Source organism: Coturnix japonica, chromosome 1, assembly GCF_001577835.2.
Source record: "Coturnix japonica isolate 7356 chromosome 1, Coturnix japonica 2.1, whole genome shotgun sequence".
NCBI classification, from domain to species: Eukaryota; Metazoa; Chordata; class Aves; order Galliformes; family Phasianidae; genus Coturnix; species Coturnix japonica.
In genome coordinates this window covers 108,085,289-108,329,791 of record NC_029516.1, presented here as the reverse complement: position 1 = coordinate 108,329,791, position 244,503 = coordinate 108,085,289, and the positions used below count along the sequence as shown (strand labels likewise).

At 40.4% G+C, this 244,503-nt stretch overlaps 2 protein-coding genes across 10 annotated transcripts; both read right to left on the bottom strand.

The window, feature by feature from the left end:
* Nucleotides 1-8,214: 8,214 nt before the first annotated feature.
* SH3KBP1 (SH3 domain containing kinase binding protein 1) lies at nt 8,215-213,354 on the bottom strand. Of its 6 annotated transcripts, none has more exons than XR_001559681.2 (19): nt 213,246-213,348; nt 190,577-190,734; nt 142,751-142,874; nt 110,810-110,916; nt 98,190-98,313; nt 92,379-92,453; nt 81,849-82,045; nt 61,105-61,180; nt 54,139-54,233; nt 36,624-36,725; nt 34,117-34,168; nt 30,286-30,366; nt 28,704-28,866; nt 24,502-24,587; nt 14,850-14,959; nt 13,461-13,586; nt 11,568-11,843; nt 11,017-11,080; nt 8,215-9,276 (listed from the first exon to the last, which is right to left on the bottom strand). XR_001559681.2 is itself a non-coding variant. In XM_015886329.2 (19 exons), the coding sequence occupies exons 1-19, from the start codon at nt 213,247-213,249 to the stop codon at nt 9,235-9,237; spliced, it is 2,058 nt and encodes a 685-aa protein (XP_015741815.1). In that variant the 5' UTR covers nt 213,250-213,348; the 3' UTR covers nt 8,215-9,234. The 6 variants fall into 6 exon arrangements, 5 of the variants coding, with proteins under 5 accessions (XP_015741815.1, XP_015741838.1, XP_015741824.1 ...); XM_015886329.2 differs by having other exon boundaries at nt 11,572-11,843; XM_015886352.2 differs by having other exon boundaries at nt 9,098-9,276; nt 11,572-11,843; nt 190,603-190,734; nt 213,246-213,354.
* A 1,677-nt stretch (nt 213,355-215,031) lies between these two features.
* BCLAF3 (BCLAF1 and THRAP3 family member 3) lies at nt 215,032-243,920 on the bottom strand. 4 transcript variants are annotated; one of them, XM_015886393.2, is made up of 13 exons: nt 243,752-243,920; nt 238,765-238,813; nt 235,237-235,308; nt 233,777-234,355; nt 232,774-233,433; nt 230,487-230,665; nt 229,691-229,805; nt 229,448-229,511; nt 228,498-228,616; nt 227,307-227,418; nt 225,247-225,342; nt 221,547-221,702; nt 215,032-220,166 (listed from the first exon to the last, which is right to left on the bottom strand). In XM_015886393.2, the coding sequence occupies exons 3-13, from the start codon at nt 235,275-235,277 to the stop codon at nt 220,137-220,139; spliced, it is 2,151 nt and encodes a 716-aa protein (XP_015741879.1). In that variant the 5' UTR covers nt 235,278-235,308; nt 238,765-238,813; nt 243,752-243,920; the 3' UTR covers nt 215,032-220,136. The 4 variants fall into 4 exon arrangements, with proteins under 4 accessions (XP_015741879.1, XP_015741873.1, XP_015741865.1 ...); XM_015886387.2 differs by lacking the exon at nt 243,752-243,920 and adding an exon at nt 243,291-243,546; XM_015886379.2 differs by lacking the exon at nt 238,765-238,813.
* Between the last annotated feature and the right edge of the window lie 583 nt (nt 243,921-244,503).

The following is a 244,503-nucleotide window of genomic DNA, read 5'->3' as shown; positions in this document are numbered from 1 at the left end:
AGGTCCTTCTCTTAGCTTTGTATCTCGGCTTTCAGAAGGGCACCATGCACTGAAATCAGGGCAGCCAGGGACCAAAGAAACTACAGAAACCATGAGGCACTGAGTGAAATTTGGATTGGAATGTGGAAGCTGCTGAAATCCTGTTCACCTCACTTTTCACTTAGGGCTACAAACAAGTTTTAAGAGAGCAGCATCTTTGTCTTCTGATGCAGCCTTGCTCCCTACTGCTATCAGAGGTTAACATTTTTACTTCATGCCATAATACAATAAAAGCAATTTGCCACACATTATTTTCTTCTGTAAGTGTCTGGCACCATGGCCTTGTGACCAAAAGAGGGGTTCCAGTAGCCAGTTGTACCATACCACTCCAAGGTACGGATAGCATTGTGCATGATGGCTCAACATGGATGCACAAAAACTACATAAGAGGCAAACCTGTCTTTCATTTTGGAGCATTTAGGGCAAGTAAGCTGTTGGATTTAGTGCAGAGGCTGAGGTTGCTGTGTTTTTCGACAAAAGCACAGGTATGGGAAACTTTGGAGAAAATATCCACTTCGGCCACCGGAGCTCCTACTCCTTCCTGGAATTATCAATTTGAAGGGATTTTTTATACAAGAAATCTTACTCAAACAGGCTGCCCAGGAGGTTGTGGATGCCCCGTCCTTGGAGGTGTTCAAGGCCAGGTTGGACGGGGCCCTGGGCAACTGATCTAGTAAATGATGTACTGTTGGTGGCCCTGCCAGGCAGGGGGGTTGGAACTACATGATCCTTGAGGTCCCTTCCAACCCGGGTCATTCTGTGATTCTGTGATTAGACTCTCAACAGCTAACATGCAAAAACAAACTGCAGCTGAATGGGTTCAGAACAATGGAGGTGTGCTGCAGTGCTCCCTGTAGTCTTGAAAATTGTTTAAGTGTTGATTTGGAACAAGTACGTGGGCTGGAAATTCTTAGGAGGGTGCTGCTGAGACATAGTAAAAAAGCCTTTTCTGCCTTCTAGAGATTATCACAATCCTGTTTCCTTGCAGAGAGAAGATGTGTCTTTGTGTTTCATTCTGCAGTCATTAACATTCGGTACTGTTTTACGCTGCATGCTGAGAGGTCTGTCTCTTCATCTTTGAACAGAGTGACAGTCTCTCTTCATAGATATTTCATGTACAACAAGACTTTTCCTCATCTCTTGATTATACTCACCCTTCTTCCAAGCAATGTCCTTACCGTTCCTCTGGCATTTTCCCTAACAAGCTGACACATTCTGAAGATTCATTTTCAGTAGTTCAACATGGTGCCATTTGTCATGCTTGTAGGCTTTCTTTATAGCTGGGAACAAGGAGCATTTTTAAAGGAAGAAGCTTCATTTTGTATACTGCAGCTGAGTGTGTGATGTGGGACAGATATTTCCACTGAATACTTGTATCTTCAGGTCTTGCAAGTTACCCGAGTGAGAACAAGTGGGAGATTCACTTTGGAGTGAGGGGGGAGGGAAGTAGTAGTGGTTCTTTGTAGGTAATGATTCAACTTTTTACTTAAGAGCCTCCTTTTCTCCAGGCTGAACAAACCTAACTCGCTCAACCTTTCTTGTGAAGAGAGGTGCTCCAGCCTTCTGAGCATCTGTTCCAACAGCTCCATATCCTTCTTCTGCTGGAGTCCCCAGACTTGGACTCAGTACTGCAGATGAGTCCTCATGAGAGCAGAGCAGGATAATCTCTTCCCTCTCCCTGCTGCCACTCCTCTTTTGTTGCAGCCCAGGATGCAGGTGGCTTTCTGGGCTACAAGCTCACACTGGTCCTGACAAGCTCACATAAGTTCCTGTTGAGCTTCTCTCTCATCAACCAACACTCCCAAATCCCTTTCCACAGAACTAATCTCAGTATGTTCTCTGCTCAGCCTGTGTCTGTGCCCGGGACTGCCCTTACCCAGACCTTGCACTTGGACTTCCTCAATTTCACAAGGTTTGCCCACCTCTCAAGCCTGTCAATGCCCTTCTGGATGGCATCCCTTCCCCTCAAGCACGTTGACTGCACCATTCAGCTCAGTGTCATCCACAAACTTGCCAAGGGTGCACTCAGTCCCACTCCCCATGTTTCTGACAAAGATGTTAACCAGTGATAATGGTAAGCACTTTGTTATTAACTTGTCGGTAGTACTTTTTCTAGTGTGCTCTCCACTTAACGTTCATTTACAGTGAACTGGTATCCAAGTAACCATACAGATACTGCTCTTATATGAATGGGAAGAAAATTGCTGTTGTATTTATTGAAGAAGAAAGTAAGATCTGTTTATTGTTAAGCATGCATTCATATAAAAGCTGTTCCCTTTTTTAAGGTCATCAAATAAAAGCTTTACCAGAATCTAAATAAGATCCCATTAATTCCCTTTAAGAAGTCCAGCAAAGCCACTTGGTTTTGTTCAAAATCTCAGATTCAAAATATTTTATCTATACAATGGCAGCTAAACAGCATGAATGAGCCTGAAGGGGAACCTCATAAAGAGGCTTACAAATGCCACGAGCTTAAAACACTGACGTGCAGGCAGATTTGCTTTGCAAGGGTGCCCTAAAGTGACATGAACTCTAAACACCATACAGCCACTGAATCAGCATTGGTTTGCTTTCACTGGAAAGCACGAGACCTGACCTAGCTGTGCATGTCCCTATTCATTGCAGGAGAGCTGGACTAGATGGCCTTTAAAGATTCCTTCCAACTCCAAGGATTCTATGATTCTAAGTAAAGACATACAACCTCAACTGGAACCTTTAAACTGTACTTCAATTTTCTCTTGCTAAGGCAGCCAAGAGATGGCAATGTTTCTTAAATGGTGGCTTGACACATGAAGGAGCCTACCAATGTCTGGATCAAGGGCTTTTTTTAGTCAAGGAGTAATTTGTATCCATGAAGGAGCAGTGTGGGATCAGCAGAGAAGTGGGCAGTAACCACTGTGCACAGCTGAGGCTCCTAACGAGGATGAGAGCAACACTGATCCTCCTAAAAACCCCTGGCAGCTCTTTTCTCTTCATACGTGATGACTTTGCTCAGTATGCATGAGCTTGTTAGCATGGGGCTGCCATTAACATTGGGGCTTGGCTATGGGCACTTCTCTGTGCTGTTAATGATGAGACACATCATGAGAACACATTTACAGCACATCAGCCTACAGCTGCTCCTGGAGCTCTCCTGATTTTGCAGCAAGACAAGATGTGATGCCAAACGCATTGTCTTCTCTGCATTGTCAACTTGTATTACATTTATTCTTTGCTGGAAGAGTGTCACATGCTCAGGGCTATTACAGCCGCTGCCAAACCACCTGTCAGCCTCATACAATTAGAAGGTGTTACAGCCAGATATGCTGTCACTCAAACACAACCCTTCTTCAGACCTCTCTACCTGCCGGCATGGTAGGAATCATGCCAGCAAAGTTTTAATACGCTGCACGAGTGAGACCTACAGCCCATCACTGTGTCAAATCACATTTCCGTCAAAGTATTTAAGAGTTTCCTCCTGCACTTTGCAGTAGGAAGGGTCACAGCATCCAGTTAAACAGTAACTCACTTCCTGGTCAGCTCCGAGACACTGAAGAAGCACAAAACATTCCCAACATTTTCACAAGAACAGATCCAGGTTGACTAATAATTTTGTAGGAGAGATGCCTACTCTTTTTCATTTGGGAAATTCCAAATCGTGGCTGATGTTCTGTAGAAATGAGCACTTAGGTTGTGCAAGCAGTAGGACTACCCAGAGCTGGGGTCAAATCCTTTGTGCCGCATGACAGCATTGTTTTATCTCATTGTTCAAATCCAAATGAGAGGCTGAATGATTTCAGTATTGCTCTGTACTCACTTATTCATACAGCAACAAAGAAGCAAAATATATTGTTGTCACTCTGGCATGTACACACATGTAGGACAAACATCACATAACTTTTCTTTCCCCTTTCACAGGAGAAGATCAACAACCCACAGGATTCCATTATGACACACATTCACCTCTGGCATGAAACCTACCTGAACTCAGCCTGCAGAGTGCTCCGTTTGCCTTCTGTTCCGGAGACACACAGTGACAGCCCAGTCCTACCTGTAAGGAGACAGCAACCAGAGCCTGCTAAAGGCAGCAATCATACTGCCACTGCAGCATCAGATGGGCAAAGGCAGTGGGAGGCATTGCTCAGGGGGCAGATCCCCTCCTGTGTATCACAGGAGTGCTGGGACACACTCCTACAGGAGGAAAGCACCAGGTTCAAGATAGAGGGAGGTTTGCTATCTGAGATTGCTACCTTTTCTAGTTAGGTGGGAGAAGGATGAGAAAACATGAGGCCTGGGGGGAGAGTGAAAACATGAATGGGAAAACGTGTGCTTGTCTCAGCCCTGTGCCCAGCTGGACAGGCTCATGCTGATGCAGTCCTGACATGTCCCTGCTGCTCTGCTCTCCTTTGGGAACTCTGGGTCAGCACCAAGATTGAATCAACCTGAATCAACCTTGTTGACTTCAGTATAACCAGATTAACCCAAGTTCAACACTGAGGCTCCTAGCCCTGGCAGCAATGTGACATCCTTTTTGTGGGAGAGCTCCCCACCCACAGGTTGATGAGCTGTGCTTCTGACATAAACAGGTGCTTCATGTCAGGGCATAGGAAATTTTCCATTCCCTGAGCACAGTGACACATGCCAAGCCAGCTGCACAATCACAGCACAAACATCCTGAGCCCCCGGTGAGAGATTTGACATCCATTAATGAACCAGCTTCCTCCAGCCAATACTGTTTTTGCTGGGTCTCAAAACGTATGCAATGTTTCTTGTGCCTTGTGCTATTATTTACTAAATGGCTGCACCTGTGCTTCCAGCAGGGCTCAACTAATTTGGCTCTTTCAGTACGGAGTAGCCAAATTATCTAGCAGCAGCAATTTCTATGCAGGTGCTCATGCGGTTGTACTTATCCTCTTTTATCTGTTCTGCTTTCTGGTAGGAGAAAGAAGCTGACACAGAGGCTGTTGCACTGCTCTATCTCCTGCAGTCCACTGATGTTATGCCCTCCAGAAAGAACAGCATCCCCACAGAGGTAAACCTCAGTGAAGGATCATCCTACAGCAGGGACAGCATCCCAGCCTGTACAGTTATACAATTAAACAGTCAATAGGGAAACATAGGTTAAACAGATGTTTTGTACGAAAGATTATTTTGATAAAACCTATGATAAATGGAAAACACTCACCAGTGTTGAAGGTTCACAGTAAACTCCACAAAGAAGCAATCTCCAAAGATAGAGATCCTGCCTTAGTGATGGTCAGCCCGTAAATGAGATCTGGGAGAGGTGGACCCAAGCTCCACCCCTTCTGGTAGCACAGCTGAATTACCTTCACCTGTGCTCCCACAGCTGATTCATTGCTTGCCTCAGGTGGTTAATTAGAGGTTCAGGTTGTGATCAGCAGTTTCCCATACATCAGCCTTTTTCACATCCTCTAAGAAAAGCCCATAGAATGCCCTCACAAAATCTGACTTGGCTCTAAGGAGCTGAAGGGTAGCCTGGTGGGTCCCTCCATGTGCGCACGTTCACCTTTCTCTGACTGGGATGAAGTAGGAGAGGAAAAACTTGTACTGAGGAACACGACCTCCACAGCAAATAGTAACGTAGGGTCTGGACAAAGTGAAGTGAGGAGATGTAACCAGGGAAAGTTTTAAAAGCAGACACTTTTAAAATAATCTGATATTAACAGTATTTGTTAAAGTCAGTAATTTGTATCTAATTTGCTTTGTTGCTGTAGTAGTTATCAAGTTTTCTCCTCAGAAATAAGACTGCATTGGTAAAAGCCAACCATGTTTTCCTGTGACTATAGGCCACCTTCTCCAGCTGCTTTCCGATATAAAAAGGAAGACAAGGGAGAGGTGAGCATGCTTCTTTTATCAGAGTGGCTGATACTGCCAGAGCTCTGCCTACCCAGTTAACATGTGCTGGAAGCACTGGCATCCCCATGCTTTCAGGCTCACTACCTAAGGAAGTTGGTTATTTTCCAAAACAGAGTGGCTGTGGCAGGAGGGTAGAGGGGGAAGCAGCTGCAGGAGGCAGGAATGAATGTGCTGGGACATGAGCAATTGATTGCTCATTCCTGGGCCGGGCTTGAGAGTCAGCTGAGGCCAAAGGTGCCAAATGACATCTAATTTCTGACTGAGTGGTATTAATAACCATGGAGACAAAGTACCTGGTATTTGGTAGAGGGAATTCAGATCCGCCCCAACTTCTCTGAATAAGAGTCTGCACTGAGGAGACCCTCTGCCAAAGGAGAAGTGTGGCTGCCCCTAAACAGAAGTCACAGAGCAGTTGCTTCCACTTTTAAACAGCCCTCCCTTTGCTCTTGAACCACAGCTCGTCTGCCTAACCAGCAGCTTCACACTTACCTAGTCCACAACACTGCCCTCCTCCATGTTCCTTTCCCCTTCCCCAGCCCCCAGGCCTTTCTCCAGGCACTGGATCTCACGCTCCCTTCCTGGTCCCAAGGGTGGGAGAGGCCCACACCCACCTGGGGCCTTTACCTGCCAAACCTGTGCTCAGTTCTGAATGGATCTTTAAAAACAAAAATGCATCCAGGAGACGATATTTAAGTAATAACACTTAAGGAGCACTTTTGATATTTACATTTCCATGTAAACTGAGCACCGCGTGTGCGTATTAACAAAAAATCATTCTCCACAACTCTTCAAACAGCAGTATTTAATCACTGTCACATCAAAAGCACTTTGTAGCTCACCAGCATTTTCTGTTTTCCTTTAAATATAAACTCAGACATTTCTGAAAGCAGCAGCTCACATCCACAGGTTTCATTCATAAGTGATCTCCTTTAAAAAGGGAGAAGTCCATATACTGTGTAAAATACTTTCTGTTATAATGAAATGCAGCAAGCAGAAAAAAACTTGTGTTGCTTTGAACTCTCTTATCCCATAGTAATAAACTTGCAAAGCAAAACATTTTCACCAAGCCTTATTCAATCTTCATTTACAGATACATTGGACTTTTCACTTGGATTTATCAAGTGACAAGTTATCATCTCAAGGTATCATCAACAGGGGGGGAAAAATCAATGTGATTTGCTATTGGAAAACTCCAACTTCATATGTGCATTTACAAGAAATGGAACACTTCTGAGATGTCCCTTCCATGTCTGAGATACAACTCAGGAATTAGTACTTTATTTACCATAGATAGAATAGTTTCCTTTCTTCCTATGATGCAACTAGGAGGCTAGAATTGTTGCATGGATACTTGTTGCAAAAATAACACTACAAACACAACCAGAATTTCTTATTCTTTATCCTTACTTCCTCCTCTTCTACTCGCTGCTATTGACCTCACAAACCTTTGTTGCCAGAAAGCTGTATTGGGACTATCACTCTTGGTATAAAGAAGTGATGTAATTATTTAGAAATGTTAAATAAGAGCATTTCAGTGATAAATATTTTATTAGTGCTTCTTATTTAAGAACACTGAGCAACATATTGGGAGTTTCTGAAGTATTCTCAAGTTTTATCATCAGATCTTTTAACCTCAGACACCACAGTTACAAAACAAGCACATGCTACAGTAGAAGAAATGATCCCAATAGTGAGGTTCAGTATTGCCAGCTGAGTTCCATAAGGTAAGATTTGAGTATGGTGATGTGTGGATTTTATACAGCTGTGTAAGGAGATTACAGGAGCTCAGCCAGCCACATAGGAACATGGCTGGCCAACAGAGAGCTACTTCTCAGTCAGCTCCCAGCAGGCAGGTTGGTTAGTTGTGATACAGGACACCCTGGATAGTGCCAATACCAGCATGTGGTGAGACAACAGAGCCTTTGAGTATTCTGCTGTGTTTCTGTCACTCTGCAGTATCAACAATATCACTCACCCACTCACTCTATGCTGTGCAAAAATATCCATGACCTTAAATGCTTTGTATAAACTCAACAGGGATTGCTGACAAGGGTATGAGATGCTCCGCTGCTAGTAAAGAACACACAGAACCACTAACAGGAAACCAAAAGAAGTTACTTTGAAAGAATGGAAACAGAAATTGGAAGAAACAAAGCAAGCACGAGGCTCCACAAAATTAGGAAGAGAAAGGCTCACTGCAAAGCAGGGCAAAAGGTATCTCACTCCACGTAACTCAATGGCAGAAAGCTTACAGCATAATGCAGCGAACAGTACCACATAAATAGCAAATGAAACAATGTCACACAATGGAGAACCTTGTGCAGGAAATAATACAACTTTTTATTCATGTTTTATAGTTTACTTTTATTTATTTTTGCTTTAATAATGCATATTCTGTTCACTCTGTGCAAAATTGGGGACGGAGGCTGGCGCTGAAATCATCTACTGGAAACCAAGCGGAGATAAACATTCAAAACCAAAGGAGAGGCTACTGAAAATGGGAAAGCTAAAAAGCCACAGCTGATGAAGACAGAGATGCTCTCAACTGTGCCACTGTCCCGCCTCTTGGCAGGGACCCGGCTGTGTGCAGCAGCCAGCTGGACCCGGCGAGTGTGACCTCTACCGGACACCGGTGACGGGAGATGGGGGTAGCTACGTGACGGAGACCTGACCTGCAACCAGCTCCCGTCGGTGTGTGGCAAAGAAAGGCACAAATCATTGCAAAGACCAGATTCTTATTCTGTTGGTTTTCTTCTCCTAAATACATTACTGTACACAATGTTATGTTTCATTGGAGGGAGTAGGGGGACATGAAATTGCATATTTAACAACTTAAAACCGTAACAAGAAGTAGGCTGTTCTATCTCGAAGCAAAAATAATCCCTCCAGCCCCAACGTTAACATTCATTCCTGGCTATATGCAGTACAAACATTTTAAAATCTGTGACAAAAGACAATTAAAAAACAAAAATCAAAATCATAAAGCTTGTAAACAGATAATCTGAAATACACTTTATTTATGGAAAAATATCATCAAAATAGTACCACTATGGACTAAACTGCCTGAGTTTTCATTTCACCTATGATCTTGAAGTAGAGAGCCTTTAGCACAAGAAGATCCATTTCAGTCACAACCGGTGCCACGCGGCACCGCTTCACGTGGAAGATTTTTCCTCACTGTTGGTGTTTTTGTTGTGCTATCAAAAACGGTTGTGCTAATCCTTTGATAAAGGGATGCTGAGGCAATTCTTAAATCATTTGGCACAAAGTTATTTTGGCTGGGGCATAAATTTGAGTCTCAGTCATGTAGAATAATGCAACATTCCATCTATCAAGTATTCACTTTGATTGAAGAGCTTTCTTTATGTCATTAACTTCCATCTGAAAGAAAAAAAAATGTATTTTTGTTGAAATGTGATGTTTTAACAAACTTAAGGTACGGTTGGTGCAGTTTGAAAAGCATGTATTTCATTTTGTCCACAGGTGTCAGTACTGGCTTTATATCACCCTTATTTCCAAAGATTTCACAAATTGAGGCGACCTGCTCAGCTGCACAAGGTGACTGGTCACGGCTTCCTCCCTTCAGAGCCAGATAAGCACAGTCATTGAACATGCCCCAAGACCTCTCAAACTCTCTCAGTTCTCAATGATGATTTTCACAGACAGGAAATAACTCACTGAACAAGAACTGTGCCCATGCTCCAGCTGTTGTACTTACAGCACAGCTTAGCTGCCACTGACTGCAAACACCCATATCTGATCAGCAAAACCTACTGGCTCTCTCCTACAGGAATGGTTCTTGCTGTAAGGATGGTGGCCCTTTGCACCCATGAAGTCTGTGCCCAGGTATGTTTCATTTCTTCCATCCAAAGGAGGAAATGAAGATGCTGAAGGGCCTAGAGGACGAGACATATGTGGAGCAACTGAGGCCCCTGTGTTTGCTCAGTGCAGAGCAGAGGAGCTGATGGAGGCCTGATGGTGGCTGCAGCTCCTCACAGGGAGCGGAGGGGCAGCGCTGAGCTCTGCTCTGTGTGACAGCGACAGGGCCCGAGGGAACGGCATGGAGCTGTGCCAGGGGAGGGGCAGCTGGGGGTCAGGGAAAGGGGCTGCACCACAGGGCGGTGGGCATGGAACAGGTTGTACTTAGTGATCCTTTTAGGTCCCTTCCACCCTGAGATACACTTTGATTCTATTTCAGTTTGAGCTGAACACGAATTGTATGCTACTAGAAGCCTAGGTGGCTGCATGCATAAAGTCCTTTACACAGCCTTGGAGCACAGACACTGATGATCCCCTGTTCTGCCACTCTTTGTCACATCCCCAAGTACTCTTCTAAGCAGGAACAGCCCAGTGAAATTACAATTCGATTTTCTATGCCTAGTACAAAGATAAAGTACAGCTGACCTATACCACAGAAATATAAGACATAATCAATACTAAAGCTCTTACCAAGTACATTACTCTTCCAAATCTGGAAAAGCAGATTCAAAGCCATTCCACACCGAAGCTGCACCATCTATGACCCTAACAGAGGTGCAGCTCTGTTACCCTTACACAGGAAGGGCAGAACACTGCTTGGAAACACCGAATCAATATGACAACTTAGGTACTATACAAACAATGATAGCAGTAACTGGCTCTTAATCCTAAAGCCATCTTTTATATTATTTAGGATGCTTTAGTGAAGGCAACCTGAATTCAGTTTATAAAACAGACATAAAAATATTGTGATGTGAAATATAAAATGCAAAATATAAAGCTTTGGGAGAGGGTAGATCGTTTAAAAATGCACTATTTCACTTGTGACAAAATCAGACCACTAACATTGAGACTAAAGAAATATCATGCTTGGATTCCTGCATTGTGCTCTTTTGCTTGGTATTTGTCTACTTGGGCTGATGGATTTTTAGATAATTATTAGGTGTTTTTGTCAGTAAGAACCCAAAACTGCAATACATGTGATGCAGACTGGCAATGCTATGAAGGGAACAGGTACCTCCTTTCAGAAATGGTAATAGCTTTTGATTCTCTGGGACCTAAGCATCTTACCAGAGTTTTATGTCCCGTACCTGGGGCTAAATCCAACCTGCCAATATTGCCACAGCACTATAAATAAAGTACCTGCAATCGTAGACGGATCTTCTTTTCTTCATCCAATTCAGACAGCAACTGTTTAATCTCTTTTCTGTTAAAAGAATGCAATTAAAAACACGGAATGCAAATACTGAAACTAGTAAAACACATAGGATCACCTCCTGGAGACATATTTTCCCCCCTTCACTAGTTATTTCTTTTTTATCCCCAAAGAACTAATTCAAGTTAACATACTCATGTATTACATACCATAGAGAAGTAACAATACCTATAAAAGGGCCATTTCTTCTCCTGCTAGTTAATAATATGAGCAATACATTTCCTTCTAACAGCCCTGCTTCCACAGCGTTTGTCCTTAGCCAGCAGTACCAGCATTTTATCAGTACCTGGCTGTCTTTTTCTCAAACAAAATGTAGATGGGCTGGTAACACAAATTCTCCCCATCCTGTAATGTACTTAAGCCAGTTAAAAGCTTCTTGTGCCAACAATACAATGTAAGCTTCAACTTCATTTATAAACCTTAATGACTCTCAAACAGGGATTCGCTGTCACCCTTCTTGTACAGAACAATGCAGTACTTACTTTTGCTGGTCTTTCATCGCTTCAATGATAGTTCTTAGCTCCTTAACTTGTGTTCTCAGCTCCTCCAGAGCAGTCTGACCTTGGCTCAAGTGTTCAGTCTTTGGCTTTCCTTCTGCACCAAGTAGGGATGGGGAATTTGACCTGTGGCCTGTTGTTCCCATAGCAATTGAATGAAATCCAGGTGATGGTGAAGGGGATAGAGATGGTTGTACATTACCGCCACTAGCCAAACCGCCTGGTTTTGGAGGCAACGAAGTTTTATTATCAAATACCTGTCAGAAAATAAAAATAAAAATTAAAAATGGTGTCAGGAGAAAGCTTTATGAAAACCAGACCTATAACAAATACTATTCATGCATACGCAGAACATTGTACAAGTACGGTTGTCACACTGGCAAGTAAGTCTTAATTGTTCATCATATTATTACTTGGTAATGCTGATGTGTGCATTATATGATACCTATCAGAACTAAGTAAGTTATGATTTTTGGGCAGAGTAAGACAAAGTGCAGACAGCTCTTTAATTCTCTCATGGGAAAAGAGATACTGAAACTGAACAGCAAACAAGATACTGAGAACAAATAATATGCAAACTATATATGGAGATATATGGTAAGTGAAGACTTGAGGACTATGGCAGCGGTATTACCTCAGCAAAGTAACTGAGAGAAAAGATAGCAATCAGATGACAACTAAGAGAAAACGTGGTGGGGAGGGAAGAGCAGAATCTGTACCACCAAGTTCTGTAGTAAACTACATGAGCATGACTGAGTGCAGACCCTGCTCCAGACAAACACTGCATAGAGGAAAGTCTTCTGTTAAACAAATAGTGCGATCAGATACAGGAAAATGGCATTACAAATCACAAGAGATACGAACGATCCTGGTGGCTTGAATGCTTGACTCTCGTGATCTTAATTATGCTCCTTTAAATTTCTATGCACGTGTATGTGTGTCTGAGTGGTATGTACTTGCAACCAGGTCCTTCATGGATAATAGGCCTTCTATCACCTGATGCAAGTTTCCTTTGAACTGAGAAGTGATGTTAGGCAGCAAGTCAGCAAGGCACAACTGCAGCCGTCCACACTAAGTATGTTATACCACAGCTTATCTGCCCATATGGATCAAAGTGGACACTTTCTGATAGCAGCTTTCGTGTTTTAGAGGAACAGCATCTACACTGCTGTCATGCCAGCATATCATTTACAGATATTGGCCCAAGAATATTCATTAATTCAAGCACACCCAGAAGAGGGAGCTATATAGCAAAACATTATCCTCGTAACTTGATCACAGAAGTGCATGACTGCATCTTTCAAATACTTTTTGAAATACAAATAATATTTAAGTATCCTTATGTACTATAGCAGCAAACTCTAAAGCCTGACCTAAATATTCCTTCTGTAGTATCGGATAATTTCAGTTTTCTACCAAGACAGAGTAGGGATGGCACAAGACAATATGATAAATACAGTTATACCAGTATAAAAACTGACTGCACTTGCAAATTCTAATTCACAGACTGTTAGATTGGCTCGCAGAGTTGTATTTGTTTGCTCTGCTCACAGACACGTCTCATGGAAACACAATTTACAGCTGCAAAAACAGGCCTTTGTTTCTAACATTTATTTCCCTAGCTTCTCTGATTCTACAAAGCACAATTACACTAGAAGGATGTTTATGGAGGCATTTTAACTCTGCAACTCACTTCAGGCTTTTCAAACAGAGAACAGCCTCACCATTTTTCCGTTTCTTTAAAGGACTGGTTACAAAAGTGGCTGCTGTGTTAATACTAAAAGAAGTAATATTGAAAGTAACTATTTGAATAATGCTTTCTAAAATTAAAATACCCACGCAGAAAGGATGAACAGGCATTTCAATTAGCTTACTTGTGATATTGTAACAGTTCTTGATTTCTTTGACACTTCAACAGTTTTGTGTGTAATGGAAACATGATCTTCTTTCTCTTCTTCAGGACTTGGCGAGTCAAAGAAATCTGGGCTTGAAAGGGATGACTGTATAGAGAGAAGAAAAAAAAGCAGATATTTTCACTGTATGAGGATTTAACATGGGAATAAGAAGAGCATCTACGTGGTGTTGGTTTGGTGTCTTTTTTAGTGATAATTTCTGAAGTAACAACCTGAAAACCAGCACTTTCCCTCCTTCCTTTTTTTTGTGTGTGTGTTTTGTTTAACTTTCAAGGCTGGATGAAATGAGAAATTCTTAGAGATTTGAATTCGTTGTGGATTTCCACCTTTGCGTTGCATTATACTATAAGACTAAAGCACCTTCCTGTCTAATTGGTAGGATGCTCTGCATGCTGTGGGGCGTCAGCTCTGCCACTGCTTTGCCTATAGTTCAAGGTCTTGCTTTGTTGTTCTGTGGAGGAGTCACACTACTGCCTCTGCTCACTGATGGCATAGGTCTGCCATAGGCCTCTTTGCAAAGGTGCAAACAAGGAAGGTTTTCTCTATCTCTTGTCCATTCACCCATGGATTTGACTCATGGGGAAGAAAAGCCTCTGAACTTCTTTCAGGTTTCTGTATTTGTGCTCACAGACAAATTTAAAAGATTTTTTGTGTTTTATTATTTTCACAACACTCCTTTTCACTTCTCCCCACTTCATTTTTCTTCAGCCTCGCGGACGTGGTTATCATCAGTTGTTGTTCTCATTCTCATATTCCAGAATGCAGAAAGTGTGGAAAAAAACAAGCCCCAATCCCCACAGAAACAAAGACTGAAAAACTGAGCAGCAGATTCCAAAGCGAGGTTTCTGAGACCAGCTGGTCTAAAGATACTAGAAATTTAAGTCACCCCTTCATTTACAAGTGTGAGCCTAAGGTGAAGAAATGCACCATGGTTTGAGGAGAGCTGCTGAAGACCAACAACAGCCTGTTGTCCTCAAACTCTGCTAACTGGCCCCAAGAGAAATCCTTCCTTTGGGAAATGCTTTTAAAATCCCTGGTATTTAGCACAAACTAGTTTATCCCATAGAATTTTTTATAGAGCATTTTTCTGGCCTCAGCCACGGCTGGCAAGGAATACCTGGCAGCACCCAAAGGAGGGGGTACAAATCTCACAAGGGAGGTGATGTTTTAAACATTAGTGTTCAAAACATTGGCAGCCTTTAGACACAAATTTTCCCGCATCTCTCTGCCCTGCTGTACGTGTGAAGGACTGGCTGTGTAAATGGATTAAAAGCATCAGGGAACAGAAACACAGAGAAGAAAAAGTTCAGGAAAAAAATCTTTTTAAAATAAAAGGAAAATTACACTTACAGATGTGAAAGACTGGGAGGGCGGTCGCCTGCCAGTAGCTTTTGGTCTGGTTGTAGTTGGATGATTAAGCTTCTCAGCAATTGGTACTACAGAGTCAAAACCTTCCAAGTCTTAAAAATAAAACAGAATTGATTTGATTTTCTGGCAACTATTCGGAAAGGGGACAAAAATTTGCTTTTTTCTTTTAATTTCAGAGAAATTGGATCCCGTTTTCCCCATTGTATTACAGTGTTCTGAGCACATTTAGACACCATGATGTCACTAAAAGAACCTGGAAGTCAGAGGCAGCTGTAATCCAGTTGCTCTTGCTGTGCACAATGCCCCTCCACCTTAAACACAACAAAGGAGAGGGGAAATGAGCAGAGGAGCCTTTGGTTTTGTTTTGCATAGTGAGAGCTAAATGACAACACGGGTCCTGTGGTTATGAACAGTTTCAAAACTTCCCTCTCGCTATTAGAAGGATTAGTCATATTTTTCCAAACAGCTGGAGATAGAAGACAGCACACATGTTGTCTCAAGTGCTGTACAGCCAGCGCTGCACCAGCAGCAGCACACGCAATTGCTCAGAGGATCAGAGAATGAGAGTGCTGGAGCTGGAAGGCCGCTGCAGGTTCCTGGATGTCTGCAACTGGAGGCAGCAGAGCTTCCAGAAGCTGCAGATGAGGGGATTATCTCCAGCAGTCCAGAGGTTACGGTAAGCAAAAACTCCTGCAGGTTCCAGAAGAGGTAGAGAGCCTACGACTGTCTTCGTGGTTAATGAAATGCACTGGGGAGGTGCTTGCTGGACCTCTCAGGGAGCAGAGGGCAGCGTGTTTACGTGAAAGAACAGTGCATAGGCTGAAGGAACACTGCAGCTCGTGATTATGTGCCTGAACCAAATGGCTTAACACCTTTCATCTATTTTTATGGGTTATATCAGTTTCGGTCACCTCGATTTCAGAACGCCCTATTGCGTATGTGAAACAGAAATGACTGAGAAAACATACGAGAGATCCTCTACACACAAAAAATCCAAATTCTGTAAAATTTCTTTCAGGCATGAATAAAATGCTATTATATTTGTTACTCAGGGACCATTTTTTGTTGCATACCTGCAGGAAATATAGTTTGCAATTTAACAGTGCTCTTAATTTTCCAAACTGCTGCAGAACAACCAGTCTCTGAAGTTCAAGCATTACCGCTATGTTACAAAGACGGTACAAAATTGCATAAGGGAAAAACAAATCCGTGTTTGTGCAATAAACAATGCACACTGAAGGACACTTAAATGAATTCAAGTACTTCTGAACTGGCAGCTAGGAAACAAATGGGATCAGACGTTCTTGATTCAGCAATATTTTTCCGTCCCCGGGAGATTTATAAAAAGGTTAAAATAAAAAAAAAGAGAGAGGCCTCTTTCAATAGCCCTGAAATAGCCTAAGGTTATTCACCTCTAAACATCACTCTATTTTTGGAGCAACTCTTCCTATATATAACCAGTGACAACACTGTCCTCTGCCAGGTATTTCTCTCACTGCTTCCTTGTTGCCTGTTGCAGCCCATGCCATGGGGTATCAACACAGTCAGTCAACAGCAATTTGGTAAGCCAAAGCTTTGAATGAATGCAAGCATCACGGGAACCTACAATGCTTTGAAAGGAATAATGAGCTGACCCGAACAGATTACACAAGGCCTACAAGGAAGCACACAAACCTCCAGGGTTACAGGACAAGAGAAATAGAAGTAAAAGAATTATTTTCTGCAAGAAACATCAGCCTAAACATAGGAGATGGTTTCCAGAATGGCCAGCTTGAAGCTGATGTGTGAGACAGCCAAACAACTTGCTTAAGACCACACAGCCAATCAGCAATGCATTTGTATTCATTGTCTTGAACTGTCACGCACAATTTCTTTCTGAGTAAGTTAGAGAGTTCCACTGTCTCTTCCTCTGTTCTTACGTAAGATAAATATCTACCCTAAAATGGGAAACATCAATGAAGAAACTAGTGACAGTATTAACAAAACATGTTTCTTTGGCTTAAATGAACTGTTACCTAGACTTATGTGTCTGATTTAAAACAACAAAAAACCTTAATGTTTCCATTGCAAAATGTATTGATAACAGCAGAAGAGGTGATGTGTTTTTGTTCAGTAGATCCGTACTGCACGCCCTTTATTAATACCAAGATACACGAGCATTTCTTTGCAAAGCTTCTACTAAGATGAAATAATGGGAAGAAATATGACAGTTCTCCATTTCTTCTACTTTTGAATGCATTTCTGATGGCCAGAAAATCAAACTAAAGCAGCCTATACATACACTGAATTTTAACAAGGGAGAGGAGCAGAGCAGAGCAGAGGTTGGAAAGGTTCCACTGGTAAAATCTACTGCCAAGCTGGTAAAATCACAGCCATTCAACTGATACCAGTAAGTGTAAGGGACAACACTTGGTACAACACTAAAATAGTAAACCCATCTCTAGTAACTTCCCGTGCTCTTTTATAATCTCCTCCCAGTTTGTTCTCCTTATTTAGATGTAGTTCTCACTCCCAAATCCTTTTTGCATCAAAGACAATCTCCAGCTTCCCTGGCCATCGCCATTCACAGGAATTCCCATCTAATGTCCTGGTGAAGAAAATGAGGAACAAAACCACAAAAAATACCTCTGCCTTACTATCATCTATACTGCAGCTTCAGTAATTAACTCAGTTACAGAGGTTATTTGATTTCTTTACTGCTAACAGAAAGCAAGGCTATTTGGGTCTGGCTACATTACACTTCCCAAAGTTACTAAATGCTTCCATCTGATTCTGGAGAGCATTTCTCCAGCCATCAGACATTGCAAGCTTAAATTTACAGACTGAGAAGGGCCAAATGAGAGGCCATTAAAGCATATTCACAGGCACGTTAATTGTCAGTAAGGCAGTATCAGCATCCAACAGAATTGAAGGGTGTGTCGGTCCAGCTTTCTGCATCTGCTAATAGTAACCAGTAAAGAAGGCCCTCTTAATCACACAGAACACAGGAGATGCCCCTCAATTAACAGCGGTAATCTCTAATTAAAAAAAAAAACAAAACCCTGACTAAAGAATAAGTGATAATTGTTCTACAAATAAACAGATGTACTCAGCTTTATTACTGCCTTGGTGATCAAGCTGGCAATTCATGTACACCGATGCGTACACCCAACAAAATGCCCAGCTTACTGAGCATGACCCAACTACAGGAATACATTAGAGAAACACTGACTGTGCAAGAATTATTCCCTGGTATGTCTCTGTGACATTTAAGAATAGGATTTTTTTGCCACTCTCGTGTTTGCTTAGAGACATGGCCACAGTGTTTTCAAACAGTATCCGGATTCAGCAAAACAAATGTCTATTTAAGGAAAAAATTCTGAGCTTTTGAGATTTGTAACTTCCTGGAAAACAACTTCCAAGCCCTCCAGAAGAATTCCCAGGAAGGAATTAAATGGCTGCACTTCCTTCCTTGCTCCCCTCCTCCACGCATCCACTTACTATTCTAGCAGAAATTGTGCCTAGGCCCTGGGTGTTTTTTTTCAGTCTTTGGGCAAAGTCATTTCTACATAATGAAGACGGAAAGCTTTCTGAATTAGCAGAGAGATTTCACCTTGGGAAAAGCAAAATGGAAAGCGATGGATATTATCGGAATCAACATATGCAGAATGCTAATGGCAAGATTTCGGAGAGGAGAAATACAGCAGGGATGGAATAAATGAGGCCAAGGTGGCATTCAATTCATTTGAAGAAGATAATGTCACAAAAGTCACAGAGGTAGCTTTCATTTCATTATCATATTCAATACATTTAGAGGATTGACAACAGGCTAGTTAAATGGTGTACTGTCTTAAAACACATTAATCCTGAAAGCTATCCTGCATCAAATGAGACAGATACGGCAAGTGAGATCTGCATTAACGTCAGTTCAATACACACTGCTAATTAAAAAGCAACTCAACAGAGAATATGAATATTACCGGGAATTTTCACAAGCCTGGAACTGTTATAACTACTTCAAGTACCCAGGTTCTGCTCATCTCTCCCTGCTGAGCAATATTCTGCCCTTAAAGGAACACCGCTGCGCTTTCAGTCAGGGTCAGGGCAGCAGGATCACACCCAGGATAATCTTCTGACTCTGTTTAAAGATTTGGGTAATTCACTTTTAGCAGGAGGGTTCCTTGGCCACAGAGTTACTCTGTGTAAGACTGTCTGGGCAGCCTGCCCACATGACTCTGCCCTAGGTGGAAAAACCTATGCTGGCCTGGGCTCCTTGGACAGCCACTGGACAGCCACCTTTCCTAAAGCATGCAATTTGATTTTCACATTTCAGCTCCAAGCTTTATTGGCTTAATAGTAAAATGTAGAAAGCTGCCATAATGATCTCAGCAAAGCACTTGCCAGTGTCCTCGTAAGGATTTTATTTTTAACAATTCAGAAGATGCCAAGAAAGAGCTAAAAGGTCAAGAAAACTGAGCTAGAAGAAATGGATATGCTGTTTTCAGGCACCTCGGTTTGACACACATGGAGAATGATTCAAATTTCTGTGAGACTGCTTTTTCTTCGGCACCCTCCAGGGCAAAAAACTTAATTAATTTACATAATGGACCATTACCATATCACTGATTACAATATTTATAATCCACACCTAGCTTTATGGGTAATTTGGATTAAGTGACTTTTGTAGTTCTGCTTTGCTACATTCAAATAAATATGAACAGCAGCATAGTAAGAAAGAATTGTTCTAGGCAGATTACAGTCTTTGCTACAGCAGCTGTATTTTATCCCCCAATCCTTATATTCAGCATTATTTTCCTCTTCCGAACTTTTACTCTGTATCTTCAGGCAACAATACAGTGCAGTGACCTGTGATGTAAGCACAAAAATCACAGAACCATAGAATGGCTTGGGTTGCTCCATTCTATAACTTTTTGCTGGAAAAATTCTTTGCCTTTTTTCCCGGAGTGGGCCAAGCCTTATTAGATCACTTTCTTCCAGTAGAGGCGCAGTGATCATCTCTCTTAGCAAATACAAGCACTCATTTGTTAGCACGTGTTGAGTTCTGGAGTAATAGCAAATACAGCTCAAAGAAACTCTGAAGAAGTTGTTTGCTAGATAATTTCAAGTGGGGGTATTTTTAAGTACCTTTCCTGTGTCGCTATAAATAGTAGGTGGCATCAAAGCTATAATATTTTGGATATACAAGACTTGCTTCAGTGTTTCAATATTCTGCAGTGTGAGTGCATCTAGTTAAAAGAGTTGGGATAATCCTGATCCATAGAAAGAGCTCAATACCAATAATTAATTGGAATAGTTCAGTAATATTCTTGAATCATTAGCACCTGAGCCAGCAATCTATTACATGTGGTAGCTGTTTCTTTTTGTCATTGCAATGGTTCTCAGAAGTAACAATTCTTTGTGTACACAGGGAAAAAAAAGCATAATCTAAAATTCAAGTTATGCAACAGGACATGAATTTAAACCAATTAAATCAGTACAATTCTGTGTAGAGACTGCTCTTGTGACAGTAGAAAAGGATTTACTTTCAGATAAGCTTTTGTTGCTTTAGAAGCACTTTAAACTAAGTTCCGAAAGCTGCTGTCATTCTGCAACAGCAGACATGAGACTTTACAACAGATCTAACTGTTGTGATTGAACCATAGGAATACCAGAGGCAAGTTTTGGGTGACATGTCTGTGCAAGATCCACCAAAAGTCAGTGAGTGCTTTCCCAGTTTCTATGGGTTGTTTTTTATGTTGTTTCAGATGAGAAAACCATCTGAACGTGAAGCTAAATAACATTCATTTTTTGACATTTAAGGGCATCATAATGGGATTGATGTATTAAACTGGGATGACACCATCTACCTGTAAGAACGTATTAATGAAACCACGGCACTGACAAACAGTGTATGCGTACTGTACACTTCACTTACATCACTCAATGTTCTTACAGGAAAATAGAAGGAACTATAATGATTTCTCATCTCAGTGCTATGGTGCAAGACTTCCTGTCACAGTACATTCTATTTCATCTTTGAATAAAAAAAAACATATGTAACTGCCCAGTACACATCAGCCGTTCAACAAAGTATTTATGTTTGTTATGTGCTGTCAACCAAAGCAAACACGGGACAGGAAGGAAACAGAAAATAAAAGGCCTTACCCTCATGAAATGAAGAAGAATTACCCATGGCAAAGAGATGTGAATAGGAAAAGCTGGATGAAATATGTGTGGAAACTAAAGTAAAGGCATCACTGAAAACAGGGAGAAAGAAAAAAGAAGTGAGGAGGAATGGGGAATGGTTTCTCTTAAATACTATATTCTGAGGGCTAGTTTTCCTGTCACTTTGGGTAAGGAATGTGGAAAGAAGCAAAGGCATGAACAACAGTAGTAATAGCTGCCATTATATTTACAGTCAGCAGGGATATTGCTAACCAGGTCTTGCCTTTGTCAGTACAGCCTGCAAAATTGTAACCGATGCTGTATTATCATCAATAGATTCAAATGTCAAGTCAGAATTCAGCAGAACATGCTAGTGAAATCAAGCCATGCGCCAGCATCTGCACAAAAATAACCTCTCATAAACGCAACTGACAGAATGTTATGTGCAGTATTACACATCACCTTAGCCTTACTCAAGCAACTGTGGCCTTCTCAAGTAAAGTTGAGTGAGAATGTATCTAAACGTGATTTTAAGATCATGGGGCATTCTGGTTAGGTAACACTGAGCTACTGATACCCACATTTTTAGGGATTTGTTATTTCTTAGAAAACAGTAAGGTAACTTTTGCAAAGTAAGCAGCGTTTTGCTGCTGATCTGGAATGGGGGACTTAGACAAGATTTGAGCCTACATTCTTCAGTTCCCCTCTGCGTATTGTTTCTCAGCTGCTACTTACGTTGTTATTGCTCTTCACTTAATTACTTGGATTTTGAGAGATGACATATGGAAGGACACCATATGTTCTTATCCTTCCTCCTTTAGGAGGGTTTTTAACCAGCTACAGGACGTAAGTGTTGAGTAACTGACAGCCACTGCCCAATAACCTCACTGTGACAAAGAAGCCAGGAAAGCACTGCTGTATTCATTTGCAGACCACGGCTCATCCTTAACATCAGGCATAAGCATGATACAGGGTGAGGCAACTTGCAGCTAAGCACTGCTTTCACCCATTTTCTCTATGAGAGCTGAAGTTATGTTGGAACTGTATCTGTATTCATGAAGAAATGGACAGGGAGCATCCCTGTCACCACAGTGGGCTACAATCTGAGCTACTGTGAAGGCCACTTAACTTCAATCTTCTGCAAAGGCTGCAGCTAAGTCTGACCATGTCTGTCATGTAGTTCCCCTCTGATTAATTGTGTGAAATTGGATTAATGAAAAGACATACAACAATTAGATTTAACCAGATGCATTTTGACTGGAAGGATGAACCTGAGAGAGAACAGGCTGCCTTTCCCACAAAGTGAGTACCCGGCAATTGGGCAACCAGTGACATATATTACAGCCAGCTATTACCTGAACTCACACTGCCCAATCCACTACTGCTTAGGAAAATATTGGACACTGTATGCAGTCATCCATTGCTTTTACTCATTTCTCATTTAGCCAAGAGACTTCACCAGCCCACTGTTTTCTTGTAAATAAATAAAAGATCTAGCATGTTTATCATAAATCTTTGTAATTACAGTGCCCTGCACACTGTCCTTTCCTCAGAGTAAAAGACATTAACACACTGTAAATTGTTTTGGCTTATCGAGTTTTAATTTATCTCTCTATCCTCACTTCAAAGGTTACTTCTTCAGCAATATTTTAACAGGAGCCATCAAAAACCTCCTGAAAAAATTCATATGGGTTATGACCTTCAGGTCAACTTTTATTCTGGAATCATCACTTTTTTTCTTTTTCTCTTTTAATAAGATGTCTAACAGGCTAGAATGACATGACTTGCCCTTGTAAATGCCACTCTGGTTTGACCCCTATCAAGTTATACCTATCTAAGTATTCACACTATTCTATCCTTGGGCTCAATAGATGTCCCCTCTAAGTGGTAACAGGAGGTCGCAAGCCAAGCCTTTTGCAACATGTTGTATATGTGGTTTGGTTTACGGACTCCTGTTGGCTCCTTTTCTCCACTGAAAAACAAACAGCAACTAAGTTCCTGAAATGAGCAAAAACCAGAAGAAATTAAATTTTCCGCATCCCTTTTTATAGGTTGTTCAAAGCCATAAAACAATACAAAGCACTCTATGCTTTTATCCTGATATCAATTCCAAAGTAACCAGCATGAGAACTATAAGAGTTTACTTTCATCGCACAGTTATTTGCTATTTGCAATCAGCTCTCTCCTTCAGGAAACAGGAAACACAAAGTCTTGCAGGCTTTGAAGCAAATTTATAAACAGGGCTAGTAAGCATTAAATGGCAGAATGTGACCACATTTCCATACCGTGCTTTCATATTAATATCAACAATAAAGAATATTCATGCAATTTATCTCAAGCTTCTATCTTTCCATGTTTATTACGAAGACAAATCTAACAACACACACTACTTGATTCGACAGAATGTTACCATCATAAACCATAGCAACAGCAGAAGGTTAAGAAAAAGCAAACATACGGATACTGGAATGCTCATAAATATGAAATTAAATTAATTTAGCATTTTATTTTTACATCTCAAGTCAAAATCACAACTGCACGCTATGCCTGCAAGCATGAAGACAAGGCAGGTCTGGCTGTTGAAAAGTTACTGCTTTATGAAATGGTTACTAATAAAGCAGTTCGTGTATAAACCTCTACGCCAAAATAACATTTAATGCTGCCAGCAAAAGGTAGCAACGCTTACGCATTCAGGGTTCCCTGCTTCTGCCTGTTACAAGATGGATTTTCTCATGGCACAGCTGCGACTGTGGAGAGCGACAGCAGCAGCTGTCACCATTGCATTTCTCAGTGGAGGTGAAAATGGCTGTCATGGGTTTTGCTTACAGCCCTGGGACAGGAGGAGAGCACCTTGCTTCGGAGTGCCACTTATTGCAGCACTCTTCTCTGCAAACATCACCTGCACAGCAAACTTCAGGAAGAAGGTGGGTGAGAGAAGGTGGAAAAACAGCCTATCTTTACTCCTTTCAAGGCGATTTCTTGATTAAACTGTTTGTGTGGTAGAAACATAGGATATTGTTCTAAACAGAAACTCAGACTTCTCGTAATCAGTGTTTTCAGTAGAGTTGATTCAGATTAGCATGAATTTGATCTCTATTCCTCCACATTAGAAAATGCAAAGATTACATCAAAAGCACCATTTTGCAACGTTAAAAATATGGCAAGACTAACATTACATCTGTTAAACAAATACAACATCGTTGGCCTTTTCATTTGTCTCACTTTTAAACAAAAACAACAGTTCTCCTACTCCATATAGCTCAGTGTTGTTTCTATTTGTGTTTCTTAACAGAAACAAACAAACAAACAAAACCTTTTAAAGTACATCAGAAATGATTCCATAATTCTGCAACTAAAAATTGACATAAATCACTCATGTTCATTGCCAAATTCTCTGTCTGCTTTATGGATCATAACGGAGTCTCTAAAAAGCAGAGATATACTGCACCATAAACTGCTTAGGCAAACTATTAAAAGCTCTATAACTTACCGATGTCATTGCTTCTTTCGGAGGAGTCTTTCTCCAGTGTGCTGGACACCGAACTCCCCACTAATTCCACTTTTGGACTATCACTCCTACATTTGGATCAAGAAGACGACAGATTTTATTGGAGTTTGTGCATAGGTTACAGTAAATTGATAGCTAACTTGCAATTACTACCGAGAGAGGGAAATATTCTTCCTTTGTAGCAGCAGAGTAGCAGCAATGTGTCAGAGAGAGCAATCTCCAGTAAGCAAACATACCGTATGGATTAACCTTATCTCATTTCTCCTTAACACCTGTCAAAAAAGCCTATTTTAGACACCGCAGCGTCGAAATAATTCTCCAAATGTTCACAGCATCTCAATGTGAAGGAAATCTAAGGGCAAAGGGACAGCCTTCAATATCTTACTTGTAACTGTTTCTAATTAATTAGCTGAGTAAATGACAGCGATGGGTGATCCAAAGCATTGCAGAAAGGGAGAACCTTCATGGAAGCGTTATGTGTCCCAGCAGCTCCTACTCATAAATGCAGCTTCTCCAACAAAAGGAGAGTGTCATTTATTTTTGCACATTACCTATGAGATTAGACTATGAAAGTGGTTTTCACAGATCCAATGAGACAAGATCACCTACTGTACCTGAAAACGTCTTTGGAATAGCTAGAAGTGTCAAGAGCTCAGACACCTTGTGGAGATGAACCTTACAGAAATTCTGAGATCAAATGGGAGATCAAATACAAGCAACAAGGTTATCCTTTCCTCGTAAAACTTTCTACTCCCACAGCTACTAAGTCTACTGAAATAACCTGACTATTGAAACAACTAAGGAAAAATGGACCAGTAGTAGGCGAGCAGCACAGCACTGCATAGGTCTCATAGACAAATCCTTGTGGCATTTTCCTTGATAACAATGGTTCAGTTAATGCAGCAAATTGTATTTAACATCATTAAATATCATATGTTTTTCACAAACATCATATTTTTCTCTCCACAATAACTACTCCCAGCATAGCACTGAAACAATTAAGATGAATGTAAGGTACTGGAATTATGGGTAAAAATATTGATCACCCCTGGAACAACCAAGGCAGACATGCATTTATATGAACAGCAAGTGAAGGTAAAATACAGGTGAACTCCTAATAGTCTGATGGCAGACAGCCTGAACTTCCACTCATGACAGCAGCGCATGAGTGAAACACAAGGCACCTAGAAACCCTGGAAGGCAATGGTAGATAAAGAGTCTAAACATTTGTCACAGATTAAGTGAATCTAATTAAACAAGATAGATGGGACAGTCAGCTTATGACCTGAAAAAGAACACCCTTGTTCAACACAACTATCAATTTGGAAGGCTGTCTGCAACAGGGAAGGAAGTAATACACTCCTGCAGCCACAAAGTAATTGCTGAGATGATTAACAACGTGATCTACCTGATCAATTAATTTTCCTATCTTCTGGTCTTTCACCTATCAAAAAAACCTGCAAATGTATATATATAAACACAAAAGAAACAACATAGTCTCTTGGCTCACATGACAACGAGCATCTGTCTGCCTACTCTGCTTTGCACACATGTATTTCCCAGCAAACTGAGCGCAACATGTGAGTCAGAAGCACTCTAGGAAATGCGTGAGCACTCTTTTGGGGGAGACACTTAAGATGTTACAACTCAGGGCTGAAAATCACAGCATTTCCCATTTGACTACTGGAGATGGCAAGATGCATGACATCACCAAAAAAAAGCCCAAATCTACTGCCAAAAAAAATCAACAGGCCTATTATGCTAATCTGCACCCATATAAATACAAAAGACATTCCTTCTCATACATAGCATCTCCCTCTCTCTGCTCGTGCCCATGCAGATAGGCTGTCAGCTTGATGGGATATCTGATGAGCCTTGAAAGAAAGCCCACGCTAATAGAAGTCCCCTTGCAAAGTGATTAATTGCCATCTGGAGCAACTCCCTGACCCATATGGCTGAATGTCTGCACAAACGCTGGTGTTAACATAAGGGAGGTGCAAGAATTGGCTGCCAGGAAAAAAGAAAACCTGCCCCTTTCAGCAGCAGAGATTCAAGATTGGTTTAGACTGGTAGTGAAAATGCACTTGGTGTAGGTCTTTAGGGCTTGCCTCCTCAGGAGAATTGACTGATTCATCAGTAAACTGTGTAATCACACGCACATCTAAATAAGCTGTGAAGCCTTTGCAGCAAATTGACAGCTATTCTCTGTCTCACGTGGTTTTTCATCTCTCCATTGCCCTTGAAGTCCTAATCTGCCTTGAAGGAAGGAAAATACTGTTTAAAAGGAAAAACGATTATTACCACAAAAAGCCAGTGAGATGCATAAGACTGAAAGCACTTGGAACAGAAAAAACCCTCTTCTGCTAACCAGCAGCAATGGTAGTCTCAAGGGAATAACTTTATAAATCCACAGCACCTTTACCCACTAGGTTCAGCAAAAATTCTGCTGCTTCTATTTTTATTCTAATAGCCTTAGGTCTTTCAGATTCTGGAAATAGATACCAGAGTGCCTGAAAAATCTATACTGTCTTATTAAACTGAACTGACTTAACATGCCTTTATTAAAGTGCCTTTCATCTGGAGTGTCGCATTTCTTTTTTATTCTGTTCACTTTCTGTCCTCATCCTGCAAGACACCCTTGTAACTTTAAGCTTACTAGGCAGAACAGCTGTATGAGATAAATTCATTAATTTGAATTAGCTGATAAAGCAGGTCATAGTGAAAACGCTAGCACTATGTCCATAGGAATAGCATCATCATCACTCTAAAAGATCACTTTTCCTTCTACTGTTGTAATCTAACTACTTTTAAAAGCAAAACTTTCAAATATAATGGTTTTAAATAAAAAGAATGAATTATTTTTCTCTGTGCTGGAAATAGCAGTGTTTGGATGATAAACAAACAGGATTGCAGTTCAGATCTCACTGACATCACTTAGGTAAGTCTAAAGGCCATAGCAAACACTGGGCTTTCCAAGCATGGCCAAGAAGCCAGCAGATCTGGGCCACATTGTGGAAAATCTGGGCAAGCATGTCCAGAGCCAAGGAGACCAGCAAAAGCTGTGGTAGCAGTACATGGCTAGTAGTGTATGTTCTCAGACACACAATGCTGAGGCACTTTAGTGAGATGAAACCAGCAGCACAAGGAAGGCATCAGCTCCTTATTTTATGTGTCTCAGATTTCATGCTGAGAGCACTTGTTTAATGAAGCGTATGTGGAAGAATGAGGGGAATCGATGCCTAGGATTTTTATTTTATTCCATTCTACCCTACTCTCCATTCTGGTAGTTAATCCGCTGTCAATATATTTGAATTCCACTAGTTCCATGGCAGCAAATTATTATAACAGTTCAATAGTAAAGTTATTTCTATGCCTACAGTACTGTTTCTTCAATGCATACAGTTTGCCAAATTTACACAATTGCTTTTTTTCTGGTTTTCATCTATTTCTGTGCACTTTGCATAAAGAAAGTTTGAAGTGCAGTCAAGAGCCTAGCAACTAAGAGGGAGCCACTGAGACACAAGTATTATAGGTGGGGCCTATCTCAGCTTTTCCCAGTGTGAGCAGAGATGTGTTTACAAGCCTAGTTTTCCAGTGCTCCTTAAAAGGCTGTAACCACCTCTGATAAGGAGCATCATGTAACTACAGAATAACAACCAACATCAGAGATTAAATCACTTGACAGCAGAATTCTGAAGCACCATCAACTTAAAGGATGTTCTGAGAAGACACGTGTACCATGCTAAAAATTGATCTACAATGATCAAGGGAAACAGACTGAAACCAAGCTGGCAGTGCTTGACACGTACATTGTCTAACACCATTCCTCACTCAGTACAATCCAAGCTTTGGTAATGATTTAGTGCTCTGGCTAAGATGGAATAATTTAGGCAGACTAAGTAAACCAACAGCAGCACAACACACTGTAGATATTTCTCACATATTCTGCAGTGGAAACTGTGACGTTTTTGTTCCACTACATTCATCAGTGGAGATGAACTAGTAATGACCAGGCTAAAACTGCTGTTTTTGAGGAGATGGTTACGATGCAGCCAGATAACTAGAAAGATTATTAATTAGTGTTATTTTTCTTTGCAAATGGTGGCATTAACTGCAATATCTAAATTCTATAAAGGTGCTTTTCCCTCTAATTGCAAAAGCACTGGACAGAGAAAATACAATACCTTGCATGAGTCGCAGGCACAACTGGTCTTTCTGGCCTTCTTGGAGGCAAGGTACCAGGTCTGTTCACAGGGTTTGCTTTGGGTGGCCGTGGTTTCTTCGGAGGTATTGCAGGAACTGAAGGCTTCTGCAAGTCCAACTGTTTTTGCTCTCTCTCTGATCTTTCTTTATATCAATTATTTCCAGAGAAAAAGAACAAAGGTTATTAAGTGGAATTTATTTGCACTACCACATCTATAACTGAACGGTAACAATTCAAGCGCAGATACATCACATACAACTTTCACTCCCAGTATCCTACTGTGTCCACACCCTATTTCCCTTGACAATACTGCACATTTATTCCCATGACTATTTATATTGTGAAGGTGTCTATGATTCTGAACTATGTACTAGAGATGGGCTAAGCAGAGCACCAGCACGCAGCGTAAAGCTTCCCATGCTCACCCATACTGCCAAACTAAATAATTCCTGCCACTCCCCAGCATTTCAGAAATGTAGGCATGATTCCTACTGCCTTTTCTCAACGTTTAGAAAAGTTACAGATATTTATGCCCCCAGGACAGCAATATATTTGAACCTCTACCATTTTGACAGTTGGCTTTGTTAACCCAAAATGGAAAGCAAAGGGATTTTCTCCTAAGATAACCACAAGAAATAACGCATACAACCAGAAGTGAAGCTATGCAGATATAAGTGCTAAAACATCTGTCAGATTGCTAAGAATATTTATACAGAAACAGCTCTTGGTGCAAAGTCTGGATGTTCTGGCACTAAATTATAACTGCACGTTATACAGTTAGTCATGCTCATACACGTGCCTGTTAAAAGACTGCAAATTCAAACACTTTGAAGTTAAGAAACCCATAATTAAACCTGTCTGTACAATCTAACAGTCCACTTAAACATATGAAATGACACCATCTTGATTAGATGATCAATATAACTATTTTCTCAGACTACTCAGAACACACCATGAATTTACACTGCAACTATAAAAGGCTTCATTCCCTTGTCACTGCTCTGTGTGGTACTATCCCTCGTTTCTTGCAGTGTTCTAAACCTGGCTTTGAAGACTTTTTGTCTTATTTCTTCATAGGCTCCCCTATGACATTTGTGGCTCTGATAACAGAGTGATTCATAAGCGTTAATGACTACATCTTTGCAACTCCTCTCTGTGATGCATAAAAGAAGGGTTGATGGTTTTCAACTAGAAAACCAATGCACACAGAAGTTAAGAAAAAGAATATGCACTGATATGAGGTATCATGCTTTATCTGGGTTTTACTGAGCACGTAGCTTTAGAAAGTACTATTTTTACTGAGGGCATATCTCCCTTGGACTTCAGCTAATGCTGCAATCACTTAACACCTTCGGATTGGTGCAACTGAAAACACTGAATTTAGCTCAGAAATAACGGTGTGATCCTTTCCAAAATGAATATAATCAGAGGTCTATCAGGGTGGGAAAGAAACAACCTAACAATATACTTAATGAAAACTATCTATTGAGGGGTTAGGAAACAAGGGTGTGCACCACCCTCAATAGCCCTGTGGAAGGTAAGCAGCAGGGTACATTTCATACCTTTTTCTTCTGTCCGATTAGGGAGACACTCTGGCCTTTCAGGAGGCACCTTTTTGACTTCTTGTTTTCGATCTGTGGTACCTGTCAAAGAATGGAGAACATACAATCCTGACCAAGCCAACAAGCCATCGCAAAAGGTCACACAAGACACAATTTTGCAATTTCAAAGGCTTTTTACAAACTCCTACTTTGAAAATTTCTTGCTAAAACTGACCATAAAACTAATTTCAAGTATTTGCTTACACCATCAAGGACACAATCACAGATTTTTAAATGTGAAGAGATTTTGTAGTCTTTCAATTTTGTTGATATACTTAAGCCAAGTGCAATTAAACAGAGAGGACAATCATTAGGATTAAACCAATTCATTGGGAATTTCTGCTAAGAAGATGCTTAACACGGATATAAAGTTTTATCTTACATTAAGTTACAAAAAGCCTATTCTATGGTACCTCCAACACCAGTTGCTTACTTCCACACGTTAAAAGAATGGGAATACAGTACCAACAGCATTCTGCTTGACTACTTTGTGTGACAGCTTTTGGCCTAGAGGTGTAAGCCTCTGCCTTTTTCTGCCTCTGTGTTAGAGACCCTGACACGCTGCCTTCTGTTGCTATAAGGAGCATGAGAACTAGTGGCAGCAACAACGGGAAGACTTTGCAAAAATTTCCTGGCATGTGCAAGATGCAATCTTCCAGTCCCCATATTACAAGAAATATTTTATTGGGTATTGGCTTCATGGCGTTGGCTAACCACTAGGTGCTAATACCACTTCAACTTAGCAGTGATGAAAAGCGCTTTAGGTAACACTCTTAGTATTTCAATAAAAATAGCAGTAATGACATCCAAGAAAAGTAGAGGAGGCAGGGCAGAGAACACAAGGCGTTTTTTTTTGCCTCGGTCTATTCAGCTCTATGTAGTTCTCAAGTAAATTTACATTTTCCGAATGTGCAGTCACAATTCTCTGCTGCAGATGGTTCCTAGAAATCAGCACTCAGTGCAAATTGCAATCAGTGGTGATTATCGGCCATTGTTTCTTTATATAACTGCGCTGTTGGATGGGCAACACTTGGATAACCTATCACATCAAAAACACAAAATAATACTGATTTGCCATAGAACTACATCGCTCCTGAGAGGAAGAACTCTCGATAGAAACCAACTCAAGCATTTCCAAGCAAGGTTTATGCTAAGCACAAGTCATCTTCCTGATAATCTTATACATAGTAGTGGGTTCAAGGAGAAAAATATCACAGGCCCAAGTTGTTAATTACAGTAAGATTAATGATCATCATCAATGCACAGAAGGACAATCTCTGCTAGTATCTAAAACAATGCTCCCTGCTTGGGTTGTGACCCTGTTTTAAAAAGCTCCTAAGCTCCATGACCCTGACTAAGCTGCCCAGAGATCGTTACCTAAAGGAAAGTCTAGAAAACTTCACACAAGTTCCCAGGGACACCTTGTTTTGTTAATTATCTCAACACAGATAGCCCTGGCATTCTACTGCTGAGCCAAACTTGGAAATACAGCTAAACTTTTAGCCATATCATAGTACAAATTATATATTTCCTTTATACTTGTACTACAAAGACCAGTTCTATATCTCTTCAATAGTTTTATCCTCTGTGCCAGAATATGCTTCTATTTCCTTATTTAGAACGCAACTGACAGTTCTCAATTTATTCATCATATTATGACTGCTTAACCATGCAGAAACCTTAGTGGAAATTATCAACAGGAAAACATGATGTGAGGATGTGGTAAAACACTGTATCATCTTGGTAAGGTGATTATCTGATAAAGTGATAGCAGAAGATGATTTCCACCTCTAAATACACATCGGAAGAAAGCCATGTGCATAATCTGTTAGGACTAGTTAAAGGCAGGGTATGAAAACAAAGAACAGCAGCAGCCTTGGTTACTCTCTCCATTTTTACTTCTGAAAACAGGCACATTATGGTAATGTGGCTAATGTGTTGGATGTAAAAATGTAAAAGCAGGTCCAAATACTCAAAATAAGCAAATGTCAAACTTAATATTAAGTGAAATACTAATTTTAAGTTATACTGTGAGGAAGTTTTTCACTCAGTGGGTGGTGACACACTGGAACAGGTTGCCCAAGGAGGCTGTGGATTCCCCATCCCTGGAGGCATTCAAGGCCAGGCTGGATGTGGCTCTGGGCAGCCTGGGCTGGTGGTTGGTGACCCTGCACAAAGCAGGGGGGTTGAAACTATGTGTTCATTGTGGCCCTTTTCAACCCAGGTCATTCTGAGATTCTGTGATTGATTCTATGATTTAAATGAATAAGTTTGTACATGTACAATAAATTTGAAGTATTACTTCCCAATTTTACATCAAAGAAATGAGACAAGAAAAGAGCATAAATTGAAATAAATGTAACTGTTCTTGTAGCTCTTCCAAAACATGCACCAGGCTGTAACCTCCTCGCACATCTTTAATATGTAGACACCACTAGATGGCAAAGTTACACTGCTCTCCCTCGACACATTTGGATCAAAGATCTTCAAACCAAATATGCTTTTTGGTGACTCCAGACAGCGTGAACAACAAACCACAGTCATCAATATGCAAACCAAATATTTATTGCCCTGATTCTCTAGTCAAAGAACAGCATGACAGAATTAAATCATTTAAATTATAACCTATAGATTCTTGGCAAATTATACTCTGGAGTAACTTGTTTATTCTATTAATGGATCAAGGCTGTAGGAGAGAGAAATTTACTTTTGAAAGCACTGAGAGTGGGAACAGACCACTGTGACAGCAAATAAAATCCGCTGTGCTTGTTTTGTTTGTTCTAACATACACCAACAGTGGGCAAAGTGGCGGAACCACTGCAGAACTCTACGGAATTGGGGTTAAGGGATTAGGGGATTCCAGCCATAGTTATGCTTCCACCACAAGTCCAACACCGCTGCAAACTCTGAGAGTGCCTCATGCCCCGTGATTTGTGATTTAACATGAATGGAATAGGAATGCAGTTTCTGAGGTCAGAGTTGTCAAGTGTGCAGATATTTCAACTGTTTCTGAGCTCCACAGAAAAAAATAAACCATGTAGATTTTTGTATTGAGAGGTTATTTTAAAACTGCAAATAAATATAGTTCAGCTCTCAATATTTAGACACAATTCAGTCTACCATAGTTCAAAAACAGCTTTACTAACACTCATACGTGTGGAAAACATAACCAGCACCTTCATACATTTGCAACACAATTATCTACGTAGCCAGATTCAAGACAATTCCCTTCACTTTTATGTTTATCGAGTATTATAAAACAAGAATCCAACTACAGCATAGAACCTGGAGACAGACAGCAGGCTCCAGCATTCATGCAGATCTGCAATACCAAGATTGCAACTTTGATGGGATCACTGAATTACAGACAGATTCTCTAACACTGTCTTACGTATGGAAAAAGTCTCCCCAGAATAGACAGATCTATAGGCAGAGGAGAAGATGGTTTCCTGCTGCACGCAGTATTAGGCTCCAACATTTTTTGTCTCTCCTGCAGACAAGCACACAGAATTTCTAATGACTGAAATATCATGCTTGCTAACAATTAACAAGGGACAAAATACATTATTTTTAAATGGTGCAGATGGTTGCCTGCGACACATTTAAAAAGCACACCACAGTCTTTTGGGGTTACCTCATCCCTTTGCAATCTGATTCGGATTATTAGTCGCTGTCTGTACACTTCCTGCATATCAATTTTGATTCAGATGAATTCTTTCTCAATTTGAATACACTGACTTAGATTGAGATGTCCTCACTGGCATGTGCTGCACAGAATCAGCTGTAACTTACCTAATCCTTGCTTGACAACAGGAGCTGATGGAGGTGGTGGTTTCTTCGGTCTCTGAAATTTAGTAACAGAAGAAGTTACTTCAAAATGCCTGTGAATCTCATTCGCTCAAAGGCTGGATATAATCATACACTTCCTATCATTAAGACTCACAAGACTTGAGAACAGAGACCTGTCACAGACTTCCCTGAAATGACTTCATAAAATGAACTTTAAGACAGAAAATATCCATAACAAATGAAATAGCATCTTTCTGCTTTGGCAGTTGAAATATCCTGCTGAAGGGAAAAAAACAGCTGTTTACGCTCCAGATCAGAGAAAAGTATGAACTTCAGTTTACTGAAGAAACCTATACCTGAGCTCACTACCTGAAACACCATCTGCATTCACTTTTTCTCCTCACTCAGTTTCTTTATCCAGTTGGTTTATTCTCTCCCCTCTCTGTGTTCCCACTCAAGTTGTTTTGTTTTCTCCCTGTCCAACCAGTCCCAGCTTCCTTTCTGTGGTTTCACTTTTAGTCTGTTTCCATCACCTTCTTGGTTATCTTATCCAGCCACAGAGCCCTGCAATTCCTCCTTGCTTCTCCATGTTTCCTGAGCTGTTTCAGTGCTCCTTCACACTATCTCCCTCTCTGATGTTTGCCTGCCTTTTCAAAACAATACATTTCCCTCACCAGCTTCCAGCTGAAGCAACTTTGTCTACTGAGCCATTTTATCTGCTCTGCGGTATATCAACATGATTATTTTAGTTTCAATTAGGAGTGAGCTTTGCAGGGAAACTTCCCGTTTCTTCTGACTGTACTTTGGTTCTCCTCAGAGATGAATTTCAGGGAGCATGACGTAGAATCTTTTCAGGTGAGAACTACCCCAAAGAGATGCTAAAGGTGATCACCTCAAGTATTCCAACCACTGACATTCGGACAGTCAGTGGGACCAGACCTAACTAGTCTGGAATAAAACAGCAAAGTAGTGTTGAATCCTTAGAACCAGCCACTTCTCTTCACCATCATTATGAGCCAGCCCTCCCATCGGTGGAGGCTGGGACTGGGCAGCAAACACTGGGAGAAATGGCCACATGGGAAAAAGGAATGGAATGGAAAACTGGAAATGTGGAGATGGTGAAAGATCCCAGGCTTTTGTTCAACAAGCAGAACTACTGCAACACATACTGTTTCAGACTGTGGGATGGAATCCAAGGTTCCTGGATCATATCAGAAAATACCTGGCAAAACCACTGGAAAAGCATCCATTTCCTTCAATTTTAACACTGATTCAAGCAAAGAACGGCAGTCTATAGTTCTAACAGACACACAGACCGGTCTGAGCCATTTCTAAAATCAACAAAATTTCATTCTCCATTTTTAAAGAAAAATCCAGCTGCAATTTCTAAGTGCCTGAATATGTGCGAACACCACAATCTATAATATAAAGAGTAAAAAAGATATACACTGTATTGGTTTAGAAACACTGAATAAGTTTAATGACCAGAAAGAATGGATAAGAATGAAGATTTTCTTCTTCTAAAGTACAATTTGAATGCTCACTGTGTCTTAAGGTTTATAATTTCTGCCTCTTTTGAAAATCGCTTTTTTATTACTAGGCCTAAAGCCAGGATATACACCTCTGATATTGCATATTAAGCTCCAGCAGTTTTTGCTGCTCTTCTACCTTCATTTTCAATAATTATTGTGTTAGCTTCTGTGAGTTGTTTAATAGTTCTTCTATTAAGCTTTCCAAGTTATTTAATTATTGCCTCTGGCATCCAATTTTATTGCCAAAGATTGAAGCTGAGTGTCAGTAAGTCTTGGTTTTATCACAGGAGGCTTATATTGTCACTGCAAAACACTCATCAAAAGTCTAACTGCAAGCTCATAGTATAACACTGGCGACCAAAAGAGTTCCTAAAAATGGAATGGACTTTTGAGGGAAATAATCCATTACTTCATTGCAGAGAGATGCAAGATTTCTAAGCATTGATTGGCAAATAATAACCATCTCTGTCAAAGAACTAGAAGCCGAAAAAGCTGTTCTGCAGATTTTATACTTCCTTTCAAATAATTCTGAGAGAGTAAAGTAACACGTCTTGGAGATACCCAAAGCTCACTACTATCTTTCAGACCTCACAGCTAAAGTTTCAACCCCTTCATTCTCGAAGAGTGCATGACTGCTGGCAAAACAGGATGTTCTACCACATAAAGATAAAAATTAATAATTCCGATCGTCACTGCATCACTTATCTTGACAAACTGCACTGGGATCACCAGTTGTTCCCAAACTCAGGACACAGAGCAGAGGGTTGTCAGGACAATGAAGGACTGACAGACTGGACAGGTCAATCATACACATGCTCTTTACTGATGTTTTGTAACTCAGAAATTTGTTTCCTTCCTAATTTTTTTCTTTTACTTACTGACAAGTATATTTTTGTCTAAATCATGCATCTACAACAACATTTCAGTTCTATTTTAACTCTGCTTTCTACAGTGAAACTGAAAGAACATACTGCTTACCTCTTTTTCAAAATCGGAAGGAAGAAGCTTGACAAAGTTATCTGGAAACACTCCTCGTCGGCCATTCAGTTCTCCTTCCCACCAACCCACATCAATACAGTCCTACAGGACAGTAAAATAACATGAACATCACAATGAATGTGCTTCTATGCTGAACAGATTCTTGTGCTGAAGTGCTCTTTTGCATAACGCCCTGCCTTTTTGCTGGGACATAACAATTTACTGGAGTGCCAGGTTAACGCGGTAATTTACCAGATAAAAACTTCAGTAATTGCCCTGCATTGTATGACCATATGGAACAGCTAGGAAAGAACAATAAGCATGCTGTAAAAGCTCATGAGCTTGCCTGTGTCTAAAGCAAAATGCTATTTCAGCACTTGATCTGTTAGAAAAGCAAGCATTTTGAACATGCATGATATTACTTCGTTCTGACTTCATTTAAGAGAAAGACAATAACTTAATTAAGCATCAGACATCCCTAGAGGTAATAAAGCTCATTCATTTGCCACACTTTCATGGAAACCTTGACACATAAGAATTACTTCTGGAATTACAAACTTTGATCACAGCCCAATTAAGAAGGCATTAAACACCTGATCACTGTAGAGAGTCACCTTTTACCACAGCATTTTTTTCAGCAACAATGCAGTGTGAGTAGCAAAATAATTTGCTGCTAAACATTCATAATTAAAAAATAAAAAGAACTCCTATATCAGTAATTTTAAGTGATGAAAAATCACAGAATCATAGAATTACTCATGTTGGAAAAGACCTCAAAGATCATCAAGTCCAACCACAGCCTAACCTAACCATAGTACCCTAACTCTAACAACCCTCTGCTAAATCACATCCCTGAGCACCACATCCAAATTGCTCTTAAGCACATCCAGGGACGGTGACTCGACCATCCCCCTAGGGAGCCTATTCCAGTGTTTAACTACCCTCTCTGTAAAGAAGTCTTTCCTAAAGTCCAACCTAATCTTACCCTGGCGCAACTTGAGGCCATTTCCCCTCGTCCTGTCACCTGTCACCAGTGAGAAGTGACCAACCCCACTCTTGCTGTAAGCACCCTTCAAATAGTGGAAGAGAGCGATAATGTCTCCCCTCAGCCTCCTTTTCCCCACTAAACAGCCCCAGCTCCCTCAGCCTCTCCTCAGAGGGCTGATTTTCCAAGCCCTTCACAAGCCTTGCTGCCCTTCTCTGGACCTGCTCCAGCACCTCCATGTCCTTTTTGTACTGAGGTGCCCAAAACTGAACACAGTACTCAAGGTGAGGCCTCACCAATGCCGAGTACAGGGGCAGGATGACTTCCCTAGTCCTGCTCACCACACCATTCATGATACAAGCCAGGATGCCATTGGCCTTATTGGCCACCTGTGCACACTGCTGGCTCATATTCAGCTGATTGTCCATCAGCACACCAAGGTCCCTTTCCATCAGGCAGCTTTCCAGCCACACCTCCCCAAGCCTGTAGGGTTGCCTGGGCTTGTTGTGACCAAAATGCAGGACCCGACACTTGGCCCTGTTGAAACTCAAAATACAATGAAGTACAAGTATCTTGGTAGTGAACAATAAGAGCACAAGCCACAACCACCATAGAGAAGGCTAAAATTGCTGCATTTGCTAAAGAGAATACTTTCAGTCCAGTTTTTCCACTCTTCTTTGAAAGCTTCAGCTGAACCTAGTCAGCTGTTTTCCAAAACACAGCTACAGGAAAGTCACCCATCTTCCTCTCAGTCCTAAAAACATTTCAGCCAATTTTAGCAATTGGCTCCTGACCAGGCTGGCCAACCTTTCCAGCCTCTCCAGCAGTAAACTTAAATCTTCTTGTGGCTCAGAGTCATGCAGTAAATACTACACATCTGAAAAAATGAGGGAAAGGGAAATCTTGCAAGCAGAGCACAGATTGGTCATAAGTCACCAGGGATCCCCCCTGTCAAAGTAAATAAGGCTGGATTTGCAGCTGGGATCCCACATCTGGTACACATCAAGCTTAAGTAACCACTGTGGTCTGTTCCACAGCTTCAGATCTGGATATCTGCACTAGTATGGAACATCCAGCTGCCCTGGTAGCACAGCTACACGGAGTTGCTCAGAGTTCAATATGTTGGATGCTCCTATGCTAACATTTCTAATGAAGCCTTGTGGAAATTCTCCTAGATTGAATAAAGTGTTCTTGCTTTTCAGAAATCTACCACTGTTCCTAAGAAATCAGTAGAAACATAGCAGCTGTGTTCTCTGAACACTCAGGAGTACTGATGTAGGTCTATCAGTCCTAACATGAAGCATGGTCACTGTCCTAGGTCAGCCTGTGGTGAGGACTTTCCATCACTCATGGAAAACAGTGTGATGAGGTGCAAATCTGGCTCATTACAAAACAATCACACCCTTGCTTTTCCATAAAGTGAGAAAGAAGGAAAATTCACTGATTCTGGAACACCGGAACAGAAGGATAAGCAGAAACAGAAGAGTGTGGATATAAGAAGGCAAGAAAAGGCAAGTAGTTAAGGAAAAGGGAAAGGCAACAACATGCAGTAAGGAATTAGTTTTTTAGAGAGAACAAAGGTAGAAAAAATGGACAGAAACAGAAGAAACAGGCCAAATTCTACAAGCCTCACATATGCTAACTCTTTGTGTAGAGGAAGTAAACAGCAGTTTAAATAGATTCATTTCAAGAAATAAAAAAATGAATGGTGAATATAAGTTTGTATGACACCACATGCAAGCAAGACAGCCTTATCATCCCTGTGTATCCACGGAGTCATTTGGTACAGCCACTGCAGTGATGTCAAAAGAACACAAGTTAGCTTAATGATATATTTAACAACATGAGCAGTCTTAAAAGTGCTGCTCATAATGATGTGCTGGCTGGCATTTTTCTCTAAGTTATAATCCTGGGATCATAGCAAATCCTTAGTTGGAACTCAGGATCACGTACTGAATACATAATGTTTGATGACATTTGAGAAACAAAAAGAACAGCAATAAAGAAGAGCATAGCTTTTGTTTTCTCTTTTAAAATTATTTTTTCCGTCTAGGTTTTTCATTTAGATTAATTAAATCACCTCGTTCCCTGAGAATACATGCTGGCTAAACATGCAAGCTAAGTAGCATCAATTTTGTACCGCATTTGCTTAAGATAGGTGTCTTTTTTCCCATAGTTTTATTTTTCACTCTGCTGTGATACATTCCCGGTTTACAAATGTAGGCACTGAACAAACTTTCCATTCTGCTCCTAGTAGTTTTCCCTCGTGCTTAATCTGTGCTTTTTTCCTGCATCCTCCCTGTTCTTTAGCAGGGTGCCTGTCACTAAAGACACACACTTTTTCCAGAACTCCCAGGGAGTTCTTTAGGAAACATTTATCAGTTTGCTTATGTCTTTGTAAGCGAACAAGGCTGATCCTCAACCTGCCCATATTTTCACAGTATTATTTGCTGCATGAATGCAGCAGTCCACAAAGCCACAGATAATCAGCTAATCACACACGGTACAGGCAAGCTCTGTGCAGGATCCTGCCCTTACCTCAGACAGCACCCCTCATTCCTGATGTGGACGAGCCCTCCTGCTTGGCTTTACCACTTGGAGCAGCTGAGCTCACTATTCGCTTGGCTGTGCATCACATGGTATGTTTTGTAATGCCCTCCACCACCTGCCACGCCATCCCGAAATTGCCAAAACATTACTGACCCAATTTAGATTTTAAAAAAATCACAATATTTCAAGCTTCCAGAGATGAAAAGCTTGAGCTTCTACTGCCAGCACAGCTGATTACCCTGCTGAATAATGCACATCACGTACATTCTTTTTACGTTGGATGTTTCTTTATGCTCTTAGGAAACTCAAACCTTACTCCCATGTCTTCGTTCTACTAGTACATATGCATTTTGTCTTTAAAGCCTAGTTGTTTTCATGAAGACAGGGCTTGCATTTCATGCTTGTTAATCCAGAACAGCTGCACATTTGCTTGTCTCTCCTCCCCTGCTTGTCACTCAGACTTACACAGCCTATCACCACAGACAATTTTCATACAGAATTGCTCAACAGTCTCTCTTTAATTTTCTCATTTACTTTATTTGCCAGAGGAGTCTGTCGTGTCACTGAGCAAAAGGACAGAAAAGAGACCTCAAGGAATAAAAGCTGCGGTTGAGATCAGGTGAGTTATCTTGGCAGTGGCACCCTCCTCCTACCTACAACTGCAGGTCTGCAACATTGCAGCAAGCTCTGCAAGTCCACTTATGATGCTGACTGCAGGGATGTCTTCATCACATACAGACCCTCATACAAGGCCAGATGAGCTGGAGCTGAACAAGCTGCCTCAGAAAGCAACAACTGACATTATAGCTCTGCAGTGCAGACAGCTGGCTGTCACGATTGAGTAAAAGTTGACTCCATTAGTCCTACACAATCCTATTTGTGCTTCTCATGCTTTTCTTTCTTCTTCATCATTTTTATTTATTTTTTTTTTCTACCAGAAAAGCAGAATGCAACTAGCTTCTGTCAACATGCTGCCAACCATTCTAAGAGCATACATGGAGGAACTAAAAACCACCCGTCATCTTCTTGACAAGAACAACAGGAGAAAATGTGGTTGGTGAGACAGAGCTGGCAGTCCTCTGCTCATGTGATCTTCAATTTACTAGCTGAGACCACGTTCAAGACTACAAAGTTAAAAGATGTGGATTGATGCCTACCAGGTCACAAACCTCTTTTACAATAGAATAAGGACATGAAACTATCAGAGAATGTCCCAAGGAGGACTACACAGATGGAGAAGGGTCTGGAGGGCAGGATGCATGAGGAGAGGCTGAGGCCGCTGTGTTTGCTCAGCGCAGAGCAGAGGAGCTGATGGAGGCCTGATGGCGGCTGCAGCTCCTCACAGGGAGCAGAGGGGCAGCGCTGAGCTCTGCTCTGTGTGACAGCGACAGGGCCTGAGGGAACGGCATGGAGCTGTGCCAGGGGAGGGGCAGCTGGGGGTCAGGGAAAGGGGCTGCACCACAGGGCGGTGGGCATGGAACGGGATGCACAGGGCTGTGGGCACGGCCCCCAGTGCTGGAGTTCAACACTCTCAGATACAGGGTTTGATTTTGGGTTAGTCTTGGAAGCAGCAGTTCTGTCTGTGAACGTGCTCATAAAATAAACTCATAATGGTTATTTTTAAAATTGTTTTGCTAGAAGTCAATAACACACTGTACTTCTAGTGTCAGACACTAGAACTATTTTTTCTTCCATGTACTATGATTGATTTTTCTTTTTCTCCACTTATAGCCACTCAAAGGAGAGTTACAGCATGCTGCGTCCATTCTTAATCACCAAAATAAAAACCAGTAGCTACTTGGCTGTGTGCTCAGTCTTAATTATAATTTTCCTCTTGCCTGGGCTCAGAAGGACACTGGACTTGCATTTAGATCTCCACTGAAGCTGTCTGCAAATGCTTCCAGTTTTACTCTTTCTGATGTCACCAGCTGCCTGACAGTCATGGAGAGCCTGCTGACAGCTCAGCAACCCCCGAAGCTGTACCAAAACAAGAGCCTGAGCAAGTCTGGAAGGGGCTACCCACAAAACCTATTCAGCCATTCCACGAAGTAAAGCACCACCATATGTGGTGGTGCACTGGGATGTACTCAAGCTTCAAGAGAGATGAAGGAACTCTTGTACTGCCAGGCAGGCATCTACTGCTTCAACCATATTTTCCACTTACTTGAGGATACAAAGATGATTCCTGCCTCTTTCTCCAGGTCTTCAATAAGGCACCATCTCCTTCCTCTCTCACAACCTTCGAATTGTTAAGATTTCAGGGATTGCCACAGCCCTGAGTTCATCTCTCCCCTCCCCAGTTTGTCTCCTGGGCTTAGCCAAGGAAAAAGCTTTTGCTTGTAAAAGTAAATTAGAGGTCTTCCTTATTCCCAAAGGTCCCAAAGAAAAGTAACAATCGATGCATTTCTTTTCTCCCCTACGAACCCCTATAGCTGCAGCTGTGTAAACACATAAGGAAATAAATAAATAAATAAAAGGATATATTCAACCCTAAGCAGAACATTTATTTAGCTTTTCTGATTAAAAGGTTTTAATAAAGGAACTTGTGATTTCATCACTCTTGTCAGGATAGAAAATAGTTCCAAGTACAAACAGAGCAGGTCCTCAGAAAGGATGACTGCAAGGCTCCAAGGTTTGGGCACTCTGGAAATACTCAGATAGATAGCAAGTTTTCTGCTCATGCAAGTAGGCACACCTGCACTCACAGTCATCAGCTACAGACACATAAAAAATGACCCAATCATTACTTTTTAATATACTCTTAGGCTTAAAATACATAACTGGCAAGCTAAGATTATAAGACAAAAATTAAAGATTATCCAGAATAGTGAGTGAGAGACAACACAAAGCGTGTAGTTTAAAAAGCATAATTTTCACAGTAGGATATGAAAGCTTTACAGACATCTCCACCAGAATATGCAGTTCCTTGAATAATTAAATAAATAAAAATCCCAGCAGTTGGGAATTGTATTCGTCAAATGCCTGTTTTCCTTCTGCCTGCATATAGTTGGATCTCATCAAGAAGAATGCCGAGCTTGTAAAATCTCATTATTCAGAAAGCCATGAATACATCTTTAACTTGTACTGAGAGCTTTCATGTGTCAGTTCTGCTGTGCTGGCAACCACACATTATGCTATTACTGCCCTCACTGTAAGCACCTCTCCAGCAGCCTTTCCCACTATAGGTAGCCAAACTTATAATTTAAAGAAAAATAACACACATTTAAGTTTAAGGTGAGCAAGTATGTTTTCAAAACTCTTCAAGATGCTATATATATGTACAGATATTATATTATTTTCAAAGGCTTCTGAATTTGAGAACTAAAGGCCTCACAGAAAGTCAAATCTCAGAGCCAAGCTGGCTGCCATTCCCTGCGCCCACGCAGAGCACCAGCAGCACAGCACTGCTGCCTGCCTCTGGGGACCAAAAGGTCCCAGCTCTCACAGGCCTGGAGAAGGCCACAGAAAGGGCTCTGTAAGTTTTAAAGCTGATGTCTGACATCACTGAGCAAAAACAATAATATGAAGGGAAATGTCCTGGGGTTTTCTTGTGGGTTTTTTTTTTGTGTGTGTTTTGTTTTTTTTTAACTCTTTAATGAGTAACTGTCTAGAATTAAGTATATCAAAAGTTTTCACTGAAAACAAGTGCCAAAGATCAGCAATTTTGAAACCAGCAAAACAAAAGTTGACCTCATGCTGCATTAGATTCTTGTTAACATAATTTGTTATGAGGAGAAGGAAACAAAGTCACGTTGAAGGTGCAGAAAAAAACCATTTAATAACTTTTGAGAATGGTTCTTTAAAATCTCTTACATTTCACTGTACAGTTATGATGCTGAAATAAAGCCATGTTACTCTCAAAATCCAACTTTATTCTGAAAAGTCAGAAAACAACGGATTTTGTAGTCTTCATAAAACTTGGTAAAGTATCTATGAGTGAAGGAAAGATTTATCCAGAGTCTTACATTACATCCATCTTGTGCTGTTGCCTAAAACAGTGTTCTCCACGATCCAACTCTGTTACTAAGCTCAGTTACAGGGAATGAGACCTTATGGTCCTGCACAACAATTTGTTACATAGTTTTGAAAACCATGACTATGGTTTAAAGCATCTGGTTAGTAACTAAGTATTCCCAAACAGAAATATTGTTTTAAAATTTGGTTATATGGCAGAATTAATCTCTCAACAACTACCTAATCCAAGATCACTTAGATGAACAAGATAGCAAATTAATCTTCTGAGGCAGTCCTGGAGAGGACTTGCTTCCCTTTTACGTGCTCTCTCTCCCCCAGATACTCATAATTTAGGAAATATCAGACGAAAAGTATGAGAAGAAATATCCCAGTCTGGTCCATAACCCAGCGCAATTTATTCTGCTCAGGTCCACAACCTGTGTCCTGGAAGACTCAATTCCTGAGCTAATCTATCCTGGCTCTTGCCAGCTCTCCTGCCCAAGCAGTAGGGAAATGTACATGTGAGACGCTCAATTGTATTTTTTAATGCTTAAGAACACAAATAGTCTTTCTTTTTTTCCCCTGTATCCATAAGCTCTAAGGCTCTACTGAAAATTTATTGTGTCAACACTGTATGGAAGGAAACGAAAGAGACTGTCAGAATTTAGACATTATTTCAGCTGTGGTTACACTGTCTTTCCAGTTAGTGATTTTTACTGGAAAGCATAACAAGAAAACACTTATTTAGGAGACATATCCTGTCCAAGAACTGGTCCAAGTTCTTGGGCCCTGCAAAAAAGAAACTGGCTGAAAATAATGAATGACCTAAAACACACAGGGCCTCAGAGCAGAGGGGGTAACTGACCAGAGACAGTTTGGCTGTGAAATCCATTTTAGGCCATGTCTAACCTTTCGACTTTAAACTCCGTGAGTAAATAGTTTAATCAGTAATGAAGCTGAATTGCTTTGATGAAATATTTGCGCAAACAGAGAAAATTACACTGCTCATTGAACAAAACAATCTCTTCTGGGGATTCACTCCACTTCTTCAGTCAGCAGAATATTGTGGAGAAATAAATAAGAGCTAAGTCATAAAACTCTAGCACTCCAATAGACAGAATAAAACTAAATTAGCCAGCACAAACATGAAAGGTGGTGCTGGTAACAGACTCGATGTATGTCTCTGATGAGCCAAAATACATTTTTTAATGATATATTTTTTTTTAAAACTCGGAAAGATTATAGAAACACAGAATGAATCATCTGAAGAGTTAATTTAATGCCATTATTACTTACATAACTGACATCTTAGGAATAGGGTCCTAATTACAATAATTATCACTTGGCACTACATGTGCATATTTCCCTTTAAATGGCTTTCTTTGCCCTGGCAAGGTTGGACTTAAGATAAAAGTCAGCAGGCAAACTCCATTCACAGAATGAAAGAAAGGATGAATCTAAGCAGTGAGTTTAACGCCTGCATTGTGAGCAATAATCACAGTTTTCCAGATGCCTTGGCATTTCAGTAAGATCCTTTATATGCACAAGGCAGAAAAAAAAAAAAGTTACCTTTTAATGCAGCCAAGCTAATATATAAAGTGCTTACGAAAGTACCCTCTTTTTAGATGATGTTAATCTTGAAGCACTACATGCATGGGGGAACCTGTCACTTCATCTACATAGTTCGGCATGAACTTATTCCTAGGAACAATACAACCCCTTCCTTTGAAAACACTATGGTACCACTACAATCAGTGATAACAAGGACAGGAAGAATGAACTTCAGTGCATATGTAAAGAAAAAGAATATAAACAAGAACTTTTAAGTGCTGTCTGCTCCTCTCCCTAGAAAAGAATCATTGCCTTGATAGTTTATTTACATATTCACCACAAAAATCAGTGTTTCAATCACGTTTCTAAGTCATAGAATGATCAAGATTGGAAAAGACCTCCAAGATCATCCAGTCCAACCATCTATCTATCACCAATAGTTCTCACTAATCCATGTCCCTCAGTACAGCATCTAAATGTTCCTTGAACACCTCCTGGGTTGGTGACTCCACCACCTCCCTGGGCAGCCTGCTCCAGAGCCTGACCACTCTCTCAGGGAAGTAGTATTTCCTAACATCCCACCTGAATCATCCCTGGTGCAACTTGAGGCTATTCCCTCTTGTCCTGTTGCTGTTACCTGGGAGAAGAGGCTAACCCCCATCTCACCACAACCTCCCCTCAAGCAGTTGTAGAGAGAAATGCGGTCTCCCCTGAGCCCCCTCTTCTGCCCACTAAACACTCCCAGTTTCCTCAGCCTCTCCCCATAAGACGTGCTCCAGACACCTCACAGCTTCACTGCCCTTTCAGAACATGCTCCAGGGCCTTAATGTCTTTCTTGCACTGAGGAGCCCAAAACTGAACACAGTATTTGAGGTGCAGCCTTACCAGAGCTGAGTACAGAGAGATGATCACCTTATTCTTTCTGGCTGCACTACTTCTGATACAAGCCAGGATGCCATTGGCCTTCTTGGCCACCTGTTTCTACACAGACCTCACTCAATGCTCGATTTTTAAACACTGGCAAAAACAAGCTGCTAGATATAAAAAGCTAGATATAAAAAAGGGTTAAAAATTTACTTACAAATGTTTGAAAGTCTTGGTCAAGGACATGGTTCAGGCAAGAAGAGAACAATTACTCACATTCTGTTTTCCCTATAACTCACACAGTGTACCAAATTATTATAGCAGTGAACATATTTATTCAATCACCACCATCCATACAAATTTTATATAACTCACATGAGGAAACATTCATACTTTCACATGATGACATATACTATCCTCAACACACAAGCAGTGTGTCAGAAGGGTCTTATCCTGCAGGACCTAGTCCAGCTATCAGCTTTCACAGCATCACAATGTGAAGCCTAGCAAAGATTTCAGACTTTCTTACACATATTAAACTAATATCTTCAGGGAAAGGTTTCAGGTATGGGAAAAAAGTTTCATGAAAGAGCTAACCCCATCTCAAAAAGCAGCAATCCCACTTACCATAAAACCGATGCCAACTCATACACTTCTGCATGTCTGGTGACCAAGCCAGCCAGATGCAAAGCCAGAGGAATGGAACAGACCCACCCCTCCCAGCAGCAGCCTACCATTCATCATGCTAAGTTTCACACTCAGCATGCACACTTTACGAAATAATCTATTGTGAGAAATCAGCAGCTTTGGTGCAAGTAGATTCCTCAGTCAGCTGAGTGGCTGGGATGTCTGGGGGGAAAGAGGCACTGAGAACAGCATAGAGGGCAAGGAAATGAAAGTACATTAAGTATGGCTATTAGGTCTGACAAGACGCTTTGAACAATTCATTGTTATCTCAAGAGAGAGAAAAAGGGTATCTTGTTCTCTCTGAGGGAAATACTTATTTCTGAAGGAACGTAGTAAGTGGTTTTACATATTTTTATTGCTCACATGCTATCCTTCAAAGACATACAATCATAAAAGCTTTCTTAAAGCTAGACCTCATTTGATGTTCATTTACCTTATTCCTTTTGGTTTCTGTATGCAGGATTGTTGCAAAATGCTTGAAATGTCTTGTCCTAAAGCCTGAACTGAGGGCATCTGTGTGACCAGATACTTAGCGCCAACAAAAATCCACTGTGCTGCTCTGATAGAAAGCCATTTTTATGAGTTTTATTAAACCAGATCATATATTTTTCTATGTGTAGCCGGAGACTTTTTGCATTGCTATACTAGTGAACTAATTTCTGACAACAAGATGGAAGATTTTATCTGCCAATCAAGGACAAATAAGATTATCTAAGTGACTGCTCTGAGGTAGAACTGACTCCTTCCTTCCTTTAGAAAGGTACAACTGTAAGCAACTGGATGTTTTCAGCTTTGATATTTTCTTTCTTTTTGGATAAATCTTCAAATCTTATCACTTCTTGTTTTAAATGGAAAATACTGAAAATTTCATCTTAATATGGAAAAATAATTGTTGCTATCCACTTGCCTACATTAAAAGAAAAAGCACAAATCTTCTCATTTGTACATATATTTCTACAACCAAATACTGTCAAGTATGCGTGCTGTTTACAATTAAAAGCATACAGAAAAAACTGGCAATGAAGAAAACAAAAAAAAATCCAAAACCAAGACAAACCCAGGAAACAGGCAAGTTGCTACCCCAGAGACATCATAATATAGCGAAATGTTAAATTAAGTATCAACTATCACCCTCCTCTAGCACACTGTCCGGTTCCTGCTCCTTCCCCTGCTTATGGCCTCACTGAACTGGCAAGACTCTTGTAAATAGCACTTACTAATTTCATCCCTCCAGGAGCCTGCTGCATCCGTCAGAGCAGCTGTTTTCCCTCACAGCCCTACCCAGCCGAGTTATCCTTGGCAAACTCTCAGCTGAAGAAAGTGCTGTGGACAATTACCTCCTGGACAAGGATGAACATTTAAAGATGTTGCAAGGGACAAAACTGGGAGAATTTTTTTGGCAAAAGAGATACGCTTGGGAAACTGTTCATAAATACAGTGAGGGTGAAATTCAATGCCTGAAGACTACCCTAAGCATTGGAAAATGCTAAGTTCTCTGCTTAAGAGGAGATGCGATGCTCTAACATGGACAAACGCACAAAGTAGCCACTGTAACAGTGAAAATGTGACACTGAGAAAGAGACCAGAAGGGATAAACTTAATTTCATTGTCTCCTTATACCCTTCTTCTTGTTTGTACTTACATGATTGTCTTAACACTTGATTGTATATGGCTAGGGACTGAGATTCACCAAACATACAGCATTTTGAACCACCAAACTTGCAGATCATTATCTGTCATTGTTGTGACAACAAAGCAAATTACACCATCACCAAATGCAAATACTATCTTTGCAAAAACTGATTGCCATTATGCTCATTTTCAGAAAGTAGGTTTCTGGCTCTTTTTTCCTCAACACAACACTAAGCACTACAAATTGATTTGCCATTAAATGTGTAGACCAGAAGATCTGCCATGAAAGTCCCTAACCAGTGATGGGCACTATCCCAATCTGTCTTTCACAATATCAATGCACCAGCTTTCCCAGTAGTATCTGAAAATAACCAAAAAGATTTTGGAAGGCTGTAAGTCATTGTTGCTCTCTACCACCTCATCAATTCTCCAGACCATTCTGATAATCCACTGGAAGCCTGGACCCCCATGAAACCCACCTCCTCAGAGAAGTCATTTTGCAAATGAGAAAGGCCTCAATGTCATCCATCACTCAATAGCAACACGCACCTACCACAAATGAAGAAAAGCTTTGTAGTCCAAGTAGGTGGAGAGAAAGAGGCAGCCAGGTTGGCTATGCAGAGCAAGGTACAAGATCATTATTTCAGTTAATATACTGACATTATCACTTTCAACATCACGTAAATTCAGAATTAGCAGAACTGCCATCCATATTGTCCTCCACTTACTCCAGCTCTGATAATAAGGAGTCAGGCAAGGATACCCTTCTCCTGTTGTCAAGTTTCTATCTTGCAATGATCTTTGAAGTAGTTTATTTTATTTATCTATTTTCATTCCCAGGAACAAAGTAGTCTTTACTGCCTAGAGCTCAGACAAATTGACTAAGTGGAATGCAAACTTTCACAGTCTTGCAAATAAAACTGTCTTCAAATGAATGCTGAGCTGCCAGCGTGTACTTAAGGTTTTTGCTTCAAAATTATTTAGCTATTTCTACCGATTTCTCACATAGGTCATTTTCTAGATGCCATTCAGATCTCATTCATTTTTTCAGAATTTATTAGAGCTGCTAAGAAATCTACAGTCCATAAAGAGTCTCTATTAGGACAGGAAAACAGCCTACAGCAGCTACATCTAAAAGCGCTAGAATGAAAAATCCTAAAAGGCTTCCAAGATGACAGTAGAAAAAGTCATGAAAAACTTCTGTTGCTTAAAGGAACTCGGCTTATTACAAACACAACCTCAAAAATCAATACTTGACTGTCACAGAACACCCATTTGCCACCATCTTTCGGTTGCACAGTGCAGTCACTACCTATGTTCTCATACTTATCCAAACGCTGCCTAAACATTACAAACATTAGAGATTACAAAGAATAGTCTATAGTGTCAGTCTCATGGCCTCTTACCATTGATGCCTCATCAGCTTATGAATGTATAATTAAACTGTGCAATAATCAAATTATTCTATTTTGCTTTTTGCTCTTTCTTCAAAAGGCACATTCTTCTTAGACTCCCTTGCTGCAATGTGAAGGTTCCAAGTCTATACCATTTTCTTGCCAGCCAGACAAAGCTTTTGCCTTCCTCTAGAATTCTGAAGAATATTTTCTGACCTCCAATCTCTAAATATTTTGCACTAAGAAACTAAATATTATTGCTTGGCCACCCCCACTTCCAGTAATCAATCAATAAAACATTTCCTAAGCATATATAAAGGCATTCCCACAAAAAAACTTTTCCATATATATTTCAAATACATTTAAATACATTTATGCAAAGGCATTAGTTTCTCCTTTTGCTCTTATCTCTTTATTTTCACATATGAGTAAACAACCATTACTACCAAATGTTTGCACTCTATCCCATCGGGTACTTTTTGTATCATGTAGTCCTATTCAATTCACTGAAAAATGACTCAATGTGTTGATTAATTTGCAAGTGCTCCTGGCTATCAGTCAGGCATAATGGCATTCTTGCATTTGCATATCCCTACATATACTACCTTCTGACCAGTAATTCTGATGTATTTTAATAAAAACAATCACCACATTCTTCAAGTGACGAAGGGATGTCACCTGTGATTCAGTAAATTGGTTCAGAATGTGTACTGGCTACTTCACAAACTAATTCAAATTTACCTATTGCAGAGGCCTGTACAGATCTTACCAGTTTTTAATTCAACCTCCCAACATCCACCAAAACAGTGAGAACTTAATATCGATCCTACAAACACCTGGACCAAAAAATAAAAATAAAAACAAAAAAGATCAGTCTCTTCTTCATATTGCAGATCTTGAAAAGTGAGTTTTATAATTAATTTCGCTGAAATTTCATCTACAGGGTGGGCTCTTAAAATAACAATATCCAATTTTGCATTTACTGATACCATACTTCTGTAATTCTCCCTGTAACGTATTTTAAGATGAAGAAGGGACTAACAGCTTCCTTGCATACATATTCTCATATGTGTATGCACAAGCACACAGGCTCTCCTGGTACCAAACCACTTAGCTCAATTAAGTCAGTGCTCTTACTCTTCATGCATATTGAGTGCTATCTCATCTTCCTGCTTTTATGAGGCTTGCAATGCACTCTGCGAATTTTCACAGGATTTCTCTCCCATTCTGTTGTGATTCGCTTCCTATTACTTCTGCTCCTTTCACAAGTTCTCACCAATGTTTTCATTTTCACATAAATGTAAATTCAATGCAAGTTAAAATTGTGAGCCTTCAACATTGCTCTCTGTCTGACTGTGTGAAAACATATTAGCTTTGTGAAGTACTTTTTCTACTAAGAAGGATTTGCCACTTTCTGGTTTTAGTGATCTCAACAAAACAACAACATATTTGGGGTTTTAGGAAGTACTACTCCCACTGATTTCTTTAAAATTAACAATCTTCTCTCTGTGAGTCTAAGTAATTGGAAAGAATAAACTCTGTCTAATGTTGTCTACCACAGGAAGCAAACAGTGCGGGTTTCTTTCTTGCAATTAGATCAAGAGAAACTCTGTCATCTGATGGAAATGTAAAACCATGGTAATAGCTTCTGAAGTGCTCCATACACTTCTATTTTTTGATCAGTGTGGATCTCTAACTCTGCTTATGGAAAAGATGCCCAAAGCACGAGGCTCTGAGCACTGGGTATGAGGCAGCTCTCTGGCAGAAGCCACTTCTGGGCAGAAAGGTGAGGCTGCCTTTGTTGCTGACGACTGAAGTAAAAATGTTATGACACCTGCTTGAGAAGATCTGGACTACAATAAAATTACTGTTTTTAACAGTAAGAGCACAGAGGAGACCCCACTGTTTTCAAAACTGTGTGGCAAAGACCTTGACTCCAAATTCTGTGTTTTTGTTTTTTTTTTAATTATGGATTAAAAATAGATGGGAAAACAACAACAACAAGGTCTGCAAGCCATGAAAGAGTCTGCAAAGTGTCTTCTTGTTAAACATTGTGTCCTCAGTATCTCAAATTAGTTCAGACGAAGCATAAAAAAGTACCCAAGGAGAAAAGCCAAGCCTTCTTGCACTGAGATCCCCCACTCTCTAGAGGCATGGTTTTATGTAACTGTTCATGGACATGTGACATACCATAGAAAAGAGCAGAAAAAAAATCTGCAGCGGCATGAAACGATCAGATTTACTGAGTAAAAGGACAGGAGGATGTACTAAAAAACGTACTCACCAACTCATTCAAATCATGAGCTCAGTTACTATAGAAGACTAATAAGTTTCCACTGCTAGGACAGAGGTAGTGAGAAGAGAATGGGAAAAAGTAAGCAAATAAAACCTGGCACTGAAAATGCAGTAAAGCAACCATCTCTCTATCTGTGTGCAGTGAATAACACTGCTCCACCTGGAGACCAGCCACTCCTGGGAATTAAATCATCCAGGTCAATAAAGTGTAAAGTGGACAGGAACAACTTTTTAAAAGCCATTTCTGTGCTCAGAGATGCTGTTACATTATTACATTAGAACATTTACAATCATGCAAAGCCAAACAACTTTCAAGATAAGCTAAGTAAAAACTCACTGGGCGCTAGTGCTAGATTATTTGGAAGCATGACAAAAATGTACTAAGAAAATGAAATAATAAAACATCAGGCTTTAAACAGCTTGAAACAACAGCTTTACACACAAAACCGACTCATTTTAATTACCCTTAATCTACGTGGAACAAGAAAGGTTTCATTTTTATAACTAAAAATATCAAATCAGTTTGCACATAGAATGAATCCTGGTATTCAATATTCAGATTCACCACAGCACTTCTAACTGCATTGTTCAAAAACAAAATCTCCTGTAGAATACTGGAACTTAAGGACAGTTAGACCAGACTCATTTGGCAACTGGACATTTTTCACAATCCTGATAAACATTTGAGTGACAAAAATGGTGGTGGGGAAAAAGCAGATGAGAAATGCAAGCACATACACATACATCCACACTGTAGACACACGAGAGTTTCTCAGTGTGAAGGCCTACCCTTTCCATCTAAGTGAATGCCACTGCAATGACGTTTGTAAGAAAGATGTTGACGCTTTTAGACTTAAGTAGCCACTAACAGATATTTCATGCAGGCAAGTTCTTTCAAATTTTCTATTTATTTTCCTACAAATGTCTTGTTATTTTTGCTTGGTTACATATATATTCTTCAGGACAAATACAATTTCCTCTGAGTTTGTAAACAGCTTAGTATATAGTGAACATTGTCACAGATACATTTCTCAAAGCTTTCACCCCTCCCCCCCCCATCATTTATAGAACTGAGATCTTAAATGATTCATTTCATTTCTGTTATCACTTCCGCACGTCTTCTGCTTTATCGTGGTGCTAAGGGTGACTACATTTTAAATAAGTGTTCATTAAACTTATTGAGGCAAACTATCTCCAACAAACTCCAAAATTCTAATTCACAGTTCCTACAATAAGGACAACACACAAACCTAACTTCAACTCTGCTGCTTTCTTGAGTCTTCTGTTTTATTCTCTGGCATTTTATGTTAGTTATAAGAACCGATTTATAATTTATGTAGATCTGTTAATATATTTGAGTTAAAATTAATTATATAAATTTGTAAACTCAAGAGTTTTCTCTTTGCTGTTCTTAACCTTAGCAAAATAAGGCTCTAATGCACAACAAGAAGGACAATGTGCAGATCCTTCCGAAGTCTCTTTAGTGTTTCATAGCTAAAATAGCATTATTTTAAGATGGTTCAAGTATGGATTTCATGGTTACTAAGTTATGTCTATTTTAAAAACTGGATCCCTGTTTATAGGAGAAAAATATTGCTTTTACCTTACTGATAAGTGTGACGACATCACCTTCTCGGATTGTGAGTTCATCATCATTCTGTGCTTCATATGGAAATATCACTTTGCAATACTCCTTGGCTGAAAGAAGAATATTCAATGTGATAAATAAACTGCTTATCCAATGGTGAAAATCTTCACAAAATGATCCAAAACTGTTTCATTCTGTTGCCATTTTTCTTTTTGTGTTATAGAACTTCATAAATTCTGTGAAATATTAAATGAACTCCACACTGATGAGAATTCCCATACATGTCAACCATGGAGTCAGACTTATAACCCCTAGAACCATTATTTCCCATTATCTTCCTCCTTGTAGATCTTTAAAAGTCATCTGGTTGGTCCTGGGCACCCTGCTTTGGGTGCCGCTGCTTGATCAGTGGTTGGATCCATGATTACCTCAAAGAGAATTGCTCCTGACTGCAATCTGCCACAAACAATTTTCCTTGGAGGTGTCAGACCCATGTCTGATGCTTGCTGCAATACCGCCACCGGTGCAGCCCTCAAGCAGCTCATGTAAATTGGAAGTATAAAGGACCTAGTAGGCTAATAGTTTATCTATCCCTGGTGTGCAAGAAAGCAAGCATTTCTGATTCTATACCAATGATAAAAAAAGAAATAGTACATTAATACCTGTAAAGGTGTTAATAACTAAGTCCTCTGTATACTCAGCACAAAGGAAGACTTGAATATTACCTTAATGTTTCCTCTTCCTTTTCCGTTCTATAAATAAAGGCATCAACTTTCATCAAGAAAATAGAGGAGCCAGCATTCCCATTCAGAAAACTTAAAAAGCAGTTACAACACGTTGCTGTGCAACATACAAACACTCCTACATCAACGTGTCTAACAAATAGAAAGTGAATGTGCTTCCCAGCTATCAAATTATGTATACAATGTGATATTCTAAGACAGCAGGCTTGAAAAGACCAAAGAAATGCTCACAGGAATTACTGGACCCTTTGTAAAGAGTGCATGTTTCTTTGTAGAAGAGGTAAGCTCACACAAATGTCACAGTTTTGATGGCCTCTCAGGTCTACCCATTTTGGAAACTGAAAGGGATGTCTAATTGCTAGTTCACTGTGATATAGATAAAGGCTTTGGATCTTTCTTTGTGGACTCAGTTGGAGTGTTTTATCTGCACACTACCCAGTCTTCCAGACAGTACAATAACATTGTATCTACAATACAATGTTCCTTCAAGAACTAACTATACAGTCTCCACATTAGTGGAGAACTTAAGCAGAATGCATGACTAAACAACAGAGAACAGCCAATAACCCAGAGAAATGATGCTATCCTGAAAGGATGTCAGTGGTACAGCTCTCACCCAAGGTGTGAATGAATTCATGTCTCCTGAATCCTACAGTGGGTAAATTGTCATCAGTTCCTCCTTAATATCTAAGGACATTCAAAAAGGACGAAGACCTTGATCAACAGAGTGGACAGAAGGCTGTGGTTTTAGTGTTGTAAAAAGTCTGTTGATAATCAGGTAATTAATTGCTTTCTTTCTTCCTTTTTTAAATACTTCACCTAACAGTATGTAAAATCGTGGATTCCACAGTGAGCAGCTGTCAGAACGAGCAAGACTAACTGAAAAACTGCTGGTCTTTCATATATAGGAAACTGCTATGAATCTTCACCTTCTACATCTGGTATCGATAACACCATTATCCCATGCCCTCTCTGCCCTCCACATCAAAATCTTGATTATTTCTTTTTAATATTCAGATAGCTGAAATCAAGGAATTAAGCTAGAAGAAAAGACTCTTCAGAAAGAAAGAAAAACAAACAAACAGTAATTGTGACCAAAGGCAAATGCTGATGCACGGCACAGAGCCAGGAGACACTTCTGTGGTAGGCACGAGGGAGAACTGAGGGTGGGATGAGAACACAGGATGAAGGCACAGACATGGAAAAAAAGTCATGGTTTATGTACATTCTGAGGTTGGATTCCTCCAGTGTGATTCACACTGACATACACTAAATCAATATGGTCCTCTGCCCAGTGAGGATCCTCTGGATCAGACTGCAACAGAGCCAGGTCTCAAAAACACAGCTGGATTTGGGACAAAGTAAGTGATTGGATGAAGTCAGCTATGAGAAAGGTAGTCCAGTGTTAAGTAAGCAAAACCAAAGTCAAACAGGAGTTAAAGTAACATGAACCTCTAAATTCAGATTAATAAAAGCAGGAAAAAAATCTAATAAGACATGTAACTTGTGTACTAGAATTGTCCTTACTCAGCAGAGCACAATATAGCAAAACGATGTAATAGAACATAATTTCCACAGTTATGTTTATATAGGAAGGAAAAAAAAAAGATAAAAGGCAATACTAATTGCAAACACAACACAGAAGAGAGCACATTGTAACTTGCTGAATTTGGGCTTTTTCTAAGTAGGGGGGAAAAAAAGAAGGTCAAAGTAACACAAAGTAACATATCCAATTGCAAGCATTGTAAAATGGTTTAAGTCAAATTGAAGCTTCAGACTAAGATACCAATATTAAGCATCCCTTAACTGAGGGTGATAAATCTCATTTTTACATTTTATATCCAAAGCTGGGTTTATAAATCACAGATGGTTCTTCCAGAAGCCTCTCTTTCTTTGCTCTGACCTGAAGATACATTTTAAAAATATAACTCTCCATTAGCCCCCAGCAGTAGACATCTTGGAAACACTAAAGCAGGAGAAAAACATGATATTCAGGAGCTTTTCAGTCCTCACTTACTAATTCAACAACAGTTTACTCTTTCAGAGCACAGTCTCTCCCTGTGTACTTGCAGCTGCTCCCAAGCAAAAGAAAACAACCTGTCATATACAATGGACGCTTCTCAGGGGATTGAGTGAGCAGATGAACCTTGCCATATGTCTTGAAACTTAAACAAGTCAGATCTAATGCAAGATGTTCAAATTCTTGCCTCATATGTTCTAAGCTGAGAGAGCATGGGTTGGGTACAATGCCATTAAAAAATATGCACCCCCAAGTACCTTCCATGATTTTTGAACCACAGCGTTTCAACTAGACAAGGAACAATGATGACACAACAAGAAGCATTTTGTTTCCTCTGCCCACAACCCCTGCAATTCAGTCCTTCGAAATGAAGACCAAAGCCATTGCTGGGTTCTCTGACAGAGCCCCAAGAGCTTCCCAGAATCACCTTCATCAGCCAGAAGCTGCAAGAATAAATACCAGCAAGGAACTAGATACTTACAATAAGTTGCCTGTCATTGCCCATGTTACATTGAGGAAATAGTCTCAGAACTACCCCAAACAACAAATAAAGCTATCCTCTTGCCAGCAGGATAGTTAACATGCATCTTCTTTCAACACCTTATGACCCACAGTCTGCCCTGCACTCAAAATATGGGCTATTTGATACAGCTTTAAGCCTCCAGAAAAACATTTCCGCAAAGAGGGAAAAAGGCAGCAACAGATGGCCTTCCTACAGAATACAGCTGCTGCAATCTAGGCTGCCACAAGCACTGTATTTCACACACAGAATCCAGTGGCTTGATGTACATTTATTTTGAGAGACTGGTTAAATACTGCACTGTCCAAACCAGAACCGAGCAAACTCTATTTCCTGCATCAGCAGAACCTGCTCATTTTAAAAGGATGTCTCCTCTATCTGTTCTCCCACCAGACTCGTAGAAAGAGTTGTGATATTCAAGACCACAGTACTAAGACATACATACCTTCTCATTTAAATTGCACAGGGGATACTCACTTTGGAATTCGCTTTTCTTAGGCTAGGAAGATACAGGTTCCTCTGCTTACTTCTGTTGCTCTTTTTTTGTTGTGTTCTGCCTCAAGGGAAGATCTGCTCCTTCTCAGATAATCTAACTATTGGGCTCTGAATTTACCTTTCTGGCTTTTCAAAAATGGATAGTTTCTTCTTAGTAAAGCAAGCAACCATCTGATATAGTTGATTTTTGAGGCTTAACTATTTCTCCCTCAATGAAGTCTAAGTCATACACAAATATTAAGTAAGAAAACAAGCAGCATTAAGTTAGTTATCCTTGTGTTAAAGCTGCCTCTTTTTAACCACTACTAAAATAAAAGCTTTCTGAAATCGAACAAAATCTACAATGTCTAGGGAATAAATACATAATTGTTACCAAAAACATTAAACAGATGGGAAAAAAAAACCAACAACCCAACAACACACTCAGCAGAATTTGGTTTTATTATTAATCACTGCCTTCAAGACTCATAAATGGATAGCACTAAAAAAAATAATTTCATGGAACTGCAACAGACTCAAAGGATCAAAACACCACCTCATTAAACAAAACAAAACAAAAATATCCAGAACTAATTAGGGCCTCATTAATCCAGATTCAGCAACTCCTTTATACTCTTTCTATCATCATGCAAGAAGCTTAGTGCTTGCTAGGATTTTGCAATTATGTAATAGGTTAACACAAACTGTAAATAATCAGTGAGTGGAGTAATCAAATTAAGTATCACGGTCAGTGCACTTTTTGCCATACTGTCTTTGCTTTTCTGCTGTCTATGCACTTAACAATCCATTTCTGCAGTCTCAGTAAGCTGTAATGGTTCTGTCAGTCACTGTGAATACTTTGCTTTGCTGAATTCCAAAATCCAGCAGAGCAACTTGAAAATTGATATGTATTATCTACAAAACAGCCTTTCCGCTGCAAGACACTTAAACTAAAGGCAAGCTATTCATGGCAAAATAAATAATAAAATAAATAATCTCACCCCAGAGGTTTTTATATTTATACTTATAAATACACATAAGCCTGAGCCGCACATAAAACAGTTGAAAATTCAACAGCAGATTTATTCCCCTAGAAGACTATGCAGACACAAACCTAAAACAGCTCTTCCCTCTTCTATTCAAAGATGCGTTCTTTCATTCCTAAAATGTTAGTGATATTTCCTTCCCCTTTCTGCTTTCCAAAGGACCACTTGAACTCTCTAAGTCTTTGTGCTTTCACTGTACTGTGTGTTTGAGCAAAAGCCATTCTGTCTTCTCTTCAATTTTGATAATGATCAGCTATTTATTTCACAGAATCAAGGAATGGACCAGGTTGGAAAGGACCTCCAGGATCATGAAGCTCCAACCCACCCTTCACAGGCAGGGCCATCAACTTCCATATCTAATACTAGACCAGGCTTCCCAGGGTCCCATCCAACCTGGCCTTGAACACCTCCAGGGGCAGGGCATCTACAATCTCTCTGGGCTGCCTGTGCCAGCACTTCACCATTCTTATGGTAAAGAACTGAAGAACTTCACAGAACTTTAAGGTCATTTCTTAAGGAAACTCACATAGCAGACTGCTGGGAGATGCACCTATGGAACGAACTGTTGCCTTTGCTCTGACCAGCTCGCCCTACTGCAAAACTTGGGCCATCTTGGGCATACTAAGGGAGCAAATGGCATACAAGTTCAAGTGACTTGCTGCCAACCACTCCCTCATCTCACTGGGACAGACTCTCCAAACTAAGCTTACATTTCACACTACAACTTTGGAGAACCCCACAGTACATTGTTCAGTTCAGCAATTAAAGGCTCCACGGACACCTGGCACCCCTGCCATTCCAGGCATAAGTGGAAAAAGTTCAAGTCTAAGGGGAGGGGTACAGTGTGTCACTGTGGTAGGTGCAGTTCTCCAGCCCTTGTTGGACGCTTTGTTTATACGTGATACAAGCATGAAGCTCCAGTACCATGGGACGTAATTTTGTAACCAGTTTGAGCTGCCAGAAAAAAAGCATGAGTTGATGTGGAGAAAGGTATTGAGCATTTCTTAGTCTGGCTCAACATGCAAGCATTGTTGCTGCAGGTAGGAAAGCCATGGGAGCACCCTTTCAGATGCTACCTACCTGTAGGCCAGCTTAACCTTCTCAAGTTGCAGACTGGGAAAGGTATTTCCAAAGCACATTCACTCTGGAGCCCTGCTCTACGGTACCAGCTTGCACACTTTTCAATATTAAAAATCCTCACTTCCTCCGGGCAAATGAGTTATTGCAGTACTTCACATTAACAGTCTTACTTCACAAAGGGAACAAGATAAGAGGATGCAGAAAGTCAATTACCATGGTCCAGTTAATGAACAGTAACAGAAACTCACTAAGCTGTTTTAAGCTGCTTTTGCAATTCTGAGCTGATAGCGTGTGGTCTTTACTGCACACTTCTGCCAGATAGCCTCTATTTTCCTGCTACTCCTTGTCCTTGCCTTCCTCCGTTTTTATTTCAGTTCTGAGACAAAACACTATCTGTTAACTATCTAAAAAGGCAAACACATCAGGGAAGGACTTAAAAACTCAATACCTTATATTATAATCCATTTCTTTTCTAATATATGGCTATGTTCTCTTCCTTCTTAGCGTTTCCTACAAGTACTTATAATATTTAGCTGTAACCTCATATGAGTTAAAACAAAGGATTTGGCATCTCCTAGAACCACGCTGAGACCTTCCTAGAAGATTTAATTATTCCTTTTTGCTCTACTAAGCATCTAAATAACCAAATAAAACCAAAGTTCGTTGACTCCACACCACCCACACAAATATGTCTGCTACAGAAACAAAGCAAAAAGGGGAAAAAGTGAGAGTGCTCAGAACCAGATATTTTTTTCTATGACCAACCTACAAGGGAACAACAGCTGAAGCTGGATCTCAACTAAACTCTGACATGTTCCAAAGCACCCTCCAGGCCAAAAGCTGATCGTGTAATTTAATTTGATTTCAATGGCAGGAAACTCAAGGTAGGATTATCAAAGCAAAAACAAAGTCAGAGGACTCCATGAAACAAAACATTCTGTCTGTGTACCACCCACTCAAAGTTTGTCCTAAATATATCCATCTGCATCCTTGCTTTTCATACATACAGGATACTCTTCTAGCCAAAACCAGAAAAAAAAGCTCAGTTAGCTTTTAAGAGGCTCAACAGCACAAAGAAGTAAAAGCTATGAAACCTACTTTTTGTTCTGCTGTCCACTTCTGTTTTTGTTGGCTCCTGACTTGCTGTGGCTGGAGGTACTTTCTTCCCAACACTCTGAAAAAAATATAGTTATTCTCCTTTAAAATCGGCAGGTTCAATCATTAGTCAGATAACAGAAAGTATGTAGTGGAAATGGAAAATATAGGAATAGAAAAGAGAAAAGAAACAGAGGTAAATTGAACTGTACAGAGATTTGTTTGTAGGGCATCTGTCAGAATGTTGTTTTGTTTTTTTATTTTAAAAATGACGGTACAAGACCCGTAATAATGTGACCCTCATATCCTCCCTTGAAATATTGCTTTATATTAATTATTAAATATTAATCTTTAACTATTAAATCCTTAACACAGCTTTAGGGTAGAGACATAGAAGTTTCATTTGTGGATTCGGTGCCAAAAGTGAAGTTGAAAGAACAACAAAAAAAAAATCCCTTGATTTCTTTCCATACCGGGAGTATTCATTTCAGTCACTTCAGTCATTTCAGACTGAATGTGACTTCTAAATTGACATCTCTTTATGTGTTCCAAGTTTTTGTTTGCTTTAAGCAAAAATAACAGAGGATTATGATGATAAGCAATTATCAACCTCAACTAATCTGAAAGAACAGTAAAAAATATTATCTACCCACAGTGTAATAGAATGGTTGACATTCATCTTCAGGCATCTTAACCAACTTACATGCACGCCACCTCCTCTCTCCCTATCAGGAAAGCCGTCTAGCTTGAAAATCCAGATGACATGTAGTTGACAACATAAGTGAAGTTATTCTTTGTTTTGTATGTATACTTACAAGTCCTAGCTATAGTTCAGCATCCTTTTCTAGTAAGCTATCTATTAACACAAGAAAAAGCATTCCATACTGCAGTGACTTTATGAGTAAGAGGCAAGACAGCAAATACTTAGTCTTGAAAACACTGACCATGAAGAAAATATTGGCCAAAATATTGGCGAGAAGCAATAGGAGTACAGCAGTTTAAATAGGTGAAAAGCTTCAATGCACATCAAAAATAAGAATAGCTCCATATTAATAATTTCATACGTTGTTCCAAAACTTTTCTATGAGAAAGAACGAACATAGGTGATTTTGGCTGGCAAAAGAAAGCACAGCTGGAAGAGAGGCTGTTTGGAGAGATGTGCACAAGACATGGTCATCAAATGTGTGTTGACATGCAAGACAAACTACAAATTGCCATACGCACAAGTGTCTTGTTGCTACTTAACTTGCAAGTGGCAATACAAACAACTGAAGTTCTGATGGGCTTGCAACTCTGCTTGCAATCCTAAATTTTTCAAGTGCTGGGATTGAGAATAAAACTCTACAGAACCTCCTAACTTCTATGCTGAGGTGCAAATGACAAGAGAAATTGCATTATCTGCAGCAGCAATCAGGCAGGTAACAGAACAACCAGAGATGTCAGTCACTGCAAATCAGGAGACAACAGAATTCAAGGAAAGAGCACAGGCTGGTTGTGCTGAAGAAACTAAGCCAAGAAGGAAGAGTATGAAGAGCCAACTCTGAGATCTAGATGGAAAGCAATGAAAACTACACTGGAAGAGATGCAGGAAGAATCTGAAGCTACAAAGCATTCATACAGACACAGTACCTAATTCCTTTTGGATGAAACCCAAAATGAAACCAACTTATTATAGCAAAAGCATCAAAGATAAAGGAGGAATAAAATAGTGTATCTCAGTAGAACAGACAAGGTGCAGTGTAAAAGGAAATTTAAGACTTTTTTATTTCATAGAAGCAAATGCAAGTTTAATGCTTGAATACATTCATTCATCTGCTTATACAATGAAGTGCAGGTGATGTATCACCATGGGGAACCAAGTGACTCCTTGGGAGTAGAAAATGAAACACCAGCCAAACAATGCTGCTGTTTCTTTAGAGTGAGGAGACAAGTCAGAAAACAATCTTTGTATCATGAACCAGAAGGCTCATAATAACCCCCTCCTGAAAGAGTCCTAACCACCAGGCTGCAAATACAAGCTAATTTCTGCATTTTCTCTTTCTCTGTATATCTTGGATTCTTGGCTGCAGAGTGCTCTTGTCATCAGCAAAGACAAAATCAGATTCTTCCTGTATCCCTGGTCTAGTGCTTCAGAGACACTCCTTTCCCTCTATGCTCCTGCAGCATGCTGACTGCCGTAAGTCCCCTTTCTAAGTGGTGGCAGTCAGCTAAGTTCAACCTACATTGCTTTTAGGTCTTGTCACACAAGAAACATGAGTTGGAAACTGAGTTCAGATGTCCTGATTCCACAGCCAGGTTAACTCCACAACACACACCAGAATGTAACAACAACAAGGACAGAATTTAATCTCACAATTTCTGCAAGGCAAGTGTAATTAGATTACGTGGCTGTCAGATACAAATCCCTCTAATCGCCTGGCAAGCAAATCCTAAAGATGAAAGGGGATGAGGATTCTTCTTGCTGCAGAAGCAGTTGATAAAAGCATGAATAATGACCGTGATCTGGTATACAGATATTCAAAGGGTTGAGAGAGATTTAAGCAGTAAGTTGCCAGTCAAAAACCTGTTTGGTTTTATGAAGCCTATGCAAGGATAGTTGACCATTAAATCACAGCTTCTGTTTAATGGCAGAGGCCCTGATAGTGATGTGGTACGCTGCAAATCCCTATCACTGCAGAGCAGTTTCCTCTGATACTGAATTAACAGTGATCACAGAAAAGATTGAGGTGGTAAACAAAGTCTCTCAGATGAGGTCACAGCATAATCCAAATTTTTTAATTTCCCTTCATTTATGTACTTTGGCTTATCAGCAGTCCCTGTGACAGAGAGCAACACCAGAAAACTAAAGCACACAGCGGGCAGTACATATGTGAATTTTTCTCATGTGAGGGCAGTACTGCCCTTCCCTGCAACCATTCAACCCTGACCACAGTAAGAAAAGTAGACCTGTGCACAAGTTAACACCTCCAGGATATTTTACAATTGTATTTCAGGGTTTTCTATCATTGTTGCTGGAAACTGACTTGTCTATTTACGTTAGTTATGCAGGTCCCGTATCTCCATAAGATTTCATCTGAAGTTTCACATTAAACTGTCAGTTAAGCACCAGCTTGGCTGACATGGAAGATTCTGTCCTACTTCTTCATATTAGAGGAACATACTCATCCTTTCGCCCTCTAAAAAAATACAGCTTTCTCCTAGGAACAGCTTAAGTACCCAGTAAGAAAGGGGAAAAAAATGGTTTGCTCAGCATCAGGATTTATTGTGGAAGGCGTACTGAAGTCTTCATTCCAGATAAAATATTTTGGGACTGTTATTTGAAAATAAAACTCTGTGAAAAAACTCTGTAAAGGAAGACATCGGATATTCATGCAATCATCTGAACGAGCTGGAAACACTGATGTTTATAAGCTTAACATTATTTGTCAGGTTGAATAGAGAAAATATAACACAACGCACTGATGCTTTCATAAAGAGGAAGAATAGGGTTACATATCTCAAGAAGCATCAGAAAACCTCACTGCTTGGGTCAGGGGAATAAATGTGCCACGCTTCTTTGACCGCAATACTTCCTTTCACATTCAACTACTAGTTCTGAATGTTGTTCACGTTCATCAGAATTTTCTTTACATATAGGTTTATGTGCAAACCTAAGGCCAGTCTTAGCAAGAATATAAAACCTTTATTCTTTATTGTACTCCTGATGCACCATTTGGTAACTGAGAGCATTTTTCTCACAAAGAAATAGAAACAGCCGCTAGATTCTTCCAGGCATGGATGAGCATACGTATAAATAAGCTTCTCACGAAATATATATAACATTGGTGTTTTAGGGGAGGAAGCCGAATTGATTCGTTAGTTTTTTTCCCCACACATTTCAAATATTTATGGTACATTATCAAGTCCTTTATCCTCCCTACCTGGACTACCCCAAATTCAGACAAAAGTAAGTGCACTAACATTAAAGAACCAGAAGGTTTTCAGATGTTAAAATGCCCTTCCTTTGTCAGACACTTGTAAAATAAGAGAAATGTCCAGAGTTTCTTTTTTCCCTCCCAAGATACCAACCTTCAGCTCTACATGAAATACTTCCAGTGACAGTATGATCAAGTATTTTCTATCCTGGGCTTCCCCAAAAGGACAGAGTTAAGTGTTTTCCGAAAAGGTCACCACACAGCACTTCAAAAAGGGTAATGGGAATTTTAAGAAGCCTTTATAGAGAAAATAAAAATTCTTTAGGGACAGTGTGAATAAGCACCTGCTTGCACATTTGACTGACTTGGTTGTCTAAACAGCTTCATACTCCTGCCAACTTTTTACTTATCTATGCTTTGGTATAAATACCATCCACGTGCTTCTGAACTATAATTAGGAATGTTTTTAGTATCAGCTGGATATATACAGTCTGCTCAATGCATGCATAGCTAATATGGAGAGTTCCAGCTGCCCAAGCCACATGCATGCCCTGTTGCCGTCATCTATGAGGAAATTTCAATCACAGCACAGGGTAATTTCCTTAAAACTTGGTTAGGTGAATGAACGAGGCAGGAAACAAGTGTTCATGGAGTCCTCAATTACAAACACACCGTCACAAGGACAGGCAAGCAAAATAAATAGCTTTTATTCTTCTGCTCCAAGATTATGCTCTGAGCTTGCACAGAGAGGCAGGATGCAGCATGCCTCATAACTGCTGTAAGCAAGAGGGAGCTGCCCCAGCGTTGCCTAAGGCTACCCACCCAAGGTGGCCAATTGCACAGGAGTCACCTTCAGTTACCACCACCTCCTCTCTCTGTAGTGGCATTAGCCCCTCTGCAGTGGGAGATGAAAGAATTAACCTGCGTTAAAATGTATTGTAGATGGAAGGAAAGAATGAAAGAGTTTGCAAGTTATCTGCTTTCCTCAACAGCTGCACAAACTACAGGTATAGAACTGAGGCATGAAAATTAGAGGACACGGGTAAGGTGAAAACCAGCAGCAGTGCTCATTTAGCTCATTTATGCCAGCTCAGGCTCAATGGGAAAGTATGGAAAGCATCTCAGTGTGTTTCAGTAGCTCCAAAGGATCATACTCAAGGCAAATCAAGGAAAGGTTGCAACAATGCTGCCTTCTACATCAATCAAATGATGAAATATGAACCAGGTGATACTTCTATAAAGAGTGGGTGCTGTGACCACAGGACCAGGTGTGGTGCACATCCCCAGATGTTTACCAGCAGGATGATTGGCAAAGATTAAACAGAATACAGACAACAGTGCAATTAAAGTATGTTTAAATTTCATATTACAGTTTCTTTGCATATGGGCTATACTACCATACATCAGGCAATCTGAAAATAACTCATTTTCACATTTAGCTCATATTCCAGAAGGTAAAAGTGCTTTTCTTCCAAATAACATCTTGGTCTTACCAAAGAAACAAAAGCAAAGACTTCATCCCACTGGATCTCCTTAAAAATCAGTGTAATTTCAGCCAGCAGCATGACTCTTGGCACAGCGGGCAAGCTGTTTTTAGTCAGCAATCAATAGAGATTTGGGGTCCTGTAACCACTCATTGGTCTCTTCTGGAAACTGGCTACTGCTCCAGCACTGCTTTACAGAAAAGGAATGCTGATGCAGTCAACAACTACACCCTGCTCAAATTTAAAAGGCAGTCAACAACCATACCCTGCTCAAATGTAAAAGGCTTTTGAAATCAGGTTGCATATGCAAACATGCCTCAAGGTACGTGGGGAAAATGTTTTCTAGTATTCACACAGAAATTGATGCGTTTCCTCCAATTATAAACATTATTCCTTGAATGCAAAGGAACAACAAAAAAAGGGGGACTAAATTAGAATCTTAGTCTGAATTGTACTACTATGCCCTAATTCTCATTCCACATAATAGTAAACAGGGTATGATTACATTATACCACATGCAATTCACTTGGTGCCCTATAAATAGAGTACTGAGTGTGACAGCATCTTACAATTGCTGTATCTGGGATGCGCTGACAGTCAGGACACTGGAATCTGAGCAAACAAGTAAGCAGGAAAGTAAACAAACTGAAGGAAAGCGCACAGAGAATGGGTAAAGAACAAAGTGAGAGCAAAAAGCTGTAAATGATTCAAGAATGGTCACATTTGCTTTGATTAAAAACTACTACTTTCTTTAAAATAACTAACTTCTAAAATATTCAATGAAATAATTTGCCAGTGCTTTATTTAGTTGGGTTGAAAAGAATTTAGAAATGATATATGAAGAAGGCCTATAAAATCTATTACTAGGATAGACAGAAAATTATTCATGTGATTCTGAACAGGGTAAGAGGGGTTGGAAGGGACCTCTGGAGATCACCCCCCAGTCCAACCCGCTGCTAAAGCAGGTTCCCTACAGTAGGTTACATAGCATCTGGGCAGGTTTTGAAGGAGACTCCCCAATCTCTCTGGGCCTCATGTCCATATGGAATTTCCTATGTTTCAGTCTGCACCTTTTGCGCCTTTGTCCTGTCACTGGGCACCACTAAAAAGAGCCTGACCATATCCACTTGCCTCCCACCCTTAGATATTTATAAGCATGGATAACATCCCCTCTCAGCCCTCTCTACTGCAGGCTGAATAGCCCCAGGTCTCTCAGCCTTTTCTCATACAGGAGATGCTCCAGGCCCCTCATCATCTCCATGGCCCCTTCACTGGACTCTCTCAAGAAGTTTCCTGGCCTTCTTATTTTAGGCCCAAGCACTAGGCTCTGCAAATCATTTTATTTGGTGTTAATATTTTTATCTTGTTTCAATTAAATTTCATCTACTAACTAAACTAGTTGTGATTATTTATAATTGTAGTGATCATTTACCTTAGCTATTTGAAAGTTTGCAAACCTCAAAACTTAGGGATTTCACAGGAATTCATGGAAGTTTTCTTTAAAACATACAAATAAAAAGGTTGTTGTTCCAGTCCCCTGCAGAAGATTTAAGCTGTGACCCAACTCCGGACTGAAAAATGAAACTGAAATGTAGATCTGAAAGAGTCCACTATTCATCCTCATTTATTTATTTTTAAAGTATTAACTTGGATAGGTAAATGCTTAAAAGACAGGAAACAAAAAGCAAGATTTCATCACAGTGACAAGTACAATTCCTCAGGGATCTGGATCAAGGCCCTTACTTTCCCCATGTTCACAGCTGATGCAGAAAAGGGGAAAACCAGAAGTTACGCCTGTTGTCAAAACACAGTACAAATCCATTCAACACTGCAGCGTGCAGTTCTCACCTCCTTCCCTGGCACACATAATTCACCTCAGTCACTAAAGGAACTGGAAAAACTTAGAAAGCAAAGAATAATTAAACGTATGGAACAGACCCTTAATCCTATCCCTGTCAATAAATATGGGTGATTAGGAAAGGTCTATAGAAATCTGGGAGAGCGTTTGCTGAGAAGGTGGTTATGGAGGATTCACTGTTATCTCTTCCAGTAATAGAAATAAAGGGTAATCAGATGAAATCAGCAGGTACGACACTCAAAACAAAGGGAGGCACTCCTTCCCACATCAGGTAAGCAAGCTGAGCAGCACTCTTTTACAGAAAGTTACAGAAACCAAAAATTTATGAGAAATGAATATATGACCAGATCTGAAGAGGGAAAAAAAATCCATTAAGGATATAAAACACAAGGTTAAAAATCAGTGGAGACTGTTAACACTCACCATAAAAGCTCTCTAAGTTTACCCTGATCTCATACATTTCCCTAGGCTTGACAGTATTGAACTGTTTGGAGGTGCAACAGGAGCCTAGGAATGATCTGAATTACAAATGTCTCAAGGTCTTTTAATATCTTGGAAACCTCATTCTTTGAGCATATGGAAATGGAATACTGAATGTGGTACACTTCAGAAAGTAAATCTAAATAAAGCAAAGTGACATGAAAATAAAGTGATAAAACAAGAGAAACTTCAAAGGCTTACACCAGTTCTTCTGTTCCCACAAACATTTTCAAACTAGCATTTTCAGTCAAAGACAAAATCAGCCCATATGAAAAACAAAGATATATTGAACAAATAATTAGAAAACTCTCAAAAATCACAAAGCAGCAACTCTTAATTAATTTAAATCCACTGATTTGTAGGCCAGTATAAACACTTTCAATTGAGAAATTACAGAGCTAAAAAGTGATTTATGGCACTTATAAACCTGGTTCCTTGGTCCCCCTTCTGTCCCCCAGAAACCTCCTGTAAATCTAAAAGATTATAAAACCAAACTGTAATGAGAAAGAGAAATCCACAACACAGTAATACAGAACTGCATATTTTCTTTAGACATCTCAATCTTTTCATGACCTGTAAGGTGAATGAAGTACATCACAACACAGTCAGAGAAGCGTATACAACAAGTCGCCTACCTGCTGAACAAATCAGGCTCTGTCAGGTAATCCTGACAAGGCTTTAAATGCCTCCAATTTTACTCTGATAAAGTGCTATAGACTTAAGGTGTCTTCAGAGACACAATAGGTGCAGTATTTCAATGTATGAATTCACACTACTCCCTCAGTGATGATACTGATGTTTATGCCGAGCTGTAACTGTTTACGTCCTTCACATTCATGTAATTTATATTTCTGGAGAGTCCCAAATCTTCATAGCGTGCAAGACATCTAATTAGAGGGACTGTTTCACAGATTCCCAACTTCCCATTTGCAAATACAAAACAACTCTTCAGCAATTTCAGAACTGCTTAAATGGAAAATTACTGTAGTTCTCGTTTCCAGCTGTTGAGCTCCATTAAAAATGACCTGAGCCAAATGTCTAATCCAGCTATCCATGCACTAAAACTAGCAGGTGTTTAGCAGACCACCAGCAGTCCATAAAACACAGATCAAGACCATCTTCATCAGCCTCATGCAAGTCCCTTGAGAAACACGTGCTATTTCAAATAACATCCAAACAAATAAGTAGGTAAAATAAGAGCTGGAAAATTTTTGTTTTAACTTCTTGGATAAAAATGAGGTGTAGGAACAAAAGCTTCAATGAATACAAACAATGAATTCATAGAATCATAGGATATCCCCAGTGAGGAGGAACCCACGCTGTCATTTTCATGAAAACCCTGAGTAGCTCAGAGAGCAGAACAGTGTACATTTTGTTTTTTCCATCATTACTCTCCATTGGGTACCCATTCTATCAGCAGATGAGTTCAGACTCCAAGCTTTAATAGCTTGGTATCTTGACAAATCTTCAATTATGGACAAGGAAGGGAACAAATAGACTGTTTTCTCCTCTTATGTTTGAGCTGACAGGAGAGAAGCCTATATATCTTAACTCACACTCTTTGTATGATTCCTATTTCTTTTAAATTTGAACTTCTGACATCCAGTGCTGCCAGTCATGCAAGTTTCAAACAGCTAATGAACTCAAAATCTGTCTTCCAAAAAATGCTAATATTGAGAAAGCCAATGGAAGAGCTTAGATTAGGCAGACACTGCTGAAACAAATGGAGCACGACATATTAGAATCACTAAGGAGTAAAAACACTTAGGAAATAAAATTAAATGAATAAGATAAAATACAACTACAATGAAAACCACACAGTATGCTCCCAACTGCCTCATCCCAGTACTGAAAGGATGCATGTGGAATTGAGGAGTCTGGACAAGCTCATTTTCTTTCCTCCTCAATTTGGATGGTAGAAGGTGCTTTTGCAAGGAAAGAGTTTTGTTTGTTTGTTTTCCAATAGATGAGTCCTTTTTCTTCGGTGCTTTATTTATTTTTCATGTTCCCCTTTTACTGACTGTGCTTCATGCAAATGTAAAATGTCCCCCGACACCCCTTGTCAGGAATTTTACCATTTGCAGGTTGCAAATCGCAATTAATTTCTGTCTCCTCTGGGAAGAATCCTGCAGTCAGGCTGCACTTAGTGAATGAAATCCCTTCACAATCTCCCAGGAGAGCCATGCCTGTCTAGATTGCAGCTGATAACCAGCATGATCCAGATTGTACCATCAGCAGAGAAACTGCTGTTATGAAACCTTCTCTTTTACAAAAATTAATGAACCTTACAACTGCTACGTAGATCTACACTTCCTCTTGCAGCAGTAAGGGAAGCAGCTGAGCTACTTGCATTTCTTAAGGAAAAGTCTAAGAAAAGAACCAAGTGACAAAGCAAAATCCACGAGCATCACCATTCAGTTCTTTCAACAGACTGGAATTTCAACTATTTTCCTTTGAATACATCTCAACAACTTGAAACACGAGTGGAAAATGACTAAAATCATGTGTTTCAGCTTTTCTTTTCAGCAAGTGCTTTAGGTACAGAGACTGCTTCTAAAGAAGCTGCCAGCTGGATGCATGCAGGTCTCCTGCTCTTTGGGTGGCCACTGAATGGCAAGTGGGCCAGCACCCAGCAGAACCCAGGCAGCAGTACAATGCTCTTGGCTACAAGGCAGTGCTGCCTGGTGACTTCCCCCCAGGAACTGAATCCAATCACCCCTCCCTGAGTTTTACTGAGAAGTTTCTAGGAAGTGCTTAGTCAACTAACTTTAATAGTATAAGCTCAATAATGAATAATATGATGAATAATGTATTCATGGTATTTAAGAACTATTCTATAGAGATCAAAAGTCACAGACTTAATATAGAAACATGCAAAAAAGATGACAGAAAGGCAATTTAGAAATCGGCCTGGAGACTTTCAGTCCCCCAGAGTGTCTGGCTGCTCTGTGATTCTTTAACACTCGTCTTTTACTCCTTCACCTTTTTCTAAAGGCAAAGGAAAGACACATGGAACACTGTAAAAGAAACAACTCAGAAAAACCGTAGCTTCATTCCTGCATACTCTACTGACTTGAGCTGTTAAACAAAGAGAATGTTTCTATCAAGAGACCCCAAAGTATCTGTAAATAACTGGGCAGTTTATTTGGTGTCTCTCCCTTCAGCTCCCTGTAAGATTTTACAAACAAACATCAGTTGACTCCAGTTTTCCTTGTAGGGATAATTCCCATTTAGATTTATTATCCCACTAAGATTTGCTTCAGAATAATTTCTATAAGTTTTCCTCATTCATACGAAAGACCCCAAATGTCGTCTCACACAGAAGAGGAATTAGCAAAGCTCCTCCTCTTTCCTCCTGCCAAAAAGAAGCGGTTTTATTAGAACACTGGGGAAGAAAAGGAAAAAGGAGGAAGAGGGGATAATTTTTGTTTAGAAAGTAAATATTTGAAAGAACAACATATCCTAAAGACTGTGTAACTATTCTTGCTTAATTCCAAAGTTAGACTACCCTTTAGAGTAAGAAAACTGAAGCCAAATCTTATAGAAATAATAAAGAAACCCATCTGTGCAAGCTTAACGGCCAAACAGTCCAAAAGGAAAAAAAAACTTAAGCTAAACAGAGCCAGGACAGAATTCATTTTCATGCAGAAGAAACCCCCTATTTTAATACCTTCCTCTATGACAGAAATGGACTTCAGGATCCCCAGCACTCTTTTTCTTTTTACCTACCCAGCATCAGCATCTACAAACTGTGCAGAACCACGATGGAGTCAAATTCTGTGCTTTCAGAATACATATATTACAAAAGAGTTTTAAATAGTGACAGAAAAAAAACCCACCCAACCAATTATAAAAGAAATACCTCCTCTCCCATTGTGAAGCCCAGCTGCCTTTCAGCAGCTCAGAGTGTCCAAGAAGAGCACTGGAGTCCTGCCCCTTCCTTGCATGAGCTCAGCCCAGCAAGGGTGGGAGCCCAGCCCTAGCACTGACTCACTCTTCGAACCATCCCAGGGAAACAAAGGTTCCACTTGTTTATTTCACAGGAAATCTGGAGCTTTTCCTACCTCTGCTCACACTTGAGTTAGAAGTTTCCTCTCCTGACTTCATGAGACTGATAGCTGGGAAAGGTAATGTGAAAAGAGGATGTATGGACTTCTTGTGAACAGTCCAGAAAATACGTCTTGCAAATAACTACAGGAAAATGAGCTTCTGACAAATTCTGAATGTACATTTCCCTATATTGGGGGGTGGAGGGAAATGGTTGAAATCATATTTAGGCTTTTCTGACAGACACTATCTTTTAAAGAAAGACAATCAAGAAACTGAAGCATCACTAAGATTATGCTCTGTTCCATGAAAGTATTTTAAGTCCTCAGTGCTTCCTCCTCACGAGCATTCAAACTTAAAATGAACATAAAAGGGCAGAGGAGGACAGGAATCACATCATAAGCTGCTCAGATAATTTGGAAGAAATTGAATATATTTATGCAAGCCACAACATCCTACACACTCATGCTTCCATTTTTCCTTATAAACCATTCAGTAACCTTCAGAAAAATGATCATGCATTTATAAACAAGTACATCTGCAATGTGCACACATACGTACACTCTACACATTCCCAAAACACACACTCATCCTCTAAAAAGACAGTATCGTGGGAGTGGCAAAACAATGCTGGGGCAAGGAAAAAGCCCACTGTACTCATACACTAAATAGATAAACTCAAAAGATGGTTCCTTGGTTTTGAGAAACAGAGTACGGAAGGACATGATAAACTTTGACAGTATGTAGATTTTAAAGAGGAGGCCAGTAAATTGTTCAATGTGGTGCCCACAGAACAAGAAAACAATGTGATCTGTAGAGCTGGGATATATATATAGTATAATCTTTTACTATAGTGAAATACTAGAACTGAGGCTGGATATACGACTTTCTCTACAAGATGTAATTTAAAAAGAACAAATAAATAAATCAGACATCCGCTGAGGATTTGTTACATGCATTGGGTCCTAACCTGGTTGGGAGGCTTGGATCAAACTGAAAGCAAATTAAAGTTGTCCGGGTAGAACTACCAATGCAAATACACAAAAAAGGACAGGATATTTTAAAGGTAGGAAAAGACCAAGACAGTTGGTCACAGGAAAGGCAACATCCCTTGTAGCGCAACCTATGTGCCAGCACTATGCTGCAGAACAGGTTCAGAAATGACTCAGAGAAAAGTCTGAATGCCTCACGAGCCAGCCTGAAGTTATCCGTTTTCCAATTATAAATTAAAGCTGCATTACAATACATCATTGTCAGTTCAAGAAAAACACACACACAAAAAGGTATCTATGTTTTGAGACAAGAATAATCTGTAATATATTTTTAAGATATATCTATATTTGTGCATATATATTTATCAAATGTAAGTAAATATAAGTGGCGTGATCAAGTATAACCTTCTAAAAATAATCTTTCATAAGTGAAGATCAAAAATGGAAATCATTTAAGCAAAAATCCACCAACTAATGAGTCCAAGTAGGTAGCAAAAGATGAGTGCATACATTTGACTTTCAGTAATGTTACGGGCTATAGGCAATCTGGTACACATTCATAAATGTTTTCAATACCTCAGCAAACATGAACATAATTTCCAAACTCTGACTGGCTATTTCATTTTTTGGCAGTATTTGTTCTTTAACTTTTAAAGTACATGAGCGCTAATAAGATTAAACATCAAATTTATAAACCTAAATACTCATAAGCAGCAATTAAAAATCAAAGTTGCTTTATCTGACACAACCCAAGCGAAGCAAGAAAACGACTTCATCTTACCCAGCAATACAGCGGCACTGTTTGTAAAATTATTTATTCCTAAAGTCTTGATTTGACGCATTGAAATGTTTTCTATCAACCTGTATCAGTTAGATTTTACTTGAGTAGATTTTAGTGTTCTCATTAGACAGTTCAATATGTAAACTGAAGCCCAACAGCTGCATGGCAGCACCACTGCTTTCTAAAACATTTTCTCTGTACTGAAGTTGAAATTCAGACTTTGTCTCCATCAAATCTCTCTGGACCTCAGGAAACAAGCTTTGTTTTAAGCTGTTAAATCACAGTATCTTTGTTGGTTTTTGGAGGATATATATATATATATATTTTTGTATATATATATATATATAATTTTTTTTTAAAATGATTCTTCTTTGGAGTACTTGTGGGGGTATAAAGCTTGGGAATGCTAAGATTTAATGGAAAAATGAGACCTTTCCTGTGATTTAGGAAACCACTGGTCATCGACACACAACTGTGTTCGCAGCAATGTAGAATGCACATGCTTTTACTCTGTCCCTATTACGAAATAGAATTGCAACAGCTAAAACCTATGCATCCTGTTTTCCCAGAGAACCCTAAGAATTTCTAATCAAAACCATTCCTGAAAATTCTGGAGTGCTGCCTGCCAGTGCCTCAAAGGGAGCTCCCTCTGGCAGAAGCCCAGAACTCTCCCTGGGAGAACAACATCTCCATGTCAGTTTTAGGAGCAACTTCCAGTACTAGCAATACTTTTATACTACTCTGCTTCTATTTTTAGCTGCTACTCAAGTAGCTCAAGATAGACTGTAAGTTGAAAACAGTGTTCACGCATATGCTGGATACTTTCATTACATATGGCCAAATCCGTTCAGACATAAGTCCGCTGAGGCATGGACAACAGTTATCTTGCATTTACCTAGGGTCCAGTAGATGCTTTATTTAAAACATACTCTTTAAAAAGTCACATGAAGCACAAAATACTGTGTAGCTAACTTCCTCTGCCAAAAACTGCTGTTGCAGGCTGGTGGGAAAGCTTAACTCTGCCACCAGTATCTGGTAACTCTGTTGAGCAGTCTGAATATTCTCCAAACCAATGTGAGAAAGCACTAAAGCAAAGCTAGCCCAGAAACGCCAGACATGTACAAACAGAAGGCCAGGAGACACTATTCACTCAAGTATCATAGTTTGGTGACTCAGCAAAGACTCACTGCCAGCTCTAGGGTTATCAGATCGGTTCTTCTCTTTAAACACAAGTTTCCATTTCCCTTTCCATTCCCTTGTACCGGGAACTGTCATAGTCAGCCTCCCCAAGATGCATGCTGCTCTCTGACTACCCCTCAGTTCAAGAACTGGCCACCTATCCTTCCTTCTTATTGCTGTGGAATTGTTTACTCCTGAAAGGCTAATGATATTCCAAAGAACCATCCACAGTATACCATCCACAGTGCTCCACAAACATTCCGTTTGCAACCACGTGTTATTTCTGCATAATGAAATAAACACAAATTGTGCTTCCAGACACAGCTCTCAGAATGAGGGGTCACGCTGTTGGTGGAGGAACAAGGTTTGGCTGCGGGCAGCCGAGCTCTCGAGGCAGCTGCCAGAGAGGCCAGGGCCTTCTTGCCTGGTGGCTCACAAGATGTCTCTGAACTAAGTGGTTAGGGTAGGGGTGCCAAACTACACAGACAGCAACTTCAAAGCTGAACACAAACACTGCTCAAACAGCTGAATGCTTCCCCTGTTCCTACACACAGTCTGACATGCCGCTGATGCTCGCTGTGACCGCTGCCATCTCCGATGGCTATTTCCGAATAAACGAATGCCAGAAACCAGTGCTTTCAACTGCAAACTGCTACACACACTTGATATTCACACTGCATACCCTCTGCCTTCCTATGTTCATATTCAGCATGGGTGCCATCACTCACATTCATTTTTTTAATTATCTCAGAATTTTGACCAATGGCTTCCACATCTTTGTGATCAGCACATGCAGCGGGCGCAGGCCTTGTAGCCCTGAGATCAAGCACAACATCGGCTGAGCAAGGCCTCCAACTTGCATCTCTCAAACCTTTCATTTTTAAGTGACAACTGAACGTTGAAGGTGGAAATGCTCTGAACAAACAGCAAGGCAGGAACTGGCATAACTGGTGTGGAAAAGATGTGTCCAAAAAAACCTCACCATCACAGACTCAGTCCCTAGATCATGGCCTCAAAATAGAAACCCAGGTCTTACAGGCACTCTGAATTTACAACTTTCTGTCTTATCACAGAGGACAGGTAGATTCAATAATTGGCATCAGTTCTTAGCCCTTATAGCTGTTGTGTCTACTTTCATTATTTCCTCTCCATTTCCCCTCTCCTCAGTGTACTAAATACATGCAGAAATAAAAATTGCTAGGTGGTGTCGTGCAGTGAGAAGGATCCCTAATGAGCAGTTAACTAGTTGCTGGATCTAGAGTCACGATAACCTCCCCTTTACATTACGTCATGGTGGTGGCTCCAATATTGCCCGGTTTGCTGGTTGGATAGCATTTACATTCAGTTCTGGCAATCACTAATGTGACCTCACTAAATCCTGCTAATGAAATCCAGCTCTGCTCAAATTCACCAGTGCAAGCTCACCATGGAGATCTAAACAAAAGAAAAGGCAATATGAATTTGACATGAATATATCTCAAATGGAAAATGTAAGAGATTCTCTTAGTAGTCTCTTCAGAAGCAAGAGCAGTTTTCAGAGAAAGATAAAAAAAAGACTTCATTTATATTCACTTATTTTGGATTCTAGTTCTTTCGGCTGAGATTTCAGTTCACTAACCAACATGACAGAGTTAACTCAAACAAAGGAATGTATTGGTTGAATTAATTTTCCTATACTTCTAGAGATTTATTTTTAGATAGAGGAAAATGTGATAGCTTATTGGAACAATGGTAGCGTATATAGAACATATTGGAAGAAAGTGCAACGCAACTTCCAAGAAGAAACACAAGTTTTAGACAATGTACTACAAAATAAAGAAGGAAAAAAAGAACTAAACATGAACACTTGTGCAAATGTGTTGGCGATGCACAAGCAGAAAGAGGAAACAGGAATTCTTATTTGTCTGTAAAACTTTTAATTTTAACAATAATGCTATACTGCCTTTTCTAAGGAGACACAACATGCCTAAAAGCACACCGTACTTCTTTCAGAAATTCAGGTCAGCAAACTACAGCTTCAGTCATATGTAGCACAGTCAATTAACTCACCTACACCTATCATTAATGGGAATTTGACAGAGCCAAGCCTCAGGAATCTGATTCTACTTTGACTGGAAAACTAATACAGCCAGTGGTAAATTCATCAATGCAAACAGAAAACAAACCTACAAAGCAAAAGTGTTTGATTTTGTTAAAACGTGGAAGAAACAGTTTTGATGGCTCATGCTAAACTACCACAATTGCATCATTAATTTCCCTAGGATAACGTTTTTGTGATTGTTAGAACAAAGAACAGCTAAGCAATGAATTCAGCACACCAATAAAATCAATGGGCTTACACACAATTCCTAAATTTTGTCCTTAGAGAGTTTACTGATGACCCTAAAAGACAAGGGTCACTCTGTTCTATGTTGTTAGCACTGGGCTAATTCTTGGAGCACAACAATATGACTGATGATTTACAGCAGGGCATAATGGAATCTCTTCCTGCTCTGCTGGCAGCAATCCTTTCCGTCCTCAGACCCCTGCCAATATTTGTGTAAAAGCCTTCCCAACTTAACACAACAATAATTCATATCACCCTGGTATGAAATATGATCTAAACTTATGGTTCATAACATAGAAAAACATGACAGAACAGAATGTAATAATGCCAACAAGACAAGACCAAGTCAGTTCTTCTGTAGATGGGATTGACACCTTCATGAGAATTACCTTGTTAAAAATAATCTCACATTATAAGATCCTTACTATAGTTTCCTGATACTTAAAAACAACCCTTAACATTAGTTCCTGATACTTAAAAAAATTCAAACAGGTTAGATTATCACTACAAACATATACAAAATATTTCATAAAAAATAACATAAAGAAGAACCACTACGAAGAATGCAAAGATCTTCAAACATCAGAAAATCTGAAAAAAAAAAGAAGGAATTGAGAGAAGTTTTGTTTCTGACTCATAAAGATTACAAGTTATTGGAAAACTGAGGCTACTTCTTGCAAATAAGCAAGATACATACCAGGACAAAAATCCCTTTAAAACCTACATTCAAGAGTCCGCATCATGAATCACAACATTTTTTACCCCCCCGATGCAGAGCTCTTGTGCAAAATATGACCTTTCTTGGTACTACAAACAAGATGGGATTCTCTCTCTCAGCCATCATTAAATAGCAAAGAACGCTGCAATGACAAGGGAGGAACTTCTTGCAGCCAGAAGAAAAGTATTTAGGGAAGTTAATATTTTACAGTTAAAAACCCGTATTTTGTCAGTGAATCAGGTGTTGGTGCTCTGAATAGGCAGACAACAGTCCTCAAGCCTCTCAATAGTCCAGTTCAAAGGTTAAACGACCAGACCCTACCCAGGAAAAAAAAAAAGCAAACAACAGCAACATCTTTCTTCTACTTATCTACATACTTGAATATGAATAACCAACTATACTCGCAAAGATGAAGATATCATTTTCCCCTAGCTGTGCAACATCCTGAAGACACAGGAAGTCTATGGGCAGGATGAAAAAAATTCAAAATCTTCTGAATACTCTCTGTTCAATTTTTGACTGGGCAATGAATCTTCAGACTTACACTGCTTATCTGGCTCTGGGAGAAACAAAGGCAAGATTTCTCACTATAATAAAGCAGAGCAATTTTCCCTCAGTGAACAAAGGGAACTTTCTAAGCATTTTGTGAGCACTTCATACTAAAACAATGAAGTCCAGAGTTTAAGGGGCACATAATTTATTTTAATTAGTTCACATTTACTGTTACTACCATGTAGGTGGTGGTGCAGACACAAGAAATAATTCATGCGGCATAAACGGAGCCTTATCATTTGAAAGTTCTATTCTGCCTGTATCTGACTTGAGAGAATTAGATTTTGAGCAACATCTGAATTCTGTCTACAGCCACCTTACAAGTGAACATTTCTTTTGCATACCAACTATAAATACCATTAGCATGTAAATTCTAGGTGTGTTTATCTTAGCAGATTGTCTGCAGATTTCCTTTACATAGTTAGAAGAAGAAAATTAAGAACTTAAAACTCACGTCACGCATTATTAAAATAGAAAGCTACAGAGAATAAAAATGTTAAAATATGTAGCTACAGAACTTTTTGTCCTGAGTTCAGAGAAAAGGATTAAGTACAGACAAGTATAATCTGAAGTCCATCTGCTTTCAAGTGCATCGTATACAAAAAGGAATTTTCCTTACGTGGGACTTGTATGAACAAGATCTCAGGCAGCCACCTAATTATGAAAACAAACATATCCCCAAAAGAGGTTAAAAAATAAAAAAAAAGAAATCTGTTACTGAGTTTGTGTGTGTTCTCCTGAAAAATTATTTTAGCATCCTCACAAAACTCTCATAAAGCCCATTTTTACTTGAACCACCAGAGATCACCAGGGTCACAAATAAACTCAGAAAAAAAAGACATGACAATGGCTCCATGCAGAACTGACTTCATTGCCTCTCCACCTCTTTCCCTTAATCTGGCAAAAGAAGGCTCCTTAGCTAGCATTCTATGGGCTACTGCTATCTTGTGCCCCAGGTGGACTTCTTTGATGAGGTGCCTTTTAAATACAGCTCAGCTGCTTCTGCTTCTTCGCATTAACAGCCCTGTGCCAAGAGTTAGTAAGTCTACCTAGAAACACAAAGTTAGTAGAGAACTGCCAGATTTTGAAGAAGTCAGCAATGGAAACATATCTAGGTTTTTCCCTTAGGTTATCCAGGCTCTTTACTATATAGAATCCAAATTGCAATCTACTGTAAGATATCTACCAGTTATCTTGTAGTGTAACTAACTTCATTAGTTTCAACCATGCTTCTGCTTGACTTCTGTTTCTGCTGGACCACTATAACTTAGCGAGGAACTGGGGATAGGAGCTGTATTATGAATTAGGTTACTTACATTATCTAGGTTAAAACCCAGAAGCTTTGAGGGCTAAAAGATATAATTCCTGAAGCATCTGGTTCTACAGGCAAATGAACAAGCATGGGACAGAATGTGAGAGGCTACAGCATCAGGGAGCAACAGCAGCTGCCTAGGAGCTTCTTAAAATCATCATGAAACCTAAGAAAAAGGCTGTCCAAACCTCTGAATGCTTCTCAGAATATTAATACCTTTATGTCAATCCAGTTGTTCACTCTAAGAAAGGATTTGCTAAGTGGTTTTTTGTTGTTGTTATTAGTCTTGTTACTTCATTAGGAAAGAATGTTTTTTTTTTGCTTTATTTCCCTAATGAACATAGTTTGAAATGATAAATACATTCATTTTTGAAAAGAAAAAAGAAACAAACAAACAAACAAAAAAAAACCCCACCCCCCCCAATTATTAGGAACGTCTCATTTTGATTTCTAGTCTCTCTTTATGCAGTGATAGTTTTGGAGGTTAGAATACAAAGAACACTCTCTATAAAGATGGCCTGCTTCAATATGTCAGAAAATGAAAACAGGTGTTAATCTCAGTAATTCCTTTTTATGACATGCAGAACAAACCTTAAAAATATATTTTTTTCCTTCTTAATATATCTTTTAAATTAAGATTAGGAGATTTTAAATGCACCTTTTAAATTAACAAACTGGTTCTAAATTGAGGTATTTAGCTATTCTCCAAAATATCCTTTTTTAGAAAGCCAGTGACACAATGACTGATTTCCTGTTTAGTTTACGTAACAACTAGCAATTATCACAATTAAGTAATTGCAAATCTGAAAAAGCACAATCTCTCTCCAATCTTGTTGTCTAAACTAGTATATGTATACATATTTGAAAGCACTCTTCGTAGACAGAAGAACAGAGGAATAAATCTTTAAGCAAAGTAATAATTCTTGCAGGCAGTTAACATCACTGGAATTCACCTTCCAGTGTATGGCAAAAGAAAAAGAACAGAAAGTAGTCCACAGAAAGATTAAGAACTAATGACCACAGAGTTCTTGCCCATGACAGAATTTCGAACTTAAGGATGGAAACTTCTTTAAACCAACACCAAAGAGAAGAAATGATACATACCTTATCTACTGGGAGAAAGTCCGTTTCAACTTCTATTGACCTTGGCCGTAGCTTTATAGGTTTGTCTTTGAAGATATCTCCAAAGCCAACACCCTTGACCTTTTTGGGTTGGATTGTCGTGCCTCCATTGGCTCCTTCTGATTTTGTGCTGCCAGAGTCACCACCATCACTCTCAGAGCCTGTAGTATCTTTCAGACCTAAGAGGGATAAAAGAATGAATATCAGGTACGAAAATCTCTGTTTTCAAAAGAGATGGTGACCAGGGCCCTCCCACCAAGCTCTAAAGGAAAACAAATGATGAGAAACTGGTAAAGAAGTTCTCTGTGCCATGCTCTTGTTTTGGAGTTTTAAAAAGCATTTCAGTTTGTCACACTGGTGTACTAGTTAGAGCTCATACCAGTTCACAAAACATGCGCACTCCAGCATCAGAAGTTCATTCATGAAGGCAGTCATTCCTAGAGTATCAAGGCTCCCTATACACAGATTATTGCAATATAACTCAATAAATGAAAGAGTTAAAATCAGTTCTGGGGCAGCTGTTTTTTAAAGCCACTTAACACCAACAGTCAGTCAGACCAGGAGTACTGTATCTTAAATCTGTATGACTCGCATCAGGCCAATTATGTAAGTGGTATCTAAAGTTACATTACCTAACAGGGAAATATAAAGCTGAAAGCTGTTTAAACAAATTTGCAATCAAATAAGCTGCATAATATGTTCCCTGCTGAGCATTAAATCTTTCTGCAGCACAGCCAGCCTCATAAGAAAAGCACCCATGCACACAATCCCCTAGGAATATAATAAATCAAAACCGCCGTACCAATTTTCATTACTTCTCCCAGTGAATAGGAAAATTTATCCGTGCTTATCTGAAAATTTCCGCTGTTTGAATAGGACAGGCCACAGATCCAATATGGTGACGTCTCAGTCCTTTACAGGATGGTGCAGAGACACATCAAGGAGTAACTGGCAGCAGAAGGGACCCACTGAAGTTTCCTCCAATTGAAACAGTCCCCAGAATCACTTAAACCTTCCTTCCTACATTGCAGATTGACTTAAATACGTTTCCAGGAAAAACACAGCAGTTTATGCTACTAAATTGCTAATTCTGCCTAGTAATAACAATGATTTTCTGGGGCTTGGCTCACAGTGTTTGGTTTCATTGGTCTCTGTGCAAGAAGTTTCTGTCTTTCTGGTGAGCAGTAACTTGCTTTCAGGGAGACTTCTTGTGTTCCTGGCAATTCACTATTAAGCTAGATAACTAGCGAGTAAAACATAATCTTCTAGGTCTACATTATGCTTCTCTGATGAAGCACAGAATCCTTAACAAGTCCTCAGGCCTAAAGGCATAAATTCACAATCAAGGAAGCAAGAAACTCGCATGTTAAAATTGGTTTAAACAGCATGATGCTGCAAGTAGAGGAGTTCGAGAATTGTGTGCTAGGACAGGAATTTAGCAAGAATGCTATGCAAATTATCATATACTGCTCTGTACTGAGATTTTCTATACCAAAAACATGAATGCAGAATCAGAGCAGCTCGCATTTAGAAACAAACAAAAAGGCTAAAGATAAGCAAAATGCTTTGGCTCTCTGGCTTCTTGCATAGCTGTTATTTTTACCTGTTGAATATATATACATATATGCTATTTGATTTAGATAGTACTGTACATGTTATTTGTCCCATAAACTGCCCGGGATTGGAATTAAAAGAATTCTTAATAATATTATTAATAATAATACAGCTCTCTTTTTTCAGATATGCTGGAGTCTCAATTGCTTTGCTTGGGCTTTTTAATCTTCCCACGACAGGCCTGGAAAACACTTCAAAGCTGGTTTCACAGTTTTATCTTAGAAGTTAAACAGCCATCAGTAAAGTAAACGATATCAGGTAAATTCTGTTTAGTTCAAGGCTTGTGAAGGTAACAACAACAACAACAAAAAGAAAAAGAAAACAAGCATTCACTGCAATCCTGCTCTGCACTGTGATGGCCATAGTGATGGGGTCCTGACTGTAGCAGAGCCATTCCACCATAGTCTGAACAGAAGTGCTCAGAAGTGCAGGGTTACACTAATTAAGCCTGATAGATGAACATTTCTTCAGGCAACATGGCAAAGTCACCATCTTTTTCTTATTTCTGACCCTTGCTGTCACTTGAGCAGGAAAATGAATTATCTTTCCCAAAGTAACCCCTTCAAACACAAAATTCACCATGATCATCCTCTCTCTGCTGAACAAAATATCTTTTTCAATCTGGGATATGAAAATTATCCTCTGGCAGAGGTTCCCCCTTTCATCCTTGCCAGGATCTCCTAACTGAAAAAACATAAAGCTCTTAAATGGTCAAAAGCAGCAGTGCAGAGACCTCCTTCCACAAGTAACTGGGTTTTGATTGATAAGGACACATGACTTAGTCGCTCCCTGAATGGAAAACATTTCTTCTGCATAAATCATTGAAAATAGGCTTTCTGCATCACTAATTTTGGGAGAACATGTACAGCTAGACCCAGAGCTTGGCCAGTGGATGGAAATAAAATATTGAAGTAATTATGGGAGTTACTCAACAGGTGTCATATGGACTTTCAGTTCTTTGAAGCCTGCATGAAAGAGAAATCAGAAACCTCAAGGGACTCAGACAAAATTAGGCTTTTGTTTATGGGTCAGCATTTGTTTTTCATTACGGCGTCTTCTGTTAGCATTCTTCTATAATGAGATAATACATTTCGTATCAGGAACCTCACCTCAAGCTTACAACAGACTTTCTTAGCATCACTCATCTGTGATAATAATTGATGATAATTCTTGAGTCACTTCATTCTCAGAGAGCTTTGTCTCCTTACGCAGTCCTGATAATAAAAGTTACACAGGAGATAATATATTTTTAAAGAGGACAGAATAGACTTGAAGTGATATCTGTCCAAACTGTATTTGAGTAGTCAGATCCAGAAACCACCCTTACACAACTTCTTCAGAGTTAAAATAATACTTCCTCATGAACCGGGACTTAAAATAATTAAATGAAGAAGTAGATGAAGAATAAAGGCCCCAGCTTTTCCAAGAACTAATCTTTTCTTTTTCACATCACTTTGTGGCTGAGAGAAAGAAGAGGTGACAGCTAAGAAGGGCTATACTCAGTAAAAACTGAGAATATATTAGATGAAATGCAAACCTCCATAGTAACATGAAGAAACAACACAGGCAATAGTCTAATGTGCTCTTACTCTTAATGACATGCTGATGGAATCCCCTCTTTATCATCTTAATTCCTCTTCAGGTTCCTGAGATAGGTTACCCCATTCTTCCAATTTGGAGAGAGGAGCAAAATTGAAGTCAAGGTTTTTCTTGCCTTTTAAAGGCTATTTGTTTTCACTCCACAATACAAATCCCTTCCAGTCTCTTAAAAATAATAATAATTTTTAAAAAGGGGATTCAAGAGACTCTAAGACATTCTCTCATCTGCAGCTGGTAGAAGTGGCTGGTTTAGTGGCTTGTGGTAGCAATGGTAATAGGAGGACAGTTGGACTAGATGATCTTGTAGGTTCTTTCCAAGCTTGTGATTCTATGATTTCTTCTATAACCCTACTAGCCTTTTTCCTACTCTAAGCGAAGCAGTCCTGGCCTCCCTATCCCTACCTACATAGGGAAAGAAATGCCTGAGGTTGTGCCTCCAACACACTTTTTTTTTCCTTCAGCTTTCAGTGGCCTTTTTCACCACTACTGCAAACAGCTCTGCAGGAGAACTGAACTGAGACTTCACATACCTGAGAACTGGATAAAAGTTACATTAAAAAAAAATAGCCAGAGGCCTGACTAAACAGCAGATTTTCTAGAAAGCTGTCAGCTCTCTGTCAGCATTTGGATTGCTGAGAAGCTAAGAATAAAAAAGCAACGCAGTGATAGTATACTAATGTGCTTGCCATCCCACCAATTCTAATAGCATGAAACTTTTCCAGATCTTCAGTCTCTCAGGAGGCAGTTAAGTCTTATTTGGGTGTCCCTTCCCATTTCTGTTTCTAGAAACAAATATGCTCCAATTTATAGTTGCCTAAACAATGCAGCACCACAAGGCAGAACTCACATCTCAGCGAGCTCCCCAAAGCCTGATTGAGGGTCACATCACTAAGTTAAAATTCCCAGGAGTCAGCCACTCCTAACTGTTGGCTGGAACTAGACGAGGGACTCCTGGCATAAAGCCATTTAAAAAACATCCAGAGCTCTGAGATTCTCTGTTGCTTCGTGCTCCTCATAAATGTGAGATAATTTAGTATTCATGAGGATTAAATTCTCACAACACTGTCTGAAAGAATTTCATACTTCACACACATTTTTCCTCTATAAGGAATATAGAGGATATTATATATAAGAGATATTAGCTTTCTCAAGACACTTCAAACATACCACACTGCTGCTATGCCAGCTACAGGCCTTTCGAGAGCAACATTCTGAAATGTACCAAAACAGAATAGCTCCAACAGGGATTAAAAAGCGACCACGACATCAGGCTTAATTCACCAACGTCCGCAGAGCTGCGCTGGCATCAAACCAAGATTCTAAAGCAGAAAGAGATTTGGGGATGATAAAGGGCTGTGTAAACTAAAGCTGTTAAAACAAAAATAAACAGTTGCGATAAAATTAACTCCATTCATAGCAGGAAAAGGATTGTTTTAAAATGACTTAAAAAGGCTGGGAAAAAATGCAACGCACTGTGTTTATGTTTTACAGAGCTTTCTATTTTAAGGTATTATTTATGAATTTAATTTTTGTTCTGTTTTCTGGACTGTTCTGTCTACAGAGATTTTACGGCACTGGGGAAATGACGACTGTGCCGAGCATGAGCCAATGATGCTTTGGCTCTCTGAGCTCTTTTTAGACCGGCTCTGTTAAGCCACATAAAGGTCAACCGTTCAGAGACACACACCTGAGACAACGCAAAGAATCTCCTGATTTGGTCTGGCAGTCAGAGACAAACACTGCCAACTGTGTTTAATACAGTAAAGAAGTGTGTAAATGAAACTTATTGGGTTTTCTGCCTTTTATGGAAGGGAAGGAAGGCAAGGGGAAATGTGTTCTTTCCTTCTATTTAGAGAATGGCGGTGTGGAGCTACCAAGTGACCAATCTGAATGATAAAGAAGATGCAACTATACATGGTAACCACAGCGAATGAGACAGGAAGTGTCTTTCTTCCCTTTCTTCACACAGAAGCAAAGGCAGACCACACAAATACAGCCTATCAGGCATTTCTCTTCAGCTTACTGCCTATAAAAGTCCTGTATTCAGTTGAAACCGTCTCTAACAACATTTTGTAGAGTCAAGTAAGAAAAGCAAAGACAGCAAGGGGAATGTGATTTTAAAAATGGCCATGGAACAAAGCTGTGATGCTCCTCCATAATTACAGGTTACTAAACTCAATGTTAGTAAATAAAAACTTTGGCTTCATAACCAACTGTGATTTTAACACAGGTCACACCGAAAGTAATGCCTCCTATTTATTTCCACGGAAACAACAACAAACAGCATAATAACGATATTTGGTAGAGCAAATTCTCAGTTCCAAAACCCTACTTTTCAACACAGTCATCACTGTTAGCCATGTATTTTCAGCAGCAATGAACAAAAGCCTGCATGCTGTGCTCATAACAATCTGCACCAGCAAAGGTGACTCACTGTTGCTGTCACCATTGATGAAATGCACCACTCACCCCTCATTGTGCTCCCTGTTGGTCTCCATAAATGTTCAGCATGCATCGAGGAATGTCAATGGGTGCAATTTTTTCTGCATGGAGGAACTTGATTCTACCCTTCTGCTTAATCCACACTTCCATGTCAGACACTATTGTCTCAGAGTGCCCCTCTACTGTCACAAAGCAACAAAACATGGACATGGACCTGCTGGATCACATCCTGGGGAGGGCCACAAAAATAATCCAAGGGATGGAACCTGCTTCTATGAGGACAAGCTGAGAGAGCTGGGACTGTTCAGCCTGGAGAAGAGAAGGCTCACAGATGACCTAATAGCAGCCTTTCAGTGTCTAAAGAGGAGCTACAGGAAAGAAAGGGACAGACTCTTCAGCAGGGTCTGTGGCAAAAGAACAAGGCGAAATGGTTTCAAGCTTAAGGAGGGTAAAGTATATCTATCTATCTATCTATCTATCTATCTATCTATCTATCTATCTATCTATCTAGTAGATATAGGGAAGAAGTCTTTTACAGTGAGGGTGGTGAGGCACTGGAACAGGTTGCCCAGGGATGTTGTTGATGCCCCATTCCTGGAGACTTTCAAGGCCAGGCTGGATCAGGCCCTGGGAAATCTGACCTAGCTGTACATGTCCCCGTTCACTGCAGGGGAGCTGGACTAGATGGCCTTTAAAGGTTCCCTCCAACTCTAAGGATTCCATGATCCTACAAAATATAATGGGATATTGGTGGGAAGATTCAACTTCTACTGCCATACCACTACCCTCCACTCTGACATCATGGGCCAAGATTGTAAGAGAGAAGGCAGAGAGACCCTTGTACATGTACAAATGGCTGGTGCAGACTATCTCAATAGTAGTAATTATTTATTCTTCTCAGTTACACTCTTTGAAGAAATGTAACCCAGTAACCCAAACATTCTGTCATTTACTTTCAGCACATTCAATTTCCTTAGCACAACAGCTCTTGCCACATAACAAACAGCCCCAAATCTTTTACAATTTCACAATTAATCATGCAAGGGGAGCAGTGTCCTGCACCACGTAGCAGCATGCATTATAGGCAATGCATTGCAAGCATCTTCTGCAGCACAAACACAAGCCATCAGTACAGAAATTGGTGGCTTCACCTCGCCCCCAGCCATTTCCCCAAGTACCATAAAAACAAACAGAAATAGTCATTCATTCAGAAGTTTTACAGCTGTACTATTGCATTCTTCATTTTGGAACAATTGTTTTTCCATTGCACTCGGTCTCACCAAGCACAGCAACAAGTTACTGCATGTAAAAGAACAGATAAGCAAACACAGCCAAAAGAATTCTTTGCCTGACACACCAAAAAGTGGTCTTTTGTGAGACTTATGGAAAATCACCTGCTGATGGGAGTCTGAATCTTTAAAAAGATTTATTGTGTTTCACCCCAGCCAACACAACTGTTCCACCCATGAACCCCAGTCCACTGGAATCCATACATTTTTCTCCAGAAAATGGGAAGAACTTTCTTAATCAAAAGTTTTTCCCTTACCAATTTTTTTAATACTGTACTTTCCCAGATGTTATTTTTCATTGCAGCAGCTACATATTTAAGATATTTTCCTTTTTGTCATCAAGTTAGAAGTTGAAATAAAAATTATAACTGCATTCTCTTCAGAGCCCTTAGAATCCACACTTTGGTTCCTTGTTTAACATTGCTCACAATCAGCCACTTTTAAATGGAGGTAATAATGTCATAAGTGTATCAACCTTATATCAACCATACTGATTTCTCTGAGCCCTGGCCAGCCACCGTTCCTCAAGAATTAGGAAAAAAACAAAAGTAGTTGAGCAATAGAAAACACAATTAAGATTTACTCACGAATACTTCTGTTTCAACGATCCTGTCTCATCTTCTTCCGTTATATCTAACATCTATTACTGACAGCATTGTGGGTCCATGTGTATGGAAAGAGAGGCAAATATTTGTCAAACCAGGCATAGAATCTGCCTTGTTCCTCAGGTGTTGCATTTTCAAAGGAAAAGAAAGTGAAGGAAGAAAGAAAAATTAAACCAGTGAAAATAAAATCCCTTAGAAATCTAAGAAGCTTTTTTTTTTTGCGGAGTGGCAGAAAGCTCTCGGACGTGAGAAGAGGGGCCACGATCAATAACACTGCAAGTAATTCATTGTTGTGTGTTCATCCAGCGTATGCAGCAGCAAAAAATTTCTGACAGCAGGTTAATGAGCAGAATGCCAAAGGAGTTAGAGCTACTGCTGAGTGGGGCTTGGCATCCTAATGATGAAAAAAGCCATGTCAGCTTATGAAGGCAACGCCAGCTGCTTATGCAGGAGACATTCTTGAATATTTCAGGGAAAATATCTCTAGAAGCAGCTAAAAACTAATTCAACAGCATTTAGCTATTCCAGGCCTTGGCTACGTAAGAAAATTTCTTGCAAAATGGCTTTCAAAATAAAATTATTTTAGCACTAGGCATATGTGTGTAAAGTGAAAGCTCTAAGCTTGCTTCAGAAGTTGAGCAATGAATGCTTCATGCAATGCAATACAGCAAATCAAAGCACCCTCTGGGAATAAGTCGTCCAAAGCTGTGTACTGACTTAAGCTTAACTTATGGAGCAATCAGAAACCTGTGGGTTGTTTTAAAATGACGTTCCTAAGTGAAAACAACCCTATGAGATGTCTCCAAATGATTTTCACTGGAGACATAATAAGTATGTGGGCATTTGCCTAAAAATAAGGTCCACAGATAAGACACAAAACAGAAATGGCTGGCTGCTCCCTCAGCAGAAAATGAATATGCAGAAAGAGAGCTGCCAGTAGATGCCACAGGAAGAAAATCGAAATATCCTTTTTGCATGTTAGTTTAGGAGATAAATCTCTGTAAGTAGAGGTGCCAACGCTTGCTTTGTTTAAAACTGTCCCAGATGATCTGATTTTGCTTACAACCCATTTCAGTCTCAGTTCTATGCCAGAAAGCAACAAATACAAATAGAGCACAAATGGAGCTGGACATGTGCCCTTCTAAGATGCAGTTTTACTGAGAAACCAAGATACTTCAGTAGTATGATAAATCAAGTGCCAAGGGAAGTAGTATTAAACAAGATATCTTTGGTTAGCTTGGAAAACAAGTTCATATAGGTATCTGTCCAGGGTAACATGAGACAGCCTACTGTGGGTTAAGCTGTCTTGCAGCTAGTTAACAAGAATTAACAAGAATTCCTATCTAGCCATGCATGCTTCAGAATATTTGATAAAATTTATTTGTGCAACATGGCATAGATGAAAGGCAGTACTGTTATCAAGAACGAAATGCAATGCTCTACCACAACAGGAAAGGTGATTGAATTCTTCCTGATTTTGTTTAGGCTAATCCCACACAACTGGAGAAAAGAGGGAAGGCCAATTGGAATGGAAATGAAGAAGGGTAGGACACAGAGTGTAGTTTTCTGTCAAACTCTGGAAGGCAACACTGTTTAGAAAGATTAATCTTGTGAAATCAGGGCTCCAAAGTCAGAGCTAGCGTCTGATCCGAGGCTAGATTTTGAAATCAGAAGTCAAATAAACTGGAGATACACTCTAGTTCCTTTATCAGATAGGTAGATATCTTCTCAAAAAAAAGGGGGATTCAAGGACACGATGGTCTGAAACTCTGCAAGAAGAACTCACGTTGAGTGAGGCGGTTAAGAAGACTGTAAGATGAGGTGCAGCACAAAAAATGTGAGGCCAACCCAGAGGAAGAGTTTGGCTTGAAGATCGGGAAGGGCTGGAGAAAATAGAGGAGTTTTGGTAGAGAGAATATGGCACGTCTGCTTTTCTTCAAACAACGTCATACAGTGAAACTTAACAGCATAGAAGACTACCATTTCAACTGTTTTGCCCTTTGCTGTGAATATGCATAAAACAGAATTCCACAGAGACATGAGAGCAAACGCTCCCACTCAAAAAAAAAAGGAGGAAGGGCAGTACAGCTTGGATAATCTGAACAGAAAGCTGTCTGTGATGAAATCAGAAGCCAAAGTTAGCACAACATCCTGTTCACCGGAGGGCAGGACTGAATGCTTTGTACTCAGTCACACTGAATGTGACTCAGAAGGATCTCCTTCTGCTAGATTTCTGGATGAGGAAGCAGGTGGAAGGACAGATTTCCATCTTCCTCACTTCCTCAGTCGTACATCTGATAATCACCATCCTCTCTTCTTCTGTATTAACAGAGTAGTAAAAGCACATGAAAAGCAGCATATGTTTCATGCTTCCAAAACGCAGAAGGCAAAAACCTGAACATGAGCTGAAAGTATCTTTGCATCTTTTACCTACTTCCTTGGCAGAAAAAATCTATCAACCAAAATGCTGTGAGTAATAGCTGTCAAAGACAGAATGCCAAAAGAGGAGCATGCAGTAAATTAAAACAAAACAAAAAACACGTCGTTCTTCAAAAAAGCACAGCATATTTAATGAACTTAGCAATCATAATGAGAACTTTATTTGTAGAGCAGATGGAATTTTAATTCAAAGATCTGTGATTATTACCAATAGTTTTCATGTTTCAGGTGGCGAAAATGATAAGACTAGTCTTCATTTCAACCCATAGCAAACCCAAATATCCCATGTAATTCACAATTTATTGTGAGCTACACACAAACATTATATGGACATGTACACATGCACAGAAGGACTGAGTGCATTCCCATTGCATTAACGCTAGGCAGCTCATCAGCAGCAAACTGACTTTAGCTTACAGACAGATACACACATATAAAGTAGCCATAAGTGAGTAGCGGTGTAGGGAAACCAAACAAGTTCTCAGAACTAAAGCTATTGCTTGTTGATTTTGAAACACACTCACTGTTATAGCGTCTGTAGCTGTCAATCTTTGCCGGTGCCACTCTGTACAGAATTGTCCCTTCAAAGGCAGACTTTCCTGACAGCAAGCAAGAGAAGGAAAGAGGGGAAAAAAAGAGGAGGGGTGGGGTGGGGGTGAAAAGATCAAGTGACGGTAAAAAAGAAGGGAGAGGAAGAAGTTTTAATCTGTATTTTCAGTCTCTTGCATTTTTAAAGCCTCATTATAGCAACACAACAAGAGTATTAACAAATGTATCTGATTGTACATGAAGTTAAAATATTCTTACTGCATGTCTATCAGATAAAGAATCTCATGATTTTGCTAAGGTTGTTCTTTACAATGTCCAACAGAATGCATTTTTTCTTAGGTTTTATCTGTTGTCCATCATGTTGCAAGACTTGCAAACGAAACAATTTGCCTTATTCAGCCTCTTCGTGGAGCACAGGGGAAGCCTGAAAGAAGTACTGCAATGATGTACTCACAGCGGCTCAACAGTCCTGATGCAGATGCATTGAACAAGCACAGCTGAAAAAAAAGAGGGCACTGAAACACTCATATTTTTTTAATATACCAGGATCCTGTGAGCACCAGAAATATGCATTTTTCCAGGAGGACTTTTTAGAATTGTTTTTGACTTGGGGCCTGGTCTTAAAAAATGCTTAGCCAAACAGAACACCAAAACCCAAATAAAGCAGTTTTTCAGCCAGCATCTTAACCAGCTGTTTTGACTTGTCACAGTTTAATAAATATATATGTCCATACACATATAAACTTAAATACACAAAACCAAATTCCACCTCCCATTCAGATATTTAAGATAAAGTTTTCTCCATCAAAAGCATGAATTTCTTTCTTGTTTCTTTGATAGCAGGACAGCTCATGCTCTGACAATCGACACAAATTCAAATGAAGGAAAAAGGTATGAACACCTGAGGTGCTCTTATTACATTAATCCCAAAGGTATCCAGGCAAACTCAAGAACATACCAATGTCAGCTTGCTGCCAGTATACCTTCAGTAGAATTTTATAGCAAAACAGTGCACACAAATTCTCTCAATACAGCATCTACACATTTTGGAAGCAAAAAATGTAGATTAACTTTTTCTTGCATGTCATTCTGTTGGACTTTTCAGAAAACAAAAGCTACACTTATTTATAGATTGTAAAAAGCAGTTTCTTTGTTTTGTACTTGCAGTTCAATTAATAGCAAAATATCTTCCTTGTGTTATTTTTACAAAATAAGGAAGCCAAAATGCCACAAATTCATTTTCTCATTTCGCTTACACAAGATACCATTAAAAGAAAGCTATTAAAATAGTCAAGCTACAATTAAGAAAATGCTAAGAGAAAGATACATTAAGCTTGGTAACAGTGAAGAGAGTCAGACAGACAGGAACAGATATCAGAAAATTTCAATTGAAAATACAGTAGGTTGCCTGACTGAAGCACCAGCTGCTGTCATTGGTTCTAGCACCTGCAATCATGACTTCTCAGTGACCATCACTAAAAGATTGTAAACTGAGTTGATACGGCCTGTCAACTTCTGAACAGAAGAACAGGCAAGGCAGTGAGACGTAACAGGCCTCATTTAAATGTTGCCATGACATTGCTATGAACATACTAAAATGCCTTTGATAGCTGCCCAGGGAGGTGGTGAAGTCACTGACCCTGGAGGTGTTCAAAGAACATCTGTACATTATATTGGGGGACATGGTTTAGTGAGAACTATTGGTCATGGGTGGATGGCTGATCCTGGGTTATCCTGTGGGTCTGTCATGGTTTTGTAATTTTTCTATTGGTATTCCACATCATGATATCATGTGGAGCACAGAGAAGAAGAACTACACGCCCCAGAGGACCTCACAGTCAGAGAGGGAAATATGTCATGGAAGTGATGCTCACTCTCTCCCTCTCACCGCCTGGCAGCGGGTGTGGGTGTGCTTCCAAGCCATGCACCTTCAATTTCAAACTAGGCTTCTCAGTCTTTGGAAACCTCTCTCTTACTTTGCTTGATTTCTTTGCCTCAATTTCAATTAGATTGTATTATATTGTGTTATCTTGCATTCTGATATCATGGGTAGTTAAATAAGTTTTCCTCCTTAGATCATTACCACTGCTCTGTTTGTTTCCTTGAGCCCAGCTCCCATCTCCCTACTCCTCTCCCCTTTTCCCTTCCTATTTCTGGGGCCCAGAGGGGCCCATGGGCCTACTGCTCCCGTCACAGACATAGATTGATCTAGATAACACCGTGACAGGATCTCTTCCAACCTTGGTGATTCAATGATTCTATAATCTCAATAATAAGTTCTGACTTTCAAATGTAATCCATTTAATTATATGACCATTTTCGTGCATCTCAAGAGACTGTTGAAATACAAGAAACACATAAAATATTCTTGAAACTACTACTAGATAGCTGTGAAATCTCAAAAATAATCTTATAATTAATGCATGCATTTTATGTAGTAATAAAATTATAATATCTTCTTACTGTTCATGCTGTGTATCTGTCCCTGGGGAAAAACCATGCTGAGGATGCTTTAAAGAACAAAGAACGCACTCTTAAGGGTATTTGAACCTGGCCCTAGTTGTATTTTAAAATGTGTCTTCAAAGACTAAATATTTGGAAGTTACCTCACAGCTGGGAAAATATGTAAATTATGTGTGTATATATATTTTGATCTTTTAACAGTCTCACTTCTGAATCTGCTAAGCACCTACCATCTATGTGGAAGCATAGGTTCCCGGCCCTTTCGGTTAAGGGGCTAATAAAACCAACTATATGTTTTCAGAAGTATTTAGGCACTTCCAAAACTAGCACAAGCATTAAAAAAAAAAAAAAAAAACAACACCAAAAACAGCCACAGATTTTTGTTCTGAAGAATTTTCTGAGGTTATTGACAGAAGTGGAAAGAAATCAAGGTAATTCATTCTGGGCACTGGATCTGCTGTAAAATGTAAATGGACACAAAAACAGATAGCATCTTTTTCCCCATTAAATCTCTGGAGGACATACTAGAAGGAAAGAAAAATGTATATGTTTATTATCTTTGTTCCTAAAAAGCCAAGCTATACAATTTCACTCTATTACTTCCGTTGATATCATCAACAATTATGTGTGTGCTTTCAAAAATATTCTCTCCAGAGAAGGTCAGTGAAAGGAAATTAAAACATTAAGTTTAACTAACACATTAACTACCAAGTTAGTAATATGCTTGTGTTTGCACAGTGTCCTTTCTCCAAAGATCCCATGCTGCTCTGCCAAGCCTCGCAGTCCATTTTATTAGTTATGCTGAAGAGTTTAAGGCTGCTGCTCAAGATTGCAGAGCTGTACTCAAAACTGTTTTAGGACCCTCTAGGAGCTGTGTAGAACCTCAGCGACCACCCAAGGCTCTATTTCAATGCACAGATCCAGAAAAAATAACTTAAAAAACTAGAATTCATGTTCAAGATTTCTGCCTTATGCAGACCTATGATGGAGACAGATACAAACAATGTCTCCTGCAAAAAGAAATAACAAAAAAAAAAACAAAACCAAAAACAGGAGTTCTTGCAGATTTGATGTGCTATCATGTCTTGTAATTTAGGAAGAAGGAGTTGATCTAGGGGTATAAACGTATAACCTTATAATATATGACCAAGAAAATTATGTTAGCCTTATATCCAAACCCTTCAGAGTTTAGTTGCTTCTTGTCTTGCAGTGTTTTAAGAATAGACGCAGATGCTTGAAATGAGATTATCACTCATTTGCATAAACTTGCAGAGTTTTGTAATCTCATCATAGAGATTTGCAAATACAGTGAGGGTACCTGAATATATTCTCATAAAGCACCACGTGTAATGAGTGTGACACCTATAAGAATTATATCAAGCATACAGAAAGTACTGAGCTGATGCATAATTCCCTACTTCTCCTAGGGAAATGTGGTTCTTAAATTGGCAGTGTTACTTTAAGAAAAATAAATGAAAATAAAAAAGCAATAAAGCCCCTGCAAGAACACCAACATTTTTTGAATCTCTGTTTTTCTCTTTGAGGGCTTATGAAATTCTTCTGGTTTATGATGTTAGAAAATAGATATTAAGGGGGGGGGGAAATTACAAGTGATAGGTGGCAGTCACCACCAATAGCACACAAATCTGACAGTATGAACTGAGTATATGCCGGTAGGGAGGTTGATGGAACAATCTAATGCATTGTGTCTGCTGTTATGCTCTCCAGTGTGTGTTTTTATTAAAAGAGACTTTTAGGATGCTCATTATAAACGATTACCAAACTAACTGGGGAAGAAATATTTATTCCTTCATACAGATAGAATCGAGGCATTCCATACCTAACAGTACCACTTACCTTTTTCATTTATAGGCTGCCAAGCACTACAGAATCCAGAGCTAACACTATATCTATACAATTAATTCTTCCAACACTTGCTGTTTTGATAATGAAACAAATTCATGACAGCATATACAAATTACAGGCAGCAACTTGCAATCTTGCTGAAGTGCACAGCTTCACTTAATGCCTGCCTTTGTTTTCCATCATTCTACAGTTGTTAATTTTTACACATGTTTTCATTTGGATAAGAAACATTACCTGTAAACCCCATTAGCACCACTGACCATGTAACTAGGTCACTTGTGCCACTACTTGTGAATAAGAACTCTATTTCAAAAACAATAGGAAATGTTTTCATCGTTGCATACACGGGTTTTCTTAGAATCTTTGTGAGGTAGATTAAAGATGATAAAGTTGCCTTAAATGGAAAAATGAAAATGAAAAAATGGCAAAGGTAATAAAAAAGAAACACTGTAATTTTCTGCCTCTCACTGGCAAAGTAAGCTACAGAGGCTTTGGTAAACTTGAGCTGAAATAAGCTTTCACAGAGCCCTTTCAATTTTGTCTGTTGCAGAGATCTCGGAAGAATACTACACAACAATGAATATCTGCAGTGCTGAAAACAGTAATTGACTGCAAAGGAAGAACTTGGCAGGTAGATGTGGAATCATCCTGAAATACATCAATACAATTGACTTTTTTTTTTTTCTACTAACGATTCCAAATCAATCACTAAATCAGGATGTAACAGACTGTCTGTTTGAAAAGTAGAAGAAAAATAAAAAACATGAAGACCAACAAATATCCATTTCATAGAAATGCATACTTTTGGTTCTGGTTATTCTTCAAGGAAAGCTATAAAGAGGACAACCCACTACCATGCTTATACTATTGCAAACTTAATTACCAAACATGCTTTTCACCTGCAGCAGTACTGGCCCACTGTAAGTGAGAGAACAAAGTCCATGTCCCACTTCTGGCCTTTTTCCCTTTGGCTGCTGGGGCAGTGGGTGGCGGAGGTGATAGTAACATGCTCAGCACCTGGAGGGAAAAAGTGCCGCATGTCCCACACCAATAATTATGAATCCTTGAGTCTACTGGAGTCATTAAAGAAGGAATGGCACTTTAATCCCTCATTTAAATAAGCACAGCCACTCTGAAAATGTTTGATTATTTGCTCAATTTCCACATCTAAAGACAAGAAAAAGATCTTAATTCATTTGAAAAGACACAGCTGATAATCATCACTGCCCTCCATGTCCTCGATCTGTTGCAGCCAAGCAAGTCTCAACACAACTCAAGTAGCATCACCAATATTACAAACTAAGTAGCATTGCCAGTACTCACTTAGCATCATCACTTGATACTATCACAGTAGAAACAAAGAATAAAACATTCAAAAACACTTCCAAGAAAGATATAAGAATGCACTACCCTCTCAGTGCGCATACAGAACGTGAATAATGATTTCTTTTTCTTACTTGGCTTTACTTGCTCTTCCTGTGATATTCCAGCATCATCAGAATCAGACAGTTCCTTTATGAAGTTGGAAGGAAACATGCCCGTCTTTCCATTAAGGATACCTTCCCACCAGCCTTCTTCTACCTGCATCAAAAACAAGTTATTTTTTTTTAAATTAAGAATGTTGTCACATCTCTTATACATAGGTATCAGAAATCTACAGAGAATAAGCAGCATTAATGCACATTTGACTCTAGAAAGACATACAAGGAGCTACTGAAATAATGAATGACAGTATGATCAGAAAGAAGAAATACTTCCTAGTTGAATACCAAGAGAAAGTATTTAAAATTGACAAACTCCTTCCTGTGTGACCCATTCAGGATAGAGTGGCAGTGTCAAATAATGAAATGACAGCCCTTAGAAATCAGATGCCTGCAGGTTATAATGGAACAGCAAGAAATGACTTATTAGATGAATCAGCCTAAACACATCCTTGACAGATATATATTTTTCATCAGCCAGACACTGCTCATCCTTCACCAAAATGACAGGGGAGGACAGCATCAGTCTGTGAAACATCAGGCTCCATGTTTGACCCATCTCTTTCCTGTCCCCCTTCAAAGGAGACTTATCAAAATAGAAAGTTACATTTCAAGTTGAGTGTGCTCACACACACCGTCAGAAAACAAACCAACCCCATGACTTAAACAGGAACTTATTTATACTGACAAAAAAGCCAATTTTGTTTCATATCACTAATTAGCAAAAATAACAGCCTTAAAAAATAAATGATACATGGCATTATATAACACAAGTAAAAAATTTCCTCAGACTACAGAGGAATGGTTGCATCTTTTTTTCCTCTCAGCTATACGTACAATTCTACTATAAAGGAAACATGTTATTTCAGGAATATGCTCTGTGTTATTTCTGCAGCTTCATCTTTTACGCACGTTTCTTCTTCTGGGTTGGTCTTTTGTTTTAATTTGAAAGCAGTTCAGCCTAGCACAGCTATTTCATTTAATCTCAGTTACCTGCCCATGACAAATTTTCTCCTTTTATTTCCGACACATCAGTAACGTTAGTGAAGTCAAGCACAACTTTGGGAATAATAGCTATTATCTTGCTGATACTTCAGAGAGTACAGTACATATAAATCACCTGATGACTTGAATGGGGTGAAGGTTTTTTTACATGATAGTCTGAAAGTCTCTGAACACAAATGTTTGCTTTTTCCCCTCTACAAAATAAAAAACACAAGCAAAACTGAAACTGTATGACACACAACACTTGGCAGTCTCTACAAATTATGTCTTTAAGTATCAATACATTTATTTATCTTTATAAAATAAACATGGCAGAGACTCTGAGCTACAAAGTTTTTCTGATGCACTGTTCCCAGATGGCTCCATTGATCTGAACTAAACATTAAACAGTAACTGCATTAGCTGATTGACCAGAAGATTAAGCACTGTGGAATTATGCAGTTCTCGAGACCCCTGCTTTGCAAGCTGTTGCAATTACTTAACATAAGGTGACCTATACCACTCAGTTCCATCTTCACCTCAAGTAATTTTTCCCTGCTTACTTCTTCTAGGGAAACACTTTGGTTTTCCTGTATATTAACATTAACAACCTTACACAGTGTATTGATGAGTGCGCCCATCTGTACATGTATAGAAATATACATACACAAAAGCCTGAAGATATCTAACTAGGATGCAAACAGATTCAGAGCATCCAGTAGCTGACAAGCTTTTCAATTGATACAGGAATGAATAATCTGGAAACACCATATTGTATTTAATAATCCTACAAATTCAAAAAATTCTGAAGCCAGAACCAGTTTCTTTCCAAATGAAAACATTAACAGGATACCCCAGGCCCAGATTAAACTGCACCTCCAGAAGATTTATTAGATTTATTATTTTTTTCAATAAAAACATCAAAAGCTCTAAGCATTTTTATATGTATGCTATAGCTACATGATAGAATCTTTTATCAGCCTCAGAACATGCTAGCTAGAGATTAATCCATATAATAAAAAACCTACCGGAATACCCTCAGGATTTACTCATCCCAAATTGGGGCAATCCATTGCCATACGGTTTGAAATGTCACTATAATTCCTAGCCAATAAAATCTCACAAATGAAAATCCATTATTCATGGCGGTAATCCATCTGGAGGTACAAACACTCAATGAAATTTGTTACTGGACTATTATAACTAAGTGCTTTCGGGCTTTATGCGTCTAGGTCCTAATTTATGCTCAGCTTTCATGTGTTGAACCAAACAGAAAGATTCCAGTACTAAAGTGACTAAAGATGATAAACTGGAAAAGGTTTATAATTCATGATTTCACATATATCAAATATAAGCTTGGCTTGAATACAAAGTTTTTGTTTCAAAGTTAGAAAATCAATTTTTCCAACTTTCCCAATGTAAGTGACTACAGCTAGAGATATTTTCAAGATGGATTTTCAGTGTGTTGTAGCTGCTCACTGCCTGTTGGGAAGGTGGGGCATGTCCTCATCTTGCCAAGCCCCAAGGCTGCCAGCAAGGCTGTCACATTGCATTTTAAAAGCAAAAAAGTATGGGAACCTGTCTGAAGACACTTCCTTAGTCTGTTTGGTGTATTTAGGGAGCTAATACACACACTTGCCTGCAACACGATCAATGGTAAATGTGAGGCAGGGACAGATACATGCATTCCAATGACTGAAAGTGATTGAATGAGACATGAACTACAACATAGAGAGTGGTGCATCACTTCTCAAAAAACTCTTTCCATTAAGAAGCCTCACTTTTTTGGGGTTTGAAAAAGAAATTCAGTCCACAAAATTATGCAACATAAATGTTCCCTCAGTATCATTTGGATTTTATTTTTTTAAATTTTAAATGAAGGAAGTACAATTGTACCACGTTTTTAATTGAGTTCCTTGTTTAGTAGATGCTGTTGAATGTAAAGGAATTTTTTTTGGAAGTTATAAAAAAAATACAGTTGAAAATCTTTTAAATTTTACTGATTTACTTCATTAGAATCTGAGTGCTTAATCAAATTGTGCTTACATAAGTAATAAATGATAATGAAATGCTGCTCGAAATAGATACTGTGGAAATGGACGGAGGAAAATACCACAGAGAATTATATGGATGAGACATTCAGACACACAACAGGAAGTACTCAGTAGGGTACACACATGCTAGAACATTTAGCTTCTTGAAATCAACCTATTTCCATGTATAAAGTACAAAAAGAAAAGATAATATGACAGCAGTTGAAGCCTTTAAGCTAGCATAGTAGTTTTACTTCAGACTGTGAATAGTTTTATTCTTCAATGTCATGTAACCAAAGAAAACAAAAGCACTTCAGTATGTCCACAGGACTCCAAGATTAAGAATTAACATTAAAATTTCCAAGAGGAAATGTTACTTCTTCAGGTTTTCTCTTCATGGCCAACATAATGGTCAAACACCTCTCTTTAAAGAAAGGAATGTCAGCTGCCACATCAGCCCAACCTGTAGTGCCTTGAATTTAGTTTTCACAATCGTGGAAGTGCTCTTTCTTTCAAGAACTTGGCACTCATCTGGGATAGGTCAGCCAAAAAGACTTGGAATGTTTTGGTCAACTATCAGTCTATGCTCACTGGAATATCTTGGGCTGGTACAACTACTTGCTTCCACTTTGCTGTGTAATTAACAGGCCACAGTTGTTAAACAATTAAAATGTTCAGCTCTTTGGAATCATTGACTTGCAGCATGTTTCCAATAAACTGTTTTCACCTGTTTCACAAGATTTTCCATAACCTTCAACTTTGCCCATTAGGGTTTAGCACTTAGATGACATGGGTCGCCCTAGGGCAAGCAAGGTGGAAGGCTTTGAGTCAGGGAAACTTTAAAGCGGATGAATGTTTCTCTGCATAAGAACTGAGTCTTTCTAGGCTGTTAAAACTAAAATACAGTCCCAGGAATAAAAGCAATGCCAGAGGCAGGGGATAGGAAGGATCAGAAGCCAAGGATCAACAAGACCTATTCTACTTAGAGAGAAGGAGAACACAAAAGCAGAGAAACAATCCTCCCTCATTTCCTAAATTCTGAACGAAGATCTTGAAGAACACAAGTAAAGCTCCATTAAAAGGAAATTTATAAAAGATTTCCAATCGGTGAAATAAATTTAACATATTCAGAGCCAATGGGAGAAGTTGAACATGGTTCCTACAGTACCACTTGACGGCTTGTTCTGTGATTGCTTTCAGGAACAGTCATATACATGAGACGCTGCCCAGCCCTCGGGGTTGTGCTACTGCACAGCTTGAATCTGTTCAACAACACTGGCGCAAAAGGGAAGAACTGAAAACTGCAAGAAATGTTCGTATAATGGGATCCATTCAGTCTCTGAGTTCTTTATTTTACAACATCAAAATGCTCTGTGGCTTTTGTTTTGTTGTTATTCTGTTTGATTGATCATTTAACATCATTTTCTAAGTAAGAAACTCAGGAACAGAGAAACCAACCACACAGAATGACCCTATGCAGAGCCAGAGATATTTGCACCCTTAGATCCACAGGAGAGCTGCCCACCACATAAACTTCCCTAACAAGAAGTAGTCATACAAGTCCTTGTGAACTACCTACTGGGAGATGACCAGAAAAAAACACCTTACTGAACAATGTCTCAGGAAAGTAACCAAGAGACTTGGAACTTCAGCCTTCACTCCCAGCTGCTTTCTTTTAGTATTATACAGTTCTGAAATTGTGGCACAGACTGTCTAGTGTCACTATTAAAAAATTCCCCTTTCAACTGTGCAGCTGTCAAAATACGCTAACTGTAGGGAGAGTCCAGCTCAATCCTCAGTATTCATCTTGCTCTTGGAAATGGGTCAAACTATTTTATGACATTTCAAAGAAAGAACCACTCACCAACCTTGCCCAAAAAGCAGCACCTGATCTGTAAAAATCGAGTCTGCATTTTAATAATTTCAAATGAGTTTTGTTGGTTTTTTTTAAAGAATTTTGTCATGTATAGCAATGTTAATTAAAAGTCAAATAATAAGCTCTTGTATATTACAGCACATCTCAATTAAAGACTTATTTTTGAGTTTTACACTTTGCCAAAAGGCTCCCTTCTCTGCAAGATGAGGCCATGAGGTATACATAGCAGTACAGTGACAGAAAAACTCCAAATGCAAGCAGTCTCTGCGCTGCTGAATGACATTCCAAATGTCCTTACTTCAATGCTACAGGTTAATTGTCTGGCATTCTTCAGAAATCTAAGGGTGAAAGACAACTGGAATTCAGATATCTGCATTTAATGAGACAATTAATTAACAGTTGTATTTTCGCACAACTGTAATTAGTCATAACAAATCAAGTAGGAAAATGAGTAACAAATAAAAAGCTATCAATCACTCACTAAACGTGAACATAAACAATAAAGAAAATCATAGAAACATAGACTGGCTTAGGATGGAGGGGATCCTTAAGATTATATGGTTCCAATCCCCTGCCATGTGCAGGGTTGCCAAATACCAGATTAGGTTGCCCAAGATCCCATTCAACCTGCCCTTGAATGCCTCCAAGGATGGGGCACCCATGGCCTCTCTGGGCAGCCTATGCCAGTTCCTCATCATCCTTTGAGCAAGGAATTTCTTCCTAACATCTAACCTAAATCTACGCTGTTTCAGTTTAAAGTCACTCTCCCTTGTCCTATCACTATCTACCTGAGCAAAAATTCAGTCCTTGTCCTGCCTGTAAGCTCCTTTCAAGTACTGGAAGGCCACAGGTAGGTATCCTTGGAGCCTTCTCTTCTCCAAGATAAACAAGCCCAGCTCCCTCACCCTTCCTTCACATGATATGTGCTCCAGCTTTCTGACCACCCTTGTGGCCCTCCTCTAGACCGCTCCAATAGCTCTGCATCCTTCTTATGTTGGGGGCCCCAGGCCTGGACACAGTATTCCTTGTCAGGCCTTACGAAGGCAGAGTAGAGGGGAACAATCACCTCCATCTCCCTGCTGCTACCCCTCTTCTGATGCAGCCCAGGGTACTGCAAGCGTATACTGCTAATTCACCATGCTCTTACTGCCATGCCACCCTCTTACTGATGCAGCATGCTCTGTTTGCGCACTCTGTTTGCAGCAGTCCTGGGAGCTGTGATCCTGAGAGGCTGCTTCTGTAACTGCAGGGTATGATGCCACTGCTCCTGGCCCCAGTCCTGACACATCAGGGCCACTGCCATGCAAAAGGCAATGATGCCCAGCAGCTCCCTGCTGACAGGAATGTGGTTGCCCTGCTGAGGCAATTCCTTGCTTCAGTGTAGAATGTGACCTTACCAGAGCTGTCTACCTGCAGAGAAGGATTGTTTGGGGCGGTTTTACCCCACCCCAATGCTTCTGCTGTTACTTTCAAATGTATTTTTTGTTTAAATCTGTTCATTAATGACTCATGGGTATCAGTCTCCATAGTAATGGGAAGCTCTAGTTTAACAACAAACATTTTTATCCACTGTCATGAATGTTTGATCTTACTGTACTTAATTTCTGTCTACTAGAATAAATTAGAAGGAACTGTGAACACACAGCCTTCAAGAATATCTGTCTGGTGACATTATAAAACTCAAAGCAAAACAGACATTGTTGTGTTTTATTTTAGCAATTCAAATACTCTCAGACTAATAAAAATAATTGTCCAAATCAAATTTTAAATGTATAAGAAAGGTAAGCCTAGATTCTCAAAACTCACTTGCTTTTGGTTCAATCCACTGTAAAGCCCCAAACCAATTCTACCACAGTGGGAACTTCTAATAGTATCTACCACTACAGCAAACATTAAAGCCCTTTAAAAAAAGTATCTTATCCAACCCGTTGCCCCCAGGAAGAATCACCTGCAGCAGCTTTAGGTGCTGCTACACCTCAGGTGCTTCATAGCTCCTTGAAACAAATTTGGAAGAAAGGAAGCCATCCTCATGGCTAGAATGCCACCAAGAACTAACAGTGTAATCCATCTTCACTGGGGGCCTGGGTAAACTTGGGCACTGATGGAGCCAGCAGAGAAGAAGGTTTGCATTCCCTTCTGCCAACCCTCTTTTGCAAGTAGTAGCCTCCAAGAGGAAAAAGGGGGAAAGCTAGATCTGAACACCTTATATTGCTAGGGAATCTCAGCTCCAAAAACTGCATATGGCAACAGCTAAGAATTCTCTCATCCCTTCTTTAACAAGTGTCTGAGCACAACCCTTTTCTTTAAATATGAAGCCAGATTAGCACACCACAACAGGAAACAGATTTTCTGTGCATGAGGGAAACTCTAATGGGTTGTCAACTGTAAGTGACATTTTAAACACATCTTTTGCTAAACAACAGCATAAAGATACACAGACACACTATTTTGATCTAAACAGTACTTGTTTTAGTTTGCCAAAATTCAGTTAGGAATATAATCATTTCCAACTAAGCAGAAATCCACAGCAATCAGAAAAGACTATGTCCATTTAAAGGCAACTAATTCGACTGATACAAGTGTAAATGAAACAAGTATACAGGCTGGTGCAACTTTTTATATATAAAAAGAAGTAACAACAAGGTATTCAACACCATCAAGCCTCCCCTCAGCTCCGCTGCTCTGCCTCAACAAACACGGGGGCCTCAGCTGCTCTCCATACGTATATTTTCTTTAACCTCAGAATGAGCTAATTGTCAATGTTTCTTTCAGTAGTAGGATCTCAAGGCACAATTATCAGTTTAAGACTGCCAAGTCTATAATCAGTAGCCCAAAAAGCATGCCCTCAACTACAAGCACGCACACACAGGGAGAGAAATGTTTCACTTCCATGTTTCTACACCTTTCAATTATAACACAAATATTTGCAGTCTGATCTGGTTTTAAAGAAATGCTTTTTATAGCAAGGTTGTTCAAATTTCTAAGAATACTAGAGATGCACTTCATAAGAGAAATCTAGTGTCTCACCTAAATTATTTATCCATCTGAATAATTATTTATAAATAATTCTAGATTGGATATGATGAAGTGGTTTTTATTCTGCTACTCTACTTTTGAAAGACACAGACTTAAAACTTTTAAGTAAGGCAACTGAAGGAAGATACTTGTGTGGCCACGTGAGGTCGAATGCACTTTAAGCTGCATAATGAAAACAGCTCGTATGCTACCAGGAAGCTCATTATAACATCAGGTTTATATTATCTTCAGGTATGCTCTTAAGTATCTTACAATCTTGAGATGCTACATTACAGTCCCACTCACTGACAGAATAAGGCTAGTTAGTGACACACAGTGCCTGGTTCCAGGAGAGCAATGTGCAGAGCTGGTGCGTGCAGCTGGGTTCAAGGGAAAACAGTGAGCACCAAGGTTCATGTTCAGATGTGCTAATTTACCTTCTCATAAGAAAATACTCAATATCATGAAGACTGAAGTTTTATTTATATTATTTTAGTACTGATTTCCAAAATGGCAGAAGCAAAGAACAAAACTAATTACATATTCTTGACAAGAAAACAAATATTGACCTATCAGCTGCTAACAGAAAAAAAAGTCCTACAAATAAACGGTGCAAGCTGAACCTCACCTGTTATCAGATGCTCAAATAGACTAAGCTTTCACATCTCTTTAAAGATAAGTAAATTAAGACTAAATAAGTGTTGTGGTGCAAACCCCTGGGCATTCTGTGATCTGAGTGTGCATCCACTGTGGTTTTGCCTTTGTGCAAGTGCAGTGAGCTGGGACATTCAGGCACTCCCTGACCTTGTTCCCTGAATTTTAGACTGATCTGAGGTTGCATCAGGACTGTACAATCTGGGAGTACTGGAATTGTATGGTTGGGTGGAAGTTTCAGGGTTGCCTCACTCGGATTGCAGCCAGAATGGAAAGTTTTCTGACTCAATTATCTCACATTCCTATAAATAATGGTCCTAAGCAAAGAGCCCTTTCAGCTCTCAGGATGGCAGCAGGCTATGATCCTTGATCTTCCCTGGGCTGGAACCATTATCTGGCATCTCATTCACTGCTGACAGACATTAACAAAGCAGAGAGCACTTTGGTGCACACCCTGATCATAATGCTAAGAGCTGGCAAAAGGGAAGGGTGAGTAGCTGACTGGTGTGGGGGGGAAGTCCTCAAGTTTAGAAATTGAGCTTAGAAACATCCCTCCAATACTCTTTAGTAAGTCACATGTGAAATCTGCCACTCTGAAGTCTTCAAGTAAGTCACTGTATTTGATTGTAGGAAATCCCATTGGATCACTGTGTTAAATCGGCTGATTAAGTGCCATGGAGAATCGCAAAATTTGGTTTCCCAATTTATCACAAAACAAATAATAAATAAATAATAAAATAAATAATGATTCCTAAACTGCTGCTAAACCAGAGTTGACTGAAAATCTATTTGTATGAACTGGCATTGCTGGCAGAATGGCAAGGAGCATCATCAATTACTTACAGAGACATGATATGAAACTGAACACCAGCTTCCAAAAAGAATGTACCCGGAATGACTGGTATGATAGGAAAGAGGCAGACAAGCAGCTGGACGCTGCAAGTGGTTCTACAGAGATATGGAGATATTTGCAAAGGTTTACATCTAGATGTTAACAAGAATTAAAAGAAGCAAGACCAAAAAGTGGAAATAGAAGATAAGAACACAATTGAGTCATCATTATCTTCAAAGTTTAACAGCTATAAGAACAGTCACAGAAACAAAGGGAAGAACTGCAAGACCTGAAGTAAGACTGCATAGTGGTCAGAAGGCATTAGATCTGTCTGCCCGAGCCAAAGCTTCTCAGTAAACAAGTAATAGCCTATATTTATATAATTTTATATACGTGTATGAATGCTATACATATTTAATTCTACTTTGTCCTTAAGTACTACAGGAAAGACTTTTTCATAAATACAAGAGCAAAAACAACCAGAAGCTGCAAAACTGAATGTGTGATTCTGATGGCAGAGTTAAAATTATTAGTGTAAACAGAGCAAGTGTTATGTGTTAAGCTGCTAAAATTAATTTCTGGCTCCCAGACAAGAAGCACATACAGGCTACTTGCTTTGCAACTATAAATTGTCATGAAAAATACTCCTGGTTTAGATGTTTTAAACAGATGACCACAGTACCTTTTCCTTTGGTTAAAACACTGAACCCAACCCTGGTAAAAATAGGGAGGAATGGTGTGTACACTTTGCACAGTCCCTGTACTGCCTAATTCAGAATTATTAATGCATCGCAACATTCAGTTTCTGTTGCAGCACGGGGTGGTTTTTCTAAAGTCATAGCAAATTTGGAAAAATAATGCATTTTCTCTTTCATCCCCAACTGTTGGTGCTGCACATGAAGAGACACATCAGGTGCTGCAGAGAGTCAAGAAGGATGGAGATCATTGATGGTAGGAAGTCCTGCTTGGATGGTCTTCTACAACAACGGAAGCATTGAACATAATGCTAAATCTCATTGTAATTTTACTGCTTCTGGTTATATTTTGTTTGTTGTTAACTATTGCTTTACATATCAAGGTCTGGAGAATGGCTAGACAGGCTGTGCTGCTGAAAGGGCTCCCTTAAGTGTTCTACGTTCCCCACATTTTCAATTTATATAATTGGTCATGTAAAAATAAAGAAATAAGCATCATCCATTTATAGGCACAAGGACAAGAGGTGAGCACACCATCAGTCTGATGGAGAGAATGACTGACTTTAATCAAGGGGTGGCCTGTGGCAGTGCAGAACACCTGCCATCTCCAGGTAAGCCTCAACAGTGCTTTCATCTTTGTGCAAGTGCAATGGGCTGGGACATTCAGGCACTCCCTGATCACACCTGAAATACCTGCTCCTGTGTCAGGCCTGATCGGAGAGGAGCCAAGACTGTACAGTCACAGAGTACCTGAACTGTATGATTGGGAGAAATTTCCAGGGTTGTCTCACTTGGATTGTGGCCCGAAGGAAAAGTTTTCTGACTAGCATCAGTTATCTGGCAGCCCTATAAATAATGTAACTAATCAAAGAGCCCCTTGAGCCCTCAGGTTGGCAGCAGCCAACCTGCTCCTTGATCTCCCCTGGGCTGGGACACACCTCAGGGTAGGGATTTCGAGATTCACTTCTGACAGACACCAATGAAAGAAAGCCCTCTCTGGGGCAGATCCCAATCATCCACTGAGAGCTGGTAAGTGGAAAGGGTGAGTAGGTCAGTGGGGGACAAAAAGTCCTCAAATAAGTAGCTGAGTTGAAAAATGTCCTCTCCAACACTCTACAATTATTCTCGAGTGAACTTTCCCATTCTCAAATATTTAACTCAGACATTGTATTTGACTGTAGTGAATTTCATTGAATAGCTGTGTTAAATTGGCTGATGATTAAGTGCTGATTAAGTGCTACTAAGAATCATACAACCTAATCTTGTGATTTATTATAGAAGTATTAATAAATCCTAAACTGCTGCTAAACCAGTTGACGAAAAATCTATTCACAATGTGTTTGAATGCAATCTACTTAAAGGCTTCCCGTTAGCATTTTTTTTTTATTTTCACGCTATAATTCATGTCAACAACATATTTCTAAAATCTCTAATGAAACAAAAAAGGGAAAATGAACGGCATTCCTTGATCCAGCAATAAAATTACTTTTTAGAGAAGTCATCCTGCCCCTGTACTTGGCATTGGTGAGGCCTCACCTGTAGTACTGTGTTCAGCTTTGGGCACCTCAGTACCAAAAGGGCATGGAGGTACTGGAGCAGGTCCAAAGAAAGGCAACAAGGCTTGTGAAGGGCTTGGACAAATGCTCTATGAGGAGAGACTGATGGAGCTGGGGCTGTTTAGTCTGGGGAAAAGGAGGCTGAGGGGGAACCTTATTGCTCTCTTCCAGTATCTGAAAGGTGCTTACAGCGAGAGTGGGGCTGGTCTCTTCTCATGAGTTAGGGTACTAAGGTTAGGCTGAGGTTGGACTTCATGATCTTTGAAGTCTTTTCCAACCTGAGTAATTCTATGCTTCTACTCCATGCACAGCAACTTCCTGAAACTCTATCCAAACATTCACAATTTGTTCCCAGTGCCTCTTAGAGGTATCCATTCATTTTCCACATCCAATTTCACTTAGAGTAAGTATATCTTGATTCTCTAAAGAATTTGTATTGTTGTTACTATTTTTTAACTGATTACACCAAACTGCAATTGTCAAAATTTGCAGGCAAAGATGACAAAAGATGAATGTCATAGCTGAACTCCAGAGGGCTTCAAGTTTCTAATACGTGTATAACTCAGTAAAGGTGCTTTTTCTCAGTAGCCAGCTTACTAAAACTGAGAACTTTTTCTGCTATCTTCTTGTTTATCAAATGTTGAAACTCAGTATCCCTGTGGCACAATTTTTGAGCTTTTTCCCTGCATTGAATTCAGAAGCAATGCCTGACGGAGAAAAATTAACAGAATTGCTAGAACAGAAAAAAAAACGTTACAAAATCTGTAAGCAAACAACCACATCCCTTCACCCCAAATAGTAACCTGAAACAGATACGTAAGTGTGTCAGAGAAGAAAAATGCCTGGTTTAAGTTACATCTTTAAAACAAATCACAAGATCATAAAAGCTTAGCAAACAGAAGATATGCTAGAACTGCATCTGTATATATATTTCTTTTAAAATCTGCTTACCTCTCCCACAACTTCAATGATGTCACCAACTTTTAATTCCAGTTCATCCTCATTTTGAGGCAAATAACTGAAAGCCACCTGACATCTTCTTCGTCTGTTCCTCTCTCCTAGTGAAAATTAAGGAAATGAGAAAATCATAAAATGAAAGCAAAATTTCCTATCAAACACAAGCCATGCAAATTGATTCAAGATGAAAAATAATCATTATCATATTCAACACTATCAAAATATCAAAATAATTTCAGCATTTGCAATACTTAGGTCTATCCATCTAGAATTAATTTATCAAAAGATGCTGGAGGAAAGGTTTCTGAGATTATTTATTTCAACTATGTTTATATGTTGAATCAATTAATAATGCCTCATCTGAGTGAAAACAAATTGTGTTGTTTTTTTTTTTCCTTCCTGTGATATTACTGAACAGTCAAAATGTAACCAACAGAATATAATTCCTTAGTGACAAAACAAGCAAACTTTATCCAGAGGATCTTTTCAGGTGCATTTGCTAAAATTGAGATTCTTGGCTACGGCTCTATACAAATGGTGCAGACAACTCCAGAAGCTGACTGGGTGGGGGAGAGACTGTAATACTTTGCGTGGCTTTTGTTCTTACAGAAATATAGTCTCAACAGATTGCTTCGTCTTGTATCTTTAGTTTTACATAATTCCCTCACAGGTGTACACGTATCCGGCAAACCTTTTTTTAAAACAAAAATATATTGCTTTTTGTTCTCATATATGGATATGTATGCATGTATATGCATATTTATATGCATATTTATGAATTAATGTTGCCACAGAACCATACAACACCTTGGATTGGAAGGGACCTCAAAGATCATCTAGTTCCAATTCCCTTGCTGTGGATGGGGTTGCCAACTACGATATTAGACTGCCCAGAAACCTATCAAGCCTGGTCTTGAGCATCTCCAGGGATGGGGCATCCACAGCATCTCTGGGGAGCCTGTGCCAGTGCCTCACCACCCTCTGAGTAAAGAAAACTCAAGGAAAGCTCATCCCAAACCTCCCTTTCCCCCTAAAGAAGGGTTAGTGTGATTAAGGTAGGCTAATATTGATAGTCAACTAGACACTGAAAACAGCTCCATCAGACAAGATTTTTCTCCAGATTAGGTGTCCAGGCTCCCATGAGAAATCAATATTTATCTTTGTATGAAAGGTTGCAGACAGGCTTGAATTCATAGCTCTGAATAAGAGTTAAAACCCTTGATTTGACCCTTGTATCATCATAGTTTGAAGACATAAATGAAAAGATCCGTTTCATAACATTGTTTGCCAAATCCACTAGCATACACTTAAGTTATAGTTGTATGACTTGTAGCAAAGTGGAGACATACTGGAAAGAGTTCAGCACACAACCATGAAGATACTTAAGGGATAGGAGCATCTGTCCTATGAGGAGAAGCTGTGAGAGCTGGGACAGTTCAGCCTGGAGAAGAGGAGGCTCTGGGAGACCTAATGAATGTGTATAAATACTTGAAGGGAGGGTTCACAGAGGATGAATCTAGGCTTTTTTCAGTGATGCCCAGAGCAAGAACAGAGGCAATGGGCACAAACTGAACACAGGAGGTTCCCTCTGCACACCAGTCAGCACTTCTGTGATGTGCAGGTGATAAAGCACCAGCACACGTTGCCCAAAGGCTGTGCAGTCTCCTTATTGGAGATCTCCAAGAGCCAACTGGCTGTGGGCCTTTGACTAAGTGCACTATGACAGTAGTTTTCACAGCTACTGTGTTTCTGGATGAGTGGCAAGTTTTGAATGGCAAAATTATACACAGGATCATAGAATCCTCAAGAGTTGAAAGAGACATTTAAAAGTCATCTAGTCCAACTCCCAGTAAAAACAACACAATGCAGTGTAACCCAACCTGTTCAAATTGGCTTCTTTTCTCCACGTACAGAAGACTGATCATTTTTCACCATCTAAACTAAAATGGGCCTAAATTGACCACTTTACACAGCCACATTCAGAATAAGGAAAATAAAATACTTTCTATACCAAGTGCTTCTTTTGTTGTGCAGAAGTAAGAAGGCATCTATTTCTATCAAAGTGGGATAACATTCCCACTTTGATTTCTAACATCAAGCAAGGACCGTTGCCCGATGTGACAGATGTCAGTTGCCATACTATTTAATAATCAATACTGTGTCACTCTTGGAGAATACTTTTGAGCTCACTAAGAGCAAGAAATAAACAGTTCTGGGAGTTAATAACAGAACTGCATGAATCCTTCACCTTCCCACCCAGTAATTTTTTCTTATTACTGCTACAGAGAATCTTGAGAAAGTCTGCACTTATCTGCTAGCATCCTGCTGACTTGCTGTTCTCCCATTCTTCCTGAACCTTTCTTTAAAGAAATAGCTAAGTTGAAAGTAGTGCATCAGCAAAAGGCTTAAGTACCAACCAGCTCCTTTCTATGGTCTAAAGCAAGACACAACACATCCAGCAGTGAATACCTTCAGGTTTAAGAAGGTGCTGTTGGGATCACGTGCCTGCTAACACTTGGGCACTGCAGTTCTTTAGCAGTGCAGGAATTGAATGAAGAAGCTCTACAGCAAATAATCATCTATTATTATTTATACTGAAGGAACACCAGTAAAGAGAAAGGGTATGAGTTTTCTAAGAAAATAGAGCTGATAGAAACAGAAGACTGAATAAACAGTGGAAATATAAAAACTGTTAGTAAAGAAAAACTCCCTTTTTGCAAATATACTATTCCCAGCATCACAGATTTTCTATGTGCTTTTTTCTTAAGTAGCATAAAGTCTCCAAAGGCAGCAGGCTGAGGAAGCACAAAGGACCAAGAGAGATAGCTAATAAGCAGCTTAGACTGAAAAATTGAAGTCTCAGCCATCTCTTGGCATTTTCCCTTCTTCTAATATTGCCACTTACTGCAGAGTATGTTACAGTTTAGTTTAAACTGTTAATCATCCGAGATCTAAACGATGCACTATAACTTTGAAATGTAAGAAATTTGATCAACATAAATCGATTTTAAACCATACAGAGCAGTAAATCTGCAATGAAGATCATACATATTTTCTAATCTTGTGTTTTTTTTCCTGACTTTTACATTAATGAAGGTTTTTGCATCTTTCTCCACACTAGAGCATAAACTGAGTTACTTGGTAGCAAAAAGTTATTGACTGGTGAGAAGGCAGGTAATAAATCTAGTACTTTAAAAATCAGCAAAGGTTGCTGAAAAAGGCTTTTAGAAACTTTAAAAGGAGAAGAAAAAAAAAAGAGCTCAACAAACTTTTACTGGAAAAGTATCAGACTTTATAGCAAGTAACCTGCTGCAGGCAAACACCACACTGTGTTCTTCCTGCTGGTTGCAGCTCTAGACTTTTTTATTTCCTAACTGAAGCTCAACATCAAATGTGTTTGGAAAGCAAAATGTCTATGAGTTGCAGTTGGGAACTGTTTGGAACAAGCAGCCACACAGAAACAACATCTCTCCCCCTTTTGAAAAACATCAGTTTTCATTTACACAGTTATAATAAACCTTGAAGAAAAAAAACCAAAAAACATGCACATGCCTAATTTGTGCAGGCTGTTCTTAAAATACATTAGGCTGCTATAGAAGAACTTGCTGCAAAGCATACTGCATCTGAAGCAATGACACCAAGAGCTCAACCGCTGCAAAGCAGGTTCAGCTTTGCTCCGCTCCTTCTACGGGCTGTGTCGAAGCCACTGAGCCTGGTATTATGTAGGTCCACCAAGGGAGGACAAAAAATGCACCTTGGATACACTGCAAAAGGTGCAGTGTGGTTGTCTACCTTGTTTGCAGCTAACTGCCAGCTCCTGCTCACCCTACCTGTGGTTACTGTCGCTCTGCTCTGAGCAGTGATCAGCCTCTCCAATTATTCCCCAAAGAGTTTCACTCTGATCAAAACCTGGGTAGCTTAGAAGTGTAAGCACTAGACTTAAAGTAGCTCCATTTTTTCTTTATTCTAAGATTCACATAGCTGTCCCTGAGGTGGATGTCTCAATCTGAGCCCATCACTCAGGAGCAGAGAGAACCTAATACCTCCAGAGGGCAGTTAGTGTCACTGTAAAAGATGACTCAAACACACCAGATGAACAACCCTCTGGAGAGGCCTTTTTCCACTGGTGTGGTGAGATGACGCTTCAGCTCAACCTTTAAAATGTCTAAAGCTGGGTCAAATGGAAAAATGAATGAACACACGTTTGAAGACTTTGAGGGAGCAAATCTAGTTTGTTCAAAGGGATGTTTGATCACGCCATAAGAACAGCGTGGTTGTCTCTAGTAGCAGGATACTGGGTCTTGATTAAAAAGAACCTCCTCCAGTTGAGCGCATGCAGCAGTGGTGTTCAGAGAGCCTACTGCTTACTGATGCCAATGTCTTTGTACCTGTGCTGTGTCAGTGAAAACCATATGATGACTGTCACTAGCAGGTCCACCAACTGCACAAATGCCATTTATTCTATGACAAGAGAACAAGTTCAGCAACCAGTTCAGTTACACTGCCACAAGAAGCAAGACGCTACAAAAACCACTACAAAAACAGAACACACCCATGCAGCAAACATCTGTACCTCCTTCTTGACAAAATGTCAACCTAAATGCTTTATAGTCTGTGTCTTCACAACTAGGCCATAGAGTTTTGTAATTGGGTCTGTTTGGAAAAGACACATATTGACACCACTGCAGCTGAGACAATCCAACCAAACTGCTCCTGCTTCTCCTTTTATTTTAAAGGTGTGTTGCTATGGAAATTGCATGGGTTATGTTGGGGACTGAGAAGCTTGAGTTAAGCTTTGTTGTGTGTGGAGCCTAAAGACATTTCACCCACACCTAAATAACGCATTAAGGCACACTACAGCCCCTGCAGGCCAACACACACTCCTCAATGTCCTGGGCTCACTGGGCAGGTACAGGGGAACCACTGGGGGATCCAGTGGAGCATATGTAAAGCAGATATAAAGTACTGAACTCAGTACATCTGTATAAGGAAGAACCCCCTTTCTAGCAGGTCTATTGTGAAGAAAAGTACAAGTTTGAGGAAAAGTTTCTTATCTTCTACTTCACATTCCCATGCATGCAGCAGAACCTGCCGATCAGTTGCACTTCCCATCCTACCAGCTTGTACAGATAAATCTGCAGCTGAGGGGAACTGCTTCAGAGTACAGTGTCTTCTGGTGAGGCACGCAAGAGTGCGATATGACTCAGCCATAAACCAGTTCTAAATTTAATGTGCAAGGAGACGAAAGGCTACTACTGTACAACTGAGAGTACATATATAAGATGACAGCAATTTTGGACTGCCAGCCTAGATGGTTACTAGCAGGTTTGTTTCTTTCCTTTTTTTAATTATAAATCACCGAATAGTGTATATCAAATGCGAATGTTAGGAAAATGGTTGAGCTACAAGCTTACTTCTGGGAAAAGTTCTTCTTCAAAGCACTAGGTGCTTTGGAGAAACAGGCCTCACCTAATCAAGGGCAAACAGCTAGTTTAAATATATGTAAATATATATATATATATATAATTTTTATAAGAATATGGAAGATAGTGTTGAAGGACTTCAAAATCCTGATCACACTAAATGCTAATGTTGACTTCGTCATTATCTTCCACAGTACAAGGGCTTCATTTTAGACCCACTCAAAAGTAGAAGTACTATTCAGATTTTAAAAGCTTTTAAACCAGGTTTGCTAATTACCAATTTAAATCTTTTCCTGGAGGATTTTGGCAGTGTTTTTCTGACCTGAGATGTGACATGTCAATTCCAGTTCCCTCACCAACCACATGCTGTTATAATGGTTTTGGCCAGATGACAAAACATCCTGACTGCAGACTGTTCCCTGTCTAGCAAAAAACAGAAGTAAGCTGGGTGAGTGAATATTTTAAGAGGGAAAAAATGTGTTTTGTTTTGTTTGTTTTTTATTTGTGAAACTATACCAGAAAACTGCAAGGAGGGGCAATGGGAGGAAGAATATTTTAGGCGCTTCCAGTACTCCAGAAACATGTTATGTAAAACTGCTGTGCTTTTCTAAAAGTAGATGAACTGGAAAGTGCTCTGCTTTGATGTGTGCAGCTGAATCATGAAGATCGCAGGACTCCATTAAACACATTTAAGCTACAAGATAATGTGCCATCGCTGTAAGTAATGTATTACTATGAGTGCATTGAAGCTTTACTGCTATAGAGGAGTTGTTGCTCTCCTCACAGAATCATAAGGTTGGAAAAAAACTCTAAGATCATCTAGTCCAGCTGTCTACCCATCACCAATACTGCCCATTAAACCATGTCCCTAAGAATTACATCTGTCCTTGCCTTGAACACCTGCAGGGATGGTGACTCCACCACCCCCCCAAGCAGTCTTTTCCAATACCTCACCACACTTTCCAAGAAGAAATACTTTGTAGTATCCAACCTGAACCTCCCCTGGGGCCATTCCCTCCCATTCTATCTCTGTTACCTGGGAGAAGAGGCCAAACCCCACCTCACTACAACCTCTTTTCAGGCAGTTGTAGAGAGCGATGAGGTCTCCCCTAAGCCTCCTCTTCTCCAGACTGAACAATCCCAGTTCCCTCAGCTGCTACCCATAAGACTTGTGCTCCAGACCCCTCACAATTTCAGTGCTCTTTTCTGGACATGCTCCAGGGCCTCAAATTCTTTCGTCTCGTGAAGAGCCCAAAACTAAACACAGTACCTGAGATGCAACCCCATCAGAGCTGAGCATAGTAAGACAACCACTTCCCTGTTCCTGCTGGCTGCATTATTTCTAACACAGGCCAGGATGCTATCGTTATCCTGGCTGCCGGGGCACACTGCTGGCCCATGCTCACCTAGCCACACTGAGAAATGAAAATGTGCATGTTCATCTAAGCTACAAGTCTAAATCCTGTATCTTTTAAGCTTCATACTGTTAGTGCCTAATTTGGATCAGCAGCACATGCGAAACACTCCTTAATAAAATGAAAACTGGAACTTGCTGGCAGGGTTTCAGAAAAGGTTTTGAAACTGCAGTTAAAAAGCAGTTACACAGTCCTGATAAACACTGGACAAGCTCCCTTAGCTTGTCATCACTTCCAAAATCAACCATTCCTACAGTTGGAAGAGATGCAAGAACAGCCCTCAGCAGCAAAGGTTGGTTTGACAGCACCTTTTGTCAAACAAGCCATTACCTTACCCATTCTCAACAGTAAAAATCTGTTGCCTGTTTTAGTGTCTTTCATGAGCTGTGCAGCCCAATAAGCACCAACTATTTCTGTCCTCACTGTGATACTGGCAAGCCAAGGAATGTTTCAGCAGCGTGACTATGTGACTTCACTGCCACAAGCACAAGGTCCCATGCCTTGTAATAGGATTCACCATCATCCCCTATGCAGTTAACATCTGATGGAGATGAGGGTGCCTGTTACCAACACAAAATCTTGCACGTTTTTCTATTTGGTTTCTTTTCTCATATTCAGAACATTTTCAAGGATAAATTATAGAAACATACTTTTAAACTAGCTAGCATATAATTCCTAAGAAACAACTCTACAAGGAGCTTCAAGAAATATTGCAGATAACATGATATCTGTGTCAATAAATTAGCATCTCTAAAGAGAGAGAGGCACACAAACTTGAAATACTCTTTTTTGGACGGCAGATGAAGTTTTAGAATGTTAGAATAGAAACAACACAAGATAAATCTTAATTTGCCCGTAAAAGCCCTTTTCTCTTTCTATTAGCACTCCATAGATCTAAAGCTGTCACTAGATATCTCCACAGTTATTCCCTCAGCCACGTTTTGAGATCCAGTTGATTACTTAACTCTTTACTGCTTCTCTGTGTTGATCTCTTGAGAAAGTGTTTGAGTAAACCACATTTAAACGTGAATTGCTGCTGCACCTTGCTCACTACTCATGTTCCACCCCATAATCCACACCACTTAAATTGCCTGTGAATGGTAGCACTTCACAAAATAAAGGGAATGGGTGCAAACAGCTCTAATTGTGAAACCACTGTGCAATTCAGCTTGTGTTCTCCTCATTTTAAGTAAAGGGATTCCAATCCAACTGAATGCATTTCTACACAGCAAACTTCAAAATTACTAACTTCATACTTTAAGACCGCTGTCTTGAAAAGTGACTTTTGTCCAACTTAAAGAAACCCTCCAGAACAGTTCTTAAAATTATGGCTTTTTTCCTAAAAGAACGCGATAACCGTACCACTTTATTCTAGTTGTTGGCGACCCTGCCCACAGCGGGGGGGTTGAAAATAGATCATCTTTGAGGTCCTTTTCAACCCAGGCCATTACGTGATTCCATGATTTTCAGCCACCAGACTATCAGTGCTTTTTGACAGGTCCTCCACCTGTGTCAAGATATTACAGAGCAAGTCTTACTCTAACCTCTGCTACACTAATTCCAAGCCTTTATTATTATTATTATCATCAAGGGCTAAAAATGTGTCATCAGGATTTAATTTGCAGTCCAACAGCTATCAGTATGCATCAAATACACCTCAAAAATGATGGACAGACGCAACAAACAGAACAACTCATTTTAATTACGCTGCACTCGTGAGAGCTGTTACAAAATGAGCACCTGCAATAAAACACCACCGCGCAACAAAAATCAAACATCTCTTTCACGGTGGGCCCTTAGAACATCAGTCAGATTTTTAATCTAGGATCTCATTTTTCTCTAGTGTATTTATATAATTTCAGTTTTTGTTTGGAAACAATTACGGGCAACAAAGTTCAATGGAAAAAAAAGCCAATCATAAATCCACAGAGAGCAGACATCACCTTCCTGTTCAGAGATATACTTAAATTCTAGGAAACTACGTATCTTTTGCCTTGGAATGCAAGCCTAGATAAATCCCAAATTCAAGGAAGCTTGTATGTGAAACGAGGACATGCCCTGGTAAACTGGAGAAATAGCTTGCTTGATCCAATGAAATGGGCCTGTTCTTCAGCTCTAACATAGTGACAAGTCCTCACTTGAACAGAAACCCTATCGCGTGTATCTTCCACAGCAACTAGGCTGTGACATCCTCAACATGTAGCAGAGAACAGTGCTGCTCCCTGAGCTGGGGACACGCAGCAGCTCAGCAGGCGAGGTGATACAGCGATCTGTCCTTCAGCTCAGCTAAAAGGAGAACGCACCAGGAGGAGCCCTCAATTGCACTCCTCATGTTAAGATTTGGTATTATTCTCAGCTAACAGTGTGAAAATGCTATGATCCAAAATATCCTGCCATTTTAAAAAGTATGATATACTGTGCTTTGCTATTTGTGGGTTGCCCAGGTGATTGGGAATACAAGTTCAAGAGACAAGGAAATAAACAGGATAAATAAATCACAGAATCACAGAAGCTTTGGGGTTGGGAGGGACCTCTGGAGATCAAGTCCAACACGCAGCTGATGTAGGTTCCTTACAGTAGGTTGCACAGGAAAGAATTCAGGTGGGTTTTGAATATCTCCAGAGAGGGAGACTCTACCACCTCTCTGTGCCTGTTCCGCTGCTCTTTCACCTTCACAACAAAGAGTTCCTCCTCACATTCATATGGAACTTCCCACATTACAGTTGCATTGCTGGGAATTGCCTGGCCTCATCCTCTAGAGATCTGCCCTTCAGATATTTATAAGCATTGTTAAGATCTGCTCTTGGTTTTCTCCCATGTCTCTCTTGTTTGCAAACTGAAGCCTTAGAAATGGTTAGCTTTATGAGAGCTAAGCAAAAAGCAGGTTTCCCAAAAGGTATCTTGGCATTGAAATTGGTAACAGTCAGTGTTCCCCATCTTCTTTGTAAATGAACAGTGCCACAGCTTCCACACAAGATACTCCTTCTACAAGCATAGGAAGAGTATTTCTGTGTCAGCCAAATCAGACACGTATCACTATCCTCCAAAACTGAGCAACAGAAATGTGAAAACAGAACGAAAGGAAAAGGCTCTGTTTTGGCAAGTCACCAGCCCACATACACAGTGCAGGGGCAGAACAAGCCTCTCCAAGCAGTGCTGGAGAAAGGGAGACAAGTGTTTCACGATACCCACATCTTTAAAGCCCTGCAGCATCTTCAGCTTCTGGTAGTGAGAAACTCTGAATGCCACAGAAATTTTCCCAGATTTTCTTGGTTGTTCCCATTATTTAAACAGAGCTCTACGGTACTGATAAGCATCCCTTTTCACCAAATTAAACTGACAAAACAATGGTTAGTGACAAGAATGCCACTAGCAATTCAGTTCTTTCATAACGCCATTTTCAAATGGTGGCAGGCACACCACGACCATTCACACACAATCACAGAACCACAGAATGTTCCATGTTGGAAGGGACCTCAAGGATAATGAAACTCCAACACCCCCACCACAGGCAGGGCCACTAACCTCCACATTTAATACTAGACCAGGCTGCCCAGGGCCCCATCCAACCTGGCCTTGAAAACCTCCAGGGATGGGGCATCCACAACCTCTCTAGACAGCCTATGACAGCACCTCACCACTCATGGTAAATAACTTCCCCCTGACACCCAACTTAGACCTTCCCTCCAACATAAAACCATTTCCCCTTGTCCTGCCCTTTCAAAGAGTTGACTCCCCTCCTGTCTATGGGCTCCCTTTAGGAACTAAAAGGCTGCAATGAGGTCACCCTGCAACTTTCTTTTCTACAGGCTGACCAACCCCAGCTCCCTCGGCCTGTCTTCATAAGGGAGGTGCTCCACAACCCTGATCATCTTTGTGGCCCTCCTCTGGACCCTCTCCAACAGCTCTCTGTCTTTCTTGTACTGAGGGCTCCACACCTGGACACAGTACTCCAGATGGGGCCTCACAAGAGAAGAGTAGAGAGGGACAATCACCTCCCTGTCCCTGCTGGCCACCCCTCTTCTGATGGAGCCCAGGATACCATTTGCTTTCTGAGCTGTAAGAGCACACTGCTGGCTCATCCAGCAGGACCCCCAGGTCCTTCTCTGCAGGGCTACTCTCAAGGACTGCTCCTTCCAGTCTGTATATATGCCGTTGCTGTGTTGAACCTCATTAGATTCACCTGGGCCCAGCCTTTAAGTCTGTTGAGGTCCCTCTGAATGGCATTCCTTCCCTCCTCTGTATCAGCCACACCACTCAGCTTGGTGTCGTCAGCAAACTCACTGAGGGTGTACCCAATTCCATCATCGATGTCAATGATAATGATTCACTCTTCTTCCTTTTACCTTTCCCAAAATATTCTAACACATTCAGAAAGCGGAGTCTATCTAGAGGGTGTTGAATCAAAAGAGACAGAAGGTATAATGCTGAGCCTTTTCATGGCTGACTTGTACCTTAAGCTCTCATAATGAGCAGGTCTTACACCTTAAAATTTGCTAGGTAGCATACATCCAGAGGCTTACAGCCCTAATTGGAAGGGATTTGCTCAATTGTTATCATTAATACCAAAGTAACAACACATAGGAGCAGCAGCAAATCAAACTGTCAGCAGTGAATTGCACATTTTCTTCAAGTGACAAAGGTATGGCAATGGCTGGACAAACCACTTCCAAAATCTAGCTTGGACATGCAGTATAATTGTTATAACACTGCATCCTGGATATTCATGTCAAACTCTGCTAACATTTTCTTTCTTGCTTCCAGGCATGCTTCACTTAATTCTCCCACCTTAACTTTCTGAGCTTATTTTCAGTACATCAATTCTTACATTAAAAAGTTCCTCTGGACAACTGAGATCCTTTAAGCACACCTCCTGCCATCACCTCAGGCAACCTCAGGCATCTGTGCTTCACTATGCAGTTTGGACAGAGAGAAGCCAGCCATACTGCCACTGCTTTTAATGCATGAGTTTTATTACAAAAGTACATACTAAGCACTACAGGCAAAAACTTTTAAATTATACCATGTTCGCTGACTTATGTTCTGGATGCTAATAAGTAGCCTGCGTTTTTCCGCATTATGCCTATTGCTTCACCTCACTGCATACACCTTTCACAAGAATTGTGTGCTGTTTCCTTACCAAATATGTCAGGATTGTTGGGAGAAGAGTTAAGATAATAAAAACATATATATATAAAAAAGCATTTTTAATACACAGAACACCCAGGTCACTTAAGTAGTAGTTGCAATCACCTTTCAACAGCTTGTTATACACTACTTGATCTCCCTTGCTGTATTTATCATAAATGATTATCCCCTGGTTCCATTAGAGATTCTATCTGTCTATCCCTAGAGGCCTAATCTGGCCATAATGACCAACATAATTAAATGTTAACAACATGAGAGGGATTTGTAAGTATACTCAGATATTTCGGCACATAACGGGTAAAGTTCACTCTAGAAGATCCTTGTTCCTGTGTCTTTCAAATGCTTTGTAAAATCCAGTTACATTTTTAACACTGGTGTGTTGTTACTACAAGGCAAGTATCAAAGGCGCAGACACAAACTACACAATGGAAAATATTGTAATCAGGAAGTGCATTTGAATATATATATATAAATATAAATAAATATAGTATGTGTGTATATATATATATGTATGTGTGTGTATATATTATATATATATAATTCCTCTTTTTCCTATATATTCCTATATATATACTCCTACAAAGAGGAATAATATATATATATATATACACACACACACATACTATATATATATATTTAAATGCACTTCCTGATTACTATATATATATATATATATATATATATATATATATATATATATATGAATATATATATAGGAAAAAGAGGAATAACATCCAGGGTGGAAAAAGAGGAATACCTCAACGTCAAGGAAGAGGTGAGAGGGCCTAGAAATATTTTCACTCTAATAAGCAGAATAGGAAAGTCACCCTGGATGTTAAGGCAGGTTTAGTCAGGAGGGCTGGGAACAGGAGCAGCTCTTGCATAAATGGGAAACAGAAAACTTGGAGCTTCTTCCACATTCAAGAAGAGATGCTAATATCGAAGTGATACAATAGTTGGCACCTACACACTAAATCTAAACATTCTTTCTTACAGCTATGCAATATCCAACTGTTCCAGCCTTTTTGAGCTATTCTCCTATTATTTTGTTTTCTTACATGACCAATAAAGACTAAAATCCCATAGGGATGCAATTGGATGCAATTTTGTCTTAGCAAGAATGAAATAAAATAAAGCAACAGAAACAAGAACATGTAGAGATATCCTGCAGACACCCTCTAGCTTTATTAGTGTTGAAATATTTTGGGAGTGAGTCTGTGTAATTAATAGATCAATCATGTTACTCAAAATGCCAATACAACAAAATTTTTTTCCTGTAACTCCTTACCCTTAATTAATGGTAACCACTACTGAAGCATGAAAACATAAATACACACAACTTGTCTTAATACGCTCCTGGCACTTCTTTACACACAAGATTTACAATTACTTAGTAACTTGCCAACAACACATTTCCACCTCTGTATTTCTTAGCACCATACAATATAAAGACTAAGACACTAGATAGGCACAGTCACGGGTTTAATATTATATGTGCAGAATCTGAATACTTCAGGTACAAATATCCATTAAAAGTCTTGCTTTAAAACAAACAAACAAAAACAAACTAACTAACTAACTAAACACAACACATTTGGTTCCTCTCTGCTGCTGACGGTGATGGGGAGCAGAAAGCATTCAGAGCTCCATAAGCCCTGTCAGGACTGAGGAATCACAATGTGCTCACCAGCAGGCTGCCCTGGCTGCAGCCTCTCCAACATGCCTTACACCTCCCAGCACTGCTGAAGCCACTGAGATTCCAGGCTAACACCCATATTTGTTCTCAGGGCTCAAAGAATTTCATATGCTGTGAGCAGAAAGAGCATGTTTCCTTGCAGAGCTACACCACATCCAGACACAGTGCTCTGCAAATATTAAATCACCTACTAATACCAGACCAAACACCTTCACAAAATGTAGCACCTGGGAACTAATAAGAACCATGTCTGTATTATAAAGCTTGTGCTGCTTGCATTAGTGAAAAATGTAGAGTAAGAACATTCAGCAATATGGAGAGCCTTTAAACACAGAATATCGATACCTAAGATGGAAAAAAGAACAAAAATAAGCAAACCCAGGACTCCATATCTCAGGCAGCACCACACAGTACCACACTTCATAGCTATCTGCTGCAAGGATAAATTAATATAAATATATGTAAAGCTTTTTCTTTTTTTTTTTTTTTTCCTTTGAAGATGCTGAAGCATCTGATAACTTATTTGCCTCTGAGGTAATTTATGTTATTTATTTACAGAAATACCTTTGTAAGTAACTTATGACTTACATCGCATTTGATTTAAGTCATTAAGTCATTAAAGATCAATTTGATCTTTTTTGATCAAATTCACTTCCTTTTCTCCTTTCAGATCATTTATCTTGTTATGTTCCTATCTTGCACTGTTCACAGATGTTTGACATCTTAAAACCCATTAAGAGAGCTGAAGTCTCCACCGAAACTCCAACTTAAACAACCCTTTGTTATGACACAGAAAAAGAGCATTTACACATGGGAAGAGTGCAGTAAGTGCAGATGGTGACGTGGTATTAACAGAAAGAAGCAAACACAACACTCTTCGTCTCCTTTTTCAGCAGATTAACCCAAAGCACCAATGACAACAAGTCTGATGATCATTTGGCCTTAGTGCTAAGAGAAATGATGTGTGGTCTTGCAAAACAAACTGCAATGGATATGTATGTGTGTAGAATGCCTCTGACCTCCAAATAATTTAGTGAACAAAGTCAAGTTTATACATGGAAACAGAGAAAAACAGTACCAAAGAGCTTCTCTAAAAGAAGACACCTTTCTAGAACAGACCACATCACTCAGTGCCAATATGACAGCTCCAGATAAACCCAGAGAAAACACTGTCCTTGTTTTACAGCAAAGAGCGCTGGCAGTCACTGCACAACTATCAGTCCTTCATTTTCCACTTCAGTGCTTTCACTCAGCACAGAGATCCACGTGAATGATCAAATATTCACCAAGGTATCTAGCCTTTCTCTTAAAGCAGGAGTAAAAGAATATTCCCTTTCTGAGTCAGAATAATTACTTCACATCTGATTCTGTTCTCAACATTTTTTAAGCGCAGAAGCCTACAAAGAACACACAGTCATGGCCAGTTTGGGTTGCAGTTTACTGTAACAAGTCTCAAGTTCCACGGTCCTTTGGCCTTCAAATACAGATCCGGATAGTTTGCAGTCTTTGAAGAGGTGAACATATTAGAGCAAGACTCCCACCTATAAACAGTGCTGAAGAGAAATGGGCACTTATGCAAGCTGAAGAGACAGGCTGTCTTGAAGTATCTTTGAAAAAATCATGCAGCTAAAAATGACAAACGGCCTTTGAAATTTTGTTCCCATCGATAATCAAACAAATCTGCAAAAAGCACTATATTGGATGTATAGCACAACAGACACCGAGTCTCCCTATTTCCCAAAGCCCAACTGACTTGCCAGTAACCAAAGGCTGAGTCACGTTGAACGAAAGCAGATTACAGTCCAAACACAGAACTGCTTCTCCTTACTAAAAGCAAGGAACCAGAAAGTTTGCACGCAGAGTCATTCATCAATAATAATAGCTCTTCTCTGTTTTGAGATCCAATAAGCAATAACGTAGAAGAAAATGAAAATACTCACAGGCTATCAGAATATCACTTTGCCTGTCCACTGTCCTGTGTTATTCCGTTGTGAATTCCTAATCTTTAAGACATCTGTTATCTCAGGCTGGCAAAGAAAATAATCTCAAGAAGAAAGCAAGCAAATGAGTCATTTATCATCTGCCCTCTCTCCTCCTGACTGACTGATGATTTCGAATGATACAACAAGCAGTTTATTTATAAAAGGCACCACTGATATCTAAATTTGAACACACCTTAACTGACTGCTTTCTTCTATTCACACTGCCTGTCACAGATCCCAGGACTGTATTTATCTCTTCTTAGTTACTTTACACATATTTATATTTGTATGTAGCTTTGGTCTACAGCGAAGTAGTATCTTTCTCTTCCATACACAATGACACTTTCCAAAGCACTTCTCTCCTAAATGTCTTTCTAAGTAGTGAGTTTTCATTTTGAGAAACTAGTCTAAAACATTTCTGCAGTAACACAGAACTCATACCTTGAAGCATGACTGGCATGCACTGAGACTACAAGTTCCTATCTGTGCAGCATTTTGCTATTTGTCAAGCAACTAGAAAAGCAGGAAAGCAAGGATCTCTCAGGACCAGGATCTTTAGCTATTACTGGAATATTTTGTACTGGGATGCTGATCATACACTGGAGCAGGATGCCCAGAAAGGCTGTGGAATCTGCATCCTTGGACAGACAAAACTCAATCGAGCACTGTCCTGGGCAACTTCCTCTGCATGTTGCTGCTTGAGCTGGGTCTGGACTAGACCACCTCTAGGGTGGCCTTCCCACCTCAGGTATGCTGTGACTGCATTTTAAGCTCACTCTTTAGCTCTCCCTGCCCCGCATGATTCTGTATCATTCCTCTGTTATTAATCTTCTTTGTCTGCAGCTAGATTTCCAAAAGCCAAGTAGAGGAGGCAGTCTCCTTCCTGTGAGTCAGCCTTTGACAGGCAAAGATGCTGAGAGCAAAGTATATTATTGCAACTAGGTGGGAGCTGTCAGCAAATCCACAGAAACTCGATTTCATGTATTTGATACCTTCCCTTGTTTACAAACCTCATGTTAGTATAACCCATTCTCCATCTCACCAGGCTGAAATGAACTCCCTTAGGATCTTATTTGCAGTTAATGCCACTTGGGATCAGACAGTGAATAGGAAAGCTGTGGGCTATGAGGAGTGGCACTTCACCAGGGAGCTGCAGACAGCCCCTCTTCAGCACTCTGTCTCTCTCGTAAACTACCAAGACTTCTATTTAAGTAACTGAAATACATAGGGAAATAAGTCTTCATTCTTATATTAAGAATGGGACTGTGGCAGAGCAATACTGACTGCCTGCCCAGTATACCAATGTAATCTGGTCGCTGGTGGCTGCTTCTCAGCAGGGAGGTTTCCATTCAACTAGGAGCACTAGCCTTCATAATTCTCTATTCAGCATTCAACTTAAAAGAGCTATTGTGCTCCTAAAAATGCCTTAAAGACCTCAACTCTTCTGTCAAATCTGGCCAGTATTACCTAGTTGGCTCAAAACAACCAAGGGAAGGGGGGCAAATGAACAGAGGTTTTTGAAGCTCTCAGGAAAGATCTGTTAAGAAAACAGACAAACACTCCAACAGCAAAGGCTTCTAGATAGTCACAGAATGAAACTCTTTGCTGTGTGATTAGAATTCGTCTCTTTTCTCAAATGCAAATCAACACTTGAACCTAGCTGCTTTGCGCTAAACTACGAAAGGCAAGAAGAGGGTTGGACATATGACAATCATTTGCTGCAGATGACTTCCCCGGAGCAGCACCCAGAATAGCAACACAGGGCTACGTTCCCCATTTCTGAATGCTATCTGTCCCCTGTGAGCTGCAGTTGCCTTAGTTGTCAAATATGGATAGCTGGAAGGCAGATATACGCCTCTCACCTTTTCCTGCCCTTATGCAGGCCTTTAGGGCAAGCAGCAATCCTCTCAGAATGAAGGGCTGTTAAACTGAACCAATTTAAAATTTGATTCAGAAAACAGTGTCAGAGCCTTGACATTCTGAAATGAGTTTTATAGTAGCTTTCCTGTGTGATCCAGAAGAGGAAGTTTTTATGAAGATATATGGCATATATGTGGAATCTGTTTATGACAAATGTCTTTTTCTTTCCAAAGACACTGTTATATTTTTGTTTTAAAATCAAACCCATCTGCCACACTACACTTACTACTAGACAAGGAAAAAATTGAACAAAACCTTCATAATGCCCTGCATTGTGTGCAGTGCAATTGCTGCTTTCCCTAAATCTATTTTAATGAGTGCTGTTTAGGGCAGTAGTAGTTTTTCTACATTGGGTCTGGTACTGGAACTGAAAAGTTTAGATGGAAATCTAATGTAATTCTTAATACCTTACATAAGGAGACAGGCTGCCTCCGCTATAGGGGGAGACTGCAAAGGACGGAAAAAGCATCCACTTCCACATTAAATATCATTGAATCCCAAAGATGCTGTAATAAGCTTCAGATTTCTAAATACACTTCAAATGACCACATGGGTATTGTGCCACCTTTGCAAATAAAGCAACAAATTTCATCACACCAATGGTGGGGCACATCTAGAACAGAGCAAAGGCAGATATTTCAACCAAGCAAGTGCTATTACTAATTGCTTTGCCCTCTTCCTGACTTAGACGGTTATGCTCATATTCTGGAAATATGAATATGAAATATTCATATTTCATGGCACAGAACTTCCTATAACCCAACTGCAGAACATGTGATTACTGGGTTTTGTGCCTTTATATTAAATGACTGCCCACCTGTTAATTTCTATGCCTTTTTTTCTGTATGTATGGCGTAGTAACTTCCCATATAAAATTCAGAGTAGTAAGCGATTAAGAAAATAAGCATTCTGCCTCATTCAAAGGATCTACCACCAACTATCTTGCTAATGATTTTAACTTACTTAGCATTTTCAGATTTTTTTACTAGCTTTCAGTGGATTTTAAATTAGGCACTGAAATATTTCCATACAGAAATAACACAGTCTTTGTCACCTCACTTGTTGCAAACCTCTCTCATCCAGCAGCTATGGAAGATTTCCCTCCTCCACATACCTGGACATGTCATACTCAAGTGACACTTCACCTTACCAGCCTTTGGCTCTGCCCCTGGGGCCACAATCAGTTCTACTCCTCTCAGTGTGCTGAATGGTGACAACTTCCTATCGGTTCTGATCTGCACCAAGGAAGAAACTCCTCGTCAGCACAACTAGTTTCTGTAATCCAGTAAACCAGTTTCTGTAGATCTAGCTCTCCTAGGTCTATCCAGAATGCATCTGCATCCAAGACTCCATGTTGAACCTGCCATCGAACCCTTATCTTCTATTCCCACAGCAGCATTCATACAACTTCTATACCAATGTCTTAGCATGGGCCTACCTCCACAGACTTCCAACTGGACAATGCCCAAGGCTCCTTAGTGTCATGTCAGTCAACAAATTGAAGCTGTCTAGGTAGAACAGATCACTTTCCTTCCATTTACTGGTTTGTTTTCTGTTTCCCTTAAACTGCTTCTTTGCTTTGGTAAAGTTATATATTCGCTTCTGAAACTAAGCTATCTTAATACACCAGGGAATTTCACCTATCCAGCCTTTTTCCTTGATGGGTATGAAGTACTGTCTCTTTCATAAACAAAGGTTTTCCAAGCTCTGCTTGACCAAACCTCTGCTCCCAGGCAAGGCAGGCAGGCTGATTCCATACCTCACCTTCCAGACAGCATCTGCACACCTGGCACTATATGGCTGCTCCCTCTCCTGAGTCATATGCAGGCTTCAAGGACAAACCCTGTGTCAGATGTTAGTATGATGCATTGACACACTTATAAATATTTTCTTATAGATTTAACAGGCTCAGTAGTTTGAGTTTCATTTTAGAAGTGGAAAAAGCATTATTTGAATAATTAAATTTTGCTATGAGATGGTTTATCTACTTACTACAATTACTGTAAGCTACAGAAATGAGGAAAAAACCACTTCTGTTATCCCGCTGTTCAGTTTACGTTGTGCATTTGAAATCACTTTAGTAGTTTTCCTGATTTCCTGACACTTCCAGTTTCGATCCTTCAGCGAGACTTTCAATCAGTGGCACAGGAGATTATCAGTTGGAACAGAAACAAAAGCATAACTGGAGAACCAGTCAGTCTGACAGAGCGAATGGGGAACAAAGAAACAGAAACTCCTTCACCTTAGAATGGAAAAAAATATATATATAATCTGTCTAGGCTTAAGATCTGCAATGTCTCTACATCTTTTCTAGTTTTGCTGAGATAAACACTATCCTTTCCTAAAAATAGCTGTCCAGTTCCTCTTGCCTTTTCCATTGCACTCACCACACAAATTAGAAGTTACTTCCTCAAGTTAAAGTCTGTGACTAAATAAGCCTCTGGCTCATGTCAGCTGCCTGTGTAATGAAATCCATCAAAAATGTTCTGTGGTCACAAGAAGATGCAAGGCAGGAGAAAAGGGGCTTATATACAACCGTGATGCTGGATCTGTGGGACCTTGACTAAGCCCTACACCTCTCTAGCTCAAGACAAAAGCAGAGCATAACAGGCCATTCAAACAGAATCTTCTTGTTGTGCTCCTCTCAGTGATGCCAGATGAAGGGCTTTTGACACAGTGTGGGGAGACAGGCAGTGAGCTGACCCTGCTATTACAAACAGGCTCTGCACACAGTTTAATGTTAACACTGATTATTCTCTTGATTTTGCCTACCAAACAGCCAAACGTCTGCACCAGTGCATGGAAAGAAGAAAACCAGAAGGATTATGGCTTTGGGGTGTCTTCTTTTTCTGTGGCTGTGCTGGCTTGACGTGGTTCTGAAACCCCAGCCTCAGACTAACATATCAGTGTTTATTACTTTTCCCTGATAGCTGCCAGGCTTGTGAGGGAATCTTTGGTGTTCCTTAGGTCACTGGAGCTTTTTCATTTAAACCATTTCCTAGACACTTCCTGAGCATTTGTGAGTTCCCAGAACTAATGACAACCCATGTAATTCATGGTTACGCTAAGCTGAGTCAGTAGTCTAGCAAAGAACTCCAAGGTCTGAAAACAGTATCGAATCTTACTATTGTAGTTGCACAAATAAAGTAATAGTGGCTGACACTGCATCTTACAGCCTATTCACAGCTCGATAGTGAACTGCAGACCAGGGACATCTGTAATCTGTCAGAAGTCTACACAAGGTACTACATGAAGTAGGGAAATACAAGAAGACAGCACTTGAAGTTACTTAAAATAAATGGTGCTGATGAATAAAGCTTCTCTGAAGGTATTTAAACTAGTTATTTTACCACTGCATCATCCCCAAGGACAGAAGATGACAGCCAACAGGAAAATGCATGACTCTGCATAAAAAAGCCTGCTTAAATGTTTACAATGGGATTAGGTTCAACCTACTGGATACTTGGGACTCCTTCAGTACTGAGTGATTGCTAAGCACAGTGTCACCTTGTCTCCAACCACAGTACGCTGCTCAAGAAACCCAAGCAACGAACACACTGCCAGGCTGAGCACTGGAGGTGGGCAAAGGTGAGCATCAAAAACAGATTCTGGAGCAGGCAAGTATTGCTGGTGGGGAGCAGAGGTATCTTAACCTGCTGTGAGTGACCTGGGGCTCTAGTGCTGCCCATATTCTGGAATGGGACACAGAGCTTATTGGCAAATTTATGAAGATGTATCCCACAGTAATGCTGCACTAAACAGCTACAAACGTACAGAGCTTCTCTGAGGCTACCCAGCTCGTGCAGAGAACCATGCTGACAGCATTGCTCTGCCACTGATTTCAAATCTCATTGCAAGCTAACATTCTGCTTCTTGCCAGGGGGACCTCTGCCTTGCCTCTATTTCTGTTTCTAAATAAAGTAGGTGCTGAAGTTAGGAAATAATAGCTCTTGCTGTGTGACAGCTAATAATAATCTTTCATATAGCAGTTTTGTCCTTGGGGCCAAGAAGTAACAACCAGCTGCTTGTCAACACTTCCTTAAATTCACCCCCTTGTCAAGCACAGCCACCCTACCAAGGAGCTCAGAAAATAACCATCATCAGCAACATGTCTTGAATTTCTGAAGTTCATAATACTATAAATTAACATCAAAAAAGAAAGAGGCTCAAGTATGCACTTATAATTGAAAAGAAAATGCGTAAAGATGGAGAGGAGAAACTACTACATCCAAGCTGCTCATCTTAACTGTGACGTAGCATTAGAAAGCAGTGAGATAATCATATAAAATATGGTAAGCAGGAGAGTACATTACAACGCACAGTGAACAGCAGCACAACTTGCCATGCTGGAGAAGATAACGCTGGAGTAGACCATATGGGAGGAAATTTTGAAATAAACATTTGTGAAATAGTCAATGAATAAAAAGTAGGAAATATCATGCCAGCAGAAACAAGAAATATCCCTCTGCATGCATTGTATTTTGATGATCAAGTCATATAGAAATCTGAAAACTGAAAGCCTACGTAGTTAATGATGCCGTCCTACACAAAATAATCCATGCCGTGCAGTACCAGCACTGGCAACTTCTGCAAGTTTTTCAAATCTAGTTACAGTAGAGCAAACTTCCCTAACTTCAAGGGCTTTTAACTAGATGAATCGAAGTATTTCATGCTGAGTATGAAGATAAACTAAAATTAATGTAGTGACAAGTTCATTCCAGGCACGTCACTTCATCAGAAGGAAGTTTTTAAAGCCTCTATCAATTGCTGGAAACAAAATGTTGGGCAGAATCTGTGACAGATCATAAATCAGCAGAAACAATGTGCCTTAAGTATACTGGGCAATGCTTTCATGTTGTTTCTTGCAGCCAAAAGTAAAGTTTTGCTTAAAGTACTCTAATCATTATGTACCTGCACAGAGGAAAGGGAACTGAGGAAGGGAACAGGTGAAAAATACTTGTGTGAAGTGCATTGTGCTGGGTCTGGCTAGGGGGGAGTTCACACAGCAGCCCATACAGTACTGCACTCTGCACTTGCAGCCAGAAATGTGCTGGTATGGCACCCACATTTTGGCCATCACTGAGCAGTGCTGGCACAGCACCAAGGCTCTCTGTAAATCCCCAAAGGCAGTGGGGTGGGGAGAAGGCCAGGGCAGCTGACACAACTGACTGCAAGGAGAGATGGGCAAGGGGAAAGAGATCACTGATGCCCTTGCTTCCCAAGGCATAGCTGAGCATCACTTGCTGATGGGAATTAGAGTGGTTTTCTCCCTTCAGTTCTGCATGGCCTATGCTTGTTTTTATTTTCCATTAATTTAAATACTCCTTACCTCAATCCATGAGCAATTTTTTATCCTCTTTTGTCCCCCTGTTCTTTTGAGAAAGGGAAGTGAGAGAGTGACATGGAAAAGCTAAGCTGCCCATCTGTTGTTAGAGCACCAAAGGCATTCAGAGTTAACTCCCTCTCCGACTCCCAACCAGAACTCAGGCTGGCAATTGATTCTTAGAAGTCCTGCATGGCACTTCCAAGTAGAACTCTGCTCAACTCTCATAAAGCATCAAGACAGTGTCAAACTTTACTAACAGCAGCTACAAGGCCATTTTGATGGGTACATTCTCATCACTGTCTTCAGTAGTTCATTTAACTTTTAAATGTCATTCCATCTGAAGGGGAAGCTCTTGAACCAGAACTGTAGTTGCCTCTTTGTCCAAGTACACACAAGTCAAAACATTTACTGCACTGAAGTGATTCAACAGCAGCAAAACAAGGTACTCACTCTCAATGCAGAGAACAGGTTTGGAGCTATTTCTGAAAAAATACCGGCACAGAAAAAAATACAAAGACATTTGTTTGCATTAAACTTTCACATACATCTAGAAATCATCTTTACAAAGAGGTGCTTCCAGGGTTAAGAAGATTATCATGCCATTCATTTACACAAATTAATTATGTCTTCAGTTTGTATCTACAAGTTGCACAGCACTGCAATTTGAAGGAGACCCAAAGGAGCTCTTGACAGGCATTGCTTTTCACTTACAACCCCAGAAATCATTCAAAGGTTTTATGGTTGTCACAAGAGCCAGGAGGCTCCAGCTTCCTGACTGTACTCATTAGTGCCCTAACTTGCAGTAACATGCCTGGCTCTTGTCACTACCTACAGGCACCTACAGATGGGGGAAAGAAAATGTCACCAGTCACACGGACCTGGTTTCAGCACAGCAGTTCCTTGTTTCTACACAAGCAACACAGCACCACCTTAGCTATGATCCAAGAAGCAAAGGTAAAACAGTTCTGAGCTACAGACCTGACTGTCAACGTGAGAGCACACTTAGATGGGTGTATTTAACGTAGCAGTCACAAATTCATTAAGATTATCTCCAGGAAGGACGGGCATCCTTGACCTAGTTCAAAGCACAACAGCAAAGCTGCAGAGCTCATGAAAAAGATACTGGTTTTACAGTAAAATCACTCTATTGACCCCAAATTTTAATTACAGATAGGGTTATTTTTTTTACTTTCTTCAGGATCATCTCTGCATTGTTACTTTTATTCATCTTCTCTAGCATATAACAGGATGTCTGACTCTCTTCTATCACAACTATGAGGTGCAGGTGGTCCTAGCTAGTTACTGGGGAGTATATAGTGACACCCACCCCCCCTCTTCCCCAGTGACTCACTCAGTTTCACATGAGCCACTTTGCTCATCTGCTATTTCTTAATCATAGAAAGAGGAGGAGGGAGAAAGGTCACCATGGCTAACTAAGATAGCCATGAAAGTAGCACTACTCCTAAATGAAAGACTGAAGGAGAAGGACGTGAACTGCTGAGTGTGGGGCAGCAGATCAAAGACGAAGCTCGAAGGGAGCTGAGTCCCGTGAGGCCAAGGACCTCCTCCTACAGCAGCAATCAGGAAGGAACTGCTAGCTGTAAGGAGATGCTTTTCTACAAAAGCTTGAGAAAAAAAAAGTCTTTTTTTGTGATAGGAAAACTTATTTTTAAGACAAGAAGAAGCCTCAGACTTCTCATTGCTGCTGTTGTTACCTTAACAAGGAAGGATCCAGCATTTAGTACTATTTTACTGCATTTGGCTTGTGTTTAGAAGAGATTTTGTGGGAACTGTTGATAAAAAAACATTTTGCACCTGAACTTGCTAATGCAGTTAGTGTCCCTTGGATGATCCAGACACTGCCTCTACTATCATCCCAGAAAAACAGTTGCCTACAGACTGGTCATTCAGATCTTCAGTTGTACATAGTATGATAGTACAATACAGAAACCTGCTAAGTTCAGAAGATATTGCAAGAGGAGACATCTTGCCAGGACAGGTAATGCCCTGCTGACTGTTTGAGAACTTAGTGAAGATGGCATCATGCATCGAATATAGGAGCGTGCAAACTCAAACACATTTTACTCATACTCCAGCATTCTTCCACACACACACTGAACTGGAGTCTTCCCAAGTCATTTTGCTCTTGTACACAGAGGTCTGTAATTCATCATCCTAAGATCCACTCAGCCATCTCACTGTATTCTCAGCTTCTACTTATGTTTTTTCAGAGGACTCTGCAGGAAAATTCTGCTACTAGTCTGAGCTACTCTACAGATTTATTTACCCTCCTCCAGGTCTATCACACTTTTAGCTAAATCTTTGTCCTCAAGCTACCTGAATCCCTCTCTAGCAATCCCAGCTTGTCCCCAGAGTTCACTTTTTGTGTTTCTCTCATTTTCTCTCCATTCAATGTCTTTTAAAAGAATGCTGCAGAACAATTTTGAGACTTCTCTCATGCTTACCTTGTCACAGACACAAATATAGGGGTGGGTTATTCAGCTTATAGCACTTCCATATGGGCAATCTATACTGTGTTCTCCTCATAGTCAAAGGACAATCACTTTCAGGATATGACTTCTTTGACCTAATATTGGATGAGAGCACAGCCTCTTTTTCTCTATAGGCCATAAATAGAGAGTCTAGCATGAGAAGCTCAGACACATATCTGCATCATTCCTGTGTAGATTACTAGTGGCATCAGGGACAGCATTTGTGCACTGTGCAGAGAATGAAGAAGAAGCAGCTGAAAAGAAAGGGTAGTTACTAAGGTGAAAATAAGATGGGATATTGTATATTAAATGACAAGGAAGTAAATAATCTCACTGCAATAAGTGATTGGAATCTGGATAGGTAATAAGACTAACTGAAAACCAGGGTGGCAGATGACCAGAACACAGAAAAGAAGAGTTTATATTTTGAATAACTTATGTCATTATTTAAATAGGAGTTGGAAACAAGATCTGCTTGAAAAGAACAAGGAAAGACCTGTTCCACTGTTGCTAAGTAGGCGCTGTTGAGATCTTTCTTCCAGACAAAACAAAGTCAATGGACTCATCTGAAATTCATAACAGAGGTAATGCCTATCCCTGCATAGCAAGATGAGCCTATTTTAGGCAGATTTCACAGCACAGGCAAAAAGAAACCCCAAAATAATTCTAAGACAAACAATACAACCATTTTAAATTGCACAATTTTGTGATTTTGCATGCTACATAGATGTATTTATATAAAAATATTTATATAAATTGAATCCAAAGGCATAATCCTGGAATGCAAGGAACAATACCTGTACATTAGACAACTATCCTTCAACTGAACACATCTGTTCCATCAGCCCCAGAACAAGCTGTATGCTGCACACACTGTGACCCCTCAGTTTCACTACTGAGGATAATTTACATCAAAAGCATCCTCAAACTAAAATGCAGAGAGCTTCATTGTTTTCCCGTGTACCAGCTACAGGTCGCATGTATCAAATAATGTGAACAGAACACCTCCTGAGTCTCATTATCTCCTTATAGTAATACCATTGTTCAAAAGTTGGATGGGAACAAGTATAGATTTTTCCTCTGGGATGCAATGGAGCCTTCTCACCTTCCTCCACAACAAATGCATCAGTCTGATAAAGATCTCACATAGGCACACCTAAGAAGGAAGTTTCTTCCTGTCTGCCATCTACATCCTCAACAAAATCTGTTGTCTTTTCCTGCCTCTCTAAACTGAAATTGGTGTCCTTCTATGTAGAGCTGCTTACCTGAGGTTAAAGATTATTCACATTTCAAGAAACATTTATCACATTTTCAAGAAACAATACTTTTAAGGGAAACATGGTATACAAATATTGTATTTAAACACAAAGAAAAATTATTTTGCTGCAATTGACTTTCCTGTGTGATTAATGTTTTTATGTCTCATTTTGGGTTTATGTCATGTGTTGTGTGCGTATTTTAACCTTAAGTGGCTGAGAAGTATGTTCTTGTGCCTAGTTGTGCAAACTGATGACACACCAATTAGCTAACCTTAAAAACTAAAAGGAATTTTCTTCTCACGCTTCTTATAATTTCTCTGAAATTTGAAGTATTTGCAGGGGAGCACCACAGTCTGGGTGTCAGAAACACATAAACAGCAGAAGGATAATCCAATCAAAAGACAGATTAATGCCTTCTAGCTTGCTGCATTTGAAAGGAAAACCAAAGCTGAGCATACTGAGGGTCAGACACCTCATCAAACATGACTGGCATGTGACAAAGGCACTTGGTTGCTCTAGGTTTATTAAGATTTTATGACAGAAATTTTGAGGTTTGCCTTTTTATTGAAAAAGATAATCAGATTAATAGCTTGCATGTATCTTTTTATTAAACGCATTATCCCTACCATTAAATAAAGCATTTTTCTTGTATCCTCTTCAGAACAGAATGGAAGTTCTCTTTATTATTTAAATGTAGAGCGGAAAGTAAAAATAACTAATTCTCAAGAGAAACAGAAAAAGCATTTTGTTGCTTTCAGTGTTTGGCTCTGATGAAGAACATGTAACACATGATGAGCTGTTCCAGATTTTCTGGCTTGAATAACCTCAGTGCTGACTGCATTTACAGTTTGTATGGAACAAATACACCTGGCAAGGCAGTGTATCTTTTCCTTAAATATTTTTACTTATTTAACAATTGTTGTTAATTTGCATACAGATCTGAAATCATGGCACAAGTTAGGATCTGGTTTTGGATTTCGAAAGCTGACTTGGAAAGAAAGATGGAATTTCATCATGATGGAAAAAGAATTAAAGAGAAGAGATATCTTCCAGTATTCTCCTGTTCCAACATCTGACTAATATTCTTATGATATTGAATAACAGTAACAATAGCAATAATATTACTTACGTTTTTCTTCACCAATCTAGAAATGCTCTCAGGGAAAATAAAAAGCTTTCCTAATCTGTTATTAACAGGGTACAAAAATGTCAACTCTAACTAAATCCATGGATATCAACTTTTTTTTTTTTTTTTTTTTTTTTTTAAATTATTAATTCGTTCAGTTTTACAGCAGATTAAGAACAACAGTTCTGCATGACAAAATTAAGGAGCAGTGAAAAAATACAGTAAAGACCCACACCAGTTATATGAACTTCAGGAAGAAGCAGAAGTGCTCCTTCACAGGTTCTGGCATAGCATACATAAGAAAAGCACAGCTGACATTCAGGCAGTTTCAGACAAGTCATTCAGTGCAATGGCCTCTTTCCTTAGATGGGGATAATAGAGCAGCACCTGAAGTACCCATTAAAACCAGCCTAGAGTTGTTGGGAGAAGCAAAAGGACATCTCAAGTAGTTCTTTTTTGAGCTTTTCAAGATAGAGTACAAACCCACTGGAATGCTACATTAAGATGCTCTGTTTTCCAGATGTTAATGATTATCACCACCACGCATGATCATATCAAACTGCAACATAACCCAGGCATGTATTACTTGGGTTTTGCTGAAAAAGTCAGCCTGAAGAAAAGATACCTGAAATATCTGGAAGTTACAAGTAATTTTAGATACGCCGCTGCAATTTATCAGAAAATAAAGCTGCCTATCTGAAAAAAAAACACCAAAACCATCAATACACATTAGCTGTATTGATGACCACAGCAGTCATTTCTACTGTACAGTTCTGTTAGGTCAATAGTATATGCAGTCAGTGAGAAACATTAAACAATGAGAAATATTATTCTATTTTTACTTTTCTCAGTGAAAAGCAGACAAAAATCAAACCCTTCCATCTTACCCCCATCCTTAACAAAAAACTGAGTAACTGATAGCTGGTGACCTATCATTAACAATACCGCAACCATTTGCCACCCTCAGTACATAATAGAAGTACCAGCACAGTTGGCTACTACTTGTGGTATTAAGCCAAATTGATTTTTTTCCTAGAATACATCACTAACCTACAAAAGCAATATCCATGACTTATTGGATGACACAAGCCTTTAAAAGAAGTGCTTCAACTTTACATTGATTTTATTATAAGAATCCCTATTGCAGTTCTTAGTGATAACTAACATCAAGAAACAAGATACAAAGCTGGATCCACAGTGTCATTTTTATTCAGAAATCCACTCCTTTCCTCTTAGCTACTCAGATGTTTCTTACAAATACTTTAGCAGTTTTCCTTGAATACCACTGCTGGACACTTGTCAATATTCCTCAAGGAAAAACTCTCCACAAGCCAACAGCCCAAGAGGCCAAGATTCTTCTGCTCTAACTGCCTGCTAAAGTGCTGCCACCTATTTAAGTCCAACCAAACAGCAAAACTATGCAATGTAACAATCACAGCTATACAAAAGCACTTATCATCATCTTAGTAGCAGACACTGATGTGTCTGACACTGATGTGATACTTCATTCCTACCACCACTGGATCTGCTCTGAAGTTCCAAACAGCAACATTACATTGCCCAAGCAAATAAATCAGACTGACATTTTCACCGCTGAAAGGTAGCTACAGGTATTTTGATCCCAGAATCAATAAGGTTGGAAGAGACCACTAGAACTATCTAGCCCAATCCTCAAACCATCCCCACCATTTCTACTGAGCCATGTCACTCTGTGCCACATCTCTGTTTCTGGAACATCTCTGTCCTTGGAGGTGACTCCACAAATTCCCTAATAATTTTTCCCTGAAAATCCCTGCTGGATTTCCTATTTCTGGGACAGTGCAAGTTAGCAGGAAGACTTTGATGGGATCTGCACAGATACTCTACACTTGCGTAGAGACCATCCCTCCTCCAGAGCCCAATTATCTCTTCATATCACCTGCTCCAGTGCATCTCCTGCACACCTGCATGGACTAACAACCACATTCCAACCTTAACCATTCCAGTCTTTCAAAAGAAATTAAACAGCTTCCTCTATCTTTTCCTCCATTTCCTCAGCTCTGTGATGATCAAGTGACTGCGTCTGCCACTATGATGATCAAATAACTGCATCTCCTGCCACTATTTTGAGCCAAAGGACTGCAGCAGATACATCCATCCCTTCTTTGCTTCCTAATAACAACAACAACAACAACAAACCCTTCTTTTTCAGGTCAGGTCAGGTCACATTCTGTGATCAATAAGCAGATTGAGATAGGGCTTAATAAAAAGCACAGCACACAGACACTTGAAGAAAAGAATCCCTGCGGCCTCCAGGTCTCGCTCTTCAGCAATGTATTACAACTCTCTCAACAAGGGGATCTGCCATATAGCTCTTAGAAAACTCTTGATTACTGCACACAACAATAGCTACTTGCGTACCTGTACTCACTTGAACAGGCTGGCTGTAGTACCATGCTCAAACTGACCCCAGAAAAAAGATAAGTTCCTTTGGTCTTGTTATGTTCAGTGCACCCTTAACCATGATGCTATCATAGATTATGGCACACTGTAACCGTCTGCTTGGCAGCAATGGAAATAGCTACTGAGAAGCAGCCAAAACATTTACCAACCTCAACACTATGTAGGGGTAGCCATGAAAAGTGCAGTCTCCACTAATGAAATTCAGTGCAGTAACATCCTAATATGAGATCCGCTAATTTCTACATCTAACCCCTTCCTGAAGCTACAGATCTCAATGTGTCTTTCCTTGGTTGTATATAAATAAATATGAAGTTTGTCTTCTCCAGCCAAAAAGAGAAAAAGAGAACCTCCTTTATCTTCTGAATCTTTCAATGTTTCTGAATTAGAGGGAAGAAAGAGGAGGACAAAGCCTCTGTTCTTCTTTTCAGATTTGGAGTGTTATCCCCTTGTGACTGAACCAAACCTCTTCATCTGCCACAGCTATTAGCCTTCTCCAAATAGCAGCTGAAGCAATATGGAACAGGCTTAATCCCTAGGTAATTTCACAACTACTCATATGGTTCTGTATAGCAGCCGTGAAAAAGAATCATTCTTGGTAATTTAATTCTTCTGTTGTTTGAAGAAACTATGATCCAAAGCAGGAATTTTGGATGTGTCTCCAGATTCAGGATAACGTTGCAAACACACAAAAAGACAAGGAGATTTATTTCCCATTTTTTTAAGGGGACATTACTCCTAGCAAAAGTGGTAAAGATTAATCCGCCTTACATTTTAAAGGAAGCAGAAATTATTAAATCTTCCTCACCTTCACTTGCAAACCTTAAGGTCTAAGACCTCATGTCAACCTGCCAGCTCATACAGTACAATCTTCACTCATATGCAAGAGAAAATTTCCATCTGCATAGCCCTAACAGTGCAGAAGGCAATGCCAAAATGGAAACTACAATGATTAATGACAGCAGATTAGACTGTATAAGACAGTAAGCAAGAAACTGTCCTGGGAAAAATACAGGCCATCTCTTGCATGCAGACAGTTGTTCTCCCACAAATAAACTGACACATAAATGTAACCTAAAGAAAAATCCATCACATTATCTGTTATATTGCCAACTTTTTGTTTTGTTGATATTCCTGAGAGCGGGAGTGGGAGCTAGTGAAAGAGACAGAAGATCTGGAGGCTTTCCCTTAAACAGTTCAAAATCATACATAGGAATCTGCGATGGGATTCAAGCCAGGCACACAGTGCAATCTCAGATACAAGACAGTGGTGGACAATTCCCAGGAAACTAATGTGTTAAGCTTTCCACATTTTCTTTTTCTGTGCTTCTAACATTCTCTGTCCCAGATAAATACACAAATACCTGAATGTGAACTGACATAACTATGCAAAAAGCTTCATATATGCAAGCCGTTGATTCATTACTTTCGTAAGCTTTAGTAATCTGTTCATATAGCTTTCCTTAATTAAATGTATCTAGCAGGGATTTCTGTTAAGAAGAATGGGATGTCTGTGAAAATTAATGCTGAAATATTGGACATAATGCATGCATCTGTATGCCATCCTAGAGGAGAATGAGAAAAATTTAATACGCTTGCTATGACTTTACACTTAAACTTTGGCTTTAGTTCTATAAACAAGGAAGGGTTGCATTTCATTCTTTTAAAGGTCTGAATGCATTCTACATTTAAAGTTCCATGTACTTTACCTTTTCTGTTGGTTCTAATAATTGTCTCAGACAACAGTAAAGAGCTTCCATTGCAAATTTCATTTATAGGTTTCTCTGGTGGTTTGTTGGCAATATTTTCCTTCTTCATGTCCTTCTTTATTTCCTGCATAAGGAAAGGCAGATGGAGAGGGAAAAGAAAAAGAAGTAAAAAAAAAAAAAGAAAAAAGATGCGTTACAGAATATTCCAAATCTTAAGCTCCCAACATTTCTTATAAGCTCTATGTGTACACCCATCTATTCTAATGCTTCCCCAAAGAATCTATACAAGTAGAAATGCCACAAAATGAAAGTAATTTTCAGTAACTCTTCCAACCATTACTATTTTTTTTTCTTCTTAAAGGGCCTAATCCCTTATTTAGGCATGAAAACTGTAGGACAGCTTTGCAGTTCTATTACTGAAGATTACCAAAGCTGACTAGTGAAAAAAGTTTCTGTTTATCCATCCATTAGCCGTACGTTTGACACACAGGGCAGAACGTGGTTCAGTGTTCCTTCTGCACTGACAGCGAAGTCTGTTCCCCTATGTCAAGAAGCCCACAGAAACAACAACCATGGCAGGAAGGAAAATATTAAACAGGAAAATATGACAAATGTTTCCATAATTGGCAGAAGCATATAGAGATGCTGTCAGAGCTGTTGCTAACCCCAGCACGTTTTGCAACTGACAGCCTTTTAAGGTGATCATCCCCTTTGGCAGCACACAGAAAACATGTGGTGGAGCAATGTTTCATGAAAGTAAACCCATGGAAAGGGAACTGTCACATCAAAGAGGCTAACTCATTGGTCTACCACTATCTACCAAAGAAAAAGATTTAAAAAATCAGGAAAAAATGTAGGTTTTGGCTCCAAGCTTTGCCCTAGGTCAGGAGGAGAGAACCCCTTGTGGTCTCTGCTCCATCCTCCAGCTCCAAGCATGGAGGGCAGCAGCCACCTTGGGTCAGACCAGGCTGCTCACAGCTTTGGTCAGTTAGGTCTTAAAAAATCTCCAAAGACAGAAACTGCACAACTGCATGAGCCACCTGCTCCACTGCTTGACTGATTGTGAAGAACACATTCCCTATAGTCAGCTTGAACCTTGCTTTTGTATTTCTGTCTGCTCTCTGGATAATGCCCAGCAGAACTTGCTCCAGTCTACTGATACTTTCCTGGTACTGATGGAATCAAAAGTGGTTGCTGTACTCTGGATGTAGAGTAACATGTGCCAGCTAAAGGAAAAGATCAGTTTTCTCAATCTGCAGGCTGTGGGTCTGTTACGCAGCCCAGGAAACTGCTGGCAATGTTTGATGCCAAGACTGGCTCCTGCTCAGCAGGATTCACAGGCCCTTTTCAGCTGAGCTACTCTCAAACCCATAAGGCCCCAGTCTGTATCTCCACCAGAGATTCCTATTTTCCTGTACAGGTCCTCCTGGGCTGCAGTTCTGACTTCACGCACGTCAACTGACCCTCTCCATTTGGTATAATTTGATGAGATCCTCTACACTGAACAGGCACTGGAGGTAGGTGGTGGCTTCAGACAGACTCTTCCCTCAGTAAAATGAAAACTTCTACCCTGAGAGCTGTCTTTCAACTCTCACACATTTGCTGCTCTCCTCTACATCACAGTACAGTAGCAACTTCTATCATTCCATCATCAGTATGATGGATGTCCTTCAGGTTTCCAGCATATCAGCCATTAGGAAACACTTTCTTACTATGAGGGTGGTTAGACACTAGAATAATCTTCTAGTAAGGTGGTTGATGCTTTAAGCCCATCAGTGTTCAACAGACATTTGGACAATTCCCTCAGTAACATGCTTTAACTTTTGGTTAACCCTGACATGGTCAGGCAGTTCCCTTCCAGCTTCACTATTCTTTCTACTCTATTCTAACTAAATCTTACACACTACGGTGGCATTCTGATTACAGCAAATACAGTTGCTCTCAGACTAGCTACAACTCCCACCCTGTATGGGCCAATACGTTCTTAAGTAGGCCAATGGGGACTGGACAGGTACTTCAGGACACCCACAGCATGCTGAAATCTCCTCCAAGCTACACAGCAAGAGCACCTTGTAATGATACAAGTCAGACCAGACTCAGTGATCTTGAAAGCCCTTTCCAAAACTATGGTCACCAGGCAACTATCCATGGAGAGCTCTGCATGGCCGGCCCATAGACAGCTACACTCTCACTGTGTCGATAGCTTCAAAAGTACCTCAAAGCCTCTTCTGTGGTACCCTTTTATACTTGAGGCAGGGCCCAGTACAAACTTCATGAGTCAAAATGCTACATTTTTTCTAGCCCAAGCAAAGATAATTGCAGGTTATTAGATCATTTTCCAGGGGCGATTCCTTGGGAACTTCTGAAGTAAGCAACCTCACATTTCAACCACGAAATATAAATCAGATTCTCCGATGCCACAAACAACCTCCACAAATTCAGCCTCAATCTTCTTTGATGTGGATTTTAGAGTGATTCTAACATGATAAACAGTTTTTTCTGATAAGAAAGATCTTTTCTAATTGTATCCCAAACCATCATAAATCACAGAAAAAAATTAAGATGATCTCAATAAGCTTGTGAGCTTTAAGAACACTACGAAGTATTAACTATTAAACAACAAATTCTATTCTGTGATAAAACTCCACCAGGTAATAAAATACAACATAATACCCGTAAATCTTTGCCCTATAAAATGACTATTTCAACTTAGGAAATCTAAACATTAAGAACTTCCCTCTTTTCCTAAGTATTTTCAAAAACTGTAACTCATTGACAGAGCAGTCTTCAAACCTTCTCAAGCTGGGGAGAGAAAAAGGGAACATAATAGTTCTCAAGGAAAGAAGTCTTTGGCCCACCTGTAGCTTTTCAATTTCTTTGTAAGATTTAGGTTTGGTTTCAGAATATCATCGTTCATTACCGTTTGAGGAAAAACTTTTATCTGTGTGCCTGGCATACTGAAGCTTGTGCTCATGTATCAAAAGGTTTCCTTTAAATTGCAGTAAATTCTTGAATCATGTCAGCCACAAGAGTTACAGTCAATATTTGTTATCATGTACATCCTGAAAGTCCAAGAACTTCTGCTATTTTCACTACATGAAAGTTTCAAGGTTTCTTTTTACAGTTCTGACCTCTACAGGAAATTCAACCAAAGATACGTGAGGAAATTGCTGCAACCCTTTCCATGACAATAAGGGCAATGAAATGCTGGTCTAAGCTGATGCAGTTATGAAATGTTCCATCCAGCCATTCATTCTCTGTATATTTTAGAAGCTACGAAAAATTACGAGAAGATCACTAGAGTATTTCAAAGTGACTTACATATGACTTGTGCATGCAACAGGATTCTGCATTCTGGAGGTGAGAGCGTTAATCAAAATCACTCAAAACTTCTTGAAAACAAAACACATTCATTCTGAGAGTTAAAAGCTGAAAAATAATGAGGCTTTCACAACTTGAATTTTCACAGCCCATACATTGCTTGAAGCCAAATATGGGAGCAGGATTAAGAACTCAGAATCACGTGCAGCCCATGGGAAAACTACACAGCACATTCAAATTATCAAAAGATGACGATGGAAATGTCAGAAGCGCTTTGACCCCTCCGACACATAGTGTGCAATGCCAGATCTTGAGAAGGCTTTTCCTTTAATCTCTTCTCTCAGAAACCATGCTTTACACTTCAAGAGGCAACTGCCGCTGTGATTTCCTGCAAAAAATATCTGCAACTTCACATAGTATACAAATTCCATTACCCATTTATACAGAAACCTCAAAATACAACTCTGCTGCAATGTTCTGCTGCAGTGTTTTCTTTGCTACTGTCACTAGTTAAGAGGTATTGAGTAATTACAAATGTACTTAGATATAAATGCAATTCCAATATTGAGAAAACTCTCATAGTTTTACCACAAAATAAACAATGTAGCTGGAAAAAACCTTCCAAGCAACTGAACTAGCATCAATATGAAAATTATTTTCAATCAGAAACATAGTAGAAGCACTAAAATCCAGCACAAGTCTTGAACTCCATAAACAGCAAAATTACTACTGTATCCTGGGCTGCATCAATAGCAGTGCATCCAGCAGGTCAGGGGTGGTGATCCTGCCCCTCTACTCTGTGCTGGTGAGGCCTCACCTGGAGTACTGCATCCAGATGTGGAGTCCTCAGTACAGGAGAGACACGGACCTGTTGGAGCACATCCAGAGGAGGGCCACAAAAATGATTCAAGAGATGGAACAACTCCTGTATGAGGACAGTCTGACAGAGCTGCAGCTGTTCAGCCTGGAGAAGAGTAGGCTCTGTGGAGACCAGCCTTGCATTATCTACAGGGGAGCTATAAGCAAGACGGGGACAGACTCTGCAGCAGGGTCTCGTGTGACAGGACAAAGGGAAATGGTTTCTAACAAAAAGATGGGATATTTACATCGGATATAAGCTTTTTTTTTACAACGAAGGTGGTGAGGCACAGGTTGCCCAATGTTGTGGTGGGTGCCCCATTCCTGAAGACGCAGAAGGTGAGGCTGGGCAGGGCTCTAAGCATCCTGACTGAGCTGTAGGTTTCCCTGTCCACTGCAAGGAAGATGGACAAGATGGCCTTTAAGTATCCCTTCCAACTCCTATGAGTCTATGATTCTCTGATCTAAACTTAAAACCAACCCATGTAATGTTCTTGAACTAATAAGCAACGGCTCCCAACAGCAGGATTCCGTATCCTCTCTCCTCTCTCACTGTCTGCTTACCCCTAGTTTATAGTAAACACTTGCCCTGATGCCTGTCAAGCATGTGACAGTCTTTAAACAAAGCTCCTGACCCTCCTGCCTGTGCTAGTACCACCTCGTTCTGAGGTTATTTTGTAAACCACAGCCTCCTAAGCCTCTCTCAATGAGTTCTTTGGTTTCTGCATCTTGCCTTCAAAATCAAGTCTATTTCTGTGGCTCACATGATTTCTATCTGATTTAGGACCTGATGGAGAAAAGCGCTATTTGTTGACTGAGTTTTACAGGCCAAACAGCCTCTCCACTCCAGCAACAGCAGTATGTAGAACAAAGCATATTAAGGATGAAGGCTCTGGCATGCCTTACCCTCCTTTTTGTCTTGTTGTATCACATATAGGCCAGCTTTTGTTTTGCTCCTTCCTGGTACAAATAAACTTGTGAAGCCCATCCGCCCACAGTCAGAAGTGTATCCTACAAATTAATTACTACAAGCAGCGTATGCTACGCTAACTGCAAGCCTGCTATGGCAGAGAAGGCAGGAGGATGAGAAACAGCAAGGAATACAGTGGGAAGCAAATGTTAAAAAATGTGCACCAAATACACAACACAACGAAAGAAAGTCAGGAGTTAAAAAGAATACACTCTGCTCATTATGGTTTGGGGTATTTAGAAGTGCTTGCAGCAATGATTAGCTGCACTACCACCAGGACAAGCAATTTATTATATCTTAATGCACTTAACAAACTAAGGCTGAAAATGGTAATTAGGACAACAAAAAGTAAATAGGATAAGCATGCTATGCTGGGTGTTGGATGCAACTCCAAGCCATATCTTGACCCCTGTGCCAGCACCCAGAGCAATGCAAAGTGGTCCAGGCCCAATGCTCTACTCCAGGTCTTCTCTATCATGCACTCTAATGGCACCTATGGATGCCACACCATGGAGGCAAAATACCAAGTGCTCATTTCTGAGATGTTACAGTCCAGGTGGAAGAAAAAGTACAACTGGTTAACAGAAACAGCAGCTGGCAGGAAGCATAGAGAAGCAGAACTGATCTGCATAGGCCAGGTGCAGCATTTTATAAGTGCTACAATAAGACACCTTTAAAGAAGACTTTGAAAGAGAGTAAGTTTGTGGATTTTCATATGCAGGTTCCCGATGGAGATGAAAAGTACAAAAGCAGAAGCTGGTTGTAAATTTATTTACCTAAGAGGTGCAGAAAAGAGAAACTAACCAGAACAGGGGCACAGATTCCAACCATGCATAGGTGAAGCACTGTGAATCAGAGAATGCCCTAGGTTGGAAGGAAGCTCAAAGCTCACCCAGCCCCAACCCTTGCCATGGGCAGGGCTGCCCCCCACCAGCTCAGGTTGCCCAGGGCCCATCTAACCTGGCCTTGAGCACCTCCAGCGATGGGGCACCACAGCTTCTCTGGGCAGCTGTGCCAGCACCTCACCAACCTCTGGTGAAATAATTTTTTCCAAATGTCTAAATCTTCCACCTTAGTTTAAAGCCCTTGTCCTGTCACTATCAGACAGTGAAGATGGTGACCAAAAGATTCTGAAAGTTAAAGAAGACGAATTGCAAAACTGATCTGGGTTTTGCGTTTTTGAAACCTTACAGAGGTTATAAGGTACAAGGTACAGAAGAGATTGTACAGCTGCAGCACGTTTGCAGGTGAACTGGAAATGATATCCTTATTTCATACTGCTATTAAGCAAACTGCTAGCATCTACCAGTGAACTATGCAGCACACACACTCCTCCCCCGCTTACAGTCTGGGGCAGAGAGTTTTTTCTGTTTTACATATTCATTGGTCTTCGTGAGTAGTGGGGTTCAGGGCAGACAAGGCAATGCTGCAGCAAGAACCGCCAGGGGGAAGATGCTTGGCAGGCTGCCTCCCAATTGGCAGCCTCTTCCTCCTCTTGCACTTCCATAACCTTTGTGACAGTGGAAGGTCTTCCAGACCTTCATCAGCTTGGATCTTCTGCCTTTCAGCTGTGTTTGGCAATAACACAGCCCAATCTGCGTTTGTTTCAGCTGCCCAGTGGTCTCAATGCAAACATGCATCTGTGCATGTGCTGAGAAGCACACGTGTACTCAGTGTATCTGCATGCACTGCATGGAGGCACAAGGGTGCTTCCCAGCCACTGTACCGTCCGTCCAGCTCCAGCAGACAGAAGTAATTCCTCTTTTTAAGAGAATTAAATTTATTCTCATAAAGACTCAATTTTCATTGAAATATCAGAAGTATCACTACTTTCATAGAATCACAGAATGGCTCGGGTTGGAAAGGACCTCAAGGATCATGAACCTCCAACACCCCCACCACAGGCAGGGCCACCAACCTCCACATTTAATACTAGACCAGGCTGCCCAGGGTCCCATCCAACCTGGCCTTGAACACCTCCAAGGACGGGGCATCCACAACCTCTTGGCAGCCTGTTCCTGCACCTCACCACTCTCATGGTAAAGAACTCCCCCCTGACATCCAACCTAAATCTTCCCTCCTTCAACTTAAAACCATTTCCCCTTGTCCTGCTGTTATCTACACTTTCATAGAGTTGACTCCTCTCCTGTTTATAGGCTCCCTTTAGGAACTGAAAGGCTGCAATGAGGTCACCCCACAGCCTTCTTTTCTCCAGGCTGAACAAGCTCAGCTCCCTCAGCCTGTCTTCATAGGGGAGGTGCTCCAGCCCTCTGATCATCTTTGTGACCTTTTGCTAGGATGTGCAATGTCATTTCTCATTCCTTCAGGGTGAGATATGCCAAAAGTTCACATGATAATATTGCCCCCCCCCACCCCAGATACCTGGTCATGTGAAAAAGGCTTGCTGTTACAGATTACAGTTTTCAGATGGATATTTCTTGCTGCATATCTGCTGTCAGCATAGAAAGCCCTGTGCGTATCAACTCGTAAAGCAAAGCTGATAAGGTATATGAGATAATACTTGAATCCATGAATTTCCAGGTTCGTATCTCCGTTCCCTTCCCACATCCTTACAATCCGAATTAGATTAACCAGTACAGAGTAAGAGACAATATACAGTCTTAGAAACAAGCAATAGCAGACATTATCACAAAATGTAATGTGTCAGATAACCAGATAAAACATCTCTGTAACACAGACAGATTCAGAGAGACAAAGTAGCACAAATCCCTTGTTCAGAATCCTATCACACACCAGATGATCCTTAACAGCAGGATTTTCTAATGAGAGCATTAACTGACTCATTCAGTTGAGCTCTGCATTCTCTGTTTAAAATCATGTGGAAGATTCTTTCTTCTATAAAGGGATTTATCTTCTCTAAATGATATGTTGTTTTTGGGGGGAGGGGGAACACAAAACTGAACTAAAGTCATTGTGCTACACAAAAACAGAATACAGCTGCAGAATATTTCGGATTTTCATTTCAGCCCCACTTTAAAAAAAGCTCTGGTGATGGTCCAAACAGCCATTTTTCTCTCCAACTACCACATCATACAAATTCCTACAGAATTCTCTAATCACACAGCTCTATGCTCCAGGATAAAGAACTGTGCCAGGAAACCGATTGGACTAATCACACTGATTGTTATTGTTCTTCAGTAGACCTGTCTTTCTGTTTGATCGACTCAACTCCTCAACCCTCAAGAGGTGTTATAAAGGCTCCACAGAGAAGTCCACTGAACCTAAACAGATAGGACGAGCACTGCGTAATTCCAGTACATAAAAAATTACAACCTAGATTCCAGAATGTGCCTCAGTATTTTAAAGAAACTCTCTCCTCAGACACGCTGAAACTTTTTTCAAGGGAAAAAATGGGTTAATGAAAATATTTATCTGGAAGGATAGTTACAGTGTTATGGACTTTTTAGGGTTCTGTTTGTTTGTGTAATTGGTTGTATGAAAGCTAGCAAGCATTAATGAAATAAGATCCTGGATTAAATCAGGGTTAATGAGATCAGGAGCAGACACATCATTATTCAAATCACATACCATGTGAGTAGCATGCGCTGCCAGACTTGTAAATCAGATATTAGAATTTAGCGCTCATTTTTCTGCAGTCTGACAGCTTAGGGCTAGAGGTCTCCTCATAAATATTGCTGGCATACACCTGCCATAGCTTCACAAGAAAACTATTATGGTTTCAGTTTTTCCAAATGCTAAGCACTAGCAATTTCAAGAAGGTATAGATGGCAGAGGCAGTTCCTCAGTTCTTCTGACAGCCATGTTCCTCAATTCTTACAACCCTTGCAGCTGTCATGCCAAATTTGTTATTTAATTGTTTCCCTTCTTAATCTGTCCTTGCCTCCTGCAAACACTGAAGCAAGTACAGGTTAACTCATGTGTGTTTGGAACAGGGCCATACCCCTTGCAAATCTCTTTTTTGTCTAGTACAGCCTTCTGACTTCCAACACATTGCAGATATGCTGATCTCCAGCGGCTTTTCTCTTTCCAGCATGTCTGGTATGCAAAGACTAACTAGGTCTTGCCTTTAAAAAAAAGAAAAAAAGAAACTGAAAAGAGCAAGATTTTTAATGACCTCCATTAAAAAGTGTCCCAGAGCCACAGAAATCCTTTTACAAGAAGCAGTCACGTGCTTCTTCAGAGGTACCAGACTTAACCCTGAAGACTTAATATTTAGTGAAGAATCCTATTCATAGAATCCAAGGAGTTGAGAAAATTGACCCAAACCTCAAACGTTATATTTCAAAAGTTTCCTGTCTAACACAGAGGAACACAGCAGCTGTTAAGCCTGTTACACTTCAGACTATTTTCTCTCAGTTGATTGAGTAGGCTGGAGGTCTCTGGGTGAAGCAACTCATTGTAGACCCTCTATGTCCTCTGTATGTTTTGTGTGTTCTCTTAGAGCTGCAGAAAAGGGGCAAGCAAGTAAATGGACAAGGATGGGTCAATCTATTCAAAGAGAACAATGTCCTGCATTTTTGTCTTATGCAAGGAAAAAGACATATAAAAGAATGCAAACAGTAGAAATAACCTTGCTAAACACTGATCCAGAACAGCAAAGAGTGTTGCTCAAGACTAGAAAAGGTATTTCCAGTGCTGAAACTGCTGGAAGAAGTTTGATCTGTAAGTGGTATTTGTAGGAGAACTGCAGTTTAGCATGTCAGATGAGAGAAGAAGATTTGGCGATCATAATCCTCACCTCAAATTACTCAATCCCTTAATTGCTCAACGTTTGCAAAAGAGAATGGCATGTTACCTTTGAAGTAATGCATCATACTGAAACTCACCTTTGCAGTTTCTCAATCAAGTGTTTACTCTGCCTGCAGGAAACTTTAAACAGTCATGGATATCAGAGCCACTTAAACTCAATAGCTTGTGTTAAAGGAAGAAAAAACATAGAGGACACATTATGGTCAAGTCCACATGACAAAAACTGATGTGTATCTGCCTAGCATATTCAGCAGAATTCCTGTTTACAGACAAGAACCATGGCATGAGAAAGTATGATATTTGTTTGGATAAGTCTCCTATGAAGCAGCAACAGGCATTTTATAATGCTTTCCAATGTGACGTGTGGTGTCAGTATGCATGAAGCTCACTGCTATTAAAACTAATACAACTCCACAAATAAAGCAGGCAAAATAAGAGCACTATAGTTCTGCTAAGAGGAAAGAAAAGCTTGAAGATGAGTTAAAGGTAGCAAGCAGACAGCAGATGCATGTAAGTCCTCAGGGATGAAGAAACAGTGTCGCTTGGTCATATGTAACAGCCATCTTTCAATAAATATAGATCAGAACGCTAGGAATGACTCTTATTGATCTGCCACCTTGAACAGCCAAACACAGACCAAGTCAGCAAGCAGAAAAATGAAGATTTCATTAACCAGAAACTCATATGGACGTTGTCTTTAAGTACTTTTTCATGTACTTCATACCTAGGTCATTACTTTCTACATTTAAACAAAGAATCAAGAGAGAAAGTTTCAGAAATAACAAGTGGACGGGATATGTAACTATAATCTAAGCACTGCTAATTCATTTTAAACGTGCTTATTGCTGATCAACCTACTGAGAAAAGAACATTTCATTTTGAAAGTTGATAAGCTCCTGGTCTGTGAGTGCCGTACTCTAAGGGAATACACTGAGTGTTAATCCTATACGTTGAAGAGTTTTTACTTACATTTCAAGCAAAGACTTCAGGGTAACCTTAACTACAAAACTTCTATGTCCTCAAACTATATATATATATGCTGAAATGAATTTCTGCTAAATATAAACTTACAGGGACTCTCCAGACAGGAAAAAATGATGAGGCACAACTTAACTTTTGTTTCCCTACAGCAGCCTACCTCAAAAGTAGTTTATTGCTGCAGAAATAAATGTCTGTGTATGCAAAGCACAAACCAGAAAAGATTAAGCTTTCAGAAAATAATCATTGGATAATAAATTGAAAAACAAATATATCTTGAAAAAAATAGGGAGGAATCTCACTTAGCAGAAGATAATAAACTTCAGTTTATGACAAAGTACTTTCAGGCAAAGCTGAGCAGGTTTTCTCCCAAGCAGTTCACAAAAGGATTCTCTAGTAATCCTATCCCCAAAATATATTTTTTAATAAGAAGGAAGAACACACAGGACTTTTTCTCCCAGCTACTCTGACAGCCTCTAGAAACTAAACGATATCCCTGATTAGCTGGATTTCAACTCCTTCACTGCGAACAGCTCCAAGTTCAGGTATCATTCTGTCAAAGGACTTTTTGTTGTTGTTTTATTCTTTACAACATCAACTTTCACATTTCAGAGCAGAAATCACTTGTTTCCTTTGGCTTCTCTAGGGGCCATCTTCATATGCTCTCTCTGATTCAGAAGTATGCACTGAGCATAAGTATTCCTACTGAATTTAACAGGTCTTGTCACGGTATAAAATTTCTAGGCTTTTTACATAATGAAGCAACCTATGAAAGAACCTTGTCACGCTCAGTCTTCTGAGCATAACTTACAAGGAAAAAGTGTCTGGCTATTGACAAGCAATAGCAAAAATCACCCAATCGCACCATGTAAAGATAAATGAAAATACAGAATCATACATGCTTTTGGTTGTAGCTGTTAAGCCTTATGAAACCACCTTCTCACATTCTCCATTTAAAAGCTGTATCTGGAGGTAGCTGGTACATATCTGTATGTAAATACCCTCCACAGCCTGTATTAAAGCCTATTGCACATCCAAGCATTGGATACACACTAACACTCTACTTTGACTATTGGTTAAGACTTGTGTGATTAGAAAAAAAAAATTAAGCAAGCTAACTAGAATTAAAATGAAAATAAATATCAAAGTTGATAAATCATCTCAGGCAGGCAGGAAGAAATACTTATGATACACATGCTTTAATAGATACTTCAAATTCCAACTCATATGAAGAATGCCACTCGTAACTTTGCGTTGTAGGATTCCAATCATTTCTGTACTCCTCCTGACCCCCTGTGATTCAGGCTGGAGTGGAGTATTGAAAGACATGAAAGTTAACGAGCAGAACATACACAGCAGTATATTTTCAAAATAAAAAATGATGGGGGGAAAAAGAAAGGAAGAAAAACAGAAGAAAAGAAGAGTGTGTGTATGCTGTTTTATTAGCAGCATGTTTGTAACCACAAGTCAGGTAACACAATAAACTACTTCCGAAAGGTCACTGACTGTTCCAGACAAGACCTGTGGTGGACACTTCTAAAATTCATATAGGACTTTGGATGCATCTGCACTGTGTGTACAGTGTCCAAGTACTGGCATGCAAAGGTGACATTCACTAAACTATAAATACACAGATAAGAAAGGCAGGCAGTAGATCCTTAGGTACAGTCTCTTGTGCACACCTGCTACTGATGAAAAGAACTTTCGGCATGTTATAGCTGGTACTCATTAAGATGAAGTTCACATGTGGCTATGACAGTGCCTCAGTTCAGCCTTCAGTCCTTTAAAGAAAACTGGCTGTTCCTACATTTTGCTGCTGGTCATTTTTTTCACACCTTATTCTTTGATCCCCTGCCATACGAGTTTTGCACAGCCAGTGAATGACTGGATCAAATTGCTATTTACAGATACCTTCAGACCAAGGCATTTTCATCAGCACACATTTCAGTATCTATCACTAAATTTAATTTGGCACAGACTACGAAACATGAGGAAATAGTTCATGTGATCTGCACTTCACCTTTTGCACAGGGCATGAGCAGTGATGAGAGTCACAGCACGTGAGCCCTATGAGGAGCTGAAGTGCTGGAGCGCTGGCCCCCACCCATGGCCGGAAAAGGGAGGTAGTAGGTGAGCAAATTTATCTGGGCAGAACCAGCCAGATTTCTGAGTCCTACCAGCTGCAGCAAGCTCCTAAAGCAGTAATTTTGGAGTACGCTAAGTCCTTATAAATCATGTTTATCATTACTACTTACAATGCTTTTTAAAGAAAGTCACCCACTTCCTCAGCTAGATAAGCTTTATCTCCCACTCAATGTGACCGGACCCACTCAAGTGAATCAACAGTAACTGGAAAAAGCCATGAAAAAATAAAAAATAAAATAAAAAAATGAGTCTAATAAGAGCTGTAATGATCAAGTACTGCTAAACTCCACGTTTCCAGAATTTTAAGACATTTATTACATACAAACACAGATGGAAAGGAATTGACTTTTTCCCATTTATTTGCAGTTAAATACTTAAACAGAACTCTGTGCTCCTTAACATGAGCACCACTGACATTTTAATTGGGAGTCTCAATAATTTGTCATTTGGATAACAAACAACAACACAGATAATGAAAAAGTGTTTTCTATTCCCTCTCTTTATCACAGGGCACAGCATTCTGTAATTCTCCCAGGTTCTCATAACACCAGTTTTGGCACAACCAGTGATGAAAAACAATGCAGGTCAGTTCTCAATAATACAAATTTCCTTCTCACATTCTCCCTTTTTCTTTTTCTTTTCATAAATCAATTTACAGTACATACAATCATACAATTGCAGGACTCAGGAAAAGGATTCATTTATTTGTCTTAGTTTATCCCTGAAGTTCTTCCCATTCAAAATTTAAGCTTTAAAGGCCATTTTCTATGCAAAAAAAAAAAAAAAAAAAAAAAAAAAAAAAAAAAAAAAAAAAAAGCTTCTAAGACCAGAAAAAAAGACAGAAAAGACTGTCTTCATTTAGGTACTTGAGTTTCCTGCCAAATCGGTGGCTCCTCAAAATATTTACTCAGGTTTCTGAAGCGTACAAGAAAAACTGGAAAAACACACTACTTCTTCTTCACAAGCTCTGTCCTTTCCTTAGGACATTTATTTTCATACACTCAAAATTTGTGCAGGTAAAGAACCCTTTGATAAAAATACTGTCTTCAAACTTAGCCCTTTCCCTTCCACCATCTGAAACTATTGAGGCTACCTGATAGGAAAACAAAAACAAGTCATTCCTGTTTATAAGAAGGAAATTCATATGCTGAATTAGATCCAACATTTAGCAAAAATGTCTGAAATTCAACTCTAGCAAACTTGCCTCCAAACAGCACAGTAATTGGACTAGGTAATATCAACCTCGTACCTGATGGAACCTGCTCAGCTTTTTCCCTGAGTGTGATGAGGTGCTGTTTATAAAATCACTGATGGAATAATGAGCATAACACTTCCAGAAAGGCTGGTGGCTGGGATGGGCTGCAAATCAGCCTTTCCATATTTCCTCCAACTACTGGTGAGGCCTGAAAACATACATACCACAATCACAAAGCATGCATTTTAAGAATAAGAGGCAGTGCTGATGAAAGGAAAAGAAAGAGCTTATCATCAAATATTACTATTCCTGTCGCTATCAAGATCTCAGAGGAGGTAAAGTGGGGAAAAGAAGTAATGAAAGGCCAACTGGAGACTATAATAAAAGGATTAATAATCCAGGAGGTTGACCATCCGTCCCAGTCAAAGACCTTATTGTGGAAAGGGAGACTCCTTCTCTCTCTTTCTTGAAAACCAAGTCCATCCAAAGACCTGGCTGCTAAAAGCATGTTACAACACAGCCAGAAGTCAGACAACTCAAACACTGGCTTTAGAACAGCAGATGCAAAAGCCAAGAGGTAGAAGTAGACTAAAACCCAATGTATCACCTGCAATTGTTTGATAAAGTCAGAGTTTTGGGGGAGAAAGGATTGAATATGCCAATTTCTATGAAAGATATATAAGATAAAAACTGCTGACTAGGGATGAACTGTTCCATCACTACCCCTGCCCAGTCACTGATATACTGAGTCCTCACTCCGAAAGGAAATCTCCAGCACCCCATGACAGCAGCAAACCAAAATCTGCACCAACATTATCTGGTGAAAAATTATTAGACTCTGCAAGTTTCTATACGAGGATTCTGAGTGGTAAAAAAGGAAAACTCAACTCCATTACAGTGCAGTATTGCAGCCTGATAAAAGGCATATTCAAAGCATTTTCCTTTTAGGATTACATACAGATTATTCTCAATCTGATGCATAGGTCATTTCTGTAAGTGACTAGAAAGATACAAGGGCATAGAAGTACAGTAAACAGTTACATTGTGGCCAAGGAGTGCTGAAGATCTCAGAGTTACCATTTCAGTAAGCTTACTCTTTGAAAACAATGTTTCTTAGCACTCCTTTTCTTTTTAGCCCGAGCATTTCTTCTATCAGCACAGAAGCCATTGTGCACTTTAGTCTAATTGCAACTAAGTGAATAACTACTTGTAATACTTAAACTGCCTTAGGAAAACTAATGTTAACATATTATCACCTTTTAAAACAGTATCGCTAACGCAATTTCTCCCTTTTTATAGCACTATTCCACTTAGTAACAGAAATGTAGCCCTCCTCAACAGACGTGTAAAATTGCACCTATAAACTGTAATACCCACCTACCATTTTTCCCTCACAGTTCAGGAAAACAAACCATTATCCAAATGGAAGGATTTTTAGAAGCATAACATTGCTGTGGACAACAACTCAGCGATTCTCACATGATGCAGTCAAAGAGTAGACATGATGTTACGCTGCCCTCCTACACCATGTGTATTGCAGCATTAACCATCACTATAGGTTTGTTATGTTCTACAGTTCCTCAAGACAATAAAAATTAGACACAATTCAGTGGTCAATCAATCCTCCCGAGTTACATCTAAATTATAAGCAATAGTACATTTAAATCAATTAGAGTTTAATAACTCAAAACAAGCAATAATAATAAAGAGAAGAGCTTGGAACTTCTTAAAAACTCACAAAGATTTTTTTCTTGAGTAGAAGAAACCAAACGAAGACTCAGTAATACCAGATCACCACCCAACTTAAACACCAAAAAGTGGAAGAGACAACACGTATCTACTCAGTCATTCCATTGTGACTTCTAACAAAGCATAACATAGGCACTGGAAGTACATACTCAAAACCCTTCTTCAGTATTCAAAGCATCAAGCCCAGAACCGCAAGTCTTATATAAAACAATAGTAACAAAATGCTTAAAGGGAATTTTATACTATTGCAAGAGGTAACAAAGGACACTCCATTGAAGGGTCATTCAGACGAGTTTACCACCTTTTCTCCTCAACTGTCCTTTAAAGGTGAGCAAGGAAACAGGATACTGAACAAGACAGAGCAGGTTCTTCATCTCTGTATCCACATGGGAATAATGAATGCTGCATGCACTGATTTGAACCAAGTAACCTCTACAAGGCACTCATAGTTCTAATATGCTACTTCCCTAATGCAAGCCTCATACAGAAACACAATGTTATCTGAGTATTTTCCCTTCTTTTGCCTCAGGCTTTTAACATGCAGGGCATCCTTCTGCTCTACAAAATGAGCTAGGAAATGTCAGAACTAAGATTGCTGTGATACATGGAATGGATACAATCCCTCCTATTAAACACAGATAGGATTTTTGATTGTCAAGAGAAAGAAAAACAAATGTATTTTTAACCACGGATTCTGCATTTAGATGTAATAGCTGTTGCCTTCTCCAGTTGCCTGAGCAATACAACAGATTAAATTAAAGCCATAGACCAGCACACCTGTTTTTAAACTTCCCTTCAAAAGCTGCAGAGTAATTTCTAATTCCACTGTGCAAAAGCTCTTCACACAAGCACACAGTCCACAGGAAAGCCCTGTCCTTCTCTCTTCCAGGAGGTACAAAGTAGATTCCAGTAGGTTCAAACTTGACCATGTCTGCGAAATAGGATGCTTTGTAATTTACCAGTAAGTTTGGAACACAGACAAAACAATGTACCAAACACTCTTCTGCTGGTCTTCAAGCTACCCATAACCTACAAGCCATGGAACAAGTTTGGGGTTGGGTCCACTTTGATTCACTCAGCAGTTTTGGGGTGTGGTGTTGTACTTTGTTTTTCAAATTTTCATGACTATGTATGAAGGTTCAGACTCTGACACAAAGAAATTTCCACAATCTGCTAGAAAATGCACCCTAAGCTGTCCTACAGCACCAGGAATGGAGCTGTAAGGACAATCAAACCGCTAACACAGACGCGGGGACTCAATCCTACAGCTTAAAAAAACATGCTGATCTGGTGAAAGGCCGCTAGACGCCAGGGATCATTGTTAGCTGCTATGGTTACCAACAGAGTTTTAACTCTGCAGACTGTAAACACTGCCAAGTATAGAGCCAGCTATACAGTTAATTATTTACAAAGCAAAGAAAAATATGTAGCACAGGCAGAAGAGGAATCTCACATGCAGAATCACCTTCAACTCAGCTACATGGACTTTCCAGAGCCTTTCTGAAATAAGCATAGAAGACACCATGGTTATGGCTCAGCTTTTAAGCTGAAAATGTATTTCAGGACGTTATCTCCAGACTCTTCTCCCTTCTATTAATGTACTTGGAATAATCTCCGAAGCACAACAGGGGACATCTCACTACTTCTGGCTCATTATCCTGACAGCATTTAGCCATCTGAAAAATGCTTCTGAAAAAACAACGTCCAGAGGGGAGCTAAAACGTAGTATGGGTGAAAGTGGAATAAAACAGGGAAATAAGATACTGGCATCATATTTTCAGAGATATCAAATAATTTAAAAGGTCAACCAAAGAAGATGTGTTTTAGTACTGATGCTCTTCACTATTAACTCATTGCAGCTTTGACATATCTGACACGTCTGCTCAGTGCTTTTGAGACCATTCCATTTACTGTCAGCCTTGCTCAGGTGGGCCTCCTCCTTTGGAATTATTATCAGAAATACCAGCAATCTGCCTAGAAGCTGAATCGTGGATTCTTTCTACGTGGTCTCAAAGACTGGCAAATGAGTTTTCTATGAATCTTAATAAGTAAACAGACAACTCCACATTTTTAGAAAAATATGTCTGTAAAAAGTGTGAAAATAGTTTTCTTCAGATGGCGTAAGATATCCATATGCACATTCCATTATTATACACCACCTTTATTCAGGAATGGAGTTACCTTTTCTTCAAATTTCAAACAAAATACTTGAAATGACATGAATGTAGTATATTGGTGCTTAGACTGCAAAAACATTGTGAAAAATAACGAAGCTTAAATAGTGCAGCTCTTGTTCTTTACCCTCTGCTCCAAATTGTGCAGTGTCAGAGCTCCCACAAGCAGTACCTTTGCTCAGAGCGTAGCAGAACAGATCTACATGCCAGCATGCCTGAAAGACGTCAGCACGGCTAGCACATAAGCCTGGATGAATGGCAGTTCAATTTTTGCATGCGCCATCAGCCCACAAGCACAGTCAGATCTTTGCAGAGATTTTCTGTTGCTGTCTAAGCCCTGCTGCTGTCACCTGGGCAAGCTACGGTATTAAGAAGGGGAAAGTGAGCACAAGGCAGAAAGCATTTTGTGAAACATCAACTACACAGAGATACTGGCTTTGCAGTGATCCTGAAAACCCGCTGATCTCTGGCCAAACTGCCTTTTACACACCAACTCCTTCCCAAATTACAGAGAGAGAAGAAAGGAAACTTGAGGGCAAGTGACTAACATGTGCATGGCCGAAATATTAATCACTCCTTGCTTCATATTAGCTCTGGCTTAGGCACACGTATCTAAAAATATTTGGAAATTAAAAACCTTATCTATCCTTCCAGTGACATTAGAGAACGCATAGAAATAATTATGCCTCTTAGGCACATATCACAAAGCAATCCTTATGTGTACATGTAACTTAGTAATAGTTTATATTGGTATTTTGCAAGTTGTAGAGGTTATTGCTTGCTTTCTTTTTAAATACACAGTAAATGTCCCTGTATAGAACAGCATGCAATGGAATTAACCCGCCAGGCCAGAACATCAGCCTATATTACTTTAACATCAAAAAAAGTGATGACGCAGCTATCTTGGTTTTCTTGCCAATTAAACTGGTATGCTAAGATTCCATATGGATTCTGAGTACTTCTGTTTTCAGTCTCCCTCATTACCATGATATTTCATTGGATAACCTCTCAGCTTTGCAATCACACTACACAGAGAGTAACTCCTCTCCCCCATTTGGATAATGATTTGTTTTCTTGAGCTATGAGAAAAATATGGGAAGAAAACAGTGCGGGAGGAGATGGATATATCCTGAGACACCTAAACAACTGTAAGAACATGGAAACAACAGTAATGTCTATTTCCATATGCAGTGAGAGAGCAACCACAGATTGTGAAACAACCCTGCAGCACTTTATTTATGGTGACTGAAATCCATTCACCATCTCAAGGGAAAAACAAGCCTCCTACAAACACCACAAGAAGCCAGTCCATCTCTTCCTCATCCTTTCCCCCTGCAGCTTGCACCATTTTGTTCTAATAATTTTGTGCAGCTCCCAGCAGTAACAACAGGTTTAGTAAAGGCACGATCCAAGACGTTGCTATTGCAAAGTCAGAGAACACATTTGCTGCAATGGGAGAGAAAATTGAAGATATGGCTTCATTTTCCAAAGGGGAAGCCACTTCATGAAGAAAAGACATGGAGCTGTCTGCTTTAAAACCATGCACTTTACTTATAGGAAATAATAAAGGTTCAGTTTTACAATGCAAGAGAGCTTCCAAAGCACATAAAAACTCCTTGTTTTAGCTTCCACCACTTCAGCTGTTTGTAACATATTTAAACAGCCTGCGCTGAGGAGCAAATTGAAGCAGGATCTCTATAATGCAATTGCTACTGTCATAATAGTTTTGTGCTTCTAAATCTATTTAGTGGGCTCTGGAGCACAGTACAAATCTTGTAAGGGTGGCTCAGCATTTATGCCTGCCTAGCAGTGAGCAGATATTTCAGTTAATACTACATAGCTAATTGCAGATTTATCCCTGTCTGCATCACCATTACCTCTTAACTGCTGCTAGGCTATTTTTTGCCTCAAGAGATTTTATTTTTTTTTTCTTTTGGCATATAAGAAAATACATTTTGTTGTTTCACGATTCTTCTTCCTGAAAAAATAAATGTAATCCAGCATTAAAATCACCTGCACTTCAAGCCGGAAACCTTGTCCTGGAGTGTAACCTACCAGTGTAACACACACATGATGCTGCACAAACTGGGGTAAAACACACTTGGAACAAGGACAAATAGTACAGTGTTTTTCAGTAATCAGATTTCACTTCATTCACAGCAGGCAACAGAATACATTAAGATAAAAAGATTCCGATGTCAAGTGAATTGTGATTAACCAAATACATTCTTCTCTTTGGTATGTGGACTTAGAGCATGCCCAGAGGCAGCTATGCCTGTCCCTAATTAGAAGTTTTATAACAGAAAGTGGTGTAACATAAGAATGGTATCTCCAGCTAAAAACCCAATTTATATTTTTGTTGGTTGTATTTTGTATTTGGAAAATATCCACATTTCTTCTTTAAATTTATTTCCTTTATTATTCCATTTTCTTCATTATGGATTAAAACATTTCATTCTTTTCAAGTAGTTGCTAAAATTAAAGATAGGGAAACATCTAATAATAATAATCACTCAAAACCAAACAGGCTCACAACTGACTTAACAGCAGTTGCTGAAATCTCTACAGATCTCTACAGATTTCATCCTCACCAAACAAGTTGGAGACTGTCCAATCCTAAAGCCAACCATGCTGCACATGCTGGGATACTTGAGAGCGCTTACTGGCAGACTGCAAAAACAAGGGCAGAACTTTCCTTTCCCGACAGCTCTCAGTTGTACCAGACAGTGATGGAGCCCAGTACAAAACCTTGCACCAAGACTAAGCCTAGTGCCTGCAGTGCTCCCATGTCAGCACTGTAGAGGAGGAAATCATCACAGATCGATATGGGGAAACAAAATACCAAGGGACGAGAAGCTAATATGTATGGATTTGCCTGACAAACTTGAAGAAGAAAACTGGGGCAGCCTAGAGGTGAATCAGAGAATTTAGGATGACCACCTGCAATACAAGGAGGGAAGCAAACATAGAATCTGACAGAAAGAGGAGGAGACTGCCAAAGACACAAGCTTATGAAGCCTTCCAGGTGTGACCAGGGAAGGAGCACTCATATTTAACATAGAAATAAGCACCAAAAGTGTGCTGCAGCTTGGGGGAAGAGCTAGGAAGAAAGGATGGAAAGCAAATGGAACAAGATAAGGAGCCTGAATAAAATAAAATGAAAATACAAAGCCTGGAGTCAGGCAGGAGCCTATAGGAAAAAGTCTCATTTCATGTAATTAAAGACTAAAGAAATATTAAGTCCTGGGTAAACTGACATTTCCTGTAGTACCTGCATACAGTTCTGCAGTAAAAAAGGACTGATTACACTACTGGAGGTGAAATGAAGGACTGGAAATGAAATGAAGGGAGGAGGATCATTCAAAAGGATATGGGAAAACTTGAAAGAGGAAATCAAAACCACTTGGTTTGTTTGCTATATATATTAAAATATATATGATTGTTCTCTGTGAATATATCTAGAGGGAAGGAATGGTAAAATAATAGGAAAGAATGGAATCTCCTTGGGGACACTCAAGCTCAGAGCTGGATGGGGCTCTGAGCACCCTGGTACAGCTGTAGATGCCCCTGTTCATTGCAGGGGAGTTGGACTAGATGGCCTTTAAGGGTCCCTTCCAGCTCTAAGGAACTCTGCTGACCTGATGAGACAAGCTCTGAGTTGTGTGCAACAGCCACAGACCCCTCACCTGGAGGCCCTACACTTCCCCATGACAGGGATCTGGGATCCAGGAACATGCTCCAAGACAAAAGCCACATGTGATTCTACTCTCTGCCAGCTTTGCTTTTAGCCTCCTCACATCCAACGGTGACAGCCAAAAGCAGGGAGCCAGCAAACTATGCTTCACTAGCAGACAGACACACAAAGCTGTGTTTTGGTGATCTTTGTCCTTCTTCTAAAGCTCTGTGCTCTGACTTCAAAACATTAATAATGCTTCTTCTGGCAGCCCTGTGCACAACAGCTCCCACTCGAAGGAAAGCAGCGTTAACTGAACAATTCTTGTAATATAAAAATACACTTCACTGAAAGTCCTATAAACTGCAAACAGGATTTCTGGATTTATTCTGGGACCCAATGTAAGTCAAAAATAACATGCAAGCACATTATCTGCTCTGAAAAGAAGTCCTGTTCTGTTTTTAACTGCGGTATAATCATCATCCTACTCACATTTAGAATAAATGTACTCATATTCACAGGTGAAGTTTTATTTCCACTGCAGTCAATCAGAACCACAGTGTCCTTTTGAGTGGAGATGAGGATTCTGCTCCAGACAAAAGATCTTCCTTAAAACTACAGAACGAGGTGGTTACAATCAGTGACTTTTTCCGTTCAGGAGAAAAGCTGGTACAGAACATCACAACTGACAACATTTCATTTTTATTTCACCAGAGTGATTCCAAAAGAAACAGACTTTCCTCTCTATAAGACCGTTAATGAATATTTAAACAGGCCTAGAAACTCCACCTAAACCATCTTTCTACACTGGCAGACCCTAGCACACCCATACACCTTTTCTGCCCTTATTCTTTGACGCCCTGACTTCAAGGATTTTATAAGCTATTTACACGTAAAATAAGAAATGCTTCAGGTTAAAGCCAGAATGTTCACAGACGTCATACAATCCCCCAGAAAAGGGCTTTGGCTCTGATCACACCCAAATCTCAGTTTTTGTTTACAATTGATAATTCTATTCTTTCTCCTGCAAGGAGAATTCTGAAAACAGGAATCATCATAACCAGCTCTTTTGCCTGCCTACACATAAGGACTCACTGACAAAGCCTACTCCAAACCCATGCATCTCACTCATAAGTAAATATTAACTTGTACTGACGTTGAAGCCTTTCCAATACATCACTTCCACAAAGGCTGTAGGTTGAAGCAGAGTACATCACGGCAAGCACACCCAGAAGAGATCGTCCTCCATCACAGTGCTACTTCCACCTATTTTTCATGAGCACACTGAAGCCAAGTGAGCACTTAACAGCAAACATAAATGTATAAGAATAGTGAATGAACTATGTAAGCCAAGTCTTCCATACAATCCAAATAACACTGAACCCTTTGAAATGACCCTAGCAGGAGTGCTTTGATTCTATACCCTAGAAGTACTATCTGTCTCTCCTTTCCCTCCTGCTGTAACATATCCCTGCAGTAGAACACTCAGCTGACTAAAACCACCCTCAGTAGCTGCGTTGCTTGCTCCTTTCCCTCTACACTTACTTTTTTTCTCTTTCCAGCTGCATCAATACTTCAGAGCTGTATCTTTGCATCATCGATCAGGTTTGAATACAGCTTCTTCTGATCCAAAAGGCCCGCTCCCTGGTAACTGACAGAAAACACATGCACCCAACCATACCAGCAGCTCAATGAAATTAGCTTGATTTGTCTGCAATATGACAAAAAAAATAATAAGCATAAGCATCCATGCTTTTCCAAAAGCATGATTCCATTTCAAACACAGCCTACCGACTGTTCCAAATCTAACTGTAGATTTAGCCCTGTCCGTACCACTATTCCCTCTTAACTACTGCAATGCTTTTTAAGAAAGAAAAAATGAAAATGTGCATCAAGTAGGTAAATCATTAACAACAATAAAATTTAAAGCCCAATGCATTGCACTCCCATGGGAATTAATGTGTCTTGCCTTTGTGTAGATATTTGATACAACACAAAGTAGCTTTTTAATTGCTCCACTTCTCCCGTGACAAATGTCAGGCTGTGTTTCCACTTTCTCATTACAGGTCAGGTTTGCAGCTGACAGGCAACCCCTGCTGAGCAAATGCTGGATGTAGGTATCTGCTCTGAGGGGGTTGCACACCATTGCCCAGCAGAACAGTTTCTCTTCAGCAGAAAGGAGGAAAAGGAAGTGAGAAGAGGAAGAAGCAGAGACAAAGAAGTCTCGCGGGTTACAAATGTACAGATAACACTCTCAGGGAATTTCTGCAAATTTTTTGAAGGAAGCTTTAGAACTTAGCACACCCAAAAGTAGCATGCTGAAAGGTGAAGTAGACATGGCAGTCACTGCTTGCCACCACCCTACAACAGCTACCTCAAAGTAGGCTGCAGAACCTACCAGGCCTGGGTTTATATCTCTGAGAAGGGCAACAAGAACAGAGAGCTCTGAGCACCCATCTCACTTCTCTGTCTTCAGAGGCCCTTAACCAACATGGGCACACATGTGCAGGCAGGCAGTGATGAAGCCCAGCAGAGTCCAAAGCAGTCAGGGCTCATCTGAATATTAATGTGTAAGTTAGATTTCTTGTGACAACATGCAGACAGGCTGTCTGAGCGTCCTGGTAGGTTTTTCCTCCCATGGAAGGAATTAAAAGCTCAAAAGTTCATTAGGCAGAAAAAAAAGTAAAGACTTATTAAATTTTTTTTATACAGGCACCCGGTCTTGGGAACAAGAATATCAGGCTAGACAGAGTACTGCTATTTTCACTATGCCAACATCACACATAACATGGGTCACACAACATGACTTTCCCTCACTTGTAGCTATTTTACCTTATACAAACCCACATTCATGCTCTCTTTGCACTAAACATACCAACAGTTTCATTCAAGTCTGATCACAAGCCAACCTTGGGCTGCACGTTAAACACTTCAGACCCCCCAATCAGCCCATAACAACATCTCTATGCCACGAATCTAAAATGCATATCACTTCCTTATATGTAAGGAAAAAAAAGAACATCTTCCTCTTGCAGGAACTGCATTTGCTAGCTATAAATTACAGGGGTTATGAAAGGCTAGCCAAGCAAAGTCACCCATACCAATCACAGACAACACATGACCACTTTACAAAGACGCTTACACAGCGTAAATTGTTGCATTTACTTTTAGTATGTAAAGTGGCTAGTCTTAAGTAATAAAACCATGCAGGCATTTCTTACACAGCTGTCACAAGTATGCTCTATAGTAATCATAGGGGCCGAAATCTTTGAGGATTTCTTGAGACATCTATAGGTTACTTTCCTGTCTCCTTCTCCTCCGCATCCATCAGAGCAGCTACTAGACAGAACTGACATTCAAAGCCACTCAACAGGGCAGACCAAACTTATTCCTACTTTTATCTTCCATGCCTGAATCTTTTGCATCTCTTCATTCACCAATATATATATGATTTCTTTGATTTCCATTTGGAGATAAGTCATTTAGTCAATAATAATAAGTCTGCCTGTTACATTTACACCAACAGATTAGGTCACACAGCTGTTGACAACTTCAAAACAATTGTCCATTCATATAGCGATGTAATCATGCGCATTTGCACAGCTTGATGAAATACAGGCTTGCTCCTACCAAGAACATCAGGGTTGCAGCCATGATGCAAATTAGGATATTTCCAGGGTAGAATATGCTTTTCTGACAATATCACAGACTAAGGAGACTATCTTCCTTATTACTTGATCTCTAAACTCCAACAGTTCCTCAGCACACTAGAAGTGTGGTATTAAACTGCAAACATTATCAAAAATATAATATAAAAAATTTTGATGGTAAACTGAAGAACCCAAAGCAGGTCTAAAATACAACTTGTCCAGCTGCTTCCCATTGCTCCCTGCTAGTCTCAGGAGCTCAGCTATCAGCACCAAGTAACTTTCTGCAGCACTGCAGAGAGAGAAAAGAATGACTCATATGTGCCTCTTCCCAGATCTCTGAAGATCAGCTTCAGCTTGAGCATGACAAGAGAACAGTCATTCTAAAAACAAGGAACTCACAACTCTAACTCCTTCAGCTGCTACTCAGGAGTTTAAAAAGATTGGCCAAGGAACAAACAACTGTTTGAGTTCCTTGATCACAGACTGAAGCAGCCAGACTGGGGGAGAGAGTGTGCCAAAACTGTTTGAGGTGTCCAAGATCCTGAAAGGACTACGTCTATCTAAGTGTAGTTACCAACATATGTCATGCCTCTTAATGGAACATCCTCTGAAAGGAAGATTTAAGAATAGCTGAGGACATACAGATATTTGCCACTTCATTTGTGAAACTCTCTTTCAAACAACAAAGAGGCAAACAGGTGGTTTCCAGGATTCATGACATTTCTTAAATTATTAGTTATGGGCAAATTCATAAACTATTCAAGTAGCATTAGGCTTCCAAAACTATACATTCCAAGATCTCTTATTCACAACTGGTTTTAAAGAGTTTGAAAATAAGGAAAAATAAGTCCACAGTACTACATAGCAACTACCTGCAGTTCTTCCCCAATCTTCTGAATCTTCACCATAAATGACTTTGAGTTCTTGGGGTGAAAATGTAATCTTCTGGGGAAACGGAGTAACAAGGACTCCATCCTCATTCCAATGTACTACCCATTATTTCAATCCAACTAATGTTTATTTTCCTTAAGGTGTAGGTATTACCTGTGACTCCGTGCAAAAAATAGCTCTGTGAAGGGTTCCAACCAGCTCTCAGGCAGACAAATAGATCCACTATGGACTGCACTACCAGGGCTCGTGACTGGATTGTGGGTGAGGTTGCTAGCCCTGCTTTTGGAGCAAGTGCCTGGCCATCTTCAGAAGACTGAAACACACACAGACTCATCAAGAGGAAGCTAATGACAAGGTAACTGCTATCATTCTGCTATGAGGAGATAGGAGTTCTTATTTCATAAGAACTATCATTTTCAGAAGTGAAAAACGCATGTTCGCTGTTAGAAGTAACACAAAAGATTTACTCTGCATACCTACACTACTCACCTGCTAATACTTATACACATACTTTCTATGAAGATAAGCAACTACTGAAACAGTCTGGTGTAAGAAGTGCAATAAATCCCCAATGTCTCTGCACATTCAAAAGCCATTTCTAAAAGTGGCAAAAAGTGTGGAAGTAAGGAGACAGAATTACAAGTTTAAAAACTTCAACATCATTTCAGGAATTAATGAAAAAAAATTCCCCTAACACTTCTTCTCATTTCTTCAATATTGGTAAGATAAATTCATGAGGTATAAAACATTATAAATCCATTGAGATGAACATTCCCTGAGGTATGTACTGCATAACACTGGCATAGCTTCCACTATAGCTAACTAATTAAACTCGTGCCTTAGGCTTCAGCGATGTCAGCTCATCTATTTCAGATTTACTCTGTTTTTAAAAAGTAAGCGGATAATTTTCTTTATGAGCTCTATCGTATTTTTTTAAATAGAAGCTGATTACTTAACTAACGATCTTTTTAATTAGAAATACACTGTGAAGCAGATGTATTTGAGATGGCAAGGTATTATATTTGAATAAACTTGTTAAAGTTACACACCTTAATGACTGCTGGTCATCTCACCTGATTAGGCAGAAGCTCTTATTTTCCTTATGAAAAATGAAGGAGTCCCGAAAAGAGCTTGGCACTTGATGGATGGTACTTTATAAGTCTTCATACAGAAAACCAGATGCTCATACAAAACAATGATGAACATCTGTCTGATGAATCTCATTGCCTGAAGAATTATCAGCATTAGTACGCCATGCTGCACTACTTTGAGCTGTAAAAGTCCTCTGGGTTAGGTCATTTGTAACAGTAAACTACAGCAATGGTTGGCTCTTTCTGTTTTAGCAGAATAGCTATGAACTCATGTCAAACAGCTTCTATGATAAAATGCTGCAGCACTCTACCTCACTCTTATAGTTTTTGTCAGCATGTGGAAAACAATTCTAGTTCATCATCAGAACAGAGTACATGAAAAACAAAGAATTAATGATTTATCAGCATTCAATCTTACTGTACTCGCGAAGGTGAGCTGCAAGTATCCTTTTTTCACAGTAAAATATGGGTCAATCCTTTTTGCCTTACACTACTGCTGAGGCATCCAGTTCAACATTCTGAATTTAATATTAATCTCAATTTAGGGAGTAGGAGGTATGTATCCATAACAGCAGACCCAAAATTAAACAATATCAGGAGAGAGATCGGGATTCATCATTTGGGGTTAGAATATAAACATAGATTGAAACTCTTTACTATCAGAGATAGCATCCAAAGGATGGCTACGAAGACGGTGAAGGTCTTGGAGGACAAGATGTTCTAGGAGTGGCTGAGGCCGCTGTGTTTGCTCAGCACAGAGCAGAGGAGCTGATGGAGGCCTGATGGCGGCTGCAGCTCCTCACAGGGGAGGGGCGAGCGCTTGAGTCTGCTGCTCTGTCGTGAGCAGCGACAGGAGCCCGATGGGAACGGCCATCGGAACCGTGTGCCAGGGGAGGGGCAGCTGGGGGTCAGGGAAAGGGGCTGCACCACAGGGCGGTGGGCATGGAACGGGATGCACAGGGCTGTGGGCACGGCCCCCAGTGCTGGAGTTCAAGGAGCATCCGAACAGCGCTCTCAGACATAGGGTTTGGTTTGGGTGGTGCTGTGTGGAGCCAGGGGTTGGACTCCACGATCCCTGTGGTTCCATTCCAGTTTGAGATGTTCTATGGGTCTATGATACTAAAAAAGGTGAGCAGCCAGAGTTCCTTCAACACTTCTTGTTACATAGTTAGGGAGAAGGCAGTAAAATAACAACGCTGCCATTTCAATTGCAGCAGAATTTGGTAAAGGAGTCCTTTCTGAGCTGCTAGTCATCCTAATTATTGCAACTCACTTTAGAGGGTAAAATAATTTCCATGTTAAGTAGAAAATTATTTTTTACCAAAAGAGCTTCAGCTCACCCACAAACCCCTCTGATCACACTACTTATGTGATCATTTTAGAGACACTACATGCACACGAACAAGTTGCTGTTTAAAATCATTCATGTTTTATCTAAATAACCACCAAAAAAAACCTGAAAGTAAAATGAGAAACATATTGCCTTTAATTGGTTTTGCTTTTGATACGCTATTCTTAAAAAAAAATTTTAAAAAAAAAGAAAGAAAGACAGCTGGATGTTGTTTTTTCTTGCATTAGATCAGGCTTGAATTTATGCAGCGTTCGCAAAGAACTGAGCTGCTGTTTGCCGTCTGCACTGTTTGTTTATTTAAGATGCTTTATTTAGCATCTTTCATGCCCAAAGCGCTACCAAACAGTGTGCCGGACTGGTTAAGTGCTGGCGTCACAGAAGCCTCTACAGCAGCCATTACAAAGCCAACAAAAGCTCAGATTGAATGTTCTGCTTCAATGTTTAGATCTGTCTCACTGTAAGTAGGTATCTGAGGTATCAATAGAGAGTTTAGAGCCAAAGTTATATAAATGCATGAACAATTTTAAATAATAGTCATTAATTAGATATTAACTAGGTATTCATGTGAAAAAGAAGGTTATGCTAATGGAGGTATTTGGTGCTTAGCATTCAGAGTGCTGGGAGCCCTAGGGCCCAAAGTACTTATAATTAGCTGTAGAACAAAGGCACATTGCATTACTCCAATACGGAGATTCATCAGCTTGAATAATAACTGTCTCTGGGAGGTTTCAAGGGAACCATTTGCAAAGAAGCCAGTTCAGAACTATAGTCATAAGGAACCCTGATCCTTAGAGGTGACCAAAAAAGATGTAATAAATAACACTGTTGATACAGAGAGCAAAAAGAGAATATTCAGAATGACACTCAGCCTTTGCAAATAAGATTGATGTAAGGACGATCTTCTGTTATCCCATTCTAACACAGAAAATCATGTTTCACTGATCTAGCCTTAAACCATTTGTTCTTAGTCAACTAGAATGAATCGACATTAATAACATTTAAGAGTGAAATTCCAAGGGAAAAAAAAATGAATGGACCTCCTAGAAATGCCATTTTTAGTCACGACATTGGCCCATGTAGTTTGCAGTATACTCACTCAGAGATTCCAGGAGAACTCTGAGTACGGTTTAGGCAAGAAATACACGTGTGTACAGAGCTGTACACCAATCCTTCAAAACAGAAACATAACTTGAAGCAAATACATCATATTAATTGCGATGTGCAGTGCCGCCCAAAGGTCATTTGACTTGGTGAACTTTGGGTCAAATCCATGAAGCTAATGCTAAAGAATAATACTAATAAAAAATTCCATAGAACGCAGCTATACAAGTTAAATGTTGTGAGAATTTTGGAGCATTTGTTGAAAGTGAAACGCTGAAAGGCAATCTGAAAAACAAACTGATTTCAATTAGGCTGCTGACTGCAATTTTAGACGAAGCTAACTAGATGAAATCAATATAAAATCATCTCAATGCATTTTAATAGCCTACAGGACAAAGCCATGCAGACACGATGGTCTTTCTTTGTTAGCAGATGCCACTCTTCAACGCTGTTTTCTGTACAAAGAGAAGCAGGGTCCTACTGGACAGCTCCTCAGAACCATTCTGCTTAACCTCAGTGCTCTAGTTCTCAACTCCCTATGCACACCCCAAACTTCTCCCCTTGCCACCCAGCTGTGTTACTAAGCCTTAGTAAGAAGTGGAATAGAAGTGGCTTATTGCAGACTGCTGGAAAAGCCATAGGGACATACTCATCATCAGGGAATGATAACTGAGGAAGACAAGAAAATCCACCAAAAAAGCAAGAAAAGGGAGCACAGCAAAGGATGAATTTGAACGTTACTCTGCATCTACTCCAGTCTAATTTCTTCTTACTGTTTTGGTTTGTATTTTTTATAGCACTTACACTTCTCAGCATATTATCCCAGGTTATGGTGCCCTAACCCAGAATATTTTATCACTAATGCATATCTTTGCTCTCCACTCCCTTTCAGTCACCCTTCTCTGATTCAGTCCTTAATATTAATCCAAAGACAACACCGTATGCAGTTCTTTTTGTCCCTTTCCATTTTTTCTTTTCATCTATTTTAATGTTGGTCATCAGTTTTGGCTGTCACAGTCATGACAAAACTATTCCAGGGCTGCAACACCGTAATTTCACTACTTCTATTAAATTTCACAACTTAAGTCTAGTATCAATCTAATATCAGTTCCCTGCAAGTTTATCCTAGGTTTACAAGCAAGAGAGGCAGGTATTCCACTTCTAAGTGTAATCTAGATCAGAGTTAATCATGGCTATATCTCTGCCAAGTGTCCCCAGGGACTAAATTCTACTGTAAGATTTGTTTTCCATGCATCCCTTACACATGTAAAACATATTCAGAATATGGCTGCTGAAAATAAACTTTACTTTAAGACAGAACAGGCTGCTCAAATGCTCCAATCTGGAAAGATCTTTTTCATACAGAGGTTTTTATCTTAGCAAAGCTCTCCATGAATGACAAAAGAAGAGGTATGATTCATTTGGCAGCCAAATTATTCTAATCACTCCACAAAGACACATAAAACCCCATATACACTGCAATTTTTGTCTTCCACAATAATTTTTCTTTCCCCTTTCACTCAATCATTTTTATCTAAATTATTAAATCCTTCTTTCCTCTTGTTACAGCTGGAGAATTCTCTGACTGCAGGAAGGACAGGTCTCATAAGAAAACGTTGTAGTTAGCAGTAAAAGAAAGAGGGTTGTACAAAAAAAATGGCTCTACAGGAAGCACAAAATGGAGGCTATTCCAGGTAAATTAAAAAGCTAATGCTTATCTCCATACGATGTCTTTAACAAAACTAATTCCAGCCTGCATCCTGCTTACTAGATAGTGTGCAGACGGTTCACTGCCTGACAGATTCAGTCCATACACACACACACACACAGTCAGTGTTGGTAAAACCAAAATGTACATTGTTAGCTACACAATGTTAGCTACATTGAGTAGCTAACGAGACAAGAGTAATCTTGATGGCATGGAAAAATTCGAAGTAATCATAGATGCAGAGCTTTAAAAATTAATCTTGTAATGGGACACGTTTCAAGGAATGTTACATCAGTTCACATTATTTAGAAAAAGCCACTGAAAATAGCTATCTGTATTTCAAAACAATTTGCAGATTTTGCTTCTCTTGAGTTCTTGTTTGCTTCTATTGTTTTGAGTCTATTTGATAAGTATAGGACCACAAACTGATTTACAGGCCACTGAAGACAAGAGGAAATAGACGAATAACAGATGAGTCAAAGTCAACATACATTACCATAGTGAGGCTTAATCTGGAATGCTACGTATATCATTCTTTATCAGGCCATTTCTATCCAGCACATGAACATACAACAGTATATCAAGCAAAGAAAGCATCTTAAATGTCTGTTTAAAAACAAACAGGATTGATGACAGGACAAGAGGGAATAGCTGTAAACTAGAGGAAGGGAGGTTTAAATTGGATGTCAGCAGAAAGTTTTTACAGAGTGATGGAACAGGCTGCCCAGAGGGGTTGTGGATGCCCGATCCCTGGTGGTGTTTAACGCCAGGTTGGGCAGGGCCCTGGGCAATCCAATGCAGTACTTAATCTAGTGGCTGGCTACCCTGTCTCTGGCAGGGGGGTTGGGATTTGATCCCTGAGGTCCCTTCCAACCACATACATCATGTAGGAAGAAAGAAAAACCACCTTAACTCAAAGGAAAGAGCTTCCACAAAAGTGATAAAAAGTGGTCACTAATAAAGTGAAAGTACACTACTCTATGAAAGTAAGGCTAAAGTGTAAAGGAATATTTCTAACAAAAGGGCAAAAATACTACTTTAAACACTGTCCTGGTTTTATCAGTATTCCATATCATAACATCATGCAACAGGCTGTGGGGTGCAGAGACACAGTGCACTGCGGAGCTGTGTTTCCTGTTTATCTCTAGCAGTCTCATGTGAATTCTGATTCTCCCAGAGGAAGATACCCTGGGATGTACTGCATTTCTGAGGAGCCTTCAGAAGAATTCTAATGCCAGGTGATAGGGAAAGAGCTCTCTAGTCTTTCCTGGAAGGTGAGCAGTGGAGGACCTGTCAATAAAGGTTCAGATAGGCTCTCTCTCCCTCCTCCAGTTTTATTTTTGGTTCATTTTGATTTACTACTCTTAATTGGAGGCAGAAATGGAGGGAGTCAGACAGATTCACATGCAACCTGCTTTGAATCCACAGTTCGGGGCAAAACAGCCCCAGACTCCTCCTCTGGCACAACAGTGACGAGAAATGGCAAATTGTCATGAGAAAGACTAACAAGAGGAAGAAGCCTGCCCCAAAGTGAGAGGGGCCTCTGCAGAACGGTTTCATGGTTCTGCAGACTGAGAAGGAAAAAGTGACAGGTAAGTAATCAGAGCTGAGTAAGGCAGCCAGACCTGCTCCCATTGCATAACAACTACTGCAACTAAGAAAAAGCGACAGGTGATAGTGGTGGGTGATTCTCTTCTGACGAGTACAGAGGCATCTATATGTCATCCTGACCTGCTATCTAGAGAGGTCTGCTGCTTGCCAGGGGCCTGCATCAAGGATGTGACAGAGAGGCTGCCAGACCTTGTATGTCCCACAGACTACTACCCACTGCTGCTGTTTCATGTAGGCACCAGTGACACAGCTGTCAGCAACCTGAAGAATGTCAAGAGCATCTATAAGAAGACATGGCGATACAGCTCTCATAGCTGGAACATAGGAAGAGACAGGTATAAACTTTTAGGGAACGACACGCAGGGGGAAAATAGGGGAGGGCACTCTGCCCTCTACATCAAGCCCAAACTATTCTGTGATACTGTGATTACTCTCTATTGTGTCACATTCCTTTTAATAAATCAGTATATCCTATCTTAATCAGATTTTTCGCTCTTCCTTTCCACTCCCCTTACTCCTGAGGGCAAGGAGGGGTGTCACATGATTAACTCTCCAAACTGCAACAAAGATGAAGTTTGATAAATTTATGATAAGGTGTCTGCAAGATTAATGGGACTGGAACTATGACCAAAAAGATGGTTTTCTTTAACTCATCCTACATTCTTGCTTTCGCATTCATAAATAATTTGGTACAAACACATTTAGCAGATCTTTTTTTCATGTGAGTAATTCAGACCTACTTAGAATAACATCTCTCAATTATGGTTGATTAATACTCTGACATTTATACTTCCTTGTATACAATATTTTCCGGCGGTTCCTTCCAAACACTTTCCTCTGTTGATTCTTTTCCATCAGACAAGGCTTCTATTCAATCAAACAAATTGCTGTCCCTTACGCAATGAAGATATCTCCTTGCTGTGTAGCTATCTACTATCACAACAGGTTGCTTACAAACTGCAATTAGTAAACATCTTGCCTTTTCACAGTTAAACATCACTTCAGAAGTTTTAGATATGGGAAGAAAGACGGATAGAGACAAAAGGATATTGCACAAAAGCACAGCAAAGCTCTCAGGAAGCTAAGATAAAAGTGAAAAACAAATAGAGGCACTGGAGTCCATTCAGCCTATTCATATGCTTCAAGAATCACAATTTCATAATGTTACTAAATCTTCCTTTTTTATTCTTGGCATAGGTGCATGTGTGTAAGCAGTGGGAAAGGAATCACATTTTTAATTGGAGTGTGAAAAATGCTGCTCACTGAAGGAAAAAAAAAGTAGATATAATTAGAAGTGGGAACTAAAACAAGCACTCTATGGAATTATACAGAAAAGGCATCCCTTGTTCACAAGACACAGCCTCTAGGTGGGCCCAGAGCCTTATCCTCCATATTTCAACTAGCATTCCTATTTACTAACTCATCTGTGAACTGTCTCTACAGAGTCAAAGTACAGTGATAAAACTGTTTTTTACAGATATACAGAATGGCTGGAGCAGGAGGGCACCCCTGGAAATGATCTAGTCCAGCCTTCTGGCTCTGAGCAAATCTAGTCTGCACCTCAACAGTTTCTCAATGAAGACACTATGGGAGGGTATCAAAACCCTTCCTAAACTTAATATCAGCAATGCCAACTTCTATCCCCTCCCTATAAAGTCAGTGATCTCATCATAGATGGCATTAAACCATTTAGATGTGGTGCTCAGGGACATGATTTAGCAGAGGGTTGTTAGTTACCATAGTATGGTAGGTCACGGTTGGACTCGATGATCTTTAAGGTCTTTTCCAACCTCAGTGATTCTATGATTCAGGTTAACCAGATGTGATTTCAGCTTCATAACCACATGCTGATAATTCCACTTGTCCTTTATATATTTGGAAATGTTGAGGCTGGTGTTCCCCAGATTCTTCTCCTTCTGAAGGCACAAACTGAAGGCAAAACATTTGTTTTCTATCTAGGCCTCAAGGACATTGTCCAAGTTTCTGGCAACAGTGATTTTTTATTTTTTTTACAAAAAAATCTCCCCCAAAATTGTCTTCTGGGCTGTGCATTGTATCAGATCCATCTACTCTACCTTAAACGATGTATTAATTAAAATAACACTTGTTTTTCAGATACCAGAATTGCAGCAGTGATGGATGGGGAAGAGAATGCTTTACACTGTGGAAGGAGCTATGGACTAGACTTACTGAATGAAACTTAATAGAATAAAATAGAACTCCCCAAACCAGAACACTGAAAATAAAACTACTTTTACTTTTGCAATAAATCATGACACAGAACAAGTGTTCATGTGAGGGAAATAGGAAATAAAGTCATGTTAGACATAACTATTCAAAAGCAATTACAGACTGATTAGACAGTTGTGGCTAAGCAAACTGTCACCTTTCAGATTAAAATGTATGCTTCAGAATAGTCACACCCTGTAAGGCAAGATAAAAAAAAAGAGGGGGGGACCGCGTATTATGTATTTAGGAGGATCTATCTAACTTTTATGAAGAGAACTTCACAGTAGAGCCTTTAGCAAGAACCAGTTATCTGTCTGCAATAACCTGTAACATAAGCCAGTGTGGTGGAATGCAAACCTAAGAAGTTACCTTTCCTAAATGCAGCTATGTTATGTATGTACAAGTATGTACAACTTACAAGAACATTATCCAGCAGGGTAAGTGTTAGGAAGAAGAAAGAACTGCTACAGGCTATGAGCAGGATATCAGCAAAGTTTTGGAAAAGACTCCAAATAATGCACAATGCAGTCAGCAGATACTGGATAACCGTTTTTCCTAACACTGTCAGAAGACCAGCATATAAACCCCTGTTCTGTGCCCAATTTGAGCCACGTCTTTTGCTACTTACTCTCTTTCCTGATCTAACCGGCGCTTCCTCAGACACTTAGTCACAGCTTCACCCTTACAAGTCTTGTGAAAGCAGTACAGTGCAATACAAACTGCACACTTTTCTCTCTGCACATCAGCAGACATGGCAGAGAGAAGCTTTCAATGCAACATATTAGTGAACACAACTTCAGGTTTGTGTTAGCATAGCTACAACTTGTGTAGCGCATAGAAGTGCTTCATTAACATTTTAATCAATGTCACTGGGTGCCCTGGTTACATTTCCCACAATAGTCTTTACAGTGGAGCTAGCTTACCATGCGTTAATTTTAAAGAAGCTTTTAATGATGTACTGTAGGTATTTCTTTCACCTAAAACCCCTATAGAACTGTAATAATAACATTATTCAATCACTGCTTCCCAGTTCTCTCGCCTGTGAGCAGTAGAGACAAAAGAAAAGTTTACAACAGCATTTTATGACATGCAATAGTTATCAGGATGTTAAATTCAGTCCAGTATCTTACATATTTTCCATTATCACAGTACTCCTAATTCTTTCACTTGATAATAAAATCTGGATACAAGCCATTCTGTTTTCTACTCACCCACAGAACTCAAAACTTAAACTTCTTCTCTGTCTTTCAAGAGTACAGAAAATGCATCAAGTAATGAGGCAGATAGCTAATAAAGGTATTCAAGCTATCTAAAAGGGAATGCATTAAAGGGGAAGGAAAACAAAAAGAAAGGCATTGTATTGCAAAAATAAGCTGTGTATGTTAGAAGTAAACAACGAAGGGGATTCCCTAAAACCGTACCCACTTTCAAACTTCTGCCAGCATAGCTGCCTTGGGAAGATGGCACGTATGATTTGTAAAACTGAACCTGCAGAAGCCCCCACCACTTTCATAATGAAGCCAGCTAAACTGGTTTAACTGATCGAGCTTTTACTGGAATAGCCTGTTTGTTTGTTGTACATGGCTTTACTAAGCGGCAATGCACAGCAGCAGCATTCTGGTAACACATTATACTAAGACTTATCACCATGAAAGAACAGTACATACAGAGCAAATGAGATGCAAGAAGCTACCGCAATGCATTTCCTCACCCATAGCATTTACAAAGAACAGTTTGTTTTTGTATCTTCTTCTGCTATGTATTTTGCAGCAGATGTTCACATCACACTGCATGTTCTCACGAAAGGTGCATAAAGCGTAAAAGAAGAAATACTGTAAGCGGTCATCGATAACGTCACAAAATTCAAGTTCTGTTTGTGGCGCCAGATGTCTTTTCTGGACAATTACTGCAGTGTTGTAATTTTGTACACCTAAAGAAGCATCTGTATTATTTTCACTGAATTAATACCTGTGGCACCTTTTTACAGTACACATTTATGAGCATTTCCCTAAAAGAATATAAGGAACGCAAAAAATTTTCTACTTTGAGGTGAAGTTCAATAACACTGATATTAGGATAATGGGAACATAGCAGCAATCCTGCAGTTTCAGTTTCAGGTCTGCTTTTGCTCAAATGTTTCATGCTCTGATGATGTGAACTTCCCCTTTCTCTCAAGCAGTCTAACCAGCTAATATTAATTAGCCTTAACTAAAAACAATTGCTTGTAACCAGTATTTATCTTCACTTTTGCTGCCTCTTGCCAGATCTGATGAGGGGATACTGAGTGTGGGAAAACTAGTCAAGTTTGCCAACAGTGCAAGCTAGTAAGAGACAGTAATTTAGCCTCTCCCTGCAAATCTTGTTTTCACGTTATGAATGTCTGAAAACATCACTAGGAAACAAATGCATTTGTTAGCACTCATTAGGAAATGCTGACAGGGTTAGCTGTTAAAACTCAAATCCTGTCTCCCTGTCTGCCTCTCCACACCAATTTTTCAATGGTAGTTGGCAGCCCATTTTCATACAGACAGGCTCAGAAACATGACCCAGAAATCCTTCCCTGAGATAACCAGTCTTCTTTAAATAAAAAGCACTCTCTAACAAACCTATATTAAATACTTTCATTCTTTATAGAGCTCAGCCTCATTGGAGCTGCAGTTTGAAAGGAGAAAGCAGGTTATCAGCATATTACAAGCAACTCCTGGCATGAGTAAGGAAGTACTGAAAGAGTTTTCAGCCCCATAACTTGTACGCTATGAGCAATTAAAATCTATGAAGAAGCTGCAGAGTGAGTGGGAAGACAAGGGCAGCATCTAATGGAAATACGAGAACCACAGAAAACTATGGGGGAGTGGAATATACTCACTGTAAAAGACCGAACAAAAACCACACTTTTATAAATATCTGAAAACCCACTAATGAAATAATAAAAAGATAAAAAAAAATCTTAGCACAAAGAAATGGGGGGGGGGAGGGGAGTGTCAATATTACAGGGTGTCAATATTGCAGGGTGTCATTGCTGCTATCCCCAAGCTTCACATGGGCAACCAACATACCTGTTTAAAATCATTTCAGTACTTTAACTTGTGAATATATTCTACTTGTAGATGTAGTGTGTTTTTACACACCATGTGCGTTATGCCTGTATACACATTATGCCTGTCCACTAGAGGTTCACAAATGTATTGCTGAAAGTACTTTGAGAAGGGATAAGTTCAGTGGTTTAATGAGTCATTCTCTGCCCTTCACTTATTCAGAATTCTCCTAGGTAGTACACCTAGATTCTCTAAAACTTCTCATATTAACTGAAAGGCTGCAGATGTTCAATTGACCCACTAAAAACACATGGGCTGACAATTCAGAAAACAGAAGGCTTTCTGCGTACAACAGCAGAATGGTTAATGACTATGAAATACAACGCTCAGCCCTGCAAGAACTGGTGCATGTGAGCAGTTCAATCCTGGTCATTCCATCAGCTTCAGTGAACAACTTGTACAGGGAAGTTGTTTCTGTACAAGTTTTTGGAAGGATGTGCCCTCAGTTTTTCAGTTTGGGAGTTCTCAGACAGTTTTTCCTTCTTCAGGGAAAAATAGAAGTGATGCCTCACAGCAGGTCAGCATCAATCTTCATTGCTTCTGGGACTTCAATCATTTTATACATTTAGAAAACAACAGAAAAAACATTATTTTTTTTTTTTACTTAACCATCATTATTTGTGATAATCTGTCCATGAGAACTGATCAACACAAACTCACAACAATAGGATTTCAGTTACTTACAGTTTGAAAGCATAGGTCACACAAAATCAAAGAAGGGTAAATACAAAACAAATGCAACGCGGAGCATTAAGAATCAACTGAAGGACACAAAGCAGTCTGGGAATAGAGAAAAACAACTAATCATATGCCCTACACATATGCCTGTATGTGTACAACAGGGCATTTCAGGTGGTTATGCTTCAAAATCCTTTTTTTCCATCAGTTTCTTCAAAGAAAGAAGCAAACCTCCCTAAAACCAAAGTAAAGCATTACACATTTTTTTTGAAAGCTTCCTTGAGATGTAGATGTAGGTTTTTTGATCTGTAAGTTTTTTTTTTTTAATATATATATATATATATATATATATATATATATATAGTTGTTCACAACAGTTAACACATAATTCTAAGTTTCCTTATTGCAAGCAGGGAAGCAAACAGCTCTTCCTAGAAGGACATATAAATAACAAATAACTTAAAGTCTGTCTCTGCACCTAACAGTAAAATTAAACTGAGCCATAGGACATCAGAGAATTATAGACAGTTGTATTCTTTTTCTAACTACAATTACTAGGAACTCAAGTGTGTCAGTGATTTGGCAATAGGGGAAGCCAGTATATGAACCACGTATCCAACATGCCATGGCCACATAAGGCAGAACTTGTGAGCAACATGAGGGAAGATGGGCAGTTACCAGGGTTGTAGAGGCAGCACAGCAAAGCAGCTCAGGGCAAGCTTCCAAAACAAAACCAAAGCAAACAAAAAACCCCACCTTCAAACACTCAAAAAGCCAATAAACACAAAGTGAAAGTTGGATGATATTACGTTCTTGTAGGAAGAGAGTAATTTCCAGTTAAAAGGCGGTTTTGTTTGTCTTGCACTATCAATTACTAAGTAAACAGTAATTTACTTGGTAAATTACAAATAAAGCAGGCCACCCGAAACTCAACTAAGTATGACAGAAAGGGAGAACAAGGCTTAGTTAAGTTGGCTATCATGAACCAGCCACAACAATGGCAGTAAGCAGTAACTATAAAGAATCATGACAATTATCAAAGAAGTTTCTGTTCTTGAGAAGTTTTCTGCTGGCAGAAAAGTGGTTGTATAATTAGGGTTCTTGATATTACTGGCCTGTAGCCTCTGGACAGGCTGCAAGCTTTCTCAGAGAGCTCACGTGTGAAATTAATCTTTCAAAGGGAGCAGTGGGTCCCAGTGCAGCAAGCAACAGAGAAATCAAGGTTCTGCTATGCAGCAAATGCATACATTCAGTACTTGCACAGTCTTGAGCAACCTGTGGTGCATTTATGTCTCAATATTCCCAGCCAAATAAAAACCCCACCGCCACCAACATAAAGCAACAATAAAAGTTGATGCTACCATTATATCTCGTAATAACATCAGGTTTGCCTTGTTTCTTCACCCTGGGTGAGAGACATACATGTTTAAAAATGTATGCTGTACATTCTCTTCATCACCACTTTCCATCTTGACCACTGACATTAAGTATCCATCACTGAACTGGGACTTTGAAGCAGAGTAAATAATTCATCATGTTACAAGGTAGTAGTTTACTTGCACTTCTGTCATCTCCAAGGACAACTGAATGAGTACACTGGCTATATATAAGGTAATAATATATATCATGTAGCTGAAAAGAGCAAGAAAAAAAATGGGTTAAGAGACTTACTTATACTCATCTCTTTCCAGCTTTGAAGAGAACAACATTTGCTGATTATAAACCTGAACAGACCTGATATACTGACACACAGTAATTTTGCTAGCAGCACAAGTGAAATTCTAGTACAGAGTAAATAACTGGGAGATGGCAGGAGATGGTGGGCCTCTTAAGGACCTGGTCTCCAACATTAATTACCTTGCCAGTTGCCCCCCCAAAATCTACTAAGGAAGTGCAACATTTGCAGACACTGTATACCCAGACAGCTGATGAGTGCCATGCTTCTTCCAGTAACACATAAAGGCAAAGAGTTTGCCATTCCAGTTGACATGAACTTTAAGAAAAGCACAGAAAATGTTACATAAAAGCTCTTAAAAGATCCATGCATGATACTCTGGGGGGAAAAACAGTATTTTTGTACATGGAATTAAATCAAAACTCAACAAAAACCAGCCAACCAAAAGAACAGAAGCACTAAACAACCCTCTCTCCAGCCACATGTACTTACTGTTCAGAAACTACAGTGTTTGATAAGGACAAGAATATTCAGAGGCAAACCAATCATTACAGTGACTGATAGTTTCACAAGCCTCTATTACTCTCTTCATTCTTAGTGTTAGCATTACTTAATGCTTAAGTAATACAAATTAAAGGTAATTGGTAGATGCAGTCAAGATATAGACTGGCATAGTTCTAATGGAGTAAATGGAGCATTTGTCAGACTAAGCTTCAATGCAAATACAACTCTTCCTAATTAACATGTGCTGTAGCCTCACCACAGGCATTCAGAATATTATTTCTCTTACATCCTTTTATGCAAACCGACATTAAAAGCAGCAGAATCAGCAGCAGAATATGTTTCCTAAAGTTGAGTCAATCGATTTCAAGGCCATGCACTGAAATTGCAAGAAAACCTGGAAGTGTCAGCAAGTATCTCATACCAGTTTCAAATAGCTTTGGGGTTGAACTCCAGTTTCTAGGAGCTTGTGTTTTCTGCTACTATAAGAATTCTAGTAGGGAGTTTTGTCCCATAGGAAAAAATCAGACAGACCATAAATCCAAAAATGTGGAACTATGTCTAATGATATTTCTATGCTCAAAAACACCTCTACAGATTTTACTTACGAAGAAAAGATTCTCATAGCAGAGTCTGCTTTAGCAGCAAGAACAACTGCCAAAACAAGCGTAAAGAGAAATCAACCTAAAATGCATAACATATCCCACCCACACATAAACAAGCTACAGAGAAAATAAAAACATCTGGAGCTTGGGAAGTTGCCAGAAAAATTACATATATTGGCTTTAAGAGAAAGAATAAGGTCAGAACACCTCATCTTTGCTCCCAACTAGGACAAGGTTGAAGAAATGCCATCAATTCTGTAAAACTTACAGAAATGAAGTGGTACTGCCAAAAAAACATTGAATTCCCTGCATGATATGCAGTTCCAAATAGTAGTAATATATATATAAGTTCAAAACAAACAGCAGTTGCTCTAAGTATGACATTACTGCTCCATCTATGAAAAGACAGATTCTAGCTAGCACATTCTGTCCTTCTTTCAGGCTCTGATTAGTTTCTCTTCCTGCTTGTGGCTTGGAGCCTTGGGAAGCAAAAGGAGGAGAAAGGGGGAAAAAAGTGCTTAGTTTATTATTTTATATGAAATAATAGTTCTTTCATAAATCTACAAAACACAAACCTGAGCAAAATCAGGAAATAGTTGAGTTTCTTTAATACATCAATTTACACTACCAACACTGAACCGTCAGTGAAACTTAATCAGGTATATTCATGTATATCTAAATAAATACATACATATATCCTAACATCAGCAACTACAACACAGACTAAAACAACACTGCCAAAAAGAATGAAGAGCAGTACATTCTGTTTCTAAACTCTGAAATTTACACTAGTTCTGCCAATTGTATAATTACAACCAACACTACCAATCCACAAGCTTACTAATAATGTACTGCAGTGTAAAATACTAGCCACTAAAAGTCAGTAAAAGCATCAACACTAAAGCTTCACATTACTGTGTGTCCAGCACATGACCACCGCACGCATTTAAAATGCTTTTCTTTTTGCATGGTACATAAGATCTTCAAGGTGCTTCTCACAAAGCCCGCAACTGCTGACAGCCTCCAACAGCAACCCTGCCTCCCACTCCATTCCCCTCCAGTACTCCCCTCCTCAAAACCCAGCTCAAAGCTCAGCCAACAAACTCATCACCATGACAGCCAACACCACACGAGCAACATACAGGATCCATTCTGCTGATCTGCAATCAGCACCGCTGTCTTCCCCTCCAGCTGAGTCTCACCAGCTCCCTGTGACAGGGAATGGGAGCGAGCCTCTGCGACTGCCCAGGAGTCTCACATCAACTCCAGACCAAACAACCAGGGCAGCCTCCTCACTGGGAGCATCCCCACCTCCAGAAGCCAGATGAACAGGTTGAGGTGTGGCATTATTTGTATCACACCTAGAGCACCCAGCACAGCCCACAGGCAGTTTTGGTGCTGTGCTGCTGCTCTGTGCTGAATTCCTTTCGAAGAACTGAGCACTGCCAAGTCAATCCTGAACTGTATCCCCATGGCACAAAACTGGCTCAGTGGATCTGAGCCTTTCAAGGCTTGGGAGCTGGAAGGAGAAAGACTTAACTAGTTTTGCTTTCATCGTTGCTAAATGAGTAACAACAGCAACAATAAACAACATGTCAGTGATGCTGTTTCTCTCCACCATATCTTCACTGCCATTGACAGAAACAATACTTCCACATGATGGAACCCATCTGAAAGGATCTTTCACCATTTCTGTTATTTCATGTTTCTCCATAACAATGGTCTTAATGGTTTAATAGGCTATAGTTGGAATCTGGAAGCAGGATCTAGGAGGTCTGGCTTTCACCTTCAAGACAGCAAAACAGCTGGGACAACACAATCTAAACTATTACCTAAAGACAAATACACAGACAGTACGTTCCAGTAACATTTCCAGTTAAAAAGAAATAACACAAACAAAAACCAAACACCTCAGTAACTGAATTGCAAATTCCGGCCAATTAGAAAACAAACAAACAAACAAAAACCCCAAACAACCCCATAGGAACTCACTGAGCCTTAAAGGAAGTATCTTCACAGGTACAGATGGAAATAACACTGCTTGCCCTAGTCTCATGTAGCCTCAGTACCTCAGCAGATACAGCAGCTTTCTCAAGTGGCTACTTCAGCAAAACTGACTGTGATGTCACTTAATTAATAGGTAATCAGAGCACTCAGGAGAGCAGCACCTGCAAGGGCTGGAGGAAAGGCATGCACAGTGGTAGCAGGGTGCAATGGCAAAGCAGGACGGAGGGACAGGAGTCACTGGGCTCTCTGATCTGGTGGGTACAAGCAGCAGCCAGAAGGCTGGGAGCAGAAGGCAGAGAAGGGATAGAAGCATTCTGGGACATGGGAAACATTTTCCTTTCCTACAAGGAGCCCAACTATGGAATTAAAGGGCTCCTGCATGTTCACAGGCCAAATGATAAGCAAGCTGTTAGAAAGGTGTCAGGCAATACTAATAGGGATGGGTAGTACATTTTCCAGGAATGGAATGCATAGAGGTTTGAGAAGGAAGGCAAAACAAAAGCTGGCTTCTTGCAAGGAATTCCTCTTTGTTTTGCTTATGATCCCCTGGTCCTGAAGGTTAAAAAGAAAACAGAAGGAGAAGAAAATTAAATGACTGTCAAGCAAGAGGTAAAGATCTCCCCTGTGTATCTATGATCCAATACAAACAACATCTCTGAAATTTCACAGCTGATTTGCAGTCCGGAAAGGTTATATTCTGCTTGTATAACTAACAAAGTCAGGTTGCCATTCCAACCTGAGGCATCAGTAGAGTTACACAAAGTCCCTGTCCTGTTTCATCGACTCTAAAAACCCAGCTATACTCAACAACCCCAAAAACAACGACAAGCACTATTGTCAATCTGAAAAAATATAATTCACTCCATCATCCCCCTCCCCCCAGTCCTGGCAATATCTGCAGGTCCCCTGGTACGAAGGCAATACTGAAGATTGTCACATGCAGCAGTTCAGTTTACCAGTGTAACACTATCTCATCCCACTTAGAACTGGCTTTGTAAATTAAAACAGGCAGTCATGGCTCTGCACCACAGTTTCCTGCTTTCTACATCTCCATCTGCTATCAGCAAAATCTTAACTGTCTCAGCTGCTGTTGCACTCGCAAACTCATTTTTACGCTGCAGTGCAAGCTTACACAAGGAACTGGTTAAAACAAGACCAAAAACACCCCAACAGCCTTCCAAATGCCTCCTAATACTGTTTCTTAAATACAAGAGAAAAACTAGTACGGTACATATCATCCATATTTACTTTATTTTCTAGTTATAAAAGTACAGATTTGGATTTCATGTTGAAGTTTTTACTCTAGAAAGATGCAGAAAACCAACTTGAAACCATACAAATAAGCATGGTAATTACACCTTCTACCTCTTTTTTGACTGTGTAATGAACAGTAAAGCGGACAACTAGAAACAACCTCCACTCATTCCTGCTTACAGAATCACAGAATTATCAAGGTTGGAAAAGACGCAGAAGATCATCCAGTCCAACCATCACCAATACTTCCCAGCTAAATCATATCCCTCAACACAACATCCAAACGTTTCTTGAACACTCCAATGGTCGGTGACTCCACCACCATTTCTCTACCCAAAAATACAAAGTAAGCAGAAAAGACAATGACCAGATGCGTATTTCATACTTTTCTTATAAATTCAGCATCAATATCTCTAACAAAGACAAGGTATCTGCAGTGACTGACGGTAGTAAATTACACCTTAAACAATTTGCTCAGATTTATACAAACTTCTCGCAGACAACCTTCCAGCTGACCACAGCTGCAGACTAATCAGCAATGAAAAGGGACAGAGAAAATAAGTCACAAATACCTTTTCTGTTCCGCCTTGCATATTGAACTGCAGAGCGTAAGAAGAGTATGAACCTGTACTTGTTCGGGTGTGTGTGTCTGTGTTAAAATTCAGAGCAGCTGTTTTGCAGATTTGAGAACAGGAAGCATCTCTGACAAAACTTCACAGTGAAAGTCCCCTGAAAAGCAGTAATGCATATGTACTGCATACGCATCGTTGCTACCTCCCTTTTCCTCTTTCTTTCCCATATCTATCTCTTAATTTGCATTTTGCTGTGAAATTCAAATACACTTTTGCTAAAGACAACTTCAAAAGCCTCTTCCATGCCAAAGTGTAGCACACTTGAAAAATGCATTTCTTTTTTCTTAAAGAACATTTCATGTTAACTTGTTTTAATGTCATCTTTGATTTGTAGATCTTTTTCCCAAGCTGAATGTATGAATACAAGGTAACCATGACCCTCTCGAGACCCCTGACTGTGTTGATTGAGTGGCTTCAAATCAGCCCAAATATTCAATTTCTGAAAAACCCAACAGTTTCTATGGAATGCTGTCATAAATTCATTCAAAAGGGAAGACCAATCACAGGAAGGAAAGAAGTTGTTTTCCATAAGCAGTCATTCCTTTCATTTGAGAGCAGCATGCAAAATATCTCAAGAATTTCAGTACTGATATTTACCTCTAAATAATGTTCTCAAGCAACCGCTCTTACAACCAGTTCTGATAAGCAATGCAAACCTGGAGATGCATTGAAGTCCACCACCTCTCCATAGCGTCCCTTTTTGCCTGTCTCTCAACCACCTCCCTAACACCACAGAATAGCTGGGGTTCCTTGCAATCAGCCATGAATTCATTACTAGTGAGCCCAACTGCACAGACTGATCACCACTCTGAGCACCACTCACTGCAGAGGAGTTGGACTAGATAATGTTTAAAGGTCCTTTCCAACTCAAATGACAACCAAAAGAGAATGTTTGTCATTACTTGTAATCTTAATGGACAGAACGATTACATTCAATAACTCCGTAATGGTAATGCTGTATGGCTGAATATAGCTCCCCATGCTTAAGGATATTTCCATGAGAAAAACTGAAGGAAGATGAAGTTTTTCACTGGAGATATTCACAAACCACATTTTTAGGAAGTCCATATTTTCTAACACGTTATTTACTTTAGAGAGGGAAAGATCAGCTACACAACAGTGACTTCGCATTCAAGCATGATAAGAGAATGAGGAAGAAATGTGGTTTTTAGTTCTACAGAAAAAAAGCTCTCAGTGATGACTTCAGAAAAAACTAAGTGCCCATCCAACCAGGCCCTGAACGCCTTCAAGTGAGGATGGAGCATCTTCAATCCCATTATCCAGGTCACTGATAAAGATATGTGTAAATGTATCCAAACACACAAAGATGTTCAGTAAAAAAAAAAGACACATATGTATATATTTTCATTTCTAATACTTTGAATGGCTTTCCTAAAATCAGTATTATCGCAAGTCATTTGGTAGATTGCATGAAATACCAAATAACGATAGATTTTGATAAGGTTTTTTTGTAGGCAATTGTTTAGAAAAAGAAAAAAATCCTTTTAATTATTCCCAGCTAGTTCAGCCATAAGTAAGTATTCTACAAAACTTCTACAAAAACTAAGCCATTAATCTGGAGAAGAAGCAGCAACAGCTACACAGAGAAGTTAGTATTGCAAACACCACAGAAGAGACCATAGACTGTTTTATTTCTTTTGACACATAGGTTGTTCTATGAATGATTACTTTGCTCCCAGACGACACAGCCAGGCATAACAACTGAAAAGCAGAGAATGACAGGGATAGCTATTTTTACTTGCAGGATATTGATACTATATTGTCTTTACAACAAATCAGTCTTTCCTTTCTAATGCAGCCACTGTGGAACACTATATTGCAATATATCACAGTCTTGGATTGAAGAAATACGATATCAAGGCTGACAAGCTGAACAGCACAATACACAAAACATATACATACAACACAAGAACAGTTCCACTTTGTACTCACTCTTACAAAGTTGTCAGGGAACAAACCTCTTCTGCCTTTGAGCTGTCCTTCCCACCAGCCTCCATCATCTTTCTTGATATTGGTGATTATGTCACCTACAGTGATTGTCAGCTCATCATCATGTTGAGCTTTGTAGTCGAACTCCACAATCGCCTCCACTAAAAGAGAAAAAACACAGAGAAGAACATGTATTACAAAGTCAGTAACTGCACATCTATGTTTCTGCACCTTCAAAAGGAATAAGTAACACGAATTCAACCAGTGAAAGTAATATAATTTCTTTCAGCATGAAAGCAAATAAAATAGGCAAGTGGTAACAGCAACATGTTGGCGCATCACTGCTAAGTGAGGAGGCCAAAAAAAAAAAGGAAAGCACACTAATACTAATCACAGCTAAGGCAACGAATGGCTTACAGTTTTTCTGCACTGCTTAAAATAAATCAATTTGTGCAGCTTCAGCATAACTACTCTCATAGCATTACAAAGATTATTTCTTGGAAAACACTTTTCTTTTTCCAGTGTAATGCTGAGTTCACTGTTATTTACACAGAAATGCAAAGCTTCGGTGCATGAACAATGCTCTCACAGGATTTCACCAATAGGAGAAAAAATTCCTTTCATTGGTAATTCTTAATTAGAGGATGTGAAGATGAAATACTCCTGCTGCTCTGAATGTCTGCTATCTGAGGTGTTATAAGCTCTCTACTATCGCATGGTGAGTCATTTCTCTTCCTGGAAGGACCCCTGAAACCATACACACAAGGCAATACATACTGCAAAGTCACTGCAGAGAATTAGGGAAGTAATAAAGACAGAAAAAAAAACAAACAAATCATTTGAAGAATCAAAAAGAATGGATTTGAGGTATTCAAATATAGTAGCAATGGTTATATTTAGCGATTCATCAGATATCTAGAAGGAGGGGCCTGACTGGTAAGGTCACAGATAGTCTTATTTGTAATGCCTTCCTCCTGTTTTCTTCAGTGCAAAACCATGCCCCAGGATGTTCCACCAACCTTCACACTGCAACCACAGAAACAGAAACAGGAGAACGGTAGGTACGTGCTTTCTACAAGAATGACTGTGCTGCATAAATCCTGCAAGACCAGGCCATCAAACAGGCAACACAACTTACAAAGCAAAGCTAACAGACCACAGAAACGTTCTGCCTCACTACAGAAGCCCCAAGGACTGCACTGAATTAAGCTGACAGGAAAGCACAATTATTCCTTTCCACTCCCCCAAAATGTCACACAGACAATGCTGAATATCTTCTTTCCTCCCCCAGATCTTGCAAGTCATAGCTAAAAGAGCATTCTGACTTACAGATACATCCCAAGCACAAAGCCACAGCTGATTATATTTATCTACTGCTTCTGTTGTGAAGCTCAAAAAACATACAGTAACCACATACATGATGCTCACAAGAGGTCTGTTATCTACTAAACAAACGTCAGGAGACCAAGAGTGGCACCGCATACACTACAAGATAACATGCAAATGTAAATAGAACTGAAACTTAAGACATTCAGGCTAGGAGAGATCTCAGAGGGTCCTTCTGAGAATTTCTTGTTCAGTTCAGGGCCAGCTCTGAAGTCAGACATAACTGCTCTGGGTCCTTTGTACCACATGCTAGATGCATTAGTGCACAGACATTTCAGAGAAGTACCCAGCCATCTTGACTTTCCAGAGAGAGCGCGAGAGCTTTCCCAATAGTTCAGATGGGCACTTCCAAGATCAAGGACAAAACTGCCCAGCCACCTGTGCCTTTAGCCATGACCCCAGAGCCACGTAGTCACAACTGACACATTCCAGATCACAACTGGCAGCTTGGAGCCTATTAGGTGGCAGGGCAGTTTAAGGGTGACCCCACCAGCCTTTCCACAACATTCTAGACCTGAACTGCTAGCAAGCAGCAAACCTCCACAGATAACAGGTCAGGTCAGCAGACGGAAGCCTCCAACTTCCACAGCAGAGAATTTCCCTGCTAATACCACTTGCCACTCTCTCCTTGAGGCTCAAGTTTAGCTGGCCTGTGTGACTTGTTGGACTGAGCACCCAGTCCTCTCATCAGCTACAAGCGCACTGAAACTACTCAGTAATTGCATGTCCTGAAGTGCAATAAACTTTTAATAAACTTTAATGAACTTTTTATAAACTTGTTTTTATTAACAATTTTTAAATCCACCTAGTTGTCCTGCAGCATCTCAACACAACCACTGAGGCATTTCACACTGTCTTTGGTAGAGTTTCTGGATGTCTTCCATGCAAACTGCTACACTAACTGGAGAATCTGTCCAGCCAACCACTGAAGTTAACACAACCCAGAGGTGGTCAAAGAGCTGTGATGATGAGGAAGAAAAGCAGCAAGAGCTGGGCTGGCTCTGACTACTAATTCTTCAAACACTCCTCAACATCCAGGTTGCAGCAAGACATACTGAAGGAAGACAAGCAATTCTCCTGTTCTCTAAGACCAGTGGTTTAAGAGTTCCAGTAGCTATGCCTGTTGCTGTCCTTGCAGTTTTCCCTTGCAGAAAAGCCTGTAAAACTAACGCGAGTCTTGACAGTTTCACTCTTATGATTTATGTTCTTTCTCTTATGAAAAGAGAACAACAGGTAGAAGACTCTTGCTGATTCAACACTACAGCTGTTTGGGCAGGCTGGAAGCACTGGACTTATCTTCTTGAAGTCTGCCTGCCTTGCGCTAATTCTTAAGCAGACAGCTGCTCAGCCACTTTTGTTTTATTAGAAGTTTAATCAAACAAGCAAAAAAAAACTTCTTCACTGTGCAGGCTCTTCTCTGTCTACAATTTTTTTTCTACTTATTGAGAAATGTATATAAATATTTTTAAATGCTGTCTCTTCTCAGAGGATTTGATTACTGTAATATAAGTGTGTGTAAACCAACAGAGACATACAAGTCACCAAAACCAGACCACACAATTAAGACGTCTGAAAGCTCTACAAAGAAAATCAAGAGCAGAGTTTGGAAAGGAGTTAAGAGTACACCTAGTAAATGTGCAAACTGTGACAAACTGATGGGAAGGTGCTCATGAGATTACTGAGACTTCTCATTCAGCACACTACTGAAGCTCGCAGAGTATATGAAAGCCTCAAAGTGCCTCATAATTCACAGCCCTGTAAAACTGCAGTTTTTAAATTAAGCTCACTTTCTAAAGCATGCTAAAAAACTCCACCTTCTCAAACTGAGATTTGAGAAATTAATCCTACCAGTCAAATTTAGTCTTTTGTGTTTCACTCAATGAGAAATTTTGTCTTTACAGAAGCTGGGTTGATACTGGAGGCAATACTGATCCAGGAGATCCCAGTTTTGCATCTGCAAGTAAATCATACCTCATTTCCTGAAGTGCTGATCTTGACTTCTCCTCAGGAACTGGGCTAACAAAGTGCCCTGGCTTGCACAGTGATTTATGATGTGAGAAAACACACCATGGACAGTGAGCTCAAACTAGTTTTGTTTGTTAATCAACAAAGGCTGGTCGTAGGCACGGCTCTGCCAAGGTAAACAGCTTGTTACATTAACAGCCAAAAAAACAATCCCTTTTAAGCCAAAAAGCAAAACTGGAGGAGGCAGATCTTGCTTCTCTTTATAGTGCAGTTTGCTTAAAAATGTTGTATCCCACCGTGCCTGAAAGAAAAATCTGTCTCAACTTACAAACTCAAGCTGTAAGACCTTTCCTACTGGAAGAAGGCATTTTTCAGTTTAAGAATCATTTAGATATCCACATATGAAATCCAAGATGAAAAGCTATTCAAGTTATTTTAATCTGAAAGGGGAATGCTCATCCTTACACCAATAAAATCAGCTACTCCTAACATTATATTACCATCAATCCAGATTCTAATAGAAAACTTCATGAAACGAAGTCCAAACTAGTTATTATCAGCCCTGCTGTAGACTGGCACAATCCAACTCGTTACTGCAATGTCAAGGACAAAGATTTGTATCTATATTTAATTTAACGCTTGGTGGTTTGGGCTTAAAATAATAAAACTGAAATACGAAAAGTTATGAATCAGAAATTGAAATGGAACCTTTTAGTCACATTTTTTTTATATCTGGAAAAACTGTTGATAAAAGTTAACTATTCCCACCTTTTATTCCCTGAATTAGTCTTCTATACGCTTGTGGAATTATTTTGTTGATAATTACACAAGTTTTTCCACTACTTGTTTGTTTCTTCAGTGAAATCTAACCTCTCCAAACTGATGCAGTCAGAACAAGCATTTTTTTAAGCAATGCCACCAAAACTTGTAGAGATAAATGTCTCCGTTTACGCTATTTTCAATTACTGTATGGTGGCTTTCCAAGCAAGAAATGAATCAAGAAAAGAAACAGAGATTTGCTACTGTGCAAGAGAAACTACATTATTAAATCAGCTCCTGCTCTTATCTGAAGTGTGTAGGCACAATGGAAATGTTATTAATGTCTTTGGCACGCTTCCACCCAAGTAACAGCATCCATATGGCAGCACCACATTCTGCAGCAGCATGGTTTCACACATGATTGCAGACCTTAATCCTAGTGTACACAGCAGCATACACAGCAGTCAAAGAGTTAAGAGTTTAACTCCTATGAGTTTACCAAAAAACAACACCAAAACAACTGAAAGTATTCTATATTGAAGTTTTAAATTAATGTTCTAATGATATTTCTTCAGAAGACAGTGCAACAGCGCTTTCCTTTTTTGCATAAACCTAACTGTCCTTAAGTAGCAAAGACTAACAGCGTAAACAGGCATCCTAGCACAGCCATACTGTTACACCACACTGCGTAAGCGACTACAGAAAGCTTCAAGTTCTCTACCAAATACAACAGATAGATTAACAAAAACTACTAATCAAAAAGCCTGGATGTGTTTCTCTTCTGCTATACACCATTTCTCTCATAAAGTAGTCACAAAGATTCATTTGGTAACAAATAATAGTTTATCAACATTTTCATTATAAACACATTTTGTAACCAGTTACAATCTGGCCGTCAAATTCCATCTGCCTTAAAACTTTGTAAACAAGGTCTTACTTCAAATATGCTGCTCTGTTTGACAAATCACAGTACGAGATGGTTAAAACAGCATGCTTTTGTGTTTGCAGGCATACTTTAAAAACAAAACAAAACATCTTTTTGTTATACAAGTTGAGACAAAACTCGCACTAATAGATAAGGAACCATTAGCTGGGAAAACTTGGTATTTTTTGTTAGACCAAATGACAAAGGACGACTTACATCTAGAGCTCAAGTGGAAAGAAAATACACACGCTATACTACACTCAGTAGTACTGTTCTCCTAGCCCATGCCTGGAGAGCCAGATGGCCTGAAGATCAAACACGACCTACAAAGCCGTTGTTTTCTGGACTCTGGGAACAGCAAGCAGTTGGCAGGCCAACCAAATGTAGGATGCTGTGGTACAAAGGTGTCCAAGGGAGAAGGAGGCAGGTTATATTACAGAGGACGCAGTGTGGAGTAAATGGGAGTGCACTGGTACAGCCATGGAATGCTCACCTGGGCTCCAAGAGTCCTTCTTATCCCAAACCATTACAGCCACAGCAGGCACCATGCTATAACTTCTTGACAATTAGGAATGATTGTTACTCAATATATGTTAGTGTCTGGGTTGGAAAATGTGTGTGTGGCTCTCCTCTTTCAGAACAACAAAAAAAACAAAACAAAACAAAAAAAAAACCCTCTAGTCTGTGAAGGTTCAACTCTCAATATTTTTGCACATTATCATTCTAGCTAAAAGTGCTCCTGCCTCCCTTTGAGGCAACACTCTGGTAAGACAGAGACACCAGCTCCCACTTGCTACCTGTGAAATGTACAAAAAACAGTTAAATAATAATACCAGTATACCATTAAATTGATAGTTTAAATGCAGGTGGCAATTGGGATTTTTAAGAAGGCTTGAGCTCTTAGTTTTGCATCACATCTAAAGCAGAAAAAACAGGGAGGAGCTAAAGGTCCTGGTCCTAAAATGCTACCTTCATTCACTCAGTCACAAAGAGCAGAGCAATCACAGAGGGAGCCATGTTAGTCACACAGGACGCAAATCTTTTCATGTCATAGCCATCAGTGGCAATTTTCTCTAGCATGCAGGACAGAGGAATTAACCAGCTTCCAGTTGAAAGCTGCCTCAGCAGCCTCCCCTTGGTTCCCTGCCCAAATGCAAATCCTGCTGGCGATGGGTTCAGCCACCTGGCAATGCCTTCACAGCGATGCCAGGGGAAGCACCTGTCCCAGTCCCCCCCTGCAGGCCACAAACACCCCTCACACTTTCTGGCAGCAGAAACACAGCAGCCAGACATGGAGCAGTTTGGACAGATGGAGAGTATCTGAGGGAAGGAAGCTCCACTGTGCAACTGACATGCCCACATACATTCCAAAGAGTCACCTGAGCACAGGCCGCTGTAAGAAGACAAAAGTAAGTCCCCTCAGAGAGCCATGCTGCACCCCAGTGCCTGCACTTACAGAGTGAGCAGCTTGTTACTGCCCTGTTTGAAACCCCTCTGCCTTACACTGAGGAGAGCACCAGCCAAAATCTGATTTGGAGGAAAGTGTGTACGCTCCTGCTTAGGGCTGTCCTGATGTGACTTGTCCGGGCAGCAGCAGAGCTGAAGCCTCTCCAGCTTACATAAAGGCCTAGCTATCCCTCCAGGAAAAGAGAGCTAGTTTTCTGTTTGTCAAAGAAGGATTAGTATGTTTGGTTCCAGTTTCTAAGAAAAAACAAACACTAAGTTATTCTAATGGAATTTACTCAGCAGGACAGGAAACACTTCATATTACGGTGTTAAGGCACTCGGTATGACCACAATTCATCACTGAATTAATTTACAGTTACAAAACAAAGAACAATAATAACTCAGTATTTGAGTATTTATATATGCTTGCAGTGAGTTTCCAAATAAAGCATTCATCTCATGGCAGTTCTGCAGTAAACAATTTCAGACAAGGTACTTCCAATCAACGTTGTGAATTCATTCTACTATTATTATTTATTATTATATTTAGGTCTGTCATAGTAACATAATAAATAATAATTTATTATTGCCACATTCCTATCTCTGATATTAAACTTTCAAACAATATGCCAAACTACATCTGTTCATCAGAGCCATTGATGTGCAAGGTGCAAGCAAGGATAGAAATGATCACTGCGGTAGTTCTGAATGGCAGCAGTCGTATCTGTGCTTCCAAAGGCTTCCTAATATTCCAGGGTAAATCTAACAATAGGTGTTAGATCCAAATGGGCCAAGTCTCTATAACACTTGAATACGGTGCTTCTTAGAAGTAAAATTGTCCTGAAAGTTGATGGACTTAATTTTAACGTCATTGTTTTCCTCAGATACTAATGAGCAAAACAAGCCATCCCGAACAAATGGAAGACTAATTACATTCAGAGACACATTTAACATCATCACCTTAACATGAGTTCCTAGCTCTTCCACTATCAGTAAGAAGAAAATTCAAAGTCTGTAAAGGATTATACCCATTGCTGGGATCAATAGGAGATGAGAGGAGGATTGTGAGTTAAGCTATGCAAACTGAGACAAATTACCCCTATTTAACTGAAATTATATGTATTTGTAAAAACTCGTTAGTAATGCTACTCATGGTGTCTAAATCACATTTCCCAGATAATTGAGAAGTTAGGAAGGATATTATTTACTTCTTCAGAACAACAAGAGGAAAGATGACTCTACTTACAGCTAAATATAGACAGAACTATATATAAAATTACCATTCAGCTAAATTCAGGAGAATTGTCAGTAAATGAATGCATCGACATAAAAAGGAAGCAGAATTGAAAAACTGATGCCAGGAACATAACTGCTGTTTAAGATTACTCAGAAATACTAACCCAGAATAACCATTGTTTGGTTCCGATCCTGTAGTTGCCTGGATCACGTTTGTAAATGCTGACATATAAGTACTGAGGTGGAAGGTCAAACCAAATCCAAGTATTTCCTTGGAAGGCAAGGTAAAATTATCTTCTCAGTGATATGATGTGGCATCATCTAACTCCCGGTGTTGGTAATCACAGCCTGAACCTCTGATTAATCAGCTGAGGCAAGTGTTGGGTCAGCTGTGGGATCACAGGTAAGGGTGATTCAGCTGTGCACTCGGAAGGGGTGGAGCTTGACTCCACCTCCTCTAGACTTCATTTAAGGGCTGACCACCGCTAAGGCAACATCTCTAGGAGATTGCCTCAGTGTTTCCCAGTTAGACTGAAGGCTTCTATGCTGGTGAGTTTATCCTATAGATAACCTTTTGGATACTTATCACCACCCTTCTTGTATTATTACCATCTTTGTATTATTTTCACGTTACACCTGGGAACAGGAGAGGAGGTGGTGATCAGCAATTTGTTCAGTCCTTATATTGTGTACTATATAAATTTCATTTGTTGAAATTTCATACCTTCTAGAACAGCAACATTAACCCAGCCTCATTAAAACCAGACTAGAAGCATGTGTGCAATCATGAACATGATCTCATTTGAGCTGGGAAGATTTCACTAGAGAAGCCTAAGCTGTTACTGCCATCACTCATCTTTGCCAAAAGCAGAAACCCTTTCCAGTGAGGATGGGGAAAAAAACAACATATTCCTCTGAATCTTAGCCATATTTTCTTGAAGTACTGATAAAGATGGGTTTAAATTAAATGACCAGCCTGTAAAATGCTGCATAGATACATCCTGATGTGGTATTCTTGTTGCTGGAGGTGACAGTTTTTGCAGGAAGGGCTTCCTAGCAGCAGCATTCAGAGGAAGATTGGGCTCTGTGTGCAACTTCTCAACAGTTTCATAATCTATAAGCCAAATGAAAGGGCACTTTCCATAGTGCCTCCATAGAGAAGATTGTCAGGTGTCTTAAGACACTCCCTGAGAAAAAGAAGTTCCTCCTTAAACTGGACATAAGAAGGAAATTTTTTTCTCAGAGAGTGGTCAGGCTTTGGAATAGCCTGCCCAGGGAGGTGGTGCAGTCACCATCCCAGGCAGTGTTCAAGAGGCGTCTGGATAGGGAGCTAGGAGATACGGTTTAGGGGTGTCCTGTAGGTATGGAAAAGGGAGAACGGTTGGACTAGATGATCTTATAGGTCCTTTCCAACCTTGTGATTCTATGATTATACGAGCTACAAAAGCTATGTGTGTGCTAAGGTTCACAGTGTCCTACAATGGCTGGTAATCTGCATTTCACTCCTTACAGTCCCACACAAGATTTACATGCTAGCACCACATCCTCTCCACTAGCCTTTGCATTATACTGAAATAACACACCAGAACACCTAATGCTTTATTAAAAAAGAATCCAACTCCTTCAATTATATGAGAAACAACAAAAAGCACTTTGAAGGAGAACGTATTTGATTAAAAGAACATCTTCACCACCCACCAATACAATATTTTTTTCTTGATTAATAATGAAGGCTGGTGTTCGTAATCCCTATCAGCCCTTCTGCATCAAATCCTTTCATTCTCCTTCGAAACTCCAATAAGTGTAGAAGTGCCGAAAAAAAAAGTGCTGAAAAAATGCTGCTCTAGAAGTAGAAATTATTGCACATAAGCGTGTTTAGACTCCCAAGGATTTTCGGAAAGACAACTATTGTATCAGATTACGTGTTGACTTTTCCCACTAAAATCACTCAGATTTTAGAATTCAGGATGAAATTCAGGAGAAGGAAGTTTCAGATGGTACCCTTAATGCCTTTTCTGTCAGCTCACATCAATACCAGCAGGTAATTCCTTCTTTCCCACAATATGGAGAAATCACAAACTGACTTAGTTTAGTTCTTCAGCTCTTATAAATAAAATAAATAAAAACATTCCCAGATCACAATCATTAACTTCTCTGTTTTGTTTTTACGATGCCTTTTATAATCTGATGCACCAATGTCTGAGTGGGGGGCCACTTCCATTAACAATCGCTTTTTTTCATTTTCTTTTACAGAAATTCAGTGGATTTAGAAGAAGGTGAATCACCCCAGGAAAAACAATCCTGAAAGCAAAAACCGATGCAAACTGAACAAGTGTACCTGAAAGCTCATCACAGACTTTCATTGCAATCAACAACAGCTTGTGACCTGCCGATAGCATTGCTTCAAAAGAGAATTTAAGCCACAGTGTGCTGGTTGAATGAGAATGCTCAGCAGGGCTGAGTATGAGCTGAAAATACAAACAATAGTCAGCATTTAGGTGGAAGAGCCCATTGCTGCAGTGAGAACGCAGGAGCAAAGCGGAGAAAGCAGCAGTATGGAACTCTATGGAACCCAAGCAAACATTAAGAGAAGCAATGAATCCTATTGTTTCACAAGCAGCTGTTCTTCTGGCAGCCTCCTCCTCCTCCCATCCACCACCAGTTACCAGCACTGGTACTGTCTGGAACAGCACAAAGCATACCGTCAAAGAAGCTACAGTAAGACAGATGCTGCTCAAGATGAGCAGAACCTCCTTAAATACTGGTGTGCAATCTTTCTATAGTATCCAGAAGGCAGCATGCAGATTAAAACCATACCATCATGAGAACAAGTTGTCAGGGCATAACTCGGCAGCAGCTCAGCACCACACAGCTATTTGTTCGCTCCCCCTCTCCAAGTGGAATGAGGAAGAGAACTGGAAACAAAACAGAACTCACAGGTTGAGATAAAAACTATTTACTAACAGAAGAGAAAACAAGAAACAAAACTTCAACAATAACGATACATATGGCTGCACTGCAATCACTAGCCACCCACCAACTGATGCCCAACACAGCTATGATGCCTGCTAGCATGAGGTCTCATCACCACTGACCAATGCCCCGCAATCCCTGAGCAGTGTCCATCCCCAGCCCACAATGTTATGGCCCTCCACATGGTGCTGTGTGGTGCAGAATGACCCCCAGCCTCATTCAGGCACTGTCCTGTCTCCTCCCCACTCCCTATCCCATGCTGTCACAGCTGCTCGGCTGAGTCCCACCCAGCCCCGCTCCCATCACTCAGCAGCAGCCAAACACAGTGTGCTAACAGCACTGTTTTGACTGAAAGCAGGGCATAAGAGTAGACAGACAGTGCTATCACTCAATATTATCTACTCTGATCACATCTTTTAAGGCTGCTGCCTCTAGGAAAAAGATTCCTGGGCTCCATCCATTTAAACAATCTCTAGTGATCCCCTTGGTTTTCAGTGATCCAAGATCTTGGAGCTAAAGAAACCAGGTGTTTAAAACCAATTCTATGTTTCCAAAAAGAAAAAAAAAAAAAAAAAAAAAGCAGCAGAAAAAGGCATCTCTTGCATTTAGGATCTCCACCCAGTAAGGCTGCATCCACATCAACCCTTGCTTTTGGTTTTAGAGCAAGGTATTGCCAGACTCAGACAGGAACTGAAATTGTACTTTAAACAGCAACATCCTGCTTTTCAGTTCTCCAAATTCAGAAACATCAGAACTTCAGCACTTGGCTTTGCCAACTTCTACAATGTGTTCTTCACACATCACAAAGGCACCAGTCTGTTGTCAGTTTACTTCGTCCTTCTGAACCTGACAGTACCAGAAAGGCAACTAGGAATACATAGAGTGCAATACAAACCACAGCATTTACCTTTCAGGGTACTCTTCTGACTCTGAGGAAAGTCAGTGGACTAAAGCAACAGTGTATAGAGGACAGTCAGCTCCTCTCCTTCCTGATATGGTATTCATAGGAAAGAAGGCTTCTTGTCTCCTTAATTCTGAGGAAATCATTAAAGGAGCACCCACAAATGGACTGTCATTGGAATTCTTTAGGTCTTTGTGTCTCCACATAGTGAGTTTTAAGACTGTAAGTGAAGTATATAGGAATGTTTCCTAAACAGAGAAAAAGTAGCACGATTGAAGGACAGATAAAGGAGAAGGAAAGATGAATTAGAAGGAAGAGGATATGAAAAGACAAGATGATGTAGCACCAGCTACCTGGAAAGAATGGGTGAAGTGCATCTTCCTGAAAAATAGGTGGGAACCACTGATGCAGATTTAAAATATATTAAATATATTCGCAAAGGAAAGGAAGCATAAATGCATTTCTTTAGGTGATAGGAAGAGAAACTGCTTTCTGACAGAATGAGGTGAAGGAATAAGAAATGCACAGGAAGAAGCAGGCTACTCTGTTGTGTAGAAAACACTTGAATGCATAGACATTAAGAGATCTCTCACACAGCCAGAGTCAGCACATACAGCTCTGAACTGTGAGGGGGTGGTCGATCATGAACTAGATGGCATCTCTGTTAACCACTTATTGTAAACTTCCATGAACCACAGTCAGGCAACTGAGATGGCAGCGAATCAAAAGCTAATTGATAGGTGCTTCTCTCTCACACACACACACTGTAGTCTTTAAAATAAGCAGCATGCTTCAATTCATCAAAGCAAGCAATTCCAAGATGCAGGAGGAGGTGACAAAAGAAAACACCCCTCAAGTTGACCTCAGCGGCCAGAGTAAAACTAACAGAAGTAGTTCAGGGATTTAAAACCCAGGCAAATAAAGGTCTGTGATGAATGAAATTATCAGTAGTTACAAAGGAGTAGTGAAGTTTCATAGAAAACAAGACATTTCCCATTTCACGAGAGGTCTTTGCCAGAAGGGTGGCCACAAACAGCAGCTGTGCAGCAAGATGAATATTAACAATTCTAACAAAAGAAGGCAGCAAGAAGATTTCTCTCCTATTTTAAGAGTTGCTCCGTGCATCTGAATGAGCTGATCTTAGTCCTTCAAATTACTTGGCTATTGGGCAGTACTATTTTTTCATCACACAAGGAGCAAGTTTAATCCTTCAGCAGCACCAAGTTAAGCAAGGAGGCAGGCACAGAAGTTGCCTTCGTCTGCTCTATTAAGGCCTCCCATCAGCAAAACAGCCATTAACTATCCTGAAAGAGCTTCACTTAAAAATCCCTCCATTAAATACATGCTGCTCCTATGAAGTCAGAGCAGATGTATACAGGTAGCTAAACTGGACTCAATATAACCAACAGGAGTTTCCAATTGCTGCAAAGCCAGGAAAGCAACTGAGGAGTGAATAAAATGTCTAAGCTACCTAGTTAATACTCAACCAAGCCCCAGTTTTAGCTCTTTGTCATCTGGAAAATTGTTGTTAAAGCCATTAAATAAATAAATATGTATGTATGTATGTATATATATACACATTTATACAGTTCCAGAATTAAGAATACAGCAACAAGCTCTGAAATAAAAAGCTAATCTAGTACCAAATTAAAATTAATGACTGAACTAATTGTACGATTGAGTCAAGGTAGTAAATCATTTAGAACCTTACAATGGGATCAAAGTTGCATGTTACCTGTTTCATTAAACAAACACAACAAAAGGGACGTACAAACTCACTGAACTCTACTAGTCAAAGCCAGTTAAACACTTCCACACAGAAATCATATTGATGAAAGTTTGAATCTACTCTAGATTTTGAGAATGCTTACTGATCAACCTCTTCCCTACAACCAAATTGAAAATACATAAGGAAGCAAAACTTCTAAAGCACCAAGCCAGTGCTTTCAACAAGTGTTAGCAAGTGTTAGTTCCCTTGAACCAGAAGTTTTCTGGGGGAGTAGGTAGCACAAGGTCTCTATTTTCATTTTGCAGAGGGAGGGGTAGTAGTTGTTTAAACCTGATAGTGCAAATAGGGAAACTGGATATTTCTATTCAACACACCACAGTTCTGCAGTCTAGCTGAAACACAGTACACGGATTATCAGGAAGTCAGCATGATTTTGCCTAGAGTGGGAGGTCATGATGTGATATTGGTCCATAAAACCATCGCTGACAACAAGGATAAATTCACAAGAAATAACAGATGAATCATGGAATGTCCTGTGTTGAAAAGGACCACAGTGATCATCCAGTTTCAACCCCCCTGCTCTGTGCAGGGTCACCAACCACCAGACCAGGCTGCCCAGAGCCACATCCAGCCTGGCCTTGAATGCCTCCAGGGATGGGGCATCCACAGCCTCTTTCGCCAACCTGTTACAGTGCATCACCACCCTCTGTGTGAAAAACTTCCTCATATCTAACCTAAACCTCCTCTGTCTCAGCTTAAAACCATTCCCCCTTGTCCTATCCCTATCCACCCCCATAAACAGCCGTTCCCCTTCCTGCTTCTGTGCTCTCTTCAAGTACTGGAATGCCACAGTGAGGTCTCCTCAGAGCCTTCTCTTCTCCAAGCTAAACAAGCCCTCAACCTTTCTCCACAGCAGAGGCACTCCAGCCCTCTGATCATCTTAGTGTCCCTCCTCTGCACCCACTGCAAGAGCTTTGCATCTTTCTCGTGCTGGGAACCCCAGGTCTAGAAAAAAAAAGTATCTAGGTAACCAATCCTCATCCATAAAACATTCAAATATATGTTTATAAATTAGCACCCTAGAAAACAAATCACTAATCCTCACATTTACAAACATAAGGCCAAACAGCATCTACGTGTAAATCCTGAATTTGGTAGCAGAAAGTTTTTAAAATACTGTCATAATGAAGTCCCAAACTAAAGGCATATCGTTCTGACTGAGCTTTGCAACTCCTTGTGCCCTCTTACAGTGGGAAACAGATAGATGAGCATTCACAACTGTGTTAGTCCTCAGGGAGACATCACAGAAAGAACAGCAGTAATGAGAAAAACAGTGACAAATTAAGCTGTTTCACTGCTACTCAGTTTTCTATCTGTCACAAGGATAGCAAATTTTCAGTGCTGCAGTGGCACATCACACAGAGAGACAAAAAATCCGCTCTGCCAAGATACCAGAGTATTAAAAATGCTTCTTGCCAGTGGTGAGGATGAATCAGCAACCACAGACAGATGACATACTCGATTTAAACGTGACATTGGGCTTTTCCACCAATAGTTTCACATCTGGCTCAAAACCAAAAAACTCTGGACGTGGATATTAATACTCTTAAGTTCCTCTACCTTTCACTAACACTTCTATAAATGTAGCCATGTGGAAAGACGGCGCTACACACACAGAGGTGATATCAGTCAGCTGATATAGCATGGAACAGCACCAGCAATTGCACTGACCTCAGAATCACAGAATTGTAGGGGTTGGAAGGGACCTCTAGAGATCATCGAGTCCAACCCCCCTGCCAAAGCAGGCTCCCTACACCACGTCACACAGGTAGGCGTCCAGGCGGGTCTTGAATATCTCCAGAGAAGGAGACTCCACCACCTCCATGGGCAGCCTGTTCCAGTGCTCCGTCACCCTCACTGTAAAGAAGTTCTTGTGCACATTCGTGCAGAACTTCCTATGCTGTACTTTCATCCCATTACCCCTAGTCCTGTTCCCACGCACTACTGAAAAGAGACCAGCCTCATCACTATGGCTCCCACTCCTCAGGTATTTATAAACCTGGATCAAATCCCCTCTCAGCCTTCTTTTCTCGAGGCTAAACAGACCCAGTTCACTCAGTCTCTCCTCCAAGACCTCATTCTCAGAAACAAACAAACAAACAAACCAACAAACCAGGGAAGCATCCTATTTGTGTGTGTGTTTGTGTGGAGATCTCATTATGGAAAACAAGCACGAACATGCTGCTCTGCCCATTAACAAGCAATTTCCTGGAAACTCCAAGAGGACACAGTGTTTTACAGGGATTTTAATTTTCCCGATTGTTTTTAGAGAAGGAGGGTCACTCATTCACTTCTTACATGTTCCTTATGAGACACAGAGTACTTAATATTAGAGACGGGCAGGCTGCCTATTGAAAGCTAATTCAATATTGACAGACCAAGTTGGGCCTCAATTTGTAACACATGCAATCAACCCATACTGAGGTTTTTGAACAAGTATTCACTCCCAAGGCAGTTGCACGCCAGTACTGACTTTGGTCTCCATGCAAATGAACAGACTTGCACTGGTTTTGGTGTGAGCTGGCTTTAATCATCAAAAGCAGTTTAGGCTGCGCAGGATGAAGAATCAAAGAGGAAATAAAGAAAGAGAAGCTCTTCCCTCCTCCCCAGTATTTCTAATGAAATCCAATAGCAGAGCTCAAAATGTATCTCTACACCGAAACTACAGATTAATTAGAGGCCTGGGATCTTTACGGTGAGGGTGACGGAGCACTGGAACAGGCTGCCCAGGGAGGTGGTGGAGTCTCCTTCTCTGGAGATATTCAAGACCCGCGTGGACGCCTACCTGTGTGACGTGGTGTAGGGAGCCTGCTTTGGCAGGGGGGTTGGACTCGATGATCTCTAGAGGTCCCTTCCAACCCCTACAACTCTGTGATTCTGTGATCTGCTCCTTGTATAAGTGCTCAGTTTTCCAGGCTGCATTATCCTTTTTGGCACAGACGTAATTCCTGATGCACAACTCTAGACAAACCTTTAGCCTAAACAAAAGCACAGCTTCTCAGTGATGCCCACATTGGGATACAGGCTGCAGTAAGACTGAGAACAAAGACAACTCTTCCTCCAGTGCCCTCATTGTCCAGAACACTGTCTCCTTCCACTACAGCAAAGTTAGGTTAGGAACAAAGCATAGCTGAGACATCACAGCGGTCACCTTGCCATGCAACTTTTAAGTAGGCATCACCGCTGTACTCTCAAGATTTGGTTACTATTGATGCTTCACAATTAGCAGTAAGAAGAAGGAGGGGGGGAGTAAGTCAACTCCACTTGCTAACACAGTCCATGGCACTGCATATTCTCACAAACACAGGGACTTAAAGCTCTCCTTGCGCTTCCCCTCTGTGTGAAGCAGACGAGCAGCAATTATTTTTACATTAGCTGAATTACAGAATCTTGATACTTACCTCCTCTCCCGCTCCCCTCCCCCTAATATATTCTTCCATCATTGCTCAGGGCATGAACACAGATACACCCTACAGCTACCTCCTGCTTTTACACCCAGGGAAAACATACACTCTTTGGTCCAGGATTCTGTATTCTGTGATTTAAAACAAAAACAAAACCCAAAGATAGGAACCACACAAAAAAAAATCTATTGTCATTTTGATGAGTTTGCTCTGCAGCAGCAGATTCGGAGAGAAACAGCAGATACCATCTATTGAGGCTGTTTTCTCCCCTTTGATCCCATCAGGGATGACCCGCTTTCAGCACTTCAGTGACCTCTACCATTTCAGACCTGGAATTTCAACTGCTCATTACACACTACCCATCTCTCCTTTTCCTCTCCCAGCACATACATCCCTTCCCCTTTAAGTGTGGAAGGAGTCGACACATTATCCACAAGGTCAATGCTGATTTCCTATATCAACCCTGCTACGCTGCTGGTAGAACAATTACGAGCAGTACTTCTCAAAACAAAGCCCTGTAACATCCAGCGAATAGCAACTATAAAAGAAGAAACCTGAGTAACGTTAAATTGTACACGCTGTATTAGCAGCAGTTTAAACAGAAATATATATATACACTCAGCATTAATACCAAAATAACGTTGCTTGACAAGGAAGTGCTGTGATGTTAAAGCACATTTCTTTATATGCAGACCAGGAAAGATGCCTTTCAGATGCAGCTCTAATGTAACTCTTAACGTATGCATCTCTTGCTAGCACAAAGGGGAACAAGAATTCTCCTGTTTCAAGAAATGGTATCTACTTTAAGCATTCTCCTCTTTATCACACCTTCTGATCTAAACGCAACAGTTAATATGAGCAACAAGTACAGCGGACCCTGCAAGAAACGAGCTACTTGAAAGGGGCAAGAAGAAGAGCGCACTAAGAAGTCTGTAAGATCAGAATCCCAAATACACACACATAAATATGGATTTTTTTTATCCCTTGGTTTCACACCCGTATCTCGATCCATGCAGAAGGCAGCTCTGACAAAGTTCTATGTACCGCCATTATCTCTTGGTTTCACAGAGAAGAGCTTTCTGCCAGCCACTTCTTTATGAAAATCCATACAGGTTACTGAAAATTATTTATCAGGTTATGAAAACTCCATTCACACTCTGACCTCGAAGACTGTATAAATATGGTACCAAGCAACTAGAGATCTGACCCTCAACACCTGTAACACAACAGCACTGTCAGAAATGAACCTACTGACGACAACCAAAGAATTAAAATGATTCACATCTGCTGCAAGGAGGAGAAATGAGATCTTTTTACAGTTTGAGAAAAGTTTTCACACGAGATTTCCTGTATGAGCCACTTTACAGCTGCTTATAACCTCACTAAAACATATTGAAGAGGAAAAAAAACACTCAAACTGAAGAAACGCATGGTAATCATCTTCCATATGACTCTCCCTTGTGTCCAGCTGAATCTGTACAACTGTTCTCAAGGGTAACGCTGCTGAATGACACACGTCGTTCCTATTTAGAACTGCCTTACAGCTGTTTTGCTGCAAGGCACCAAAATTCCCAATACAGAATCACAGAATTGTAGGGGTTGGAAGGGACCTCTAGAGATCATCGAGTCCAACCCCACTGCCAAAGCAGGCTCCCTACACCATGTCACACAGGTAGGCGTCCAGGCGGGTCTTGAATATCTCCAGAGAAGGAGACTCCACCACCTCCCTGGGCAGCCTGTTCCAGTGCTCCGTCACCCTCACTGTAAAGAAATTCTTGCGCACATTCGTGCGGAACTTCCTATGCTGTAGTTAAATACCTTGTAGGAGGAACTGTGAATTAGTCCAAGAAGTCAACAACCACAGCCATACCCACCTCCTCCACATGCAATTTACACAGTTTCACTAAGCTCAACTCAAAAATGTTCCATTCGACACAGGACTGTAGAGCCATTGGAGTTCACCAGCTGAACTCCCCACGCTTCCCCTTGCAGAGTGCATCCTCCAACACGCACCAAGGGGCTAAACACAAGCTTTGATGCAGGAGCATCTCTGACCGGAGGTCTGTGTGGCCCCACAAGCAGGAAATGTGCTCAGAGTGCTCCCTCTATTGATGCTTCGCTAAGAGAGGAAGGAAGTGGTACGTGTTCAATGTGGAAAGAAGTAGAGGGGAAAGACATATGGGGCAGGGGCTTTTAGGAGGAAAGCAGGGCAGACCTGAAGGCAGGGGACAGAGGTGAATTGGGACAGGAGGATAAAAGAAGAATTAGGAAAGAGTTAGAAAAGGTGTTGCAATTAGTACAGAAAAATCAGTGGGTTGTTGGGTTTTTTTTCTCTTCTATTTCCTCTCTGTGTAACTTTCCTCTGTTGTGTACAAAGCAGTTGTGGTATTTCACAGCAAAGCATCTTTCTCAACCGCTGTGTCAATCCACGCAGACAACGGCTGTCTGTGAGCGCTAATAACGTAACTGGCTCAAAGGCCACAAAGCTCTATAGGGACTTCAGACAAACAAAAGCAGCCTATCTTCTCTTTCCTGCTGTCATCAGGAAAGCTTTAAAAATACCTTGGCAAACTATTAAGAGAAGCAATTCTACAAGTATATATATATATACATACATATACCTCAAACAGGCTACTTACTGAACCATTGAGAAGTGTGGTGATGAAACCGTGAATCTATCTGTAAACAGGAATTTACACAAGCAAGATGGTGGAGGCTTCAGCTGACTCCCGTATCTCTGCTGTTACACAACACCCCTGACTAATGCATGAACCTGACTGAACGATGAACGAAACCAGCATGGCCAAAAACAAAAAGATCCCTGTTCATTTACTGCAGAGGTTGGAAGGTGTGCGTCAACTGACACAAGGTGCTGCAAAACTTCAGCTGCTTTGGGATGACATTGACTAAATACTGCTTTCTAGAATCATGCTGAACCTTTACATATTGTAAATTAAATAAGCAGGACATTTCAAAGCAGCTCTTCCCCGTGCACAACTTGTTCTTATTCTGTCTTCTGGACCTCCAAGTTCATTGAGCAGGGCAACATGATAGATGAGCATGCAAAGGTCTCATGAATGAGACTGAGGAGTTCCCCAACCACACGCAATTCCTAAAAATAAACAACAAACCCCCACACACGTATACCCATGAAACACCACCTCTTCAATTCTAAAATATTTACAGAAGGGGAACTGCGCTGTCTCTGCCCTGTCCCCCTCTTATGGTTTATAAACTAGCACCTTCAGTTCACTCAGTTCTCCAGACAAGCCCACTCCAAAAATAAACTAATTCACTTGAAGATATTGCAACTCTAATGTCATAGAACAACTCACAAGACATCAATAAATGTGTATTTCTTCTAAGGTTTTGAGTACATACTGTGAAAAAGCTTGAGGTTATACACTTGTAACGCTTGCTGTAAAAGCTTGAGGCTATTACACGTGTAATATACACATATATACACAGGCCTGGAATCATCAAATCACAGAATCAGTGAATATCCCAAGTTGGAAGGGACCCACAAGGATCACGGAGTCCAACCCCTGGCTCCACACAGCACCACCCAAACCCAACCCTATGTCTGAGAGCGCTGTCCAGACGCTCCTTGAACTCCAGCACTGGGGGCCGTGCCCACAGCCCTGTGCATCCCGTTCCATGCCCACCGCCCTGTGGTGCAGCCCCTTTCCCTGACCCCCAGCTGCCCCTCCCCTGGCACAGCTCCATGCCGTTCCCTCGGGCCCTGTCGCTGTCACACAGAGCAGAGCTCAGCGCTGCCCCTCCGCTCCCTGTGAGGAGCTGCAGCCGCCATCAGGCCTCCATCAGCTCCTCTGCTCTGTGCTGAGCAAACACAGGGGCCTCAGCTGCTCCTCCCATGCCTTGCCTTGCTTTCCAGACCCTTTAGCACCTTTGTAGCCCTCCTTTGGACACTCCCTGCTAGGTTTATGTCCTTCTAACACTGTAGCACCCAAACTCACACACATGCTGGAGGTGAGTCCACACAGCACAGAGCAGAGCAGGACAACCCCTCCCCTCACCCCATGGCAGTGCTGGGCTGGGTGCACCCCTGGGCACTGCTGGCCCCTCTGGCTGCCAGGACACACTGCTGGCTCAGATTCAACTTGCCACCAGCCAGAACCCCCAGATTCCATTCCCCAGTGCTGCTTCTGAGCCTCTCGACCTGCATTCTGTACACAGACCCAGGGAATAACAACACTATGCAGTGCCAAACACAAAATACAAATGATTAGTATGGGAGGCATGAAAGTACGTGGAGGAATCTCAACACTGTGCTACCTATAAAGAATTTGCCTATCCCTCCCTGCATCTAAATACCTTTGAGAAATGAAACAACCCTAAAAAATGCTTGCAATAGAACTGTTTCCATTTGGAATCTCCTAGGAAGATTTCACTTTCCTATTACTCAGATCTTCCTCATGTGCTTTTTCCTCTTGCTTTTTGGTGTTGTTTTCTGAAGCACAAGCATCACTTTAAGGATGTGAACAACGGGGGGGGAGAGAAAGAAGGGGAGGATGAAGAAGAAAGATGCCTTAGCTGCTCCCTAGGGCTCTATCAGGGCAAGTTATTTCAGTGCTTCCGTATCACTTTCCTTAACCCATTGTACGTGAAGCTAAAAATAAATAAATAAATGAAGCAGGTCAGCATTTGCACTGTGGATTAAGGAAACAGAAAGGTCTCGGAGTGTCACAATACAACGTTAAGGACGAAAAGACACCCTGAGGATAAGAAAACAAAACAAAACAAAATGCAAACATTCATGATTTCACTCTATCCCTCAGCGATCTACCCCACACTTGATTACAGCCACGGCGTTTAAAGAAGTTCTGAGCGCGGCGTTGCCTAGCAGACACACCAACCCTAACACAACCTTCTGCCATCCAATTACAGGCGGCCGCCCGGGGATGCCGGCCTGCAGCCAGCAGCACCGGAGTTGGTTGGGATCAATGCAGCGGAATGAGCCGCAGATGGCTGAACACAGAATCACAGAATCACAGAATTGTAGGGGTTGGAAGGGACCTCTAGAGATCATCGAGTCCAACCCCGCTGCCAAAGCAGGCTCCCTACACCACGTCACACAGGTAGGTGTCCAGGTGGGTCTGGTACGCCTCCCCACCTCAGCTGGAGGACTAAGCTGAAAGTCCATAGCTAAAAGCTAGAGCTGAATCTCGCAAGGTGCAGGTACAGCAGCTACGCGTCGCTCTGTGAGCACTCCCTAAGAACAAAGAGAAGATTTTTTCCCTGCTACGTTCCCAGTGTCACTGCATGACAACAGGTAAAACCGGGTAAAATGTCTGCCCACCTAATACGTTGTAGGGAATGGCTTTAGCACTACAGCTCTCGGGCTGCCGGCAGCATTTCTAGCTCTGCGGGCACCGAGAGCAGCTCTCCGGGGTGAGTCGGTCGGAGGGTGCACCCTGCCAGCACCCCGGGCTTTCTTTTGTTCCCTCCAACCCATCGCTCTCAGCCGGGCACCGTGTCGTGCAGCGGGCCGGCCCCGGGGCCGCAATTCCCCCCTCCCCGTCCCTCGCTGCCCACGGCCGCCTCGTTCCTCCCCGCACAGGTAGCGGGCGCTGCCCACCTCGGGCGGCCGCCGCCTCTTCGCGAAGTCCTCGGGAGCCACCTCACGGGCAGCGCCCGCCCGACGGCCCCGCCGCCCGCCCCGCTCTGTGGGTGTGCCCGGGGAACGAGGAACGGCGCGGGACGGCTCGGCAGCCTCCACAGCCCCCGAGCGGGATCGCCCACCGCCGCAGCCCCGAGCGCCTCCGGCTGTCACATGAAAGCAATTAGCGGGGCGGCCGGGGGAGGGGAGAAGTTAAACGGCCGCTCTGCGGACGGTCCCAGCCCGCCGCCCCTCGGCTCCCACTCACCCATCGATGTCGAGCGCGGCTCCGCCGGGTGCGGGCTGAAAGTTTGAAGGCGGCTGCGCCCGAAGCTGCCGACGGGGCCGGTCCCTCCTCGTGCGGCTGTCGGTCAGCAGCCGGGCTGCACGCCGCGTCCTGCGGGAGGCACCTCGCCTCGCCTCGGCATATGTGTGCGCGGGGATGCGGGAGGGGATACAAATACAACGAGGCGAGGGCTCAGCCTTCGGCTCCCGCCAGCAGAACCCGCTGCCGGGCGGAGCGCGGCCGAGCCCGGGTACCGGCAGCCGCCGAGCTGAACCGATGGGCGTCTGCCCCGAGGGCCGGGGCGCGGAGCGAAGCTTCCCAAGGAAGGAGGGCGCTGCTGCTGCTGCTGCTGCTGCCGGAGCGAGCGGCGCCGCTCGGCTCAGCGTGGCGATGCGGGAAGTGTCGCGAGACTGCGCCACAGCCACTGCGCCGCCGGGAGAGCGGGAGGGAGGGCGGGGAGGAAGGAAGAGGAGCCGCGGTCACCGGCGGGGGCTGGGAACCAGAGCGGGGCTGAGGGGAGACTCAGCGCCTGGGGATGGGAGGGAGGGACAGGAGAAAGGTGTGACCCGGTGGCGCAGTGGTAGCAATGCCGCTTTGCAACACCGGAGGCTCGGGTTCAAACCCCCCTGTGGCGTAAGTGGTAGAAGTGCCGCTCTGCTACACAGGGGCTCGAATACCGGGGGTTGGACTCGATGATCTCTAAGGTCCCTTCCAACCCGCACGACACTGTGAAAAGATGAGGTGGAGGCCTCATCCAGACGCCAGTCCTGGCTTCCCACTATTCCCAAGCCAAGTAACATTGCAAGATATGTGGATTCTTTCGGTACCTTATCTTAGCCAGACATCACAGCATTTAGAAAAGAGCTGCTAGGGAATTACTGAGGGAAGACTTAGTGTTTTCCAAGTGGCATTGGTGAAAATGTGCAACATCCAAGCTGACTTGCACCACTGAACACAACTAGACACATGCACTGTTGAAGGCCATTGACTGAGAACTGGGAAGCATCGCTATTGCAGCCCCTATGTGTTACTCAGTTTCCTCTTTTTGCTCTGAGAAACAGGACTCACCCCAACTTCCCTACACCACTGTACAGTTACCACACAAAGGATTTTCACTTCATGTTTCTTCAAGGCTGGTAACCAGATCAGGAGTTAAATAGACCCACACGTGGACTGGATGATGGCAAGTTGGTATGAACAACAGGAGGTAAAGCTTGGGTTTTTTTTTTTCCAGAATAAAACACCTTATTTCTATTCCTATTTGCTAAGGAAACCTAGTATTAAGAGAGAACATGGTTACTCTTGTCTAGCACTGAGGTTGTATTACAGAAGTTCTTAGAACTGCACACTAGTTTACTGAATGTATCATCATAGTATCATAGTCTTGTGCAGGTTGGAAGGGACCTTAGAGATCATCGAGTCCAACCCCCGGGATTCGAGCCTCTGTGTAGCAGAGCGGGACACACAATGTAATCTTTGGTGAAGTCAGCCAAGCAAGTGCTTGCCTCCATGCCCTCCACAACCTTCTATACTCTGTATTACTACTGAAGGGAGATTCACATTCAATGCCTGCAGGCAGAGCTTCTTTTAGCCCCAAAACTCCGTACCTATAAAGTAGATCAAAGCTTCAAACTTTCAAAGTAATAACAGGTGAAACTAAGGAAGCAAGTTATTTATGTAGCATTCCAATGGCCACCCAGCTCATGTAAAACACACTGAAAAATGACACTATGTTTTAATCAACTACTGAATCAAACCACCGGATGTATTTATAAGTAGAAATTTTGTTACAACATTTATTGTCCGTAGAAACAATTTACATTGATTTTATAGAAACTATATTAAACATACATATAAACATACCTACATTTTAATATATACTTGTGAACATGAGACCTAGGTATGGGATAACATTGTCAGAAGCACCATTGTGGACTCCAGAGACTACACACAAAATGTTTTTGCATTTAATACCGTCTTCAGTAGTTTAGTAGTTTAAAAAGATTACTTTTTTTGTTTTTAAATCCACACTTAGGAATAATTCCATTCAAGGTTTCTGATCATATGATTTGTGCATATGTATACACACACATATACACTCATTAGAAGGTCCTCATGGAACAGGAAACTACAGCATAAATAAGGTGAACTTTAATATACTCCTTAGAAATGGGCATCAGTCCACATCCTTAATTCAGTTGTTAAAGGAGGAAGAAAACCTAGCCCTGCTATTCTTAAAACGGTGAGGTGGGTTGTTTGTTTTTTTCTAACTCCATGAATTGTGAGCTAAGAAAAACTGACTGCTTCCCCTCTGTCTCTTCCTTCGACAATAAAGACACGAGGAGCCAGTCACCAAATAAAAGCCATCTACTGCATTATTTACAGGAAATGAAATATTAAAAAGATGTGAGACTTTTAACAAAATTCTGAGCAGCGAACAGAATAAAACCGTATTAAAGTGGCAGGCAGCATAAAACTATTAAACCACGGGGCTAAATAGCTACTCAGAAAACCCTCCACCAAACAAAAACCCATCAAGGACAAGGAGGGGGCAGGTATCGCAACAACAGTTGCCTCAGATCTCAACACTGAAAGGATACGTTCACCAGGCTTAAAACAGAACACATTTAAACGTTCACTGCCATCCTCTGTATCTACAAAGGAGTTAAGCGTTACAAGTAGGCTTTCAACAATCTTGAAATGGCTTTTATTTCCTTCCCTTCCCTCCTGTAAGACGAACCTCTGATCTTCAAACCCTGCAGCAGGGGAATGAAGTCTGTCAAGGGCCAGACATGTGCAGAGACATCCAGTAGATTCTTTAGGATGCAAGTCTGAAGGCTTTCTTTTAGAGAACTCTCCTGTAGAGCATTTTGCAGGTGGCTGTTCAGATGCTTGAAGAAAAGCAAGAGGTGTGTTTCTGAAGCGTGTGGGAAAAGATTTCTACAGTAAAGAAGTTGAAGAGTCTCCCTCCGCTTACAAAGTCTTCTAAGTGAGAAGGCTGAGAAACCAAATCTCCATAGTTTAATCTTTGCTAAAATCTTTAATCATCCTCTCCAACCAATTCTCACCATCGATTTCCTCGACTTGGCAGAGAAAGACCTTCTAAAGCACAACAACCAGCCATCTTTCGAATACCCAGAGTTTCATAATGCCCAGAAGTGTGACTTTTACAATTTATTTTTCTTTTAAAGCAAGCAATTTCACACAAAGAAAATCAGCATTTCACCCCAAAGCCCTGTGAGAGAAGGCAGCAGGTAAGCCATTATCACACTGGCTATCAGCTGAATTTGCTCCCACTCCATGCTATTGGGTACTTGAGCTGAGAGTCAGGTCGAGGTCTTAAGACCATCTGAATACATCAGATAACGTGATTTGAGACATTTAAGTCATTACTGGAGTTAAGGCAGACTTACATATACCTTGTGATGTGTTGCATACTAGCCCCAGAATCTTCTTAACTTGATCATCACGTATAAGCTTAGAATTATAAAAATGAGGATTTAACCCTATCAATCAATATAGAGATTAAACTGATCAGCAGCATAAACACTAAATTCATAACTTACAACACTTATAAGGAAGACTAATCATGTTCAATGACTGTATTTTGGATAGCCACAAAAAGAAAAAAAGAACATTTCACATGAACAACTGAGAACGTGACAAGCATTCAGTGGTCATTTCAAGTCAACTGGCAGAAAGGCAATTCACATTTATAAAACAAAGCTAACTAGCTCTTAGACAACTGCATTCTTACCTTGCCTTTCCATTACAAATGCAGTGACTGGCTTTATTAATACAAGGAACGGTTTTCCTTTGGAGCAGAGGATTAATCACATAGTTAAAGTTAAGCAGTTACATTAACAATTCTACTCAGTCCATGCTGCTATTAGAAATAATGTAATAATCAGAACATTCTTTAAGTCTTGGTACAGAGGGTGTTTTCTACAATGTAGTCACAATATAGAAAGGCACCAAATTATTCAAGTAAACTGACCTTCTACTTAACGCTCATTTTCTCAACTGGAGCCCTCTCACTAACCAATCAGTAACTTCAATATATTATTCTCAACCAACCATCCTGTGTCAGTACAACCGAGCTTTCCTGTGCAGAAAGAAAATAATGAGCCAATTACTTGTGTATGAGTACATAGATGCAAGTCTCTAGTTGAAGATTCAAAGCACAGTAAGTTGCAGACCAGACAGTCAGGTTCCCTCGAGCGCCTCATTCAATGACTGAATTAAATTTCAGTACAAATCTGATTAGTAGAGCAAAGTTATTGGTCAAGAATGGGATTTCAGCAACTGAAACACAAACTACATTTCATCATATGACATTCATCTTGGGGCCCAGGTGGGATTGAGGTGAATAAAATAAACCAAAATCAGTAAACATGTTAAAAGATACCACGTGGGTAATACATCACTTACAGTTACAGAAATAGTAATTAGATACCATGTGGTAACACGCTACTTACAGTTACAGAAATAATAACCTGTATTAAAGAAACTAGACACAAAGTACTAAAACTAGTTGTGCACAAGTAAAATAAAGCACTAAACTGGAGGCATTCACACTCTTAAACCCGGTTTTCATATTACAAAAAAATAGAAAACAAAATGAAAGAGCAGCATTAACTGGCTGAAGTCTGACTGCTTCAGCGTTATTTCTAGACAACCTCAGCAAAACTGACATGCCACAAGTTTCTTCACATCTCCACTTCTCCCATTTGCTCAACAACAAATTCTCTTCCAGGCTTTAGTAAGATCAAAAAAGGAAGCTTACAAGAACAGCAGGATCCTGCAAAGCAAGACAAGACAGCTTCGGGAGTTTGTCCTGTATCATATGTATGGTTTCACCTGTGTTTTTACAATGCTTAGCAAGTTCAAGAGCAGCATGAAGAGCTTGTCAGTTTCAAGGTGAACCCGCACCAATCTGCAGAGGTACATGCAGCACTCCCCAACAATGGGCTGCTAAACAAATGCAGTGACTCCTTATTTGCTTTGGGTTGGCTCAATTTGTTGCTTCAATTCCTTATTTCCACTTGCTGGAAATTCCGTGCAGGATGATTTAGTTGGGTTCATCAGTGACAGCACCACAAGTATCTCCGATCTGCAGGAAGGTAGCTGCTTCCATTGAAGCAGGAAATTCTTTTCCTTCGGCTTCCCATTTTGAGTATGTTTGTCAGAAAGTTACCTAAATACTAGTTGAATCACTTAATAGTTATTTAAAGTGAAAACTTGAGCTTTCGAAACCAAAACCATCTGGTGTTATTGTTGAATCACCATAGCATCAATGAATCCGGCACACTTCCCACCTACTTATTTTCTATGAATGCTAAGCAGTACATCCCGTGAATTAAGATTAAGTGACACTATTTTAGCTGCTCTGAGCCATACCTACACTTCCAATAAATAATCCTCTACTGGAAGCACTGTGGGGAAAAAAAGGAGAGAAAGAAATCATGCAAAGAAAAAAAGAGTGTCACATCCTGACTTGCCACCAAAAGACAAATATCCTTTTCTCTGAAGCTACCCCTACCCACTATCAGAATTGTGATGTTACCATAACAGGGCCTACCCTGCATTCCCTACACCTAACACTATCCCAGAAATGATGAAAAATGTTTCCTTAAAACAAATAAGGATGTTATCTGAAAACTACTGCTTACGCATCTTTCATTTACCTGTAATAAAAAGGTGAAATCTGTAATTACATATGCCCAACCCTACTATATATATATTATATTAAGGCAAAGCTATAAACAGGAAATAAGCACAATATTGTTTATAGCTGCTGAAAACCATGTCGAGCTATTTAAATTCTGCATACAGCGTAACAACACACTCTCCTCTGAAGCACTGTAAGCTCTGGAGAATCACTGGGATTTTGAACAAAATTACAAGCTATCTGCATTTAAAGCAGTTTCAATTATGAACAACTTTGTTAGAATACATGCTTATAAAAAAAACTTACATTTTTTGTTGGTTTTTTTTTTCCCTTCACAACTAAACACTTCAGGCCCCAATTTCAGAACTCAAGAAGCCACCGAGTCATTTATGACAAGATTAAAGAACACGTGGCTTGGTCAAGAATGTCATACATCACAAAAAAAAAGCCCAAAACTATGAGACAGAATAACTTTGAGTACAGACCAACCTACCCCCTAACAAAGCCAAGCATGCCTTCAGTGCAGTTACTAACTACTGCTACAGGACATTACATACCTGCCCGTTACCATTTGTTATAATCAAGTACCAAAAGCCGTCTCAACAGTCTTCACACTTTACAAATGTATATACATCTCAGAAACCCAAGAATAGCATTGAACTAACATGAAGTGATACAAAATACTGTTTTATGGAAAGGATTGAACAGAGGCGTCAGATCTATTGCGCAACCTAACACATCATTTCTTTCTTGGAAAATCCTGAGCTATGTGCTATCACCAAACAATTCAGGCACTTTTTTATTTTGTTTTCCTTTTTTATTACATAAGCAATAAACTTTGAACATATAAACCTCTGGGTATCACAACTCAAGTTCCATCCGTAACATCGTGCTCAGAGAAAAAAAGTAATCAATAAATAAGACTCCCTTCAGTGACTTCTTTACTCGAGACCAGTATGCAAAAGGAACTAAAGGTACATACTACAACATCTCAGTTGAATACTGTAGTTTAAAAGCAATTATGAAAACCGTAAAAAAGTTCTGCAGCATTCTCCTACCGAAAAATAAAGTTATTTTTGAATCAAGAAAGTTACAGGGTTAGTTCCTTTATCCCAACTTAGGGCTGGACAGAAGTTGTCAAGAAGCGAACAGATGTTCCCTTTGCAGTGTTTCGTGTTTCAACTTCAGGATCAGAGCTCAGTTCAGGTTTCTGTCCCAGTATTTAAATTTCCCTACAGAAGAGAAAGAAAGCAGTTGTTACTGTCAGGTTTCTAAGCCCACAACTTTCTTATAAATACCCTATTATTACTCTAACAAATCCTTCTAGTTTTCACAGTCTCATAGTCTCGTGCGGGTTGGAAGGGACCTTAGAGATCATCGAGTCCAACCCCCGGGATTCGAGCCTCTGTGTAGCAGAGCGGCACTTCCACCACTTGCGCCACAGGGGGGTTTGAACCCAGGGTCTCCGGTGTTGCAACGCGGCATTGCTACCACTGCGCCACTGGAGGCGCAATTAAGGGCTGAAAGAGCACAATTGTAAAGATTGTGTGTTAAAGGATGCATACGCATAATTATTTGACAAGAGTTAAGTACTTCAGATTTATCTATTGGAGTCTAGTCCATTCCAATTTAAAAACAATTCATCAGTATATTTTAGCAAGAAGCAACCTGTTTAACACGTTTAGTTTTCTTTAAGTCTTTATCTGTTGGTTTTGTTGTTTATTTTCCCACTCCTCCTTCATTCTTCTACCAGACTGGAAACTTTGCTTTTTTTAAAACCAGCTCTAAGAGCCTATTAATGTTTCTGCGTTCTAAGAACTCAACTCTAATCCAACTACTAATGCTTATTATGCAAGTGTATTTACTCGTACATACATAGACACACAATTACAAAACTAACATTCTCAAAGGAACGCGTAACTGGAAAGGGCTGTGCGGGTCATCTAATTCAATTCTGACACCATGAGTAACCCCACGTGACTCTGATCATACTTGTCCAATCCTAATGAAGGGTTCAGAATGTTTTAACCACTTGTCCTCCCCCAAAAGCTGTAACGTTTTATACAGTTCAGAAGTACTTCTGCACTTCTATATCATCACTGTCTCACACACACTGCAAATCAAGAGGTATGAGATAGACACGCCCAAGTTTTTCAGCCTGAGTTTGTCAAAGAATTTTACTCAGGCACCATATGTTGTGGGATGCTTTATTCAGAACAGCACTTTAAGGCACATGACGAACATAAGATAACAAAGAACACAATCATAGCCTTAATCAAAAAGTGTATTAACACTCTTCATATTAATTTAGTATTGTAGTCTTAGACAATCTAATGCTTCCACAGAGGTCCACTTTCTCTTATTGATAAGAAAGCAGACCAAGAAGAGATTATTGGAACAGAAGTGATCACAGAACCTCACTGCACACCTCAAACAAGTATCCATGAAGGAAATAAGTGCAAAATCAAGTGTGTATCCTTGTACTTTTACAGGCAATGTTCTAAAGTATCCTGTCTGAGCTACACCATAGGGATATAAAAGCTGGAGTGGACCATTTGAATATTTACACTTTTATATAAGGGCTTAGTGGAAAAGATATTAAACCAACTCACCTTTTCTTTCCTCAGAAATCCATCTCTGTATTTATTAGTGGTAAATCCCCTTACGCCAACAGAACGTAACCGTTGGTACTTAGCTTGAATATATAAACCCTTCTGTACTAAGCCTGATTTATAATGGGGTTGCAAACGGCCATCTGCAAAGTTGCTCTGTAACGGTAGGGAAAGGGAGAGAAAAAGCGCAGAATTAGGGCACCAAAACTCAATAGCTGGTATTTACAGTTATATATACATTCAAAACCTACAGTATTGAACAAGAATATGCATTAGCAGCAAGTACAAAGCCTCTTCCTTATTTACAGCTTACTGTTCCTTAGAACACCAGCTACCATGTGGATCTGTTAACTGCCATATTACATTCGCTGTTTAAAACACCTGAAATTATCATTGTTACAGAAAAGTAGAAAATGCTAAAAGGAAAACATCAATAAGAAAAAACAAGAACAAAAAAAAAAAAAAATCACCTTACTTGCTACCAAATTCACTGCTATGAGGCCTGCAGCAGGCAAATGTGTTGAACCTAAAAACGTTGTGCTAAGTAGAAGTTAACATGACCATATCATGTACCTTCAGACCATAAGATCACAGAATTGCTCTCCTTACTCTGTTCTTTTATCACCCCCAGACTGCACTGGTGTATGCTAACCTAGCATGGGAACAGATGTAACAGAGCTTACCATGAGGGAATTATAAATTCACAGAAATAACAATATAGGAAGAGCAACACTGATAGCAGCAGTTAAAAGGACAAAAATCTGTTTATAACTGAGCACTCCAGTCTCCAATAGAACAAGCTATGAAGTTTAATGTGATAGTAACAGCAAACATTCCCATAGATGTTCACCCTTTAAAGCTTTTTCACCCCATCCAGAGTAAAAAAGAAGTACATGAAGAGGAAACATTGTGTCGACATAAAATAGCTGTCACCCTTTACGAACAGCTTTAAAGTGTAAGAGAGAATTAAACAACAGAAAAAGAGCCCTTCTTGAGCATGACCCAGTTGCCCTGCTGAAATCAGCCTCCTTTTGACAGAGTAAAGATGACTTCAAGAAAAAAAGCACACACTCTGAGGTTGTGATAAGTTTGGTACCAGTTTTCCCACTGTGTATGTGGGGAACAGCTGAGGACCATACAGAACAGAGGTGCCTTGATGCAAATGCGGCTTCTATTATTTAAAAATAAATACATCACTTCAGCCACCTCCTACATAGATATAACCATGAAGCTGTCCCCACCAGTCCCCTAGCATCACTCTCACAGTGCTTGTAGGCACAGTATCCTTCTCTGAGTACATCCTAAATGCTATCTAAGCCCTTTACTGAGAAGTATCAGATTCCAATCACAATACATTTAGATGCAAGTAAATTCCTTAAGTAGGTACACGCCTACCATAGGGGAAGCTGAAGGGTGTTGGCAATGCTATATTAAGCCACTGAACACAGTTAACAGCAGAGGTCCTCATTTCTCCTACAGCTGCTGCAGCTCTCTGCTCTGACACTGGTGGCTAGGAAGGGGGCCTCAGAGGTCTGCTGCTGTATTTGCACAGCAAGCAGCAAAGCAGCAGAACAAATAAGAAGGGAAGAAAAGGCTCAAGATATTGAAAGTGAGAAGATGCATACTTCACAGCAGTCCACACAAGGCCATGATTTCAATTGGTGACCAACAGCAGTGTTCTGGCTGTGGCTGAACAGCATTAATACTCTCTTCCTTCAGTCTGCCCCCCAGCAAGATGGCCAGGCAAGACAATGGGAGGGGACACAGTCAGGACAACTTACCCAAACTGACCATAGGATTTCCATGCTCATGCACTTGATCAGTAACAATAATGAGGAGAGGGAGCTTTGGGGTAGGTAGCCACTGCCTGGAGGCTGGCTGAGCATCAGTCTCTCTGTGGGAAGTGGTGAGCAATTGCCTTTGCATCATTTATTTTTCCTTCATCTCCCCTTTACTCAACTGGTAACTAGAACAAATTGCCCAGAGAGGCTGTGGATGCCCCCATCCCTGGATGCATACAAGGCCAGGCTGGATGTGGCTCTGGGCAGCCTGGTTTTGTGGCTGGCAGCTCTGCACATAGCAGGGGGGTTGAAACTACATGATTTTCACAGAATGGCCCAGGTTGGAAGGGATCACAAGAATCATGACTCTCCAACATCCCCCTCCACATTCAACCCAGGCCATTCTATGATTCTGTGATTTCATTCCATCTTACGAGTTCTCTTGTTTTTGCTCTCCCTGTTCTCTTCTCTAATACTGCTGGAGGCAGGAAGGGAGAGCGAGCAAGCCATTAATACAGAGGACTGTGTAAATTACAGAATGAAGTTTAGTTCAGAAGATTACCATACATGTACCCACTGAAACCAATCACAGTCAACATTTTAAGGTCTTCTTACAGAAGAGAACTTTCCATCTTCGTAAGATTTCTTGGGATCTTTTACAAAACTGCTGCTCTAAGGTATTTTTTCCATAGAATGTTAAGCTTTTTGCAAGACCATATGCTTCTTAAAATAGTCTGAATAATTCCCCTATTTTTTGTTTATTAGGTTACAAATCTCCAATTTCATGTATCAGGGAAAAGAAATTAGTATATTTTTAATATTCAGCCAAGGAAGGTTCTTGAGTGTCAAATCACCTTCTTTAAGCAGGTTTCAGCAACAGCATGGGCAGAAAAAAAATCCTTTAAGATATGCAATAGGAAATTAAATGTAAGAACATCGATGAAATCAAATCAGCTTTTTCAATGGCAGTAATAATGTGCTGTATACGTATGGAAATCACAATACCAGTGAAAATGCTATTTTCTCAACAGATATTAAAGCACAGTGGAACCAATCACTGGATACAGCAATGTTCAGTTTCACATGTAAAGGTAATTTAAGCAGACTTATGTCTGCATAGTCTTCAGCAGAATTCTGTGCTGATGTAAAATAAAGGAAATTGAAGGCTGCTTTGGATAATCTACCAACATAGCCTCAAGGAGACAGTGCTGAATAATCATTCAAGCCCTTATAAACAGACAATATGGAGGGGAAAAGAAAGAATACCGATTAAGAGACTATGACACCTTCATATGTTAAGATGGAATTATGTCAGGCTGACATTTTTAACTTAAGCTTCAGCCTGGAAGTTTCTTTTCTGTTTGGTTGTTTTGTTTCTTTTTTAAAGCAGCAGAATAGTGAGCCTTTTCTGACAGGGTTAGCTCAGCTTCCTGGCAGACTGACTGCTTTTCTAACAGTTCCCTTATATTTAGTCTGAGGGAGCAGAGAAGCCCTTCTGCCCTTCAAATTGTTATCCCGAGTGCTAGCTGCTGAGCTAAGCTAACAAAGCCTTACTTCAACTTCACTACCTTCAGAACAAGAAGGATCAATACCTATTTTGTGTGCTATTTTACTTCTGAGAACACACTTGTTAAATAGTAAGTAGGGGTAATTTTAAAGGAGAAAATGAGAAAGCTTTTTTTTTCTGGCATAAATAAATCTAATCGGACGCTTCTCTTTCAGCTGTATGGATACAACACTGAATAATTCAGCTCAATCCACTGCCAGCCCTCTTTCCTCCCATTACGTCAGCAGAAACAATTAGGCTACATTGCCACTATTTTTCACAGCATTTAATGTCTTCAAATCTGCATCACTTTACCAAATTCAACAGGATCAAAAAACACAGTTTACACAATGTGCTTCTAATAAAAACGTACCTTAAAGTGTCTCCTGATAGGACCTGTATTTTCAAGGCGTCCTCTAATATGTCTGTGCGGGAAAGCATCATTTGTTCTTGAAGAATAGTAAGAATTCTAGTACAAAAACAGATAGCAAAGTTATTAGCTTAACATTACTAAACCACGAAGGAAAAGTTTCCAGGTTATAGTTACATAAATTGTAGCCCTTCCAGCTTTGTGATACTTGACACAATGACAAAGCCTGTCATTTGAAACCTGACTTTCCGATGTACTCTTTATTCCTCTCCATATTTACCTGTAAGCCAGAGCAAACACACCTAAGAGCCTAAGGTTCTTCAGGATTTCCTAGGGTTTGATTTTTAAAACTATAGGTGGAACACTCTCAAACAGAATGGTAAGAGATACCTACTGCATACTTTTTCCACACCTTTACCATTTTTTGCTGGCACAACGTGCTATTGCTACCTCCCTCTTGCAGTACAGAACAGCTTCCCATAACAAGTGGAGAGCTCTGCCTGGAATTAACTGAAACAATTTCTACTCAAGTACCTGTAAGAATGAGCTAAACCACTAAGTACTTTTTTATCTAACAACTATTATCTTAGCTCTTGCTTAAGTTTCAACCCCCTTCCTCAGTATTTTCATGCCCCACTAATATATGTTTATTTTAGCATGCTTCCTATTTGTTTTCCTATTTAATAAATATGGCTGGCCCAACATCAATGTTCTGGTGCCACACCCAACTATTCCTTAAATCCAATGCACTCCTCTATGTGCACTGACTTTAGTCACGATCCTTATGCTTTCCAACACGTACATTAGTACAGTTTCCAACAGCGTTCACACATAGGTTATTCATTACAACGCATAAAAACTGACAGCTTCCCTCAGTCTCCCCTTTCTTAGCACCAGCCATAAAACAGGTTTTAGAATTCTGTGGTACAAACCAACATGGGCAGCTGCACAAGCTTCATTAAACAAGCACAAGCACTTGGAAATAAGACCACACTCATTTAGAGAGTTTTCCAAAAGGAGTAAACATTTATTTCAACTGAACTTAATATTAACTGCCTTCTCAATTTCAGTAGTAAGTACATTACAAAGCAAGAGCCTAAGACAGAGCAGGTGCCCAAGTTAGCCCTGAAAAACTCTGTATCAACACAGACAAGCTATTCCATTGTAAAATATTTCATCCTTAGGAACATAATTCCAGGCATTTCTGTAATCTTATCTACGTAAGTTAGACCAGATGACCTTCACAGACTTCTTCTGACTTGAACCATTCTGTGAATGCTACTGACACACAATAAGATTCAGATCATCCCTCTGGATTGATGACAACTGTCTCCCCTTCCCCTCCCCCAAGACATTTCATATAATTTCAAGTTACCTGCTCAGTAAGAATGCTTCTAATTTGTGGTTTAGATGATGTACATACTATAAAGTGGGAGAAATGCAGCATTCAGGAACCTACACTACACATAGCCTTATAAAATAAATTTGTACTATTTATTAGAACATCTTTAAAGAAAAAAAGAAAAAAAAAATCAATTACCTCCAGTAAATCATTATGAACCCTAAGTTAGTTTGGCCTGTTCATGCTACTCAATTAGAAGTTAAAGTTGAGCACTTTATCTCTGGACTCCCTGAAAAAATACTGCTTCCACTGAAAACACACCCAACCTAAACCAGCTTCTTGACAAGACAAATTCCTGGCAACTTCCCTGTGATATAATAAAATACAATAGCAAAGTTGTTTTAGAGTACTCCAGAGGTATTCAGAAGTAAAATAAGTACTTTTCTTTTACCAGCATTTGGTCATAAAAGCTATTTCTGCTCTCTTACACTGTTCTACATTGCAAAAGATGCATGGGGAAGCACTGATGCACTGGGACTGAACTAGAACCATTTTTATCACTGAGCAAGTGTGAAGACAAAGACCCACGTGGAAATTAAAAAGGCAAGAGTTCACAGATCATTAGTTGTATCAGCCTAAAAAGCACATCAGAAAGTGAATTATGAAGGAAAAAAAAAAAAACCAAAAACAAGGCAGAACCTACTTGTAGATTTAAGCTTACCAGGTGAGGTTTCCCAATAAATTTCCTGAAAGGTGGTTTAATGAACCTCATAGGTTTATGGAAGCCGTCAAGTTGAGAGTTTTGTAATCTTGAAAAACTGCAGCTTTGATTCCTGAGAGAATAATTCCAGAAAGAACAATCAAAATCCAGAACCATAACATAGCAACATCTGGAATTCTAGATGACCATATTTTAGTATTGGTACCACTTAGAAATGGTAAAGTGATGGCTTTCAAGTAATCTTAATCTAACATATTTGATTAAGTCCTTAGTAAGACATAGTAAGCTTCATTTTCCTCATGCAATGATAACAAATAGTGACTTCTGTCTTCAAAGCTCCCACAGCTACACCTCCACGCCAGGCTACCACTGCCCTCTACTGGCTGACGTGCTTTTTGCATTTCAGCAGTTCTAGATTGTGCCGCAATCTTCAGAGTTGCACAGTATTTCTTATCTCACCAAATTCCAAATCAGACAGAAGCTCTGATAAATGCCCAGATGCTACTGTATGCCTGTTATGTCCTCAGTTAGTACAATGCAGCTAATGCAGCTCTGACTTCGGGTTTTGCTTTTGTTTTGTTACTGAGCACACTACTGATTGTGGACACACCCACAACCAATAAATAAAATGAATATATACCATGAAAAGTAATTACTAGAAGCCAAAATTGATAGTTCCCAGAACTATAACATGTATAATAAAAAAGGCCAACAGCTAGCTATCTGATTAAGCACTGTCAAGTGCTTAATATGTGAGATGTGGAAAAAAAAGCAAGCCTACTTTTCAGGAAGACGTTATACATAATCCATTACTGCCCTCAGCCCAGAAATGCATTAGCCATCAGCACTGCAAGTCTTGTGTCCTCCAGGCCCCATCAAGCTCAAGGACAGCCATGCTTCATAAAGAAACATGAGCTTCCCACTTGAAGTAGTACATATAGAAGGTTTGAGCAAGATAGCAATTGAAGAAGTTTGACAAATTCATCTTTTTGTTTAAACAATCTCAAGCACAAGGACTTTTTTTCTACAAGTCAGTTTTCCCAAATACATGTTTATTGCCATGATTTGCCATTCTGGACTATTTAAAATGGAACGGCAATATACTAAAATATCTGCAAAACGTGACTACAGTGTAGATGCATTTCATTACACTTTGGCAACTCTTCAATCAACACCTCTCACACAAATTACCTTGGAGCTGTACCATCTGTATGAAATGCTCTCTCATCTTCATTCTTCAATCTCTCTTTTCTTCTCCTTTCTATATCATGGCGTAGATCATTTGGATCTTCTAAAACTCTAATGATGTTCTATTTAAGAGGAAGGGTTGACACCAAGTTAGCTAGTAATAAGGAAACACATACTTGATCGGTTCTTCAAGGGTTTTCTTCAGTATATAATCTTGTTAACCAACCACACAGACATAGGACAGATGTGCATCAGCCCAAGAATCCAAAGTCCAAGACAATAGCAGTAGCTACTCCCAAGCTATTACCTTCTCACACCACCTGCCTCCTTACACATTTCTGAACAGCAGTGAACAGAACACTGGAATGACAGCTAACAGCTCAACATAGAACTGACAAGAAGAAAAAAAAAGTATTCACAAACTTCAGTAAATCTTAATTAAGAATAGTAGAGGGTCTTAAATTATACCTCCACATAGTAGCACTGCAGGAAAAAAATAGGAAACCAAATTGCAGTAAATGTAGTTTAAAAAGAGAGAAACAAAATCCCATGGCCCTGGATAAAAACAGGGATTAGGACTGAATTCAGTATAGAACTGCATTCTATGCATTGGGCCAATCTAACATCAGCATAGAAATGTTAAGGGTTTTTTCCAGTCTCAGACAGAAATCAGAATTCACGTCAATTGCCCATTTAGCATTTACAGTAAGTAAGAATAAGCAGTTCAAGAAGCAGTAATAACCATGCTCCAGTTATTCTAGAACCCATCTGCACTCTACTTACAGATATTAAACATACTCCTATCACTGTGGTAAATACATTCATGTACATCCCTCTTAAAACAGAACTGCTAGTGGTCTTCAAAGCATATAAGAGTAGCTTATCAGTATAAAGAGGAAAAGTGTTACTTGCACCTATATCATTTTCACTGAACTATTTAAAAAAATTAATACCTGAGGAGATTCGGATGGGACAGTTCGTTTGTTCTGAAGTTCTGCTAAAGACATGTCAATCCTCCTGAAACAGCAAAACCACACAGCAACAAGCAACATCAATGTAAGTCATTATTAACCAACTAAAGAATCTTTACATACTATGAACAGATAGCTTAGAGTCAGGGAAAAGAAATTAAAAAAAATCCAACTCCAGCTATGTTACGTAAAGCAAATAAATGAAGGCATTAGCGCACCAATTACCTGTGAATTTCTGGATCCAAATTTCTTTTAACTTCATTCGTGTTTGGAACTGGTTTATCCTGGATTTTCGAGAACCGTTCATGCAGAGTTATGTTGGAAGATGTAAAATAATTTGCTGTGAGAAGACATTGAATACAGAAATGTTTACGTGCGCTATTTTAAGTGTTTTGTGGGAAATTTTATCTTTCAAAAGATTAACTGCTAAGGACACCACAACAACTTCCGAGATTAAATTCCAAACTATTTCAACTTGCAGATTAACATTCCCAAATGATAGAATGGGCCAGCTCAATTCAGAGAGCCCTCCTATTCAGTAAGATTAAGCTGAAGAAAGTTAACTGTTTATCAGCTCCATCATGGCAACTCCAAGAAGCTACAAATAAAGTTCCACACTACACGTGATGCAACAGTCCAGAAACTCATCTGAACTACAGGAGCTACACATAATTAATAAGCTGTAACTATAACAAAGCTTTATTTCCCTCTACCCCCCCAGCCCCTCATCCCACTCCTCTCACTTGTTAAAAAGCAGTTTAATCTCAAGCACTTCCATTAAATCCCTTTTACATTAACAGTCTATGTAGTAATGCCTCTGTCAAGGAGCAAGACCTTCTAACCAACATGCTCCATCCAACTACTTTAGATCTTCAACTTACGCTTTCCTTAAATGAGTGACACAAAACCAAATGAAACCTAACATTCAATATTTACAAGGCCAGCATGACTAACTCGTTATTTCTTTTTTACTAACTGTAAATGCATAAATACATACATATACCCCAAATATGACAGCAACCTTTAATTTGATGGATAATCGTGATTATTTCCTGAGTAAATTCTCTCGACGGGTCATTCTCAGCGCCTCGTGTTACAGATTCCATGTGCTTGAACACTGGATGGAAGTTCTCATTTTTCCTGCCAACGGCAACCAGATCACGTGACATCTGTCTGTCTGTAGTATGACTAGAAGCAGCCCTAAAATAAACCAAGTTTGGAGACATTCATTTTAAAAGAACACTCAAAAATTTCACACCAGGAAGTAAAAAAAAAAATTAAGTTTCACGGCTCTTATTCCAAAACCAAAATATATTTGTTTTAGATTAAAAAAGACAAACCAACCAACCCACAAGCAGGAACATTAACAGCTCTAACTATTCTTCTGCTAATCTTTGTTTTGGTGGTATCTGATACAAAACGTGTACATTTTAAACTTAAGACATCTATCAAATAATAGACTATGAAGACATATGAAGTTTTATGAGGCAGTTACGTGTCTGTTATATTAAAAACTAACAAAACTCTCAGCAGCACACAAATGCTAAAACTGCATCACTTGAGTTTAGTGAAACATCTCAGTAGCAGCATGTGAACTTAGGAGCGTGTGTAGAATCGTTTTGTCAGGTTTTACTCATTCTAAACAGATGCATAAATCAAATGGTTGCATCGGTTTGCAAGAACTATTATCACAAGAAAGCTGGCATGAAAATTTCTGCTGCTCTTGGTGCAGTAAAAGCACTTCTCGTTTTGGAAAAAAACTGAGAACTCAAATATTCCACGTAAAACTTTTAGGACAAAGACTTTACTGTCCATTCTGCAAAGTGATAATGCACCTGCCCGTTCTGTACTTGAAAAGTAACAGAGTACAATTTCATATAAAAATTGTACCAGAACCAGCCTCCAGCAAGCCCCAGGAGTCAGTTATTTGTCTCCAGTAAACGCCTTTCAGTGAATCCAAACAATCTCAGTTTAGGTATTTGTTACTGATGATTTGAATTGCCTAACTTCTCCCAAGGCTTATAAAGAATGTATTCTTCTCAGCTCAGCCATTTTAAGTCATGTGTTTGTTAGATGCCTAAAGTAGGCAGTATGAATACTCTCAGTCATCAGCTTCTCTAAAATTAGCCATTGAGTTTCTGCTAATGTCTTTGTTATTGTTGCAAAGGCAAACCTGCACATCAAGTAAGCTGTAGTCAGTATAGTAACTCCTTTAGTCTATAAATAATTACTACATGCACTGTTCATTACTTTCAAGAGTAGCAAAAAGAGGCTACTATTCATAGTAATCATCCCACAGGCTTCCAAAAAGAAGGCGGCAAGAATTAAGTTTTTTCCTTATATTATCACTTAGGAAGAAAGAATTGTTTCCTTTCCACAGTCTCTCATGCTAACCTCTTTCACGATGACAGTAACTTGTCTTTACAGCATACAGAATATGTATTACATATTCTCTGATATACTGGAAAAAAACTGGCAGAGATGTTCTACTTGAGAGAAGAGGTAAAATACCTTTAAAATGAAGACTGAACAGCTTCTAAAAGCTGTTACTGCCATTATCCTCACCTACAACAGCTAGCCAATTAACCAGAAAAGCCTGCAAATATCTTTACAAACCAGGCTGCTTAGTTTTTACAGTATATCCTTCATTTAGACTTCTATATTACCCCTTTTCTCCAATTCAGGTGACAAGAGGAAGCACTATAAACAGAAGTACTATAAACAAGATATAAGCATACTCTATATTACTTTTCAGTTCTGAGGCCCCAAAAGATTGTCACATCATTCGCTGTAATACTAAATAATATAACCCAGGGATTTACGTATTTTTTTGACAGATTTATTCGACTTGATCTTAAACATGCGAATGTGTACTTGAGATTAACGCAATTTAAAGGTTACCTGGCTTTTAAAAGAAACGAGATACTCCTCAGGTAGTCAAAAAAGTCATTATATTCCAGAACAAAGAACAGGATCTGACTTTTCTGATTTTCTGTGTTTTAGATAAACTTCATAATATACTTATTTACTTATAATAAGCAACTTTAACTACAGTTTCTACTGGTCTTATCTGCTCTGTTCTTTCCACTTGCTACTACACTTCCAGGATGTTAACTAAGCTTTTTTGGGGCAATTCATTTTGGTTGGTTGTTTTTTGTAAACAGCAACAGGCAGCCCTTTCCAGCCTGAAGGTACAACCTTCGTTTGTTTGTCCTTGTTACCTCCCAAGGAAACACTGTTTTCTTTGGATATTCATAAACTAAGTAGACTGCAATAGAGAACCAGTGAGGGGAAACAAAGACCTGTACCTGTTCACCGTTTTCTTCATATCCACTTTGATAGTGAGATGTTCCCTCCTACAGTTGACATCTGACATTTTCACATCTGAAACAGTATGACTTGAGTCATGCTGGCTACTGGAAGAATCTCCTTTTCTCCTGAGTTCCCCTTCTTTCCTTACTCTTTCCTTCGGCTTGTTTTTAAAGGGTCTCAGATCAACATCGACTTTAGAAGAGTTAACACAAGCATCGCAGCCCTTCTTTGAACTATATTTAGCGGGGACTTCAACGTGCCCTTCTTCAGTCTGTCTCGCTCTTCCACCACTAAAGTAATCTAACTTTTTGTTATTCCAGGCACCCTTAGAAGATCCGTATTTCTGATCTTCCTGCTTCACATACTTCTGAGCTCTATTGTCTGTGAAAGACTTTTCCCCATCCAGGTGCCGGCGCCGCTTGTGGCTGTACTCATAGGCTATCTTTGTGACAGATCCCTCCGAGTACTCCCTTTCAGCCGATCGGTGAGGCTGGGAACCCAGATTTCTTTGTTCCTCCTTTTCTTGGTAGGGTGGAAAAGAACGCTCTTGCTTCCACTTGGAATTTCTTGCTACTTCTCCACCGTCATACCTCTCCATTTCTTTAGCCCTTTTAGACGTGTGCCCATATTCTCTGTAATCGTGATCTTCAGGATACCTGTGTTGACATAAAGCAATTTACACTTGCACTAGAGAAGAAAGCGAGAACTTATATGTGAAGAATGTTGGACAGCAGAATGCGTGGCAAGTTAACCCATAATCCCTCACGCCAAGGTACGGATGTGCAGGGGCTCTTAAGAGGGAAATATTATCCTTTCATACTCTAGCCATCAATATGATTTACTTAAAAGACAAATACTTCACTATTACCAGTCGCCCATAATTAAACTACAAAGTGGCAAACGTGTTTCAAGGTGGTTATCTTCAACTATAATGAAAACAGACTTTCACTTGAGGCTTTACACCACAATACCCAGGTTTTAATTATTTTATTCCTATACCTCTTCTGTAAAGAGCTCCTTGACGTAAATTCATCAGAAACTCTTCTGGGTGACTGACCATACTTCTCTTCATGTAACCTCTGGTGCCTCAAGTCATCTTCATGCCATTTTCTTTCAAATTTACATGAATCCCCTAATGGTCTGTGAAAAGGTTTAATTCCTTTTTCATTTCCAGTGACTTTGTAGTGTTCAAACGTGTATCTTTCTTCCATTTTGTACTGGTAAAATGACCGATCGTGTTCTTTATATGGTATTTCTGAGTATTTTGGTGGTAACTGACATCTCCTGTTGCCTTCAGTTCTTTCTGATGAATGTGTTCTGTAGGGCTTATGACCATAAGCATCTTCCATGGGAATTCTTTTCAGGTTTGGTGAAGGTGATCTACGTTCATACATTCTCTGATGGTTATTTCCATGAGGTCCAAACCGGGAATTGCTTTGTCCGTATTTTTCATTATCTGTTCTCCAAGTCACAGGTTTCTTTAGGTCCTTACGAAAGCTTTTGTATTCACAATTGTAGTCCACATGAGCATGCCTTTGCCTGTGGTGCTCTGGACTCCTGAATGCTGGAGACAAGGACCTAATGCAAAAATAAAATTCACTTTGAGCAGTCCCATAAAACTGAATCAATCTCTTAATAAGAACACCCGTTCCCTAAAGAAGCACAGTTTTGATCAACTGGAAAGAAAAGTTTAGAATTCAGTTCAAAGTTTCTTTGAACTTCAAATTCCTGACATTCTGTGGTCCTGTGTGTACACACATATACACGTTATACAGTTAATGCAGCTTCTGCTCTTAAAAGTTCAGTAGTACCCCTCTCAGCCCTTAATTCTGACCTACAGTTAGAAAAACGGAAGCAACTTCCAGCCAAAATCTCATTAAAGTAAAGCAGCACAAGCCACTAGCAAGAAACAAAGTAATTCCAGACCAAAACCAGACACAGCATTCACTGCATATTCTCAGAAAACAGCAACAGAACGGAATTCAAGGGAGTTACATCCTTTATGCATATATTGCAAATATAATAATATGTTTCAGCAAACAAGTTCAAAATCAGAACCTGGATCTTCATAAAACTACCACCAGTACCTATGCTGCCACACCAAAATTTCTTTGACTGTTTTGGTTAGGGCTCACAATTTTATGAGAGCTCAGGCATTTCCCCCTGTTCTTCACTCAAAACGCATTCCTGATCATCAGTATAGTATGGAGTAGGTAGGATATCAATAAAATTATGTTTGTGTTATTCAATAAACTTCCTTAATCATCCAAGTCCAAGAGGCAAAACATAAAACAAGCTACAGACGTCAGGTGGGGCTGGAGTAAAAATAAGTTTAACTTGTTCAGTACTTTAAGTTCAGTATTTCAGTCAGTTTCAATTCCCAAGATATCCAAGCCTTAACAAGGTTCTTAGCAAGAGCTACATATCAGAACACACAGCGTTACAGATAAAGCATTCACCTTTGCTTCCATCGTGGTGATCTTGATCTAGATCTTGTCATCTTCACTCGTGTTTATAGCAAGTTCTTGAAGCTGTAAAATGATACAGTTCACTGGTATGATAAAAGAACTCACTACAGTTTGCAAAAAGGGCACACTTAACCAGGATTGCATTAGATGCATTAAGGTTGAGGTGAGGCATATTTTTTTAAACAAGCTTTATTTTCACTACTAGTTCCCATCTTAAAGCAAGTAACTGTTATCCCAATTGCTGATCTTAGAATACAGCTTACTTTCATTGCAAAGGATACAAATACCTGACTGTTCTTCACCTCTGTCTCCGCAAATCTGATAATTTAATTCTTCCTTAAACTATTAATCTCAAGAAATATGCAGGAATTTAAAGATGCTGTAAATATTAGGAGGCACTGAATGCCATAGATGACAGAGAGGGGACAGGGAGCTAGTTTTAAAACAAAGTTTACAAGTATTTGGTTTAATTGCATAATCATATATACTGAGCTTCACATTTGTAACTGATACACCGACATTTCCACATCATTACAGACCTCCTGCAAGCTTCTACTGCTCCATCCAATGTTAACATCTGTATTGTCACATTTCATCCAAATGAAACTACATCTGCAAAAGATACATTTCTGTACTTCACTTGCTAATAACCTGCTACCAAGAGAGATGGCTCTTGAATCCTGGAAGCAGTTTTGGGCTTATAAAATATACAGAAGCATCAGAAAGATCTATGAGGTCTATCCTTCTTAGTGCTCTTCAAGAAAAGATACTGAATGCTTGGAAAACAGGTAAAGAAAGGACATACAAGCCCACCAGTAATGTGATTGGTAAATAAGAACAGAGCAGTTACTCATTATTTAGCAAACATGAGGATTAAAACAGAGTAAAATTATCAGGTAACTGGTTACAAGTTGGAATTTGAACCACATAGCCAAGCCTACAGCTCCTAATTACCACAAGATGCTGTAAAAGCCAGAAACAGAAATAGAGGCAAAAAGAAAACTATCAACAGCTCTGAAATTAATGAACAACCAGCCACTTGGAACTGGAAACAAGAAGAATGCATACAGGTCAGTGTTGTTTTAGATGTGCTCTGTTATTTACCCTATGAACTTGTTCCCAGGCCCACATAGATAGAAAACCACTCCAGAAAAACCACCTACAGACTTCTTGATACTTCAAGGCACTCAGATCTGTATTTTGTAATTAAACTTTTCACCCAAAGTGGGAAAAAAACAGAACCAAAAACAAACCAGCAAGCTTTAAGGCTCATAAAAAACATGCAGAGCCATGCTTACATGTGTTCTCCCCCCAGTCCCATATCATACTAACTGGCCAGATATTACTCCTTGCTATATCTTGTATGATTCTGTCAGGGATAAAACAGCGCTATCTTAGAGCACATACAGCAAGCTTCTAATACTTACCATCACAGATGAGTGCTAGGCAAACCACGTATATATTCTGCTACATTTCATGCTAATTCTGAAAACGTTCATTTCGTATTCATTAAGTTGGATTGTAATCTAACTGAACTACAACTTGCCAGACATAGTAACAGGACAACTCTAGATCTCAGAAGTCTTGCGTTCTATGAGAGCATCTGCTCTGCAATGAGTCTGTGGCAAGGCACAAAGCTTTAAGAACTGCTGCGAGAGATAGTAAAACAAGAAACTACCACCCCAAGATGGCACACAGAACTCTTCCCTTGAGCTTTCAAATACGAAGTTAAGTATTACCTCTTAGATCCTAAAGACACGCATCTGAGGACTGCATGGCTCAAATTCAGGCCCTCTGGCCAGTAGAATCTTTGAGCAGACAAAGTTAACTAAGGTACTCTAACAGCAGTACTCACATGAAGTATCTTTCAAAAATAAATAAAGGTGTGGCTGCAATTATTTCCTACTTCTCACAAGTCAGGACGCACCCTACCAAACTAAAAGTATGTCAGAAACATGAGAGAAAGGCTCCTGCAAACATTTCAGAAGAGATAAATATACCACGAGCTCCGAAGATTCGACACTATTCTCTTTCCTTATAAGCTTTAAGTGACTGCTTCATATGCCATTCAAATTCTTGTTTTCTATCCTCCCTTCAGTTCTGACCTTCATTTTTCATTTTAGAAGATATGTTGAAACTATAAACACAGTATACCATTAAACCTCACCAAAATCATCATTCAGATCCTTCCTGATGCAGCGCCACAGAGCAACCAAGCTAGAATCTGAACTTCCATACCTACACATGACTTATTCTTTCCAGAAGAGCTAAACAACTGGACTAAAAGCATGAGAAGGAATGTGATGGCGTGTTCGGTACCTTCACAGAATCACAGCATTGTAGGGGTTGGAAGGGACCTCTAGAGATCATTGAGTCCAACCCCCTGCCAAAGCAGGCTCCCTACACCACGTCACACAGGTAGGCGTCCAGGCAGGTCTTGAATATCTCCAGAGAAGGAGACTCCACCACCTCCCTGGGCAGCCTGTTCCAGTGCTCCGTCACCCTCACTGTAAAGAAGTTCTTGTGCACATTTGTGCGGAACTTCCTATGCTGTAGTTTCATCCCATTACCCCTAGTCCCGTCCCCACGCACTACTGAAAAGAGACCAGCCTCACCACTATGGCTCCCACACCTCAGGACTTGCTTTGCCTTAGGATAAATAGAATTCCTGTCACTTCCACTCCCTAGTGGAAAGAAAGCACTCGCTTGTTTTAATGCACCTCCTAAAAAGTGACCCAGAACTAAGATTCACTCACAGCCAACTTAAAGATGCAACACGTAGCATACAAAGCCAGGAAACATTCAATGCCAAACAAAATTCCCACTGTAATACCAGAGTCATATATTCATCTACAGAGAATTTCTAAGCATGCTGCTGAACTCAGGTTTAAATCCTCTCCTGTAGATCAGCAATACAGTTCCAAATCAAAACAAATATGGTACTAAGCTGCAAGCCTTCCTATTGCAGAAGGATATGGAAGAAGTGGAGGCCCCGCAGTTCCCAAGAGAGCCATCCAGATGACTCCCAAAGGTCTGAACATTTTGAGTATAAGGATGCCAGGACCTGCTGTAATCTGGATTTTGCATTTCACCAACTCCTCTCGTTGTACTTTATATGACACCGCCACTATAGAAATGTGCAAAAATGTCTGTAACTAAGAAGTAACATTACTAGGTTCATAGTGATCCTCGCATTCATTGTGTTACAACAATAAGTGACTCATTGCAGGAGTTATCAGTAACTGAGTTTAGGCAGTTCTTAATCTACTAGTGGGAAATCCCACCTTTTATTTTCTTTGCCTTGACTTTTGGAATGGGAATCAGGCAACATCTCTCTAAGAAGAAACTGCCCCAGCCTGCTTCAAACTGTCCCGCTGAATGGAACCAGAGTTCTTGCTAATGCAAATATTACCAGCCAGTGGGCCCCAAACAGCTAAAATCTTCCAGATAGAACACAGATGGAGTAGAAGTAGTTAACTCTTGGTAAACAGACCATACGTTGTCAACTGCTTTACATACCTTTCTGGGGTACTTCCCATCATCCACAACATAGATGACAGAAGAAACCCTAAAATGGAAATGAACAATTTCAGAGGAGTCGCAACCAAGGAGCTGCACTTTAATTGTCATTTCTCCTGTGGTGAGGGGAGGCATTTCTTATCCCTTCATAAGGACTGCCAGACAGTCACTGCAGCATCGCACAGGAGGAAGAGATAAGCAAGTATTTCATAAGTTGGGTCACACAGCCGTCACAAAGACAGATGCTGACCCTCACTGAAAAAGCCACCTAGTTCACTAGAAGGAAATGAGTAGCTGCAAGCTTTCTATATGGCTCTCTTACAGGCTGGGATCAACCAGGAACTGCAAGGGACATGCCAGAGCATGCCATGTAGTGCTACAGGGCTTACCGAGAGATACAAACCAGAAACTGATTGTCAGCACCACCACAGCCAATGGTCAGGCAGAAATACAATCATATGAAACCCTCAGCTGCAATCCAGACAATATGAAGACTTTAAAGCCTTTAACAGAGAAGACTAAACAGCCTTCTTACCTTACTCTCAAACAAGAAGCACAGAACTGCAACTTTTCTAACAGATAAGTTAAAATAGCTAAATCAAAGCTTGCCGTGTGTATGTCCCCTGCTATTGCCTGGGCAGGACATAAGCCTTGCTTGCTCTTCAAAGAGCTCACAAGTTCCCTTGACATTGCTGCTCAAAAAGGAGCCTCGAACAGGGAGCTGAACCATAGCACATAAATCTGCTTCCTGAAGCGTGACCGTGCTTACCAAAGCTGGCAGGTATACACACATCTTGCCCCCAACAGAAAACGTCTCAAAAAGAATGTAAGAACAGACTCGCATATCCCAGCAAACCAGCTAGAGCTTTTCTGAACTACTGTGAGACTTCACATGACCTTTAGTTTAGCGCTTCACTGACTGGTTTGGACACTACCATCACAAGCAGAGGCCGCCAGCACTGTGCTGGGTCACCTCAGCACCTATTTTACCCTCATTTTTCTATTCCCAGTTTGCACACTAATACACAGCCACAAGCCCTGCTGGGACTAAAAGCAGGATGCCATGAGTTCGGCCTCAACCACCTTGACTCACACTCCTCACTTCAGACCTTCTCCTGTGTCTAGAGCCAGCAGCACAGGGACGTGGCAACATGGAGCTCCTAGAAGAGGCAGAAAGGGCTCCAACTGACTGATGGCGGTCAAAAAGTCATCCAGCACTGACTGACTGATGGCTCTGCCAGCCCTGGGGGTAACTCCTGACACACTCCTCTGGGCAGCACACATGACAGCTTTGTAAGCTATGAGCTAGGGCAACTACCGAATTCAAGGACACACATGCTGTTGAAGCAATGAAACTCGGTTTTTCATACCCCTGCCCACATCTTAGTTTGCATACTTGATAACAGTTTGGCCCCCGTTGCTTATCATGGTGAACATGTATAAAGGGTATAAAATCAGGACACTGCAATAAGGCCTTTGGATCTCCCCTCAGCTGGCCTGAGACCTCCCCAGCACACATGCTCCACCCCACACCCCACTGCCCTTCAGTCCCCACCTCACAACAGACACACTGACGAGACAGGCTGTATAACCTTTCCTCCCCTAACTTTGCCCAGAATTTGTATAACCTTACCCAACCTAATTTACCCTTACCTACCCTAATTTACCTCCCCAGCTGGAATACTGATTAGTCATAGGCTAATACATTGTTTGCTTAGAATACATGTGATTATAGATCATATGTGCAACAGCTTGCTCAGAATACATTTAGTAAATTGTTTTGGTGCACCTGATCTGTGTCAGTGAAGTGTGCTGTAGTCACTGTCTTCTCACTAGGCAAAACAAACCAGGGAACAGGGTGGGACAAAGACCTAGATTTCAATTCCACCTGCAATTTCCTCACCGCTCTCGTATCTGATGAGAGCTCTTTTGGATTACAAGATACCTCCTCCCAGGTTTTTGTTCTTCCACATGTCCAAGGTTATGGCTTGACTTATCTTAGCACCATGTTACCTTAACCAAATCTCCTTGGCCAGTCCATGCTGCCCATCCTCAAAAGCACATGCAGCAAAGTGGCTGAGAGAGAAAAAGGAGTCCAGAGATAGCAGGAACCAGCAATCACACCAAGCACGTTGCACTGCCAAGCCACAACTCCTGCAAAGTCCACACTGACCCCTCATCCTGTCAGCTCCCCTCCCAGCTATCACAGCTGCAGCCTCCCACAAACTCAGTCACTGCAGCTTTGAAATTTTGTTCTCTCTTTCCAGCTTTTATCCTGCCTCAATGTTGGTGAAGGGTGCAGAGGGCAGGATGTGTGAGGAGCTGAGGCCCCTGTGTTTGCTCAGCGCAGAGCAGAGGAGCTGATGGAGGCCTGATGGCGGCTGCAGCTCCTCACAGGGAGCAGAGGGGCAGCGCTGAGCTCTGCTCTGTGTGACAGCGACAGGGCCCGAGGGAACGGCATGGAGCTGTGCCAGGGGAGGGGCAGCTGGAGGTCAGGGAAAGGGGCTGCACTACAGGGCGGTGGGCATGGAACAGGATGCACAGGGCTGTGGGCACGGCCCCCAGTGCTGGAGTTCAAGGAGCATCTGGACAGCGCTCTCAGACATTAGGGTTTGGTTTGAGTGGTGCTGTGTGGAGCCAGGGGTTGGACTCCATGATCCTTATAGTCCTCTTTCAACTTGGGATGTTCTTTGATTCCTCTTACAGTCACAGTAGGATGAAGACCTACTGCAGGAAGTACAGTCCTACCTGAAGTGTACACTTCTTACTGATACAACTTGTTTAGTATATGCAGTTCCTTGAGATACACAGGAAGTATTTCCTTGCCTCTGTGCGTTTGAACAAAAGAATAAAAATACCTGAGCTAATCTATTGAGGCATGTAACTTAAGCTCAACATGCTCTCATTTAAAACTAACCCATTTAATGACACTAATTAGCAGGCAATGCCTTACCTTTGTAGAAAAACAGACTACAATGTGAACTTGAAGAGACTGACAAGAATAAGCCTGTATCACGTAATAAAGTATGTATTTTGGTCTCAAAAGAATCAGGGTCAGGAGGTCATAACAGGTCATTGTCACCCACTTTGCTCTCATGGAACCCTACCTGGAGTACTGTGTTCAGCTCTGTGGTCCCAGTACCAGAAGAACGTTGGGCTGTTGGAGCAGGTCTAGAGAAGCACTGCTCCTAAGGAGACAAGCTGAGAGAGCTGGGCTTATACAGCCTAGAAAGGAAAAACCTCTGGGGAGACCTCATTGTGGCCTTCTAGTTCCTAGAGGGGCCTACAGGAAAAATGGCGAGTGACTCTCCATCAGGGAGAGCAGTGATAGGACATAGGTTGATAGCTTTAAAATAAAAAGAAGCAAGTTGAGATTAGACCTGACAAGGAAATTCTTTACCCAGAGGTTGGTGAGGCGCTGGCACAGCTGCTCAGTAAAGCTGTGGCACTCCATCCCTGGAGGCGCTCAAGGCCAGGTTGGATGGGCAGCAGCCCTGCCCACAGCAGGCAGATGGAACTGGGTATGCTTTAAGGTCCCTTCCAGCTCAGCCATTTCACAATTCTATAGCATGTCAAAAATTCATGCCCTCATTGTCTTAATATTTAAGCTTAAGAAAAACAAAACAGAAAAACCACAACTTCCTGCCTATTGAATGCCATCCAACAGGCATCAGCTGTAGTAACAGAGATGTTTGCCGTTTAATCTTAAATCACAAAAGCAGAAAGAATTGCCTTATTTACTCAAAAGCCTTGTAGGATCAGTAACATCGCATGCAGGTGTCACTGCCAAGGTTCTGGACAACCAGGGCTGTTCTCACCAGTGAGACCAGTTGTGCTGGAAGGCTCCCAGGACGTTTCCTCCTTCGTTTCCACTCAGGACAGAAAGAGAACCCAGCCTGCGTTGCTTCCCAACAGGTGAACGCCCACAAGGCCCATCTCATTACACCGTAGGTGGAGGGAAAGTCGGTGTGAGCGCTCTTACAAAAGCCCTGGCAGAAATACCAGTTATTTTGCTAACGGCAGATATGGAGGAGTAAGTACACGGACACTTGCTAAGACAGCTGTTTATCACTATAGCAGGGAGTGCCTCTAAGGGAAGTTAATTAATTCAACTCACCTCATCAACACCAATATTGAATTAAAAGAAAATAAATAAACCCTAGCAGTCCTACAGAGCTAGGTGAAAGAAGATGAAAACGAGGAGGAAAAATCTTCATCATCACATACTCCACCCCCCTGTGCCCAGCTCCAGATCTCAGACCACCACAGCCCGGCTTCTACCACCATTCCTCCTCCTCCTCCCCCCTATGTGCTTCCTGGAGCCTCCCACACTTGGCCAAACTTTGAGGACAGATTCCATCCCTCCTCGAGGTCCACAGAAACGCCAGGTAAGCAGAATCTGCCTGCAATCTGAGGAGCCTTTGTTTTAAGCCCTTGGGGAACCTAAGCTGCATTAAGAAGTGACTCAGGACAGCGGTGAGCAATACGGACACCGTTACCATCGTGCTCGCTCCCCTCCAACCTACCGGCGTGCCGCACCTTCAAACGAGGATGGATAACCACGGAACGCAGCACGGCAGAAGTCAGATCGCTATCGGCTCACTTTCCTCCGGCCCAACTCGAGCCCCGGGGTGCAGACACTCGGCTCGGGGACATCTCGGTGCCGTGCATCACATGCACTTATAGGGGCGGACGCAGGCACGGCCGAGGAGGGGGCAGGCACGGTGCAGACCGCGCAGCCGCCAGCGCAGCGATGCCCGCTGACCTCCCGCCCCCTTCACCCCACGCCGCCCCCACCTGACTGACACACTCCAACGTTCCCCCCTCGTGGCCGCCCCGAGGCCGGGCCGTTCCGCGGAGCCGACGCGGTTTTGTGCCCCCTGCTCGAGCCGGGCCCGGTAGCGGCACTGACACCGCACAGCGCCCAGCCAAGCCCGGCCCGGCCCTCGCCACCCCGCCGGGCCTGCCCAGGCCCAGCCGCACTCACCGCCCGCGGAGCCGCTTCCGAAGCCACCGCCACCACCAGCTCGGCCTCCCGCCGCTGCTCCTCCGGCCGCCGCCGCTCCGCCCCGAGCAGGTGCCCGGCGAGGAGGCGGGGCGGGTCCCGGCGGCAGCGCCGGCCGCAGCTGCTCCCCACGGGCGCGGCGGAGAGAAAGGGCGGGCGGCCCGGAAGGGGAGGGACGGGACGGGGCGGGCTGTGCTCCGCCTTGGTCTTCTCCTCCTCCCCTTGTGGCCGCTCCGCTGATCGATCTGCCCTCGGGCACTGCTCGGCTGCCAGGAAGTTCATCGGGGCCTCCCAGCCCGGAGGCTCCGTGACTAAGTTGGTGGAGCCATATTGGTTCCTGTGGTGGGGCCGCACGACCCCGGGCTGACAAAGGCTGGATGCAGAGGTGTCGCGGCCATGGCTTGCTTGTCGCTTTACAAAATCACAGAATAATTATCAAGGTTGGAAAAGACCTAGAAGATCATCTAGTCCAACCATTACCAATACTTCCCGGCTAAATCATATTCCTCAACACTCCATCCAGATGCATTCCATGCCTGCATTTACTTTTCTCTACTTCTTGGAGTGCCTAGCTCTCTGCTTCTCCAGAGAGAGAATCGAGCCCAGCCGCACAAGCAATTCCCTTCCTGGGCTCAAGATACACCCCTCATGTTGGTCACTGGCTGACCTAACAGGTTTGTTGTTGGAGCTAGTGCTTCTTTCAGGAGCCCAAACACATTGGTGCACCCAGAATC

Coding starts and splice junctions, on each gene's coding strand:
- SH3KBP1 (XM_015886329.2), bottom strand. Junction 142,875..190,576: donor TCCCTGACAACTTTGTAAGA/GTGAGTACAAAG, acceptor TTCCTTATGCAG/GAAATAAAGAAGGACATGAA. Junction 54,234..61,104: donor AGTGGACAGCAGAACAAAAA/GTAGGTTTCATA, acceptor TTCTTCTTTCAG/CCAAGGAGTATTGCAAAGTG.
- BCLAF3 (XM_015886393.2), bottom strand. CDS start 235,277: ATGACAAGATCTAGATCAAGATCACCACGATGGAAGCAAAG. Junction 234,356..235,236: donor TCACCACGATGGAAGCAAAG/GTGAATGCTTTA, acceptor TTTTTGCATTAG/GTCCTTGTCTCCAGCATTCA. Junction 233,434..233,776: donor AGGAGCTCTTTACAGAAGAG/GTATAGGAATAA, acceptor ATGTCAACACAG/GTATCCTGAAGATCACGATT.